Source organism: Enhydra lutris, unplaced genomic scaffold (assembly GCF_002288905.1).
Source record: "Enhydra lutris kenyoni isolate GAN:26980312 unplaced genomic scaffold, ASM228890v2 scaffoldscaffold24, whole genome shotgun sequence".
Classification (NCBI taxonomy): Eukaryota; Metazoa; Chordata; class Mammalia; order Carnivora; family Mustelidae; genus Enhydra; species Enhydra lutris.
In genome coordinates this window covers 7,204,345-7,481,895 of record NW_019154108.1, presented here as the reverse complement: position 1 = coordinate 7,481,895, position 277,551 = coordinate 7,204,345, and the positions used below count along the sequence as shown (strand labels likewise).

General features: G+C 41.5%; 4 protein-coding genes across 4 annotated transcripts; 2 read left to right on the top strand and 2 right to left on the bottom strand.

Moving 5' to 3' along the window:
- Positions 1-40,170: 40,170 nt before the first annotated feature.
- On the bottom strand, positions 40,171-176,555 carry LOC111150881 (WD repeat domain 64). Its single transcript, XM_022508551.1, has 27 exons — positions 176,411-176,555; positions 171,108-171,238; positions 153,996-154,098; positions 152,318-152,421; positions 147,552-147,662; positions 144,659-144,873; positions 141,447-141,581; positions 120,191-120,270; positions 110,763-110,902; positions 96,256-96,382; positions 93,135-93,283; positions 90,850-90,973; positions 88,325-88,500; positions 79,589-79,762; positions 73,585-73,715; positions 70,926-71,027; positions 69,829-69,898; positions 68,137-68,173; positions 67,230-67,369; positions 65,614-65,719; positions 57,316-57,374; positions 53,577-53,686; positions 50,524-50,712; positions 48,460-48,565; positions 45,509-45,589; positions 44,367-44,480; positions 40,171-40,254 (listed from the first exon to the last, which is right to left on the bottom strand). Exons 1-27 carry the CDS (start codon positions 176,553-176,555, stop codon positions 40,171-40,173), a joined length of 3,243 nt encoding a protein of 1,080 aa, XP_022364259.1.
- A 7,960-nt stretch (positions 176,556-184,515) lies between these two features.
- On the top strand, positions 184,516-227,764 carry LOC111150796 (opsin 3). The gene is made up of 4 exons (XM_022508399.1): positions 184,516-184,888; positions 215,581-215,900; positions 222,392-222,643; positions 226,183-227,764. Exons 1-4 carry the CDS (start codon positions 184,516-184,518, stop codon positions 226,444-226,446), a joined length of 1,209 nt encoding a protein of 402 aa, XP_022364107.1. The 3' UTR covers positions 226,447-227,764.
- LOC111150795 (CHM like, Rab escort protein 2) lies at positions 184,825-194,177 on the top strand. The gene is made up of 2 exons (XM_022508397.1): positions 184,825-184,888; positions 188,771-194,177. The coding sequence occupies exon 2, from the start codon at positions 189,107-189,109 to the stop codon at positions 191,069-191,071; it is 1,965 nt and encodes a 654-aa protein (XP_022364105.1). The 5' UTR covers positions 184,825-184,888; positions 188,771-189,106; the 3' UTR covers positions 191,072-194,177.
- A 700-nt stretch (positions 227,765-228,464) lies between the features above and the next one.
- Positions 228,465-276,338, bottom strand: LOC111150863 (kynurenine 3-monooxygenase). The gene is made up of 15 exons (XM_022508505.1): positions 276,092-276,338; positions 258,390-258,459; positions 258,006-258,103; positions 256,689-256,778; positions 249,961-250,009; positions 245,587-245,674; positions 244,231-244,396; positions 241,974-242,045; positions 241,043-241,164; positions 239,422-239,569; positions 237,548-237,605; positions 235,088-235,170; positions 230,619-230,720; positions 230,473-230,532; positions 228,465-229,143 (listed from the first exon to the last, which is right to left on the bottom strand). Exons 1-15 carry the CDS (start codon positions 276,305-276,307, stop codon positions 228,970-228,972), a joined length of 1,596 nt encoding a protein of 531 aa, XP_022364213.1. The 5' UTR covers positions 276,308-276,338; the 3' UTR covers positions 228,465-228,969.
- Between the last annotated feature and the right edge of the window lie 1,213 nt (positions 276,339-277,551).

Below are 277,551 nucleotides of genomic sequence, written 5' to 3'. Positions count from 1 at the left end.
CGGACCCCCTCCTCCCGGTCCCGGGCGACCAGAGTCCCGAGGGGACGCCACCCTGGGCCCACGCGCAGCCCGCTCCGCTCCCTTCCCGGGAACGGTTCTCCCCGTCCGCTGCAGCGCGGGTGAGCACAGGGTCCGAAACCTGCTCCCGACGCCCCCAGCTCACCTGGGCCAGAGCACCCGAGGCGGGCGGCGCCGGACACCGGGAGCCGGGTGGCAACCGCGCACCGAGGGCTTTTCAATTTGCGCGGGAGAGCCCGAGGTCCCGCCCCAGCGGAAGTGACTCCAGAGCGCCCTCCGCGACGTCGGCTCCGCTTCTCGCGACCTCCGCTTCCGGGACCTGAGCCCCGCTCCTCGCCGGACGCCATGGTGGCCGCGGCCCTGCGACGCCTGCCGCCGCGCCTGCCTGCATACCGCGCGGCCTTCGGAAGGCGCCGGCGGAGCTAGAGCAGCTGGCCCACGGGAAACGGCGACCGGAAGTTGGTCGTTTTCGCTCTCGCCGGGGCTGCTGGGAGTTGTAGTTCTCCGCTGAAGGGGGCCTCAAGTTAGGGCTGCGGTGGTTTAAGGAGCGCGTTTGTGTGGGTTTTTAAAAACAACCTGAAAGATCACTGCTGCAAATTAGTCCTTTAGTCACTGCGGTGTGCACTTGACCCCAAGGCTCTCCAGAGACCCCTGCGCGGCGGGCTTCAGGGAAACAGAAGATACGGCTTGAGTTATAATATTCTATGGACCCTTCACGGAGACTTTGGGAGGGGAGAGGGGCGGTTAGTAAGGAATTCAGCTAGGAAGTGACAGAGTCGCTCCTGGACCCCACTCGTGAGCCCTCCTCTCTGCGGGGCCTCATCTTTGGCCCAGAAAGGCTTGAACAAAACACTTAAGTAGTTCCCAACAGCTCAAGGCCACATCCCCAGGATGCCCTTGGCCACCTTTAACGTGCCTGCCTGATGAACCTCAAGGCTGCGACAGAAGTTACTTTGACCCCGCCAACACCCGATGGCAGGGTCTTGTCTCCCAGAGTCTGTAGGATGGTAGGAGCCCGTCTTCTACACTCGCTGGTTCACGCTCCCAGGTGACACTCCCTTCTTTTTGTCATTTTCACCTCCTTGAATCGGCTGAGCCTTCATTCCGCGCCTGCCGCTCCGCCATTCCCTCTTTAAAACAACCCTCCCCCTGCCCCACTTCAGTACAAACCAGTTAAGAGCAGGACTGGTGCTCCCTGTTGCAATAGTGCATCACTGATTAAAACTGTCCTTACCGCTTTACCTAGCGTCCACCTTCATTCATCTTTGACCTAAATGGGGTCGGAGGGGGCAGGCTTTGTAGCCAAATAATGAGAATGAGCCCTATGGTGCACAGACTTGAAAGACGTTTCAGACTCTGGTGGTCACAGGGGTGAGGCTTCCTGTCCTCAAGATGCTCTAGACCTTGTATCTGTCCTCTTCCCTTAAGGATATTGTGATAAAGAAATTTGGGGAAGAACCTCAGACCAGACCAGGGAGTGTGTTCTGGGCCCAGGGATGAGCAGGAATGATGACTCCTACTCAAAGAGCTGAAGGGAAAGAAGCTTGTTTAAAAAAAAAAAAAAAAAAATGCTCCCCATTTCACTATCTGTACGTTTCTCTTATGCTTCTTTTAAAGTCTTTTCATGATTGGTTTAACATCTATCAAAACACATTTTACCTTAGAAATTGTTGGAACGGTGCCACTCTTGGGTTCTGTGCTCAATGGGTATAGGGCTGCCTCCTCCCCAGGTCTGGTCGTTAGAGCTGAGGCTAGCAGAGCTATCTTCCCTTGTGCTTCTAATGAGGATGGGTAGACCGCACCCTGGGCCAGCTTGGAACTGACCACAGGGTTCGGTGTGGGACAGTTCCCAACTGCAGGAGGGGAAAGAGGATCTTAAGTGTGGGCGGGGCGCGTGTGTAGAAAACTGTTCTTATACTCATTGGACTGCCCAGCTGTGGTCCAACCAAGAATCTGCCACATTTGGGGTTCTTAGGAAGGAACCCAGACCTTGGAAAGATGCCCAGCTCCATGGAATCCGTCATGAAGCGAACACAGGAGGTTGCTGTGCTACGAACAGTCCATACCTTTACTGCTAATTTGACTCTCAAGTGTCAGACTGGATTCTCAGCTGCAGCATTTGAAGCCTGGAACTTTTAGAAAACACCAGTTACATTTTACTGAACAGAATCTTTCGACTTTTTGGGAGGATAGAACCATTTGAGTCAATTCAGGCACTGACATGTGTTAGGTGTCCCTGTCATACGAGGTGGTATGTGGAACACAAAGAAATGGTCCCTGTCCTCAAGCAAGTTAGGCTCTGATTATACAGGTAAAACATGTATCCTTTAAAAAGTCAAAGAACAAATCATGGTGGTGTGTTGTTAAATTCTGCAATGAGTGGTATAGCCCCGAAGTTCTTAGCTGAAGACTATTTTTTGAAGTTTTCCCTAAATGCACCCAAACACCCTACAATGACCCCTTCACCCTGACATATGTTCTGTATTTTAATCGATTTTGTCCCTAGATTTAGCAAATACAGACCCAGTTAAATTTGAATTTCAAACAAGCCAAAGATACATTTTTAGTATGTCTAGGCAATACTTGGGACATACTAAAAAAATCCATGTTTATCTGAAATTCAAATTTGACTTGGTATTCTGTATTTTTATCTGAAAACCTTACCTTGGGGGCAAGGATTAAGTCTCCTAATTTTCATATCCCTGATGTTTAGCTCTGGTGCTGATAAAAAGAGTCAGAATTTGTGGACTAACAAATGAATGTCTTAGGTACAGCACTATGCATTCTAGATTTTTCTGGGCAGCTCTGATTTTTAATTTGTTGAAAGGTCATGCAATCCCAGTTTTAATTTGGAAAATACTACCTCTGTGGTTATGGAGTCAAGTTTTCTAAAATGCAGAACAGGGGTGATCATTCAGGGCCCCTCTGGGATGCCCCTCCACCTTTGTCTGATTTCAGGCAGGGTGTCAGAGCAACAGCTGAAGAGCATGTGCCCCCCCCCGACCCCGCACACTTAGACAAAAATGAGCATTTTCCAAGAAAAGAGGTGGAAACGGGTTCTTTTTCTTGGCAGGATGGGAGGCTTTTGCTCAGCTCCAAACTTCCTTCCATGCCATGGAGACCTGGAACCGGGAATGACCTGAGGTGCTGGGAAGGTCAGCGTTCTTTGTCATAGAGTTGTGGGGACTGCGTTTTCACTTCACTTCTCTGTTGAGCTCAACACGAATGTGTGAGAAGCAGGATGCTTACCGTGTAAGGGTGAAGAGGATAAGCAACAGTGTGGTTGTTGTATAGACATGGAACTGATGAGGGGAACAAAGGCCAAAAAAAAAAAAAGTCACTTAAATTAAAATCTCCTTCCAGCTTGCAGCCCAGAGACAGATCCCTGAAACACTCAGAATGTGACCTTCCTCAAGGAATTTTTGGCTGCCTGAGGGCCTTTATGTTTAAAAGGAACCTTATCTTGGTAGCAGCTGGACCCTCAAAGTCCGGAAAGCCTCGCTTCCTTGAAGACTTGCCCATTCCTAAGCCCCACGAATTAAAAAGTATGCAGTGAGTCACTCCTCATTCCTTGATAATGCTTCCTGCCTACAGGTTCTGTCCGTGAGTAGGGAAGAGGTGAAGGGATAGACAGGAGGGATAGGAGGACCCTGACTCCCCTGACTAGGCTCGGAAACTATTCCCGGAGAGGCTGAGACAGAGCTAAACAAGAGCTAAGGGAACAAACCAAGATGGCGGGAGAGTCTCAAGGCCACAAGCTTCCCAGTCAGTTCTCAGTAAGACTGTCACTAAAAGCCCTCAGTGGCAGCCCATTTGGGACCCTTCTCACCCTACAGAGCTTTTTCTTTCCTTTCTGTTCTTACCTTCACTTACTAAACTTTCACTTCACTTCACTCTTTTGGGTCTGTGAGAGTCTCTCTTCGACTCCGTGAGACAAGAAGCTTGCTGTCCTGCAACAGAAAAGAATGGTCATCAAGGGCTCTAGTTTACTGACTGAGGAACTTATTTTTAGGTGTCCGTTTTTATAGCCCAATCTGACTTATTTTTACTTCCATTTAATTGTTTTAAATTATTTTAATTGACTGACTTGTTTCCATTGCATTTTTAGTTACTTCTGTTACGGCAAGTGATACTTACGAAAGTTGCTTTTTAAAAAAAATAAGTTAAAAAATGAGTCAATTTAAAGAAAACCTATTAAGTAAATAACAGGACAGGTGTTTCTCCTTTGTGGCAAATATGAGTAAATGGAGTTTCCCAAACAGTCATTTTCTCCCATCTTTAAAATACGCCTTCAGCTTTTGTCCCATCTCTCTGCTTCCCTTATGGTAAAATGTCTTGACAGAACTGTCTGGGGCGGGGCGGGCGGGGGAAGAATTGTTTGTTTTTGCTTTCTCAAATTCTTCCATTCATTATTGTGTATTTTTTAATTAATGTATAATATACACAGAAAGATGAACAAATGCTAAGCCAATTATCCCAAAATAAACATAACATGTTACCCCCACCCAGCCCTCCCAGAAGACCTTTACTGGTTACTCACCCAGGTTACTCACTCATCTCAAAGCTTCTAGTTTTTGTTTTTGTTTTGTTTTAATTAGAAAAACCAAAGTTGAGAAGATGCAATCCCCTTTCCCAGTGAGCTTGGGATCAGTCCTACCATAGGTAAAAATAGATGTGGCTTTTTTTGACTTGAGTGGGAAGTTGTGGCTCACAATAAGATGGCAGGATAATAGTTCCAAGGTGGTAAGCTGATGGAGGACACTCTTTCACCAGACAGCTCAAAGGGACACTGCCATTGAGAAACTCAGTGAAATTCAACCTGAAACACGAAGCAGATGTCAATACATCAATGGAGTGAGGAGAACAACCAGTACCAGCCTGCTTAGTGAGGAGAAATGCAAGATGGAGAGGCTGGGCTTGAACAAAGGAGTCACACTGATTACGAGGGGACGAGTGGTCCTTGTGTTGAGAGAGCCAGACTGTGCACGAAGCAGCTGCTCTCAGAATGAAAGAATAATGAATTCGTGTCCACTTACTGGTCTTTCAGCCTCCGGGGCACTTACTCAGCCAGCAATTCTATTTTCAGAAGCAGAGGATAAACACAGGCTTTAATCTCACCATTTAAAATCTAATAAATATTTTTACCAAACATCTGTGGCCAATTTTCCCATTGTTCTTTTGTACTTCTACAAGCATATTTTATCTCCGTAGCTGTCGTCTGCTGTTCCTTACGTAATGCCTCGCTTGGTTAAGAGCTTAGGCTCGGGACCTATATTACCTGGATTCCCATCTGGTCTGTGCCACCCGTGAGCTATTAATCAGCCGACTTAAGGAAAATGTCCTCGTCTCCTTATTTTTCAGTTTATCTGAAGCTGGGGTGGGTAATAGATCTAACAGGATTGCAAAGATTAAGTGAGATGTTGTATGTAAAGCAAATACAATGTCTCAATATTGGTTAAGTGAAAAAAAAGAAGCCCACGACATTTAATAGTGTGTAGTGATCTATACCGGGCCAAGAGCTTTCACACATATTTTTTATTTGGTCTTCACTGTCACTTAGCGAGAGTTCAGGTTTGTGATTTTCACAAAAAGGAAGGTTTTTAGCTCCGTTCAAGGGCTCACATAATAGCATAGAACAAATGGTAGAGTCAGAATATTTTATCTAAGAAGACATTTTCCTCCTTAACTTAATGGCTTTTTATAGCATTATGCTACTTCCCTTTAAAACGAAATTGCTGTTCTCTTTGTAGTTGATTTGGCCAACTTCATTCATAACAGAAGAATCAAAATGAGAGCCCAGGTCCCCTCCTGCACGACTCATCTGAACCTCAGCTTCCCCTCAAGAACTCCTCAGAAGGAACTGAATTGGTGAAATAAAAATTGTTCCTGTGCATATTATCACCCATTTCTGGAAACCTGCCGAGACCTAAAAGACTACTTAGTTAGGTAAGGAATGGAAATTGAAATTCACTGTGCAGAAGTCTTTTCAGTGCAAATGACAGAGACCCAACTTAAACTAGCTCTTGTAAAAAGGGACTTTATTCCCTCTGTTATGGGTTGAATTCTATCCCCCTCAAAAAAGATGATGTTGAAGCTCTAACTCCCAGTACCTCAGAATGTGACCGTATTCGGAGATGGGATTATTACAGGGATAATTAAGTTAAAAAGAGGTCATTAGGGTGGGATATCACCACTGTGACTGAGGTCCTTATGGAAAGGGGAATGTAGATACAGAGATGTGTATAGAGGGAAGACAATGTCAGAGACACTGGAGAAGCTAGCTGTCCGCAAGCCACGGGGAGCGCCCTGGACACATCCCTCCCTCACAGCCCTCAGAAGGAACCAACCTACCAACACCTTGATCTTGGACTTTTATTTTCTGGAACTGTGAGATAATACATTTCTATTGTTTAAGCCACTTGGTATGTGGTTCTTTGTTGCAGGAGCCCTGGCAAAGTGGTGCACACTCTTATACCTGGAAAGTTCAGGGGTAGGATTTAAGCAGGGGTGGATCTAAGAGAACAAACGATATCACCAACACTTGACATGAAGTGTTTGTAGACAGGCCGTGTGTGGGGGCCATCTTGGCAGCTCAAAAGTTAATATCTAATCACTTAGCAACTTCCACGGGACGAGGGAGCCTTTTCTCAACTGCTTCAGCAAAAGGCCCAGGACAAGGGTTTACTGGCTCTAATCTACCCGGCTTTGGTTATGCCCGAGCCTAGAAAGCAGGGTTGGGAGAAGAGGCAGGCCGTCTCAGCGCCACTGAAATCACATGAGCTAAGCGCGGTAAAAGGTGACTTCCAAAAGAGAAATTAATTGATGTTACCAGGAGAAGGAGGGCCAGAGCGCTCAGGAGGCCTGTGTCGCCACACGCACCTGCCTGTGTCAAGCACTGTTGCAGCACTCTTGCCTAACTGTCCTCTCCATGGCACTAGTTAAGAAACTGAGGCTGAAGGCATCAAGACCTGTTGGCAGAGCTCAATACTGCCAGATAGTTGCAGAGTGTTTATGACGTGTAAGACACGCTCTTAGCTAAGGAGTACGAATGCAAGGACACGTATTGTCCTTGTGCCCATGGTGCTTAGAGACCAGTGGGGAGATAGACCAAAACGCTGAACATCTTTCTGTAAAATAAAAGGGAGCCACAATAGGAACAGAATCAATAGGAAGTAGGAACGTAGTACTATGAAAATCATTAAATCTGCCCAGGCAGGGAGAGGGAGGGAGGTCCAGTATAGCAGGTGAGTTGGGAAAGGTCCTACTCACACTTGTCAAAAAAATCTCACTACACTTGTGCCAGGTTAATCTGTCAGAGCACTGGGAGGCAATGATATTATTAAACCTTGCAGAGCCTGGTACCTAGGGAGTATTTATTAAGTATTTATGGAATGAGTGATGGGAAGAATGAAGTGGGTCTTATGTGAAGAAGCTAAATGTCATTAAGCCCTGGTCTTGCTTTATCAGTTCTGAGTCTTCACCTCTGTGTACATTTCCAGGGTCACTTGTTCATCACATCCAAGCTTTCCTTCCTGCTCACTTCCATTCATTCTGCAAACAGAGGACTCAAAGCTCTGAAGTTTGCACTGTCCTTTCCTCTGAGTCTTGAACAACTTTCTTCAGTTCTTTTTACCTACTGTATAATGAATCGTCTCCCCTAGAACATTGTTTTCCAAACATTTGCTTTATTTAGCTTTCAAAAGCACCTCAGCAGAACACGCTATAGCTCCCCACTGCTCTGCTTGATTAGTTTTCAGGAGTAAAAAATGTGGTGACTTTATAAAATATGTAGATCTTCATAAATCTTTGGGTATCTGTCTAGGTGATACATATTTTTCATTTCTCTTCTGCTGATTCTCGATGATTAAATTTCCACAAAGACACAAAGAAGGGTATCTGACTTGTCCCCACACTGATGCCCTCCCAGCCTCCTTGCTTTTTCCTGCCCTACCTTCAGGGATCACTCTTTCCCACTGAGGTAGGTGCTCACTGCCCTCGTACCTTCATGAGAAGAAGCTACTGAGAAGGCTCAGTAGGACCATGCCCACCACCACAGCTGATGATCCCAATGACCATTCCAGAAGGAAATTTGAATTCATTGGCTTTCAGTGATTCTTTAGGGTTTGGGTTCCTTCTCTATGCACACCACCTACAGCTGGTCTCCAGGCTGAGGTATTTCTGCTCAGTGGGGACTAGATCCTCTGCTACGGAGGCTTGGCTCAAGAAGTGTGTCAGTCATAGTGAACCCAGCCCATTCCACTGGGAGTCTGTCTCCATTCAATGTGGACTAACCTTTTCTGCTTCGAAATTCCTATAAGGCAGTGTAGAGTCTACAAATATTTTTGGGAAAAGCATTTCTGGGTTGGCATAACCCAGATGTCATACCCTGATCTCCATGCCATTGTATCTTTATCCACCTGTCTTCATTAGTTCTTCAAGTGATATAAATACTTCCTCTGAAACTTTGAATTTTCAGGTCTCTCTGTAAGTGATACTGGTGAATTGCTGCTAGTAGCTTTCTAGAAATTATCAGACCACCTGAGAAATCCCTTTTCAGTGGAACTGTAATGATTCAAAGCACCTTTTGTTTGAAAAGGGCACTGACTTTATCCATCAAATCTTCTCGGGTTGAGTGACCTTTTGATCATGACTGTGAGTGGACCGCAGACCATCTGCTCTCTCTGTTTTACTTGGCACATCCCGTCTCCTCTAAATGAGCTGGTTTACGGCAGGGGTCCTAATGCACCACAAGTCCTGCTCATCTCCCCCCCGCCCCACCATACTGTATATTTTGTATTTCGATCTGGCTCCTAAAGAGTAACAACTATGGAAATGCTCCTGGCAATTACCTTGTCATCCTCGGGTAGAATTTCTGCTTAGACCAGATGTCCTGTCCTTCTTCCTCAGATTACCTGTTCGTGACAAGTCAAGATGTTCTTGTGCTTCTTAAATAAATGTGTATTTTCTCATTATAATAGAAATACACATTTTTGTACTGCGTATTTTATAGTGACCCTAGGTAAACACAGAAATGTATGGAGAAGGAAACAAAAGCCCCCAGGAAGACTGAAATCCAACTATTCAGAGGTAACTACTGTTACCAGTCTATGTCTTTTTGGCAATGTATATATATATATATATATGTGTGTGTGTATATATAGTCTCAAGTTCTTCTCATATGTTATCTCATGGGCATTTTCCTGTGAAGTATTTTTGAAAATATCATATTATATATTTCTTCATTATGGATGAATCATTATGATTGAATTATTTACCTATCATTGGATGTTTAGCTTGTTTTTATCTTTCCTTGTAGATGGTGGACGTAGTTACATCTTTATCCTCTTATCCCACGACCTCCTTGGAATAAATTCCTTGGAGAGGAATTGCAGGACTTGATTATCTTGATCTTATTGTCCTTGATGTTTATGGACTGCCCTTCTGCAAATGATTAGCAATTTAAACCACCAGTTCTTTAAAGGCCCTCTTCTAATGTTTCCCCAGCGATGTAGGGTATTTTCATTAAGAGACATTTCGACCACGTGCGAGGTGAAAGATGATATTACACTCTTCCTTTCCATTTTATTTATTTGACTGCTAAGAAGTTGAGTATCAAATCTTGTATGCCTTTTCCTTTTTTTTGCACTTATTTTATATGCTCACTCATGATGTCCTCTGCTTATTTTTTCTACTAGATTGTTCAAGTTTTCTTTTCTTTTTCTTGTCTTTCTTTTATTGATGTTGGACCTCAAATGTAGAGAGTTGAGGTAATGATATTCCTTTTTTCATGCACATTGCTCCCTTTCATCCCATCTCACTGCCTCTCCCCACACCTGAGAGAGGCAAGCTTCCTGGTGTATTTGTTCATATGCATTGTGAAATACATACTATTGTAGGCATATATTTCAGATTGATATAAATCAAGTGGTATTAATATTACATTTACTTAGCACAATTTTAAGGATCACCTATGTTGCTCTGTGTGTATCTAGTACTTTACTTCTAACTGCTGCAGAGTACTGCATGATGGGTGGATATGGGTATACTCAGCAGGAGGGGAATTGCTCGGTGCTACCAGACGTGACCTACTGCCCACTGCTCCTCAGATGGCTATTCCAGTCTGAATTCCCACCAGCAGTGCACAAAAACTCCTAAACCCCTAAATTCTTCCCATACTTACTGGTCATTTTAACAGGTAAGAGTAGTTATTACTGGGGCGCCTGGGTGCCTCAGTGGGTTAAAGCCTCTGCTTTTGGCTCAGGTCATCATCCCAGGGTACTGGGATCGAGCCGCACATCGGGCTCCCTGCTCAGCAGGGAGCCTTTTTCCCCTCCTCTCTCTCTGCCTGCCTCTCTGCCCACTTGTGATCTCTGTCTGTCAAATAAATAAATAAAATCCTTAAAAAAAAAGAGTAGTTATTATTTTACTGTGCATTTCTCTGATTGCTAATGAATTTGAGTATCTCGGTCTGGGTTTTCTCTTGACTAATCACAGACTTTATGCAGTTTTTAAATGTTTTCAGGTTTACTTGGGTTCTTTATAGATATACAAAGATATATGAGTCTCTTGCATGTTTTGCTCTACTTGTACATCATGTTTGTTAGCAGTGTTTCCTCCAGTTTATTTTAATTTTGTTCGTGCTATTTTATACACTCAAATTTAGTGGATAGTCAGATCTATTAATGGTATTATGTGATTTCATCCAATATATCTGTGATATTTGGCAAAGTAATTGTTTCTCTTCTGCACTAACAACCTCTTCTACTGCTTTCTTCCCAATACGTCAGCCAGTTGTTTCAAAACGTGTGTTGTCACTTTTGATCCACTAGGGGCCAACACTTCCTTGAAAGAAACTGATGTCCCATCCTAAAACTCATCCTTTTCTCTCTGGAAGGGGGTGGGGGGGGGGGAAGAGTAGTTAAAATAAGCCTTCTGTAAAAATAAGTAATTTCCATTTAAATTAAATGGCTGGAAATTATATAAAAGAGTCTAAGTAAAATGAAAAGGCTACCAAAGAGATAAAAAGAATTCTGAGGTTTTTTAAGAGGGAAAAAACAAAAATAAAAACAAAAACAAAAAACAAAAACCCCCAAAATACAAATAAAGCAGTTAAATTTTATAAGAAATTAACTCAGAAGAAAATTTTAGTTTTAAAATAAAAATAAAAATGTTCCAGCTTCTATTCAAAGTCTACATTAATTGTTAGTAAATAAGAGGTAGGTAACAAGAAATAGCAGTAATGACTTTTTCTACTTTTCTCCCCCTTTGTTCTGAAAGGCCAGGAGGTGGGGCTCTCCCGCCCTCCATATTCTTTTGGCTCCTACACTAATAACCGAGTGGAAAACTATTCTCAAACTAAATAAATCAGTTGTCTTAATTCAAATGAGGCAATCTGTACAAAAGATCCATGCTGACCTTAAAGCAGTCATTGAAAATTGCTTCCTCTCTGAGCCCCATTAAAATTCTTAAATCATGTTTATGACACAGAAGTAGACAAATCCACAAAGGGAGGAAAGGAGGAAGAGAAGACGGAAGGAAGTTGGTTGCATTTATACACACTAACAATAAACTATTCCAGAGGGAAATTAAGAACACAGTCCCATTTACAATAGCATAAAAAAGAACAAAAGACTTAGGAATAAGCAAGGAGGTGAGATACATTAAGAAGTAGAAAACACTGATGAAAAAACCAAATGAATAAACAAAGAAAAGGCAGAATCAAACCTATAAACACGGAGAACAATCTGATGGTGAGAATTTGGGCAAAATGCATGCAGGGAAGTGGGAGAGAGAGGATTCCAGTTACAGAAGGAGTAAGTCATGGGAATAAAAGGCACAGTACACATGCCTTTTACCGTCAATGATAATGTAAAAGTGGTGTATTGAGACAGGTGGTAGCTACCCTGTGGTGAAGGCAGCATAGTGTATAAGCTTGTTGAATCACTGCTTTGTGCACTTGAAACTAATGTAACTTTGCGTGTCAACTATACTAAAAAAAAAAAAAAGAAAGAAATATAAAATACTGATGAAAGAAATTAAAGCAGACAAATAAATTGAAAGACTTCATATGTTGGAAGAATTAATACTTAAAAGGTCCAAACTACCCGAAGAAATCTACAGATTCATTGCAATCTATCAAAATCCCAATGGTACTTTTCACAGATGTGGATTAAGAACAACCCTAAAATTCATATGGAACTGTAAGACACTGAATAGCCAAAATAATTTTGAGACAAAAGAACAAAGCTGGAAGCCTCACACTTTCTGATTTGAAAAATATAGTAGAAGGCTATAGTAACTCAAACAGTATGGTGCTGATGTGAAGACAGACATGCAGATCAACGGAACTGAATAGGGAGCGCAGAGGTAAATGCTCATATATACAGTCAACTGATCTTCTACAAGAAGGTCAGACCACACAATGGTGAGAAGATAGTCTCTCAACAAATAGTGTTGGTAAGATTCGATTTCTATAAGCAAAAAATCAAAGTGGTCCATACACCAAATCAATTCAAAATGGATTAAAGACTTAAATGTAAGACCTGATACCATAGAATTCCTTAAAGAAAACACAAAGGGAAGACTTCTTGACAATTATTTTCTGGTTGACACCAAAGGCACAGGCAACAAAACCAAAACAATCAATGGAGACTACAAACTAAAAAGCTTCTTCACAGCAAAGGAAACAATCAACAGAGCTGCCAAGCATTGGAAGCTGTGATTAGGGCTGTGATGTTTGGATATGATGGCATTGGTGGGTGGCGTGGCATGAGGCAAGGCCACGAGAGGAGCCACAGAAGTTGGCCTGGTATGTTCCAGTTCCCTGGCTTAGTAACTGCAGCACTGGACAGAAATGACAATGGCATTTTCATAATCCCATAATCCTGTAATCCCAAAATGGTGGCTCTAATGCTGGTTTTACTGACAGTGTTTTATATATAAAAAAAGAATTATATGGTGCCATCATATTCCATACTTTGTCATCAGAAACCAATGAATGTGAGAGAGAGCCAAGGACTGTTTGTTCCTGTGTCCTTCCAGCCTAAATATTCTAGAAAAGGTAAACTGGGAAGAAGTTAAAAATTATCCCACAAGAGAATCATCTGTTTCTCAGAAAACAGGTTCGGTGCTCTCAGGAAAGAAAGGGAAAAACGCTAACCTACAGCTTCCTCATCTTTTCTTCCCCCCTCGCCCTACGCCTTCCCTCCCACTCCATTTTCCACACAGTCCCTTCCTAAGTCTTGATGCTCCCCCTCACCACCGTTCAAATTCCATCAGGGACTTCTGGAAACTGAGCCCAAACTAGCTCTGGGAAATAAAAGGCTCTGAGAACAAAAAAATGCTCACTTCACTAGTAATTTAGAAAATTGGAATTAATACAACCAAAGGGTACTTTGAACAGGCTTTAGAAGTGAAGTGATGTAGTGAGAAAGCTTTCTAGCAAGTCACCTCTATTTATTTATTTACTTATTTATTTAATCTGTTTATTGTTTACAGATTTTATTTATTTATTTGAGAGCAAGGGCCGGGGGCAGAGGGAGAGGGAGAAGGAGGCTCCCCACTGAGCAGGGAGCTGGATGAGGAGCTCCATCCCAGGACCCTGGGATCATGACCTGAGCCAAAGGCAGACACTTAACTGACTGAGCCACCTGGGTGCCCCCAAGTCATCTCTATTTAATATAAAATGTAAATGCAGTATGGAACTCTCTGGATATATCTGATAATGTACATAATTCAGAATTTAGGTTTTTGAAATACTGAAATAAGGGTACTACACTTGGAAAAATACCACAAAATACTTGGATTTCCAAAAATAGCATGATATTCTGGCACACCAGAATACAGTTGACCACTGAACAATATGGGGACTGGAGTGCCAACCTCCATGAAGTTGATAATTCATGTAAAACTTTTGACTCTCCTAAAACTGAACTACTAACAGCCTACTGTTGACCAGAAGCCTTACTGATCACATGAACAGTTAATCAACACTAAGTTTGTATGTTCTATGTATTATATGCTGTATTCTTACAATAAATTAAGTTAGAGGGAAGAAAATGTTATTAAAATCATAAGGAAGAGAAAATACATTTACAGAATGATACTATATTTAGCAAAAAAAAAAAATTCTGTGTATAGTTGGGACCTACAGAGTTCAAACTCATGTTGCTCAAGGGCTAACTGAACTCAATCATTTGGAATGATCCTAATGGTCAAGGCTGAAAAAACTGAACAAGGAGGCAAAATACCAGGATGGGATACCAAACCGATAATTAGAACCAAGCCATGGAACTAGGTGAAGTAACACCGTACAACAAAGTGGGCCTGAATTTGGAGCCAACAGACTGAGGCTCCATGCTGGGACTCTTAGTTATTGAAGCTGTTGGGTTTTGGACAAGTTCCTTCATCCCACTGGGCCTTAACTTTCTTCATCAGTACAACATGCACAGTAACTCTGCTCTTCCTCTTCCACAGGGCTGCTGTGACATAACAGATAATACTGGGAACAAAAACCATAAAAATAAGACCTCAGGCTCTAAGGATGGAATCGTTCTTTATTTCAACATTTTAACATTGGGAAAGAAACAACATGGTACGATTTTGCTTTCAAACTGCGTGAAGTTGACTCCTTTCTTGAATGTTCTCTTATTTTTATGTAGATGTAAATCGAGAGGAAATTTTGCATTACAGGATAAGTTTCCTTCCTCACTAACAAGATTAGCTGGTACTTTTTATGAATATGTGTAATTTTTAGCTATTGTTATCTCCATTCAGAGTGATGTATCCTGAATGAAAAAAGAGCTGTTTACACCGTTCTGGTTTGGAGGGCCAGATTTGTTTGGTCTGTACATGCAGGATCGTCTCCCTATTATTTTAAAGTGAACCTCAGATAGCATATTTACAGAACCTTTGAATTTGATGTTTGATTAGAACCATCTTTGATTCCTGCATATCTGTCGGCCTTATGTCCTGTGGCTGAGCTGGTCTTGAAGCTTCATTGGGCATGAAAGCCTTTGGCAGATTGTTTGCTTGGAAAGGGAGCTTGGCTCCTTCCTGGCAATCATCCTGTGCTTTGTTTGGTCCTTCCTTGTTCCTGCTCTCTCTGCCCATCTTTGAATTCTGGTTCACTCAGCCTTCAAGTCCCTAGTTGGTATTTGTTGCCACTGAGCTGGGTTCTCACTACCCCCCCAGGGGCAATTGGTTATTTGCTCTTCCAAGCTTTCCTGCCTTTGGCTTCCTCAGTCAATTCTCACCTAGTTCTAACCCCTCAAGTCCCATCCCTGGCAGCACTGGTTCACTGCCAGCTCCAGTAAGGTGAGAAAAGGACATGGATAACATGTGACAGCTTTCTCGCATGTTGGGGTGGTGCTTCTCCTTCACCTGGTTCCTTAAAGTATTCTCCAATGGAGCTCTTCCAGGAAGAACTGGCCAGTCCTAATTTCCATGGTTTAATCATAAAAACTACCGGGAGGAATATGGTAAGTATCCCATTTTGTGTTAAAGGCGGTCATCAGGCTACCATCTTGTTTTTGGCTTTACGATCCTCCCAGTTTTCTACCGCACCCTCTTTAGGTCAGCAGCTCTTTCTCTTGATTTGAACTGTTCTGATTCTGGTTCCACACCAAGTGACACTCCAACACACCAGGTGGGTGTCCTATAATTCAACTCTATTCTGACACTAGCTACCTGGAGAGTGTCCAATCCCGCAGACTGATGGCTCAGCCCCAGAAGACTTCAGATGCCAAACTGCAGGTCCAGATTCTGTGCTTCTGACCAACTATAAACCAGTGGCTCCCATGAGCCCCTCCTCAGTTTTGTTAAAAAACGAAATTCAACCAAGTAGATTTGAAGATCAAATTGGCTTTATTCAGTGATTCATGAATTGGGCAGGATCCCATCTCACAAGCAAAGGAAAGCTCCAAGAAGCTGTACAGAAAGGAAGTTTTCCAAAGACGGAGAAGGGCAAGAAAAAGGAATTTATTAGCAAGGAATGCAGTTTTAGGCAAGCATGCCCCTTCCTAGACTAGACTAGAAGGGGTCAATCAGATTACCTACTAGTGTTGACTAGGAAATTCCAGTTTGGCTGGTTAAAGGTTATCTTCCTGGAGTGGGGGTAGGGGGGTGGAGGGAGGGGGTTGTTGAAACCCCAGTTAAGTTATATATTAAGTCTTAATTTACTGACTTAACATCATTTTGGGCCTGTATTTTTCTTTTTTAACAGGTTCCATTATTTGCTAAAATGCCTCACAGAACTCGGAAACGTTTTGTTTACTAGAACATCAGTTTGTTGAATATATAATCCAGGACATGACTCAGGATATAGGATGTAATTCAGAAAGAGCCAGGTGCAAGAGATGTGCAAGGCAAGGTGTGGGGAAGAGGCGTGGCACTTCCACGTCCTCTCTGAGCAAATCGTTCTCCCCAGATCTCGTGTTTTCCAGCCTGGAAGCACTCAGAAACCCAGACTTCAGGGTCTTTATGGAAGCTGCATTACACGGGCGTGACTGATGAAATCACTGGCTCATGTGACTGAACTCAATCTCCAACTGAAAGTCAGGGGTGGGAGGGACTGAAAGCGGCAACCTTTCAGTCACGTGGTAGGTTCCTCTGGTAACCAGCCCCTCCCCCCATCCTTAGGGGACCGGGGAACCTTCCAAATTAGCATAACAAAAGCACTTCCATAGGGCTGGTCTCTTGGGCAATTGCAAGAATTTTGGACACTGGGTGCTGGAACAGGGATAAAAACCAAGAAAGTACTTGTTATTGTATCACAGTATCATGGATTTCAGAATCCATGCAGCTGTCTTTCCTCCGCAAGGATGAGAAGGAACCCCGGGAGCACATTCCCAGCAGCAAGGCTGGAAGAGAAGCTGGATAACACTGGGCAGGCAGCGTTCAGAAAGGCCCTCAAGGACACCCAGCTTCTCTGTCTGTGGATCCTCTCCCACGTGCGTGAGTGACCTCCGGATGTAGTAAATGATGCTGGAGGGAAGGAAGGCTCCTATTTCCAGCTGCACCGGTGGGGCTGTTTTCACTTTGGAACCAACCATTAGCCCAAAGACTGTTCAGTCCTAGATTCCTTGTGGAGGAGCTTAGGCCCACAGGAAAACAAAATGGCCGGAAGGCCCAGCCCTGGTTTAAAACAGCTCGTGGTAGGTCCTGTTCTTCTAGGGGGTCTGTGACCATGCAGGGTGTGGCTGCACGGAGCGCGGGTAGCCTGAACACAAAATTGGGAGGTCTGTAGATTGAGCTCCAGCTCTCCCCTTCCATTCAGTTGGTCCTAATCCATTCTGCTTGTTCTTTTAATTTCTTCACTTCTGACATGCAGGCAGTGATTAAGCCCCAGGAAGGTATTAGAACACAGGCAGGAATAAACTTCCCGCGTGTGACTATTTGCCTGTCTCTCCCCGAGCCCCCTCAGTCTCAGGTTTAGATGCTCTTCTGAAGAGCTCCCCTCAGCGGAAGCTGCTCCTATCCCAGGATCTAGAGTCTCAGAACTCGAACTGGTGAAGGACAAGCACATTATCGATTACCCGAGCTGTTTTTATTTATCTTTTTGCTATTTCAAGCAATGAGGGAAATGTCAGAAGGAAGGACATGGAAAAAAAGCAAGACAGTTTCTAGGATGTGAGCTTTGTTGGTTTGTTTTCCTTCTGGTTAGATTGCTTGTGTTTATTTTGGCAAAGGGCAGCACGGAAGGAGAACAAGGATGGGGAAATATCGGAAACCATTTTGTATATAACACTGGCAAGATAAGAACAAAGCGGGGTGAATGCTAAGAGAAATAAAACTGAAAAACATATAAACGCACACACACATATCTATGTCCATCATCTCTATACATACAAATTATACATTAAGTAACTATATATGTGTAATATAAATTTTGCTAAGTAGTTTCACAGGCAACATGTAATCTGATATGCATAAAAACACTATGAAGTTTGTACTACTGTAAATTCATTTTAGAGACAGGTGGACTCTCACATAGAGATCTCAAAGAACTTGGTCCAAAGCATATTTGTGTGGAGCCTGGATTTTAACACGTGGGGGGCTAATTCCAGAACTTAAGTTCTTTACCACGGAAATAAGTCTGAGTTAGTTCTGTGAGTTAGGAAGAGCAGGCACTTACAGTTTCTTTGAGGATACACTGCCACTCAAGATAAGTGTGGGTGGCCAGTGTGATCTTTAGACGGGAGTAGATCCAGACGGTGACTCACCTCCAGAGACAGTTCTGGAACCCCAGGTCAAAAACATATTCTGGGTCTGGGCTGAACTGGCCTGCCATTTGGAAAAGAAGAGGAATTCTACTTACTGTAATGTTTGATGGACAATCACATGATTATCGCCTGTACAGGGGAACTGGAGGCATATATATTTTTTTTCTATTGTTCTGACTTCTGATCTGGTTTTGCAAATATTATATGCAACATTTCTATCATTCTGCTATTATATTCAGAAGAACATAAATAGTAAAATTAATGAAATCCCTTAACTATTGGTTCAGCATATAATTTTTGCCTAAGATTGTTCTAATAAAAAAATCCTTGTAGCAGAAACCTTTTATTTTTGTTTTCTCCCCAACATGTTAATCTCCTTTTATTCATGAATGATTAAGTCAGTATGACAGGAAAATAATATTTCCAGGCAGTGAACAGAAATGCAGAAATTGAATTTACTAGCCAAGCATCAAATCTGAGTCATTATACCACAAATAGTGTGTATGCCTGAGCAATGCATTAACTTGTTCCACTTGTCCTGACAGCATAAAACATTTTAAGGAAATGTTAGGGACTTCTAATTTATTTCTATTCATTGAAAAATCTTATTTAGCCACCTATGCCTCTGAGCTTTTCTTGCAGTCTACAGCCTTTTATGTAGGAAAATAATTCTAAAAGTAGATATGACATTTTTTTTAAAATCAAATGCTTCTTCAAACATATTGCCATAATAAAAATAGTAAGTAGTGCAGATGGTACAGGGCTGTAAACTAAAACTTATTTTGACTTAGATGCCACATGCAATCATCTATCTTTTGACAATATAAAACGGGGACTAGCTGCATACATAAGAATCCTTTTTGTTGGTCCCTTTTACGTCCCTTCCTCTGTTATTTCCAAATATTGGTGACCGTTGTATGTACTGGTCTCTACCTGCCTTTAACGTGGTGTGCGTTTCCTATAAAAACTGGATAATGGGGGCGCCTGGATGGCTCAGTGGGTTAAGCCTCTGCCTTCAGCTCAGGTCATGACCCCAGGGTCCTGGGATCGAGCCCCGCATCGGGCTCTCTGCTCAGCGGGGAGCCTGCTTCCCTTCCTCTCTCTCTGTCTGCCTCTCTGCCTACTTGTGATCTCTGTCAAATAAATAAATAAAATCTTCAGAAAAAATTGGATAATGGCTTTCATTCAGCTTAAAAATTAAGTATTTCTTCCTGCCTCCCCCGCACCCCCCCATGATGGCTGTCACTCCACGTACAGGCGTCCATTCGTCAGAACCGGCAGGTTTCCCGAGCCCCTGGGGCACCGTCCTGAAACCTGCCCCTGGGGCACCGTCCTGACACGTCCCGCGGGCACGTCGGTGCCTGTCCGAGTCCGTCTGCGGCGCCTCCGAGGCAGTGAGGACCGTAGACGAATCTCCTGTCTTCCCAGGCGTCTCTGGTGTTTCTACATGATATCGGTGGAGCAAACTGACGTCCCTTCCGTCCCTTACCTCGCACTGTCGTCCACGTAAACACGGGCGTCTGGGCGCCCGGCGGCTCAGGCGACAATCCCCGCGTCTGGGCACGGCCGGACCGGCTCCCTGCTCGGCGGGGCGCCGCTTCCCCGTCTCCCTCTCGCTCTGCCCGCCACCCCCCAACCCCCGCTGTCCCGACTCGTGACCCTCTCTCTGTCACACAATAAATAAAATCTTAAAAAAACCCTGGTATCTCAAAGAGCAATATACAGGTAGGCCAGCTCATAAATAGGTAAGTTAAAATGAGGGGGGCACAGGGGTGCCTGGCTGGTTCGGTCGGGAGAGCTTCGACCGGAAGGTTCCAGACCTGTTCTTCCAACCCGCACTCCTGAGGGCTTGTCACCGAGCGGCCAGGCTCCCCCAGGGTTCTCTCACCTCTTCCCCCCGTGAGCTGTAGCACGTGCACCCGCGGTGCTCACATGTGCACGCGCACGCACGCACGTACTGCCATCACGCATGCGCGCGTGCGCACGCACGCACATACTGCCATCACGCATGCGCGCGTGCACACGCACACAGAGCATTCACGTGTAGGCGCGCGCCTCATGCCTACCTCTCCTACCTACCTTTTTGTGCCTTATCTTTCCTTTACAGCCTTTTGAAGTATCAGATTATCTGACAGCCTCATCTTCACAGATGTATTCACAGCGAAGGATCAAAGGCGGTCAGGGCACAGGTCCGTTTGAACATTCTGGCATCCAGAAACAATTATTTTTTAAAGATTTTATTTATTTATTTGACAGAGATCACAAGTAGGCAGAGCCTGAAGCAGGCTCCCGGCCTAGCAGAGAGCCCTATGCGGGGCTCGATCCAGGACCTTGAGATCATGACCTGAGCGGAAGGCAAAGACCTCAACCCACTGAGCCACTCAGGCGTCCCCAGAAACAATGTTTTTATTGGATGACCCAGCGGGGGCGCCCCTCAAATGCCTCTATAGAGCCAGTCCTTTTCTCAAGCTGTAGGTAGGGTTGGAAATCTGGATTTGGGAATGATGTGCTTGATTGGATACTGGAAGACCAGCATTGACAAACACTGCACACATTTACAGAAAGGATTGATTTGAGGGATGAAACAGCTCACGGCCCGCACCATTAACATGTAACTTGACTGAGACCTTCCTGTCTTGGCCTGAATCATCGGCAGGGAATCATTTCAACAGTTGATTTTGCTGACCAAGAGAGTATTCTCAGTTGTCATGAGATGTCTGTCCTTCCTTTTGGGGTAGGGGAAACCGATGGGGGTTCAAATTCCAAACCCCAAAGTCTGCGTGTCATAGTCCTTAGGCTCAGAACCCACTTTCCAGATTACATGAGCAAACCCACAATCCACTCAGGACGACCCCCAGCAATACCTCTCCTTGAACACCATTCTGCCAAGCAAAGGCTGGGATGTATGAGCAAGAATTATTTCATCCCAGGCACGTAGAGCCAAATGAATCAACCTCTTCTCTTTTGGATAGAATTTGTGGCTGTCAGTCAGCAGCCTGCTCCCCTGGCCAGGATAAACATTAACAAATTGTCTTTTCCAGGTTCTGTCTGTGTGCTAATGTGCCCGTATAGAAGTTATGGTTACATAAAAAAGAAAGAAGAAGAAGAAGAAGAAGAAGAAGAAGAAGAAGAAGAAGAAGAAGAAGTAGTAGTAGTAGTTATGGTTACATTATTTCATTTGCTCATCAAACTTAAAAATGCCTATTACATATTTCTCCTGTTTCCTGTGTTTTACAAATATGAAACGTTTATGTTTTCCATTATTACATTTTCAAATCTAGAATTACTGGTTTGAATACAGTTACTGGTTCTGGGTAGGTACCTATGTAAATTTCAGTTGCCATGCACATATTTATTTCAAGGTTAGTAAATACATTATATGCTCTTATTAAGTCCTTTTTGATTTTTGCTTAGGACAAAAGGAAGGGGAGGGAATGCCTGTACCCGGTTGTTACCATGCTGGGCACCTTCTACTCCAGCTTCTGTGGGGGATTCTGGTTGAAGAAATACGTGAGAAAACCAAATCCTGCAAAGGTGGAACAATGGGCCCTGTCACACAGCTAGGAAAAGAGCCAATCAGCAATTGGAACCAGCTCTACCCGATTCTCTGCTGGCTGTCCTACCTGGGGCTTCCTTTCCGGATGCTTTGTTCCCATGTAGTCTCCCCACTGTGCTCAGAGTTTTGGGGATAATCTCTGTCCAGCAGTTCCTTTAGTGATGTGAATGGCAGCTCTACCTACCTTGATCCCCCTCCCCCACCGAAACAAAAACAAGAGAAAAAGAACCCACTCTGTCCACCTTGTCTGCCCCTCACTCTGCGGCCCCCTTGCTTTCTCTCCCTTTCCAGCAAAGCAGCTGGAAGGGGTTGCCCTCGCTCTGCTCTCTCTGCTGCTCCCCGCCCTTGCTCCACACCCACCTTGCTTCTGCCTGCACCTCTCCACGGTAGAAGGTCTCCAAATTCCTCTTAGTTCTCAGAACGTACAGCACAACTTTCAGCTCTTAAATTCTCTGACCTTTGAAAATGTACAGTGTTGACTGGTCATTCCTTCCTGAAACCCTCTCCTTCCTCATAGACAAACAGTAGAGCCGTTTTGCCTTCTGGTTCTCCTCCCCTTGACATCTACCCCTGCCTCCGCTCACTGCCAGGCTCTTTAACTTCCTCTTGTCTCACTTGCTCCTTTCATGGGGGAGATGCTTGGTGGTCTCTGCCTTTTTGCTTTCCCTACTTCTCCTTTCTCTATGCATTTGATTTTTTTTTCCCCCTGTGAAGTCTTATCGATGCCATGGCCTCAGCTCTCAAATACATGTCTTCAGTCCCAGACTTCCCTTGTAAAGTACTCACTGGGCATCTCCCAGGGTGTGTCTCCAGACACTACAGGCTTCTCTCCCCTCTCTCCCCATTGCCTTAGTCAGTAGACCCCTGGCCCTCAAACAGTTGGTTGCTCTGTACTTGGTGACAATGTAATACCTTTAGATTCTTCTTTTATCACTTGATGTATTATAATTATTTATTTATGCATCTGTTCCTTCTGTGGTTGATTAGCAATGAAAGAACTTATCTTCAATGCTTAGAATAGTTTCTTCCATTTTTAGCACACTTTCTGGCCAAAAGTAGGGGCTTAGGAAACATTTTGTTGAATAAATGACTAAAACAGCAGATACGCCTTTACAGACTCAACTGAATCATTCTGCAAAAAATCTGGAAGCACAAGACTGCCTCTTGTTTTCTGTGATCTATACAGATAACCTGAATTCCCGAGATTAAAATGCAGACCACTTTTGTTGAATATTCTAAGCATGTCTCTGAAGAACACTCCCCAGTTCTTGGCAAGAGTTGGTTTTAGTATCTCACCCATCATAAAGAGTTATGTAATCTTAGCTTTGACTGTGATGACTTCATACCGAAACCCACCAGAACACAATAGAACATTCTAACTCAGATCCATCGCCTTCTTTTTCTTCCTCAACCCTCTGTCCATGCTTATAACTATGCACAGCAGATTTGCCTCAGCATCCCTCTGGAAAGTTAGAAAGTTCTTGAGGTTTTAGGTGTATCCACGAGAAGTTATGACAACTGAATATTTCTTGACCTCGTATTTCAAACAAGTCTAAAGCTACTAAAGAGATATTTTTCTCAGTCTCACACAGAATAAAACTGAATTGGACAGGGTCTGACTGAGCAGGTATTTCTGACTGTAGTCCATCTATAAGCAATAATGACACTCCTAGAGTGAGCAGGGCATTGCATTAGGCACAGTGGGTAATAAAATGAAGAAAACATATGCCTCCTGTTTTTAAAGCTGTCTGTATGCTGACTCATTTAGAAATTGATCACCAGTTATGTAATGTTCTGAGTTAGTCTTAACAACCTAAACCTGTCCGTACATCACAATCACTTTGGTATACTTACAATAATAAGAATGCCTTGACTCCACATTAGACACAACCAAGTCAACGTTTTTAGGGGATTAAGCCCGAAATCTGTATTGGTTTTTGCTTTATTTTGTTCTTTAAAGATTTTATTTTTAAGTATTCTCTGCACATAACGTGGGGCTTATGTGTCTCGAACTCACAGCCCTGAGATCAAGAGTCACATGTTCGGGGCGCCTGGGTGGCTCAGTGGGTTAAAGCCTCTGCCTTCAGCTCAGGTCATGTTCCCAGGGTCCTCGGATCGAGCCCCACATCGGGCTCTCTGCTCAACAGGGAGCCTGCTTCCTCCTCTCTCTCTGCCTGCCTCTCTGCCTACTTGTGATCTCTGTCCATCAAATAAATAAATAAAATCTTAAAAAAACAAAACAAAGAGTCGCATGTTCTTTGGATTGAGCCAGTCGGGCACACCTGTATTTTTTTTTTTTTTTAATTTATCAGCGGATTGTAATGCAGCCAGTGGGCTAGGTTTGAGAAACCACTGGCCCATATTTCACCTAAGTAAAACTCCATTGAAATGTCTGCATGAAGATATAACTGGAAGAGCCATGTTAATTCACCTCTTCATTTTTAGTGACACAATTTTCAGAAACTCAGGCAAATTTTTAGCTTTATAATGTTGTAAAGTGAAAGCTCAGAGAAAGGAAAAATGTAAGTCCATTTTTTTTCCCCCAAGTGAAATGTCTGCATTTTTCTCTTATGTGACTTCTATATAATTTACTTGTCATGCTGGAATGGTTCATGATTCAGCTTTGCTAATCAGTGCTAATAGGAAGAGCATCTGGCATATTGGAATGGAATTAGTTATGGCAATCATGAAATTCAAATCAAACAACAAATATTAGCAAGTGCCAGCTATGTGCCAAGCAGAGCGTACAAATCACAGATCACTCTTAAAATATCTTAAAAATAGATGACATGAGCTACTAAGTAAAGGCAGACTATGGGAAAATACTAAGTAACAGTGATTTCTAAGGAGTAGCATAATACCAGGGGGATTATTATAATAACCCTTCTGAGTCAATCAAGGCAAATTAAATTGAATCCTGTAGTGTTAGAGTTAATGCCGTCAATGCTGGTGTTATTCATTTCATATCTTTAATATACATCAAAATGGAATTCCAGGATCTTCTCAGGTTGCATACGTTTAGCAGGGTGGGTATTCTTTAGTTTCCCATCCTTAGGAAGGTCAATTTACTAATTTTTAAGACAGCTAAAAGAATATAGAGGGTGGAATGGGAGTTGGAGGGAAGTGTGAGAGTATCCTGACCCATGACAAGTGACTTAGAAGCAGGAACTGAATTACTCCTTTGGCAGAGATGTGGGGTAGGGGAAGAGAAAGCAAAGTAGTGAATGAGGTTGGTTTCGGTAGAAGTCAGGTGTGCAGGGAAATGGGGAAGATGTCTTTAAAGGAAGGTAGAAGACAATTACATTTGGAATCCACATGGCATAGTAGGCTGACGTTCTAGAACTAGAAAGATTGCTCTACGGTGAGCGGGGAACCAGACAGGGGCTCAATCCCAGGATCCTGGGAACATGACCTGAGCCGAAGCCAGACTCTTAACTGATTGAGCTACCCAGGCGCCCAAGAGGAGCATGTTAACAAAAAAGAAGGCTTTGTCAGTTACAACAAATGTCATTCATGCCCCAAGTTCTGTTTTTGGTGGGCTTTGCTTTGGGTTTTGGTTTTTGGCTTGTCATGATTTTAGTAAGAAAAAAGGAAAGGGTTTTAATTCTTATTTCTTTTCTCTTTCCCCTGGATGCCTATTTATGTGGCAGGATCTAAGGTATTCTCTACAGTTCTAGAGGTTTCATGAGTCCCATTTCGGGAGGAGGCACCCTCATTTGCATAAGCGTTGGCCACTGACATTGGATTTGCAAGTAGACTGCTTTATTCTGGTTGTGCTGCATGAAACACTGGTCAGCTTTGGGAGAAGGAACTTACTACTCACCAGCAGAACATCACAGAGACAGACAAAATCAATTCATAAAAGAGAACTAGAGTCTGAGAAAGACATTTGGAAACAAATTTTGTGCTTTTTTATTCTCTAAACACTTAATTATAAAATGCATGTATATGTGTATGTAATTCATCTGCTTTCGATCTCATCCCATAAAAAGGCTAAATTAATTTATAAAAATACATACCGTACAAAAGGTTACCATAAATTACTTAGGCAATCTGGGCCAGAGGACTCCTTGCGCAAGAACATAAATAAGACGTAGTCATGTTAAAACAGTTGCTAGGGAAGGATACAGATCTGGCTGTAAACGTTCTAAGCCATCAGAGAAGAAACAATGTTCGCTTACTGAACTCTGGTGTTCTGAGATCAAAGCCGATGAGTTCTCTAGACAAAGCACAGCCTTCCCTCATCCTGAGACCCGAGAGCACGCTCTCTCTGAGTCTTTGTAAAGGACGCCTGTGAGCTGGGGATGCTGGTGTCATCTCTGTGTGGCTGTGATGAGTACAACAGAGACTTCCATTTGGCTGTTTTAACACAGTGTCCCTCCATTTCGGTCCAAGAAAGTACAAGCAATTCAATGAACGGACAAATAAGGTAACCCTAGTAGGCAGCTTTCAAACAGAATGATAGGATACGAGGGACAAAACGTGTATTTGAATTGCCTTTCACATATATGGATGGGTGGACTCTTGCTGGGAGGCCCCTCAGCACCAGGCACAGTAAGCACAGGAGGTCTGACCATCGTTCAATAGTTCTTAAGACTCGGAGAGGTAAGCAGGACAGCAAACGCTTTTACTTTCCAGTGAAGACGATCTAGGATTGGGAAGGTTAATTTATCTGATGTCACACAGCTGGACTCTCTCTCTCTCTTTTTTTTTTTTAAGATTTTATTTCTTTACTTGAGAGAGAGAGAGAGAGAGAGATCACCAGCTGGGGGAGGGGCAGTGGGAGAGGAAGAAGCAGGTTCTCCGCTGAGCAGGGAGCCCAAGGAGGGCTGGATCCCAGGATTCTGGGATTATGACCTGATCGGAAGGCAGACACTTAACCGACTGAGCCACCCAGGCGTCCCTGCACTCAGAACAGTGACCTCCTGATTCCAAGCCCAGTGCTTTCCGCACTACATTCAACAAGTTCTTACAGGGGACCTGCTCTAGGCTGGCACTGTTCTAGAGCTTGGGGACACAGTAAGTCATGTTACCAGAGTCCCTGTTGTTGGAGGGGGGAGGAGTAACAGATACTAAAAAAACAAGCAAATGGATATTTTCAATGGGGTGCTAAGCGCTATAGAGAACAGTAAGGAAGACAGACAGCTAGAGCAGAGGGGAGGATGCGAGGAGGGAAGGTACCGCAGGAAATGAGAATCCTCTGAAAAGGACTTTTTAAAGGTGACATTTGAGCGGAGACCTGAAGGAAGTAAAGCGCCTGGAGAGGAAAATATTTTCCTATGACCCCAGATATGGTCGCTAAGGTATACAACCCTGTTTTTTGATACTCGGGTATATATTTTTAGACTTATTTTTTTTCCCCATGTAAAAATTGTCCTTGGTGATTATGATCACATTGGTAATTATTATGAGGTGTTCCCAGCTTGGTGGGAGTAAAATCTGCTAGACTGAAATAAATCTAATTATGTCATCCTAAAATGCAGTAAGGCATTGCCCAAAATATCCTGGCCACACGCAGCGTCAAAACCGGGCTGAATTGGAGAGCAGATGGAATTTCAAGATATTACGGAGCAAAGATAGCCAGAATTTTATGGCCAAGATTGTATCTTCCACAATGAATGAGTCCAAAGATCCATTTCAATTGGATTTTAAAAAGTACAAAACTTCCCTAATCTCAGAAAGTTTGCAGTTGAGTTTAGATGAAAACAAGCGAACGAACAAAGCCACCAAAACACACACGCATAAGTTAATTAAATAATAGCGATTGGCATAGAGCTGAGGCCGGCTTCAGTGGGAGTTGGTAGACTCTTGGACCCTCTGTGGAAAACCCAGCGTCTGGAACTGCTCGGGTCCATATTTCTTTCTCATTTTACCCCACATCGGAGCGTCATAGCCCTTATTCTGTAACCTTGCATGGTGCCATTAGATGGACCAACTCTGAGATAAAGTCACTTCCTTTAGTTTCAGAAACCTTCCCCTTGTCCTCCATTTCCCAGTTCAGTACTTCTCAGCTCTGGCTGCAGGTGAGGGGAAGTCATCGGGGAGGTGAAGACAAGACCAAGCCAACGATAGCAAGAACGAGACCTGGGTCCCTCGAGCAGATTGAAATGTTCACTCTTAACCCCTTTCCCTCATTGGCTTGTTTTCTGCTGCTGTAATGGTTTAAAACAACACAAATTCATTAACTTACTGTTCTGCAGCCCAGATGCCTGAGGTGGATCTCACAAGGCTAACATCAAAGGTGTCAGCAGGACTGTGTTCTAGAAGCTTCAGGGAGAGTCTGTTTTCCTGCCTTTTCCAGCTTCAGAAGCAGCCTGCATTCCTGGGCTTCCATCTCCAAAGCACATCATTCCAACCTCTGCTTTTGTTGTCACATCTCATTTGACTTTCCCCCTCTTGCCTTCTTTGCGTAAGGACTTTCGTGGTTACTCCGTGCTCACCTAGATAATCCAGAATAAACTCCCCATCCTAGAATCTTTAAATAACCATGTCTGCAAAGTCCCTTTTGCCATGAAGGTGACATAGTCACAGATGCTGGGGGTCAGAATGTGGACACACTTGGGGGGAATTGTTCTGTCTCTCCCACTCCCCCCCCCCGCCCAGTCTTACATTATGAAAGCTCCCCTAGTGAGTCCATGAGAACAACTGTCCTCATTTATTTGCAGGATCTCTACAGGTTTTACATTTTTCTAACCAATGATGGGAGAGAGCATAATAGTGATAATAACAAAAGCAATAGTAAGAATAACAATAATAGAAAACATTTAAATAATGCTTCCTGTGGGTGGGGCTCTGAGCCTTTCCCGAATATTAACCCCCTTAATCCTCACAAACCCTCTGAAGCAGGTACTGTTCGAATCTTGAAATGGGTGACATGATGACTCGGAGTCACCAAGGAGGAGACTGAGGATAATTTTATCTTTAGATAATGGGCAAAGTTTGCAGTGGCAAGGTGGGGGAAGGACCGCCCCTCATTCTTAGGTCAGCTTTGTTTGGAATTCTGGAATTGGGTCCATGCCTTCACTCCATGCTTGGTTGGGCATGAATTTATAAGATCTTTGGTTGTCACATTCCTCTTTGTGTTTCATTGAAAAAGCTATCTCATTGTCCCAAGAGGCCATAACTACTGAAAAGTGAGTTTGGTGTTGCGAGTAATCGAGGCTGATGTGTAAGAATGATAGAAAACAGGACAGGAGTTCCTAGTTCAAGGAAGACAGACTTTAGGGAGAGCTGGTTGTTGTGTAGGTCTTAAGGGTGGCTAAGATTCAGAAAAGTGAAAAGAAGGGTAGAATTTGCTCCAGATCTCAAGAAGAGATGCATAATGTGAAACATGGTTCTCACTATCCCGACTTCCTCTATCTAAACTTTAGAGAAATTGGAAGTTCATCGAGAGCTACAATTTTTGCCTTGCCCCAAACTTAGCTATCATGGAAATATCTTCATACAGGTATTACAGTGTGAATCCCGAGATTGACCAATATTACTTATCTCTCATTCCTGCTGACCTTCACCCCCCAAATCCCAGCCGTTCCAGTCACCTATCCTCGTTTATCCTTTATCCTAGTTCTGTTTTGGGCTTCCTCTCTCCTGGCTTGTCCCCATACTCCTGCCCTACTTGCTAGTCCTTTCCACCAGGCTTGCCAGCTTCTCCATTCAGTTGCAAACGACTCTATTCTCTCAGTACAGCCCAAGGTCAGATGGTGAAAAGGACACATTCTAGCCCCCGCCCCTTTCTTTTTCAAAATCATTCTTCCTTTACCTTCGTACAAAATGAACTTCTGCCTCAAGCTCTTTTCATTCAAATTCATTTCCACCATCTTCCTGGGTGTCTTTTATATCTTGGAAATGTATTTAATGCACAATGTTTGAATTTCCTGATCTCAGTTTTAATGAACTTAACCTCCACTTTCTTCCAGTTGTCTTTCCCTATGGTCATTCACTAGACTTCAGCATCTGGATTTGTTCCGCTTCTATAATCTAAAACTTCATTAACCCACTCTGACCAGACCACAACCTACAATGAACTTAGTCACTCCTACTTTTCAATAAGCTTTGAAAGTATTAAGTGGTCCGTGGCCACAAACTTTCCTTGGGTTATCGGTACTCTGCTAGCTTCACCAACTTCTTGACCAGCCTCCATACCGTGGTTCACCATAAAATACCGCCTTGCCATTTCACCGAATCGTTTGACCCTTGTCCTTCCTTTGTGTTCATTATCTAAATCCCCCGTCAGACCACAGAGCTTCCCATCTCTGCAAGAGCTTTAGAGAAGATCCCATGACTGTAGTTTGGAACTATTGCCATTTTATATTTTGAACAACTCAGACCTTCAATGCTACCTGGCATTCTCTTACGTTCTTCATCAATATCCAAGTTTCCTTATTCCTTTTCAACCACCCACTAAAGCCCCTGCTTCAGTTTCACTACTGGTTCTGACTGGCTAATGATTTGGGCCTGGGAATCAAAATTTGATTCTTCTCCATTTCTGAAGATGTGACTTTGGGCAAATTAATTTCTCTAAGCCTCTGTGTTCTCCTACATAAATTTACTTTAAAAAATATATTTATTTTAATTTAAATTTTAGGGAATAAACATACCGTGCAATATGGATTTCTGGAGTAGAATTCAGGGATTCATCACTTACAGTGCTCATCATAGCAGGTGCCTTCCTTAATACCCATCACCCATCTAGCCCTCCATCAACCCTAAGTTTGTTCCCTATCCTCAAGTCTCTTACAGCTTGTTTGTCTCTTCCCTTTTTCCTCCTTTCCCCCTCCCCATATGGTCATCTGTTTTCTTTCTTAAATGCCACATGAGTGAGGGATCATATGATAGCTGTCTTTCTCTGACTGACTTGCTTCGCTCAGCATAATATACTCGAGCTCCATCCACGTCATTGCAAATGCCAAGACTTCATTCTTTTTAATGGCTGAGTAATATTCTGTAGTATATATATATGTGATATATACCACATCTTCTTTATCCATTTATCATTAGATGGACATTTGGGCTCTCTCCGTAGTTTGGTTATTGTTGATAATGCTGTAAATATTGGGGTGCATGTATCCCTTAGTATCTGCATGTTACTTCTATGTAAATTTAGATACTAATAGCATTACTGTATTACAAGAACTCAATGAGAAAATCTATGTCTAATGCTTAACATGGGACTGATAGATAATAAATATTAAATGTATGTTAGTTTTTAATCATTATTCTTGGGGGAAGCTGAGATAAATTGGCAGGAACTCCCTTAACTTTTCTTCCATGATGACTACTATTTCATCTCTGTACCTACTCATTGTTTCCCATCACAGCAGAAGATAAGTACTGCCTCTGGTCTAAGGCAAATTTTCCTTCAACAAATATCACAGATACCTCTGATCACAGATCAGATATCTTCACAGATATCTTCAGTTTTTCTCTTCTGGCCACCCTACTTTCACAGCCAAAAATATATTGTTTTTAGAAGACTGATACAGACTAGATATTTCAAAATTCTCAGAACCACAAGGAAGCTGAGTAAAAACATCACCAGCTAACACAAAGGGCTTCCTTCCCATCATTTTCCTTGAAGTCATTGCCAAATTTCACACCATTGATAACTTCTTCCTTGAAAGTCTTGGCTTCTGTGCGTTCAATTCTCTTCTGACTCTCCTCTGACTCTTCTTCTCTAAGTAAGTCTTTCTTTGCCTCTTAATACTGATATTCCTGGGTGCCTGTGTGGCTCAGTGGGTTAAGCCTCTGCCTTCAGCTTAGGTCATGATCTTAGGGTTCTGGGATTGAGTCCCACGTCAGGCTCTCTGCTCAGCGGACAGCCTGCTTCTCCCCCGCCATCTGCCTGCCTCTCTGCCTACTTGTGATCTCTCTCTGTTAAACAAATAAATAAAATCTTTAAAAAAAACCCTGATATTCCTTGGAGTTCTGTCTTTAGTTCCCTTGTCTTTTCATCTTATGCAGTTTCTCTGGTTGACCTTCTCAACACTTACTGGTATGTGCTTGACACTAAAGCTCCTGATTCCCAAACCTCCCTTTCTCAGAAGAACTCCACCAAATCATGAAACTCTGGAAATACATGAAACTCTGGAAATTAATGAATTCAAAGTAGAATGTGTTTAACACTACAAGGCACGTTCAGGGGCAAAAAGTTCTATGCAAGCCAGAGAGAAGGGATATCATTTCTGGTGAGGTCAAGCACAGGGAAAGGATTTATGGAGGAGGTAAAATTACCCAAGCCTTGAAATACGGTACTTTTTTGATAACTGGAGATATTTGGTGGCCAGGAGCAAGAGAAAAGGAAAATAAGGGAAAGTTTAGAGCCCACTGGGAAGCGGTGAGTAGCCTGGATTGCCTAAAATTTAGCGTGTAGGTAAGACTGAATATTTAGTTTGGGGCTAGACCTGGCCGTGTAGTATTTCTCAAGTTGTTAATGAATGCCCATGAGTTGTGAATGGTGTCTTGGAGAGTTCTATCATTAAAGTAATAATACTTTATATTTCAATTTCCATTTTTAAAAAAGATTTATTTATTTGAGAGAGTACAAAAGTGGGAGGGACAGAGGGAGAGAGGGAGAGAGAATCTCAAGCAGACTCTATGCTGAGTGGGGAGCCCAATGTGGGGCTCTGTCTCACCACCCCAAGATGGTGACCTGAGCCAAAACCAAGAGTCAGGCACTCAACCAACTGAATCACCAGGCCCCCTCAGTTTCCTATTTTTAAAAGTTAACAGTTTAATACTTTTTATATTTCTCTTCTTCAAAATAGGATGATTTAAGAGCTTCTGAGTATATATAGTATAGACATGTAATGTTTTGTGGAGGTCACATTGGTTTGGCAAGGATCTCATAAGCTTTTAACATTTTCATATTTTGTTGAATTTATACTCATAATGGATATCAGTTGAAGGCAGGAATTATAACAAATGTCGATGTTGAAATACAATGAGGCAATGAAGACATTAACATTTAATTCAGTAAATGTCCTCAAGGTCGTAACTAAATTCACATATTACATCCATTTATCAACATTCTTAAATAGCACATCAATATGTCTCTAGCATTTCAAAGTAGAATTAAAGGAGAAAAAACTTAGTGGTTTTTATAAATATTTTGGCTTCCTTCTTGTTAGAAAGAAGACCCATACACACCTATGATAATGTGTTATTTTCAGAGAAGAACCTGTAATTAGCATCCCAAGCCCTTTTCTCATAGCTCATTATTTAGAAATGAGACAACAATTATTAAAAGAAACCATTTTTTTAATGTGTAAGTGCAATAATTCTAAACAAGTCCTGACAGCAGTTTTGGTCTATTTTGGCTGTAATATGTAATTTAATTATTTTTTAAACTTTTCTTGTGAAATATAGCATAACTATAGAAAATTGGTCTAAAGATAGATGGAAAGCTCACATTATCACCACAAGTCAAAAAATAAAATGTTCCCGGCACCCAGGAAGCCTCTCTCATGATCTTATGGAATCAATCGAGGTTTCATTACAGAAAATGATGAAGATTGCTCTAGAATATAGGATTTATCCTTACACAACTGTGGACGCTGGGTGAACAGTTTATATACAACTGCTGCCTCTGGTTCTGAAGGCAGCAAAGCAGACAGTCTGGCCCAGGAGTTGAAGAAGCTGAAGGAGGTTTGGGGTCATGGTAGTAGTGCAGGACTGCCCCATGTGTACCTCTGTCAGTAGTACCAAGTTGAACCAGGAAATCAGGGACAATATGAACTAAATGCAACCATACCTGGTACTCTGAACCACATTTTGTGCATAAAAAAAAATATATATATATATGGTTACTGCTTCACTTTTGCCTTCCATATTGTGCTCAAGTTCAGACAGCCTACTCTAACTTAAAATGATAGAATGGAAAATTCTGGAAAAAGTAGTGCAGATAAGCTAAGTTGACCCAATACAAATTCCCTCCATACCCTCCCGATAAGTATACTTTCCCTCTTCCTAAAAGGTAACCAACTATCCTGATTCTTACAGCAGTCACTTCCTTGCATTTCTTTTTTTTTCTTTTTAATTTACAAACTATAATTCATACCTAAAACACTATAGTTCTTTCTTGTTTTTGGTCTTTAGATTTATTCAAGTGGAATCCTATACCTTATGTAAATTTGTTTTCATAATGTTTCAAACAAAAATGTTTCAACATTATTATTTGTGAGATTCATCCCTGTTTTGTGTATAGCTATAGTTTATTCATTTTTATTGTGTTTTATTATATGAATACGTATGAAAAATTTATCTATCCATTCCACCATGAAAAACATTTGGATTGTTTCCAGTATGGGGATATTGTAAGTAACAGGGCTTTGGACACTCATTTACATGTCGGGGTACTTGCACACATATTTCTGTGGGGAATATAGACCTGAGAGTAGAATTTCTGAGTCATGGAATGTGCATTTGTTCAATGATAATAGATACCAAGTTGTTTTCCAAAGTGACTGAACCAATTTAGACTTCCACTTCTTCCACTAGAAGTATGTAAGAGTTCTTGATGTTGCCTATCTTTGCCGATACTTGGCATTGTTAGTTCTTTTAATTTTTGCCATTCTGGGGTTTGCATAGAGGTATCTAAGATGGTTTTGGTTAGCATTACCTTAATTACTAGGGAGATCAAGTACTCTTTCACACATGTATTGACTATCTGGATATCCTCTTTTATGAAATGTCAGCTTGTGTCTTGCCTATTCTACTGGAGTATCTGTATTTTTGTTATTGATTTGTTGGTGTTCTTCATATATTCTTGATGAAATTCTTTTCTTATATGTGATACTAATCTCAGCCATTCTGTGGCTTGCTGTTTTACTGTCTTAAAGTGTGTTTGGTGAGGGGCACCTGGGTGGCTCAGTCTGTTGGGTGTCTGCCTTTTTGGCTCGGGTCATGGTCCTGGGGTCCTGGGATCGAGCCCCACATCGGGCTCCCTCCTGGGTGGGTAGTCTGCTTCTCCATCTCCCTCTGCTCCTCCCCCTCCTTGGGCTCTCTCTCTCAAATAAAATAAAAATTTTTTAAAAAAGTGTTTTTGGTGAACAGGAATTGTAAATTTTAATATAGGTCAATTCGCCAGACTTTTTCTTTGTGTTCAGGTACTTTTTTGTGTACTATTTAAGAATTATTGGGACATCTGGGTGGCTCTGTCAGTTAGGCATCCAACTCTTGATCTCAGCTCAGGTCTTGATCTCAGGGTCATGGGTTCAAGAGCCATGCTGGGCTCCTGTCTGGGCATGGAGCCTACTTAAAACAAACAAACAAACAAAAAAGTTTCCCTGTTCCCAGCTCATAAACAAATTATCCTTTGTTTAATTTTAAAGTCACTTTATATTTTGCTTTTCATTCTTAGGATTATCACATGATACTGATTTCTATGCATAGCATGAAGTAGGGTTCATTTCTCATATGTTTTTCAATATTCTAATTCTCCTAAGTCTCCCAGGATCATTTATTGAAAAGACATTTAAATACTGTGCAGTCTATGACATAAATCAAATGTCTAGATAGGTGAGGGTTGCTTTCTGTGCCCTTTCTTCCAATCTATTGGTCTATTCTTGTGCCAATACCACTCAGTCTTAATTACTATAGCTTTATAATAAGTCTTGATATATAGTCAAGCAATTCTGTACTGTGATCTTTCAAGAGGAATTATTCTTTACAGTGTTGGTTATTCTTGACCTTTTTAATATCATTTTGGACTCTATATTCTTAATTAAAGTTTTGAAGAGCTTGTCAATTTAAAATTTTTAATATAAATGCAGAGACTTGGGTTAAGATGGTGTTAACATTTAAAAATCAATTTGGTGGGTGCAGCAGATCACAAAAATTATAGGCACAAATTTTTCCCACTTTTGTACGCATGCCCCTTTGTAGTATTTCTTCATCGCCACCTCCCCCCTCCTCCACTGGAATTGGGTTTGCCTTGTAACTGAATTTGGCTAACAAAAAGCAGCAGAAATGACATTCTGTGAATCTTCAACCTAGGCTTCCAGATGTCTTGTAGCTTTTGTTCTCATCCTCTTGAAACCCTAAGACTATCTGGTGAAGAATTCTGGCCTAGCTTCAGCAGGAATGAGAGACCACATGGAGAGAGACGTTCACCGTGAGATGTGTAAGGAGGCCATCTTAGACCATCCAGCCACTCACAGGCAGTGACTGACACCAGCCAGGAGATCAGAAGTTCTCAAATGGGTCCAGCCCAAATGACTGGTCCACAGAATGATGAGCGGATGAAAGAGTTGTTTTAAGCCACTCAATAGTCGTTTTATTTTTTTTAAGGTTTTATTTATTTATTCGACAGAGAGAGATCACAAGTAGGCAGAGAGGCAGGCAGAGAGAGCGGGGCGGGGGGGGGAAGCAGGCTGCCCTCTGAGCAGAGAGCTCCATCCCAGGCTAAAGAAATCATGACCTGAGCTGAAGGCAGAGGCTTAACCCACTGAGCCATCCAGGCGCCCCTCAATAGTTGTTTTAAATAGTTGTTTTAAGCCACATTCAGGGGCGCCTGGGTGGCTCAGTCAGTTAAGTGTCTACCTTTGGCTCAGGTCACAATCACAGGGTCCTGGGATCCAGTGTCCCATCTGGGCTTCTTGCTCAGCAGGGAGGCTACTTCTCCCTCCCCCTGCTTGTGTGTGCTCTCTCTGAAAATAAATAAAATCTTTAAAAATTCTTTGAAAATTTTCAGAGAATTTGAAAGAATTCCATAACAAATATCTATATACCTACCACCTATTTTTCAGCTCACCGATGTTCTCTTCAGTTGACCTATTTTGTCATTATAACCTTTGACTGAATTTTTAATATTGGTAACTATTTTGGGGGTCTAGAATTTTCAATTTGATTCTTATCAACAAATTCTAATTCTCTGCTGAATTCTAAATCTTGTGTTCTATCTCCAATAGAGCAAGAACAATTATTTTAAAGTGTGTTTGTTTCCGGGCACCTGGGTGGCTCAGTGGGTTAAAGCCTCTGCCTTTGGCTCGGGTCGTGATCCCAGGGTCCTGGGATCGAGCCCCATATCGGGCTCTCTGCTCAGCAGGGAGCCTGCTTCCTCCTCTCTCTGCCTGCCTCTCTGCCTACTTGTGACCTCTGTCTGTCAAATAAATAGATGAAATCTTTAAAAAAAAAGATTAAAAGAGTAAGAAAGTGTGCTTGTTTCTATTACCTGCTTTTTCTGTCAGTTCTCCTTCTTATTTTGTCTCGTGTAACTAGTCATTTTTTCATAGTGTGTCAGACATATAATTGGAATAATGAAGATATAATTGAAGGCCTGAAATGATGTCATCTTTTCCCACAGTATTTTACCCTTGCTTCTGCAGGCTCCTGGGGGATCTACCAAATTAGGACTACCTAAGTCCAATTTCAGGAATTGGAATAGTTGGATGGTGAACTGTAGTCCTCGGTAAAGATCTGTCTACCTTTGTGTCACCCATATTTCTAGGATGTAGTTCTTTGGGGCCTCAACCGAACTGACAGGGCTTTACCCGTCAATGAGGCCTGGATTCCATTCCCTGTCCCCTTGGCCCTAATTACCACTTCAGCTTCTCAGCTTCCTACTCTTCCCTTCTGGAATCAGCACATGCTTGCATGTGGGAAAATTGTCCTCAAAATCTGGGCTCACCTACCAGAGCTTCAGTCTCCCAGGGGTACCTGGCATGTTCATGCTTTACCACCTTATTTGCATTCGGATGCCTTCATTAACATTTCTTTTTATATCTTGTCAATGTTTTCTAGTCAACCTCAGTGGGAGTGATTGGCCCAAATTACCTTGTCTACCATTACGGGAAGCAGAAATCATTACCTATATTTTAGTAAACATTTTAAATGTTCCACACCAAACATGGTGTAACGAAATATTCTTAATTTATTAACAAGTGTAACCTTTTCTTAAATGATTAACTTAACCCATCATTGGATAAATGAAAAGATAAAATTTTTAAATACATGTGTCATAAAAATTATATTGTTATAATTATAGTGCCATTTCAGCAACATACTAAAATGAAATCACTTACTATATAATATGCAGAAATGTTGAAATATATTTTTTAAATCTTAAGTTCAAGAAAATGTACATGTATTAAAAGAGGTTTGAGAGAATTCCTCAGTTAAAAAGGGAAGGGAATGCAAATTTTTGGTCTTGAGTGCCATGTTAAGGGGATTGAGTATGTGGCAGGCTATTCAGAATGGTCTTATTTTAGGAAATCCATGCCTAGGATTTTTTTTTACAATGAGATTACAAGGAGGGAAATGGAATCATTTTCATAAACTTGGAAGTTTTCTTTCTTGCTTTTAGAATTCTTTAAAAAAATCTTCGGGGCAAGGTGGATAAAGTAGGGTCTAAAGGTACAAACCTCCGGTTAGTTGTAAGAGAAGTAAGTCCTGTTAATGCAATGGACAGCATGGCAACTATAGTTAATAATACTGTATTGCATATTTGATGGTTGCTAAGAGAGTAGATTTTACATGTCCCCATCACACACACACACAAAAAGAAATTTTGTAACTATGTATGTTGACAGATATTAACCAGACTTATTGTGGTGACCATTTTGCAGTAAATATTAATATCAGATCATTACATCGTACACCTGAAACTGATATAATGTCATACATATGTCATTTATACCTCAATTTTTAAAAAGGGATCTTTTGGTTTGCTTAGGTATTGATAGGTACTAATTTTCCATAACTATGCTGTTTTTCTAGAGTCTCTTCTTTCATTTGAGTAAATAATTCAAATTATTTTTAATAATTAAAAACCATAATATTCAATATTTTCCCTTGGAACTTTAGTTTCTTATGTAATTAAAATACATGAAGAAGGGGCACCTGGGTGGCTCAGTCAGTGAAGCGTCTGCCTTCAGCTTAGGTTATGATCCCGGGGTCGTGGGATCGAGTCCCATATCGGGCTCCTCGTTCAGTAGGGAGTTTACTTCTCCCTCCGCCCTTCTCCCCTGCTTGTGTTCCCTCTCTGTCTAATAAATAAATAAATAAATAAATAAAATCTTAAAAAAAAATACATGAAGTAGAAAGTTAAAAGAAAAAGAAAATTAGTAGGAGAAATGATCATGTTCCTACAAGCACCAAAAATTAGCGCCTGCCTAGAAGGAAAGTAAAAATAAATGTAAATGAAGTTTATGTGAATAAAAAATTTATTTTTCCAAAGTTGTTGGGATTTGAAGAATTATAGAACCCTTTCAGAATGGAAAGGCAGAGTCAAACACTAAGGGACCCCTGTTTTTTCTTACTGAGTCCTGGTGCTTTGGGTGCATATAACTCCTGACATGGGACTCACTTTCATCATTTGAATCATTTCCCAAAGAGGCTTGGGTCAGTGAATCTACAGACTTCAGTTCTGATACTTTCCTCATGCCTTTGACTTATTTAAAAATCTCGTTTATTTGGGCACCTGGTGGCTCAGTCTGTTAAGCATCTTACTTTTAGTTTCCCTCAGGTCATGATCTCAGGATGGTGAGATGGAGCCCCGCCCCTGGCGTGGAGCTCAGCAGGGAGGCTGCTTGAAGAGTCTCTCCCTCTGCCCCCCCCACTTACTTATTCTCTTTCTCTCAGATCAATCAATTAATCTATCTTTCAAAAAGCTCATTTTCTGTTGATCAAATTTAGGTGCTTTCATACAAATACAAAAATACAAAAAAAAAAAGTAAAAATACATGAATACCCATTGGTAAAATGAATCATTTGGCCAAATCGCTAAAATCAATTAATAAAAGAATTAATAAAAGAAAGCTCATATAACCATTCAAATTCTTTTTGTCTGGAGTCATTCCTAGAGGATATGTAAATAACTTCTAACTTTATCTAAGAAACTCTGAAAATTTTCTTGCACATGACATTTCCCTAAATGAAGAAGACAAAACGCTAGAGGCTTGCTTGGCACATTTTTCTTTTTAATAATTTTCTTTGCATAATGCATAGCATCTTGCCTCTTCACTGCACATATTTGGATAAGAATTCTGGTGATGAATTAGGGTGAACACGGGTTGGGGATAGGGGAGGCAAAAAGCTACTCATTGATAACTGTATAATTTTAGACCTACGAATGCTATTGATTTTCTTTGTTTCCCTGTGTGTCATTTGACTGATAGTAAACAAGAAACATTGCCTATCTGTTAAGTGGATTTCCATGTAGGAAAGAAACTGCACACCTGGTGCTTGCGGCTTGCTTGTTCAGAGCTGAGTTCCTTGAGTAACCTTCTCCACGGATAGGATGGCATGAGGATAGAGCTATGGGTGACAGCATCTGGTGGACCCTCACGTTCATCCTGAAATAAAGACTGGAGTATCATTCAGATCTTGCCATTCTTCGTGCAGCTCTGGACACAGCAGCCACTTCCAATTTTCCTCTCTTCACTTGGGGATGGATGGGAAGAAGGAAGAAGCCAGATTTATTTGTGGGACTAAATGTCTTTTCAGACTTTTCCTCCGTGATACCTGTGAAATAAAGGGCATGATGGTTAGTAACTGACATTATATGACAAATACAATTTTTCAGGGTCAAGTTGCACCACAATTTTTGTAAGGATTTTAATCTTCTGAGTAAGAAAGTATCATTATTTACTTAACTATCCTGTGTGCCTCCAGGATAAAAATATGGAGTTCCAGAAGGATGTGATAGAAGAGCAGAAGCTTTAGACGAACTACTTGACTGGGCAGTTATCCATGCTGGGACTCAACTGCCCAGTCTATACAGGTTTGGTTAAAACAAAGCATATTAGAGAAGTTTGCTAGGTTGTTGTAAGGCACAGAGATGTTCTATGTTAATATCTTCAGAATCCATTGACTTACAGGAAAATGAAATTAAGATAATACTGATAATGTTGATCATCCCACAAATGAGACCTGAAAATGAGTTTTGAATTGGTTATTTTTCGAACACAGAACTATAAAAAGTTAAACTCCTTTAGTCTAAAAATTCAGAAATTTTGTCCATAATATGCAACTAGTATTTATAGCGTACGTCGATTTGATTTTATGGCCTATTATAGGGAAGAAGAAAAGATGAAAATGGGGAGAGGAAATACAGAGAGTTCAAGGTAAAGAAAAAGAGAGAATGAGCCCCAAGGTCCAAATTCCACCACGTAAAGGTCTCCTTGGCTTGAACACTTACAGGTAACCCCACCGCTCTTTCCCTCTGAGACACAAGGTGGGAAACTCAGCCCCCACATCAGTCTACCACCAACTGATGCAATTTCCCAAGTGCACTCATGTCTCTCTCTTCAATTCTCTATGCTCATTCTCCCTCACCTCCTCCCGCACCTTCCTTCCACTTCTTTGGTCTCATTCATTCTTCCATTCAGCAGATGTTTTGAGCGTGTGTCGTCTCTGTGTCAGTCTGTTCTAAACGCTGGAATTCCAGCCGAGAATAAGTCAAAGTACCTGCCTTGGTTAATCTTACATTCTAGTGGGAAAGAATCATTACAAATAAATGAGCTTTTCTAGAACATAATGACAAGTAGTGACAGGAGAGATGAAGAAAAATGAACTTGGGTGGGGGGACAGAGAGTGGTGCGAAGGGAGAGTCCTTCAGTGTTATTTGTAGACTCTGTCCGGGCTCTGAAGTCAACCTGGTGTGCTTAGATCCCAGCTCTGTGATTTACTTCTCTGGGGATCTTAAATACTTATCTTTTATGCTTCAGTGTTCTTGAATATAAAATGGGAAGGTAAACATAACTACCTCCACATTATGAAGATTGATTGAAAGAGTACATATGGAACGTTTGGTTTTGTAGCCGTGACACTAATTTAAAAACAAATGTTAGCCATTTTTACCAGCAATATCAATGTTATAGTTTATATCACCTTGCACCTGAAATAAAATTGTGAGTTTTTCTGTTACTCTTCAAAAAACTAGAATATGCTATCCTGTATACCACCTTCCATGTAATCATTTTTCTATTATTGGATATGTTCTCACAGTTTTGTAAATGGAGCACATCACAAAGTTCATGTTTTCCCATTCTCTTCCCACATGTAAACTGAAACGGAACTACAGTTGACCCTTAAGCAACCCCCCATACAGCAGGAAGGCCATGTATCACTTTTGACTCCCCCATACTTCACTACCAACAGCCTACTGCTGACTAAAAGCCTTACCAATAACGTACAGTTGATTAGTATGGATGCCATATTCTTACAATAAAGTAAGCTGGAGAAAGGAAAATATTATTCAGAAAATCATCAGGAAAATACACTTAAGAACTGTACTATATTTCTTGAAAAAATCTGCATATAAGGGGATCCTCGCAGTTTAAACCTGTGTTGTCCAAGGGTCAACTGTATGTATATTTTCCTGTACTATGGTTAATATCTTGTAACTTGTTTAATTCTAAAGCGATGCACAAACCCCTTAAAGACATTAACAGTTGGAATCAGCATTTCTATTATTTAAAGATAATGGCAAAGACATTAAGTGACCTGTTTTGGGACTCCTTGCTCAAAGATCTTTCTCTCCTCTATACTGTGAGCGCCTTGATTTATGAATGGCTTCTTGGTGCCTAGCACAGTGTAAGGCACATAGTAGGGATTCCAAGGTATTCTGTACGTGTGTGCTTCACAAAATTAGAATTTGAACACTAAACTTTCTGAGGTAAATTTATGCCCAGGTTCCTGGAGGTGCTTTTCATGAAAATTGGCATTTAGTGTATATTTCTAGATTTGGCTTCCCCCACGATTTCCCCACTTAGGCTGGACAGGGTCCTACAATTGCAGACAGTCGACACAGTGGTCCTTTAATCTACGGTAGTTTCTAGAATTTATTGTTATCTTTTGAGGTGCATAATTTTCCTGAATATGACCTAGTTTTTATTTTGGAAGCATTTTAATGGAGAGATTTTAATCCCTGACTACATTTAACTCTTCATTAAACCAGAAGGAGAATTTTTAATTAAGGTTTTGTGGTCCCTTTTCCATCAGCAAATGGAGACATCTACTTCCTTTGCCCTTCTTGTGTGGTTAATGAGCTCCCAGAGTTTAAGCATCTATTAAAACAGCAGCTCTATAAAAAATTCCTTTGCTTTTGGGCAAATACTTTATTATATTTCATGCTTTGATAAAACTAATCATACCGCAATCAGTTCCTGATGATCTCAGTGTACACTGTTCATTATGTACAGTAACCACGATTCATTTTTAATTCCATTTTTGTCTTCCCCCTGGCATTTAAGACATACCTGGCCATCTTCTTTCTGTCACTTGGTTTGTACTTAGAGAATGTAAAGTATACTTAATACCCAATGAGGCAAAACAAATAAGAATGCAAATACAGGCAAAAAAAAAAATAGAAAGAAAACCCAAAACACTTTTTTGACAATCTGTTAGTTTTGAAATATTTATACCACTGTGTTTCATTCATCACTCAAAACAATTAAAAATATATTATTTTATTGGGGCGCCTGGGTGGCTCAGTGGGTTAAGCTGCTGCCTTTGGCTCAGGTCATGATCTCAGGTCCCTGGGATTGAGTCCCACATCGGGCTCTCTGCTCAGCAGGGAGCCTGCTTCCCTCTCTCTCTCTCTCTGCCTGCCTCTTCGTCTACTTGTGATCTCTCTCTGTCAAATAAATAAATAAAATCTTTAAAAAATATATATATATATTATTTTATAGAAAACTGTTCTTTTGCCAAAAATTCTTAGTAGAGTTGAGGATTAAGAGGAATCATTCATACTCTCATTATGTCCTTGAGGATAGAATGACAGTCAAGTTTTCTATATAATTAAATAAAGCAGCTTTTTGCTGTGGTAGCTGTGATTGTTATCTGTTATTCTGTTAGGCATAGGCAGCAAGAACTGATTTCATGGGACAGAGGCTTCTAAAAAGTACCGTATATTAGACCTTCTCCTCTTAAGGTTTGATCTATTTTAACGATGGGATGAATGGCCGCAGGTTAGGTTGGGCCCATACCAGCTTCCTAGAATGAGGAGAAGAGTGACAGCACTTGAACTTTCTAGGCTGCATGGTTTAACAGGATGAGCAGGAAATCGAGAGTCACGGTCCATCTCAGCTTACCACTTCATTCTCGTGGGATCCTTGGCAAGTCACTTACCCTCTAGTTAGGCTGCACTTTTTCCCAGTTTTTTTCCTTTGCAATTATTGTGAAAATGAAGGCAATCACTTGTGAAAATGCTCCGTAAACTCTAAAGCATTGTATGTTAGCTACTCTTCTTAATACACGAAGAAACTTGACTTGGCCGGTGAGTCAGAATCTTACTGATATCATGGCTCTATCCTGCAGGTACAAGGATGTCAAACAGCCCGCAGAGATGTGATGTCACTTGGCCTAGCTTTTAAAAGTAGGCCGTGAGTCCAAGTCTTAAATTACCTCTGGAGACGTTTCACTTGTCAGGTTAGGAGGTCCTATTCGATTTTTCTCTCCATTCAGCAAACTCATGATTTCCATCTCACTAAGCTAAAACGCATGTATCCTGGAATATTCATGACGAGAGTATGAACTGAGATAATTTTAGGCCCAGCATGTCTCTGGGAACAAAGCAATTAATTAAAAATCCAGACAGAAAGGGGATGCACTCTGGAATTCTGGGTACTCACTTTATCATGTTGAACATGACCTCCCTTCTTTTTCCCTGGAATGCTGTTTGCAGATTCCCTTTGTGCTTCTGAGCCAATGAGTGGAAGGAATCTCAGGCTGGTGGGGCTTGGTACCTAGAAGCCATAAGTAAAGAGTTAGTAGGACATAATTCAGGCAATTACTTCTATAATGTGAGTTCAGGGGTGGAGAATAGGGGGAAAAAGTTCCAACTGCTTTAAAACATGCCCTCCTTCCCAGATGCCCACTAGTCCTTCCTGACAATTTGTCCTTCTCATCACCTATAGCTTAAGTGTTAGCTCCTGTTATAATGAACACGCTCTTGGGAAAGAGAAAGAACATTTTAAGAAATAATAAATTAAGATTAATTAATTACAATTTCATCTTCAGTTTATTATTCCTGGTCAAATTAGTTTTTTTTTTTTTTTTTTTTTTTTTATTCATTTGACAGACAGAGATCACAAGTAGGCAGAGAGGCAGGCAGAGAGAGAGAAAGGGATGCAGGCTCCCCACCGAGCAGAGAGCCTGACTCGGGGCTCGATCCCAGGACCCTGAGATCATGACCCGAGCCAAAGGCAGAGGCTTTAACCCACTGAGCTACCAAGGCGCCCCAATCGAATTAGTTCTTTAATTTGACAGGGATTATCTGGAGTGGAAACTGGAAGGGTGACTAAGGAGGAAGAAATTCCGGGCAGGGAGACGGCACAGGCAAAGTCACAGAAGAGGGAAGAGAAATGATGCTTCGGGAAAGGCCCGTAGTATGCCCTGGCTGCAGTGTGAGGTACGTGGGGGAAAATGGTAGAAAATGAGGTTAGACAGTAAAGGCAGAAGCCAGATTATGGAAGGTTTGTAGTCTGGGCTAAAAGTGTTTGAATTTTATGCTGTAGGTGATGAAGAACCAGGATAGAGTCTGAACTAGTTTCCTGTGGTGTTCAGTGTGGAATGGCAGAGACAAGGGATCAAGGCCATGGACACAGAGAACTGGAGACTTCTTTGGGATCGGACCCAGCATGCTCATAGGAGCAGCAGTTGGCTTGGCGATGTGATTTTCTTCAGCCTTGTTTGGTAGCCCAGGGTCAGGGATGAGACGTCATATTCCCCACTGTGTCCTAAACCACCATAGTCTTCAAAACCTCCAACTCACCCTGTATATAGGCAGAGAACCAAAAACAACCCCTGCCTCCCGGTTTCCTGTCAGGAATCCTTCTAAGGCACGTCTTCGAATCTGCAAAACACAGGAGTGAATGTTTAAAGCAGAGGGCACACTCCATCAGCAGCAAAATTCCTGGGTTCAAATCCTGACTCTGCTGCTTATTAACTGAATGATCTTGGGCAAGTTCTTCCTCTATTGACTATTTATGAAGATCAAATGAAAAAAAAAACATACATAGCACAGTGTTATTCATATGTAAGATTTGTTATCGTAGTATTATTATTACTGATAATGGTACGTCAAAACGAAGGAAATGAACACATTTTATACAATTAAAAAAGAGAATGAATGGGCAAAACAAGATTCTGGTAAAAATCAGAGATTCCTAAGAAAAAGGTGTTTTAACTCAACTTTAGCATTAAAGTTTTGCTATTTTACCAACCACTTGAGAAGACAAAGGTGTCCAAAGGAGAAGGAGATCCTTGGGGCACTTGTTTCAAGAGCTCTAAAACTTTGCTCCATAGTTCCCCGAATGTATTTAATGCTTCAGTTAAATCACTTTAGAAGATTGTTTCTTGTTTTCAAATTTGAAGAGGATATTGAAAGTCTATGCCAATCTTTATTTTTAGGATGTGCTATTTCAATCCTATTCAACAAAATTTTGTATCTGTTATGTGCTATGCCTATGTCTTTGGCCATAAAGAACTTAGGACTCAGTGGTGGTTAGGCAGTACAGTGAGTATACAAATATTCTGGTTCACTAGAGAACACAGGAAATGAATATGCTGTTAGACACAAGGCAGGAGAGACAGGGGTTGTTGGGAAATGTGGTATTAACATTTGTTGAGTATCTGGGATGTAACAGGTGTACCTTTTTCTCAATTAATCCTCACAACAACACTTTGAAGGGCTTTCCAATGAGGAAAGAGATACAATAATTTATCTAAGATTAAACCTAAGTCTGTCACACTCCACATCCTGGTCCCTCTCCCGTCTGTGCTCCTGCCCTCTGGGAGCAGCCCAGTGCCACATGGACAGAAAGGTGGGGGTTATGGAAATTGTTTCATTTGGAAAAAAGTAAGTATTTATCAAATATGAAGTTGATAGTGTAAAAGAATAATGACAGAATGAACACCCGTGGACCCACTGCCCCGTTTTACATGTTGAAACAATACCGTCAGCTTTGAGGTTCTCAGTCCTTTTCATCTGCCCTTAAATGTAATGACTGTCTTGAATTTTGTATTTTTAATTGTCTTGCTTTTATTTGTATACTTTTATCTTTTATGATTTTTAGCAATATTTTTAGTTTTGCCTCTCTTTGACTTTTATATAAACGATAATTACATATAGGTATATTTTAAATTAACATACAATATATTATTGGTTTCAGGGACACAGGTCTGTGAGACATCAGTCTTACGCCATTCACAACGCTCACTATAGCCCATACCCTCCCCACCATTACGTACGTGTTCTTAAGCACACTCTTTCATTCAGTAGCATGTGTCAGACTATTATCCATATAGGAGAGTGTTATTTGGTCCATTTATGTTCACAGCTCCATAGTATCCTAATCTATAAATGTGTTATAATTATGTACCGATTACACCGTTCATGAGCACTTAGGCTGCTTTCCGGTTTTTTCTATTACAGAATACTGCTCTGAGCATCCTTGTACCCGTCTCCTAAGCCCATGTTTAAGAGTTTCCCTAGGGGATATCTCTAGTGGGCTATACCTATTTTCGACTTCACTGGTTACTGTTAAATTGTTTTCCCAAGTGCTTCGAGCAATTTACACAACTTCCACCACCAGATTAGTGTTCTGATCGTGCCAAATGCACACTGGCCCTTGGTAGACTCAGACTTTCTAATATTTGCCAATCTGCTGGGTGTAAAATGGTACCTCCTAATGTTATTGATGTGAATTTCCACCTTTTAGCAATGAGGCTGAGCATTTCATCATGTGCTTACTGGCAATTTTTTTTCCTTTTGTGATCTATTCAAGTATTTTACCATTTTTTAAACTGGACTGTTTTTTTTTTTTTATTGATTTCTTAGGAATTCTTTTGTATTCTAGACACTAATCCTTCATCAGTTACAAAGGTAGGATGGACTTGACAGGCCGAGAAAGCCTTGGATGTGGTAAGGACAGCTCAGGCGAACTAAGGGACAGAAGACAGGAATGCTCAGGAAAAAACTAGCCTGATTTGTAGAGGGTAGGGCAACAGTAGGTTAATAATGGGAGATATGTTCAGAAAGGTTAAGTTTGGTTTATTGTGTGGAAGATCTTGAAGAAATCGGCTCGTGCTATATATACTCTTTGGGAATATTAAAAATAGAATGAATAGTGGGATCCATTTCTCCCCTAAATCTGCATTGATGTGTGTCAGTCTGTGATAGGCAGAATCATGGCAACCAAAGATGTCCACACCCTATTTCCCTACCCCAGCCTATGACTACACGGCCTCAGTTGGCAAAAGGTCACTTGGCAAAATATGATTAAGGTCAGGAACCTGGAGATGGATTTTCCAGGGGGGCCCAATCTAATCACAGGCATCCTTAAAAGCAGAGAACATTTCCCACTGGGTTGGAGACTTGTGACCCCCCGGGAAACCGTCAGGGAGAAACCATATTTTTGGCTTTGAAGACAAAGGAAGAGGGCCACAAACTAAAGCAATGAGATTCTCCCCCTTAGAGCTTCCAGAACTTCCAGAACTTCCGGCAACTTCTTAATTTTAGCCCAGGCACACCCAGGTCAGATTTTTGACACACAGAACTGTAAGATAATTAGTTTGTGTTGTTTAAACCACCAAGTACGTAGTAATTCCTAAGAGCAGCAATAGAAAGCTAATACACTGGGGAGATCCAAATTCAGGAAAACAAAAGCCAAGAGCTTTCTCTTGTTTGTTTGGGATTTTTTTGTTCATTTGTTTCATGGCTACCTTGGGAGAAGAAAGAGACTTGAAAAACTTAAAGTCATGATCCACTTCAAAGGCCTTGGGAGGTGTACGTTTGAAAAGCAAAGACATTGAGCTCATTTTTTTCCATCTGCATAAAAAGAAACAAAGAAAACTGTTCAGCGCATACCCACATCTTTTGTCCTCTGCCTACTAAACAAATATCCATTACATCCTTCTTTCTTTGGGTCCCCGGTTCTCTGGTTCCCATGGCACCAGTCCTGATGATGCTATGGCTGCCCTTATGTCACTCCCTATTTGCTCACTCGAGTACCTCGGGTGTGCCTACGGTGTGCTTAGCATTAAGCTAAGACCTGGGTATAGAAATATGTACAGAACATGGTCTTAATCTTCAAGGAACTCACAGAGTTAGTAAAGGAGATGCATATGACCAAATTAGAATATACAATTTTTAGTACTAAGACAGATGGTTGTGGTCAAGGCTCAGCAATTACCCAAGGGAGAATGACCAACTTTGCTTGGTGAACTTTACCACATCTTGATGAGTCTTGGCTCTATGACACCACCTCTCACGTTTTGGCAAGACTTCTTCTCCAGGGCTCTTGCTGGCTAGCCTTGAGCTCTTCAGCGGGGTTTGGCAGTCACTTGGAATCCTTGTTGATTTTTCTCAAACCGGTCCTGTCTTAATCCAAATTCTATGTGGACTGTGACTCTTAGTTTCTCTTCCTTTTTATTCTACCAGCTGTTGGACTAGATGATGGCACTGAGTCTCTCCAGCTCTGAACCACTTGGGATTTTCCTAAAGGACTTTATTTTAGATAATCCCCTTTGATTCTTCCCACTTTGGGCTCATCTAGTCAGTTTTCCCAGTGCTGATTTATTCCATGTTGCCAGTCCACGTAGGACTGGTCCCCTGAGATTATCCATCAGGCTTTGCTGATGTTAAACTCAAATGAGCACTGATCTCTTCCATTATGACAAAGATCCAATCACTCAAAACCAGAACTGAACATTACAAAACAACAAAACACCTTCTACCAACTCCCTACTTCCTCCTGGGGAACTGTCCTCTACCTCCAAGCCTTTAAGCAATTCTCGTGTCCCTGAGACACAATCAAGCCCATGAATCACACTCTTATTCAAATTTAGAGCTATCTGACTTCCTTACAAAGTAACCTATAGGATTGTCACCTCATGTCTCCTATTTTTTTCTCAAGCACTTGCTTGTGGCTTTCTTTTTGGCAGCCAGGTGGGTCTATCTTAATGCTCATTAAATATCTCCACTTGGATGTCCCCACAAGCATTTAGACTTAAACCTGTCCAAAACCAAACTCACTATCCTTTTCTTCAGACCTTTTTCTGTGTATTCTTTTGTGATTTCTCTAAAGTTTAAAATCCTTATGTTGGCCCATACCAAGAGCCCATTGTGATTTGGCCTCTATAAACTTTCCTTGCTCTATTTCCTACCATGTCTTCTTTGTTGGCTCATTGAACTGCCAAGTCTTGAAAAACTTGATGATGTATCATGGTGTCTCATTAATTAGTGCTTGTCCTTAAATAGGATTCAACTAAGCAAAGAATACCAAAATTGCCTCTTTGGTCCTCTTTGTTTGGTTACATCCCCTAATTCCTCTGTGATTATCTTAAGAATTAAATTTTCTTAGAAGTACCATTATATTGAATTGTAGTTTTTTGTTTCCATATTTCTCCCCTCCCCTGGACTGTGACATTATTGAAAAGCCTTGGACTGTTCACCTTTGAATTCTCCACATTTAGCCCAGTGTCACAGTAGCATAAGAGTTTAATTCTTGTCTGTTCATCTAAAAACAACACAACATGGGGCACCTGGGTGGCTCAGTGGGTTAAACCTCCGCCTTCGGCTCAGGTCATGATCTCAGGATCCTGGGATCGAGCCCCGCATCAGGCTCTCTGCTCAGCGGGGAGCCTGCTTCTCCCTCCCCCTCTGCCTTCCTCTCTGCCTACTTGTGATCTCTCTCTCTGTGTCAAATAAATAAATAAATAAAATCTTTAAAAAAATAAAAACAATACAACACAAAACAAAACAAAAAACAAAAATAATGGTCTTACTTTTGCCGGTCAAATACCAGAGGACATTCGTATTTTTGCTTCTTCTCTGTGAACTTGTTTTCTTCTTTTATTTCTACTGGATATTCGTTAACATCACACGGCAAAATGAAATCACTTGATTGTGATAGTTCAAACATTCTTCGCTGTCCAAAATAGCCACAGTAATGACCACTGAAGGCATGCCAGAGCCTGAGGAGAGGCAAAGGTAGGGAGAAGAAAGTGACTGGAATTCAGTGGAAGTTGTTCTGTTTATTGGATCATTTATATGGATTTTTCACTGATACATTAGGGACTTGGAGCTTGATTCTAGGACTCTTCCTATTAAATACATGAAACTAATCAGAGCAGATCCATTTTTTTAAGTTAGAATTCTAATCTACAGCAATTTTAGGAACTGTCAACTTGAATCTGTACTTATGAAACCCATTCAAGGAACAGATATTTCCTAGAATAACCCTGCTCATTCAAGGTGATCAGAACCCATGCTGGCTGGGTATTAGCTGAATTAGGCCTTTGAGTGGGCTACATCTCAGCTGTTTACCTCCGTATCCATGTCAGAAGAACTTGTGGGATGGGTTTCATACAGACTCTTTTCCTATTACCAACATCCTCTCAACCTCTGTTCAAAACTCCTACTATTAAGGAAACACCATACTAATTTCTTAGGACTGAGCTCTTAAATGGCAGAAGAAATGGCTCCCATCTGTATTCATTATTTCTCCATCGGTTCAGTGTATGAGGTCCCTCTAGCAGGCTACTTGCTTTAAAGTGCTACAGAATGTTGTTTGTAGGAGTATGTGCTCTAGGTCTCAAAGAAAGACAAAACGCTATGTGGAAGATCTTTATATCTTGATTTCAACCTCAGAGTAGCAAACAATGGACACAGTCATCATAACCCATGAGGAGGACAAGCTAAATGAGTTAAGAGGTAATTCCACAAAGTCCAAGTGTTTTCGCAGGTCAAGGGGGCAGCCGTTGAGGAGGAGACAGCAGAGGGATCCAGCCAGCACTGCTCACATCTGACAGCATCCTAAGAATGTAGCATAAACACCTGATATCCCCTACATATTTGAATTCCCCAACACTCTATCAACACTGTGCCCTTGCTAGAACCTTGACCAAAGTGAAATGGAGCAGCCCTTCCAGCATGGAAGTTAGAGGGTAAGGACTACCTTCAGGACAACTCCAAACTCCCTGTGTTCTTGGCCAGACCTGAAGCAGCTTCTGCTCTCCTTGGTCTTGTGGCATTTGCTCTGGCATGTGGACTTCTCCTAGACGATCGGTCCTGCCTCACAGCCTGATTTCCTGTGCCTCAGACAGATCTTCACCCCTTCCAGCCTCTGTCCAAGAGCTAAGCCTTTATTACAGTTTTTCCTCGTATAAAATCATCATCTCTTTGACGAGAAAGATTTAGTGTTAAAATTGCCTACCCTGCTAGAGAGCGGCAGATAGTGTTCACGAAAGGATGGAGCTTAGTTATGAAGAGAACCGTCTCTGAGGGAGCTCTTCATAGAGCTACTTTTTCTGAGCTGCGTATCCAGGGAGATCTTCACTTGAAGTAATCTTGAAAGTGATTTCTCCGTGCCAAGGGTGACTGGTCTGAGAAGGGACTGCTTTTAACAACGGGACTGTGTGCACATGTGACATGTGGGGTGTGTGTGTGTGTGTGTGTGTGTGTGTGTGTGTGTGTGTGTGTACGTGCTTGTGCTACCATCCCCAATTAGCACTTCTGCTGACAGGTAGCTGAAAATAAGCTGGAACAGAGACCCAAGGGACAGAGTCGTGAAAACCATCTATAATAATGAAATGTCATGTCCTTAACTTTTCCTATGAATAAAACAACAGATTCCCTTTCTGGCTGAGGAAAAGCTCTATTGGACCCCAGGTTGACCTTACCCCCACAGACTCACCTCTAACTCAACATTTCTACAAGTTGACCTTCACTCTTCCACACTCAAAATATCTTCCTCTTTGGGCGCCCCCTCTCTTCCCAAATGGTACCAACATTCACTGAGTTGTACAAGCCAGGAGATATTCTCGACATCTGTCGCTTACCTCCCCTTTCAGTTAAAGTCTCTGTCTCCCACATTTTACCTCCTAGACAGTTCTCGGACCCAGACTATTTCCTTGCGGCACAGTTGGGACTGCCCCAGTCCAGGCCACTGCCGTCAGCACAGACTTCAAACTGTTCTCTCTGCTCCCACCTTGCTGCTCTGAAATCCATTCCCTACATGTTATTTTTTAAAAAAATGTAAATCAGATGATGTCAGTCTTTCACTTACAGTCCGTTGGTGGCTGTTCTCTTTCAAGGCGAAGATCCAGAACACAGGGTTTTTTATACAACACCAGATACTCCTTCCTTTTGCCTTCACTATGAGCTCTCCAAGACACTTTGAAGTCTCTCTACCTCTCTCGATCATTCCTGACTTTATTCTCCCATGAGGATAATTCATTACCATGATTTTGAGCCATTTTAAGATGCAGCAATTGGTCTCACAAAGTGTCGTGACGTTTCCTTTCTCTTTGTCAATGGGTGTGTGTGTGTGTGTGTGTGTGTTCAGCATTTTGTGTGTGTAACCTTAGCATTATCCAGGTGATGAGAAACAAGTAGACTTTGCAAAATCAGTCCCATTGTCTGTGAAAACGTTAGCTCACTCCCATTTTTCTCAGCATTAAGTAGCACTTTGCTACTATTTTCTTTGTGACTTTTGACCCTGTGTCTCCGGTGGCCTTCCCTGGGTGTGGGTCTATCTCTCTGAGATAATCATCTTGCTTAACTCTTCTAAAGGAGTCCACCAGAAAACACTTTTAATTAAGTATTTGTTATACTTCTATTGTAGATGAGCAGGGCATCTCATCTCCTTGGGCATGGAAAAGAATTCCAAACCATGGCCATCTTTTCAAAGCCCTTTGTGCATGCAACTATTTGTTCATGTATTTATTTATTTTAATTACCCAATCAAGAGTGTATTCACGATATATACTTGAACTTTAGACCCAAATTTTGACTTCTCATGCTCAAAACCCTAAGTTCACAATATGAAGGTCCATACCTTACTGAGCCATCGATGGAGGCAGTAAGCACCAATTGCTTATCTTCTATATAGATTACTTGAATAATTTCTAAAGAATGAGCACGCCAGACAAGCAGCTGCTTCAATTTCTAGAGAACAACAATAAAACATATCCCTTGCAATAAGTATATGCTGATCAAAATCCAATCTTGAGCAAAACCATTAACCACTAATGAGCCAAGCGTATGAGTGAATGGTGTGGACGTCTGTACAAGACGTCGTCCCTCTCCCTGGTGTCTGCTAATCTGCACATATCCCTGGGAGAGGAAAGATCTTATGTCTTTAGCAATTTCTCATTTAAGTGAGGATTAACAGTGCCTTTAGTTGAGTATTACAAGATGAGCAGATGAAGGAAAAGCCTTAGGAGGAGGGGTTTTGGGGAGGCCAAGGCAGAGTGGAATCAGGAGCAGGAGGGAGCAGAGATGAAAGGTAAGGACCAAAGGGGAGGCTGGCAAAACTTTCCAGCCTAAAATTTTATCCAGAGATAGCCCTGGCTATTTTGCTCTTTGATTGGTATGTTCCTTCAAGTTGTGTGTTATCCTCAAGTGTAGAACCCTAGATTTGCCAACTGGGGAGCTGGCTCTGCGCCAGCGTCCCCTTCGAGCATGTTCCCTTTCTTTCTCTGATGATCCCAGATCAACATGACTTCTTCCTGGATCATCTCTAGAGCATTTGTGTGGCTAGAATTCTGGCAGCTTGGGAGTTATCCTACGAGTCTCCTACTCATTTAGACTCTAACCAAGGCCAGACACAATTCCTCCTACATTTCTTGGCTTTCTGACTCAGCTCCCTCAAGTTGTTCTTAGAAAACCAGGGGGAAATCTGCCTTCTCCTACTTCTTCCTGTCTCATAGCTGGTCAAGAACATCTTGGCATCCAAAAGCTCTTTCTCGGCCTTGGGATGGGATTCGTCTCTAAGGCAAGTGTTTCTCTACTATGTGCCGTATCTACAGTAAGAAATACATTTTACTTCATGATCCAGTAAACAGATAAAATACCTGCACGTGCATTCTGAACACGTTTCAGTATCATTCACACACAGATACTTAACCTAACCCAGTGCTCTGCACACTGCTATTGTCTAGTCTGTTCTGCTGCATTTCATTCCACTCTATTACCTTTTCTTAATGAAAATACAGTCACCACCCTTAAATGGACTTTATGACCCTAAAGTGGGTTACGACCTGTACTTAGAAAAACACTGCTCAGGGGTGCCTGGGTGGCTCAGTGGGTTAAAGCCTCTGCCTTCAGCTCAGGTCATGATCCTGGGGTCCTGGGATCGAGCCCCACATCGGGCTCTCTGCTCAGTGGGGAACCTGCTTCCCCCTCTCTCTCTCTGCCTGCCTCTGCCTGCTTGTGATCTCTGTCTGTTAAATAAATTAATAAAATCTTTTAAAAAAAAAAAAGAAAAGAAAAACACTGCTCAAAGACTTTTTTTTCCTGTAGACCCGTGTATATTATCATATGAATGATCTCTCTTTTGGTGGCCAGATTTTGACTATCTTATCTCTTAGAATATTTTTATTACATGGAGCATCTTTTAAATAATTAATAATTGTTAATTATTAATTACTAATATAGGTATATTTATAATTAAATAATTATTAATTATTTATGAATGATTGATAAAGAAAATAATTAACACCTTCCGTATAGACTGACGTATTAGATTTTGGTTGCAGTTGTAATCTATAACTGTAATTGGCTTCATTCATGGTACATACTGGTCTGTGCAGAGGCGAGGCCTCCTATAACCAGACTCGGCTGTATATTTGTTTTGTTTTTTTAAACAAAAAACAAATGGGTCATATTTTGATGTCTTAAAATTAATAATGGAATATGATAATCATCGCAATTCAGAGAAAACAGATAACTTTCCACCTATACATGGCTCAAGAATGTTATTCGTTTTTGTTCCTCTCACAACATGCCTTGATTGTAGGCCAGTTATAGCTGTTGATAAATGAAACTCTGTGCTTGGTGAGTTTGAACGTTGGTTTTTTTTTTTTTTTCTAGATGTTATTTATTTATTTATTCGACAAACAGAGATCACAAGCAGGCAGAGAGAGAGGAGGGAACAGGCTCCCCACCGAGTGGAGAGCCCGATGTGGGGCTCGATCCTAGGATCCTGGGATCACGACCCGAGCTGAAGTCAGAGGCTTTAACCCACTGAGCCACCCAGGCACCCCTGAACGTCGTTTTCTATTTGATAGCAGGGAGGGTTATATATAAGGGAGGAATATTAGATTTGAGGATCAGAAGCCTGGTTCTAATCCCAGCTTAGTCACTACCTGTCTGTGTGCTCCTAGGCAAGCCAGTCTCTGATTTCCCCTGGGCAAAGTGGAGACAATCATACTAAAGCTAAACATCTGAACATTATAAAACTCTGATTTGTTCCTGGAAACAAAAAGAAAATTCTAGGGATCAAATGAAATGATGTTTAAAACAGTAACCAGTCTGTGACACTCTGCAAGGAATCCAATCCTCATCTATGTAACCATATGTCACTGCCTATAATCCCAAAACAAAAAAATTGCTATTTGCTTTCTTTTTGGATTTGAAATATGAATGTAAAGGGAAATAAGCCTAGGGTAAAACAGTGCTTTGCTGCTGCAACCTTTAATTAGTGTTGAGTCTTTATAACATATGTAGCTATATTTGTACATCCACATTCGCACAAAAATGCATATTTAAATGGTTATGAATAAGACTGGTGACATTTACATTGCATTAACACTAAAAAGAGCATAAAACATGTTTGAATTACAAGGAGGATTTAGCCTAGATGTGAGGAAGAGTTTCTTTCTTTGAAATTGAGGTATAGTTGACACACAATGTTATGTTAGTTACAAGTGTACAACACACTGATTAGACAACTCTGTACATTACATGGTGCTCACCACGATAAGCATGGCTGCCATCTGTCACCCTCAAAAGTCATTACAGTGTTGTTGACTGTATTCCCTATGCGGTACTTTTCATCCCCATGACTTATTTATAATGGTTGGACACTAGATTAGACTTGGAAGGAAAAGTTATAGAATCTCCTTCTGTGAAGATATATAATCTATATAAACTGACAACAGAGGACTAGATGATGTGTGAACCCTTTTAAGCTCTGGGATTCTGCATAAATTCTCTCAAGTAAGTGAAAACAAGAAGATGACCTAAAGCAGCCGATGGTGGGCTCCCTCCCTCACTCATCCTCTCTTTTCACCACTAAACCATTGTTTGTTATTTGGCACATAGCTTGTTTCTTGTTTCTGTTTTTATTTTAAGTATAGTTAGCATACAATGTTATATTAGTTTAAGGTGTGCCATTTAATGATTCAACAATTCTATACATTTCTTGGTGCCCATCAAGATAAGAGTACTCTTAAGATTCAATAGTATTGGGTGCCTGGGTGGCTCAGTTGGTTGAGTGACTGCCTCCAGCTCAGGTCATGATCCTGGAATCCCAGGATTGAGTCCTGCATGGGGTTCCCTGCTCACTGGGGAGTCTGCTTCTCCCTCTGACCTTCTTCCTCTCATGCTTGCTCTCTCTCATTCTCTCTATCAAATTAACAAATAAAATCTTAAAAAAGAAAGATTCAATAGTATTATATATGACTCAAGAGTAGGGAGTCATGTCTTGTTCTGTCTTTTGTCATATCTAGCACAGAGAAATGGTTAATTAGTATGTGTTGGTTCATGAATTAAACTAAGACTAAAGTTCTTACCTTTTCTTCGTGAGGCAGATCCAGGAAGGAACTAATACTGCAAAGGATAACATGTCCTTCTGTATAAAATGTAAACATTGGAATCTTTAGTTAGATATCATGTTCTCTAAGCAGATACTACCCAGACCACCAAACTAATTTGACTTAGGCATTTATAACAGTAAATAAAACAGAATCTGAAAAACCAGAAATGAAATGAAAGAAAAAACTCTTATCAATATTTATATGTAGGAATCCTGTTTTGTTGAGTATACATGGCAACTTCATTATGACTTATTATTGCTGTGGATACTCAGAGTTCTTCTAGATGTCAGGGTAGATGAAATAGAAATAAATGCACCATTACAGAGAATCATCCTACAGTCCAAATTACAAAACTTGATTTAAAAAAGCAACAAGGACTACATCTAGGCATATTCAAACTGCAGAAAGAAAAAAAATCTTGAAAGAAACTAGAGGGAAAAAAATAGCTTGTTTATAAAGGAACAATATAAGAATTACATCTAACTTCTCAGAAAGTGTGCAAGCAAGAAGAATGGAATGAAATATTTAAGGGTTGAGAGAAAAACCATCAACCTAGAATTCTGTACCTTGTGAAGTTGTCCTTTAAAAATGAAGGGGAAATACAGACTTTCCCAGACAAACAGAACTTGAGAGAATTTGTTGCTAGTAGACGTGCCTTGCAAGAAATATCAAAAGAAGTACTTGGGATGCCTGGGTGGCTCAGTCCATTAAGCGTCTGCCTTTAGCTCAGGTTGTGATCCCAGGGTCCTGGGATCAAGTCCCATAATGGGCTCCCTGCTCAGTGGAGAGCCTGCTTCTCCCTTTTCTTCTGTCCCTCTCTCCAACTCAGGCATGGTCTTTCTCAAATAGATAAATAAAATCTTTTAAAAAATACTAAGAGTTCTTTTTTAAAGATTTTATTTATTTACTTGTCAGAGAGAGAAAGCACAAGCAGGGGAAACAGCAAACAGAGAGAAAAGGAGCGTCCCCACTGAGCAAGAAGCCTGATGCAGGGCTCTATCCCAGGACCCTAGGATCATGACCTAAGCCGAAGGCAGAAGCTTAACCTACTCAACCACCCAGGCATCCCTGAAGTTCTTAAAAGAGAAGGAAATTGATACAGGTAAGAAATTCAGATTTATATAAAGAAAAGGAGAGCATAATAAAAGGGATAAGTGAAGATAAATTAAAAACTAACAGCAGTGTATTTAAAGCAGTAACAGCAATAATATATTTGACAATTGTATCTTATAGATACCTGAAATGAATAACAGCTATGACATAAAGGATGGGAAGGAGAACCTAGGAATACTTTGTTATTATAAGGTACTTGTACTACCACTGAGGTGGTGTAGTGTTGTTTGAAAGTGGACATGAATTAGTTGTAAATGTCTATTTCAAACTCTAGGGAAACCACTCAAAAATTTTTAAAAAGATCTAATTGATAGGCAAAGAAAAGCTATGCTAAGAGAAAGTGGGATGATATAAAATGTTCACTTAATGGAGACATACAAATGGCTAACAGACACATGAAAAAATGTTCATCATCACTAGCCATCAGGGAAATTCAAATCAAAACCACATTGAGATACCATCTTACACCAGTGAGAATGGCAAAAATGAACAAGACAGTAAACAACGTGTGTTGGAGAGGATGTGGAGAAAGGGGAACCCTCTTACACTGTTGGTGGGAATTCAAGTTGGTGCAGCCACTTTGGAAAACAGTGTGGAGATTCCTTAAGAAATTAAAAATAGAGCTACCGTATGACCCTGCAATTGCACGACTGGGTATTTATCCCCAAAGATACAGATGTAGTGAAAAGGGCCATCTGTACCCCAATGTTCATAGCAGCAATGGCCACAGTAGCCAAATTGTGGAAAGAGCCAAGATGCCCTTCCACAGACGAATGGATAAAGGAGATGTGGTCCATATAACTATGAAGTATGATGCCTCCATCAGAAGGGATGAATACCCAACTTTTGTATCAACATGGACGGGACTGGAGGAGATTATGCTGAGTGAAATAAGTCAAGCAGAGAGAGTCAATGATCATACAGTTTGGCTTATTTGTGGAGCATAAGGAATAACACGGAGGACATGGGGAGATGGAGAGGAAAAGGGAGTTGGGGGAAATCGGAGGGGGAGATGAACCATGGGAGACTGTGGACTCTGAGGAACTAACTGAGGATTTTGGAGGGGAAAGGGGTAGGGGGTTGAGTGAGCCTGGTGGTGGGTATTGTGGAGGGCACGTATTGTCGGAGCACTGGGTGCATAAACAATGAATTCTGGAACACTGAAAAGAAATTTTAAAAATAGATAAAAATTAAAAATAAAAACACAAAAGGCAGAAAGAGAGTTGAAGACAAAACTAAGAACAGAAAACAAGGGTAACAAATAAAAAACAGTAAGAAATATGATAGCTATTAATTCACTATATCAATAATCACTTTGATGTCAACAGTCTAAGTAAGTCATTTAGACTGAGATTATCAGAATGGATTAAAAGACAATACCCAATTATACGTTGCTTACAGGAAATCCACTTTATACATAAGGACACATTATAGATTAAAAGTAAAGGGATAGAGAAGGGTTTGCCATATTAATGCTAATCAAAAGAAAGCAAGAGCAGCTATGTTTCAAACAGAGAAGGCTTCAGAGAAAGAGAAATTATCAGGGATGATTGGGTGCATTACATAATGATAAAGGGGTCAGTTCTCCAAGAAGACCTCAATCCTTAACATGCACATGCCTAACATTACAGTGTGAAGTTAGGTGGGGTGAAAACTGATGGAATTGAGAGGAGAAATAGATAATGCCATTTTATTGTTGGAAGCTTCAGCACCACTCTATGAGAAATGGACATGAGAAATGGACAGATCCAGCAGTCAGAATATCCATAAAGACATAGTTGAACTCAAAAACACCATCAGTGGGCACCTTGGCGCCTCAGTGGGTTAAAGCCTCTGCCTTCGGCTCAAGTCATGATCTCAGGGTCCTGAGATGGAGCCCCACATCCAGCTCTCTGCTCAGCGGGGAGCCTGCTTCCCCCTCTCTCTCTGCCTGCCTCTCTGCCTACTTGTGATTTCTGTCAAATAAATAAATAAAATCTTTAAAAAAAACCACTGTCAGTCAACTAGATATAATTAATATCTGTAGACTGCTGCAGCCAACATGTATTAATCTCAAGCTCTCATGGAACATTCACCAAGACAGACCACATTCTGGACAATAAATTACACCTTAACAAATTTGAAATAAAAGAAATCATACAGCGAATGCCCTCAGTTTACAATAGAATAAATTGGAGATCAATAAGAAAAAGAGAGCTGGAAAATCCCAGAATAAGTAGAGATGAAACAACATACTTCTAAATTATAGATCATAGAAAAAAAAACTCAAGAGAAATCTTTAAATATTTTGAACTAAATAAAAATGAAAATATGACATCAAAATTTGAGTAAAGCAGCAGAAACAGTGCTTATAGGGCAATTTATATGCATATGTTAGAAAAAAAGAAAGAGCTATAATCCAAGCTTCCATTTTAGGACTAGGTGAAAAAGAGTAAAATAATCCAAAGTAAGCAGAAGGAGAGAAATAATAAAAATCCAAGCAGATATCAATGAAACTGAAAAAGAGGAGCCCAATAAAAAAAATCAATGAAACCAAAAGCTGCTTTTTCTCCTCCCAAGATTTTATTTATTTATTTGACAGATAGAGAGAGCGAGGGACAGCATGTGAGAGAGCAGCAGGGGAGGGGCAGGACCCTGGGATCATGATCGGAGCCAAAGGCAGATGCTTAACGACTGAGCCACCCAGGTGCCCCCCAAAAGCTGGTTCTTTAAAAAGATCAATAAAACTGACAAACTTGTAGCCAGGCTAACTAAGAAAAAAAAATCTCAGGGGAATTAAGAGGATAATAAAGGAATCTATGAATTCTATGCCTACAGACTTAATAACCCAAATGAAACAGAACAATTTCTTGAAAGACACAATCTGCCAAAGCTCACACAAGAAGAAATAAATAATCTGAATAGGCCATATTATTAAAGAAATTAAAGTAATTAATAACATTCCCAAACAGAAACCATTAGGTAAAAATGGATTTAATGGTGAATCCAGCACACATTCAAGGAAGAAATCTTAACAATTCTCTACAAATTCTTCCAGAATATAGAAGCAAAAGGGAATACTTCTTAGCTTCTTCAATGTGGGCAGCACACCCTAATACCAAAACCAGACAAAGACATCAAAAGAAAACTATAAACTAATGGCTCCCATGAACATAGGTACAAAACCCCCAACAAAATATTAGCAAGTCGAATCCAAGACGTATTAGCTCAGGTCATGCCGCTGGGATCGAGCCCTGAGCTGGGCTTCATACTGAGCTAGTATGCAGCCTGCTTGAGGTTCTCTCTCTTTGCCTCTGCTCCTCCTCCCCCACCCCTTCTTGTGCTCTATCTCTCTAAAAAAAGGAAAAAAATTATATACAATGGGAAACATTTAAAAATCAACTAATGTAGTCCATCACATCAATAGGCTAACGAAGAAAAATCACATCAATAGATATGGAAAAAGCAGTTGATGAAATTCAACACCAATTCATGATATAAAGTCTGTTTAGATATAAACCTTACACTTTTCCCACACAAACACGCACACAAATAAACAAACCAGTTCAAAACAATTCTAAGGGTAACATGTATAAGTATAGAACTAGAAGAAAGTCTTAATGACCTCAGGTTTGGCAATGACTTTTCAGATACAACACCAAAGCCACAGTCCATGAACAAAAGCATCGACAAGCTGGACTTCTTTAAAACTGAAAACTTCCAGGCATGCTTGGGTAGCTCTGTCAGTTAAGTGTTCAACTCTTGATTTTGGCTCAGGTCATGATCTCAGGGTCCTGGGATCAAACCCTGAGTCAGCCTCCCCACGCAGTAGAGAGTCTGCTGGAGATTCTCTGTCTCTGTCTGACTCCCTTTTCTGTGCTCTCTGTCTCTCAAATAAATAAATCTTTAAAACATTGAAAAGTTCTGCTCTGCAAAAGACGCTATCAAGAGAAGAGAAAGATGAGCCACAGACTGGGGGAAAATATTTGTGAAAGGCATATTTGATAAAGGACTCTTATCCCAAATATACCAAAAACTCTTAGAAGTCAACAATAAGAAAATAAACAACCTGATTAAAAAAAAAAGCCAGAGATCTGCACAGACCCCTCACCAAGATAATAGACAGACGGCAAAATATATATGAAAAGATAATCCCCATTGTATGTCAGTAGAGAAATGCAAGTTAAAACCACAAGGAGATACCATTACAAGGCTTTTAAAATGGCCCAAATCCAAAACATCGAGGACACCAAATGTTGAGACGGACGTGGAGCAACAGGAACGCTCATTCATCTCTTGTGGGAATGCCAAATGGCATGGCTGTTTTGGAAGACAGTTTGGTAGTTTCTCACAAAATTAAACACGCTCTTACTATATGATCCAGCACTGTCTTCCCTGGTATATACCCAAAGGCATTGAAAACTGTTTTCCACACAAACACACGCAGATGTCTATAGCAACTTTGTATATTATTGCCAAAACGGAGAGGTAACCAAGACGTCCTTCAGCAGGTGAATGGATGAGTAGACTGTGTCCATCCAGACAGTGGAATCTTATTTGGCACTAAAATTAAACGAGATATCAGGCCATGAAGACACACGGAGGAAACCTAGATGGGTTATTTCTAAATGAAAGAAGTCTGAAAAGGCTATGTACTATGTGATTTCCACTATGATTTTCTGTGAAAAGCAAAACTGTGGAGGCAATAAAAAGATCAATAATTGCCAGAAGTTGGGGAGGAGGAAGGAAGGATAGGCAGGACACAGGGGATTTTTGCTGGAACTACTCTCTAAGGTATTAGAATGGTGGATGCTTGTCACCAGACATTGTCAAAACCCGTAGAACACACACGGCCCCGCGTGAACCACGCAGTTTGGCTGACTCTGACATGTCGTTGTAGGTGCTGCAGTTGTAATGAACGTGCCGCTCGCGTGCAGGATATTGAAAGTGGGGGCGACCAGGGGCTCCCTGAGGGCACAGCCCGCTGAGCGCCCCACTCTTGCTTTTGGCTCAGGTCTGATCTCAGGGTGCTGCGGCCCACGCTCATCAGGGAGTCTGCTTGAGACGTTTCCCCCTCTCTTTCTGCCCCTTCACCCCCAACCCCTGCATGCACACTCTCTTTTAAATAAATAAATAAATAAATCTTTTTTTTTTTTTTTAAGTGGGGGGGGTGGGGACTGTGTTAGGGAGGGTGAGGGCAGGATGTGTATGGGAACTCTCCGTAGTTTCTACTGAATTTTTCTGTGAACTTGAAGCTGAAAATTTTTTAAAAAGCCCATTTAACAACAAAAAACAACAACTAATAATGTCCAAGGATTCCTGATTTAAAACACTGACTAGACAGCAAACTACATAGCTCTGTTAACATCTACAGTAGCACAGAAAAAGGAAGCCTAAGGTGATAACCTACACGTCTTCTTTAATTATACTATAGCTGAAGCTTGATTGGATCCCAAACCCACCCCACTCTAGTTATCTAGATCACAACAAAAAACAGAAACCTCAAGAAGTAGAAGGACTCTGTGATAACGAGGTGTTCCCTATTAGTAACCCTGACAGAGATGCGGTCTGAGAATTCTGTAGATAATGTCAAATTGTAGTTCTATGTATTTTGCTAGAAAAAACTTACGCCGTAGTAGGTACAGTTAGTGCAAAACTATGCAGGCAGATATTTTTTTAAAGGAATAAATTTGTTTGACCTTAGATTTTTCTTCTGGGTGGCTGTAAACAGAAATGATGATAGAGACCATAGAGATGGGTATATAAAAGAGTTCAAGAATAAGGATATTGGAGTATAATAGGACAGGTGCTGAGCAATAAAACCAGATAAAATAAAGATAACTTTAAACGTATATTGTCAAGTTACTGGTTATACTGAATATAAATATAAAAAAAAATTCTCTGTAATTTCCAGAAGACGGAACTAATTGGTGCCACAAACTGGTTTGTTGGGACGTTTGTAAAATAAGTTTTGAAATGAGACCAATGTTCTTTAAGGAGTAGATGTAAAATTTAAATATTAATGTAACAGCAGTATCTTGCATGCAAATCTCAAGATTACTAACTTGGCAAATGATAAGTGAAGGAGTGGGTGTAGAATAGAAGGAAAGGTAAAGTGGGCCAAGCTTTTGTTTAACTGAAAAGATGCTGTTTCAGTATAAATTCTAACAAACTGGGTAGGTTTTTTTTTGCTTGGTTGGTTGTGTTTTTTTTTTTAAAGAACTTAAACACTAGTAAAATTTAAAAATGCATGCACATATACACATAATCTTTCAAAGTTGGGAGAGATGAAAAGAAAGAAAAATCAGGATTTATTTAAAAAAATTAAAGAAAGAAAATACTGCATTGAAAAAGAGAATTGTTGGGGCACCAGGGTAGCTCAGTCGGTTAAGTGTCCGACTTTTGGTTTCTTCTCAGGTCATGATCTTAGGGTTGTGATATTGAGTCCTGTGCCCTGCTTAAGATTCTCTCTCATAGGGGTGCCTGGGTGGCTCAGTTGGTTGGGCGACTGCTTTTGGCTCAGGTCATGATCCTGGAGTTCCAGGATCGAGTCCCACGTCAGGCTCCAAGCTCCATGGGGAGTCTGCTTCTCCCTCTGACCTTCTCCCCTCTCATGCTCTCTCTCACTCTCTTTCAAAAAATAAAATCTTAAAAAAAAAAAAGATTCTCTCTTGTTCTCTCTCTAAATAAATAAAATCTTTTTTTAAAAAGAGAGGATTGTGTTACATGAAAGGATCAAGACCAGCTCTATGAGTTGTAACAATCAATATAAAAGTCCCCTATTGAGAATAATCCCTTTCCTAATTAATGCGATTACTCCCCTTCATAATGAAGATTAATGCAATATAACTTCCAAGATTCAAAATGAAAACTTTATACTTTTCCCATATGTAAGGTGAGGGAACAGGTAGTCCTATTTAAAGATGGAAAAGAAAGTACCCCATTTAAAGATGGAAAAAAAATAGGATGTCTTGCTTTAAATAAGGAGCTGGGAATGGACTAGGTTGTCATGACACTCATTCATTGTTCCTTTTATTCAGCAAGCCATTCCCAACACTCACTCATGCTGAAGCGTCCTTCTTAGTCTTTTATCTCAATAAAAGCTCTGCATTATCCTATCTCCACCTCTTGGTCAAGCAGGTGGGGGAGCTTCCTGTTGCCGACTCCCTGAGTAGAACTTACCCACATTCCCGGTCAGAAGTATCCTGCTGCACAAATCTGTACACAGCGACGTCAGAGAAATGGCAGAATGTTTTGTGAAAGGCAGCATATTTTTCAGCAGTTTTCCCTGAATAAAGTACGATAATAAATTCTATAAAATATTAATATTGGAGTTAAATTTCTCTTTAAAAATTCCATCTAAAAATTATCTCTACTACTGGAATAGGATTCTCTTCTTTGTGATTAAAAACTAACAGATTATCTATAGGGACTTACTTCCTTGAAATGAAATATTCATGAAGATGTAACAACTATGAATTAAGAGCAACAAACTCTGATCATTACAGACCCCCACTGTACTTGGGGGTGATTCTTACGCTTCCTATGACTGTTTCCATGCACTAACTCAGACCTCTTTTCTGGGTACATGTTCTCCTTCTAAACAAACATTATTTTCAGGTTTAAGTGTACTTCATTTGTTTCAAGCAGTAATGTTATTACATTTGTCTTTCCAGAAATATCTATTGTTGAATGTTGGCGCAAGACAACGGGATTGTAAGAGATTCAAATTCAGCAGATTGTTTTTCAGCTCTTAGGATAAGTCAACACCAGGAAGGACTTCCCCAGACACCATATTAGAGAATAAATATCCATGCTTCGGAAGAAAGAATTTGCACCTGCCACTCGTTTCCTGAGATTTACTTGGATCTAATCTTTCTTCTGTTTCTCTCTCTTATTTTGGCATTGCTCCAGTACTTCAGTACTCTCAGGGAAAGCTGTTGATAGTTCGTATTTTCAAACCAAGGGTTTCCCACTGAGAAGCTACGAGCTACTGATCGACTTGGGAGTTTTGCCCAGCAGAGAGCTGTGTTGTTCTGTGTTGCTGGGTCCCACCCTCTGCCATACCAACCAGTTGCTCTTTCTTGGGTTTCGCAAGCCTCTCTAATGACTTCCTTGTCACCAAGTTTACTCAAGATCCTTCCTTCCATCATGTCTTTATTGATATTCTGAACTTAAAACTCCACGACACTCTGCTCCAAGTCATTTAAAACCTTCTGGTAAATAAAAGTTCTTTTTTCATGGTAAAATACTTAAGGACACACAGTACGATGTAATAACTTCTTCCAATAGCTTGGATAACTATAAATTTATAGATATTCAAACACTTGAGTGTTCTTATATTCTTTTACTATATCATTAATATCCTCTAGTATTATTTACATGTCCAGTGAAATATTGAGTGGTGTGTAATCATAGCTCGATTTAAAGAAAAGAGAGGTTAGGGGTGCCTGGATAGCTCAGTCCGTAGAGGCTGTGACTCTTGATTTTGGGATTATAAATTTGAGCCCCATATTTGGTGTAAAGACGACCTAAAAATAAAACCTTAAAAAAAAAAGCAAAGGAAGATTTGAAATAGTTAACTTAGTAGTTTTGACCTCTTGAGTTACAAAATGGCCTGTTGTAAAGTTTGGATAGCACTTTCGGGGAGCAGGCTGCAAAACCAGCACTTTGGCTAAAAGGTTGAAGAATACTAGAAGTGGATGTGCTCTAGAACCTTAGAAGGTTAGGATTCATTGAGTACTACTTCTTATCTCTCTCATTCTCTGCTGCTCCAGGTAAGCAATGGGCCCCATCACCTCCAGCTTCCAAAAGCGAAGGTGTCCGTCCTCATGAGCGGTGACAAGGACAGGGGGCTGAGGATCGATGACACTGGTGCCTGCAGGATGTCTTCTGTCCACTGGCTGTTGCTGTCCCACTGTGACATCAGGTTGCTCACCTACAGAAAAGTTAATGAGCTACCGTGGGTGTTTGTAATACTTGGAATTTCAAATTTTATAGACTATAAAAGAGGAGACAGGTAGGAAAATAGTAAACCAACACATTCTTTTCTCTTAGAACATGTTTCTCAACCCCAGCAAACTTCACTCAGGGCAGAGGACAAAAAAGCATTAACAAACAGAATCCTGGATCACTGGAAAAGCCTGAGAAGTTTATTTTGACCCTATTACAAAAGACTCTGCCCTATATATAACAGCTAAAAGTCCATATACATCCAGTGTAAGACTTACACATCCAAAATGGCTTATGAATCAAGTATAAGTTTGAGGAAATGGGCTGAAGACTAAGAGGTTCAGTAATGTATTGGGTTTTTAAAAATCTAGAATTAGTATTTAAAAATGGAAATTCTACCTCTTAGACTACAGAATCTTACGCATCAACATTTAGTCACAAAAAGAATACATTGCAGGTGTGACTGTGTGGCTCAGTAGGTTAAGTGTCCAACTCTTGACTTTGGCTCAGGTCATGATCTCAAAGGTTCTGGGATTGAGCCCTGTGTCGGGCTCCGTGCTCAACATGGAGTCTGCTTGTCCCTCTCCCTCCGCTTCTCCCCCAACTCATGCTCTCTCTCCCTCTAAGATAAATAAGCAAAATCTATTTTTTTAAAAAAGAGAATATACTGTACCTTCATTAAGAGTATTCTATAACCTAAACTCCCTGTTGCAAAGGAATTGTTACAAACAAGATGTGTGATTTCATACTGACCTTTAACCTCATTGTCGTGTATGCTCTGTTTGCTTCCCTGAATTAGGGGAGAAAACAAGAAAATATTTCTGTGACATTGTAAGAAAATGAGATACATTGGGTGAGTAGATTTTTCAGGGGAATTCACATTCCTTTTTTAAAAAATTTTTAAATATTGGAGTATAGTTGACACACAATGTTACATTGTTGCTTTAGTTTTAGGTGTACAACTCACAACTAGGCAAGTCTTTACCTTATGCTATGCTTACATCTGTCCCCATACAACGCCATTCTAATACCATTTGACTCTATTCTGTATGCTGTATCTTTTTTTTTCCTGTGACTTATTCATTCTACAGCTGGAACCCTCTGCCTCCTCCTCGCCTTCACCCATTTTGCCCATCTCCCCACCCCTCTGTTTTGGCAAGCACCTTTGTTCTCTGTTAAGTTTACATTTCTAAGCATTAGGGTTTTTTAAAGTTTTTTTTAAATTATTTTTATTAACATATAATGTATTATTTGCCCCAGGGGTACAGGTCTGTGAATCATCAGGCTTACACAATTCACAGCACTCACCATAGCACATATCCTCTCCAATGTCTGTAAACCCCCCCACCCTATCCCTCCCCCTAGAACCCCCAGCAACCCTCAGTTTGTTTTGTTAGATTAAGAGTCTCTTATGGTTTATCTCCCTCCTGATCCAATCTTGTTTCATTTTTTCCTTCCTGACCCCCAAACCCCCACCTTGCCTCTCAAATTCCTCATATCAGGAAGATCCTATGATAATTGTCTTTCTCTGACTGACTTATTTCACTCAGCATAATACCCTCTAGTTCCATCCACGTCGTTGCAAATGGCAAGATTTCATTTCTTTTGATGGCTCTAAGCATTCATTTCAAAGGTAGTTTTGAATTAATTCTAAAAAAATGTATCACAGAGATCACCATGCTCAGAAATAGGGTAACTGTAACCACATTCTCGTGGCTCAGGTAGGGCTTAATGATAGGAGTAACCGCATCTGTAATGCACGCCACGTTCTTGGTGTCTGTGATCTCCAGTTCTGTTCGTGGCCCTGCGAGTTAGGCTTTGTTATTCCTTTTTTACTGATAAGAAACAGAAACTCAGAGATTAGGTGATGTCTCTAAAACTAGTCAGAAAATAAAAGGAGCACTTGGATTGAAGTGTTCTGTCTGTCTGACTCTTACATCCTTAAAAGTTTATTCTTTCCATGAAACTAGTGGTTCTAAAACAAGTTTTGCAGTAAAAAGTCTCCTTTAAACAAAATCCTCCCAGAGATGTAATGTGTAAAATCTATAAAACTGGGACTGAGAACAGAGTTTGAAATCCAGCGTGTTACAAGTTGTGCTGTGAAATGTGTTTTACTTTTTAGCAAAAGAGATTGCCTAGAATTGCTTTATGATTTAAGAAGTATAAAAGCATCTGTAATTTATTTTATTTATTTATTTTTAAGATTTATTTTATTTAGAAGTACGCATTGATGATTTGCAGATATGAAAGCCTTGCAAACATGGGAATGAATGATGAGCACAGTTTAGACATTGTTTTCTAGGAAAACGAGTTTTTACACGCACATGTACACACAAAATTTCCCCACCTTGACCTTCTGTCAAAGGAGGGGTTCACACGGGACAAATCACCATTTCTGAACCAACGCTGAGTGTAATGGGAAGATATACTCTATTTCTTGCTTACCTTGCTACTCTGTGGACCTTTACTAGAGTCACACTGGGACGAAGAGCACACAGAGTCCTGACTCGATCTCCTGCGAGGAGAGGGAGGAAACCCAAGGAGGGAAGGTGAAGCTAATCCATCACAGCCGAGGTGTGCTCGTCTCTGCTTTAATTTCCGTGGGTTGCTTCTCTCATCATCTGTGGGTACTGAGCCACTTCCTTAAGACACCAGTCATACCTGATACCTTGTGTTACAACATTCATCTGTCTGGTGTTGCTAGACCCTCTTGAGGAGCCTTGGTAATTAAGACTGATTGTTGCTCGGGTCTGGGAAATAAAAGTCTACCCTGTCCCAAAGCTCAGGCTAGATTCAGTCCCAGAAGCTGACCCTGAGATGGCAGAAAGCGGGCTGGAGGCGGGCACCTGGGAAGCCTGGCTAACTTCTGCTCCGTGGTATTCAGTCCTGGCCTGGTCGTCTCGGCAGTACTCTGCTGGAATGGGGTGGAAAGTGGTCCAGGTTTTGGTGCAGGGGTTGATATGGAACAAATCTTCAAAAATAGCCTCAGAATAAGGCAATTTCAAGTCAAGGGGTAGGGAAGGTTCTATATACAGGCTCACTGCTGCTTTTGGTTTCTTCCTATGAGATATGTTTACAATTATGTGTTGCCTGAAAATCATAGCTCTCAAGCATATATAAAGAGGACAAAACAAGGCCCTGCTCCCTCATAAAGGGGTGGACACGGCTCAGTTTTAGTAGCTGTCCTGTGACACCAGCTGTCAGGGGCTGTCACTTTTGCCCGGCAAGTGCTTCCTTCTGCCTCATGTCAATGCTCATAGAACTTGATTTTGGTCACAGTGTGGTCAGGTGAGCATTTTCTGTCTCCTCTACTGATGTTAGAGATTGGTGTGAGGGTGACGTGGTAAGGGAGATTTGAACACTGCACCGCAAATCAGATCCCTGGGGACCCCCCGCCTACAAAAGACAGCAACAGGGAAGAAAGCTTAAGCCAACTTGTCCTCCCTTGGTAGCACCTTCCTCATGCTGGGATAAGCAGAACTCTTTGGACATCACCTACATACATCTGGGCAGTATTTCTTCATCAGTAGGTACCGAGTTACCTTGCACATTCAGGGTTTCGAAAGAGGAACAGGATGTTGTTAATCCTAAAGCGTTTGGGATCCAAGTCAGGGTCCACAATGAAGCAATCTTCAGGTCTGTACCTGGAAGTAAATACACATTCACAATCTTAAAAAGAAATAAATGAGCAAACAAATAAATAAATGTCTGTTAGCCCAATTAGCTGGTCTAGTCCGCCTAATTGTAGGTCAGAGTGGGCTTATAGATAAGCTCCTCGAAGTGTCAGGAAATTTAAAGAATAGAATTCTACTCTTTGAGTAAATGGAGGGACAAATTTGAATAAAATAGGGCAACTAACCTCAGGGAGCACAGGAATGAGTGAAGGGGACAAACAGGTAGTTCAGGGGCGATCCTATTCTAATGGCTCACTTCCCATCGACCCAGCTGCCAACGAACCATACACCTTTCAGGGCTGGTTCCCGGGAGCACAGTGATAGTCTCTCAGCTGCCTAGACTGGTACTTCGTGATCGGCTCCTAAAGTCACACTTAACCTTCTTTACTGAAAATAGATCTTGTAGCAAAACATTCCTTTTCCTTTAGTGGGAATTGCCTCTGCCAGTTTGCACTGCAGAGTGAGGGAGGAAGGTCCTAGGGAGTGAATCAAGCTCTGAAGAAAGGCCTGTGAGCTTGATGACGTGCGGAGCTCGAACTTTTTGGGTTCTTCTGTTGTGTGAGCCGGACAGTTAGTAATCAGCAAGAACAATTTCCAGTTTGGACCCAAAAATGCATGAGCCTTTGAACAGGAAGAGAAAGGCTATTTCTCCTGACTGGTGAAGGGATCTTAGGTAAATCGGAGGTAGAGGTAGAAATGGCTTCCACCACCAATATGGAAACCACCTTCAACTTTAGAGCCTTTTTTACGCTGGGCCCCAGCTACATTCAAGAGTTCTGCACTAAATTGGATGTTTTGCAAAATACTAAAGTGATTTTTAAATCAGTTATTTTTGTATAATCATCTTATCATGAGAAGGGAATATGATGTATGGCATACTGTATTGTTATTTTTCTCTGGCTGGGTGTTGGGTTTATATGCCTTTCTTGGAAAAATGCCTACCCCTTCAACAAGGAGCATCTCCTCCAAGTTGGGAACATTCTTGGGGGGGCTTCCCTCCTAATGCTGTGGTAGCAGACCTGCTTTAATAAGAGGATAAAGAACGGCACAGTGCATATTGGTATGGGTGTCAAAGGACTAGTATACAGTTGTGAGAAAGCCCAAGGGCAAGGTTTGAAAGGGAGGAATGGAAGGATGATAAGAATTCCAGGGGCAGAGCCTCATAAGGGTGGGGCTGAAGTATAGAGGGAGGGGTCTACAGAAAGAGCTAATTCAATGGAAGTTTGAAAGGAGAATCAATCCAGGGTCCAAAGAGGAAAGGAGTATGTCCCTTCAAAAGCTGGTTAAAAGTAATGACTCAGAGTTCGACTGGTAAGGCATTGTTAAGTCAAGAGGCAGAGATGTATTCTGCATTTTCCTCTTTTCCCTGTCCTTGCTTACTCTTTTCTCCCTCTTTTACACCTCTTCTCTTCCTCTGAATGCTTAGATAGACTTGATTTTGTTTTTATTCATTCATTAAGGTTCTTGACCATCTTATGCTTCAAAGTACAATATTACAAATTCCCTTGACATAGGATGTTCACGCATGGTCCCTGCTTACAGCCCAAATATCCAATTGGGGAGAGCTGATTATTTATGACCCATCCATAGCAAAAAAATACCATGTTATATTATTTCCTTTACAGCCAATGGTGAGAACATTTAGAAATGGATAGTGGGGGCGCAGAGGAGGGCACTTAAAGAGCTCAGTTAAGCATCAGATTCTTAATTTCATCTCAAATCATGATCTCGAGGTTGTGAGACCAAGCCCCGAGTCCAGCACCAAGCTCAGTGGGGAGTCGACTTGAGATTTTCTATCTCCTCTCTCTCTGCCCCTCCCCCATTTCATGTGTGTATGCTCTCTCTCTCTTTAAAAAAAAGAAAGAAAGAAAGAAAGAAAGAAAGAAAGAAAGAGAAAAAGAAATGGATATCAGGGAATGGATAAAGCTTTTGGCCATAGGTACAGGGAAAATCTAATTGGTTGATACTGGTTTATTTAATTGCATATGCCACACCCTTGTTAGCACTGAAAACCCATCTAGAATGCCACTTACCATTTGACTTTGGTGACAGAGTAGATGGTGGTGTCACTGGGAATACAGGAAGAGGAGATACACGGGGGAGGGGTAGACTGGGACAAAGTTTTGGGTTTTAAGGGTGTTGTCGGTGACCCGGATAGTAATTGCCAGATATGTGTCTTTAAAGCTCTAGGGAGATTAGTGTTTAAGACATATATTTTAACTTTTTTGTTGAGGCTATAAATTTGGACAAGATTCCACATGAAAGCATGTACTAGAGGGAGAAGGGTAAAAGTTAAGGCATCTGAGAGTATTATGAATACTTAAAGTTCATCTTATTCATATAATTCTGGGATTTGGACATCAGGAGCAAATCTCATGAGTGCAACTTCCAGAAAAGCCTCTCTTGAGAGTTATCATTACTGGTCTGCCACTGTTATTTATTGCTTTAAAAAAAAAAAAAGTATTGAATGTTACTTTGGCTCTATTGCAGTACTTTTATATTGTTTAAGAAAAAAAAAGCAACTTACAGTTCGTTGACAGTAAAGTTGATAAAATCCCATAAGATAATCACACCATTTAAGGTTCCAGCAGCAATCAAATTATATCCTTCTACTTGTAATAAATCAATGCAGTTCACTTCCGTACTGATGTCAGGACTCTGAAGAAGGAAGGAAACAGATGCATGGACCAGTATCTAACCACAGAACAAATGTTATGTGTACACTTTGTTATTCTACCATTAAAACAAAATATCTTATGATTTCTTAAAGTTACTTAAAGTTACTATTATAAATTACTATAAATTCAGTAAAATTGCGTTAGTTTTGCATTAAAATTTTTTTAACTTGCTGAATTCATTAAAATAACAAAATATTCTCTTCCATCTACTGACTCCTTCCTCTCAGCCTTGACTTCTTCTTCCTTGACCAACCAACGGTGTGATCACTGTGCCATCCTTCTCTTCCCTTCAGACTTCTTGAAAATCTTCTGCATTGGATGATTCTCCTCATTAACCTCCTTTTCACTCACTGTTTGGCTTCTGCTCCGTAGTATACAATGAAAACTTTTTAAGATTCAGTTATTTCTTTGAGAGAAAGAGAGAGAGAGCACACAGCAGAGGGAGGGGCAGAGGGACAGGGACTGAGAGAATCCTCAAGCAGACTCCCTGTCACGTGTAGAGCCTGAATGCAGGGCTCGATCCCAGAATCCTGAGCTGAGATCCAGAGTACAGTGTCCCTGTGAAAACTTTTTCTATTTATCACTAAGCACTTTCTTTCTTTCCTTTTTTTCTCCTTCCTCCCTCGCTTCCTTCCTTCCTTCCATTAAAGATTCTATTGATTTATTTGAGAGAGAGCACAGAGAGGGAGTGGGAGGGAGAAGCAGACTTCCCACTGAGCAGGGAACCAGACTCGGGTCTTGATTCCAGGACCCCGGGATCGTGACCTGAACTGAAGGCAGATGTTTAACTGACGGAGCCACCCAGGCGCCCCCAACAAACTCTTAACTTAGAGAACAAACTGCTGGTTACTAGAGGGGAGGTGGGGGGGGGGATGGATGAAACAGGTGGTGGGGATTAAGGAGTACACTTGTCGTGATGAATGCAGGGTGACATAGGGAAGTGTTGAACCACTCACTGTATTGTACGCCTGAAACTAATATAGTGTATGTTAACTCTCCTGGAACTCTACTGGAATTAAAATTTGAAAAAGGACGAGATCGTGCCATTTGAGAATAACATGCATGGACCTAGAGGGTATTATGCTAAGTGAAATAATCTGACCAAGAAAGTCTAATACTGTATGATTCCACTTAGAAGTAGAATCTAAAAAATGAGTAAACCAGAAGTGGAATTGAGCCTATGAATACCAAGCACAGTTGAGGGTTGCCAGAGGGGGAGGGAGTGAGAAGCTGGGCAGAATGGAGCTGGGAAGAGGGAGACACAGGCTTCCAGGTACAGAAGGAGTAAGTCATGGGAATAAAAGGCACAATACAAGGAATAGAGTCAATGATGTAATAGCAATGTATCAGCACGGATGGTATTTACACTTGCAGTGAACAGAGCCTAATGTATAAACTCTTAAAATTACTAAGTTGTGGGTGCCTGGGTGGCTCAGTCGGTTGGGCATCTGCCTTCGGCTCGGGTCGTGATCTTGGGGTCCTGGGATGGAGTCCCACGTCGGGCTTCCTCCTCGGCGGGAAGCCTGCTTCTCCCTCTCCTTCCCGATTGTGCTCTCTGTCACTATCTCTGTCTCTCTCAAATAAATAAATAAAATCTTTTTTAAAAATCGCTAACTTGTACACCTGAAACTAATGTAACACTGTGTGTCAGCTATACTCAAATTTTTTTTAAAGGTTTTATTTATTTATTTGACAGAGATCACAAGTAGGCAGAGAGGCAGGCAGAGGCAGAGGGGGAAGCAGGCTCCCTGCTGAGCAGAGAGCCCGATGCGGGGCTCGATCCCAGGACCCTGGGATCATGACCTGAGCTGAAGGCAGAGGCTTAATCCACTGAGTCACCCAGGAGCCCTATACTCAAATTAAAAAAAAGAAAAGATTACAAATGTATTATTCTTGTCACTCTGAATTGCTCTCTCCTTCCTGAAACTTCTTACTCTCTTGACAACTTTGCACCAGACCCTAATTTTGCTTGTGTCCGTCTGACCTTTCCTTTTCTGTTTCCTACCTGACAGCCTCTTACTCTGCCAATCTGTTAGATATGATATGCTGAGACTTTACCTCTAGCCCATTTGTTTTTCTTTTTTCCAACTCTTTTTGGGTAGTCTTGGCCCCTGTGTTTTAATCATCATCCCAATCTCAATGCCCTGCTAATCTAGTCAGTCCCCTCCCGTAAGCTTCAGGGTTGTATACTTAGAAATTTTTCACAGGTATCTCAAAGTTAATATGTGTAATTCTTGCCTCCTTCAAGCACATTATTTCATTCCATTTTACAGCTCTCTGGTAGCACCATGTCCCAGTCTCGTCATTCAAGTTAGCTCCATGCCATCCTGATCCCTCCTTTCTCTCAGGACCCTCCTCTCCCAGCTGCATGACATCAGTCCCTAACGAAGCCCAAGTTCTGCTACTTCTGCCACCTAAACATTGCTCAAAACCTCTCCTTCCACCCTCCTCGCTGTCATGGCTTATGTCCTTCAACTACAACAGTGGTTTATTGCCTGAATCTCCTTCCTGCCATCTTGTCCCATTCAAAACTGTCATCAAGCACCGGCATAGTCGTATCCACAACACCAACCTGATCATGCCATTTCCCATCTACAGCCCCTCACTGGCTTTTCCTTTCTTATACGAGACCCAAGTGCTTTAACACTGTGAGCATAATCCAGCCCTCCCTATCTGTCCATCTCCATTTTCCCTTCCTCCCTGTCTTCCTTCAGCCACACCAAGATGCTTCTGGTTATCCCTCCACCAGCCAGGCCCTTTCTCACCTTTGTGACATTTTTCATTTTATCTCCTCCACTTGGCATTCACTTTGTCTTCTCGGCTCCCCAACGAAATTTCCTATCTGGGCCGAGCTAAGTCTTGGTAATTCTTTCCGACCTAATCAGCAATGATTTTTGGGACCCTTATCTGGCCTAATCCTCCCAAGTTCTCTGTTGGGTTGCCCCAGTGGAGTTGAACAGGTCCCACAGCTCAGTAATCTTGGCATTCCCGGTGCTAAGAACAATATAAGCTGCATAATGGGTGTTCAGAAAACAGTGCTTCCTAAATCCAAGAGTTTTAGAGAAAGAGACTTTCCATGCACAACCCAATTTATTTTCCACTATGTGACTTTTGTCACACTATGTGACTATGTGACTTTCCATCTCTATAGTAATTTTATTTTATTTTTTTAAAGATTTTATTTATTTATCACAAGTAGGCACAGAGGCAGGCAGAGAGAGAGGAGGAAGCAGGCTCCCCGCTGAGCAGAGAGCCTGATGCGGGGCTCGATCCCAGGACCCTGGGACCAGGACCTGAGCCTAAGGCAGAGGCTTTAACTCACTGAGCCACCCAGGCGCCCCTATATAGTAATTTTAAAATACATTGCAAAAAAGGAACTGCTAGAAATGCTAATTATGATACATATAAAACATAAGGGCTCAAAACTTCAAGACAATTTACATTTTTATTATAATCCTAAAGGCAATTTTTTCATTTATTACTTCAGTAATTTATTACAGATCCTTCTCCCCTTCCCTGCCCCAAAACAAGCATTTTGCATTACCCATGTAATAACTTGCCAACTGTATCAGATCTGGCTTACTGTGCATTAATCATTGTTCTGTTCTTATTAGCTCTCAACAAGGAACATAGAACCAAATCCAGTGTTTCCAGTTGTGTAGACTTGGAAGAAATGGGCTAGAACAACTGTTTAAGGAGATGCACTCTGTTCTTCCAGCTTCGGCCCAATTATGAGATGATGTTATCATGACACAGTCACTGTATATTTTGACTTCAAATCCTTTAGCAAACAATGAAACCTACTTAGGATTTAAACTATGAATGGAATTGGAACTGCAGTGTTAAACTGACCTTTAAATTTGAGGGAAAATAATACATTATCTCTCCATAGTATGATAAAATAATAGTTTCCAGGGTCGCCTGGGTGGCTCAGTTGGTTAAGCGACTGACTCTTGGTTTCAGCTCAGGTCATGATCTCAGGGCTGTGAGATCAAGCCCAAAGGGGGCTCTGTGCTCAGCGGGGAGCCTGCTTTCGATTCTTTCCCTCTGCCCCTCCCCTCACTCCTGCTCTTGCTTCCCCCCTCTCTAAAAGAAATACATAAATCTTTTAAAAATAGTTTGCAGAGTCTTTGAAACAAGTTATATTATTCTCTCTTAAAGTACGTCTGTTTCACTAATGACAGGGGCGAAAAACCAGACTTTTTGACTGTTCCCTCTATAATTTGTGGTTTCGTGCATTCTTTGATTTCTGACCACTTATCCTAGTAAAAACTGAGAAGGATGAGCTAATATTAGAGTAAGCAAATGGTGGACAAAGTCTCAAAAAAAAATTCAATCGACGTAAACTTTTTTTTAAAGATTTTATTTATCTGACAGAGAGAGACACAGCAAGAGAGGGAACACAAGCAGAGGGAGTGGGAGAGGGAGAAGCAGGCTCCCCGCTGAGCAGGGAGCCGGACTTGGGGCTCCATCCTAGGACCCTGGGATCATGACCTGAGCCAAAAGGCAGACACTTAATGACTGGGCCACCCAGACACCCCTCGACCTAAATTTTTATGAGAACAAAGAGGGCAGCTTCCTTATTTCTCTGTTCTTCAGCCTGAAACATGCCCCCCACTTTACCCCTCAGGTGTGAACACATGCTCTAGCCATACTGAGTGGATATAAATATCTCACAAAAAGTCTTACAGATTGTAAATTAATTTATCTATTTTTTGAAAGAAAGACAATCAGTCGTTTTGTGAATCCTGATGGAACTATATGACAGCATCTACAGAGTCTTATTAAACTAAAATCAAAGCTCATGCAATGAAGTCAGGTTAGAGGAAGTACACACAGAAGTCCTTAAATCACAGCAGGGGCATGCAGTCAGCAAAATACAGAAAATGTGAGACTATGGCGCTAACTCTCCAGTATCTTCAATAAATAAACAATAAAGGGAATAAATAAATAAAATAAAGGGAAAGAGAGAAATGGAAAGATATTTATAGATTAAAGGAGATTTAAGACACTTTCCACTAAATGCCACAAATGGATCTTGTTTTGATCCTTGTAAACTCTAAAAAAATATGAGGCAATCTAGGAAATCTGAACACGGTGCGATATCAAGGACTTCTTAAAAATTATTTTAGAGGGCGCCTGGGTGGCTCAGTGGGTTAAGCCTCTGCCTTCGGCTCAGGTCATGATCTCAGGGTCCTGGGATCGAGGCCCGCATCGGGCTCTCTGCTCAGTGGGGAGCCTGCTTTCCTTCCTCTCTCTCTGCCTGCCTCTCTGCCTACTTGTGATCTCTCTCTCTCTCTGTTTCAAATAAATAAATAAAATCTTTAAAAAAAAAAAATTATTTTAGAGGGGCGCCTGGGTGGCTCAGTGGTTAAAGCCTCTGCCTTCGGCTCAGGTCATGATCTCAGAGTCCTGGGATCAAGTCCCGCATCGGGCTCTCTGCTCAGCGGGGAGCCTGCCTCCTCCTCCTGACTCTCTCTGTCTGCCTCTCTGCCTACTTGTGACCTGCCTCTCTGCCTACTTGTGATCTGTCAAATTAAAAAAAAAAAAAATTATTTTAGAAAAAAAATCTTTAAAAGTAATGGTGTCATGCATTTTTTTTGAGTCATTACCATGTAGAGATACATACTGAAATACTCAGGGATGAAATGGCACAGTATGTGGGATTTGCTTCAAACAATTCTTTTGTGGTGGTCATGGGGAGTGGCAGGAATACAAAGGAGCACACTCGACCATGCACACCTAATTTCTGAAGCTGAGTGCTAGCACGTGGACGTTCAATGCATTATTTTCTCTACTTTTGTGTAATTTCCCGTAATAGAAAGGAAAAAAAAATCAGGAAACGAAACTTACATTTACACATTGAGAGACGTTTTTCTCTACCAGCTGGACATCTGGGAAAGGAATATGCATGTTCCTGTGTTTAGGAAATGGCTTCAGATGCACAGTGTGATTCCCATCTCGTAGCAAAGGCACCACATTGGGCAGCTCCCAGGTCACCACGAGATACAAATCCTCTTCCTTACCCTTCAATAGAAATACAGCGAGTACTTGAAAAAATTCAGTTAATTATTTTATTTTGAGCTGTTTTAAAGATACAGAGAAACACAGAAAATACAATGATGTATTGACCACCTGGATATCAAGGTGGTAGATAGATTATCAAATTATCATGATCAAATCTTAAGCCCTGTCTGGCCCTCTTTAATATAGTTTCTGTCTCTTATCCCTTCCCAGAGGCCACCTGAACATAGTGTTAGTTATGAAAATCTTAGTATTTCCACATAAACTTATACATGTATTCCACATATGCATATATCATATATTGTTATATGTATATACATGTACATGGTACATATGTAATGGTATTGCTTTCAGCCTTTTTTTTTTTTTTAAGGAGGGGAGGGGCGGAGGAGAAAGAGAGAGAGAATCTCAAGCAGGTTCCATGCCCAGCACAGAGCCTGACACGGGGCTCGATCCCACAACCCTGAGATCCTGACCTGAGCCAAAATTAATAGCCAGATGCTTAAACAACTGAGCCACCCAGGAACCCTGCTTTTAGGCTTCTTACCTTTTTATAAATGATATCAAACTGTATGAATTCTTCCTTAACTCTCTTGTTTCACTTAACATTATATTTTTGAGATTTATGCAAATTATTACATGGAACTCTAGTTCATTTATTTTTAGCTTCTCTATAGGACTGTACAAATATATTGTACAATTTATTTATCCAGTCTTCTACTACTAGGGTGTTCAGGTTCTGCCAATTTTTCACTGCTTCTTTTTATGGACAGGTGCCATAGTTTCTGCAGCATGTGCCTGGAGCAGAATTATTAAATTGGAAGATATGCAATTATTGGCTTGACTAGATGTTATGAGTGGTTCTTCAAAGTAGCGTTACCCATTTCCACCCTCATGAGATCTAGGTAACAGTTTTCCTTTCTTTACATTCTTACCAACACTTGGTTTAAACTGATGATGATGATGATGTTTTTGCTTATGATGGGTTCAAAATGAGATATTTAAAAATAAAATTTTAAATGTATTGATTATATTAGTCACATTTTCCTAAGTTAGTGAGTGGAACATTTTTTATGTGTTTGTGAGCCATTGGGGTTTTCTTACCTGTCCTTTGTCCATTTTCCTCTTGGGTTGTTTCTTCTGGATTTGAGGGATTTCTTTAGCAATTCTGTTTCCTAATACTTTCTCATTTTCCTGGGACACAGTATATTACCTCTTTCTGCAGTGTGTGACTTATCTTTTCATTGTTTTTCTAAGACATTTTATCAAATGTAATAAAGAGATCTTGTAATATCTCATCTTGTGAATATAGTGTATCTCTCCATATTTTCAGATGATTGTTCTCTAGGAATTCTTTCCACAAAATTCTTGCATATTTTTGTTAAATTTACTTTAGGCATCTTCTATTTTTGTTTGCTCTTATAATGTGATCATTCTGTTTTTTAACTGGTTATTATTGTCGAGATGCTATTAATTTTCGGAATTTTAAGGGATTTTTAAAAAATTTTTTACTTATTTATTTGACAGAGATCACAAGTAGGCAGAGAGGCAGGCAGAGAGAGAGAGGGGGAAGCAGGCTCCCTGCCAAGCAGAGAGCCCGATGTGGGGTCGATCGCAGGACCCTGAGATCATGACCTGGGCTGAAGGCAGAGGCTTAATCCACTGAGCCACACGGGCGCCCCTAATTTCCGGAATTTTAATTTCTGTGTGGGGATAAAAGTCAAAATTTTAAGGTTGGTGATTTTGCTAGTAGAGCACAGATCTTTTAGGTTGAGAGCAGCTGGGTAAAGTGGAGAGAATATTGGTCTATACATGAAGACAACACATTCCCAGTCTCAGTTCTAACGAGAGCCTGGGCAAAGCATTTCTCTTCCTTTGGGCTTTTGTTCCTTATTTATTAAGGTTCCTTATTTGTGGAATGAGGACTTCAGTGAGTGGATGGATAAAAGTTCTTTCCTTTTCAAAAACATGTTTCTAGGTGATCTAAGGTCCCTGTTATCTCATATCTATGTTAATTGAAAAGTACTGGCTAGTGGTCCTCCTACCTGGTGGGTGGGTCTCTGGTTAGAGTTTGTGCCACTTTGGGAGCAGAAGGAAGTTCAGCAATGTCCAGGAAGTGGTCAGACATTGACATACTGAGTAACAGCTCACTTAAGCTCACGTGCCTCCTTGATGGCCACTATGGCCGTCAATCTTTCTGAATCCATGGGACAGTAAAATTAAACAAACAAACAAACTTTGAATTATTGACTTAGAGTTACTAATATTTAATTTCACCAAGAGAGGACATGGGGGAGAAGGGAACTGGAAACTCTGTTATCATCATTTTATGAAAAGAAAGGCTATAATTTAATACCAACAAGTAGGAAAGATACAACTTTAAATTTAAAAAGTAAAATTAGCTTTATGAAAAATTGCCCTTATTTTTTTCATTTCAGCCCTAAGTGGTGAAACTTTTTATCTCAGGTTGCTATTGGCAGACAGGCCTTCAGGAATTGGTGCTCCTGGAAAATAGCAGTTGGCATGATGCTATGAACACGAATGACTTTAATTGCCTTGAAAGGAAGATCTTTTGCTTTAAGGGACTCAAAACAGGGCTATAGAAGTAAACACATAAAGTTACGTGGATGGAAGGGCAGATAAAAGGAAGTAAGTGGATCTTCAGAATTTGAACTATTTTGGGGTTAATTACTCAAAATCTCTGAACTCCCACACCACTCCGTTCATGATGTTACAACAGTAGTATCTCACCGATCTATGTCTTTTTTGGAAGATTTTTTATTTATTTTAGAGAGAGAGAGAGAGAGTGTCCTCGAAAGTAGGGGGAGGGGCAGAGAGAATCTCAAGCAGACTCCTTGCTGAGGGCAGAGCCCATCGTGGGACTTGATCTCATAATCCCTAGATCATGGCCTGAGCCGAAATCAGGAGTCCGATGCTCAACTAACCGAGCCCCAGCACCCCAGTCTATGGTTTTTATTAACAAGGGCTTGGGGACAAATTTCTAAAAATGTTTTATACAGGCAGGATATAATTCTGTCTCCTTAAAACTGAGATTGTGAGATGATTATTGTCCTTCTCTTTGGTCAGGACGATGCACTGACAGGCCAGGCAGTTGATAATCTGCCTTCCCATGACGTGGCCAGAAGGTCAGGCCTGAAGAAGTTTATACAATGACGTTTGTGTCAGGACCAGGCAGTGACACAAGCATCTTTCCAGGACTTGGGAAAATAAAACCAAGAATGTAAGTACAAGAGAGACATTACAGCTCAAGCCATTAAGGACTGGTCTGAAGACACTAAGAAGAAATACATAAATTGTATGGGGGCTTCCCCTTACCCATCATGATTTAGCCATTTCCTGAGTAACAGAATACGACTACTGAAGCAGTTTTTGTTTGTTTGTTCGATGCAGCAGAGAGCCTGGGAAGATGGAGGGTGGGTTTATCGTTCCTGCACTCCACTCCCAGCTCTGGCTCTGGGAACAGCTTCTGGAGGCAAACAGAGAATGAGGGCTGGAGTTTGGGGAAAGTTATTATGCTATTGTTACCCTCTGGGCTGAACAACAGCCTGGGAACCAGGGTGGGAGAGAGTTCAAGGGTAAGCTCTGAACATGGTGATTACTCCATAAACAAACCTAAATCCCCGGAAGGAGGGGGGCCCAGGGGACAATGGGAAGTATGACATATACCTAGTGTTCCTTGCCACCAAGGAGTTGAGGAGTAGCTGAACAGCTGGACTGAGCCTTCTGTACTTCTGAAATTGGGAGAGACAATGGGAAGCAGGAAGGCTTCCGGCTATGGTCTCCACCAGGGGTGCTGTGAGGACTCTAAACCACCCCTCACTGGGGCACCTGGGTGGCTCAATGGGTTAAGCCTCTGCCTTTGGCTCAGGTCATGATCCCAGGATCCTGGGATCGAGTCCCACATCAGGCTCTCTGGTCAGCAGGGAGCTGCTTCCCCCCTCTCTCTCTGCCTGCCTCTCTGCCTACTTGTGATCTCTCTGTCAAATAAATAAATAAATAAATAAATAAATAAATAAAATCTTTAAACCACCCTTCAGGAACTGCATGGCTGCACACCTCACCCTCTCAGAATTGCCACTCCTGTGTTTTTCTAGCAGCCAGATCCTAGTGAGCAGAAAAAGAAACGTAGCTAGGAGGGGCTAGTATCCGGAGAGAAGAATGCAGAATAGGTCCCTGACTTGGACGGTTGGTGGTGTGATAACTCGAGCAAAACTGAAGAGTCCTTAAGGAAGTTCAAAACCGAAACAAAACAACAGAACGTGGCCTTCAAACATCCGAATTTGGTTGGTGAAGTGAAGGAGAATTAATTTCTCTTCGAGACTGGAACAAATAGCTTAGAAATAGAGAATAGAAATATTTCAAAACAGCATGACTAAAAAGAAAAACATAAAGAAAAATATAAGAAATTGAGAGGATAGAGTCAGAAGACCCAATATCCAAATAGTATGGGTTCATGAATTAGAAAAAGATGCAGATGTGGAAAAGATACTTAATAAACGAATAATACAGAATATAGTACAAAAAATAATATAAAAATAATACATATAATACATTATATAATAATAAAAATAATAATACAAAAACAGTTCCTAAGCTGGAAGAAACGTCCAAGACTGTAGATTAAAAAGTCTCCTGTGGAACTGATGAGAAAACATATGCATACAGGCAGAGCCTTTAAGCTTCTGGGACAAAGGTAATGTCGAAGTTTGCAGAGAAAGGGAATAAGCTGTAGAGGAAAAATAATCAGATCCGCATTGGACTGCTCACTGGCAACATTGTTAGTAGTATATCTACTGTAATTCCAGTTTGAATTTCTCTGATTACTAATGAAGTTTAGCATCTTTGGCTATGTTTATTGGATATTTGGGTTTGCTGTTTTATGAAGCGCCTATCTTTTTTCATTTTCTATTGAACTAATCACCTTATTTATTAAGAACTCAGGATACTAATCCAATTGGTTATTATGTGTTGCAAATCTCTTCTTTAACTCTACTCTTGTCTTGTAACTTTAATTCTGATGACTTCTGATGAAGAAAACTTATTAGTTTCAGGTAACCAAATATGTCCATTTTTTAAATAATTAGTGGTTTTTGAGTCTTACCTAAGATATCTTTTCCTCCTGAGTTCATAAAGACAATGTCCTATAGTGACTGCTAAACCTTGTATTGTTTTGTCTTCCCACTAATATTTTGAAGTCATTAATCCACAAGGAATAGTCTTAGACAGGAGAAAAAAAATTACAGTTTTTTCCATATGGATGTCCAGTTGCTCCAAAACCTTTTATTGAAAAATATATTCTTGCCACACAAATCTGCTATGCCACTTCTGTTGTATATGGACCTGTTTTTGTTCTGTTGTTCTACTTACTTATCTCTGTGCCCAAACCTTCTTGTCTAGTTTTCTTGTGCACTTAATTATCCTGACTCTGGTTTTAGGGAATGTGCCTTTCTTCGGAATGGATTTGTATTTGTTTCTCCCAGGTGCCTGCCAAAACTACCAGTTTTAGACCACCTTAAATCAAGTTCATAGCTGAGATTTCTTTGACCTCCTAAGCGTGGCCCATCTAGCCTACAAATGTATATGAGTTCCTACTTGTGGCCACCGTTCTGAGGAACAGGGCTTTGTCTCATCTTGCTTTGTTTTCCTACTCTTCTCCCTTCTTTCCTGCTTGGCCCTGTGTAAGGGCAGATTTTCCTGCCTTGCCCTTTGGAAGCTGGTTCCTTTCTTTCTGGTGTACTTTTATGCTGAAAGTATAACTTTTGGGTCCCAGCATATTATGGATGTGGTATTAAGTTCTTTGCCTTAGGCAGGCCCTGGGCCTGGACTTCTTGTCCCTCCTAATCAGGCAGGAGTCTCCAAAACTGAATCTTCTCTAGCTTTGGAAAATGCCCTTGGGACAAAAACAGCCATGGTGTTTTAGTTCCTCACTTACCTCTCATTCTCCACTTACAGTAAATTTTTGGTCTGCTCTTTAGTCACCAATCTTGTCAACTCTTTAGTGCTCGTTAAGAGATTCAGCGGATATTTTACTCAGAACTTTTCATTGTTTCCAGTGGAGGGTGGGTCTGAATAATCTAGTTCCTAAGTATCTTATTTTCCATCGAATCTTGGGATTTGGAAGAACTTCTAGCAATGTGGAGCACACAAAGTGTTTCTTGAAGTGTTGAATTTCACTGAAAATCAGTGGACAAAGAAATCTTCCCTGACTCCTGTAGTGGCTGGGCTGTGCCCAGCACAGTAAATTCATGCAGCACTTGTGTAAGTATTCGTAACTCTTGTTATGGGTAGATGAATATCAATCCTTCATATTAAATTATAAGTTCCATGATGAAAGGGAAGATACGTTTCTGGCCCATGAGACACACTTACTAGATGCTCATTGAAAAAAAATGAATGAATGAAAGTACATTCACTGAACAACATGTTAGGAGTGATGAGCTTCACTCAGCTGAAAATCCACATACAACTTTTGACTCTCGCAAAACTTAACTATTAATAGCCAACTGTTGACTGGAAGCCTTACTGACTCCATCAACAGATGACTGACACATATTTTGTATGTTATATGTATTATAAGCTGTATTCTTACAACAAAGCAGACTAGAGAAAAGAAAATGTTATTAGGAAAATCATAAGGAAGAAAAAGTACATTTATAGTACTGTAAAAAATCTGTATATAAGTAGACCCACACTGTTCAAACCCATGTCGTTCAAGGGTCAACAGTATTCAAGAAGGTAAGTATGTGAATCAAACCATATCTTATTTTCTTATTAGGATTATTTATTTATTTATTTGACACAGAGAGAGAGAGAAAGAGAGAGAGATCACAAGTGGGCAGAGAGGCAGGCAGAGAGAGTGGGGGAAGCAGGTTCCCCGCTGAGCAGAGAGCCCGATGTGGGGCTCAGGCCCAGGACCCTGAGATCATGACCTGAGCCGAAGGCAGAGGCTTAACCTATTGAGCCACCCAGGTGCCCCAAACCATATCTTATTTTTAATAGGCAAATAATAACAATAAATAATAATAAGACATTAACCATAAATGATAAGTAAGTGTGCATTTAACATTATGCTTATTGTAAAGCTCTTTTCTCTAACATTAATAAAAATTCCCTAAAACTTTCCAAACACTGGCGCGCCTGGGTGACTCAGTTGGTTAAGCGTCTGCCTTTGGCTCAGGTCATGATCTCGGAGTCCTGGGATCGAGCCCTGCATCGGGTTCCCTGCTCAGCGGGGAACCTGTTTCTCCCTCCCTCTCTGTGCTCTCTCACCTGCTTGCTTGCTCTCAAATAAATAAATAAAATCTTAAAAAAGAAAACAACAAAAACCCTTCCCAGACATTTACTATTGTATATTTTATAAAAGGTTTCCAGTATTGCTTCATTCTCTCAATCCTCAATCTCTGCATGCTCAGGCGGAGCAAGAAGATAAGTACATGTAAGAGAGATTTTCAATCTTCATCAAGCTCCGTCTATGGATTTCAGAGACTTGGAGAAGCAGAATAATCAAAGTGACAAATTCTGCAGTAAAACCAAAACCAGTTCTGATGTGGGAACAGCACCAGGCTGTTTTTTGCAGTCTTTAAAAAAGGAGCGTTTGTAATAGACATGGTCTCTTCGGAAAAGCAAACTGATGGTCAGTTGCACTCCCTTGAAGAAGGGAGGTCAATCCATTGTTGTGTTATAGAGTTTTACTGAGAAATTCCTTTCTCTGGTGCTGTTCGGATGGCTCAGACAACACGGGAAGCGTATATTGAATCAGGGATGTTTTTCACTCCTTTTTTCCCAGCAGTAGCGCCATCAGTCACCTTAATCAATGCTGAAATTTCATGATTGCTAACCTAATTTAAGATTTTCTTTTTTTCTGTTCTCCGCTTTCAGAAGGAGAATAATAAAGTCAATGAGTCCTTGAGCTCCAGGCAGAGAGATCCACTCGGTAGCCAGGATAAATGATCCGGCCTTCATCTTAAATATGAAGTAGGCATTAGCATTCTCCGGTGGTAACAGACTCACAGAAAAGAATAAATGAGCCTACCTCAATCCTCCCGAAATGGCCCTGAGCAAACTGCATCATTAACCTTAAAGTAAACAAAGCAATTTTGGTGACAAACTAAAAAACGGACTTGAGCGTCCCTGAATGCATGATGGGTTCTAAGGACAGAGAGAAATCCCTGCCGCCCCCTTGCACAGAGCCTGCCGGTGGGCAGCTCTGCTGGTGAATTCTCCCGAGATGAGGTTAGAAGCCATGTCAGAGGCAAAAGCCGTGGGTAAGTTTCACCTTTCTGATACCTGCTGCAGAGGTTCCGACGCTTCAGCACACGCTGGGCTGCCCCTGAGATGCTGCCCCTGAGCTGCTAGTCTTTTTTCGCTCTTGGCTTGGACCCGAGCAAGGATGCTCTTAACTAAGAGCCTCCTAGAAAGACTGGAGGAGAGCTGCTATTCTCAGCTGACTGGCAGGAGGAGAGTGAGATGGGACTCCTCCCAAAACTGCACTGATTTTCACAGGAAGAGTGCGTCGAGTGCAAACACAAAGCTGGCACAGCTCACCTGGACCATTTTAATCTTCCCATTGCGCTCCAAGGTGAGGATCAAGTACTGGTGTTTCTCCTGGGCCTTCAGGAAAATCAGGCGCCGTAGGCAGTGCTCTTCCTCCTTCCAGTCCTTCCCCTCCGGCAACACTTTCATCTCCTGCCCGCTGCCGAAGTCCCAGATTTTAATCGTTCCTGAGCACACAGGAAAAAGACTATGTAGATACAAATAACGTGGAGAAAGCTTGCTTTTTTATCTCAGACAAAATCGATCTAATGGAAAGAGTTCTGCCAACAATTTATTGTATATTGATTTCCTACTCAGAGTGACTGGTGAGTCTCAGCTGTGCTTGCTACATTGCTGTGCACAAACTACATTTCTGTATCCCTTCATTTGTCACGGGCTGATAAGAATGAACAGGACAGCAATGTCTTGAAATTTGTGACAGTTTTCTCGACACACTCAGACTCTATCGCTGAAGTGCCTCTTTTCTGTCCTTGTCTCCCAGACCCTCCAGTTTGCTGAACACTCCCCACTATCTTTCCATTTGTCTAATATCGAGCCATGATGGTCATTCATAGTGCAAGCGCAATCCAGCGACATCACTTTTCCTAAGGTGCTGACAGTTTTGATGACCGTTGTTCTTATTGGGTGATAAAACTTCTAAGAGAATTCTAGCAGGTAGGAATCTATCAAGCTTTGAGTTGTTTTATCGGTTACATGGGAAGAAAATGCAACACGGGTGTTGAGTTTCTTCTTACATGTGAAATCCTACTTTCTTGGCACTTAACTTGGGTCATTCGATTTTGGGGAGCTTGATGAAGAGGCCAGGAGGCGTGATAAATGGCGTGGTTATTGAATGGCTATTTCTAGACCGTGTAGGAAGTCTCTTCACATGGGCTTTTCCAGGGGTCACCTCAGGTTTAGAATCTAGGAGACTGCCCCTTACAGGACTTTCTTCCCTTTGCTTGACCCTAATCCCAACCCCTACCCCCATGCCTTATCCCCAGCTCTACTCCTGCTGGACACCCACAATGTTCTCACTATGTTGCTTTTATTTCCTTCTGCCAGGTTCTCTCTATCAGCAACACTCACAATTCCTACCATTTGTTTGTTCCCAACATCATTAAACACTGACTAAATTCTCCCTATATCCTCAGCACTCCATGAGGAGCTACAAATGCCAAATGAGCGGGCGTGGTTCCTGCCCTCAAGCACTTTATGATCTGGAGGAACATAGTCATACAAACAATGGAACAAAGGAATGCGCTCATTTAGTCCCAGATATGTGGACCACAGGGTCACAGCATGGATTTCTCACTGCCTCAGGACTTTGGCAGTTAAATTTAATGGGGCAGAGGGCAGGGAGAAGTATTGCTTAGCTTAGGTGGAGGGTGGGAAGTGGAGAGGAATGAGGGGCACTGCCAGCTTGTGAGCAGAGCTGATCTGAGAGCCAGAGAATCCTACTTTCCAGGCTGCTCTAGGATGTCACAGCATCTTTGTCAATGACCTCTAAGGAGAACAAACTGGGCATGTTTGAAGAGATTCTAGACCCTAGCACTAACAATGAACTAGGACTTTCTTGCCTGCAAACAGGACTATCTTTGTCATCTGGATGAATCTCTAAGGCTTATGCCTGATAACAGTTGTGTGCTTTGCTCAGACTTTCTATTATAACTGATTTTCATATGTATGGCGAGCATGCTCATAGAGCAGTTAAGACTGCCTTCTGGAGAACTGTCCCGCACGCACAACAGTTGCGTTTACTCACACCTCATCAACTTAGCATTTGTGATTTCATTCTGTGTGTACTGTTATCTGTCACACTTGGAAAAATCAGACTTTCACATCAGGATGTTCACTCCTCCCACCCTCTGGCTTCCAAGCAAGAATTTCTTAGTAAATACATCTCTAGAATAAATAAGCTTTGAGTAGTGCACACAAGTGGGTCATATCGTCTAGGTAAAGCAGTTCTTTCGTGGGAGGTCAGAGCAAGGTGAGGTGAAAAGGGAGGCAGGCTGGAGTGCTTAGTTCTAGAAAGTTCTATGCAGTTCTCCATAGCTTGAGAAGCAGCAAGCGACGTAACACCAACACCACCGAGCCTGACATGCCAAGTTGCTGAGACTCCTAAGTCCCGTGTAGAAATCTGGGTGTTGTACAACAAAGCTGGTTGGATTTTTGTCTGGTCCCCAAATCTACTAAATGTAAACGTCCATCCCTTAGCTGACGGTCCCCAAAACTAAAAGGACAAAAGGCATCCGTGCCACACAATTCCTGCCAAGGATGGAATGAGATACGTGTGAAAGACTTCTGCGAACGTTAAAGCCATAATACAAATGCGACGTGAGGCATGGACCGCTGGGCCTTGAAGCCCATTACAGCAGAGTCTGCTGTTCAGCCAGGCAGAGCCGTCTCTCTGGCATGCTGACATGTGCCCGCCTGCTTCGTGTTCTCTCTGTCTCCAGCCCCCGCAGCAGATGAGCGCCGAGCACAAACTCTCGGGCACTAACGCAGGGAGGCCCGATTCGGGTTAGGGATCTGACCGTTGTATGCCCCTGTGGCAAACAGAAATCCAGTCTCATCAATCGCTGCTGAAGTCAGTTCAACACTGAAGCCATGAGGGTCTAAAATCTGGTATATTTGGAGGCCGGTCTCGAGTTCCCAAACCTGTAGCAAAGAACGACAACCAAAAATCAAGTCATCCAGATACCCTTCGGCTCTTACAAAAATTTTACAGTATTCACCACAGCCTCCAACTTGGTGCTGTGCTCTTCTAAAGTCTTTTCCAACATCCTGGCCTGAGTGTTGCTTTGCCCGAAGAAAGTTCTAACAGATGCAGTGCTGTTGAGTCGTTCCCGGGATGCCCGAGCGTGTCTGCCGTGTACCTAGGCGGTGGAGACAGACTGACTATGCCGGGCAGCCTTGGCCGGGGAGGAAGTCGCCAATTTTGCTGCTGTGAGCATGAAACAAGATCAGCAGCCGGATAGCAATGTGGCCGCTACAGTACAGCCGACAAAAAAAAAAAAAAAAAATCAAACTGGATTTACTCCCTGTTGACACTCATCCGAATTAGCCAGGAGTCCCAGGACAGAATGAGAGAACCCTGAGGAAGGGGCTTATTGACCTTTTCAAGAAGTGCTCTGATGAGGGGCACGGGCCTCGCTCTTGGAGGGAGGGAGGGAGGGAGAGAGACTTCAGAGAAGGCTGTCTGTGTAATCAGGCTGGGTATAATCAGAAAATCCAGAAACATGTCAAGATACATCATTCTCTCTCTTTGGAAACACGGTCGAGGCTCTAGACCTTTAGCCTTTCGGTCTAAGTCTCTCCTTCTTCATGGATCTGCTGTGCTCACATGTAAACCAGACTGTCAGTGAGTAATGAAACTGCACTGGCAGGACAGACGGTCACCCTCTGGGTCTGTGGGGCCGAGGCAGCATAAGCAAAGGGCCAGAGATGAGAAGGCACATTGTCCCTCCAGGGAGCTGAAAGACAGCCATCACAGCTGGAATCAGGGAGGGAGAGCAAGACCAGAGGGAACTTGTGGAGTCATCTGGAGGCCAACCAAGGGCCCCTGACTGACCTGATTGAGGCCAGTCTGACTCAAGAGCCCACGTTCTCAACCTCCGAGTGCCCCCAGTGCAGACAAGGTCCTTAAAGGAGAAGAGAAATGAATGACACTGCATGAATGGGTCTCAGAGGTCACCCATGATGTGGCCTGAAGTATGATCTCTCTTCAAGCAAGCAAAAAGGTATGAAAACTCACCTAGATGTGAGTTTCCCGCTTCTCCCCTGACAGGGAAACCATGTCCCTGCTAGACGTCAGTATTTCATGAAAACGGAGTAAGTTTTATTCCGTAGGCTTATCAGAACTAGGTGACCGTTAACTGAACTCCCAGATTTTGGCCTGAGAAAATCTCCAGCAGATGAGCACAGAGGATCCGGGATTGAGAGGGGCCTTAAAGGGTCTCTAGAGGGTCTCTCTACCGCTCCAGATGTCTCCTTTCAGAGGGCATGCATGAAATAAAAGGATGGGCCTTTGAAGCAAACACTGCCAGTCTTCACTGCTAGATGGCTTCAATGGTCGTAGTTACTGACGCACTTAGGATGGCTGCGTACCCGGGACTCTGGGGAGCACGGTAGTGTCAGGCGGTGGAATGCACAGGAACAGACACAGGGAGCTACAACAGGACAACCTGGGTACACACCCCAGCTGTGATGCTTACTAGTTATGCAATCGGGGGCGAGTTGCTTGATCTGCATGAGTCCCTGTTTCCTTATCTTTAAATGGAACCTTTATCTGTCCACATGGAACCAGTATGAAGATTAAATGAGATCATGGATTTAAGACACATGGCATGTATCCTGCACCTATAGGGGTTATAGTAAACATTATAAATTATAAATCTCCCTTCCTTCTTACCCTATCCTCTGCTCATAACTCAGATTTAAAAATCTATCAATCTATCTAATCTACCTATATCTATCTATCTAATCTATCCATCCACCATCCATCATCCATCCATCCATCCACCATCCATCATCCATCATCCATCCTAGTACCCCTTCCTTGGTATATTTCCTTTAAAATTCCTATTCCAATAGTAAAAAACTAGCTTTATTTATTTCACTGAGGCTGCAGTTTAATAGCAAGCAGTCTGAGCTGGCTTAAAATACTTGTTTTTCATGTGTTCGTGAGTGTTTAAAAATAGCTATACTGTTGATCTCATCACACAGGCCACTACATTTACTTAATCACACAAAGCCTTCCCTGTCAAAAGAGAACATTCTGCTTTGCCTTTTTCTTTCTGAAGAGCCAATATACACTCACCTTAATGATGGACTCAGAACAGACAGTAAGTACTTGGTGAAAATATCTGTTGTAAAGCATGACATTGATTTCTCGTTCATGAGTGTGAGGAATCTGTTTTGTATCTTGTACCATCCTGGTCAGAGGGTACATGTCCATAACACTAGATCCTGGAACAGAAAGAAGATTGTCACAAATACCCAACATTAGAAGTTTTGAAGCACAAAGGATTTTACCCAAACAGTCATGTTTGGAAACAACCCATCAGCGAGGTTAGTAATATCGATTCCTAGGATATCTAATGAGGTGAATATACGCTTATTTTTTCTAAAACATTTTTGACAAAAAAAGCAGATGTTATTCAGCAAGAGAAAAGCATTTGTTGAGGCTGTCATTAATTTTCAAGTGCAGGCCATTGGATTTATCAATATCCTCTTTACAGTGATCCCTATTTTCCTATTTTTTTTTTTTAAGTCTATATTTTTCCTTCTTGAGAGTGCCTGCCGCATGCCTCTCCACCTGGTGTCCAGTAATCACGATGATGATCAGCTTTCTGCTGAAGGTAAGCTTCCTTCTGGTGATTGGAATTTATTGTTAGCCTTTCCCGACCAACAACTGATAAAGCACTCTGTAAACACAGTCTTATTAAATGTAATGAATGAGAAACGGTTACAGGCCAGTGCTTGCAACATCAATATTAAATAAGATCAATTTCCAAATCAACGTGGGGAAGTAGGTGGAGAGCAGATATACCTCATTTGCATTTTCCTAAGGGTGCTGGTTTGGTTTTATAGGGACACTACAAATGGCAAATGTGATTTAACTCTCAAAACCAACTATGTATTCTGTGTTGGTGTAATGTCTCGAAATGTAAGAAAGAATCCCAAAGCATTTTAAAGATCAGACAAAATGAAACTTCTCTGTTTTATTGTCGTGGAGATTAAATTATCAAAGGTCACTTTGTATTGGGTTTCTCACCATTTTCCAATCTTACCTGTAGGAAAAGGCGCCCCAGGAGTTAATGAAGCCCTTTCCTAAAGCTGCTTAAACTTTAAGATTAAAATCTGTTCGTGTGTAGAGAAGGGCTTAAAAAAAGGTTTTTTGGTAATATTTCTCAGTTCAAATATTCTAATATGGAAACACGAGAGGAATATGGAAGCCAGATGACCAACACTCGGAGCTTCTTGGTAGAGCTTTTAACATTATATTGTGACTAGCTTTATTCAGAACCCACACCAACGAAGCTAGATCTGCTTATGAACTAGTGGTAATCCTCTCTGTTTTCAGCGCTGCTGTGGAAACAATGCAGTTACAGAGAAAGAATGTGGTTTCAGAAGCCACATGATTTGGGATTGAATCCCAGCTCTACCTTTTAACCTGGTGGGTTTTTGTTGTTGTTTTATTTATTAGAAGGAGATCGAGCATGTGGCGGGGTGGGGGGGAAGGAGGGAGAGTGTAGGGAGAGAGAGAGAATCTCAAGTAGAGTCCGCACTGAGCATGGATCTCGACTTGGGACTTGACCTCACCACCCCGAGATCATGTCTTGAGACGACATCAGGATTTGGATGCTTAACTGACTGAGCCACCCAGGTGCACCAGTCCTGGTGTTTTTCTACTGGTCAGCTGAACTGCTTAATATTCAGTGTCAGTTATAAACTAGGATAAGTAATAATTCCTACCTCCTGTGGGGGTTGTGCAGGTCAAATGAAACAAAGCACATGAAAGCACTTTGTAAAAGAACTTTCCAAAAGGACGTTGTTGTAACAGAGGAATAATACAAACGACAGTGACAGGAACAACAGTATATTCTACAAAGCATTTCCAGAATGTGATGCTGTTGTCATCAGGGTTTAGATTACTATGGTGGCTTCTCTGGAATCAAAGCATGAAGTAAAGTCTGGGAGATAAACTTCATGTAATTCTGATGTCAAGTTGATGGCAGCAGTCAATGTAAGTGACACACAGAGCTGTATGTTTTTATAAGCAAAGTATTAGCAAAATTACATAAAACCGGAAACAATCATGATTTCCTCCTCTCCTTTTCCTTCTTCTTTTGTCTTAATACTTGAGTCCTTAGTTATTCTGGTGATAAATGGGTTGGAAATGCAGAGCCCACTAATCAAACATGCAAGTAAGGATACTAGGAGAAAATTTGCTTGCAGTTATTAGCATGTTATTTTTGGAAGAGCTAATACAGAAGAGGAGTGCTTACACCTAGAATTAAGTTCTGTTTTACAAGATGTAAAATTATCTATCAAGCATGAAGTGCTAGTTCACTCCTAATCCAGAAAAAAACCCAAACAAACCTAGAGTTAAAAATAATTATGTTCTCCACTAGCAGTGATAGCACCAACCATTTCAAATGCATGTCTCCTGCACGTCTCCCTGCCCTAATTAATCCCACAGGAACTCAGAACAGGTGGTCAGTGGGAAAGTGCTTAGGAAATGCATTCTGGGCTGGTGTTCCAGAAGGAAGAAGTATTGGTAATAGCATTCATTTTTCTTCTAAGGCCTGAAGGCATGCATGTGAGCCGTGTTTAATGTAAATGCCTAACAGAACATTTTATGTCTTTAGGAAGCGTGTTTTTAAGAGGCAACAAATAAAGGAGGCAACAAATCTGTTGGCATCATGCTGTGGAACTGTCATTTGGGACTCTATTTTCTCTCCATTTTATGGTCTAGATGCAAAGGCAGGTGGGGACGTCAGCACCTTCTAACTGTCTCAATACCAGAATGCATGGGGCCAAACTGCCCCGCTGAAGAAAGGGGGCATGGATGCTGGTGTAGTCCCTCAGAGACGGCTCATATTCCAGCTCCCAAGAGTCAAACGGAGCTGGCTTTGCCTTTTATGTAGCAACACATCACATCCCACTTCTTGCTTTGCCCAAGGCCATCTTCCGAGGCTCAAAAACTTAGAGCGCTGACCTAGTTTTTCCAAGGAAGTGCAGGTGCACATTTTATCTACCCGGCCATGGAAAGACAGGAAGGAGTGGAACGGAATGAAATATCTACTGTGATGAATCACAGTTAACACATTCCCCTTCTGCTTCTATTTTTCTTCTAGTTAGTGCTCAAGTGTTAGTTTAAAAAACGCTTGAAGTCAAGATGGGAGTTTTGCCTGCTGTTAATTGGGTACACTCACCTGTAATAAGCATGCCATGATTGGAATCGTACACCATGGAATAAATCTGCATGTCTCCTGGTCCCCCGTGGCTGTCATGGAACACTTGTAATAGCGAAAGAGTCTGTACATCCCACACCCTGAAAACCTGGGAGAACAAAGAACATAGTTCACCACTTTCACATCGTACGTTCCCCACTCAAAGCATTTTAGGTGAAGGATTTCCAAAGCCTACAGTATGAGCTTAAAAACTTGCAGCAAACCCTATGACTCTGCAATTGCACTACTGGGTATTTACCCCAAAGATACAGATGTAGTGAAAAGAAGGGCCATCTGTACCCCAATGTCATAGCAGCAATGTCCACAATAGCCAAACTGTGGAAAGAACTGAGATGTCCTTCAACAGACGAATGGATAAAGATGTGGTCCAAATGTACAATGGAGTATTATGCCTCCATCTGAAAGGATGAATACCCAACTTTTTATCAACATGGACAGGACTGGTGGAGATTATGCTGAGTGAAATAAGTCAAGCAGAGAGAGTCAATTATCATATGGTTTCACTTACTTGTGGAGCATAAGGAATAACTTGGAGGACATTGGGAGATGGAGAGAAGTGAGTTGGGGGGAAATCGGAGGGGGAGACGAACCATGAGAGACTGTGGACTCTGAGAAACAAACTGATAGTTTTGGAGGGGAGGGAGGCTGGGGTTGGGTGAGCCTGGTAGTGGGTATTATGGAGGACACGTATTGCATGGAGCACTGGGTGCGGTGCATAAACAAGGAATCTTGGAACACTGAAAAAAATAAAATAAAATTAAGATATTAAAAAAAACTTGCAGAAAGTATGATTTATCTGATGAGCACACCTTTGCTAAACTCCAATTTGGTTCTTGGTTCAATGATTGTTAATATTGAAGAAAAATAGAGCAGTGATTAAAAATTTGCTTAAAGGAACTGGATTTTTTTTTTATCTTACAGAGAAATCTGGTATTTATTATTCTTTAAGAATTTGGAGGATTGATCATGACTTAGAGTTCAAATGAAGCCACCCTTCTCTCTACACTAGACATTGGAAATTAGAGAGAAGACATATTTTAAGTGGAGGGTTTCAAATTGCTCTATTATCACATAAGAAGATAGAACATTGGGGCGCCTGGGTGGCTTAGTTGGTTGAGCACTGAACTCTTGATTTTCGCTCAGATCATGATCTCAGGGTCCTGAGATCAAGCCCTGTGTCAGTCTCTGCACTCACATTGGAGCCTGCTTGAGATACTCTATCTCCCTCTTGTCTGTCCCTCCCTCCAATTGTGTTCTTTCCATAAATAAGTAAAATAAATAAATAAAATCTTTAAAAAAAAAAAAAAGATGGAACATCTTACTGAATGAGGTTTTTAAGAGCTTCCCCCTCCTCCTGCCCAGGGATTTAAGAAATTCAGAAAGTAGTTTTTAGGCATGGCTTAGATATAGTAAGAGTGTGGGGAAATAGATTATTTAAACTCTCCAATTACTTAAAGAGAGCTTGGGTTATTAGACTAGAAAAAACAGTAAAATACAAATTCAGCAAAAGTAAGTCAAGTTGACCCTTGGTCACTTGAAATATCTGGTCCATCTTAGTCTTCTCCATTATTCTGTTTTTGTAAGCAAGTTGTAGCATGATTGAATTTCAGAAAGAAGCATGATTTGATCAAGGTGATGTTTTCTAGCATGCATCCTTAAATAATATTTTCACTTTATAATAGTCATCATGATCCCATTAAATTGGAATATTTGTTGAATAAATGAGTGGTCATTGTAGAACTAGATATAAAAGAGTAATTTTGTTAACAGTGAGATACTAACTTCTCTTTTGAGACCCTTATAATCGAGTTAAATGAGTTCACACCTCACTGTTGCAAAGGCAGTTTGATTCTTTTGTGTAGACACATAAAGATGTCTAAGTCATGTGATTCAGGGAGTGCTGGTGGGGAGTTTGGCCTCAAATGCACACCCTTGGTGGGCCCGTACTCAGTACCCAGTACTCAGTACTCAGTACTCAGTACTCAGAACCTGTACAGTTGGGAGTTACCTCCTTTGTTCTAGTCAAAATGCAAATTTGGGTTAGTAACTTTTGTGCCATAGGGTAAGTATTACGAGCTATTTATAAATTTAGGTTCTGAGTCCAGATGAGAGACAAACAGAAGAACCTGAAAGTAGAATCGAGGAGTGCCAAAGAAATTTATCTCAACTCAAACTGTCTCTGATTGTATTGCTTTGGCTAATATGCATTCAGGGTTGGCAGGCATTTTGCTATATGCATATGCTCTGAATGGTGGTTGCTGGAAAGAACAAGGGACAGGGCAGAAGAGGGGTCAGTTCTAGCACATCACTTAGATTCCCTGAACCTCAGGTTTCTTGTTTCTAGAGCAGACATACAACACCAGCACTCTGTTTTTCACTGAACTGACGGGAGCAGGTTTTAAAATCCGTAATGTTTTCTGTAGAGTAGTACTAATTTCTTTTTTCCTATTTCTCTCTTCTTCAGTGTTTGGTGCTTTAGGTGTTTTATGTGATTTTTAGGGGTGACTGATGGGCTAGCAGATCTGCCACACTTGTCCTCGGGTCCCACGTGTCACCTCTGTTACTAGTCATACCAATCTGCTCCCCATTTCCAAAACCCTTCTCATTCTGGTCTTGGGCATGCCACCTACCCTTCCTATCATCTACAACTGCCTTTCAACATCCCCCACTGTGTAGTGAACTGCTACCTTTCCTTGAATCTGTTATAAGGAGAACTAAGGAGTCACAGCTCAAAAAGTTTGTGCCTTGATGTGCCGTTTCTTCTCCAGACACAGAGAAATAGTAAAGAATATATAAAAAAGAGAAAGCAAAAAGAAACAGCAAGCCTTTAAAGTAAGACACATATCTCTATAAATAGATCCAAGCAAGAGAGATGCAGGAAATGAAGGAGGGGATGCCTCAGGGGGCTGTGTCCTGGAAGTGACTGGGCTGGGACAGCAGAGAGCAGTCCCAGGCAGAGGGGACCAGAGGCTCCCAGCACTCCATGGAAGAACATGGAGCAGCTCCCCAGTTCAGGGCAGCGAGACTGAGGAGTTAAGGCTTTACTTCCATCTGGAGCTACAGTGTTCAGAAAGCTGTGAGATCCGTTAGTGAGAAGGACACTGCCTTTGACCAGGAACTAAACCAAGACTACTTCTGACTCAGGAACTAGACCTGTTTCTAGACTGCTGCCCAATGGGGCCAGATCGGGGAAGGTTACAGAGATGGAAGACGGAGCATGAAGACATGTGTAAAAGAAACCGTAATTTTCAGAAAAACTGAGAGGAGGTTATCTTCATGAACTTGAGCTCAAAAACATGTCTTCAATAAGCACAAAAAGCATGAACCATAAAACATAGATTCATTTCACTGAATTAGAATTAAAAATCTCTGTTTAACCAAAACCACAATCACAAAGCCACAAGGGGTAGAAACAAGTCCAATGTTCATTGGCCAAGTTGGATACACATATCTTGTGCTTCCAACAGAATCCCATGTAGCTGTTAAAACAAGTGAACTAGACCTATATGTAAAAACGTGGATTAATCTCAAAATACAGTGCTAAGGGGGAGAAAGGAAATTTCAGTAGGATTTATTCAGAGAGAACACTGAAACATACAAAATAAGACTATCCACAGTTGGAGGACATCTATACATGTACTAATGGTAATAAAACATAGTGCTCGTTCTAAGTTGAAAAGTCCAAAAACTCCTCTCCTTTGGACACCTTCCATTGGTCACCCTTCTAATTCAGATGTCCCCCCTGCGGATGCCCATACTACCCGTCTACACGTGTAGCAATTAGCATTTGTCATATGACGATTTGCCAAGAGGCTTCTCTACTAAACTGTACTCCCTTGAGGGAGGAACATATGCTATTTGTTTCCGCAGTATCTTACACACGTGTTCTCTTCAGTTCGACTGGTTATTTAACTGGATTTGGGTCAGCTCGCTTGCTTATTCCCTGTCTTGGTCCAGGACCTTGTACGAACTTACAGAGGAGCAACACTGCATAGACAGAACTCACACTGGAACTGGATAAATCAATTAATAAATGGGACGGCATCAGCAAACAGAATTCACTGAGTCTGTTTTTAGGTGGTCTTCACACGTTAGCTACTTTGGAGGAAAGGGGAGTAGGGATAGGAGTGAGGCTGTGCTGATTCTAGCCCGGTTCCCTACTCATTTCCCTAGTCCTCCTCCCTACTCATCTCCCTAGTCCTCCTCCCTACTCATCTCCCTCAGGGGTAGACAGTGTTCCGGTGGTCCCTGTTAGTGCTTCAAAGCCTGAGAGACAGAGGGGAGCGGGGATTAGGAAGGGCACGACCTTTGTGAGAGAGACATCATTGCTGTAGAAAGAAAATCTGAGAGGACAGGTGACTTCCACTAAGGAAGCTCTGTGTGCACAATGGAGTGTTTGTTAATGATAAATTAAATACTATGTATGTGTAAAATGGAAATTACAAAAGATATTCACCTCCTAGTGGCAGAAAACTAATGATTTCCAAACAAATTGGGAATGCAGGAGTTAGGAGGAAGGATTTTTTTTTAACATTGGGGAAAAACTCAGCTGAAACACTGTAAGGCTTTGAGAATAGTTATCCATCCCTAAATATCAAAGAGAAGAACAATAGAAAGCCCTCCCTTTAGGATTTTTTTGTGAGGGATAATTAATAAACAATGATGAAGTAAAAAAGTTTGAAAACTCTACGTGTATCTGCGCCAGGAGTAAGAGGACTGGTAGGATTCAACCAGGTTTCCTGGCTTTTCTTGCAAACTCAGTACCAATCTCTAGTGTCCAAATGCATTAATGAAGTGCTCTTTTGGGGGCTTCTGGGTGGCTCAGTTGGTTAAGCATTTGTCTTTGGCTTGGGTCATGATCTCAGGGTCCTGGGATGGAGTCCCATGTCAGGCTCCCTGCTCAGTGGGAAGTCTGCTTCTCACTCTCCCTCTGCTCCCCACTGCTCCCATACTCTCTCTCTCAAATAAATAAAACCTTAAAAAAATAAATAAAGGACTCTTTTTTTTTAAATCTTGGTGGGTATTATTATAAAGTGACCTAGAGCAAAGTATCTGATGTGTAGGAGTTGGCCTGAGATACATAAAAAAGGATTGTAAAAAGGGGCAAAACTGACATGACATGCACAATTCCTTATACGGCAAGTAATTCTGGAACGCCGAGCTAGGTGCTACAGAAGCAGAAGATCAGCAGAAGCACTATTCCAGCCATTTTTTTTTGTTTGTTTGTTTGTTTAAGATTTTATTTATTTATCTGACAGACAGAGATCACAAGTAGGCAGAGAGGCAGGCAGAGAGAGAGGAGGAAGCAGGCTCCCCGCGGAGCAGAGAGCCCGATGCGGGGCTCGATTCCAGGACCCTGAGACCATGACCCGAGCCGAAGGCAGAGGCTTAACCCACTGAGCCACCCAGGCGCCCCATTACAGCCGTTTTTGAACAGACCTTCGTCTGCTCAGGAGCGTAGATACAACACAAGGAATTATCATGCACTGTAAGAGTTATTTGAGCGGAAGTTTGAACGCTGTGCTAAAACTTTGTATTGGCAGAAATCTTTAGACTTGCACTATCATTTAGATAGCGGAAAGGGCATGTGGAATTCAGCATTTCTGATTGGTCAAGGGAAGCTGGGATTTTGCCAGCCTTTCTAATTTTACCCAACGACTACAAGAGGTTAATTAGATTTTAGACCCCAAATGAATCAGATTAAGGCTAGACGACTTTACGTTGAAGAGCCTGAAGATAGCTGCTATTATGACTCTTCTGAGGGTGACACAGTATTATAGACACATTCGGAATTTGAAAATAGATATGTATAACAGTGGTACAGATGGTAGGCATTCAACGTTACTTGTGTAGGAATTCAATGCAAAAACGTGTTTTTTAAGCTCTTACAAATAACAAGAAGAAAAAAAGTTTTTGCTACGTGGAATGAAAACTGTTAATTTGGTTGTCTGGTTCTCACATTTCTCCTGTGTGGTAACTGGCAAACAGAAATGAAGGGAAACCAGCCAGGATGCCTTTAAAAAATTAACTTTTTGATGACCAAGTTATTAGATGTGCGTAGTAGGAAATTTCAAGCTGTACAAAAACCAAAGTCCCCTTTCACACCTCCCCCTCCTTCTGGGCTCTCCAGTTCTACTTCTTAGGTCAATGTCTGTTGCTAATACTGCCTCTGGAGACCGACAAGCTCAGCTGAATCCTCCTCCATCACTCACTAGCTGTGTGACCTTGGGCAAGTCACTAAACATCTCTGAGCCTTAGTTTTTACATTTGTAAGGGAGATTATACCAGAACCTATCTCATGCAGTTGTCACAAATATCAAATGAGGTCACATAGAGAAAGAGTTTCATCTACGTGAGGGCACATTTAACTACTTAAATTTACCTCATTCTTTCTAATGGCTGCATAGTATTGTTGTATGAATGCTTCATAATTTATTCTAATTAGTCCCCAACTGATGGAGGTAGGCTTATTTCTTTTATTTTCTTTTAGCAAAGTAATAGTGATGCAAAAATTATATGTAATTTTTGTACAGTAGTCTAAACATACCTGTTTGATAAATTCCTAGAAGTGGCATTTTTGTGTCAAAGGGTGTGAGCATTTTAAGTTTTGCTAGCTTGCCTTCTGCGATTACAATTTCATGCCTTCTTGATTCCAAGTTGCAAAACCAGCTTGCATAATTAGCTCCAGTTCTTGAGGAGAGCCGAACCTGATGTTTTTGTCTTTACTAAGTTTGGCCATCAAAGATTTTTGGCAGTTCTGCATTAGTTACTCAACGAGGTTTTTAACTCCTTTCGGGCAGAGATTACATGAAACCATGTCCGGGCACTGGGCAGGATACAACATGAGGCACTGAGCAGCGGCTCATGTATGGACTGATTCATATAAATAGAGCAGGAAGTCAAGATTCCTGGTAGGATCGCTCAGGGACAGCCAGATTTCCAGCCAAAGAACCATGTCAGGCTTCTTCAAGAGTTCTATTTACTGAGACATGAAAGTTAATGTCAACAACACACCCAGGAAGTATAATTACTTTAGGTAGACTTTAGTGAACATGTATGTGGGTGCGTGCAAAGGTGTATTTATCAAGGGGTTTGAGGGTCCTGAAAGCTGATGGGAGTGGGGGTGGGGCCAAGGGGAAACAGTCCCACAGGACGAAACTCAGAAACATCATGACCCACCTTAAGCAAACATGCAATGACAGCAAAGTGTCCCAGATTATATAACTAGAAAGTGATAGCCACGGACGGAAGGAAGCTTCATGTACGGGCTGGTTCCCCAGTGTCTTTGTAGGCATATCTGCTCCCGTGGCTCAGAACCACCAACAGGGTCTTCTTTTGAAGATGGTCAGTGAGCCGTCCTGGGGTTACAGACTGAAGGAGAACAAGGCCTGTACATAAGCAAAAAGCTAACTTTTTTGCTTCAGACTCTTCAAGTTGAGTGTGAATCCCAAAGCATGTGCCCTTGCTTCCTTTCTCTTAACTTGTGTGTTCTCTTCACAGTTGGTCACTTACATTCTGTTAGCTGAAGGTTCATATCATACAGTGATCTTCCCCAGTAAATTCCAATAGTCACTCTGAAGAAAGATCTGAGACTAGAAACTCTTACCTTTTTTTTTTTTTTTTTTTTTAGAAACTCTTACCTCTTGAGGATGTTTCAAATCACAGTTTACCCAAAATGGAATGTCTCAAGAGCAATGCTAGGACAGAAGTTGGCAAATGCTGGGAGTAGTAGAATCGGGCTCTCAATCATGGATGCTTCCAGTTATCCAAAAAGTAAGAAAAAAAACAAAAACAAAAACAGCTGGAATTTGGTTTCAATAATCCCATAGGGAAAGAAAGCATAAGGAGCTAAAGCCAGAAAATAGTTCTGATTTTTACAACTTAAAGGAAATATATTTTAAAGGGTCACTTTTTCTTCCTATCCCTTGGTCTATTTCAAGTACCCACATTTTTTATTCACCAAAGAGAGATGAACTCCATTTTTCTCTTGGTGAAGTCTTCTTGGTGATGTGATATTTCACTGAGATTTAAAGGATGGCTTGGTGGGTATGGGACGAGAGTGATTGCAGACAAAGGCAGGAAAGCATGAAGACTTTGGGGAAGGCTTGGGTGATGTTTAGACTATCCAAAGACAAGTAAGCAGCAACAAAACTAGAAGGACCATAGAGAACCTTAAACACTAGAAAAGAGAATTTGAATTTTATTTACAAGGTAAGGGGTACCTCTGAAGATATGTAAGAAGGTACTGACAAGGTTGTAAGTGGATAAGGGAGTGATTAACATGAGACAGTGTAATATTTGGGTAGTGGGGAGATGAGAGAAACTGAAGTAGGAGACCACGAGTGCCTTCTACTCTCTCTTTCTCTTTAAACTTGGAGCCCGTCAGCGGGTGTGAACTAAGATCATAGTGTGGGAACAAGAATGAGATGCCAGATATGAGAGATGTTTCAGAGACTTGGAGACTGGCCAGTGGATGGCATTAGGGAAGCAGAAGTTTTAAAGTTGACTTTGAAGCTGGTCATGGTTCAGTGGGAAACAGCTGATATCATTAACAGCTGGAGGAAGACCAGAAGTCAGGAAAAGGGGATTCTAAGAGGAAAACCAATTCAGATGTAGATAAGCAGGAATTTTGTAAAGGGTAAGTAAAAACCAAATGGTCCTTTTCAAGAAACCTTGAAGATAGGGATGTTGAGCATAACAAGAAGACAGATGCTGGCTGTTGAAAGAAGGTTCTGGATGGGGCAGTATTTGACTAGGAGAACGAGAGCAGGGATTCGATTCAGGAAGCAAGAGAAATGCTTGTCCTTGGGTGGGAGGAAAAGAAGAGAAAGTAGCAAAAAATACAGAAAAATTCAGAAAAATTTTGAGGTGGAAAAGATGGAAATTAATGAAGCAACATTGATATTCTTGGCTCAGCAGAAGATAAGGTAGCTTGTGAAGAGTGCAGAGGGGCGTCAGGGGCTCTGAGAGTGTAGAGATCCTGTTTAATTGTCATGTAGACTGGACAGGTACTCAGCAGGAGATGAATATAAATGACTGAGTGGCGAACTCTAACAGACTCTTGAATACAGAGAACAAACAGGGTTGTTGGAGGGGAGGCAGGTGGGGTATGGGCTAACTGGGTGATGGGGATGAAGGAGAGCACTTGTTGGGATGAGCACGTGGTGTTATATGTAAATATAAATATAAATATAAATAAATATGTGTAAATGAAGAGTCACTAAATTCTACACCTGAAACCAGTACAATGCTCTATGTTAGCTAACTTGAATTTAAATAAAAATAGAGAGATATAAATAAATAAATAAATAAATGAGTAGCATCATCGGAACCATGGGTCTTTGGAAAGTCTCCCCGCATCCCATGCCATAGACCACACCCATAATCTACACCGGTGTGGTCACAAAGGAAGTCCAGCACCAACACAGACAGATCAACATAAGTCCTGTCCCCGAGTGGGAGAGTGGAGGGCACCTGCCTTTCTCGTCACTGCTGATGTTTACGGAGGCCCCGTTACACACCAGGCACTGTGTTGTGTGCTCGCTTGCTAATCTCATTTCATCATCACAGCAACCCTGTGAGGAGGGTGTTCTGTTAGCCTCCTCAGTGATCTCAAATAACTCATCCAAGGTCACGGCCCGTAACAGTCAGAGTCAGACTGCAACTTAGGTCTGCCCACTTTTCGAGGCCATTCTCTTAGCCACACATCCTGGGAACGAGACAATAGCATCATCTTCACTTGGGACAGTGTCTTCAACGTGGTCTTCAACAGGATGGCGTCTAGCCAGTCTGCAGGCTAGGTCGCCAAGCCCTGTGGCTTGCTCCAACAATATTCACCTGGCTCCTGATTTCAAGACATTGCTTCTTGCTCTAGAGGACACTCCCAGCCTAGTGAAGCTGACTTCCAGAGTGAAAATTAAAAAACAAAAAAGCAACTGTTAACCCATTAGCCATCTGTTAGAAGTCATCAAAGCAAGCATGTCTCTCCTCAGCAGAAAGAAGAAAAAATCATCTTTGCTATCTAGACTTGTGCTTGAGAAAGTTGCCAGCCATGGTTCCCATTGGTTTTTGTCAAGGAGAGGAAAAGAAGTCTTTATTTCTCTCGCACCTTTCGGCGTTGGTCAGCTCTCTGGGAGCAGGAGATGGGGTACAGTGAGCCCTTGACTAGAAACAAGGGTAGCAGCTGCAGAGGTAAGAAATATCCGAGCAGAGGGTCTGCAGAACCAGGAGAAAGGATGGAATCTGCTCTAAGGGCGTAGTAGTCATGAAACCAGCTGGCGATTTAGTAAAGCTTGACATGATGAAAACTTGTTTATGAAGAAATCTGAACAAATGTTAGATGTGTAAAAACATCTGTTAATTTTGCTGTAATTAATGATCCTAATAGTGATGACAGCTTCAGCCAAAACACGCATGTGCCTACTTTGCTGTTCTTTTTGCCTCACGGACTTGTTTCCCAGGTCTTTGTGGGACTGGTGCCTCTGGTCATTCCGGTTTCCGCTTTCTTGTCATCCCCTCAGAGGTGATTTGCAGTCACCACACATGGTTGTGTTTTCTGTTCATTTTAATACTTTCCTTGCTGTCTTCCACTTTATTTGCTGCTTTGTTTGTCTCTCTCCTCCCCTAGAATGGAAACTTCCTGTGAAGTTTCTGCCTTCTGCCTCATTCTTCTCTCTCTGTGTCATTCAGTGCTCCCTCTCTGAAGCACATTAGCCCCTGTCACGTAATAGATGCTCAAGAAATAAATGCTTTCTGAATAAGTCATGAATGATCTCATTTAATCTTTATAACAATCCTGGAGGCAAAACTACATTTTACACATTTCCGTGTGGAAGATATTAAGTAATTTGCCAAGTGGAGCTGCTGGGATGCTTGAATGAGCATCAAGCTAAGACAACTCGCCCCGTTTACAAGAAACTGGAGAGCTGATATCCTGTGTCTGTTCACCCCTGGGCATGAGCAGCCTAAATGTTTGCTAGAAAGATATCTTTGTTTTCTTTCATTTCTCTAGAGGGGACTCCAGATCTCAATTCATAATGTGGTTTAATTTAAGCGCCTCAAAACCTTCAGTGTCTTTCCAGTACCATTAAAATTCCTTTGTAGTTTAATTAAAATTAAAAATAGTTTCCTTATTTATAAAAGCAATGCTTATTTACTGTAAAAAATTGATAAGAAAAGAAAAAAACACAAAAAAGAAAAAAAAATTAATCCATTCACAATCTTGCACTCGGGTAATCACTAGCATCTTGTTAATCTCCCCTAGTAATACAGGATCCCAAAGATACATTTTAAAATGGGTTAATTTGGGGGCACGGCTGGTTAAGCATCCAAGTCTTGATTTGGGCTCAGGTCATCATCTCCAGGTCGTGAGATCAAGCCCTACGTTGGGCTCTGCTCTCAGCGGGGAGTCTGCTTGAGATTCTTTCTCTCCCTCTTCCTCTGCACCTCCCCCCAAATAAATAAATCTTTAAAAAAAAAAAATGGCTTAGGGACGCCTGGGTGGCTCAGTTGGTTAAGCAGCTGCCTTCGGCTCAGGTCATGATCCCAGTGTCCTGGGCTTGAGTCCCACATCGGGCTCCTTGCTCGGCGGGGAGCCTGCTTCTCCATCTGCCTCTGCCTGCCATTCTGTCTGCCTGTGCTCGCTCTCTCTCCCTCTCTCTCTGACAAATAAATAAAATCTTTAAAAAAAAAAAAAAAAAGAAATACTTTAAAAAAAATGGCTTAGTTTCTTACATACTGTTTCATGATATTTCAAATAATATATTGTTTAGATATTTTCACATTATTGTTCATCTATATCATGTTGAAAGTCAATATGTTTCGATTATGTGAAAGGATACATCGTAACTTGTGGAATGGAGGGGAGGGGAATTAGAGGAAGGAATTCACAGGGTACAAACTTCCAGGTGCACGATTAGTTAAGCCCTGGGGACGCCACATACAGCGCAGTGACTGCAGCTCACACTGCTCTGTGGTGTGCAGGGAAGTTGAGAAGAGAGTAGATCCTAAGAGTCCTTATCACAAGAAGAAACTCTTTTTTTTTCTCCTTCCCCTTCCCTTCCTTTCCTTTCCTCCCCTCCTCTCCTCTCCTCTCCCCTCCACTCTCCTCCTTTCCTCTCCCCTCCCCTCTTCTCCTTTCCCTTTCTTTCCTTCCTTCCTTCCTTCCTTCCTTCCTTCTTTCCTTCCTTTTCTTTCCCCTTTCTCTTTTCTCTCCTGCTTCCTCCCTCCCTCCCTTCCTTCCTCTCTTTCTTTGATGATGGATGCTACATTTAGCTGCCAGGTAGCTATGTGACCTTCTGCAGGTTACTTAGGTCTCATTTGCCTTTACATATGCAAAACTGTGATAATTATAGGGTTGTTAATAGCAGCAAGTGAGTTTGAGTATGTAAAATATGGGCCACAGTATATGGCACTTGGTGAACATTTGATAAATGGTAATTATTTTGTAAAGATTTTACTGATTTATTTTAGAGAGAGAAAGAGAACATGCATCTGTGTGCGTGAGTGGGGGAGAGGGTAGAGGGGATAACCCCAAGAAGACTTGGGACCCAGCTAAGCAGAGGGATCCAGGACCCTGAGATCATAAGCTGAAGCGAAACTAAGAGTCAGTTGTTTAATGGACTGAGCCACCCAGGTGCCCCCAATAAATGTTAATTATAATTCATAGAAAGTTTGGATGTCCATGAGATCATATTTATTTTTCCTTTAGCCACAGGTGTTATGCTTAGGAATTACTCTTAGGCTATATGAATATTCGCCTATATGAATATTTTCTTCTGGAAAATTCCAGAACTTCTATGTTTTTATATTTTACATTTAAGATCTTTAATATACATGGGATGTATTTTGTGGTTTGTTATGAAGTGATCATCTGATTATGTATTTTTTCCTTATATGTTTCCCAACAGTTAATGAACAAACTATCATTGCCCACAGACTTGGAGTGCTACTTTTATTATGTAAAAACTCCCATACACATGTGAACTCATTCTTGCCTTTTCTCTTTCCTCAGGGATGTGTCTTAACTAGTTCTGCATTGACTACTGCTCTGTTTCATTATTTGCGGCTTTAGGATATCTGTTAGTATCTGACAGGGAAAGAAAAATGCCAGCTTATAATGCTATTTTCCAAAGTTTCTAAGATATTCTTGTATGTCAGTATTTTTTTTTAAAGATTTTATTTATTTATTTGACAGAGATCACAAGTAGGCAGAAAGGGAGGCAAAGAGAGAGAGGAGGAAGCAGGCTCCCCGCTGAGCTGAGCAGAGAGCCTGATTCGGGGCTCGATCCCAGAACTCTGAGATCATGACCTGAGCCGGAGGTAGAGGCTTAACCCACTGAGCCACCCAGGCCCCCTGTCTGTCAGTATTTTTACATTAACACTAAACTTGGCAATCTGATACTTCAATAATCATGAATAGCATTAAAAAATAACAGCAAGGGGCGCCTGGGTGGCTCAGTGGGTTAAGCATCTGCCTTCGGCTCAGGTCATAATCTCAGGGTCCTGGGATCAAGCCCTGCATCAGGCTCTCTGCTCAGCGGGGAGCCTGCTTCCTCCTCTCTCTCTCTCTGCTTGCCTCTCTGCCTACTTGTGATCTCTCTCTGTCAAATAAATAAATAAAATCTTTAAAAGTAAATAAATAAAAATTAATTAAAAATAACAGCTTTAAAAATAGTTTCATTTGATGGAGAATACCTTTTACAGTACCATAGCCCTATGTGGAAACAGCATGTCCCTCCATTCATGTTCTTAAATAAAAGTACATCAGAAAAACTTCAGAGTTATCTTAATATTAATAGTGAATATTGTTTGTTAAGGTTATTTCTAGGTATTTCACATTTTTTTTTTTTTGCTCTTGTGAATGCTAGCTCTTTGACCAGTGTGGTTACTGCTCTTACACAGAAATTTATTTTTTTAGAAATGGCTATTGTCACGAGCCACGTTACTAACTTATCTGCTCTTGAAATTTCAAGCTGATTTTGTGTGTCAATTGTACTTCAAATTTAAAAATTTAAGGCGATCTTTTTGAATTTTTCATGGAGACAATCACAGTATTTGCAAATACAATGATTCCGTCTTCTCATATCTCATATTCGTAACTCTTTTTTTATTTTCTTATTTGAGCACATTGGTTAGAACATGTTAAACTCTGTTTAATGACAGTCACTATGACAGAAGCCTCACGCTTTCTGTCTTGGCCCAAAATGTCCTGTCTGCAACGGGAGGGCCATACTGGCTCCTTCCCAGCGCCTCCTCCCTGAACGCCTGTCTTTCGATGTATTCTTCCCTACGCCCTCGTCAGCAGAAACCCGGCAGGAACAGTGGCTCATCATTTCCGTCTCCTTCCTGACAATATTCTTCTCAGTGATAGCAGCTATTTCAGTCAAAAACTCTATGTGTTCTAGTTTTTCCAGTAGCTGATTTTAGGGGGAAATGCGACTGGTTTCATTTATGTTGTTTTCCGTTACCTTTGCTGAGGAGAGGCTGATGATGTGTTGATCTTTCTCATTTGTTACGATCTCCGTGATGCTGAACATGTGCCCCACGAGCTTCCCCACCGGCTTGGTGCTGATGTTGGGGTGCCACAAACGGAGCACCTTGTCATCTCCTGGAAAGGGCGACATGGTGGGGGTTATTAGTTTTCTCCACGACACAGCTGCTCAGAGTTTAAAGAGTCCCTCTCACTCAATCATAACCTTATTGTCCTTCTAATATCAAATCACAGTCTGCTTCTTCCAGGACGCCCTCTAGGACTGACTTGTTTTGGAACCCCTTCCTCCTGTCAAGGCTGTTTGGAAATAATTGTATTTACACACACAAATGTGAATCCTTATAAATATTTTATGAGTCCTTTTCTTGATTCAGTACTTTCCCACTCATTCATGGATTAATGTATTATTTATGCTTTATTTACTTCCCAAAGTATTTTAGACAGCTGTTCTTTTGTTTTCACATTCAGAGGAAGAGGAAAATTACACATAATCTCTACCATTATAACAAATCAAATGTCTCCATCTTCCCTTCTAGCACATATCCATAAGCATATATAATTTGCCTGTAGTTACATCCATAGCATACATACTATTTTTTTAATTGTTAAAATCATATTGGATACACAGTAAAAGATTTACACAATATGGTAGGGTATAATTTTTGTCAAAAATGTCTTCTTTTTGGGGCAGCTGGGTGGCTCAGTGAGTTAAGCCTCTGCCTTCAGCTCAAGTCATGATCTCAGAGTCCTGGGATCGAGCTCCACATCAGGCTCTCTGCTCAGCAGGGATCCTGCTTCCCCCAGACCCCCTGCCTGCCTCTCTGTCTACTTGTGATCTTTGTCTGTCAAATAAACAAAAAAAATCTTAAAAAGAAAAAAATCTCATATTGTTAGGTTGCTTTCTAAAATGATCGTACTAAATGCCAAGGCCATCAACTATATATGATTATACCAGTTTCATCAGATTCTGGCCAGCACACGGATATTATCATGTTTTAAAAAATTTGCTATTTTAATGTCTAAAATGAAACTTTGTTTTTATTTAATTTATATGACAGCTGATGCTGCTGAGTATTTTCTTTCATGTATATCTGCTAATTGTATCTCCTCCTGTGAATTTTTTGATCATATCTTATACCCATGGTCCATTAGAATTCTGGTGGTAGTAAAAATTAAAATTTAATAAAATTTTATTATCATATGCACACACACACACACACACATCCAGCTTTATGGTAAAGACAGGCTAGCTGTTCACCACACCTTTAGCTGTCTCTTGTTGGGCGCATAGTTAGATTACATTTCCCAGGCTCCCTTACAGTTAGATGTGGTCAGATTATTGACTATCAGCCAGTAAACTAAGAGAATTGATTTAGTTTTTACATGACTCACAAGAAATACATTTCCATTTTGTCTGAGTCGTTATACATCTTGGGTTTATTTGTTACAGCATCTAGTATTACCTGAACTAATGCATAGTCATAGTCTAATTGTTTTTCTTTTAATTAATTATTTATTTATTTTTAAAAGATTTTATTTATTTATTTGACAGAGATCACAAGTAGGCAGAGAGGCAGGCAGAGAGAGAGGGGGAAGCAGGCTACCCACTGAGCAGAGAGCCCGATGTGGGACTCCATCCCAGGACCTTGAGATCATGACCTGAGCTGAAGGCAGAGGCTTAACCCACTAAGCCACCCAGGCGCCCCAACTTTTTTTTAATTAAATGATTTGCTTTAATTTAATGATTTAAATATGATTTGTCCAGAATCACATATCAGAAAATGGTATCAGAGTAGGAATATTTGGTGCATTCTTGAGCATCTTATTTATTTCCGGACCTTCAGGGCACTAGGAAAAAAAGATTAAATAATAACGTTACAGCCTAAGTTATAATTTATATGTAACCTAAGTTATAAACTCACAATTTATATATTAACAAAATCTAAAATTCAAAGTGGTCGCGTTAGTTAATCAGGTAGCATATATTTTGTAGCCCACAGGATGAATTTGCTGATATATATTGGACTTTTTATGGAAATATACTTGCACACACTGAAAGAACCAGTCAGCTACGTGGGAGAATTAGGTGACTTGCCAGTTGGATATTCATAACCCAGGGAAATGTGATAGACACAGATATTTTCATAATTCCATGATTATGTTGTCTGGCTCCATGAAAAAAGGGAAAAGAGTATTTTCTTAACCTTTTTCTTTCTCCCCTTTGCGTATTCTAAACCATTCTTCAAATCGTAGCCTGACTGTATTTCCAAGACTATTTCAGAATGTCTTCATAGTCTTTAAAACCAAGAGCCCCTCCCTATGTGCCCCTTGCCCCTGGCATCTTTTATAATTAATGACCCAATTTTCTGGACCACCCACTTAAAAGCAGAACTTATTTCTTATTATACCATCTTGAGTGTGTAACCCACAGTAGGAGTTCACATATTTATTGAGCTCCCATAACTTCAATCTTGGGATGCTGAATCCTGGCCCAGAGGTTTAACTATCTAGTGGCACAAGAGAGGGAAAACATGTATCCAAACAAAAATAAGCCTCTGTTGAATGTTCTCCTGATTCCTGTTTCATTCCAGAGGTCCCAGGGCACCTGAGTCTTACTAGAAATAGGCTGAAAAATCTCAGGGCCACAGCTCACTCTTACTTTCCATTTCTCCGGCAACTGGTATGGATAGAATTACTTCCCCAAAATTCAAATGATGAAACCTTGACCCCTAATGTGATGGTATTTGGAAATGGGGCCTTTGAGAGATAATTAAATTTAAATGAAGTTACGAGAGTTGGGCCCTAATGATGGGATTAGTGTCCTTGTAAGAAGAGACCAGAGAGCTCGCTTACTCTCTGTCTGAGAGCGAGAAAACAGGATCTGCAGGCCATCTAGAGGGCTCTCATAGACATTGACCACAATCTGGCACTTTGACCTTGGACTTCCAACCTCTAAAACTGTGAGAAATAAATTCCTGCTGTTTAAACCACCCAGCCTATGGTATTTTGTTATGGCAAACTAAGCTGACCAAGACAGCACCCAAGATATTTTAAGGACTATTTTCAATGGGTAAGTGGGATATTTTCTTTCTTTGTTTCTTTGTTTCATTTCCTTGTTTCTTTGTTTCTTTCTTTAAGTAGGATATTTTTTCAAACTTAAAACTTCCATGTTATCCTTATTAACAAGAAGAAAAATATCTTGAGAAATTACTGTACACTTGACATTTTGCTAGATGTTGAAGATACAAAAAAATTCTAGATACTGACCCTACTGAAAGTCTTTTTTTTTTCTTCAGAAGACCAAAACATTCCCTTTCAGACTTAGTTCCAACCCTTCCTTCCTTCCTAATGCTGTCCCTGATCACCGTCCCCAGCCTCAGATGGCATTAAGGCTGCTTCTTCCCATTCTGAGGGTGTTTGCTTCAGATTTTGTTTATAGCATGAACTCTATCCAGCCATTGAGGTTTGTATAAAGATCTGTTTACCCATTATCTGGTGAGGCCAAATTTCTCATCTATAGCGTTTGACAAATAGCAAGTACATAATATGTGTTTGCTAAGTAAGTGAGTTGGCTAATCGAGTGACTCATGAAGTGCTTAAAAAATACTGATTTTGGGAAAATCTACCTTGATTTGAAACAGGGCTCTATAGCTCACGAGCCTTATGGCTCAAAGAAGTGATCTCACCTCCTGTGTCTGGGTTTCCTTATCTGTATATATAATGGGGATGACCAGAATTTATGTCATAACCTCATTGTGAGACTAAATGGGGTCATCCGTGGATAATCTGAGCGGTTCCTGGAATATGAGCTAATTCTACTCTGTTTTTCTTCTAAGTCCCTGCCATTTGCAACACGTTTTATAAAATGCTTGGGGGAGAGAGAAAGGAACTGATACACAGATGTATGAAACATGGGCCCTGCTCTGGAGAGTTTGAAATCTAGTGGTAGCACTAGGGCAAGCATAAAAGTTATATAGGGAAAGGAAGTAGTCACAGAAAATAACAATATGAAGGTAGGTCTTAATACTCTAAACAATACATTATGGTTCATTAGGGGTTAATTCCTTGTTCCTTTGTTATTTTCCATTTATTTTCAGTTTCTCTCTTTCTTTTTGTTAATCAGGATTCTGATAAAGCCACATATAAAGATAGAATTTTCTTTCCTTTAGCAAGTTCTTATCTCAGCTGGTGAGTCAGTGGATCCAAATGTCTCACTCTTGAGGACATGAGCTGGCTCAGTGCACAGAGAAAAGGAAGGGAGGGAGGGACTGTGGGAACCAGGTTACAGTGGTCCCAGTGGTCCAGGGGGGAGGAGCAGGAGCTGGAAGCAAAGAGAACAGACTGGAGCTCCCAGCTGCCTAGTCACATGTCAGGTGATGAGTTGAGGCAAATCATTCTCTCTTCTGGGGCCTCAATTTTCTTATCTGTATAGTTTTGATCTCCCAAGATTCCTTCCCACTCTGAAGTTTTATGATTGTGTGCTATGGAAGGAGAGGTTACAACAGTGAGAATACGGAGCAATCTGGAATTGTAAAGGTCATGAGATAATTCCCTTAAAGCAATATCTTGCTTGCGTTGACTTTTTGCTGGCAATGGCTGAGAGGTCTCGTCCTTGCTGCAGTATGTTCAGAACCTGAGCCTCGGGCCCCCAAGCGGTTGGCCAGGCTGCCCCTGAATTGGACTTTATCACTCCTGGAAGATGAGGTCAGGCTACCCTTAGAAGGAAATCTGTGACTTGGGTGCCACAGGAAGAAGGATACAACGGAAGACTGCCATGTGGGAAACGCAGCAAACAAAGAGCTTTGTCCAGTGTGCATTATGAAGGAAGCCCCGTCTTACGGAGGTCTCCTCCAGTCGGCTACCAGAGGTCCTCCAGCTCTGCTTACTTTCTGATGATAGCAGTGGAATCCTCATGTTATCTGTGCGGTGGTTTTTTAGAGCCAGAATGACCAGAAATGGAGGTCATACTAAGCTCTGAATGCCGACAGTGTTTAATCCACATTGTTGTTATTATGATTATGAATCTGTTCCATGTGTCCCATGAATTCAGTTCCATGAATCTGCTTGTGCACCACGTGGTATCACAGCTGTGTATTAACATGCCCTATTCGTACCACTAAATTTTGAATTCTTGAAGGTTAAAATGCAACCTGATCTCTGTGATTCATGACGCCTAGTCTGTAGCAGTTGTGCAAGACACGCTGGTTGAATGAAACATTAACAGATGCACACAGAGCCCCCAGATTATCTTGGATGGCAGAGAATCATTTTTCTACATCGAACCGCCCAAAGTAGGAGTTTAACTCTTAAAATGGCCGATAGAGACAATCACGAGCTAAAAAGAAATGCTCAGGAAGTTTGCGATTTTATTTGGTTTTGTTTTTGTTTGAGTTAAGTACTTTGTCCTGGTTTGGCTTTGTTTTCTCCAGTTCATCAAACGTCCCTGCAAATTTCACACATTCAGCTACGCCTCACGAAGCTGCTTTCATAGTATGTGTTGAGTCATCAGCTGGGCTACACGGTACATTTAGCAACGTGCTCGGCTGAGTCACTCATCAACAAAAGTATTCTCCTGAGGAAAACGTGTCTCTAGTCACTAAGGAATTGCATCTTCTACTAACAGAGGCTCTGTAACTGTGACCATTTAATAATTTTTGCACGGTGAGAAGTATCAGTTGCTTGTCAGTCATGCTGCTAAATGTTTCGTTTTGGTAAGGGAGCTAGAAAAATAAGATTCCAAGGCTGTAGCTGGCCATCTCACAATATAATGAGTGTTGAGGTTCACGAAGGTCAAACATCTTAATCCGTAAACACGAAAATGATTTGAATCCCAGAACTGGACCGAACACATTTTTTCCCCCTCAGAAATGATTAAAATGCTTAAGATGACAAACTATATGAAAGCTGGTCAATTCTTAACATTTTGAAGTATTTTGTGTGAGAACAAAGGGCTGGTCAAAGGAGTTGGTTAAGATTAATGGGACAGCTTGTCTTTTCAGAACAATCAGATTTTAGAAATGGGATCTCACTTCAACTGCGCCATTTTACTTTCTTGGAGGGTTTCCTGTGAAGGGTTTGAGTTGAAGGAGGACAGAAGGCCACAATTGTCACAGAACTGAAGACCTGCCCTGTTCAGGGCAGTATCCCTCGCACTTTCATTCTGGGGCGATTTCGCTGCTTCCTCTCTGAGGACCACTGTGTTCTTTCCCTCTCATCCCTGGAGCACCCCACCTCTTCCTCTTGACTGGTTGGGGCCATTTCCCTCACAAGGAAGAAGCCAAGACAGTCAACTCAGCAAAGGGCAGCAGGGATCCAGAAAGTGTAATATAAGCACGCCACTTCTTTTTTTTGAAAACATGTAATTTTAGTATTCATTCCCTTATGAGTTCTAGACTTTGGCATGGAGATCTTCAAAGGATAACCTCAATTAGCACAGTTCAAAGACTTGGACCCCTGTTCGTTCTTAGAATCATCACTACCAGGCGCCATGAAACTTGCTCCCAGTCCAAGACATAACCCCCACATTCTACTCTGCAGACTTCTTACCCATATGCTTTGCTTTCTTTCTTTAATGTCCTTAGTTGAAATTTAGAAGTCTGTGGCCCATTAATGCCTCATTTTCTGAGTGCACAGAGCTCTGACTATACACTGAGTACCAGTAAGTTACAATATACCTGATTGGCAGAGAGGGTTCCAAATTTTCCAAAGGACATTTTAATTCATCTCCCTATGAACAGGAATTTCTTTAAACAACATAATCAGAATTCTTTAAGCTCAACGGGATCTTGGAATTCTTGTAGTCTAACTTCCTCATTTTACCAGATATGGAACGTGAGCAATGGGAGATTATGTGAGAGCTAAAAATCATAAGGCTAGTTAGTGTCCGGGCTATGAATAAAACCACCTCTTCTAACTTTCAATGCATTGTTTTTGCTTGTTTTGCTTTCCAGTAGATTGCTATGTAATTTGTTAAAAATAATATTCGAACTGTAAGCTAGTTTTACGTAAGTGTTGTCGAAGGGCCAAAGTGGAGCACAAATTACAATATGAATACTGTGCATTTGCTAAAAAAATTTTTAGCTCTATGTCCTCAGGGAAGATTGCCAGGTATGAAGTGAGAATGTAGCTATCTTCACACAGTTGGCCCTTGAACAACATGGGTTTGAACTGCGTGGACCCACTTATACACAGATCTTTTTTTTTTTAAATAAATACACTACAGAACTATAAATTCATATTTTTCTCTTATGATTTTCTTAACATTTTCTTCTCTCTAGTTTACTTTATTGTAAGAACACAACATATAATATACAGAACATACAAAATACGTGTGAATGCAAAGTTTACATTATCTGTAAGTTTTCCAGTCAACGGTAGGCTACTAGTAGTTAGTTGTGGGAGTTCAACATTACATGTGGACTTTCTACTGTCAGTGGTGGTGGTGGTGGGGTGACTGGTGCCCCGGACCACTGTGTTGTTCAAGGGTCAACGGTACTTACCAATATCGGCATTTCAGGGCTGAGGCAGGCTAGTCTTCGTAGAAAACCAAACGTCATAGCTGTGTGTGTTTTGGGGGAAGGAATTTGAAGAAATCTCACGTGGAAGGAGCCGGGAGCACTTACTCATCAAACATTTTTGCTCTTTTAATAAATATTATTGCTCAAAGCATTTTCCAAATGGTACATGTGTTGATCTTTTGGATGGCAGAGCTTTCTTAAAAATTGTGTTTGCTCTTTCCCTTCCTAATGTTCAGATCTCCAGTATAGGCCATTTCTTGATGTTTACTTGAGTTTCTGCGTTGCTCATTTATATCTTTCAAGTCCACATGCTCCTTGTTGAAGGTGACTCTGATCTTGAGGTGCCCCTGGGAGTTCATCTCACTCACCCTGGCAGACTGGGGGCCCTCACAACCCTTAGATCCAACTGGGTCTTTTTTCATCACCAGAAGGAGCATACTCCCAGGTGTCTAATCCCACCTGACATTCAAGCTCAAACTTGAGATGTGTTTGCTCTCTTTCCCGTGTGAGCACCCTCTTCCTGATCTCTGGTAACAATACAGTTGCTACTCTTCCGTTTTCCCCACCTTACAAACTCAGAGCTAATTGATCCCTCTTATTAATCCCAATGTCATTCCGGCTTCAGGTTTTATGACTGATTTCTTTCCCATGGGATTGGCTCTGTCCTTTCTTCTTCCATTTCACTTGCAGTAATCAGACCCTCACCACTTCACTCATGACTCCCAGAACAGCTTCCTGACTGGAACCTCCCATTTCATTTTATTCCAACAAAACCTCCACACTTTTGTCAACATGACTTTGTCTATGTGTTGTAGACAGATTGAATAAATATTTGTTGAAAATCTACTATGTGCCAGGCATACATTATCTCAATTAATCTTAAGCACCACCATATGAAGTATGTGTGTTTTTGTTATTGTTAGTATTATTATTAGCAAATTTATATTGTGCACTTACTGTGTGCTAAGTACTTTATTTAAATTTGCTTAATTTTTATAATAATCTTATGAGTGGGTACTATCATCCAGTCCCACTTTAGAGTAGACTGAAACTTAAAGTGATTAAATGACCTGCCCGAGGCCATACAACTTGCTAGAAAGACAACCAGGATTTGCACCCAGACGGTCTGACTCCAGAGCCCAGGCTCGAAGCCATCCTACTGTATTAGCACCCTAGGGTTAGAGGTGACAAGTCTGAGGCTTGAGGAACGTTTCTATCCTCCACCTTCCCCTCTGAACCACACATACCATACTCTCCACAGACGACCGTGTGTCCTATGTTCCATCCTCCTTAACCCTTAAACATTAGAACGCTTCCGGGCTCTCTCCTTGGCCTCTTTTCTGCTAACTCTAAAACACTGGCCCTTGACCCTTTTGGACATGAACCCCATTGAGGACTTGATAACATTTTGGACTATCTCTGCAGAAAAATGCACATAGACACACAAGTTTCAATAGGCCACAGGGGACCCCAGAATTCCTCTAAAGCCTGCACAGGGGCCCCAGGCTGGGATCTCATGCTCTCATACACTGAAATAACTTCTAGAGAGATTAAGGATCCAAACATAAAATTAAAATTAAAATTTAATTTAATTAAAAATTAAAGATCCAAACATAAAATATAAAGCAATAAAAAAGTTAGAGTAAGATACGGAAGAATTTTTAACCCATATCCCGGTGCCGGGGAGGAACCTTCTAAGTGTGCCATCAAATCCAGAAGGCACAAAGAAAAAGAATGACAGATTTAACTTTATGCAAATTTTTTAACTCTCTGAAAGGCTCCCTAGGAGCAAAACTCTGTCATTTCATGAGAAGCACTCTGTCGTTAATCAAGGAGAACACAGTTGGCAAAGTAGAGAATCTCTGTACAACACGAACTGTTCCCTTACCTCCAGTGACAATCACGTTTGCTTTTGTGCAGTAACAGAAAGTGTTGGCTCCTCTTGGCATGGAGAACTCTCTGACAGGCCTGGGAAACACAAATTAGATGTAAAGCCTCTACAATTCCCTATATCCAACTAGTTCTAACATACACATGTGTTCAATAGGCTCATTTCTAAGCTGGTTGTAAATCTATGTAGCCACAGAAACTATTATAAGTAATGATGAAATCCGCACTGACCAACAGAGTCTACTTGTTCCATAATGTGGTGATATTAGCACAGTACTCTGTACTGTTTCTGCTTAACAGGAAACCCAGTCCTCCCCTCTGGGGTGGTGACCAGAGACCGATCCTTCTTAATCCAGAAAGGATAATGGATGGCTAACTGGGTCCGTTTGGTGTACACAAGGCCAGGAACACCTTTGGACATGTCCTCTTCTCCCACCAACCACATCCCACTGCTGTTCAGTCCTGTTGACTTAACCTTTAAAATACACCTGAAATCTGACCACTTCTTCCCATTCTCATTACAGTGTCTAGGTTCAAGCCTTCGACCCCCCCCCACCAGATCTTCTGCAACAAAGTGCTAACTTCTCAGCTTCCACTGTTGTCCATCTTTCTGTCTACATTCCCACCTCAAATCCTGCTGTCATTCTTCAGCCACGATGGTCTTCCTAAAACCTGAGTTAGAGCACAGCACTTCTCTCCAGGGGCTTCCCGAGGCTCCAAGAGGAGCTGAGCTCCTTCATCTGCCTGGCCTGCATGGTCCTGCCTGGCCTGCATGGTCCTGGGAGGCCCCATGCCTTCCTCTCTCCCCTCATGCTGTGCTCCAGCTGTCCTGCTCTACACAGCCCCCCTTCTGGCTGCACTGAGCTCTCTCCCTCCTCAGGAGATTCTGCACAAGCAGAAGATGTGCTGGCCCCAGATGCCAGCCCCTCTAGCAACCGTCCTCCTGTGAGTGTCAGCTCACATGCGCCCTTTCACAGGGGCCTCGACTCCACAGTCCTGCCCTCACTAATGGAGTAGTGTCTTCTATCCCCTGGCACCATGTTATTTTCCCTACAACTAGAGCATCTATTATATAATTTTGGTATATAGGTTTTGAGTGTTAACTTGCTATCTGTGAGTATCACTATGCTGGGCTTAAAAGAGCTGAGCTTGAGTGAAAATGTGTAGGTTTAAATCCTGGCTTCATCCAGTGCCTTGGCGTCCTAATTTATTAAATGGGATAATAATAATACTACTGCCTCAGGTACTAGCAATAGTTGAGAGCTGTTCCTGCATCTGACCAGATGGGGAAAAGAAGGAGACATGAAAGGGGGCACCCAGAAGGAGCCCCAGACCAGGAGGTAAGCAGACCCTGAAGCCAGGGCAGGGAGAGGGAGTGGGAGATTATGGCGGGAAGGAGAGGGAGGGAAGGAAAGCAACTGGCCTTCTTCTCCTCTTGCCTCAGAGGCTTGTGTGTTCTTTCCTTTCCTTTTAAACACACACGGTCGTGTATATCATTCTGTTCTTTGTATTTTCACTTAATATTATATCTTGAAGATCTTTCCAAATCAGTACATAAAATACTTCCTCATTCTTTTCTTTCTTTTTCAAAGCTCATGAGAAGAAGCCTCAATGTAGTAACATAAGCCTAAAGTCAGAATTCAGAACTGTGAAAATGTTTAAATGTCCTAGAGAAGAAGTAGACAGTTCTGACTGGGGACTCATTTCGAGCTTTGCCAATGACACCCACACTAACTGTCACGGGTAGATGGACTGAGCTGAGCTCCACTGGGCTACAAACCAGGAATGGCACCATTTTCTTCTACCTCTGTCTCCAAACATGGCCTCTTCCCGTGTCCCCTTGCACTGACAACAAGGTCTCTTGGGCCAGCTCCCATTGGCACAGCTTCTATTAAGATACCTACTGTGCCTCACGGGACACAGTTCACATGGCTTGCCACACGGAGCAGCGTCATTGTGACCGCAGCCCCTCCCACTGTCATTGGTCCAAGGGAGGAATGTGTCCATTGGCAGAAGGCACAGTGCCTCGGGCTCATGGTACTTTCAGGGTCCTACAAAAATGCTCTAATTTTTCTTAAAATCAGAAGGAAAGAAAATGTAAGTTTGAGGTCATGATAAATGTTTTCATTTTTTCTCACATCAGAAAAAAAAAATTTCCAGAAACCATGAAAATCTACTGACTTTTTTCTAAAACAGAAAAAATACGGAAGTATTTAAAGTTATATCAAAAATCATGTGGAATATTGAATAGTATTATGGTGGGAGGGACCCATGAAGGCAAAGTACCCAGGGCCACATAAGTCAGAACGTGGCCCAGCCAGCAGCCTTCCCCACCCACCCCTTTTGGCTCTTCTGGAGCAGGTTCTCATGGAATGGGTTCTCCTGAAGCTGTCCTCACTTGGCTTGGGATAGGGGGAGTTCTCTCTCCAACCTCCACTTTCTACCCGGAGAAGACAGATGAATCACCCCAACATTCCCCAATTAGTCCCACAGCTGTGTTCCTTGATTCTTCTCTTCAATTATTTTGGAATTGCTAGTTGTCCCCTCTTTGCTGGGGATGGACAATGGCAGAAGGGTCACAGGACTGCTCTACCTTGTAATAATTCTGAGGATGTTTCAGCAGACTTCCCTTGAAAATGGGGCATTAGCTAAAATCCCAAGGCAGCAGGAAAAGAACTATTGGATATCCTGTTAGTTGATCAAGAAAAAAAATCTATCATTTTCTCAATTTCTCAGCATCTGCAATGGAACTTATACACATTTAGCATTTACATTTGTTGTTGTTGTTTTAAATACCTGCCCAATAGAATTATACTCTCTATTTTTCTGGCCCACATTGTTAGATGGATTACAAATGAATGAACTGTACCTTTAACTATTTCAGCTTTTAAAGCTATAATTGATGTCAATTGATGAAAAAACTCAAAAACAGGTATTTTATATACATATTCAACTTTATATTTTTGAACAGATTGCTCTTTTGTGTGTTCACATCTCTATAATATTCTTTTTTTTATTAATTATTTTTATTAACATAAAATGTATTATTTGCCCCAGAGGAAAGGTCTATGAATTGTCAGGCTTACACATTTCCCAGCAATCACCACAACAGATGCCCTCCCCGTGTCCATAACCTAGTCACCCTCTCCGTACCTGTCCCACAGCAGCCCTCGGTTTGTTTGAGATTAAGAGTCTCTTATGGTTTGTCTCCCTCCCTATCCCATCTTGTCTCATTTTTTCCTTCCCTACCCGCCAAACCCCCCGCATCAGGGAGATCATATGATAATGTCTTTCTCTGATTGACTTATTTCACTCAGCATAATACCCTCTAGTTCCATCCACGTCGTTGCAAATGGCAAGATGTCATTTCTTTTGATGGCTGCTTTTTTATTCTGTTACTAGGTACATCTTACTCTAACCAAAACACACCAGACCATTCTAAGAAATCAAACACTTTGTAAGAAATCCATTATGGTAATATCAGCTGGTATTTCTATAGCATTCTACATCTAAAGAGTAAAGAATGTTTTTACTCATATCTTACAATGCAGGGAAATATTTGGTTTTATGTTTGGACTTGAGCCCAGGTCCTCCACACCATTTTCTCTCCTCAAGGATTCGGTGGTGGGTGAGAGGGGGTGGGAGGGCCACCCACTTGGCCAGGGTGTCTCAGTGAGCCCCGTAAACACCACACGTGGCACATGGCACCAGGCTCGGTCTCATGTACAAGGTAGGCCCACGTGGTCCATTCCGTAGAAAATAAAATGTAGACACCATGGTACTTTGAGCATAGAAGGCTCCCAACAAATATTTGAATATCCTTAATAAATGAACACCCGGTTGACAGTGCCCCTTTCCAGAATCACAGAGAATAGAAATGTACTGATTCCGGGAAGTTCCCTCTGAAATTTCCCCTGGTCCTCTTGAGACAACAGCACTTTGGAAAGGGAAACATTTCCTGACAATTTCTTTCAAAAAAATAAAAACTCAGTCTCCCATCAAAAGGCCCTAACTGAATGACAGTGTCCTTCACCTCAGTTTCCCTGCTCTTGTCACACAAATGCAAACCTGGGAGGGAAGAAGTTAGTCAGATGGAAATTAAAGGGGTAACTGGGGTGTTCTTCATTGAATGTAAGATGGTACTCAGATAGGAAGGCACTGGGGGTTGGGGGGATTCAGTGACTGATAAAGAGTAGCTATTGAGCCAGTATCTTTTCTCTCCTTGGAGGTGGGGGTAGTTAGTGGAAGTCAAGGTAAGGAGTGAGGAAGAAGGCATTTTTATTTTCTCCTAGACGATGTGAAGTAAGAATGCCTCACGCTGAGGTATTTTTTTAAGTGGTCCACACTCTGCAGTATTACCTTCCACTGATCCATACTGTGCCCAATCCCAAGGGACAAGGGAGAATCCAGCAGAAAAGTCTAGATCAGTAGTTGGCAGCCTCTTTTTTTAAGGAGCCAAATAATGAATATTTCAGACTTTGCCATACAGGCTCTGTTGTCCCAACCACTCAAGTCTGCCACTGTAGCATGAAAACAGCCATAAATGAGCAAGCATGGCCCTGTTCCCATACAACTTTATAAGCAAAGAAATTTGAATTTCATATAATTTTCAGAGGGCATGAAGTATTATTCTTTTGATTTGTTCAACAATTTGGAAATGGAAAAATCATTCTTGGTGTGCAGATGTTACAAAAACAGGTGGCCTGCTGGAGTTGGCCCATGGGGTTTTATGACCCTTACTCCAGATGCGGGAGCATGAAGCCCAAACCAGGACAGCTCTACAGTCACTCCACCTGTTCTCAGGATTCAAATTCTTTTTTTTTTTTTTTTTTTTTGATGCATTTCAGTATCTCTCTGACAGGAACAAAGAAAGGAACTTAAATTTACTGAGTCCTACGTGCCAGGCATTAAGTCAGCACTCTACACGAGGGAACTTATGTGCCTTTTATAAGACAATAAGATAGGTATCTTCCTTCCCATCTAAAGACGGGAAAACAGATGGAGAAGAGCTAATGGTATTGTGTGTATGGTGTTCGGTGGTCCCAAAGCTCGTGAGTGCTAGGACAGAGACCAGTTCTGCCTGGCTCTGTTGCAACCCGACTGGGGGGGCACTATCCACTTTCCCGTATAATGACCTGCCACCGACTTGGGTAACTGAGGAAAAGTGAGGCTGAATAGTTAGCTGCTCCTCTCTGGGGAATTGTCGAGCTAGCTAAGGGTTAAAGGTTCAACTTCTGTGTTGCAACAGGCCAACCTCTTCTACACGGCATAATTAATTGCAGATGTTCATTTTCTCGCTGGTACAAAACTCCATTTGTGAAATTACCATACAAAATTATAACCAAAATGGTAATCATGTTTGAAATGGAAATTTTTTCGAGAGTAGTTTTTTCCCTGCCTTTTTGGGAGCTGTGCTGGCTCCCATTTTAACAGCTGGCCAGTCATGTATTAGTGTAATTGCAGTTTCATCTGGCTCAATTCAAGACTCATTATAGGAAATTGCAGAAATAGGGATATGTTGAATCTAGCGATGAAGAGGACCTGACTGTCCTTCTCTTGAGATGACTCTCCAATGGTAGCGGTGTTTCGGGAAAACGTTATTATACCGCATCACTTGAGAAATCTCTATAGCTTCTAGATTTACGAGAGTGGCCCAAGGAAACCGCTGAAAAGCTCAGCCAGAATCTGACTGAATAGATCGATGATCACCGTTTGCTGAGGCTGTCTTGAGTATTTTTACCTCCGTATCCTGACTCTCTCCGGCTGAATGTATCATCAGCCACGTCCCAGGCGTTATGGTAAATACTAGGAAGCTCAGAATTGGGCTCAGAGACAAACTCCTGACTCTTGCAAAATAGACACTTTCCAGAGCATGGATAAGAAAGTACTGGCTAGTCTGAAAAATAAAACCTTCCAGCGAATCTAAGCGTTTATAGCTACTAAGTACCAAGTCTGCGGAACACTGGAGCAGAGTAGGAATTTAAATTCCCTGTAATACCATTATATAAACTAAAAATACATACAAATATATATTTTTAAGGAAATGTATAAACAAAAAGATATATTAAACCCAACAGAATGGTTGCCTTTGTGTGTGTGTGTGTGTGTGTGTGTGTGTGTGTGTGCATACACAGGAAAATGGATTGGGATACAACATAAAGAAGGAATAAAATAAGGAGAGTGTGAACAACTAAGTTCTGCTCTTGAGGTTACTCCACTGGGGTGAAAAAAGGGAATTAGATTTGCCTTGGATCCTGCTAGTTGAAGGACATATTTGCCCTCACAAAAAGAACGTATGCGATCTAAATGAGAGCAAAAAGATTACTATCCTATTTAAAACCTAACACAAGAATCACCACTTGATTGAAAGATCTTAATGCTTAGAAAAAGGGAGTATGGGCCCCGTCATAACTTTTCCCCAAGAAAAAGATTAGTGCCTTTCTTTTTCCCCAGTACCGTCATTATTCTGGATTTTGACAGCACACAGAAATCAAAGTGTTCTTTAAAAATCAATTCTTTCTGAAAGATCATAAATGTCTACAAGCAAATAATAACCCTTTTAACTGTTATGGTATTTTACAGTTTTCAAGAGACCTTCACTCATTTCAGCTTGTTTGAGCAATACAAAAGTCCTGGGAGATAAAAAAGTATGATCCCCATTCATTAACGAGGTTATTGAGGTTCAGGTAAGTAACATCCCCAAGACCACTCAACCAACAAGTGGCAGAAGTGACATTTGAACTCTTTTGCTTCCTTGTCAACATACTCCTTTACTCACATTCTCTCCTAGGAAACAGCAAGGCCAAGCAAACAGCCCTCCCAGCCAGAAGCCCAGCAGCCTACCGCTGCTCTCAGACTTCCTCTGGATCTTCCATGATTTGGCTCTTCACCTCATAAGGCTCTTTGCTCAAACATGAGCTCCCCAGAGTACTCTCTCCTGACCATCCTATCAAAAATATGCCTCCACTCACTTCATCCTGTAACCCTACTTCATTTCCTAAATTTGTATCATTTACTGGATTATGTCTTTCCCCCTAGAATATGTGCTCCAAGAGAGGAGAGAGTTGGTCTTTTTTGCATACCATTCATCAATTCTTGGAACGGTTTTTGGTATATAATACATATGCAAAAAATACTGTTGCAAACGAAAAAATGAAACTTAGATTCTTTTTGTTCCTCTCATCCAGTAGGTTGCCAATGCTTATAAATTATATATGGATCTGGTCTCTCTCCATTCTCACTTCTACCGGTTGAGTTCCAGCTCTCGTCAGCTCCTTTCTGAACTATTACCCTATCTTCCCAGTCGTCTCCTCCTTCCCGACCTGCCTCCTCCTTCCCCAACCCATTCTCCTTCTCACTGCTAGGGCAGTTTGTCAAGAACTCCTCAATGACCATTCTCCTGGCCAAAGAATTCAATAGCTCATATAGCTCTCAGGTTAATACTCCAGGTCTTCAGTCTGGTGTGCAGGCTTTTTCATGTTTGGCTTGTCCCTCCTCATCTTTCCCAACCCTTCTCCCTTTCTGTGATCTAATTATATAGTGAGTTTCTAGATCTCACTATTTTCTTTTTCATTTCCATACCTTTGTAAATGCCAGCTCTTTCATGTGTCTATTTATCCACTCTCATGGAATGGCTTGCCTGGCTAACCCTTACCAGATCTTCAAAACTCAGCATGCATGACACCTTCTTCAGGAAACCTTCTCCAATTTTTCTCCCTTCAAAATCCTATGTAAGATGTTCTAAGAACTCTCTTCTGCTCCTCTCTATACCTCTCTAATATCTATATCATGACATTTATCATCCTCTGTGGGAATGTCTTTGTTTTCTCTCTCATTAAACACAAGATCAAGGACCTAGTCTTACTCATCTTTAAATTCCCAGCATATAGAACAGTGTCTCAAACGTATTAACTCATCAGTAAGTATTTGCTAACCAAATAAATATTCAGGCTCTTGAGTTTCTTCTAGAGTGGTCAAATTCCTCAAGTCATAAGACAATTAGACAATGCTGGGTATATTAATAACTCTCAACAAGCTTGGTGTCTTCTAAAGACACACCCTTAAACATAATTAAAAAAACAATAAATAAAGAGACTGAGGCACAAAACAGATACCTAACCCAGTTGGGAAAAGAGGTACTCAGAGAGAGTTAGAACAATTTCCTAGAGTTGGTATCATCTGACCCTTGAAGGATTATGGGGTCAATTACACCTCAATAAAACTGGAAAAAAATTAAAAACAAAAACTTTTCCTCTTTTCCAAAAAAAAAAAAAAAAAAAGATTATGGAGGTTGAAGGAAAGGAGGAGAGAAGATTGGGAAGAGTATTTCAGGCACTAAACATGTACAAACTCCCAGCATGATTATCCAGGGAGCAGCCACGGGCTCGGAGTTAAAGAAACCTAAGTACAAGGCAGTGAAGGGAATGACATGAAGAGGCTGGCAGGACCAGACTATGGAAGTGCTACGGTAGGGGATGGAGAAACATGAAAGCTATTGAGGTGGTTGGGTATCATCTTCATAAGAATACTCTGGAAGACTAATAGACAATAGTTTTGGCAGTAATAAAATTGAGGCAAGATACCAGTTGGAGATCATAGCCTAGGGGGATAGAGATACGGAAGATAAGACAGATTCAACAAATGTTCATAAGAGAACACAGACGAATTTGTTGATTGGTCGTTTGTGGAAGGAATCACGAGGGGTTGCCAGATTTCTGCCTAGGATGATTTGATGGATCAAGAGAAATAAAAAAATCCTATATAATATATAGATTGAGAAGTGGGGGAGTTAAGTTCAGTTATGAACATATGAGTCTGAGGGGCTATAAGATATCCAAGTGGAGATGGTGAGCAGGTATACTAAGTCCAAAATCCAAAATAGCTTGGGTTTCATCAGCATATGGGTCTTAGTAGGCTAGAGAAGAGGAACATCACCCAAGAAGTGCCTAGAAAGTGAGAATTAAAGTTGTCTAGGGAGAGTACTTTAGAGAACACCCCATTCAACAGCAGACACCAAAAAGAGGAGTCATAAAGAAAAGGAATAGTAAGTTACCAGGAGAAAACTCTGGTTTCCCAAAAGATAAGAGAATAGAGTTTTACTGAGTAAGATAAGTAATGCTGAATGTCCTGAGGCTATCTGACACGTTCAGTGTCTCTCAGTTATACAATGTAGACATTGGCCAACTTGAGAGTCTCTTCTACAGAGTAGGATGGGGAAAGGTTATATGAGAGAGGATTATATAGGGAACAAGTAATGCCAAAGTAGTGGAGATAGTGAATGAAGAGTACTTTTTCTGGAAGAGGTATAGTATAATAGTTCAAAGGAGATTATATGTTAAGCAAAACATTGCTCATATTAGAAGAGACTTGAGTACTATATGTGGAAATGAGAGAGTGGGAGAAACTGAGATCAGCAAGATCCTGCAGAAGAAGTTTAAAAAATTGCAAGGCCAATGATGAAATGTTTGATGTCTCAACCTCTAAAACAAAAAGAAAAGGTCAAGGATAGGTGTGGATATAGAAGATTCCAAACGATTTGGGCTGCTGGGAATTATTCTAAAGGCCTCAGGGTTTTGTGGTCACGTAGGATGGGACATCTGTGGAGAGTAAGCAGAGCTGGAGCTGGGAATAGTCTGAGGGGACCAAACAGGGAGAAATGAGGACACAAAGGTCTGGGACGAGGGACGAAGGGCTCTGTTGAGCAGAAGGGTTGGGATTCTGCTGACTGGTGCATGGCAGAAGGGGATGCATAGAACAGAAGAATGTTGGTGAGATACGAGCTCAGATGATGAGTCTGGGCTCCAGGTGGGGAGGGAGAGAAGGAAGTCAAGGAAGGAGCTGACGAAATTGGAGCTAATGAGGGAGATGAAGGGTTAGAGACCTCACTGAGGCCATTGAGAAGGCATAGGGAGAGTCACAGCCTTCAAGAGCCAAAAATGTAAGACACAGCGGCCAGGGAGGGTTATTGGGTTTTCTGAAGACAAAACTTCTAGATGCTTGTCAGTCTTCTTCAGAACAATGTGTTGATTTCTATTTTGCAATGTGAGAGTGCCAATACACAGCTAAATACACCAACGTAAAGACAGACTTTAAGAAGAAATAAGTCCCTTAATTCATTCAGAAGCCAACTTGGCATGCTTATTATTAGCTGCCACAACCTTTCTTATTTAATAATATCCCTGCCAAATTTATTATCATAATCCTCTATAAAAGACTTATTCTTCTCTCTAGGGCTTGCTAGAATACTATCATTTATTACTCCTTTTTCTGAGCTCCTGTGATGCCTGTAACTATAAGCCATTCAACTGAAATTTAACACGCTCTGCTTGCAATGTGAATTATCCTATCTTACTGACCAGTTGCGTGCCAGTAAATGTTTAATACTGAGCAAGGGCCAGGGAAGTGGGGCTCAGGGAGGTCGTTGTTTTATAACATTTGCTGTTTTCCATGGTATAAGTATTCTTAAGGTAGCTAATTTCAAACTAGCAAGACGACATCTCTGAACTTGGGGTTGGGGAAAGTTACACAGTTGAACACCATTATATAGTAGTCCTATGTCCCTAAGGTCATAAAACCCTCAAGAACATACATAACAGTACAATGTAGTAAAATAAAAAGTGATGAGTTTTGAGTATTTATTTCTTTTGGTTTTCATATAATGGAATTGTGAGCTCATAAAATTACATTTTAAATGATGGTAGTATTCAGTAAGTTTGTCAAATTTCTTGAAATCTTAGCAGTCCGCTCTCACAAGCTGATATGAGCGGACTTCCGCATGCCGTTGGGATTACGGCTGTATTTCCTGTCTTCTCCCTTAGATTTCAAGTACTTAAAAGCAGGGGTCAAGCCTTGAACATATTGTATTGTCCACGGTGCTTAACACATAGTGACTTAGTAAATATTTGTTGAATCAGGGCAGCCAGGTGGCTCAGTCATTAAGCGTCTGCCTTTGGCTCAGGTCATGAAACCAGGGTCCTGGCATCGAGCCCCGCATTGGGCTCCCTGCTCTGCGGGAAGTCTGCTTCTCCCTCCCCCACTCCCCCTGCTTGTGTTCCCTCTCTCTCTCTGTGTCTCTCTCTGTCAAATAAATAAATAAAAATCTTTAAAAATGTTCATTGAATTATTGATACAATTCTGGATTAAAGGCTGAAGTACATGACCTATATATATTTTTCCAGTTACCATATTGACTGTTAGAATCACCCTGGTGAATGTACCAGAAATATTTGTGCTGGTAAAATCATGTCTGTAGATTTGTGTATCTTGGAGATGACAATCTTTTCTCTGGATGTTGAAGGAGAATATACATCTTTCATAGGGGCCATCGTATTTCATACGGTTTCCCAAAAGCTTCCTTATAGGTATGAATGTATTATAAATTGCCAACATAATACAAATCAATTAGAAATTAAGTTGCATCTATCTCTTAATTAAATGTTTCAGAAATGCACTCCTTTAAAATGCCAGAGTATAATCACTAGTAGTTAATTATATTACAGAAACTAAATGAAAATTAATTATGCCATAGAAATGATGTTTGTGGAATCAGATCTGATGTTAAGAAATGAAACTGTTTTCAATGTGCTGTGAAAAGTTTTTACTTCATTTTCTCAGTGCAATATGTTATACATCAAGATAAACATTTTTATCTTTTTCTAAATGGGGGGAAATATGTGTCTTTCATGAAGACTCTAACTTTCAAGAAAATGTAGGATAGTCAGTCATCTTAGAGATGTGATACTCTTTTCTTCCATAAAATTTCTAATTTTGTTAGTGTGTTTCTTAAATTGAAAATCTTGGAATTTAAAGAAATTCTAGCTCTGTATGTGTGGAGGCTCCCTTTTCCTCTCACTTTTTGTGCATTTCATTTAAAAACTCAATAGAGGGGCTCCTGGGTGGCTCAGTCGGCTGAGCCACTGCCTCTTGCTTTTGGCCCAGGTCATGATGTCAGGGTTGGGAGATCGAGCCCTGTGTGGGGCTCCACACTGGGCATGGAGCCTGCTTGCTGGTTGGGATTCTATCTCTCCCTCTCCTTCTGCCCCTCACCACCAGCTTGTGCACACTCTCTCTCCCACTCTGTCTCGCTTAAAAAAAAAAAAAAAAAAAGAACTCAATAAGAAGGATCTGGGAGTTATCATCTGTGCATTGTTAGTAGGCCAAACAGACTATTCACCACTTTTCCCAGCCGCCTTTTAGTTGAACCCAAGTCCTCCAGCTATGATGCAATGTCATTGCAATTCACCAACTCTTTAGATAGAAAGGCTGAAATTAATAAAAAAATTAATTACAATCAAGGAAATTGAATTTTAAAGAATGGAATTAAATCATCAAGGAGGGGTTTTATAGTTTTAAGATTTGTCTTAGTGTTTTGTTCTGTTTTTTATCTTTTCGGGGTTTTTGGATCTGGTGTATGAATACACCATGAAAAGGATTCCCCTCCATCGAGTTAATTAATTACCCATTACCTCACATATTTACCCTTTCCTTTTTTTCTTCTCTTTTTCTCTCTCTCTTTCTTTTTTTTTATTTTGAGAGAGAGAGAGAGTGGGGAAGGGGTAGAGGGAGAGAGAGAAAATCTCAACATGATCCTGAGATCATGACCTGAGCCAAAATCAAGAGTCCGACACTTAACCAACTGAACCACTCAGATGCCCCTCTTTCTTTCCTTTCCTCCTTCTTTCCCTTCCCTTCTTTTCCTCCCTTTCTTCCTCCCTCCTTTCCTTCCTTTCTCCCTCCCTCCTTCCCTACCTTTCTTCCATTTCCTCTTTCTCTTTCTTTCTTTCTTTGAGAATATTTAAGTTCTACTCTCTTAGTAAATTTCAGTTGTACAATATAGTGTTATCTACTACAGTCACCATGTTACACACTAGATCCTCAGATAAGTGAAAGTTTATACATTTTTCCAACTTTTCCCTATTTCCCCAACACCCAAGCCCCTGGCATCTACTTTTTTACTCTTAGTTTCCATGAGCTTGATTTTTTTTTGATCCCTCATGTAAGTGATACCATTCAGGATTTGTCTCTCTGTGTCTGGCTTATTTCACTTGATATAAGCCTCCAGATTCATCCATGTTGTCAAAAACGGCAAGATTTCATTCTTTTTTTCTGTGGCTGAATAATATGGCATTCTACATATGTACCAATTTTCTTTACCCTTTCATCCATCAAGGGATACTTACTTTGTTTCCATATTTTGGCTATTATAAATAATACCATAATAAACGTGGGGTCCATATAACTTTTTGAATTCATGTTTTATATTCTTCAGGTAAATACCCAGAAATGGAATCACTGCATCATATGGTAGTTGTATTTCTAATTTTTTGAGGAACTTCTGTACTGTTTTCCTACTGGCCGTCACCCAATTATTCCTTCCTCTCACCCACTTCCCTTCCATCAACTCTGTTTGCTTCCTAGAGCTCAGTGTCTCTTATGGTTTGTCTTCCTTTCAACTTTCATCTTGTTTTATTTTTCCTTCCCTTCCCTTATATTCATCTGTTCTGTTTCTTAAATCCCACACATGAGTGAAATCATATGGTATTTATCTTTCTCTCATTGACTTATTTTGCTTAGATAATACCCTCTAGTTCCTTCCATGTCATTTCAAATGGCAAGATATCATTCTTTTTCATGGTTGAGTAATATTCCACTGTGCGTGCATGCGTGTGTGCGTGTGTGTGTATGTAGATACATTTATCCATTCATCTGTTGATGGACATCTGGGCTCTTTCCATAGTTTGGTTACTGTGGACATTGTTGTTTTATACATTGGGGTGCATGTGCCCCTTTGAATCATTATGTTCTTATCCTTTGGTTAAATACCTAGTAGTGCAATTGCTGGGTTGTATTTGCTCTATTTTTAACTTTTTGAGGAACCTCCATACTGTTTTCCAAAGAAGCTGCACCAGTTTGCATTTGTGAGAACGTGCAGGAGGGCTCCCCTTTCTCAGCATCCTGGCCAGCATTGTTGCTTCCCGACTTGTTAATTTTAGCCATTCTGATTGGTGTGAGGTGGTATCTCATTGCAGTTTTGATTTGTGTTTCCCTGATGCTGAGTGATGTGGAGCCTTTTTTCATGTGTCTGCTTGGCCATTTGTATGTCTTCTTTGGAGAAATGTCTATTCATGTCTTCTGCCATTTCTTGATTGGATTTTTTGTTTTATGGATGTTGAGTTCACTAAGTCTTTAAAGACTTTGGATACTAGCCCTTTAACTGATAAGACATTTTCTTTTTTTTTTCTTTTTTTAAAGATTTTATTTATTTATTTATTTGACAGACAGAGATCACAAGATCACAAGTAGGCAGAGAGGCAGACAGAGAGAGTGGGGGGAAGCAGGCTCTCCACTGAGCAGAGAGCCCAACGCGGGGCTCGATCCCAGGACCCTGAGATCATGACCTGAGCCGAAGGCAGAGGCTTAACCAACTGAGCCACCCAGGCACCAACTGATAAGACATTTTCAAATATCTTCTTCCAGTCCCATAGGTTGCCTTTTAGTTTTGTTGACTATTTTCTTTACTGTAAAGAAGCTTTTATCTTCATCAAGTCCCAACAGTACCTTTTCGCTTTTGTTTCCCTTGTCTTTGGAGACATAGGTAGCAAGAAGTTGCTGTGGCCGAGGTCAAGGAGGTTGCTGCCCCTGTTCTTCCCTAGGATTTTGATGCATTCCTGTCTCACACTGAGGTCTTTCATCTATTTTGAGTTTATTTTTGTGTATGGTGTAAGAAAATGGTCCAGTTTCATTCTTCTGCATGTGACTGTCCAATTTTCCTGACATCATTTTTGAAGAGACAATCTTTTTTCCATTGGTTAAATTCTTTTCTGCTTTGCTGAAGATCAGCTGACTATGGAGTTGAGGGTCCATTTCTGGGGTCTCTGTTCTGTTCCATTGATCTATTTGTCTGTCTTTGTTCCAGTACCATAGTGTCTTGATGATTACAGCTTTGTAATAGAGCTTGAAGTCCAGAATTGTGATGCCTGAAGCTCTGGTTTTCTTTTTCAACATTCCTTTGGCTACTTGAGGTCTTTTCTGGTTCCATACAAATTTTAGGATTATATGTTCTAGTTCCATGAAAATGCTGATGACTTTAGCCATTCCAACAGGTGTGAGGTGATATCTCATTGTGGTTTTGATTTCCATTTCTCTGATGTTGAACACCTTTTCACGTACCTTTTGGCCATCTGTATGTTTTCTTTGAAAAAAAATTCTATTCAGAACTTCTGTCCATTTTTTAATTCGATTTTTTGCTTTTGAGTAGTATGAGTCACTCACACACACACACACACACACACACACACTTGGATATTAGCCCCTTATCAGATGTATAGTTTGCAAATATTTTCTCCCTTTTAGTAGGTGGTCTTTTCATTTTGCTGCTGATTTCTTTTGCTATACAGAGCTTTTTAGTTTGATGTAGTCTCACTTGTTTACTTTTACCTTTGTTGCTTTTGCTTTGGGTGTCAGATTCAAAATGCCACAGCAAAGATCAATGTCAAGGATCTTCCCACTTATGTTTTACACTAGGAGTTTTATGGCTTTAGTTCTTACATTCAAGTCTTTAATCCACTTTGAGTTAATTTTTGTGTGTGGTGTGAGATAGGGGTCCAGTTTTCCCAACACCATATATTGAAGACACTGTCTTTTCCCATTGTGTATTCTTGGCTTCTTTGTTGTAATTAATTGGTCATATATTGTGAGTTTATTTCTGGAATTTCTATTCTGTTCCATGTCTGTTTTTAGACCTATGCCATACCACTTTGATTACTATAATTTTGCAATACAGTTTGAAATCAGACGGCATAATGTCTCCAGCTTTGTTACTCTTTCTCAAGACTGCTTTGCCTATTTGGGGCTGTTTGCAGTTCCGTTCAAATTTTAAAATTGTTTCTTCTATTTCTGTGAAAATATACCATTGGAATTTTGATAAGGATTGCATTGAACTTGTGCATTGCTTTGGGTAGTATGGTCATTGTGACAATATTGATTCCTCCAATCCATGAGCATGGAATATCTTTTCCATTTACATGTATCTTCTTCAATTTCTTTCATTAATGTCATACAGTATTCAGTCTTCCATCTCCTTGCTGAAATTTATTCATAGCTAATTTGTTTTATTTTTGATGCAATTGTAAATGGGATTATTTTCTTAATTTCTCTTTCCAATAGTTCATTATCATTGTGTAGAACACTAATTCTTGTATATTTGTATATATTTTGCATATTTGAGTATTTGATTTTGTGTCCTGCAGTTTACTGAATTAATTTATTAGTTTTAACAGCTTTCTGCTGGAGTCTTCAGGACTTTCTCTATGTAATATCATGTCATCTGGAAATAGTGACAGTTTTACTTCTTTCTCTCCAATTTGAATACCTTTTATTTCTTTTTCTTCTTACTTGCTCTGGATAGGACTTCAAATATGATGTCAAATAAGAGTGGTAAAAGTGTACATCTTTGTCTTGTTCCTGATCCTAGAGGAAAAGCTTTCAGCTTTTAATGAGTATGATGTTACCTATGGGTTTGCCATATTTCTTGTGGCTTCAGTTTGCCTTTCTCTAATGACTTATGATGTGGAATGTCTTTTCATGTGCTTATTGACATTTGTATGCCTACTTTGGTGAGGTGTCTTTTCAGATCTTTTGACCTGTTTTTTAAAATTAGGTTGTTTTCTTATTGTTGAGTTTTAAGAGTTCTTGGTATATTTTTGGATAAAAATTATTTGGATAAGAGTCCTTTTATCAGATATGCCTTTTGCAATATTTTCTCCTAGTCTGTGGCTTTTGTTGTTGTTGTTGTTTTGACGGTGTCTTTGCAGAGCCTAAGTTTTTAATGTTAATGAAGTCTAGCTTATCATCCATTCCTTTCATGGATTATGCTTTGGTATTGTATCTATAAAGTTCCTATTTAGATTTTATTCTAGGAGTTTTATAGTTTTGTGTTTTACATTTACATCTATGATCCATTTTGAGGTGTGTGTGTGTGTGTGTTTGAAAAATATAAGGTTTGTGGCTTGATTTAGAGTTTTTATCACGAATAGATAGATTTTGTCAGATGCTTTTTTGCACCATATGATCATGTAATTTTTCTTCTTGGGCTGTTGATACAATGGATTACATTAAATAATTTTCAAATGATGAACCAGCCTTGCATATCTGGTCATAGTGTATACTTTTTATATCTTATGAAATTTGTCATTATTTGTTGAGAATTTTTGCATCTATACTCAAAAGAAATATTGGTCTGTAGTTTTCTGCATATCTGGTCATGGTGTATACTTCTTTTTGTATCTTATTAAATTTAATTTGTTATTATTTGTTGAGGATTTTTGCATCTATACTCAAAAGAAATATTGGTCTGTAGTTTTGTTTATAATGTCTTTGTCTGGTTTGGTATTAGGGTAATACTGGCCTCATTGAATGGGTAAGGAAGTTTTCCTCTGCTTCTATTATCTGGAGGAGATTGTAGAGAATTGGTATAATTTCTTCCTTAAGTATGTGGTAGAATTCACCATTAAATCCATCTGGGCCTGATGTTTTTTGTTTTAGAAGGTTATTTATTATTAATTCAAGTTCATTAACAAATATAGGCCTACTTAGATTACCTGTCTTCTTGTGTGAGTTTTGGCAAATTGTATCTTTCAAGGAATTGGTCCATTGCACCTAGATTGTCAAATTTGTGGGCATAGGGACACCTGGGTGGTTCAGCTGGTTAAGCGTCTAACTCTTGATCTCAGCTCAGGTCTTGATCTCAGGGTTGTGAGTTCAAGCCCTGTGTTGAGCTCCACTTTGGGCATGGAGACTACTTAAAGAAAAGAAAAGGGTAAGAGGAGAAAATAAATCATACATTTAAAAAATTTGTGGGTATAGACTTGCTCATAATAGTCCTTTATTTTTTAATGTCTGTAGGATTTGTGGTGATGTTACTTTCTTTATTTCTGATAGTAACAATTTGTGTCTTCTGTTTTCTCCTTAGCCTGGGTATAGGCTTATCAATTTTATTGATCTTTTCAAAGAAACAGCTTTTGGTTCTATTGATTTTCTCTACTGATTTCCTTTTTATTGATTTCTGTTGTAATTTTTATTATTTTTTTTCCTCTGGTTACTTTGTACAATTTCTCTTTTTCTCTGTTTCCAGGGTGGAAGCTTAGATTATTGATTTTAGACCTTCCTCCCTTCTTCTTCTTCTTTTTAAAGATTTTATTTACTTATCTGAGGAGAGAACAAGCATGCCCAACTTGGGGGGGAGGAGCAGAGGGAGAGCTGAGCTAGGAACCCAAGGCAGGGATTGATCCCAGAACACTGGGATCATGGCCTGAGCTGAAAGCAGATGCTTAACCAACTGAAGCCACCAAGGAGCCCCATGTCTTTCTTCTTTTCTATATATGTAGCCAATGTTATAAATTTCCCTTTGAGTGCTGTTATATATTCCTTTATCATATATACACATATATATCTCAACACATTGTTAGCATTATTTTGAACAAACTGTTACCTGTTAGATCAATTAAGAGTAAGAAAATAAATGTTTTTATTTTGCTTTCACTTCTTTCTTCAGTAATGCTCTTCCTTTCTGTATGTGAATCTGAGTTTCTCAGCTACATTATTTTTCTTCTTTCTGAAGAACTTCTTTTAACATTTCTTGGAAGGCAGGCCCACTGACAACAAATTCAATTTTTTTCATCTGAAAAAGTCTATCTATCCTTTACTTTGAAGATAATTTTGCAGAAAAAAATGTTTTGGCATAATTTTTCTCTCAACTCTTTAAATATTTTACTTTTGTCTTCCTTGCTTGGTTTCTAAAGAGAAGTTGGATATAATTTTTTCCCCTCTGATTTCTTTCAAGATTTTTTCTTCATCTTTAATTTTCTACAGTTTGGATGTGATATTCCTAAGTATAATTTTTGTTTTTGCATTTATCCTGTGTGGTGTCCTCTGAGCTTAATAGATACGTGGTTTTGTATCTGACATTAATTTGGGGAAATTTTCAGTCACCATTGCTTCAAATATTTCTTCTTTTCCTTTTTCTCTTTATTCTCCTAGAATTCCCATTATGTATATAACTCTTGTAGTTGTTCCATAGTTCTTGGATATTCTGTTCCATTTTTTTCAGTCTTCTTTCTCCTTTTTTTTTATTTACCATTTTTGAAACAAGTATTGACATATTCTGAAGTCCAGAGATTCTTTCCACAAGCATGTCAGTCTACTTTTGATCCAATCAAAGGCATTCTTTATTTGTTTTTTTTTTATCTCTAGCATTTCTTTTTGATTCTTTATTAAAATTTCTATCCCTCTGTTTATATTACCTATCTTTTTTTGTTTTTTTTTGTTTTTTTTGTTTTGGCATGGTGTCTACTTTATGCATTAGAGCCCTTACCATATTACGCATAGTTATTTTACCTTCCTAGTCTTCTGATTTCAATATCCCTGCTGCATCTGAGTTTAATCAGATACTTGCTCTGTATCTTCAGACTGTTTTTGCATTTTGGTATGCCTTGTACATTTTTTTTTTTTTTTGATAGCAGGACATAATCTATTGTGTAAAAGGAACTGCTGCAAATAGGTGTTTAATAATGAGGTTGTAAGGTGGGTGGGATGAAACGAAAGTGGTCTATAGTCCTTTGATTAGGTCTCAGTCTTTAGGTGAGCCTGTGTCCCTGAGCTGTGAACTTCACAATGGTTTTGCAGCCTCCCTTCCCTTAGGTGAGTCAGGATGACTAGAGTGGACTGGATTTGGTATTTTGCTTCTCCTGTGTGAAAGCTAGAGTTATTTCCTTCTCCAAGGGTATTTAGTTTTTGATAAAACCCCAATAGTTTAGGATCTGGTAAGATGGTTTTGCTTGAGGACAGACTTTGTTAACAGAATGTTTGGGTGTGTTTGAATGTGGTGCATTTTCCTCTTCCCCATCAGAAGCAGGAGAGGAGTTTCCAATATTCACTGTGGGAAACTGGTTGAGCTCCTGGAAGTAAAATTCACAAAAGTATGGGGACCCCTTTAACTAGGTCCCTGGATTTTTTAACTCCCGGGCTTTTCTATGTTGAGCCCCCAGTGATTTGTCAATCACAGTTTAGGTTTTCCTATCACAGTATATTGGTTTCCCAGAGGTATATGTTTTTGGATTTCTGCTCTGGTAAGTTGTGATTCTTAGTATATGCCTGTCTGTCTCTCCAAATTTGAGGACAGCAGTTTGATCTGTGACTTCACTTCTTTAAGGATTTAAGAAAGATTTAAAAAGAGCTGTTGATTTTTTAGTTTTGTCTTTTTCACCTGCTGTTAGGGCCAAGTGATGACTTCCAAACTCCACATGCTAGACTGGAAACTAGAAGTCTCTATGCATTTTTAACACAGTTTTGTTGAGGTATAACTTATATAACACAAAATTCACTGATTTGTAAATGTACAATTCAGTTATTTTTAGTAAATTTATACAGTTGTATAACAATCACCACAGTAAGTTTTGGAACAATTTCAATATCTCAAAAAGTTTCCCTGTTTCTACTTCAGATCCCTTCTCTTACCACCACCTCCTGGCATCCACTGATCTACTTTCTATCTCTATAAATTTGCCTTTTCTGGACATTTGATATAAATGGGATCATTGAATGTGCAGTCTTTTGTGTCTGGCTTCTGTCAGTTAGCATCATGTTTTGAGGTCTATCCATGTTGTAGCATATAACTTAACACATTTTTAAAACTGAAAATTGAAGTATAGCATCTGTTTTATAGTTATCATATGTAAATATAATTATTAACACATAGGTACTATATAGTTATGGTTATATTATATAATTATTACATATGAATAGTTATCAATAAATATTTAACCAGATTAAAAATAAGACTACATACTCTTCAAATGCACCTGTCTATAAGAAAGCCATTTCATGTCTTTATTATACATGGAACATGATGTTTGTGCTACAGACACTCACAGGTTAGCCGGTTGACATGTAAGAATGAGTCTTACCCCCAGAACTATAACAATATGGTTATAGATGCACCTGTATTGATTTATTCCAAAGATTGTGGCAATAAACAACAGATGAGCAAAACTGTTGCTAGGAGGACACATCATATTCCAATTTGCATGAGTAACATCCATGACTTCCTAAAAAGGTAATTAATCTTGTCAAGTAAATGGAATCATTCACACCTGATGTTTCTAAAAACTAGTTTGAAAACTCCAGGGCCGTCATGGTCTTAGTAGTTGTAAAAAGTCTGAAGTCGCAGAAAGTTCATGTACACAAACTACTGTACTTACAAATTATCCTCAAGTCTCTTCAAGGATTCCAAAACCAGGGAATGAACACTGTCTAAGGAGCAGGACCCAAAGCAGCTTAGAGGTGTAATGTATCTAATCTTCATCACCCAGTCATTATGCAGCTTCCTTTTAACACTGCAAAGAGAAGAAGAAAAGGAGGGGTTACGTTAGACACACACAAGCTTGCACACGGGACACCATCGTGTACGTGATACCACTTTTAACCGTTTAACTATTTATCATCTGGCATATTTAAAATGGAAAAATAAAAATGTATTTATCAAATCAAATACCGAGCTGTAGATTCAGAATTAAAGGAATAACCTAGAAGCGTCTCTGTCTAATACGGGCACTATTATCCTCACTTTACTGAGAAATTCGGGTCATCCAAAGGGACTGTGTTTCATTTTGTTTTGGATGAGTCAATTCATGTTCATATTTCCCATGAATACTTTCAGAACTAGAAAACTGGGGAAATTTGTAGTCCCCGGTAGTCCCTGTTTCTACTGAAGCTGAGGCTGGGACAGTTGTATTCCTGGCTCCAAAGCCTTGCTCATCAGTGCACAGGACATTTCAGTGACAGGCTTAGTATTAGGGGTCAAAACTTTTATGGTAGAATTCTTGTCTTAACCTGGAGGAAACCATCTTCCTGTTGTTATATTTACTCCTGTTTTACGGTATATATGTTTCCTCATTCACAATGCTTATGGAGTGCCTACTGTATCCCAGGTAAAAGGACATAAGGATGACTAAGGTAAAATTCTTGTTCCCAAGTTCCTGAGATTCGGGTTGAGGAGTAGAGGTGTTTAGAACTCAAGGCGGGAATGTTCGACAATATGGGATTCAACAGAGTAGAGAGATTTCTTCCTCCATGCCAGACTGTGTTTAATTTGGACTCTGGTGCTGGCTACTTCCTCCTTTAATTTGTACAACATTTCGCATACCGGTGTTTTCTACCCATGCCCTTACCCCCACCCATTTAAAATGAATGAATTATGTGAATATCTACTGCAGGAAAACATTAATGATAGCTCCAGAGTTTAATTACCACTTTGGCCTTAATACTTTTCATTTTGTTAGTTTGAGAATCTGTTGGTGTAAGAATAAGCTTCCCTACTCAGACCATCTATACACTTCAGTCTTGAATAATTTAAATCATGTACATGAAGATCTCTATATGATTAAATCATCTACATGTAAATAATCACCCAAAAGAACCAGTGCAAATTAGCATTCATTTAGCTGTACCCAGATTCCTCAGATTCCTCAGATTCCCCCATCTCATTTCAAACATATCCAGCTAATGGAAACAGGGATGGGAAAGAGGCCATGGAATTTTCTGATGGGTGACAAAAATCTCAGAAAGAAAATTAATGTCTCAGCTTCTATTCAAGAGCCTGTCGTAATTGGAATGAAGTGCTTAATAGTGTATATGAGGTACATAGAAAAGTTAAATGTTTTCCCTTAATATTTTATCATGAACATTCTCCTTGTTATTAAATATATTTCAAAACATTATTAAATAGGAGTGCATGGCATTCCCTAATATACTTATACTATGATTTACTGAATGCCTTTGGTACTTAAAAGCTTTTTATTTTATTTATTTTTTTTTTATTTGACAGAAAGAGAGTACAAGCAGGGGGAGCATCAGGCAGAGGGAGAGGGAGAAGCAGGCTTTCCACTGAGCAGACAGCCTGATATGGGGCTCGACTCCAGGACCCTGCGATCATGACCTGAGCCGAAGGCAGTGGCTTAACCCATGGAGCCACCCAGGTGCCCCCACTCTTGGTATTTTAAATATCCAACCAAAAAAGGTGTCTGACAAAAATATATATTTTACATATAAATGTATTATATTTATATGGACATATTTACAAAACGTAAACATATTTGTGGAAACTATATTACATTTTGTTATAGATGTATATAATATCTGAATTATTTACCTAAATGATTGATCATTTAAATTAATTATTCCTCCCTTGTTGGACACTGGTGACTTTACTATTAGAAACAATGCTGTGATAACCATACTTATATTTTTAAATGCATGAGGATCCTGGGTCCTAATGTAGAAAGGTTTATTAAGACACTCAATGAATCTCCCAGACTGCTCTCCTGAAAGGGATCAAGCTCATACTTCCACCACTGATAGTTTGTGAGACTGCCCGTTTACAGAATCTGCCCCATTTTCAATCCCTACCCCATTTTCATTGTTAGAAATTTTATCCGATTTTAAGTTGTACTTCTTTGATTAAGAATACTTCTTTGTTCCTCTGCTAATAAAAGTAATATATATTTACTGTAAAAATGTAAAAGATAGTCCAATATAAAGACAACAAAAAATCACCTAGAATCCCATCATTTGGAGAGAATTGTTAGCATTTTTGCCTGATGATCACTTTGAAATGTTTATTGACTCTTTGCACTATGTGTGTCTGTGCATAAATTATCTGTTCACAGTCTTTGCCCATTTTTCTTGGGGAATGATTATTTTCTAATTGAAATGCCAAAACTATTAAAGAGTATTAACCCATTGTTTCTCATATTTAGTATATTTATCACAGTTTGTTATTTACTTTTTTAAGATTTATTTATTTTAGGGGGGGGAGGGGCAGAGAGAGAGAGAGAGTCCTCAAGCAGACTCATTGCTGGGCATGGAACCTTACGTGGGGCTCGATACCAGGACCGTGAGATCATCACCTGAGCCAAAATTAAGTCAGACACTTAACTGACTGAGCCACCCAGGCGCCCCTTCAGTTTGTTATTTACTTTTAAAATGTTATCTTCTGATGTCCAGAAATTTTTATTTTTTTTCACATCTACCCAATTTTCTCTTTGAATTCTGTATCCATTGCTTTTACATTGAGGATCTTTTTCCATATTCAAGTGCTAGCAAATAGTCATATATATATATTTTACAGTTTTTTCATGATTTAGTTTTTTTTTTCATTTAATTTACACACTTTAATTCGCTCAAGTACCTATAGACTTTAATTGTCAATAACATTTACAATTGGAATTCCAGTGGCTAATTTTCCTCTCTCTCTTCCCAGTTATGCTGGAAGTTCCTTGAGGTAAGAAGTGTTTCTTGTTCGGCTTTGTATTTCAGATCTCTACCATAGGGCCTGGTACATTGCATTCACTATACAAATACTTGAACACTGTCTATTATTAGAAAAATTCAACTGCCCATGTGATACCCTTACCTTTTAAAGTTCTTTGAGTCTAAGACTTGGCTTTGTAGTTTTTTCTTGGATTTTGCCTGCTTTAGTCCAAAGTCATCACTGTTTACTGTGAATTTGTTCACGAAACCACCATCATCCCCCAAGAGGATGTCGTCTCTGCAGAGCTGGTTGGGCAAAGACACGACACACACACAAAGAAGGCAGTGATCCATAGGCTTTATGACGAAATAGTTTTCCTAGAAGCAGAAGGATGCTTTCAGTGAGTTGTTACATTGCTCTAAATGTCCACATAGAAATCATTGCCCTATTATTTGACGAAAGTCTTACTTTCTGATATTTTTAATTTTAGATATTCACATTGTGTTAAAGAAATTTGAAAAAAGAAAAAAGTTAACCAAGTAAAAGTTAATGAACATTCACTGTGAGTGCAGCATTGTGCTTTGGGTACTTTTGGGGGAAAAGGTGAGGTACCTTGGGCTCAATACTTTAATGAGATTTTCTGTTTGGTTGCTATGAATGTCCCTCTCTTGGATTTGTAAGGCGATCCTAATGGGAAGCATAAGAAGGTTTGGCTGTTATAAGACTGCTGACGTAAAACTGTATGGGAAAATAGGAAAATCAAGTATTAACACCCCAATTATGTCATAAGAAGTTATCAGGAAACACATATCCTAACATCCAAGTTTGTCCAGAAATATTCAGCAAGCATCTATCAAGCTGCCCCTGGGCTGTTGTGCTGGGTTCACTAAGCTGTACAGCCAGGGCTGTCCCAGAATTCAGTCTCTACCTAAGATAGAAGAAAAGAGTATTTAAAATTTTTTTTGTTTTGGGGCACCTGGGTGGCTCAGTCGGTTAAGTGTCCGTCTTCGGCTCAGGTCATGGTCCCAGGGCCCTGGGATCGAGCCCCATGTCGGGCTCCCTGCTCAGCAGGAAGCCTGCTTTTCCGTCTCTCTCTGCCTGCCGCTCTGGTTGCTTGTGCTCTGTCTCTCTCTCAAATACATAAATAAAATCTTTGAAAAAAATAAAAATTTTTTGTTTTGTTTCCTCTAGAATGAGTGAGATTTGAACATATTTAGAGCGTCATTCAGTCATTCAACAAATAATCACAGAGCACCTACGATGTGCCAAGAGCTGTTCTAGGCATGGGGCATATGCTGATAAAGAAGGCCAGTTTCTGATGTGGCGGAACTACCATTCCAGCGCAGGAATGCAGGTATAAAAACAGCATTTCATTCGGATCGTGGGAAGTGCTCTGGGGAAATAAACAAGGGTGCTATGATCACGAGTGACTGGAGAGGCCACTGTAGGTCCCCGGGTCTGGACCTACAGACCTTTGATCTGGCATGAACTGGTCCAGAGAAAGATTCAGAGGCGACTGACATGAGGAGCCCAGAAGGACAGATGAAGGTCAAAAAAGATCAAAAGGGAAGAGCTTGGCCCTGCATGAGGCAGGAGGGAATGGGAGTGGCGGATGCAAGGATATTTTGCCTCCAGAGAGAGGAAGGAAGGAAGAAAGTAGGGTGTCCTCACAGAAGCTGTGGGTGGGAGAGCCCGAATTTGGAAGAGGACAAGCCTCATAGACTCAAATTTCTCAGGAAAATAGGGACAAGTACATCTGCTGAGACGGAGAGAGCCTGAGGACAGTAACACCCTTTTGCAATATTGCCAGGGATGGGAAAGTGACTTGGCAAGGACAAGAAAGACGTTGACAGAACCAGTGAATCCTCAGAGGAGTCTGCAGACCCTGAATTTACAGTGATGCGAATGGTGGTGGCTTCGCGTCTTTTTCTCCAGGAGGGCTGAGCCTCCGTGAGGGCACAGAAACAGGCTGTCACATCTCACCAGGACTGGAGTTTCAAAGGATTTAGGAGAGTGGGAGGTGGGGACGGCTTCAGCCCAGATGATCGGCCCAGCTGGTGCAGGCAGGGAGGCAAAGAAGGGAGAGGAAGGGGACGGAGGACGGAAGGGGACGGCCTCAAGGAGCTGGAGGCTTCCATGCGGCTGAAAAGTGAGAGTGAAAACTGGAGAGAGCTGGACAGAGAAGAGGCTGCAGACCATGAGACGGTGACACATCCCATAACAAAAGACACGAGGCAACAATCTGCCTTCTTTCAAGTCATCCTGGCATCATGCGCTGGGTGCAACAATGGGGACAGGAATGACAAGTTTGGTTTTTCACCGAGCCTAGGGACAAGCAGGGCACGGAGGAAGGCTAATGACTTCTTAATCCTCCTCGTCCTTCAAAGTCAGCCACTTCCTGAGGGCATTTTTGTACAATCTTGCCTCTCCATGAACTCTTAGTGCCCTTGTTTTTTTTGTTTGTTTGTTTTTACTGTATAGTTTGCTATACCATTATGTTATATTTTATGTCTTTTCATGACATCTTTCAAGACTGAGTTTCGTTTGAGTGCAGGGAACCTGTTCATGACTTCTATACGTCTGCGAGTGCTCGGTAAATATTGTAAATTACTTTAGTGGTAACATGTCAGGCACTGAAGGAACAACACTGGCATCTGCCCCATTAGATATTTTGCCAGAATGAGTCATTTGATTTTTAGTAATTTTCTTAGCAAATGAAGCTGAACTGGAGGGAAAGGCTCTGAACTTGATAACGTAATCAAAAAGTTAATACCTGGATTCCGAGAAGGGTATGAGAGAAGGAAGAAATTCTCTCTCTCTCTCAAAAACAAAACAAGTTTTGCCAAATTAAACAGGCACTAAATGGAAAGAGTGTTCCTTTTTAATGAGCCTCACAGAATATTAACGCTGAACTTGTTTAATCGTGGACCGGATTAGCTAAACCCCCCCATTTTACAGATGAGGAACTGACACTGGGCAGAGGCAGCGGACTGCTCACATCCTCGTGGGGTGGAAAGAAAACTCGGTACCTGGAGGGTTCCTCTTGGCACCGTACCTGGCCACTGCCTTGAGCTTTATAATCCCAGACAATGATGGTCCTTTCTGTAGTGGCGACGATTCTTTTCAGCTGTGAGAGGTAATCACATCCTGTGATCCAGGAGGTGTCCTGAGGGGAAAATACAGAATTGGGAGAGGCGGGTGTCACATGTTTTGGTCTATCCAAGGTCATGGTTACTTACTAAAGAGTAGGTCAGTTACATCTCCTTGCAGGGGAGCCTTGCAATGTCTCTTCTCTGATGTCCGGAGAAGAGGCTCTCCTCTTTCGCCCTTTGACACTTCCCTTGAGTTTCTCAGCACCGTCAGCTGGAGAGTGAGGAACGAGCTCATGCTTGTTACAGCTCCTTGGAGGCAAAGAGACACCAGCAGAGCAGGCATCTTTGTGCACTCTTCACTGTGGGGAGAACACCTCTCCACGGGGCCGGGGGGAGGCTAGATTAAGCCGCTTCTCCGGCCCTGTCCCCATGCACACAAGTTTTAGCTATTAAAGACCTTAGTGATCATCCGGTCAATAACCGAGTTGAGCCCGGTGAGTCTGTTTTGTGTTGCCTGAAGTCACCAAGCTGGCATGGGTGGGATCGGTCATGTCAACGACACACAACAAGAACAGAGCAACAGTCCCTGTTGATGAGGGCATACTGTGCACCCTACACTGCGGCACGCATTTCAGACCTACGTTAGGAATTCTAACCTTTGTTTCAGCCTCAGAAGCGAATGCTCCGAGGCTTAGAGAAAAGGCAGACTCGTCTGCCAGGTGGCCTGGTGACCTCCTGGGTGGTTCAGGGCCTTCAGTGCCTGTAAGCAGGGCGGAAAGGCAAGCATGTCCCCACACCTCTCACAAAGCCATGGTGGGACTCTGAGAGCAACTCGTTACAGCTTTACAAATGCAAGTTCACTTCTCCGAGTAGCAATATGGATTAAGTAAATTACCAAATCGGACTCAAATATTTTCTGCAATTTCCAAGTTTACGATGTTTTCAAGTTATTTCCCTTGGCCATTTCCTTGTAGTTCTCACAACTTGGAGAGTGTTGGGTTTGTTTTTTTTTTTTTTTTTTTTTTTAGTTCCTCATTAGGGGGAGCTCAGGAAAACCTTAGGGAGACTTTTAAATGGAAGCTTCCAGGGAGTCATGTCTCCCAGCGCTTCTCTGAAATAAATTTAACCTCAGTAAGCGAGGTGAGGGTCCTCTGCTGCTGCTCAAGGTTTAGTGCGGATCCAAGTCACACAGACTCACAGTATGAAGACATCTTATTCTTAGAGCCTATTTGATCTGCACTGAGATTGTGACTAGTAATGGAGGAACCGTCAGCACATTCCCAAAGCGGACTTCATTAGGAGTTTATAACATGTACTTACCGTAACACTGGTGCTGGTCTGGACTCTCATCTATAAACAAAGGAGGAGAAGAATGAAAGCTCATTGGCACTATAATAAAAATTGAGAAAGTTGGCCCTAAAAGAACATATCTCTACGGTTTAATTTACTTGTCATTCCTACCTTCTGTGAGTTTCCTCCTTTTCTCCTTTCTCCTTTCTCCTTTCCCTCAAAAACCTGGCTCTGTGGAATGATTCACTGCTGGCTTTGGACACGGTTGGTGCTTCTTTTTTTTTTCTCTTTTTTTAAGGTTTTATTTATTTATTTGAAAGAGAGAGACAGAGATGGTGAGAGAGAACAGAGGCTGGGGGGAGAGGGAGAAGCAGGGTCCCCACTCAGTGGGGAGCCAGACCCAAGGCTCGATCCCAGGACTTTGGGATCACGACCTGAACAGAAGGCAGATGCTTAACCTACTGAGCCACCCAAGCGCCCCACAGTTGGTGCTTCTGTGGCTTGCCTTTAAGCCTGATAACTGTGCTCTTAGATTACACTGTACTAATGATTTTTCCGTTTGCAAACTGTCTCATATTCTTTAGTTTTCAGAGCAACATAGGATATCAAAAAGGGGGAATACAAAATACTACTAACAGCAACGGCAAGAGTGGTCTGAGAGGATGCTAACTAGGTCAGTATGAATACAGCTTGGTGTGCGGGGGGAAATTACGGCTTCATTTGGAAGTTATCTCTCAGGTTCCTGAGACGCAAGAACCTCTGCCCAGTGGGCTTCCTCTCATACTGGGTAAGTTATCTACTGCATGAATCTCACGCCTGGGTACGTGCAGGTAGAGAAAATAGATTTAGTCCACACAGGCCTGTAAGCTACCTGAGCAGCCTCTTCTCCCCTTAGGGCATGCTAATTGCTTCCAAGGTCAAGGTCAGTATTTGAAGTCTATGAATGACCTAGTTTCTTTTGCATGGTCATGTGGTCTTGGGAAAAGTACAGAAAACGGCTGCCCAGAAGGAATAGATTACGTGAAAAGTCCCTAAAACTGTTAGTCATGGTCATCTCAGACTGTCTTTCATCTGAAGAGTTCAAAGATGCTTTTCCATCCAGGGACGTTTTTCCAGACGGGAAATATTAAGTGCCCTCAGGGAACTGGTGAGCCCAGAACAGAACTCCTGTGATTTTCCTCTCCTACTTCTCTATTTCCATCCTTAGTGGAAAGCACATGCTTCAGTTTCTTTTACCACCCTTAAAAGTTACATAATCCTGATGGATATCTTCTGAATTTTGAAAACCTAGTCTTTTTTGGAAGAATTTTTGTTAATGACATTTACAATGTCTATCACCAAACCCTCTAGAGAACACCGTGAAAATCCTTAACCATGTGTATTGTACTTTACAGAGAGCCTAAATTATGGATTAACCTATTATATTTTATGTTGTTCAAAACTACCTTTTAATAAATTTTTCCTGTGACCTACCTTAACATTAGCTTTTCACAGAATGTGTCATCCTATATGTAAGACACTACAACATTCAAAATGCTGTTTATTCCTGGTGTATCAAATCTTTTTTTTAAAAAGATTTTATTTATTTGACAGACAGAGATCACAAACAGGCAGAGAGGCAGACGGGGGTGGGGGGAAGCAGGCTCCCCGCTGAGCAGAGAGCCCGATGTGGGGCTCGATCCCAGGACCCTGAGATCATGACCTGAGCCGAAGGCGGAGGCTTAACCCACTGAGCCACCCAGGCGCCCCTGGTGTATCAAATCTTCAAGTAATTTTTAAGCATTTTTTTTTCTCTCCAACCTCATGGTTTTTATAAGACACAGATGTGTTTGTGAATGTACACGTACGCACCTCTAAGCATGGGTGAATGAGTGTGTGTGCCTGCATGCATGAGAGAGAGGTCTGTGGAATATGAAAAAGCCCCCTCACTCATTTCACATAATCCTGAGCTATGTCATCAGGAAGATCGTTATTTTTCTTCTCGTGTTCTTCTTTACATTCCATCTTTGTTCTATCTTTGAGGAAATGAAAGAAAATGAGAAGGGAAGTAAGGCACCAAGGAGAAAGGAGAACGAGGAAAGTTTTCATGTTTAGATGAGGCCACGCAGCTCTGTTTCACACCGTTTGTCCATGATTGCAACCACCACCATGTCCTGAGTGCTCACAGTGGTGCTAGGTAAGCACTTTGTGTGCATTAATTCCAGCAGCACCGCTGCCTCAGTTCTGAATGAAGGAGCCAGGGCATGGAGATGCATAGGTAACACACACACAGCCGGCAAGTGCCCGAGCTGGGCAGGGACGCCAGGCTCCATGTCCACACCAGGAACCTTCAACCGCCCCTCCTCGGGGCCCAGGAAGCTTGATCCCTGAAGGGCTAAACATTACTGTTGAAATTGTAATCATTTGATGATCATTTTAAATATAGTTTACTTGTATAAAACTTGAAATGAACCCATCACTGGAATTATTTGCTTTGATATTTATTTTTTTGACAGTCCCTTTTATTTTCATAGTGAAATACTGTGTGGTCTATATCATTACCCATTCCAATACAATCTCGCATGGTTTGGAAGTGGAAGCCCAAAACTTACAAATTTAGAAGTGACAGTAATAGTTATGCCCTACATGGACATGGGAATTTATCGTTCATATAATGCTTCTACGTTCATTGTGTCATTTACCTTCACTACAGCCCGCTGAGGGAGAGAGGACTGGTTCTGGTGTCATTTCATAAATGTGAGAAGAGGCATAATAAGTTGCCTCATTAAGTTCCCTATTTAACAGCCTAGCTGGTAAAACATAGGAGCCAGAATGTGAACCACCTTTTAACTCCAAGTCCAAGGTTCTTGTTGGGACCCTCTATACTTGTTAGGATTCTGACAAAATCACTTGTCTCGTGAGTTTTTCTGATTTTATCCAAGAAGTTATCCAGGATCATCCTATAATTATGCTGATGCCACATGGCTTGGTAAGACTCCTTGAGGAACGCTTGGGTGGCTCAGTCTGTTAAGCTTCCAACTCTTGCTTTCAGCTCAGGTCATGATCTCAGGGTTTAGGATGGAGCCCTGTGTCTGGGTTCATGCTCAGCACAGAGTCTGTTTGAGATTCTCTCTCCCTCCCCCTCTGACCCTCCCATTCGTGCTCTCTCTCTAAAACAAATAAATAAATATTAAAAAAAAAAATACTCCCTGAGGAACACTGCCAAATGCAGTTACCAAAATCTCAAAAATTGCTCCAGGGCTTAGCAATCCTCTGTTTTTAGCAACGTCTGTCTTTATTTTTTGGAATAACTCTGAAATATGTTTATGTTTGCTGTTGCACCTGATAAGTATGCATAGTGCATAGACGACAGAGACGAAGGAGGGAAAGAAAGAATGAACACGTGAATGAAAGGAGGAAGGGAAGAGGGAGGAGGGGGGACTCCAAGCTGTCAAATTACCTGGCTATTAAAGATTGTTATCAATCCTTTCTGAGAAGCTGTGATTAGTAAATCCAACTGAGGGACCTTGACAATGCATTTAATCACATCCCGTCTTCTACTACCTGCCAACAACATAATATGCATTTCAGTTCCCAGCAGTCAAGATCCTGAAACTAATTTGTTAGGTTTGTTTTTAAAAGAAAAGAGTAAGCAAAGAAACTTTTTACTTTTTTGCTGAAAAAGCAGATTAAACCATAAAACTCAGCACCTGTTGCTTTTCTTAGCACTAATTTTTGTATTTAAACTCAATTAGCCAGCATATAGTACCTCATTAGTTTCAGATGTAGAGTTCAATAATTCATCAGTTGCATATAACACCCAATGCCCATCACCTCATGTACCCTCCTTCATGCCCATCACCCAGTTATCCCATCCCTCACCCACCTTCCCTCTAGCAACCCTCAATTTGTTTCCTAGAGTTGAGTCTCTCATGGTGTGTCTCCCTGAGTTTCTTCCTTTCCATTTTCCCTCCCTTCCCTTATGATCTTCTGTGTTGTTTTATATATTCCACATGAGTGAAACCATATGATAATTGTCTTTCTCTGACTGACTTATTTCACTCAGCAAAATGCCCTCCAGTTCCATCCAAGTCAATATCAATGGTAAGTATTCATCCTTTTTGATGGCTGAGTAATATTCCATTGTAGATATGAACCACATCTTCTTTATCCATTCATCTGTCGATGGACATCTTATTGCTTTATCATCATCCCTGGAGATACTAATCTGAATCTATGACACTTTCCATATCGATGTCCTGCATGAATTCCTAGAGAAAATGTATATATACTCATGTTCCTGCCACATATTTTGCAGAGAACATGTTTTGCAAACATCTTTTGGAATCATTCCATTTTGAGATTTCCACATCTCTCAGGAATCCTTTCTTTCAACAGTCACCATCATGATTTACACAGAGTAAAAGCCTAATATGATCTCGGGCTTTTGGGCATAAGAGAATAAAACCACCTCAATGTTGTTATTAAGGATTTTTTGTTTGTTTTTGAGTGTTTTGAAAAAAAAAACCAACCCAATTCCTTCATGGTTTTCTGTTTGTTTGGTTGGTTTTTTGCCTATGTGCTGAATTGATAAAACCATATATATGGGACCTCTTTCCAGCATGATCAGTTTTCATAATTGTAAGCTCTTCGGAAAAGCAAGTGGACATATCTCATACTCCAGTGTTATCAGCCTAATCCACGCATTCTCAAAAGACAAAATACAGTCCTCAAGGGGGTGCAGACTGGTTCTTGGGGGACGTAAATGAGTCTTGCTCTTTTTGTGTATAAAGCACAGATACACAAACTTACGTAAACAGATACATAGTACATCTGACATGTTAAAGTGTCATGGAGTTGGGGAGGAGTGCAGGGGGTGCAATAGGGGAAAAAATGTCTAAAAGACTCCTAGGGAACCCTTATACTGAAACAAACATGAAAACAGTATAAAGAAAAACTAATGAAAGGAAGGTTAAGAACAGTGTCCTGTTCCAAGCTACCACCACTCCCTCTCCTTTGGCTCCCCCCAACCTGGGCTATTTTCAACTGCAGGTGTAATTTCTGTCTTCAGCTCCCAATTTTTTTCTAAGAAAATGTTAAAACCCATATTCATTTGGAAAGGAAATTAAAAATATCACCTGAAATTACAACTCGCTGTTTTCTGGAAATAAGGAAAACCAAATTTTCTTCATCCATCTGGGATGCAAGAGAATCTTCTTCAGAGGAGAAGTATCCAAAGATCTAAAATGCCAAACAACACGCATATAAACATGTGCAGTATCTCAAAATTGGTTGTAATGTAACAGGTTTGATATTGGTTGGAGTTTAATTTGGATGAATGGTCAACACCTTGCTTTCTAAATGCCAGGGCACTGCCCGTAGCCAGAGAAGGCAGCTAAATATATTCAACACATCCTATGCTGATGGCCCGTGATTTCTACACAGTTGCTGATTCTTCTTTCTGATGGATGAATTGGTGTACCAGGCTGGTGTCTTTGCTCAGACTCACAGTTCTTTAAGGAGCGAACATTTTTGTTTGGCAATCAAATCAGCCTTCATCAGACAGGGTCCCCACTGAGAACCTTGACATCGAATTTGGCCATTCCTACCCATTTTCCATAAATCTTCCTGGGCAAGTTTTTCATCCCTACTAAGGGGAGTTTTAGCATTTAAGAGATAGTATAGTTTCTCTATTTAACTGTTCCAAATGTTACTCTCTAGGCACTGCATGAAAATAAATTACTATGAGAGAATCCCAAGGAGGAAGAGTATTCTTTATTTGTAGATAAATTGTCAAATTCTGTAATTCCAAGGAATTTGAAAAATAAGATAGTTGTTCTTCAGTTGTCTTGTGAATAAGCAGAAGTAAAATTCTCATAAATGAAGGACACAATTATTTCTCATACAGGTGAGCCTAGTTAGCGCCTGTCAGTGAATGAAGGAATGAACTGTGGCAAATTGAACATTAACATATGTACAAACCACTGGGAATCCTTTTAAAGTGCAGATTCTGATTTAATTGGTCTGGGGTGGGGCCAGAGAGTCTGCATTTCTAATGAGCTCCTCATGAGGGGCCACGCTTTTGGTATAAAAGATCTAGAGACCAAGTCGACTGAAAATAATCAAAATCAGCCATATATTAGCTTTTTTTATTTTTCAAAAATTTTATTTATTTATTTATTTATTTATTTTCAGCGTAACAGAATTCATTGTTTATGCACCACACCCAGTGCTCCATGTAATCCGTGCCCTCCATAATACCCACCTGTTTCCCTGGTGGCTCTGCCCAGAGGTCTCTCTTCTGTTTCAGGACATGGGTCCTCTGTCTCACACCAGCAATGGCCCTTCAAATATCACACTGCCCCCCATCCCACCGCAGATAATCCCAGATAATATCCCTACTTTAATTCAGCTGATTAGCAACATTAATTGCACCTGCAAAATCCTTCTGTAGCAGTAGCTAAATTAGTGTGTGATTGAATAACCAGGGCATGGGATCTTGGAAGGGGGCACCTTTAGAATTCTGCCTATCATATACTCATTTTTAAAGTGCAGTTCAGTTTGATTTACATTCCTTGCACAAAATGCAACAAAAACATGGCAAATGCTTGCAACCAATTTAACTCCAGACTACAGTGAGGCATAATTTTTAGATAATAATGTAAATCGATGATGTTAAAGATGATAATTTCTGTGCTAATGAATTCCAGGGTTTCTCAGGGTCAGAGAACTGCACACCACATGTATTATTACTGAATTTGAGTTCTGTATGTCTATAATACTTATATTGTGAAAGCAGTTTACAGATAGTTATTTAACTCAATCTGCAATTTTGCAGTAATTCTTACAGACATAGCAACAGCATATCTGTTAAGTGTCTGAGAACAGATGTGGAAGGCTGGCCTTTGACAGGCTATATTGGTTCTTTTGACTAGCACTGGGGTCTAAAGCCAGGTTCTATACCTACTAGTCACATGACTTCAGGGCCCTTCCTTAATTTCTCTGTGCCTGAGTTTCCCCACCTGTAAAAAATAATAACCCCAACCTCACACCTTGGTGTCAGAATCAAATGAGGAAATCATGATTAGATTACTTAGTAAATAGGAAGACAAGAAAGTACCTGGATGGGTCAGAGGAAAAAGATGGCGGAGGAAAAGCAGACCTAAATTTCCTCTGGTCCAAGGAATTCAGCTAAGATAGTTACCAAACCATTCTGAACACCTACAAACTCAACAGGAGATCAAAGAAAAGAACAGCAGCAATTCTATGAACAGAAAAGTGACCATTTCTGGAACGTAGGACTTGTGGAGAAGTGAATCTGAGGCGGTATATGGGGAGCGACCGTGGTGGTGGTGAGGAGCCTCCATCAGCCACTTAACAGCAAGCAGTAGAGCAGCTGCAGGAAATCGGAAATTTCAGAAGTCAGCTCCGCAGAGGGACGTCTCTCCAGAGGCTAAGCAGGGGGTGGAGCCCTGGCAGAGACAGTGTGGTCTCAGGATCCTCGGGGTCACAGGAAGACCGGGGGTGTCTGAGCGTAGCAGAGCTCCCAGGTGTCGGAGCGGGGAAGGCAGAGGTAGAGACGGAGCTGAGCAGTGAGCTCTCAGCTCAGGGTTACCTTAAATCATAATCCGAGGTAGTCGAACCACAGCTCTTCAAGCAGGGACACCACAAGTGGCAGCTCCAGGGAGACTCCCCTTCCTGCTCTGGGAGAAGCAGTGCAGCAGGAATCTGCCGGGTTTGGGGAGACTCCAAACGGGGCCACATGCCAGAGATAGAAATGTTCAGCCACAGGCCGGGTGAGCTCGGAGCATAGCCTGAGACCAGGGAGACAAGAGGGACTGACGGCTTTTCTCCGAGGGCGCACTGAGGAGTGGGGCCCTGAGCTCTCAGCTCCTCCGGCTGGAGACCGGGCAGCCGCCATCTTCATTCCCGTCCTCCAAAGCGGTATGGAAAGCGCTCAGGGAACAAAAGCTCCGAGCGCGAACCCGAGCAGATTGCTTAGCCCCGCCCCTGGCAAGGGCAGTGCGGTTTGGCCTCAGGCAAAGACACCTGAGAGTCACGGCAACAGGCTCCTCCCGGAGAAGATCAGCGAGAACCTCCAGCCGGACCAAGTTCACTGGTGAATGAGAACCGAGGAATTCTAGTTCTAGTGGAAGGCGGCACCTAGAATTCATGGCTTTCCTCCCCATGACTCTTTAGTCTTTCAAAGCTAAATTTTTAAAACTTTCTTTATTTTTTCTTTTCTTATTTTTGTTTTTTGTTGTTTTTTTAAATTTTTTTTATTTACTTTTTTTAAGATTTTATTTATTTATTTGACAGACAGATTACAAATAGGCAGAAAGGCAGACAGAGAGAGAGGGGGAAGCAGGCTCCTCGCTGAGCAGAGAGCCCGATGCGGGGCTTGATCCCAGGACCCTGAGATCACGACACGAGCCAAAGGCAAAGGCTTAACCCTCTGACCACCCAGGCGCCCCTCTTTTCTTATTTTTGAAAAATTTTTCCTCTTTCCTATTTTAACCAAATCTTGTTTCAACACCTTTTTCAAAATCTTTTTTCTAATTTTCAATTTTATAGTCATATGCTATCCATTCACTGTATTTAACATATATATATATATTTCTTTCCTTAAAGTTTTGGGATACAGTTTCTTCTAACAGACCCAAATATACCCTAAATCTAGTGTATGGCTTTGTTCTACTCTCCTGCCTGATCACATTCTCTCCTTTTAAAAAATTTATTTATTTATTTTTTCTTTTCCCCAACTTCTTATTAATTCCTTTTTAAAAATCTTTTTAATTTTCATCTTTATAGTCATATTCCATCCCTTCATCATATTTACCCTTATTTTTGTGTATATATATATATATTTTTTCCTTTAAAATTTTGGGAGGCAGTTTCTTCTAACAGACCAATATACACCGCAAATCAAGTGTGTGGCTCTTACAACTCACCAGCCTTGAGATATATATATATATGTATGTATGTGTATATATATATATATATATATATATATATGTATATTTACACTTATATTTATATTTATATTTTTCTGGAGTTGTTGTTACCCTTTTAACATTTTGTTCTTTCATTCATCTGTTCTTCTCTGGACAACCTGACAAAGTGGAAAAACTCACCTCAGAAAAAAGAACAAGAGGCAGTACCAACCACTAGGGACATAATGAGCATTAGTAGGATGTTGGAACTAGAGTTCAAAATGATGATTATAAAGATACTAGCCATGCTTGAAAAAAGCATGGAAGATACTAGAGAATCCCTTTCTGGATACTAGAGAACCAAAATCTAACCAAGTTGAAATAAAAAAAGCTATTAAGGAGGTGCAATAAAAAATGGAGGCTCTTACTGCTAGGATAAATGAGGCAGAAGAGAGAATGAGAGATACAGAAGACCGAATGATGAAGAATAAAGAAGCTGAGAGAAAGAGTGACAAACAACTACTGGATCACAAGGGGGGAATTCAAGAAATAAGTGATACCATAAGATGAAACAATATTAGAATAATTGGGATTCCAGAAGAAGAAGAAAGAGAGAGGAAGGCAGAAGGTATATTGGGGAAAATTATAGTAGAGAACTTCCCTAATTTGGGTAAGGAAACAGGCATCAAAATCCAGGAGGCACAGAGAACCCACCCTCGAAATCAATAAAAATAGGTCAACACCCTGTCATCTAATAGTAAAATGTAAAAGTCTCAGAGACAAAGAGAAAATCCTGAAAGCAGCTCGGGACAAGATGTCTGTCACCTACAATAGTAGAAATATTAGGTTGGCAGCAGACCTATCCACAGAGACCCAGCAGGCCAGATAGGACTGACATGATACATTCAGAGCACTAAATGAGAAAAATAATGCAGCCAAGAATACTATATCCAGCTAGGATGTCATTGAAAATAGAAGGAGAGATAAAAAGCTTCCAGGACAAACAAAAACTAAAAGAGTTTGTAAACACAAAACCAGCCCTATGGGAAATATTGGAAGGGGTCCTCTAAGCAAAGAGAGAGCCTAAAAGCAACATAGACCAGGAAGGAACAGAGATAATGTATAATAACAGTCACCTTACAGGCAATACATTGACACTAAATTCATATCTTTCTGTCATTATCCTGAATGTAAAAGGGCTAAATGCCCCAATCAAAAGACACAGGGTATCAGAACAGATAAAAAAACAAGACCTGTCAGTATGATGTCTGCAAAAGACTCATTTTAGACCCAAAGACACCTCCAGATTTAAAGTGAGGGGGTGGAAAACAATTTACCATGCTAAGTCATCAAAAGAAAGCTGGGGTGGCTATCCTTATATCAGACAAATCAGATTTTAAGCCAAAGACTATCGTAAGAGATGAGGAAGGAAACTATATCATACTTAAATTGTGTATCCAACAAGAAGATCTAACAATTTTAAATATCTATGCCCTAATATGGGAGCAGCCAATTACATAAACCAATTAATAATCAAAATCAAGGAAACACATCAACAATAATATAATAATAGTAGGGGATTTAACACTCCCCTTACTGAAATGGACAGATCATCTAAGCAAAAGATCAACAAGGAAATAAAGGCTTTACATGACCTGCTGGACCCAGATGGACATCACAGATATATTCAGAATATTCCATCCCAAAGCAACAGAATACACATTCCTCTCTAGTGCACATGGAACATTCTCCAGAATAGATCACATTCTGGGTCACAAATCCGGTCTCAACTGGTACCAAAAGACCAGCTTCCCAGGGGAATTCTACCAAATGTTTAAGAAGAATTAATACCTATTCTCCAGAAACTGTTCCAAAAGATAGAAGTGGAAGGAAAACTGCCAAACTCATTTTATGAGACCAACATTACCTTGATTCCCAAAACTAGACCAAGACCCCATCAAATAGGAGAATTACAGACCAATACCCCTGATGAACTTGGATCCAAAAATTCTCACCAAAATACTAGCCAAAAGGATCCAACAGTACATCAAAAGGATTACTCACCACAACCAAGTGGGATTTATTCCTGGGCTGCAAGGTTGGTTCAACATCTGCAAATAAATTAATGTGATACAGTACATTAAAAAAGAAATAACAAGAAATGTATTATACTCTCAATAGATGCTGAAAAAGCATTTGACAAAGTACAGCATCCTTTCTTGATCAAAACTCTTCACAGTGGAGGAATAGAGGGTACATACCTCAATATCATCAAAGCCATCTATGAAAAACCCACAATGAATATCATGCTCAATGGTGAAAAACTGAGAGCTTTCCCCTTAAGGTCAGGAACATGACAGGGATATCCACTATGACCACCTATTCGATGTAGCACTAGAAGTCCTAGCTCAGCAATCAGGCAACAAAAAGAAATAAAAGCCATCCGAATCAGCAAAGAAGAAGTCAAACTCTCTTTGCAGATGATATGGTACTTTATGTGGAAAACCCAAAGACTCTACTCCAAACTGCTAGAACTCATACAGGAACTCAGTAAAGTGTCAGGATATAAAATCAATGCACAGAAATCAGTTGCATTTCAATACAGCAACAACAAGACAGAAGAAAGAGAAATTAAGGAGTTGACCCCATTTACAATTGCACCCCAAGCCATAAGATACCTAGGAATAAATCTAATCAAAGAGGCAAAGACTCTGTACTCAGAAAACTAAGAATACTCATGATAGAAATTGAGGAAGACACAAAGAAATTGAAAAATGTTCCATGCTCATGGATTGGAAGAACAAACATTGTGAAAATTTCTATGCTGCCTAGAGCAATTGACACATTTAATGCAATCCCTATCAAAATACCATCAACTTTTTTCAAAGAAATGGAACAAATAATCCTAAAATTTATATCAAACCAGAAAAGACCCCGAACAGCCAAAGAAATGTTGAAAAAGAAAACCAGTGCTGGCAGCATCACAATTCCAGACTTCAATCTCTATTACAAAGCTGGAATCATCAAGACAGTATGGTACTGGCACAAAAACAGACACACAGATCAATGGAACAGAATAAGAGAGCCCAGAAATGGACCATCAACTCTATGGTCAACTAGTCTTCGACAAAGCAGGAAAGAAAATACAATGGAAAAAAGACAGTCTCTTCAACAAATGGTGTTGGGAAAATTGGACAGCCACTGCAGAAGAATGAAACTGGACCATTTCCTTACACCACACACAAAAATGGACTCAAAACTGGTGGAAGACCTCAATGTAAGACAGGAATGCATCAAAATCCTAGGGGGGAACACAGGCAGCAACCTCTTTGAACTCAGCTGCAGCAACTTCTTCCTAGAAACATCACCGAAGGCAAGGGAAGCAAGGGTTAAAATGAACTAATGGGACTTAATCAAGATAAACAGTTTGCCCAGCAAAGGAAACAGTCAACAAAACCAAAAGACAACAGAAAGAATGGGAGAAGATATTTTCAAATGACCTATCATATAAAGGACTAGTAATCAAAATATATAAAGAACTTATCAAATTCAACACCCAAAGAACAAATAATCCAAACAAGAAATGGGCAGAAGACATGAACAGACAAAGAAGACATCCAAATGACCCACAGACACATGAAGAAGTGCTCAGCATCACTGGGCATCAGGGAAATACAAATCAAGACCACAGTGAGATACCACCTCACACCAGTCAGAATGGCTAAAATTAACCAGTCAGGAAATGACAGATGTTGGTGGAGATGCAGAGAAATGGGAACCCTACACTGTTGGCAGGAATGCAAGCTGGTACATCCACCCTGGAAAACAGTATGGAGGTTCCTCAAAAAGTTGAAAATAGAGCTACCCTACACCCAGCAATCACACTACTGGGTATTTACCCTAAAGATACAACTGTAGTGATCTCAAGGGGCATGTGCACCAGAATGTTTATAGCAGCAATGTCCATAATAGCCAAACTATGAAAAGAGCCTAGATGTCCATCAACAGATGGATGGATAAAGATGATGTGGGGGATATATATTACACACACACACACATATATATGTATATACATGTACGCATATATATATGTGTATGTATGTGTGTGTGTGTATATGTGTGAATATACATATATATGTATACACACACAATGGAATATTATGCACCATAAAAAATTAAATCTTGCCATTTACAATGACATGGATGCAACTGGAGGGTATTATGTTAAGTGAAATTAGTCAATCAGAGAAGGACAATTATTATATGATCTCACTGATAGGAGGAATTTGAGAAACAAGACAGAGGATCATAGGGGAAGGGAGGGAAAAATGAAACAAGACAAAACCAGAGAGGGAGACAAACCATAAGAGACTCTTCATCTCCAGGAAACAAACTGAGGGCTGCTGGGGGATAGGGGGATAGGGATGGGGTGGCTGCGTGATGGACATTGAGGAGGGTATGTGCTATGGTGAGTGCTGTGAATTGTTTAAGACTGATGAATCACAGACCTGTACCCCTGAAACAATAATACATTATATGTTAATAACAAAAAAAAATTTTAATACAAAAATAAATAAATAAAAAGTACCCAGATGGCTCCAAGTACCAGGTAGGAAGTCAATTAATATCAGCATTTGAGCAAATATAATTCTCAGTTTTGCAGGAGACAGTATAGAAGCACGGCTCAGGTGTCCTTTTTGCTAGTTCGAAGCTATCCGCTGGGGCCCTCTGCTCCCTGTCCAGACAACACATTCTCCATGCAGTCTGTCCTACATGTAATTTATAGTCATATCTATAGGTACATGCCATCCCATAGGACATCTGCTCTTAGGGAAGTGGCAAATTTTGCTACTCTCACTTGTAATAACACAATATTACACTGTTTACCATAAATAATTTCCAAAGGATGCTAAAAACTAATTTCCCGAGGAAAAACTTGAGAACCTTTATACCAGATAAACTCCTTCACAAAAGACAGCTAAAGCTTTATGTTTTGAAAAGAAATGTTTTAATCAATGTTTTTAAAGAGCAGAAAACGTATTTCCTATGATGAATTATAGCCTCAAAGATCTCAAATTTCTCTTTCAACAATTTAAATTTCAGATGAGTCGCTGTGCATGCGACATGTCTGGAATACTTTATAACTAGTATTAATAATGCATTAGAGGTGCACCTGGGTGGCTCAGTGGGTTAAGCCTCTGCCTTCGGCTCAGGTCGTGGTCTTAGGGTCCTGGGATCGAGCCCCACATCGGGCTCTCTGCTCAGCAGGGAGCCTCCTTCCCTTCCTCTCTCTCTCTGCCTGCCTCTCTGCCTACTTGTGATCTCTGTCAAATAACTAAATAAAATCTTTAAAAAAAATAATGCATTAGAGTATTAATTTTCTTTAACTATGTTATTTAAAGGACTTGCTCCGTGCTTTAAGTGATTCATTTATTAAACTACACTTTTTTCCCAGATTACATGAGGAACATGTAAAATATTCGAAGGAGATAAAAAAAGCAGATGGAAGAAAACAAAAACCTGCAAGGTATCAACCTATTTTTTTTATAATTTTTAAGATTTTATTTATTTATTTGACAGACAGAGATCACAAGTAGGCAGAGAGGCAGGCAGAGAGAGAGAAGAAGGGAAGCAGGCGCCCTGCTGAGCAAAGAGCCCGATGCGGGGCTCGATCCCATGACCCTGGGATCATGACCTGAGCCGAAGGCAGCGGCCTTAACCCACTGAGCCACCCAGGCGCCCCAAGGTATCAACCTATTTTTTTAATCTACCCTGGAGCATTTTAAAAATACTTTTGAGCCTTGGTGGCTCCATTGGCTAAGTGACTGCCTTTGGCTCAGGTCATGATCTCTGGGTCCTGGGATGGAGCCCTGCATCAGGTTCCCTGCTCAGCGGGGAACTTGCGTCTCCTCACTGCTCATGGTGTCTCACTCTCTGTCTAGCTCTCTCTCTGTCTCAAATGAATAAATAAAATCTTTAAAAAATATATTTTTGAAGTTAGCAGATAGAGTTTTAGATTTATAATAATTCACTTAAAATCACTTTGGGGAGAACAGAGTTGTAGGCACCCATGTGGTGTTGCGTGCCTCTTTTAAAAATTAATTTGAGTATGCTCCTAGGAAAAAATGTGTTTATGAATTGCCCACTGGAAATGTAGACTAACATTGTATTGTAGGAAAAGTGGATCGTATCTCTACCAAAATTAGCACTGACTAGTTTTATAAACTTAATACCATCACATTTCCTTGGATCTCTTTACATCTAATTTTTCTCCTTATAAATTAAAAAGAAAGGTCTAGGTGATGTTTTAGTTGAGTTACAAGGTTTCATTATTCTATAAACGTTCATTTTTCCAAGTGCATTTGAATATGAAATCTAGAAAAAGAAAGTACCCCTTTTTATGGCATTGCTACAACAAAGATTTGTATTCAGAATCAGTTTTGGGGTGCCTGGGTGGCTCGGTTGTTTAAGTGTCCTGGGTCATGATCCTGGCATCCTGGGATTGAGCCCCACATTGGGCTCTCTGCTCAGCAGGCAGTCTGCTTCTCCTTCTCCCTCTGCCCCTCTTCCCACCCAGCTGTGCGCGCTCTCTCTCTAATGAATAAAAGCTTTAAAAAAAGAATCAGTTTTTTACATTCGTGCCTGACTTTAAAATAATAAACCCAGTTCTTCTTACCCGATAAGGTTAACAATGACTGATTTTTTTAAAAAATGATAGTCTGTACTGAGACAAAGTTAGTCTCCCAGCCCTGAATTTCCATTTTACAGGTGATGGATTGAAGGTTAGAAAGGTTAGGTCACACCGCTTGGAATAGAAATGCCTCTTAGGAGCATTGGCACAGATAGTTTGTGAGGAGAATGACAGAACAATAGGAGGAGATGCTTCCTGCAATATTTTCTTAAACCTCATTTTTCTTCATGTATATACAGTTTACAGAGGCTGCTCACAAGTGTTTCTATTAAACTTGCGTGTGATTTATGAAGAGAAGAACCCAGGTGATACAACAGAATAATGTCATATGAAATTACTGCAGACAGAAGGAGAAAGTCTCAGCTCCAGATCCAAAACCTACTTTCTCTGTGGCTTTTGGTAAGTCAATTAACCTTTCTGTGTTTCATTTCCCTCATCTTTATTATTGCAAAACATCTCCCGCCTCAGTCTACGTGGTGGGGAGGGGCTGTTGAGGAGAATAGATGAGAACATAGGAGGTGTCCGAAAAAAGACAAATGCAAGATAATTGTGATGTTCTAACCAGAAAGGGAAGGAGAAGGAGAAAGAGGGAGTAGACGTGGAAAAGAATGGGGCTCTAATTCCTCACCTACACAATGAAGCAATCTGGGTTTTCTTTACTTATTCCTTCATCCATTTATTTTATGGACAAAGAAGTGTTCTGTTTACATACAACAAAACATTTGTAACATAATTCTTTCTCTTCAAAACTGAGAACATGGAGGCCAGGTTCTCACGTAAGTGGATTGACCGTGTCTCATTTGTTGGCCTCCTGGGACATTTTTAGAGCATTGATTTTCTGAATCCAAGTGTGTAATATAGTATCAACAGACTTCTGTTATTTCTTGAAATGCATAAATTATTTGATGTTGATATGAATTACTCGTTATATACTCATTTTCATATTTTTGGTGATCCAGAAATACTACATTAGAAATTCAAGTACATGAACCATCGCACGTGAGAAATGTTCATTAAAAAATTGAGAACAGTGAGGATATGTGATTCTCAAAATTATTGCTACTCCAAGTTTAGTGACAGAGAATTCAAGTTATGAGTAGGTGGGACAGTATCCAAAGGATTTACACAGTGTGATTGAGCCTAGATCCTTGAAAAAACATGTTTATTTTGTATACCTACAACCTTTAGGAAAAAAGACAGCTATTTCTGTATTCCTACAAAATTACTAACTGTCTTATCGTTAATTTGATTTCTTAAAACTCTGACTGTCTTACTGTTCATTGGATTTCTTAAGCTAATCTTTGGATGATTAAGGGCTTTTGTTAATATATATGTCATATATGGGGCACCTGGGTGGCTCAGTTGATTAAGCGACTGCCTTTGGCTCAGGTCATGATCCCGGAGTCCCGGAGTATATGTATATATATAAATATATAAATATATATGCGCGCGCGCGCACACACACACACACACACACACACACACACTAAAAGAAGGAGCACAGGCCAGGCCTAACTCTCCCCTTGTCTCCCTGTTTCGATGTGAAACTACAAAGTACTAGAATTTTAAATTCTCACTTGGACTTCCAGGACATTACTAAGGCATGTTTGTCAAAATTAGAGGATAGAACCTACTTAATTTAACAATTGCTAAACTTAGAATTTAAAAACTTTTACATATTTGATGTATGGGCCTCTATTTATAATTTTGCCCAAATAAAAAGGGATGTTTTGCACATCTGACTTATCCGTAGAACCAGTTGAGAGTAAAGAATGTGAAATCACATTCTTCAGAATGAGCATTTCTGATCATGGTGGCTAATTGTTATCATTTTCTTTGATTTTCTGGTGTTTAAACACACTATATTAAACTTTTTTCTCTTATGCTTGTGTTCTTAGAGAACAATGCCAAATGTCTTCTCATTCTTTCTGGAGCTATTCCTAAAGAACAAAGTTGGACTCTTTCCGTGGGACGTGGTCTGTCCATCTTTCATTCATTTGCCAGCAAAAACCCATCTTTGCCGATCAGGGCAAATTCCTTCTATGTCTATTTTGACGTTTTCTCTGCTGTCCAATAAAAACATAATGAGAGCCATATATATAACTTTAAATTTTTCTAGTAGCCACATTGAAAATGTAAAAAGAGTGAATTGATTTAATTGTATTTATTAAAAAGATGTTATTTATTTATTTGAGAGAGAGAGAACACAAGCTGGGGGAGCAGCAGGCAGAGAGAGAAGGGAAGCAGGCTCCCCACTGAGCAGAGAGCCCGATGTGGGGTTTGATCCCAGGACCCTGAGATCATTACCTGAGCTGAAGGCAGAGGCTTAACCAACTGAGCCACCCAGGCACCCTTTAATAATACATTTTTAACCTGATGTGTCCAAAACATAATTTCCCCATGTAACCAATATAAAAAGTTCCTAGTGAGCCATTTTACACCACCTTCATGTATTACATTTTTGAAATCCAGTGTGTATTCAATAATTATAGCACATCTCTGTCGAGACTAGTTACATTTCCAGTCCTCAGTAGCCTCCTGGGGGTAGGGGCAAGTGTTTTGGGCAGTGTGGCAGTCTAGAGTTTCTAAGGGTTCCGTCTCCGATGAGGGTCTTTCCTAGCAAAGCTTCTTTGAGATTTCGTGCTGCTGTACCTTCACTAAGGATAAATCCAACATTTCCCCGTCATTCTCTGGCCATCTTACCAATACAGCTGTCTTGTTTTACCTGTGCCTTCTAATCAGGGGGCCTCTTCTGGTCCTGGCCCAACCTTTCCTCAGGGGTTCTACCTTTGGTAATACCCAGCAGTTACTCTCAAGTTCTACGTAGTGGATTCTGATAAAATGACTAACATTCCCTCTAATTTTAGCAACACAAACGTTAACTCGTGATCGTTCCAGAAAAACAGGTCATCGCTGTATAGAATTCAGGTAACCGCACGGCAACTCTCAGAAACCTGCTGCTGAAAACCCAAGACACACTGGAAAATTGACCATTGAATATAGGGCTCTAAAGGCAAGCTCAACCGAAACAGGCTATAAAAAAAGAATGGAAAAGAAAAAAGAAAAGAAGGACAAAGGAAAGAAGGAAGGAAGAGAAGGAGGCAGAGAAAGAAAAAGAAGCAAGCTTGACATTCATGATTCATTGTCTTTGATATATAAATCTTATTTGTTTGTTCGTTTGTTTGTTTTTGTCTTTTCATTGCTTACAATCTCCAGTAAAGTGTTGAAGAGCAGTAAAGATAATAGGCATCCTTTTCTTGCTCTTAACTTTAATGAGAGTGTTCCTAGTATTTTTTAAAAATATTTTATTTATTTATTTGACAGTCAGAGATCATAAGCAGGCAGAGAGGCAGGTAGAGAGGGAGGGGGAAGCAGGCTCCCTGCTGAGCAGAGAGCCCGATGCGGGGCTCGATCCCAAGACCCCGAGATCATGACCCGAGCTGAAGGCAGAGGCTTTAACCTATTGAGCCACCCAGGTGCTGGAGTGTTCCTAGTACTTTATCATTAAATATGACCCTTGATTAAAGAGGTTTCTAGAGACTTCTGGTTAGAAGAACACATCCTAGGGGCACCTGGGTGGCTCAGTGGGTTAAGGCCTCTGCCTTTGGCTCAGGTAATGATCCCGGGGTCCTGGGATAGAGTCCGGAGTCAGGCTTTCTGCTCAGCAGGGAGCCTGCTTCCTCCTCTCTCTCTGCCTGCCTCTCTGCCTACTTGTGATCTCTGTCAAGTAAATAAATAAAATCTTAAAAAAAAAAAAAAAAAGAAGAGCACATCCTAAAGTAAATCCCCTCCCCACACACACAGTGGGTCACACCTTTGCAGAACCCTCATCCCTTGAGTATGCCTAGAACTCGTGACTTGCTTCTAATCAAAAGAATAAGGCAAAGGTGCTCGATTGTTTCTCCCATGATTATATTACATTATACAAGACTGTCCTCAGGGACTGTGCAGAAAGCCTTGAAGAAGTGAAGTTGTGAACTGCCTATGTAGTGTTTCATAAGGCAAAGAACTGCAGACAGTCTTGGAAACATGAGGGCACCTTCTAGTCTCCAGCTTCCAGCCAATAAAAAGCTGAGTCCCTTAGTCATACACAACAAGGAAATGCATTCTGCCAACCCCTGGAATGAGCTTGGAAGAAGATTCTTCACTGGTTGGGTTTCCAAATGAGAATAACATGATTGCAGCCGTGTGAGACCTTGAGCAGAAGACCCAGATAAGTTGTGTCCAGTCTCCTGCTCCATGGAAATGCTGAGATAATAAATGTGTGTCCTTGAAGTTGTAAAGTTTAGAAAGAAATAAATCTTGGCATTTGCAACAGCATGTGTGGACCTTGTAAGCATTATGCTAAGTAAAATAAGTCAGACACAGAAAGACATATCACTTATATGAGGAATCAAAAGAAGCTGAACTCATAGAAACAGAGACTAGAATGGTGGTTATCCGGGAAAAGGGGACATGTTAAAAGAGTTTAAACATCCAATTATAAGATGGATGTGTTCTGGGGATCTGATGTACAGAATGGCAATTATGGTTAAGAATGCCTCATGGTATACTTCAAAGTTGCCAATGGAGTAGATCTTTAATGTTCTCCCCACAAAGAAGAAACGGTAATCATGTGACACGAAGAAGGTGACGGCTAACCCTATGGAGGCAGCCATTTTGACATAGAGAAATGTACAAATTAATACGTTGTGCACCTAAACTTACACAATGTTCTACGTCAATAAAGCCGAGGGGAAAGTTGCTAAATTAGTGGGCATTTTTTACAGCAGCTCCAGAAAATGAACACAACCTTTTACCAAGTTCAGGAAATTGTCCATCATTCTTATTCTGCTAAGATTTTTTTTTTCTTTTTAAAAATGGGAATGGCTACTGGATTTCTATCAAAAATTTTTTTTATGTTAGTTTAAGATCAGGAGTCAGCAAACTTTTCCTGAAAAGGGCCAGGTAGTAAATATTGTTGACTTAAAGAGCATTCAGTCTCTGTCACATTATTTATTTCTGTTCTTGTAACACAGACATAGCCACAAAGTATATAGATGGGTGAGTGTTCTGTGTTCTGATAAACCTTGTTTGCAAAACATGTGGCTGTTCAGTTTGGCCTGTGGGCCTTAGCGTGCTGACTTCTAATTAAAATTATCGTATTTTTTTTTCTCTTCTAACATATTGAATGAAATATGTTTCTGGACTTTCTAATATTAAATTGCCCTTACTTTTCTGGGATGAGTTCTACTCAGAAATGATATTTAATGCACTGCTGGATTTGACTTGTTAAAATTTTATTTAGGATTTCAGCATCAATATTAGCCTATCATTCCCTGGCATTTTTTTCTCTGTTCAGTTCATGTTATTATAGCCTCATAAAATGAGTGGGTTAACTTATCAGCTTTTCTTAAGTTGTACAAAACTACATATAATGCAGGAATTATGTATTCTTTAAAGGCTTAATAGGCTTTTTGTTTACAATTTTTTCCCAAAACTAATTCTTTTTTTATTTGGTCAGTTCTTAGGGATTTGGGCAATCTTTTATTATTGATTCCTAGTTTTCTTATATTGGAGTTTACTGAAATGCCCTTTTTACTTTTATGCATGCACAGCTTTGTGATGTGCATATAGTTGGGAAGATGTGTCTTCTTGGGTTCAAAGTTCTATTTATACGTATCTACCAGCTTGTTAAAAATGATAGGCAAATCCTTTCAATCTTTGCTTTTCTTTTTGTCTACTGTATCTACTGATTTTTTTTTTTTTGAGCAGGGGTGAGGCAGAGGGAGAGGAAGGAAGAGAATCTCAAGGGGGCTCCATGCTCAGTGCAGAGCCCGACACAGGGTTCGATCTCACAACCCTGAGGATCATGACCTCAGCCGAAATCAAGAGTCAGACACTTAACTGACTGAGCCACCCAGGTGTCCCTCTATCTACTGATTTTTGAGAAAGAGCCTGATAATTTTTAATATTACTTCCATTGCTTATAAGCATGTGTGCAATTTTTTAAATTGTAAGTTACCTTGAATCCTTTTACAATAGGAAGAATCTGGTTTACAAACAAACCTACAGAGTGCAGTCTTCTGTGAGTTTCAACAACGATCAGAGGCATTCCTTTCTCCTTTTCCATAGATCCATAGATATATATATATATAGTCCATAGATCACTTAACCAAACATGCCTCTCTACGTTCATCCAAGAACACCAGACAATGGTGGAAGGGACACAGAACTGCACAGACAGGGAAGTGACTCACGAAATGGTAGAGGTGGTCAACCATAGTCTTTTTCTTCTCTTACATGATATTTGTATGCTTTGAAACTATTTGAAAAGGAAGATCTCTCCTTGAGAATGTAATGAAGGCATTTAACATATTGGTTGTTGTTAATGGCATGTATATTTCTTCCATTTGGCAGCTCCGTCTAAGAGTATTCAAGAGTTAGCCATGAATAATATAGTTAAACCTCTGTCTGTCTCAGTCACGTTCAGTTAGGGACGGTGGTCACATCTTTAATTGCATTCAAACATGCCACATACACGCCATGGGCTTAACCCCTGTGGGAATCACACTTGGATAAATTATTTATTCTGAACAAGGAGAAACAATACCTGGATTTCTTATGATAAACATGAAAAGTGCTACCTCACACCAGTCGATAGGTACATCGGGGTTGTTGCAGAGTTTCCTGTAAAAGCTTTTCACATCTTGACTCTTCACTTCTGGACCAAAGAGTTCCTGCACAGCCTCATAAAACTTGTCATAATCGATTACATCTGCATTGTAACAAATTGCAAGAACATTGTTACCAGACTCCAAGGACTCAGCTCCTTTTCCTATCTTCTAATCAGTTTCCTCATTTCAACCTATTTAAGGTTCTTTACATTAGAAACATAACTCAATCCTTGACTAAAATATTACTTAGAATAAAATTTGGTCTTCAGTCCTTCCTCCACAGCTTACATTTCAACAAGGAGTTTTGTTCAGGAATACAAAGATAAGAAAGTGGATTAGTTCTTTCCTATTATGAAAAGTTTTACCAATCAGGAGTGTCTGTGAGAGCTCATCTCAGGTAGAAGAGACAGGAGCAAAGAGCAATTCTTAATTGGTTCCTTGACGGTATGTGGACACACACACACCATTGAGTTCGATTCTGCCAAATTTAGTGATTCACTTGGGAGCTACTATTGAGTCTAAAGATAAGAAGGAGTTTGACACGAAAAGGCATCGTTATTGTTAAGTGTGAGAACTGAGGTAGACACTGGGCTTCAAACTAAATAAACAAGTTCCCTTCCTCGGGGAGTTTACGTTCTAGTGGGAGAAACATAAAATCCACATGTAAAGAAACAAGATATTTACCGATTGCGACAGGCAAGACTAATTACTGGAGTTAGGCATTGGATGAGCAGTTATCTGTGTGTACGGGGACTCTCTGGGATGCTAGAAATGTTTTTTGCCTGGATCTGGCTGGTAGCTGCAGATATGTTTACAACGTCCAAGTCTACTGTGCTATACACTTAAGATTAGCGTGCTCCGGAGGCTCTCCTGTTTGTCACACCTTAGTAGCAAAGTAAATGTACAAAGGTGTAAAGTACAAAGGGATAAAGTACAAAGGTACAGAGGGAGCTAAATACTAGGAAGGAAACCAATACGGTGCTGTGATAGAATTACCTACCAATGGTGGTAGCAGCGATGGGCCTCAGGAAAGCCTCTCTAAGGACATGGGTAAAAAATTTAAGCCAAGACCCGATAAACAAAAAGGAGTCAGCCATGTGTAAAGCTAGACAAGAGCATTTCAGGCAGAAGCCAACAAACAAAAAGACTTTGAGTCTGGACAGAGTTTGGCATATTCTGGGAGGGTCACTGGGTAGGGAGTATAGTGAGGACAGGGAAAGCACTGTCACGTGAGATTATCAAGAAGGAGGGTTAGGTTGGAGTCAGCAGTTTGTATTGTATTCTCAGCTTGCTGGTAACGTTTGCTTTTCTCAAAGCATAGTGGCTGCTGGGAGAGGTAAGAGCGACAGCTATGAGCCCAGAGAGAGGCTAGTGCATTAGTCCAGGTTTCAGATAGTGGAGGCGTGGCCAGAATGATGCAACTGATTTTCTCAACTTAGTTATTAATGAAAACCCCTTTCTTGGGACGCCTCGGGGGCTCAGTCGGTTAAGCCGCTGCCTTCTGCTCAGGTCATGATCTCAGGGACCTGGGATCGAGTCCCACATTGGGCTCCTTGCTCGGCAGGGAGCCTGCCTCTCTCTCCACCTCTGCCTGCCACTCTGCCTACTTGTGCGCGCGCGCTCTCTCTCTGACAAATAAATAAATAAAATCTTAAAAAAAAAAAATCCCTTTCTTTCCTGGAAATGTCCTTCATTGGATGATAAGTGATATAGGCACTGAGAGGTAGGACTGGAGATGGCGAGATGGAGTTGGAAGTTGTTGGGGGGCAGGAGTGATGAGTGAAGGACAGGCAGGATTCCAGACCAGTCGTTCTCATCCAGGGGAGGTTTCCCCTCTGTCTCCTACAGGGACATTGGCAACATCATCTACAGATGATTTTGCTTGTTAGAATTAGGGATGGGAATGCTACAGCACTTAGTAGAGATCAGAGATATGCCTAACCATCCTTCAATGCACAGGATATCCCTCCCCCAGCCCACATTCATATACACAGAACAAAGATGTTAGTAGTGCCAAACTTGAGAAATCCTGTTCTAGATTCATGCTTAGGTCTCAGGTTTTCAAACTCAGCAGATTCTGGTGCTATTTACCAAAGCAGGGGCAATTGAGGAGGGACCATGATTCCTGGGGAAAATAAAGCATTCCCTCTGGGTCATATGACATTTAAAATTCTTATGAGATATCTAAATAGATTAGCCTCTTTAAATTCACACCATGGTGAGTGTAATGTGTCTCCATGTAAATGTATCTCATTGTAGATGTGGCTAGAGGAGGAGGATGAAACTTTTCTTTCCTAGGGTGATTCTAATTCTATCAGGTCATTGACAAGAAGATTAAAGAGCGCAGATGAATTCCTTGACATCAAAACATTCTGATTCTTAGCTTCCTGCCTATAGTGAGAAGCAGATCTTATTTTCCAGTATTAAGAACGAATATGAAGGTATGCCAGCCTTAACAGTCTGAAAAGTTAAGATTATATTTCTCCTTCACAGTCTTTCAGATCAGTCCCTCTGTCAGATTAGGAAATCTAGCAGTAATTCTTATTGAATCTATATTATATATAATAGACATATAATATACCTACTATACATTAGGCTGTCGTATATTATAGTATAATATTCTATAAAATATATATTACTATATATCTATTGAAATATATTCGTTCTGTATCAACACATGTATACATATACCAACACATATATACACATATGTACTACAGAGGAGGGAAGTTTTTCAATGTGGCTTTGTGACTGCAAGCTTGAAGTGAAAGCAAGATTACCTTGTTTGCTTAGCACACATTTTTTTTTAAATAGGCTCCATGCCCAGGTTGAATTCATGACCCTGAGATCAAGACCTGACCTGAGATCAAGAGTCGGCTGCTTAAACGACTGAGCCACCCAGGCACCTCTGCTTAGCACACATTTAGGGAGCACTTCCTGGACACAAGACTGGGCTAGTCCTAGGGTTACAAAGCCTTCCGAGCACTCACAGGGCAAGTGCTGTGGAGAGAAGGGGCAGGACCACACATCAATTTCTGCAGGTCAAGGGAAATCCTCGAGATGGCAAGAAAGTGCATTAACCGTGCTAAGGGTGGCTTTGTTTGGGGAAAGGTTTTACAGAAAGGTGAGATTTGATTTGGTCTTGAAAAATGAGCAAGATTTATGAGGACAACAAAAGGGAGGAAAGACATTCTACACTGAAGGAATGATACATACAAAATCAGAGTCATTACAAGTATGAGGTGCTTGGGAATGCTAAAAAGTTCATTTTAGGATGGAAAGTTCATAGAGGGAAAGTTCCAGGAGCTGATACGATAAAGGTAGATTGAGGCATGGCTGGGAATAGCCCCGAATGCCAAGTTCACATATATGGACTTTAGAGCAGAGTTAAGCCAGGGATGTGGCATTTAAAAAAAAAATTAAGGAATAACTCTTGGCAAGAAGATGATTATATTGAACCCCTGTTGTAATAACCCAAGAGTAAGATTCCATGAGATAGTCAAAGGTTATAGCAAGATATCTAGTTTAGGAGACTAGGTGGGTGGCATCAGTGCTTTAAGAATGAGAGAGAACACAGGAAGACTTAAAAAAAAAAGAGAGAGAGAGAGAGAGAGAGACAAAGAAAGAATGAGAAAGAAAAAAATAAGAGAGAGGTGTGATGAGAGACACAGAAGGAGATAGTTTCTGGAAGCAGAGGCGTGAGCTAATGCAGTGAAAGGTCCAGGTATGCTGGAAAATGAAAACAATTGAATTTGGCAGTCATATTAGGTGCTGAGATACCTCAGTAGGAGCATTTTCAGCAAAGTGATGAGAGAAGTCAGACTTGAATAGATTGAAAATTAAGTGGTGATGCTGTGGGGAAATTTAGTGGAGAAGCAAAGAAAGGCATACAGTGATACCTTATAGGGAAGAGAAAGTCAAAGTCAGGATGTTTGGGAATATTTTTAGTTTGAGAGAACAAAGCCAGTGTAAAGGAGATTTTGAAGCTGTTGCAGCAAAGTGATAGCCTTGGACAGGACAGATGGACAAAATGACAGGTGTTGCTTTGGGGAAATTCAGAAGTGGAGGAAAGAGAGGTTGAGGGAATTCTTGTCTTTTGGTCTTGTTTTTCCTTATGATGCTGGAACCATAGCTGAAAGGAGCTGAGATCCAGAGAGGAGTCAACAAAAGTGGTAAAGGTTTGGGAAATCAATTACAGAGACGGGTAAACAGGCTGACTGGGGAAAAATAAAAGTTCTGTGTAATGGTTTAGAAAGCCCAACCAAGTTCACACTCATCTAAAAAGTCCATCTTGAAGCTCTGAGGCTTAGCTCTAACACATAGAGCTTGAGTGACTCAGGCAGATGATTTCCCTGTACCTGCCATCCTTTAACAAATGGGATTGGGGGTTAATAGCAATAATAGTAATATTTGCCTATTAGAATTGTCAAGAGAATCAATTAATTTATATTTATTAAGGTGATTTATAAGTTCTCTTTTTCAAAGGTGATTTATAAATTCTTGACCACTATTCAAATAATACCAGCTTGTGTTTGATCATCCAAAGTCAACAATTCAATTCTTTTGTGGCTGTACAGCCTGGGACAGTCAGAAACTGGCTATGCGAACCCTATCACGGTTATAGGGGCTCTGCTCTTTTCCTTGTAACAGCAGGCTTTGTTCTGTTAGTGTTTTACTGTGCTGGTAAGACTTATCTGTCACTGCTGTCCTCAGTGCCATCCACAATGCCCTGAAGCTGTCCCCTTGAGCGCTGACCCACCATTCTGTGTCATTTTTTCTGCTGTTAATATTCTTGGCAGACTACTGCCTACCTCATTCCACTTACCTTGGCATGCTTGAATCATTTCAGCCGAGAGATATGGGGAGAGGCCAAGACAGTGAATGAAGCAAAGTTGCAGAAAAAACACTTTGCTCTGCTTACGAAACTCTTTATGGTCTCACCATACCCTTAAGTAAAGAGAGAGCAGGGTGGTTTCCATGGCTTGCTAATGGTCACTGTGTACTCCTGAGAGTCCCAGGTCAACCAGCAAGCCATAGGGTGTAGGTCCCACGGAAGAGCCCTTCGAGATCACTTCATCCAATCTCTTAATTTTACATTTGAGACAACTAAGTTTCAGAGAAGTGAAGGAAGCTTCCCCCAGGACCACTTAGGCCTTTAGCGAGTCATTTGATGTCTTGGCTCTTAAGCTATGGTGCTTCTCTTTGATGGCTTGAAACATTTCACGGTTCTCATCAACACACCTGACTCTACTGCTCATAATCACTGACCTTACCTTCTTTCTGGATAAGCAGTCCTCCTCTTTCATCTCTTTTCTGGGCTGCTGCTTTCTCAACCAAGTTTTTAAACCCCTTCAAGGCTGTCCTAAAATTACTAATCTGAAGTTCAGTGTTTAAATGCTTTTGCTCCTTGGTATCCATAGTGACATAGGGAATCTCTTATTTCTGTGCAGAAAGAAAGAGCACAAATTTGTCAACTTGAAACAACTTCCAGTTGTCACACTGCCTCCCTGCCTCAAGTTTTGTCCTGAGTCGCATCCCTTTGATCTTAAAATCTCATATTGTGGGTAGGAGTCAGAGTTGCCACTGGGACCTTAGCCTGGCTTCATCTAATGCATTTCATATAGAGAAGCATTTCAGTAAAAATCCTGACCTCATAATGTTACCAGTGTCTTTCATATGGTCCTCATTGCATCATAATATCTCTGTAACCTCCACTTCCTTTATAAGGAGGGCACTCAGCTTTCTTTCCTCACAAACTGTGTGAGTATGTGTTTGAGTGTGTATGTGTGTGTGACTGAGTGAATGGGTGTTGGGGGGGGGCACCCCCTGAGAGGGAAGTAGAATGGATTTCCTTCCCTAGGGAAGGAAATTGGGCATTATTTTCTCTCCCCTCTACCTCCTCCCACCTCAAACCATTTGCCTTCCTCAAGATGCTGTGGAGAGTGAGCTTGACATTCATTCTAAAAACACTTCTAAAGATGAAAGTGTCCTTCAGCATTTGTCATTTATGTTCCTGAAAAAGATATTTTTAGAGGTCGGAGGAAATAAAAACTTTTCTTCTTCCTTTATCCATTGACGTTCAATTAAAATAAGTGAGGCAGAGATGGGCAAGGAGTAGTTTTTGACTGAGAAGAAAGTTCTTCAAGATGTCATTAGTTGAATACGGCAGAGGGAATATAGTCAATGGTATTGCAGTGATGTAGGATGGTGACAGATGGTCCTACATTTATGGTGAGCACTGAATGATGTATAGAATTGTGCAGTCATCATGATGTACACCTGTAGCTAATATAACACTGTATGTCAAATATACTTCAATAATAAAAACTAAAAAAGAAAACAACAACCCACTGACCAGTACTTCTCAAACTATCAAAGCCATGAGAAATGCGGAATATTTGAGAAACTATCACAGCCAAGAGAAGCCTAAGGAGATTGAATGACTTGATGTAATGTGGTATCCTGGTTGAGATGCTGGAACAGAAAAAGACATAAGGTAGAGAATAAAGCAGTCTGATTAACTATAGGCTTTAAACTAATAGCAAAGTATCAATATTGGTTCATGAGTTGTAACAAATAAGCCAAACTCCTGTAAGATGTTAATAAGAAGAGAAACTGGGTGAGAAGGTATTATATGAGAACTGCCTGCACTATATTCTGTTTTTCTATAATTCTAAAACTGTTCTAATGGGGCATCTTCCTGGCTCCGTTGGAAGAGCATGTGACTCTTGATCTCTGGGTCATGAGTTTGAGCCCCATATCTGACATACAGATTACAAAAAAATAAATAAAAATTTAAAAAAAACTATTAAAAAATAGGTGAAATGGTTTCCCTGAGCTGGTATAAAAAGATGATACAAAAGAAGGCAACTTGATAGCACTCCTGTCTCTTGGGTCACATTCCTGCAGCCTGGAAAGATGCCATCTGTGCAGCAGGACACCCCTGTCACAGCACTACCTCCTTTGCCATCATTTTGGGAATTCCTTATCCTCGCTTTTATATCCTATGCCTTTCTTTCCCATGGGTGATTCCCTCATTTTGGTGGCTTACATGCAGAAAGAGTGTCTGGAAGATAAATTTTTGACATACCCTGCATGTTTGAAGATATTCTTAATCTTTTCTTGCATTTGAGTGCTATTTGGTTGGGTTTATAGTTCTAGGTCGGAAATCACTTTCGTTGAATATCATGAAGATATTCTTCCATTGTCTTTTTTCTTCTCACGTTGTTATAAAGTCTTTTTGAATCAACTTCTGCTGCTAATCATAAACTATTCTACCCCTGATCCTTTGTACATGACTTGTTTTTAATCTTCCCCCCCACCCCAACCACACACACACACACACACACACACACACACACACACACACACACTCAGGAAGCTTATAAAGGTTCTTTTTGTCCCCAAATTTCACTAAAACATATAAAAATTTCATTACAATGGTATTGGTGTGGATATCTATCTATCTATCTATATCTATATCTATTGATCAATTGATCTATGTCTTCACCTGTTCTTGTGTCTTTTACCCTGAAAATGTCTGAGTAAGCATGGTCCAGATTCTTAGCTGGTCAGCTGGTGTCATGTCCTTCTTGTGTCCTGCCACATGCATCAGCTGAGAATGCTTATTTCACCCCAGAGGAGTGATATCTTCATTGATTAATTCTTTTTTTTTTTTTTTAAGATTTTATTTGTCAGAGAAAGAGAGAGAGCATGAGGAGGGGTGCGGTAGACAGAGGCAGGAGGAGAGGCAGGTTCCCTGCTGAGCAAGGAGCCTGACCTGGGACTGGATCCCAGCCTGAGCCAAAGGCAGATGCTTAACTGACTGAGCCACCCAGGCAACCCTTCTTGGATTAATTCTGATTTATCTTGATTATATACAAATCATAACTTCACTAACCAGTTCTTTTAAGAAATTGAGTGTCCACTCTGTCCTAACTCCTTGGTGACTCACACTCTGCTTTTAAGAGCAAGGTTGTAAATGAGGTTTCATTTTTAAACAAATGTATGCATTTTGGGGAAGAGGAGTGCGGACACGTACACAGCTTATAGATTAAGCTGAGTCCTACATCTGAGGGGCTATATGCACTAGGAGAATTGATGTTCAGAACTGGACATGCCAGATTCTCTCTCTCTTTTTGTTTAATTCAGTTACATTCACTAAATCTTTATTTAAAATTCTTTATTTCTTAAAGTTTTTATTTATTTGTCAGAGAGAGAGCACACACAAGCATGAGTGGGGGGAGGGGCAGAGGGGGGAGGGGCAGAGGGAGAAGCAGGCTCCCCGGACCAAAAAGCCCCATGGGGGATTCGATCCCAGGACTCTGGGATCATGACCTGAGCCAAACGCAGATGCTGAATCAACGGAGCCACCTAGGCATCCCAAAGATGTTTCATAAGGCAGGAAAAGGTACAGATATATTTGGCAAGACTTTACAGTAAGGGTTTCCCACCAGGGACTGAGGTGAGAGAGCCAGCATCCCAGTCCTTGGAAGTTTACTCCATTGAGTAGGGGTCTGGAAGTTCCCTGTCAGGTGACATGTGCCTGATGCAGAAGGCTGGGGGTTATCAGGGATCCCATGCAAGAATGGCAGATAAAACCCATCTCCATTCCCCCTCACTTCCACCCCCTTGTACATTATAAAGGACTTGCTTGGAATACGGGGAGAAGGATGATTTAATGCTCTGGTGTAGGAGGATATTAAAAGGGATCCCCTGATGCCTTGGGTGGGGCCCCACAATACAGTTGAAGAACTCCCCCAATCTAAAGGACAGGGCTGCATAGTTGATGCAGGAGGGGGTACAGAGACATTGGAAAAACCAGTTCTGCAGGTAGTAGTTCAAACTACTAAAAAGAAGGCAATTTCTTAGGAGACTGAGGAGAGCACTCATGAGCACTTCCTTGGAATTTTGGGAGTAGTCAAGGGGCCCTGACTTTTCTCCACTTCCTTCCACCCAGTGGGCAACAGAGGGGAGAGACTGGGGCTGGCCTGTTCTCCACTGCAGTCCACATTCAGAATTTGGTGGGACAAGGATGCATATGCTTCCAGAAGGCCAGATGCCAAACAGTCAGGGCCCCCTACTGGAGAAGGCTGCCTGCAGGGTCTGGGGGCCCTAACCAGGGTCCCAGAGAGGGATGCAAGCAGCCAGCTGACAAAGGCATTGCTCCTGTCAAGGGACTTGTGAGAGACAGATCTCCATGATCTCAGGTCCTCAAAAGAACCCACGAATCACCCTAGAAGAGAAAATGACAGCACTTAAAATCTGCTAAAATCAGAGGGCGCCAACATCAGGTGATAACATTACCAATCAGGGAAGATTTTTGCTTGAAATCCCAGAGGGGCCCAGAGCAGCACCTAAGGTAGTAGACTTAGGGAATGGGAGAAGCTAAATTTATTATCCCCTCCATACCTACCACCTGAAGTTCTCCAGGCCTGAAGCAGGCTCTGTTTTGGAGGGTTGACAAGTGAGTTTTCCATGAGTTTTAACATTTCAGTATTACAATATTCAGGACTTTATATTAATTGAAAGTGACCAGAAAGGCTTTGGGACCTGATAAAATGCCATCCAAAGACAGTTAAAGAACAGGAGCAGAGAAGACATTTGAAATGAGTAATGGGAGAGAGAATAAAGTCACTTTCTGCTTACACGTGTTGAGTATCTTGTTCAATAAATTGGTTACATCTGTTTTATTTTCCTACTCTGTTAGATGCAGGCACAACTTGCACATACTTTTTTATTGTGGTAAAATATATGTAGCATAAAAGTGTACAATTTTGTAGCATTAAGTACATTCAGTACATAAGTACATTAATGTTCATTAAGTACATTCCCAATGTTATGAACCATCACCACTGTCCATTTCCAGAACTTTTGCATCATCTCAAACCAAAGCTCTGTGATCCTAATCACTAACTCCCAGTTCCTCCCACCTCAGCTCCTGGCAGCCACAATTCTTTCTGTCTTCATAAATTTGCCTATGCTAAGTACCTCCTATAAGTGGGATCACATGATATTTGTCCTTTTGTGTCTGGCTTATTTCACTTAACATAATGTTTTCAAGGTTTATGCATGTTATAACATACTAGAATTTCATTCCTTTCTATGACTGAGTAATATTCCATTGTATGCCACGTTTTGTTTATCCATTTATCTGATGATGGACATTTGGGTTATTTCCACCTTTTGGCTGCTATAAACATTGGTGTACAAATATCTATTCAAATCCCTGCTTTCAATTCTTTTGGTGATATATATTACCTATGTGTAATATATTATTACATATGTATTTAATTATAATACTTAATTATAATTATTACGTAGTCATCATGTGGTGATTCTATGATATGATCATATCATATGATCATATGGTAACTTGTTTAACATTTTGTTTAACGTTTTGAGGAGCTGCCACACTGTTTCCATGGTGACTGCGCCATCTTGCATTCTCAGCAGCAGTACATCAGGATTATTTCTCCACACCCTTGTCAACACTTATTATTTTCCATTTTTTGTTTGAGAGTTTAGTTTTTGAAAATAGCCATCCTAGTGGGTGTGAAATGATATTTCATTGCAGCCTTGATTTGCATGTCCCTAATGACTAATGAGGTTGAGTACCTTTTCATGTGCTTATAGGCCATTCGTATAGCTTGGGAGAAATGTCTATTTAGGTCCTTTGCCCATTTTTGAATTGGGTCCTTGGGGATTTTTTTGTTGTTACTGTTGAGTTGTAGGAGTTCTTTTTATATTCTGGATATTAATCCTTTACAGATCTATGATTTGCAAATATTTATGTTGTAACTTCACTCTCTTGATAGCATCCTTTGATGCACAATTTAAATTTTGTTGGAGTTTAAGATATCCATGTTTTCCTTTTGTTACCTGTGCCTTTGGTGCCATATCCCAGAAATTATTTGCCAAATCCAATGCAATGAAGACTTTTTTCCTATGCTTTCTTCTAAGAGTTCTATAGTTTGAGTGCTTAAGCTTAGCTGTTTGATCCTTTCTGAGTTAATTTTTCTATACCGTGTTAAGAGAAAGGTCAAACTTCATTTTTTGCAGGAGGACATCCAGGTTTCCAAGCACCATTTTTTGGAAAGACATTCCTTTCCCCAACAAATGGCCTATCATTGTTGACAATTTAAATCATATTTATGGCAACAGTGCCTGTTTCTCTCAAGTATAATGAACATCCTTAACCATTAATAGTATTGCAAAAATGACTCTATCGGGATTCTTACACATTTGCCAAGAGCCTCCTCCTCCTCTTTTTCGTTCTCTGCTGTTATTCCTCTCCCATACATGTTGGCCTGGACTTGACCCTGAGAGAGTAAAAGCCAAAGTCCTTTTATTAAAATGGCCATGGCCTTGCATGGTCTGCCCATTCACAGCTCACCCACCTTTCTGCCTTCATTTCTTAATTCCCCTTTTGCTCCACCAACCATGTTGGTTTTTTGGGGTTTTTTTGTTTTGTTTTGTTTTTTTGTTTTGTTTTTTTCCCTCTAAGGAGCTAAGCACACTCCCAACTCAGTACATGTTCCCTGTGCCTGCAGAACTCAGCACAGCCATCCATAACCACCTATACAAAATAACCTTTTTCTTCTCTCCCCCATACCCTTTCTTTGCCTTGTTTTTCTTTATGGCACATATCTGCACTTGACACACAGCACATGTACTTGATTATTGTCTGCTGTCCCAGCACAACCAGAATATAAGCTTTGGGAGGGCAGGGAGTCAGCACCAATGAAAGAAAGAATGATTGAATGAATGAATGAAGAACATACAGTGAGTCCTTCTTTATTTATTCAATGAATATTTACTGAGAACTTACTGTAGACTGGGAAGGAAGTGTGATGAAAACACAGGGAACGTTAAATATACAGAAATTGTTAAATGGTTCTGTACATCTATATCTATATATATAGACACACATATATGTGTCTATATATATATATACATACGTATATATATATACATATAAAATTAGACAATTTTTTAAAAGGTGTGGATGGGTTAAGTAGTCTCATAGATGACAAATCCGGATTGGGATCTTTAAAGACAAATCAAGGTTTTGAGGGCAGAACATATCGCTCAGTGCACCGGGGCGGAGAGATCACCCGCCCTCTTTGATGCTACATGTCCAGGGAATTTAGGACGGGGGTTCAGTGAAGCTAGTCAGTCTCCGCCGGGCTTTTGAACCGAGGTGAAAGGGGTCAACACCCTCCTAGAGGACAACTCCTTTGCCCTTCCACACCGTGTTAGTCACCAGTTCCCAGAGCCTCCTCGGGTCTGGCCCGGACGTGTTCCTCCTTTGGGACCTCGTCAGGGGCTCTGCAGGGACAGCGGCGCGGCCCTCGCGGGCAGTGATCACGGTCACAGCCTATATTTGAATTGTTCTCTGTTTTCACCGCTACTGGGGAAAGGCCAAGCGGAGAACGCGTGCCGGGCTAAGTAGAGCAGCCGCCGCTCCACACCTGCTGCATTTAGGTTGCAGCTCCGAGGGCACAGCCCGGACTGTCGCCGCCGGTGAGGGGCTTCGGCCGGCCCCAGTCACAGAACTGACCGCCGCTACTCTGGAGCCGCACGGGAGGGACGACGCCGGCGGGCCTGGGTCCAGCCTGGGGCCCCCGTTTCCGGCGTGAGAGGAGAGGGGCGCGGTGCGCCGGCGGCGGGTCGTTGCGGCTTCCCGGGCAGGTGAGAAACCCGACGCGGAAGGCCCTCGCACACCTTCCTGTCAGCACGAGCTAGACGCAGGGGCGCACAAACGCTTGCGAGTGAGTGCACGAGTGAGTGCGTGAACGGGAGCGAGGCTGTGACGCTTCCACGCGGGGTGCACCGACACGGGGTGTGGGGAGCCGCGGCCGCTGACTTCTCCCCTCTGGCCCGACGCGCGTGCACGCGAGCGCGCACACGCCGGGGCAGAAGTGCGGGAGCCTGGAGACTCTGGGACCAGAGGTCCGGGCAGAGCCCGAGCCAGAGGGGAGCGGCGGTAAAGTCAAAGGGGAAGGGGGAGGGACTAATGAGGGGGCTGGGGCGCGGGGAACCGCGGGCACGCGACGCGCGGGGGCGGGGGGCGGGGCCACAGGAGCCCGCCCAGGGAGGGGGGCGGGGCTACGAGGGGACGCGGCGGCGCGGGGAGCGGCGGGAACGCGACGAGCGGAGGTAGGGGGCGGAGCTACAGAGGCGTGTCGGGAACGCGGCGCGCGGGACGGGGCAGGGCTACGGGGGCGCGCCGGGCGGAAGGGGTAGGGGAGGGCGGTCCCGGCGCGCACAATGGCCCGAGCGGGCGGCGGAGCTGGAACCCCACCCAGTGCGGAGCGCGCCACGGGCCGCGCGGGAGGCTGAGCGCCTCGTCTGTCCAGCGCGCCGGCGCCGGGCCATGTACTCGGGGAACCGTAGCGGCGGCCAGGGCCACTGGGAGGGCGGCGGGGCCGCGGGCGCCGAGGGACCGGGAGCGGCGGGGACGCTCCGCCCCGCGCCTCTCTTCAGCCCGGGCACCTACGAGCGCCTGGCGCTGCTGCTCGGCTGCATCGGGCTGCTGGGCGTCGGCAACAACCTGCTGGTGCTCGTCCTCTACTACAAGTTCCCGCGGCTCCGCACTCCCACCCACCTCTTGCTGGTCAACATCAGCCTCAGCGACCTGCTGGTTTCCCTCTTCGGGGTCACCTTTACCTTCGTGTCCTGCCTGAGGAACGGCTGGGTCTGGGACACCGTGGGCTGCGTGTGGGACGGGTTTAGCAGCAGCCTCTTCGGTGAGTCGGGCTGGGAGGAGAAAGCGTTCTCCCCTCCGCGAACTTCCGTTCCCGCACTGCCGCCGTCTCTGTGCGTCCCCCTGGCCACCCAGCCCACCCTCGGCGCCTCCCCGCGCGTCCCCTTGTCCCACCCGCCCTGCCGCTCAGCGCCCGCACCGGCCTCGCCGCCTCTCGTCCACCCCAAGCTGCATGGCCTTCCTTCCTCTACTTCACCTCCTCTCGCTCCACAGCGGCCTCGGCTCTGCCCCTGCGATCGCTCCTGTCCCCGCAGCCGGCCCTAAACCCCAGCCCCTCCCCGACCCCCTCCGTCCGCTGTCCAGTTCCTTTCATGTCTGTTTTCACCCCAATACAATTCAACAGGGCACGAAACCGCGGCTTTACACTTTGAGGAAGGAAACGAAGGGCTGTAGAGTCAGCAGATTCAAGAAAAAGTAACTAACTCAGGAAAGCTGGAGAGGGTGATGAGAAGAGATTGAATTCAATGCTGTTTGTGGCAGAGTGGCAGTGTGTACTTTTTTTTTCTTTAATTTTGCTCATTAGCAGATGTAAACCTTTGAATGCTTCCTAGAAGGGAAGGAGCTTCATTCAGGTTCTCAGAATGCAAATGGGCATGTGACCTTCTAAGCTATTTTTACTGTATTTTTCTCCTTAGGGGTTCCAGCGCCCCAAAATCTAAGGTGAGGTTACAGCTGGCGCAGAATCCCACCCTAGATGGACAAAGAGTTAGCGGTGCAGCCGGGAGATTTCATTAAAGTAGAACTTGATTGTTAATCGAAGATTTATTTCAGCACTACTCCCAATCCCGTGGAAGATTCGTGTCTCATTGAGACTTGACATTTTGAAAGATGCTCATTTTGAAGCATGTGTCATGGAAGATGTGATTTTCGAAGCTTGGGGATTATTTTATTGTGTGTGCTCCAGGAATTTCTTTCGCACGGGATGTGAAATAGGAATGTGTATTTCATAGGTCTTAAAGGTCCTTGAAAAAAAAAAGGTGAAATATATTGATAATTTATTACTGCTCTTATTTTGGCAGGTTTTTGAGAACGAAATCTTTGTAGCATTATCAGAAATTGTGTTATTTACTAACCTCCTATGTTGTGGCAAACCCAAACATTATATTTGTTATAATTCACTTTTTGGTATTTTGAAGGAAACAAAAATTGTCATAGGAATCATGATTTCACTTATTTGAGTTTTTATAATATTCTAATACTACTCCCCCCCCCCCCCTCGATAAGCAGCCTGAGGATTTTATTTATACAAAGATTTGAAACTTGGGAGGGGCCGGTAAGTGTATGCAGCTGGTGATACAGGTGGCTGTGTGCTTATACTCTTTATATTAATTTAAAATACGTGTCAGGCGATTTTTTAGGCAGGGCTAAGCTTTCAGTTAAGGACGGTGATTGAAGCTTAACCCTAAAGTGTCATCAGGAATGCTTCCTGGGCTCGGCAACAGGTGTTTGACCACAGACATTAAAGTTTGTATTTCCAAGAAGTGCTTTTTCTATGCTGGGCAGTTCTATTTGGACTCTGGGCCTGGGGGTTTAAAATCAAGGGTGTGTTGAGTTCTTTATTAGTACCAGCATTCACCCTCTTCCTTATCTCTTGCCCGTGTGACCTCATTCTGCTGCTGGGTCTCTTTCCGTTGCTTTTTCTTCTTCATCCCTCCTGCTCAGGTGCCATACTAGTCAGGAGGGAGTTTCTAAGACTGCTAGAAACATTCACCGCACACGGTGTTTCGCCTGATGACTGCTCTGTTTCTCTGGGCATATAGTTACTGCTTTCAACCATGACTTTATCCTTATTTTTAAATTAGAGGTGGAAACTCTGGGATCAGAGTCAAAGACTTTATTTAAGCCCTGGGAGTCAAGTCAGTAGTGGGGTTGTGATGGAACTGAAAAAGTTCTTAGCCAAGAATAAAGAATTTCTTTGCCTGAAGTAAATTCCAAGGTTTGTGCTTCTAGATAAGGGTTAAGGCAAAGAAAGGGAGGGTGCTTTGCCGGTGGTCATCCCTGAACAAGAGCTAACTATGGCATGTTGAAGGGGGAGGAAATTTAAAAGTGCCAGAAGTGGCTGCTTGTTCTAGAGGTTCCTGGAGAGGCTGTCCTATCAGGTGGAAAGCCCAACGGCCTGACGACACAAGAGTGGGCTCCACTCCATGGCCTGGCTAACCTCTTGTGTGGACTTTGCCAGTCGCTTAATCTCTCCTGCAATCAGTTTTGTTGTCTCTCGTATGGGGGAGTGAGCTGCATGTTCTTTAAGGTTGTTCTGTCCTACGTGCTTGGTTCTTCGAGGACTCTTGATATCTGTGGGTTAGAAGGTGCCTGGTTTTAGCCCTTATGCCTTGTATCCTCTGCTCTATCTCCTGAGCCAAGAATAAGCACACAGTGTGGTTACTTTTCTTCCCATACCTTCCCGGGGTCTGTCTGCCTCCTCACACCCTGCTAGAAGAAGGCAGGATAAGTAACGCAGACACACACACACACACACACACACACACACCCACCTATGAGCAGGCATTGCAACTGCCCCACCAGTGCACGATTCCTGGTTTTTAAGGGAAATGCTGAAAACAAGTGTAGAATCGCCGATATTCTTGAGGCAGAGGCTTTGACAGAGAGGACCGTTGAGATGGCCATTCCACTAAACTGACCGGACGGTTTGTTCCGTGAACTAGTCAGTTTAATCCGACTTTCAGTTGAATGGCTTGTTTTACAGATGTCCCAGCTAACTCGTCATCTTAGCCTAGGCAGGCCCAGTTAGTACTGATGTTGAGTTCAGCAAGCATAATGATAGGGAAAATTAGGGCTCCAAAACTCTTCCTCTAACTGCACCATTACAGCTGATAGAAAGGCCCCCTTCACGTGGTGCGTACAGTGCATTAGCCTAAAGACTTCAGGTGAGTATGCCTTTCACCCCTTGGTTGGTGCAACTCGAGCCACACCTAGTGCCGCAGAAATGTTCTGTGTGTGGCATATAATCAGTATTGTGCCAGAAGGTAATGGGAGAGCCTTTGTGCACTGCTGCCTCCTACCCCTACAAAAACGGCAAACAACATGTTAATCTTAGGGGATGTTTGGACGGGGCCTTCATCTTGTGATACAGAGATTCCGGGTCAGAGCCGGAGTCTGGCAAAATGCAAGTCACCCTATGTTCACTTGGATTTTAGAAGTAGGTATGATTTATGTTAAGATATTTTAACTTACACCCCAAAAAACACATGCACATGTGTACATTCATATAAATATTTTTTTAAATGCATGTTCCCTACAGTAAACCTTTTTTGCACCTAAATATCTCAAAATGCTAGTTGTTTTACTGAAATAATCCTTTTGCAATAATCTGAATTAGCCAGTTAATTCAGTTGAAACAGTCTTACGATGCTACCACGGGATCCTAAGGGTGCTTGTTGCATGGAAATGTCTTTCATTCAGCTGTTCTAAAATCACCCACAGGCTTAATTGGCCACAGAAATATTCCTCATCATGACAGTGTGCACATAGTGTATAGTCTGTTTCCATAAACACAGTGGAACCACACATTTCTTACAATCTAAGCTCACAGTTCTGTATAGTTCTATTCAAATATTAATTTTATTAAAAGCAAAAGGTACAGAACTGTATTGTGAAAATTGTTTTTATGGGACATTATGATGTTACTTCCTCATTACTGTGTGTTTTGGGGGGATCAATCTCTACTGTTCATTTTTGAGAAATTAGAAAATATGTAAGAAACCATTTAATGATTTGCTTTCCTAGAGGCTTACGTCCTGATAACAAGTCGGACTCCAGCGGAGTCATTGTAATTGCTGTGGCATGAAATTACTTTGCTCTTCATATTGTTTACAGATGTATTCTTTCTTGAATTTTCTTCTTTCAGAGAAGAGTTCCAGTCACAAATGCATGTGTGATGCATTTTGACATTTACTGCTAAGATGAAACGCAGGAATGAAAACCACACACCCGTTTTAGTGTTCTCAGATGTGATTAGATATACTTTATCATATTTTTATGCTACTGACCTATAAGGAAAACAATATTAAGAAAGGGTAACTGTTAAACGGCTAGGACCTACAACCTTAGTACTTCTGGGATGAACTAGACTATCACAAGGAGAGATTGGATTACGGCATATGCGCAGCTCAGCGGAGCCCTCAGCCTAGACTCCCACGCATCTCCTTTGTCAGCAGTTGTCACCGAAGCTTTATCTCCTACAATGGCTGACCAGCTTCCCACAGAGTTTGATGTGGTCATAATAGGGACGGGTCTGCCTGAATCCATCCTTGCAGCTGCGTGTTCAAGAAGTGGCCAGAGGGTTCTGCATCTTGATTCCAGAAGCTACTATGGAGGAAACTGGGCAAGTTTCAGCTTTTCGGGATTGCTGTCCTGGTTGAAGGAGTATCAGCAAAACAGTGACATTGCGGAAGAAAGTACTGCCTCAAGGCAAGGCCTGATCCATGAAACAGAAGAAGCTGTCACTCTTCGCAAGAAGGACGAAACCATCCAACACACGGAAGTGTTTTGTTATGCCAGTGAGGATGTGGATGACGGTGTTGAAGAGATGGAGGCTCTGCAGAAAAGTCCTTCCTCAGCAACATCCAGCGCCACCCCTAACCCTCTGCATTCTGCATGTTTGTCTGAAGAAACACACTCATTCCATGCTGCCAGCTATGAAACGCCCGCCAAAGACACTCCAAAAAGTGATGGAGAAGTTTCACTGGAAGTAACTGATGTCGAGGACACCTTGGCAAAGGAAGAGTACTGTGGAGATGAAACCCGTATACCTGCAGTTTCAGATGGAGATAAAGATGGAAAGAAACCCGTAGAGAAAGACAGCACTGACCAACCAAAGAGAAAGAAGATCACTTACTCTCAAATAGTTAAAGAAAGCAGGAGGTTTAATATTGATTTGGTATCAAAGCTGCTGTATTCTCAAGGATTGCTAATTGATCTCTTAATCAAATCAAATGTTAGTCGTTATGCAGAATTTAAAAACGTCACTAGGATTCTTGCGTTCCGTGAAGGAAAAGTAGAACAGGTTCCTTGTTCCAGAGCAGATGTCTTTAACAGCAAAGAACTCACTATGGTTGAAAAGAGGATACTGATGAAATTTCTTACGTTTTGTTTAGACTATGAACAACATCCTGACCAATACCAAGCTTTTGTGCAATGCTCGTTTTCAGAGTACTTACAGACTAAAAAATTAACTCCCAACCTCCAACATTTTGTGCTCCATTCGATTGCAATGACAGAATCATCTTGCAGTACAATAGATGGCCTTAAAGCAACGAAAAACTTCCTTCGCTGTCTTGGACGGTTTGGCAACACCCCCTTTTTATTTCCCTTGTATGGGCAAGGAGAAATTCCCCAGTGTTTCTGCAGGATGTGTGCAGTTTTTGGTGGGATCTATTGTCTTCGTCACAAAGTTCAATGCCTGGTAGTTGACAAAGATTCTGGAAAATGTAAAGCAATTATAGATCACTTAGGTCAAAGAATAAATGCTAAATACTTTATTGTGGAGGACAGTTACCTTTCTGAGGAAACATGCTCAAATGTGCAGTATAAGCAGATCTCCAGGGCAGTGCTCGTTACAGATCAGTCTATACTAAAGGCAGATTCAGATCAGCAGATTTCCATTTTGGTAGTGCCTCCAGTGGAATCAGGAACATGTGCTGTTCGTGTCACCGAATTATGTTCTTCGACCATGACGTGCATGAAAGACACCTATCTGGTACATCTGACCTGTTCATCTTCTAAAACAGCAAGAGAAGACTTAGAGTCAGTAGTGAAGAAATTATTCACCCCATACAATGAAACAGAAGTAGACCAGGAAGAATGTACAAAGCCAAGACTCTTGTGGGCTCTTTATTTCAATATGAGAGACTCCTCGGGCATCAGCAGAAGCTCATATGAGGGCTTACCTTCCAATGTTTACGTCTGCTCTGGGCCTGACTGCGCACTGGGAAATGAGCATGCAGTCAAGCAAGCTGAAACGCTTTTCCAGGAGATGTTTCCCAATGAAGAATTCTGCCCCCCGCCTCCAAATCCGGAAGATATTATCTTTGATGGTGATGATAAGCCACCAGAGGCTCCTGGAACCAATAATATAATCATGGCCAAAGTAGACTCCTCTGAGGGAAGTAAAAACCTAGAAAGCCCAGAGAAGCACCTTCAAAACTAGAAAAGAGCAGACTGGAAATGCTACATTGGACATTCATCCTGGCATCAGAATAGTTTCACTTAAAGGACTCTTTCATATATGATTAATTAGAGCGGGTTATATGATGATATATGCAGATGTGTTTTAATTCTGTTTGAGACATTCAGTTATTGGATGTTGTGATCCTATCAGTAACTGATTGATTATTGGACAAAGTTAGTTTTATTTTAGTATTGGGTGTATTAGTGAGGGCTCCATATTAGCAACTGTGCTTAAAGGGATATAATATGTATCTGCTAATGACCTTCAGATTTTATTAGTCTATAATAACAATAATATGGAAGGAATATTTTAGTTACTTTTGTAATTATTTTAGTTGCTCCTGCTTCTGAGTAGTTAAACACACAAATTATGTGGGTCTTTTGTATATAATATAAATGTACAGACATGGTAGTAGCAATAGCAACTTCCATGCAAGTGCCACGTGTTAAAAGATAAATTTGCATGATCCTTTACTTGTGAAGGTCTAGTGTTTACAACACATTGTGCAGTTCAGTTCCCCTACTTAGCCCTTGTAACCAGCAAGGCAGTGCCGCCACCACAATCTTCTGTATTACAGAAAGTGGTGGACAGTCCGTCTGATCATTGAAGAGGTCATTCTTGGGAAGTTTGTCCCAAATCTCGGGATCAGGTTAGTTCTGGTTTACTACTACTTCAGAAAATTTCTGCAGAGCCCCGTGCTGGGCTAAAAGAAAAGAACTTCCAACAACTAACTTGGGCCAAAAGAAAAAATATGTATATACATCGCTCCAGGAAAAGGTACCACAGATTGGCTGTTTTGAAATTCCTAAGAGGAGATGGAGTGAGGCATTTATAACTTGGGATGCCGGTGGTTTTTCAAAGCTGTCTGTAGGTTTCCCGAGGTTTCTTAGTGAGGGTCTGATACACCACTTTGTGGTGCTGCCACTTTAATTAGCAGCAGAGTGTGGTGGATAGGAGTGAATGGAAGGAGGATTCACCATGTCTCCTCCCTTGTGCCCCACTCACAGTTAGTGAGGTGACCGCCTCCATGATCACTTCAGCCTCTCAGCTGTTACCTAGAGAACAGAAACATTTTTTGCGGAGTTGTCAGAAGAGCTGAAGTGCCTCCCCCTTCAGTCTTCTGTTTCCATTCCTCAGAATGGTAATTCCTATAGGAAGGAGCCCTCCAGAGCCAATCTGTGTTGTGAAACAGAGCGTCTACTATGTGCTAGGCCCCTAGTGCTTCCTAGTGACAGTGTCTTAACCACCCTGTGAGGCTGATCCTATTGAATACGTTTTTAACGAAGAGGCAAAGAGAGAAAGACAGTTACTAATACTTCGGCCCGGGTCTGGTATGGGGAAGAGCCAGGGTTGGAATCCAGGCTGCCCCGATACGGAAGTCCATGCAGCGCTGCGGGGGAAGCAGAGCCCACAGGCTCCGGCCTCTCAGTCTATTCTCAGATCAAGGAGATGTGAAGCTTAGGATTAATTAGAAATAAAGTTAGAGCAAAGGAGCTCATGGAAGCAGAATTTGGCTAAATTTCAACAAAGTAATGCTTTTTAATAATGTATCTTTTAATCTGAGCAACATGTTATAAAAATATGCAGATGATACTAGGCCCAAATAAGCTGTGAATAGTCTTTCGTTGCTCTTCTATATGTGAGAAAAATGAAACAAGAAAGACTTAGGTACTTTACAGCTTCCTGAAAATAGAAGTCATGAATTGGTATTAACATTTATGCATTTATTAATATGGCAAAGTGGTTCTATTAGGTATAGCCTAACCTATCAAAATAATTTCACCATCTATAAAACAGAAATAATATTTTGTAGAATTATTGTGAAGATTTAGATACTGTGTTTGAAATCATAGCCAAAGGAATGCCACTAGATGACATTAATATGGAGATTTACTACACTTGCACTGAACATTCCAACTTCTGTTTTATATAATTCGACAGAACTGTGGCAAATTAGGAAAACAGGCAAGGAAAGATAGATTTATCTTTTTAACTTAGGGGAAAGAAGTGAGAGTCTTGCCCTTTAAATCCTAAAGTAACCTTTTCTAAATACACTTTGATGCTAAGTAGGAAGTTTAACTAATAAACCAGTTGGAAGGAAATAATTATGTAGTAACTACTGGTAGAAAGACTAATTGGATGTCAGTGTGAAAAAAAGAATTAGGCCCACGTTACAAATGATAAGACAATTCATTCCATAGGAGTTAAAATGTTGATTATAAAGGTGAAAATAAAAAGACTACAATTCTCATCCCAGTAGTACAAAAGATACTTCATGGCACTGAAAAATATCACTAGCAGGGTAGGTGAGGTCAACTAATGAAAAATGGCACTAAGGAAGAAGACAAAAAAGAGATTGGATTTTTAAAAAGCTACTTACATTACACATGGATAAAATGCTTAATATTTTTTAAAAAGTAGATGCAAAACCATAAAGTTTCTACTTTTTACTAAGTAAGTTTATGAAAGGATAGAGTACAAATGACACAAATAAAAGATGATTCTTAGAATTGATATTCAGGTTTCCTAGTACTAAAAATGCAAATTGAAACAACTTTGACCTGGTTTATGCTATTATATTAGCAAAACATTTTTAAATTCATGAGTCTTCATACCAGTAGCATGATTAGTAATTTTTAAAAGAACTATTTAGATCAAAAGCTCTGTAACCAGTCTATTTTTGGCTAGATCAAGTCACTTTGAACAGCATATGCCCAGGAAAATATTTAAAAGAAAAATAAGCTACTTGTACAAAGATAATTCTAGCAATTCCATTCATACACATTAAAAAAAAAGTCCAGGATTTGGGACATGGATAAGTAAATTTTGATGTATTGCTATTGTAGGCCGTTACGTAGTCATTAACTGATATTGATATATGTAAAATTGTATGAAAAATGTTAAATGAGATTCAAAAATGTTAAAACATTATTTTATGTACAGATTATGTTTGTGTAAAAATTTAGGTGTCTACATCGAAAAGAATCAGGAAAACGTACTTAATTGAAGTTTAACATTAAAGGGTTCTTTTTTTTCTGTAAAATGTTGATGTGTATGATACAAATAAAAGAATAATTGGTAAAGTGGTTATTGAATTGGTGAGAAAGTTACTGGTGTTTTTTTGGAAATGTATAAAATTCTTCAAATTTAAAAAATGTATTTTTAAAAAATTTTAATGTCAAAAGGTAATCTCCAAAAACATAGCAGGTGGTTTTATAACTCTTGATGGAAAGGACTTCTTGGTTAAGATGGATTTTGTATCTTTTGTATCTTTCGTCAGTTGCTCAGAATTAAGAAATAATGTATATTGTGACAACACTTTTTTTAGAAACTGGAAACCCCAGAGCTAGGGGTGGAAATAATAGAAATAATATTAAAGCATCTTAGGACATCAGTATGAAGACATTACATAATAATTAAAAAGTGTGGCCCCCCAATCCAAGAATGCACTCTTCATCTGGGGGTCTTGGATTCCAGGGAAATGAAGGAGGGGTTGGATTCACAGACATGGCCAAGCCTCTCTGTCTGAGGAGTGTTTTCAGGACAGCTAAGGATGGATCTCAGGGGACTGAGGATGCTAGCAGACCCTTCCTGTCAGCCCAACTGATCCAAAGCAAGGTGACTGAATTCAACAAACATCAGTTGAACATCAGCTGTGGGTTATGAATTGACATTCTAAGAATTCAAAATAGAAAAATGAGTAAGTTCTGTACCTGAGAACCATTGTGTTGGAGAACATGCTTCTTGAGAATATAAGACATTTTCTATCCATCATACAACCTGCTATAACTACTACCACCCCCTCCCCCAAAAGAAAAAGAAACAAAGGAGAAATCTGGTTTGAGATTCACGGCATTCCTTTAAGGGGAGTCCAAAAGTTTTACTACAGTTGGAAACAAGTAGCTTAAGAGTTAAAAGGTCAGTTAATACTTTCTGAAGTCTATTTTACCTACCATTGAGCAAATTAAGAAGTTTCTGACATTAATCAGAAGTTTTTTGTGTTGCTTGGGGGAATACATGAAGGGAAAGTATAAGAGATGGGTCCCAGGGACCCAGAGCGCTGAGAGCTCAGGGAGTCAGGAGTGTAAATAAACTGAAACGAAGTAGGTCATAAAGTTCCAAGGCCAAGAAGTTCCGATTAGGACGAGTTCTGTTTCCTTCCTCATGGCAGCACAAGCGGAAGTCATGCTCTCACTGCACGGAGGTAGTCAGTTGCCTTGTCTTTGAAGATTTTTAGATTTTTACTTCAGTATTTTTACCTTTGATAATAAGAGGCACTGTTCCTAGTGTAGTTCTTATTTTAACTGACGACCTCATGTATTCCCATTTCAACAGCAGGGGACACAGTACGGCCAGCTCTCTGTAAGGCATGAACCGAGAAGCTGCCTGAGCTGGAAGACTCGGGCACTAACACGCATGTTAGGAGCGCAGGCCTGCCGCAGCACTGGTAGGAACACTGCCTTTTCTGTTGACAACTACATTTTGTTTCATGAACCTCAGGACCACTGTGTCAGGTAAGAAAGGGCAGGTATTTACCCACGTTTCCTAGATACGACCTGGAGGAACGGAGGGTCTGACCATATGTGCCCATAGTGGGTGCCGAGGCCAGTGTGAGAATTGCAGTGGGACCGCTCCGTGTTGGAGGCACTTGTGTTGGAGTGGGACTGCCTCCGTGTTGGCACAGCTGAGTGACACGTATGCGTGTGTAACAGAAACCGCTGCTGGAAGAGGGGCTCCTAGAATTTAAGAGGACATTTGTGTGTGGCTTTTCTTTTCTTTTCTTTTCTTTTCTTTTCCTTTCTTTTCTTCCTTCCTCCCTTCTTTCCTTCCTTTCTTTCTTTCTTTTTAAGATTGTATTAATTTGACAGAGTACGAGCAGGGAAGCAGCAGTGGGAGGGGGAGAAGCAGACTCTGCTGAGCAGGAGCTTGATCCCAGGACCCTGGAATCATGACCTGAGCTGAAGGCAGCAGCTTAACTGGCTGAGCCATCCAGGCGTCCCTAGAGTGCCTTTATTTTTCAACAAGTAGCAAAAAACCTTCCAATGAATTAAGATCTGTGTAACTAAAGTGAGACAGTGGGTTGGGAGAAGGCAAAGGGAGTTGATGACTTCAGGTCATACCTGAAATCAAAGTAGTATTATCCCAGTATTTATTTCAAGAGCTTCATTTCTTGATACGCCATGTCTATTGGTTCCTGCTGTTGTCCTAGGATTTTGGCATTTTCCTGTTGCTAAATATGTATTTAACCATAACACCCTCTGAATGATGACTACAGGCATATCTGTCATCAGAGGAAACAGTGAGCGGCTTCAGAAGTGCAGAGCTGACGAACTATAACAGGCAGATAAACACCCGTTTGTAGTTCAGGCAGGAGAGACATCTTTAGACGTATTCTAGTTTTATCAGCACCATGCTCTAACCAACTGAGCTAACCGGCCACTCGTATTCTAGTTTTAAAGAAATAGGAATCCTTGGGGACTTTCATGCCATGGGGTTTATGCCAGTTCCTTTTATTACTTAAAACATGATGAAAGCCTTTGGAGCACCCATGTCTGTTTGACATTTTTTTAAATTATTTTTATTTTTTAAAGATTTTATTTATTTGACAGAGGAAAAGAGACCTTAAACGGGGAGGAGCAGAGGGAGAGGGAGAAGCAGACTCCCCACTGAGTGGGTAGCCCAGTGGGGGACTCCATCCCAGGACCCTGGGATCATGACCTGAGCCAAAGGCAGACACTTAGCAAACAGGCACCCCTGTTTGAGACTTTTATTTGTTCTTTATTTATTCCTCCCTATACTTCAAAATAACGAACTACTACTAATGCAGTATGCGGAAGTATTATTTTTACATCATTATAAGTTAATTTCATCATTATGTGGAAGTTTAAAGTTTTTATCCCAATTTCAGCATTTCTACTGCCCATCATAAAGAAGAAATGTAGGGGAGTGTCCTGAGGAACACCAGGGAATCTTGTCTTTAGGCAATTATGAGACTGATGCGCTGCCTACTGCGCTAAGAAGGCACTTGTCTTTAGGCAATTAATATAGCTGTTAATTTCCTAAAACAATTTCAGTGAAGTATTACGGAGGGATGAGCTGAATGTCCGTCCCTTCCCTGAACAGTCCCACTTGGATGGCAGACCATGATTTATCATGACCTCTGTCACTGAGACAAACATCAGCCAGGTGTTTATTAAAAGGAAAAAGCAGCAGATGAGAAGCGCACTGGAAGTCACTTGTCGTGAGACTATAGTTTCCTTTAAAACAGAGTCTGAGTGTGCTGGAGCGCTACGCCCTCTGTAGTGTCTTGCATTTCACAGGCCGCCCAAACCAGGTTTGGTGACCCTTCTTTCCTTGTCACCCCTTTACCTTCATCACCCCGTTCCAGACAGAGGACCACTGGGGCCAAGCTCTGGGAAAATGTATCAGAACCATGGTCCTGGGTCTTTTTGTTAGTAGTACAGGTAATTAGTTTTTGATAAGTCTATGTAAATCAACAAAAATACTGAAAAAGGGAATATTTTAAAAAACCCGTAAGATGTCTCACCTAATACTTTTGCTAATTTTCTCCCATTAAAGCAATTATTTTCAAGCCAGGGTGATTTTGCCCATTTGGCAATGTCTGGAGACATTTTTGGTTGTCAAAACTATAAAAAAAGCAAGGGGGTGCTACTGGCATCCAGTGGGTAGAGCACGGGGAAACTTAAACATCCTACAATGTACAAGACGGCCTCCTTCCCCAAGAAAGAATTACCCAGCCCCAAACGTCAATGGTGCCAATGTTGAGAAACTCTTCATTAAAATTTTGAGTATTTATAATGCATTTGTTTTCCTTTCTTTTAACTTTTTGCCTTAGCATCTTTTTAATGTAAGTGCTTCTTCAACAGGGCCGTCGTTGGTAGGAACGGCTGTCTTGGCTGCTCCTCCATATGCCCCCAATGCCCCTGTCTGCCTCCCTCAATAATCAGCAGTTGCCTCCTTCTGAAGCTTTAAGGTAACTCAAATTCCAGAACAAAATTCAGAGAATTAGGGAATATATCTCATCCTGCCCCAATTGTCAGTATAGATTAGGGATTTTGTTTGTTTAAAAAAAAAAAAAACTCATTAATTCAGAAATAGAATAATTCTGCAAAACATTTATAGAAATGAGAGGATGATATCTTGCTTATTTTGGTGTATTTTGGTAATACTACTTCCTTGTTACCCTTCTCAATGATATCTTCATATATATTGCAAACAACTATCTCAAAATCAATGTAAACGTATTTCAATATACTTTTTTTTTTTGAAACGGTGCTTTTCACTTGACAGGCTATAGGCAGATGAATCAAATTACATGTATATAATAACATCCTGTGAGTTTCAGATAATCCAGTCCAAGACTAAATAAACCACCCGTAATTGAATTGTACCTGCATTTTCACTCAGTGATGGTTCGCCAAGCAATGAGTGAGGATAACAGCTTGACAATTTATAAATATGATAAATATGATCTACAGATAATACCTAAATTATAATGAAATAGGTCAGTATTCTTAATGCAGGGAAGAACCTCACCTAAATTACACTGCAAAGAGAAACATAGGGTTCAGTACATTCACTGAACATTGTCCCCAGTTGCTGTGTTAGACTCTGGGAACTTAGCACTTTATGCCACGCACTGTTCTAAGGGTTTGCTATATTTATCTTACTTCCTCCTCATGACAGCCCAGTTGGGTAGGTGCTCTTATTATCCTCGTTTTGCAGATGGGAAAACAGACACTGAAGGCAAAGAACGTGACCAAAACCACACAGCTGGTAAGTGATAGAGCTGGGCCTTGGTCCTGGGGAGTTGGACTCCAAAATGCATGTGCTGTGACTAAGATGTGATGTGAGGTATTCAGAGAGGGCTCAGAGCAAGTCCAGGAACAAGTAACGAACTCCTCATGTGCCAGGAACTCTTCTAATTTCTTTATACATATTGTCACATTTTTAAGATAACCATGGGAGGCAGGTATTAATGTTTCCATGTGCACATGAAAACTTAGGCTCTTAGTTGTCCCAAAGTTACAGAACTGGTGAGTAGTGGAACTCCCACTCCATTGGTGCTGACGATGGTAGACAGTTAACCAGTCCATCAACAAGGCCGTGGTCACTTTTGTGATGTAGGTATGGACAGACTTCAGTGGTGGCACAGAGTGTTTTGTCTGAGTAGGGAAATCTAAGAAATCTTCATGAAAGAAAAATCCAGGGCTCTGAAGGTTGAGAAGGGTTTCTAAAAGTCAATATTGGAAACATTCCATATAGGGAGAATGTAGAAACAGGCATAGGGGCATTGAAATGGTCTGCACAGCTAGAGCAGTGACCTGGTGTGGAGAGATGGACAGAGGGTTAGAGCCCAACGTATCAGCTATCTTGCTAATTATCAGCTGTGTTGAACCATGCTAGTTATCATAGTCTTGAATCCCAGGGGACTTGTGAATACAAGTGGATAATGAGCTGTTGCAGTTTTTCTAGTTAGGGCTTGTGTTTAAAAGTGTACCCATTGGCAATGTGGAGGGAAGCTGGGAAGGTGCAGAGACCCTACAGATGGCTGGGAAGAAGGAAAAATATGGTATGGTCTGGGCAGGGCAGGGTGGTAAGAAGGCAACAGGCAGAGAAAAACATGGACATAGAAACATGGTTGGTCGTGCAAGGTGATCAGGAGGTTGTTCTGGAAGGTCTTAGAGTTTTTCGTATGCCAGGGAGTTTTGACTTTGTCCTAGTGGTCTAGCACGTCACGTCATTAACCAAGGAAATGGGCTGCATCTGGATACGTATAGAGGAGGAATCCAAGGGTGGTAAAAAGTGTAGAAAGGAGACTAAACAGACAGCTATTAAAAGATTTGGGCAAGAGATGATGAGAATCTGAACTGGGGTCATAGCGGGTAAGACAGAGGACAGACCTGAGAACGACTGGGGAGATTAAATCGGCCTCACTCCGTGATTGATTGGATGTGAGAGCTGCAGGAACGAGAGAAATCGAAGACAACAGGAAAGGAGCTGGTAGATTGGGATGTGCTGGGAATGCAAACACGGCACTCTGCTGGGTTTGATGTAGTAACTCTGCCCCCAGATAACTTCCAGACTGGGAAGATTCCTTCTCTAGGATTCCTGGATATACCCCCACAACCCACCCCCCAGCTTGTTAAGCCTCAAGGATGTGAGTCAGAGGCTTCCAGCACCTTGATTCCCAGAGAGTCCATCCGAGACTCAGGCCACAGAGGGAGCAACCAAGTCACTGATGGGAGGAGATGCATTACTTTAGGCCCCTAGTTTACATGGCTCATGTTACATTTCTGTTGGACAATGTGTCTGCAGCCAGTGTCGCTTAAAGACTTCCCAGTTACATGAAACAATCCAGTTTCTTTTTCCTTAAATGGGGAGAAAAGGTGGCAGAAATAGGAGAAGAGGTAGAACCTCTTCTGGAGGGGTTCTAGAAGCCAAGGGGAGTTTCAAAAAAGATCCTGGTCTGAAGTGTTGATACGGCAAAGAGGTTGGGAAAACTAATGTTATAGCAATTGATTAATTTCGCAACTGATAAAATTCTAGAGCAATGGTTTTATTTTTTATTTTTTTTAAAGACTTTATTTATTCATTTGGCAAGCAGAGATCACAAGTAGGCAGAGAGGCAGGCAGAGAGAGAGAGAGAGAGAGAGAGGAGGGAGCAGGCTCCCGTCGAGCAGAGAGCCCGATGCGGGGCTCGATCCCAGGACCCTGGGATCATGACCTGAGCCGAAGGCAGAGGCTTTAACCCACTGAGCCACCCAGGCACCCCTAGAGCAATGGTTTTAAACTGTACAGTATGACTCAAATGGGAGTGTTTTTAAAATACAGATTACCAGGTACCATACCTGCATTCTGGGTCGGTGAGTATATAGGGGGCCCCTGTAATTGTTTGCTATGTGGGTGGTGGGTTGACAGGCATTGTGACGTAGGTACGTGGGAATAATACAAGTATTTGATGATATAGTAGAGGGGATTTAAAGTAGCTTCTGGTGCATATTTTGGCAGGTTGTATTAAAAGCATTAAAACTGCGTATGCCTTCTTACCCAACAATTATATTCCAAGAATTTATCCTAAGGAGGTAATCATAGATGCAAGGAAATATCTAGCAAATGGACTGTAGTGTCCATGACTAATGCTTAGTAAGTGTGCACCACATGCTAGTTTCTGTTTATGTGCTTCATGCATATTAACTCTTTATCCCAACTCTGTGAGGTAGTTAGATACTACTATAAACCCCATTGCTCAGCTAAAGAGAGTAAAGCACCAGGAGATTAATTTGTTCAAGGTTTCATTAAAAGTGGAGGATACAGAGCCTGAATCCAGTGCCTTTGATGGTGTGTTGTATCATCTTTCCTCACAGCATTGTTAGAATAGTCCAAAGTCAAAAGTAATCTAAAGATGATTACTGTGTTGTGAATTAACATTGTTAAGTGGAGTATAGGGTGTCACATCGCGGTTCAGCAACAGACTACAGGAAATCAACACACCGGCAAACAAATTATTCAGGACCCAGACTCTGGAGACACTCTTTAACTCTTCTTTCCCCCAGAAATGATCAGAACAAATCCTGTCCTACCTCCCATCTCTGCTAAGGTCAGTCAGTGCCAAAGGAGAAAGCCTCTTCAGTCCGCGATGACTCCCATCTTTATGGCTCAGTGTGTTTCTTGATCTGATCCAATCCTGAGCTCCTGCCATGTGTGTTCAACCTCCCGTAACGAGCAGCAAACTCCTCTGCATCTTCAACATCTTCTCTGAACATTTTCGCTACTTCCTCACTTTCCTTTAACCCTGGCAGCCTCCGTGGACCCTGATTTCCCACCACCAAGCAGAGGCTTTTTAAAAAAAAAAACACTTTATTATAATGTTGTTAAATTAACAAGTGGAGTAATTTGTTAAGTGGATGTTGGACTTTGTTATAGGGTGTTGGATGGTGAATCGGGTTCAGCAACAGACCATAGGAAAAACTGAGATAGTTTATTACCCAGAGTCCTAGAAGAGTACCTGGCACCCCTCAAGGGGTCACATGGGGAGGTCAAGGCAAGATACAGGCAGAGAGAGGCAGGACCCCAGGGCACATGTCTTTATTAGGGTCTGTGGATGGAGTGCTTTAGGGTTCCCAGGCCAGGGCAAGTTTGGTCAATCCCACCAGAAGGGGTGAGTTTGGTACGCTACGTGGAGACCTTCTCTGAGGAGGGTAGCAGGGGAAGGTCCTGGGAGGCAGGGGAGACTGGATCATAAGGGCGGCTGGGAAAAGTCCTATGAGGAATTTAGGTTTGCTTTGCTATTCTGTAAGCCATGTGCTTGCGTGAGGGGCTGGTGTGAAAGTCCCTGCAGGCCATTTGACCAAGGGGGTGCTGAGACAGCAACTGTCTGAGTAAACAACAGCTTGGCTGAATTCTCAACGTACCCCATAGACCCCAGGGCCAGGTAGTCGAGAGGGTGACCCACTGAGTATCACGGTGGCTTCCAGAGCGTCCCTGCTTCATTTCCCCGTGAAAATGGTCTGTCCATACCTGCCCGCAGTGCGGTTGAACTTGGGCTCTCAGGGAGGTGTGCACGGAATATAAGCCTTGGGTCGCTGGTTCTTATTCAGTCTTCTTTCTCCCCTCCCGCATCATCGGTTTATGGTCGAGCCGCCACCCCAACGGTCCTTGACTTGGGACCACCCCGTTCTGCTCTTTGTTGGAAGAGTCTATTCTGAATGCCTACTCCTTGCTACCTCCAAATCCTCAATGAATTTTATTCCTTTTGTAAATTACTTCAAAGTTTTTATACATACAGAAAAGAGCAAAGGGTGACACTGTGAGTGCACACATCTGCCACCCTCAGTGAGCAGAGATGAGCCTTCCTAGATGTATTTTAATCCATCTTCAAAAAATGGAAAATTACAGATCTAATTTTCATCTATTTCTCTTTCCAGCCCATCCCACCTCCTCCCTCCTCGAGGTCACTGCAGACATGAATATAACATGAAACCAAGCAATGTTTCAGTTGTTTTGCTTGTGATTTATTTACCCATTTCCCTCTTTTGATGGACATTGGGTTATTGCCTGTTTTTCTCTGTATTATAACAGTGCCTCAAAGTTTATCCCGGTATACATCTCTTCCTACTCAATGTGCGAGAGTTTCTCTAGGTCTCTGCTGTCCAACCTGGTAACCGCTACTCTTGTGCGTCCTGAGCACGGGAAATGGAGCTGGCCTACACTGAGGTGTGTAAGTGTAAAAAAAAGCACTGAACTTTGAATATTTAGTATAAAAAACAAAATATTTCATGAGTAAGCTTATGTTGATTATGAATCTAAATATCTAGATATGTTGGATTAAATAAAATGTTATTGAAATTAATTTTATCTCTTTTTAAAGTGTGGCCACTAAAAAAGTTAAATACTATATGGGCCACATACTTCTGCTGGACAGCACCGCTCTAGGGGATATAAGTCAATTTGGAATTGGTGGACACGGTGTATGCTGGGTAAACAGGTTTCTTCCCTTACCTTTCAGTCCTACTCCTTTATATCAAGCCCCCCACTTTCTTGGGGATCTTTCCTCTCTCCGAGCTCCTATGGCACTTAGGTCTAAATGTCTCATGCAGATATTCAAACACACAGTTTTGTATTTTGGTTTGTCTTTTTATGCTGCCTTTCCCCCTTTAACACAAGGGACCATATCTGATGACTGCGCTTTCCCAGGAGGAAGCTTCCTTAAATATTTAAGGAAGGTTTAGATGCTCCTGGTATGTTACCTCTCTGCTTTTAAGCTGTGACTCGCCCTACAGTAATTTTATCTTATTTACCTAGAATATGCCTCATGTTTCTTGTGCGTCCAGGCTTCTCTGTGCTCGCCCTAATGTGGCAAGATTGCCTTGGCAGTAACATTAGTCCTTACTCTGCTTCCCTTTCTTTGAAGAAACTCCTGCCAATGTCTTTCCAACAAATTTATTGCTTCGAATGGGTTCTGGAGTCTTGGTAGCTGGAAAGGCCAGGGCTAGCCTCGCACGTACAAGGCCATTAGGTTTATAAAAGCTGCTCGTCAAAGACACCAAGTCCAGCCGCTCTCCGCCAGGCCGCGTCTGGTTCTATGAGACGGCATCATGACAGCTTCTAGGAGCACAGGAAGCAACAAACTGCAAATCACAAGGGCAGGCAGGAATGATCCTAGAGGTGAGTAAGCTACAATGAAACTTCAAGCCACCGACACAACACAGACAAGCCCCCTCCCTCAGAGCTGGCGCTATGTGCATGACCAGAGGCCAGTGTCCCTATAGGACGCTGTTCTGTGAAATGAAGTAGTGGTTTCCTGTGCTCCTTCACTGGTGTTGACTGTGGAAGAAAGCCTGGGAAATGAGCAGAAAGCCACAGAGAGATTATGTTAAAGACCATGGGATTTTTAATCTAGACCTACCGTTCCGAAACCAGTCAGAAGCAGCCGTTCTCCGGCTCCCTCCCAGGCGTACCAAAGCAGAAGCTTCAGGCCAGGGCCTTGGAATTCACATTTGAACAATTTCCCCAGGAGATTCATCTGCAGCTATTTCAGGACCTGGCAGTTGGAGTCAGTGTTCCTACCACAGGAGACAGACTCACTGCTCAGATATAGAAGGTTTTAAATTAAACATCGAGGGAGAACCCACATGAAACCCCAGCGGGCAGCACGCGATGGGAGCTGGAAGCCGTAGCACATGAATGGGGCTGGAAACCAGTGGGAGCACCTGCTAGCTTTGCACCGTGTCCTTGGGCGGAATGCTTCCTATTTGTAAAGCTTCCCTCCCAACCTCCAATCTTTCTTTAGCCTTTTTCCACTTGACATTCTCGGCTCAGGATGACTAAGACTTTCAAGAAAACGATCTTTTCTTGCCCACCCAAACAGCTGCACAGTAGTGGCCGAGATGGGTTTTATGCTACACGCCCACCTCCCAGATGCGCCTGTTAAACCTCCAGTGTTTCCAACCGGCAATGCACTGCCCAGGGCACAGCAGCAAGGGTGGTCCTGAACACATTCTGGCAAGTTTGTTCTTTTTTCCCATCGCCTGTGTCTAGGTCCTGAGGAATCTCATGCCACAGTTTTTAGCTGATGAGTTACTTGGACACACACACACACAGACACACATAGACGCTCACACACTCTTAAAGCTGAGTGTCTTCATTTTTGAGAGAGAAGTGACGCTGGTCCTTGGCTATATCTCATCATTCTCCACTGTGTCAGCCACGTGGTGATAGAAAATGACCTTGAAATGGAACCGCAGTGTTACCACCTGCTTTAAAACCTAAATTCTGAGCTCCTTTGAGGGTTTATAAATTATAAATGACTAAATTAAGATTTAAGTCTGTACCTCTCTGATTTCCTTGTATTTTTAATTTGCTCTTCTGGGCTATCTCAGATTTTCATATCTTAATGACAGGTAGTAACCCAGACAGTCCTTAGAAGCTAGAATCTTGGTTGCAGGCAAGGGGTCACAGGCTATCCCCAACTCACTCGTGTGTGGAGTTTCTCCACAGAATTCACAAGACTCCATGCTCCTCTATTTTGATCACAACCAACTCAGTCAGCTCTTCTGAGGAAAATCTGAGCAGAGTTCTGGACTCGCAATCAGAAGATGTGGGTTCTCCTCCAAGTGAGACATTACTCATCTGTGACATTAGGCTCATCCCAAATCCCAACCCCCTTTCTTACACCCTAACCCAATGAGGACATGAGCCTTCCCTGCCTCACCGGTCTGTGAAGAACTGACAGTAAACACACATGGGGTAGTACTTTGAAAATTATTAAACACCATACAAAATAGGTGTTATGATTTGTTATTGTCATTGGAGAATAAGAGATGACAAATCTAACAGCAATATCATTTGACTTTATGTTATCCATAAAAAGGATCTTATAGGGACTTTTTAATAATCAAAAATTATCATGCAATGACTGTTAACTAGTATTTTGATTTGAGCTAAGGATCCCTCAGGAAAAATAGTAGGAAGTGGGTCTTCTTTTATGGTCTTCTGATCTATATGTTGTATTTTCCTTTAAAAACATTTTCCTTTTCTTTGAAATCTGACTGTGACTGTTTCCAAGCGGTATTTCACATGAGTCTTAGCTTAATTATAGTGTGACTGTTTACTTCAGGCTTTTTATCCTTGACTTGAGAAGAAATACGGTCATATATACATAACTTTTACCATCAGCTAACATATAACCTCTTGTTAACTATTGCAGAAGCCAGGGAGGATGTCAAGATACACAAGACATGGTCCCTAGCTCTTAGGCATTCGCAATGTAACTGGAAAGATAAGACACGAATGCGTAGAATTTGACCAAAATACAGGAAGTAGTGAACAGCAGCCACGAAGGTACGGTCTGTGCTGTGCGTGCGCAGAGTGTGGCCTGCACTCAGGAGGTTAGAAATGGCGAAAGAGAAGATGAGCCGGGGTGGAAGGAAAACGCAGAGTTCTTTGAACACCAGTGCATTAAGCAGAGGAAGCTTTGCAGGTCATTATGCCAGAGGAGATTATAGAGGTTATGAGATTATCAGCACAAGTTCCCCCAAAATAATGCCTCAGGCAAGCATGCGGATTAGTGATTTACTGGGGGGTGGTTTCCAGGGGATCGAGAATGAGAAAGTCCAGGGAGGCCAAGCATCCGAGGACACACCCGGAGCCGTAGCTTCCCCCCGAAACAGCCGCGTGCTCTGTCCTTTGGGACACCTTCAGAGAGGCTGTGTGAACCCGGCGCATCTTGAGATAACCGATGGAATGGGTGGGTTGGGGGTGTGCAGACAATTTGATCACTGGCCCCTTCCTCTCTCTTGGCTCCTTCGGTCCCAGGCTGCTCCGTGAGGTGCTCCCATCCCCTTGCCTCTGGCTTGGGTCAGCTGAGTCGGAGCAGCAGCTGGGGAAGCCAGAGCCTCCGTGTGCTCAGTCTGGTGAGGGCAAAGGTGCAGGCCGGTCCTGCACATGGGCCAGTGGTGGCTGGGGCTGCCGTAGCCGAGCCTTGTGACTGTATCAGAACCACCGTTGCTGGGGAACAAGGCAGATGGTCACGGCCCACGTTGGGGAATGGGGGCTCGTGAGCTGGCTCAGGGAGATCTGGGGTGGCCTGTAAACTGAATCCAGTCTCCCACTGGTGCTTGGTGCAAAGGAGCATAGAGGCTGGACAAAGGAGAACAGAATTAGGAGCAGGTCAGAGCAGCCCCTTGTGGGCTGTGAGCCTGAATGAGAATAAGGAGATGTGGGAGGCCCAGAGATGAATTTAGAAATATTTCCAAAGAAAAGCTTTTGGTGAAGCGAAAATGCAAGATAGAAGAAGAGAGGAGAGACGGATCAAGGATACGTGTCCCTAAAGTGGACCGGAGGCAAGGTCCTGCTAGAGGAGAATTCTCGGAGGCAGCTTTTCTGCGTACACTGTGCACATTATCGTAGGATGGAGGTTGCCGTTGGCAAGACGTCATTTTGATTAAGTGATAAGAACAAGGGCAGCGTATGCCTCCCATTTCACTCGTGGCCCCAACCCATTTTTGAGTGCAGTTAAATTGGGATTAGAATTTAGAATATCTCAGATCCTGATAAATCCTCCCCCTGGACTATTTTCTGGACTGTTGTCCTTCTGTGTTTATGTTGTCACTTATGAACCTTAAGTAACGGCACGGAGGGGTCATTTTGTATCGACACTGTCCTTCCGCCCCGGGCCTGCAGACTCCAGTGACAATGGGTGTTTCTTGGGACTCCTGGCATAATGATTATCCATCCCCCCCCTCGTGATCTATCTTGTCCAATATCCTCCGCTGACAAGCAGACCTAAGTATAAAGTAAAGTAAGTTCTAATAAGACCTTATCCCAAGATGGGGCTCTCCTTTCCCCAGAAGCAAACAAACCCTAAAACTGTTAAATCAGAGGCGAGGCGAACAGTCTGAAACTGGGCTGTCTGTGCAAATGGAGCTGTAGGAAGACAAAGCCAACTTTGAAGCCCGAGAAGGCAGGACAGAGGTGTTGATGTTGGAAGAATCAAAGATAACATTGGGGAAATGAGTCCAGGATGATTTCCAAGCGACGACGCAGACGCTCAAGGGAGCCTAGGAGGAGGGGACGCACGACAGTAGAAAAACTCCCCTGTATTTTACCAACGGAATCAACAACACTTCGCTCTACCTCCCCGTGAAAAATCACTAGTATTTTGGGGGCAGGGGGCTGAACTCCCTTGAAACACCAGTGAAGGGCGGCAGAAGCCAGAACTGCGATGACAGCATGGTCACTGCGCATGGCGGGGAGCCAGCCCACAGCCCATGGGCTAAAGGCTGCCCCGGGACACCCTGTCTTCTGGGGCTCGCTAGCCCTTTTGTTCAGGGCATTCCTAGTCCGTAATGCACAGTGAGCGTCTGGTGGGTAGGTGTCCAAGTGGTGGTCAAAACCAAATCTCTGTGTAGGTTTCTTACCTGAAATCGTAAATTTTTGACCCACAGAGCTGTAAGTTTCACACTGTGCTGGATTTTTGTGGAACTGAGTCTGTGCACTAATCCTGAGGAGCAGAAACTTTGGGGAACAAACAATGGAAAAATGCAATTTGAAAAGGGGGAGGGAAACAGATATGGAAGAAAGAATTATTAACTGGAACTAAGTTTCTGCTGTAACAGATGGCGGGCGAATGCCTAAAATACGTGCACTAAAGGACCGTGCACCTTTTAGGTCTTTCCAAGCACTGCTGTGATTGATCAAATGGTCACTGGGCTTTCCAGTGCTGGAGAAACTATTCAGATGAGCATGGTCATCTCTAATTTCCTTTCAAATTCTTCAGCTTAAAAAAAATTGAGTTTCAAAAATCACCTTTTCAAGGGGCACCTGGGTGGTGGCACATGTCAGTTAATCGCCCGACTCTCTATCTCAGCTCAGGTCTTGATCTCAGGGTCTCGAGTTCAAGCCCTGCTTTGGGCTCCACACTGGGCAGGGAGCCTACTTAAGAAAAACTTTTAAAACAAGACCTGGGGCACCTGGGTGGCTCAGATGGTTAAGCGTCTGCCTTTGGCTCAGGTCATGATCTCTGGGTCCTGGGATGGAGCCCCACGTTAGGCTCCCATCACAACAGGGAGTCTGCTTCTCCCTCTGCCTCTCGCCCTGCTCTTGCTCACGCTCTCTGTATATGTCTCAAATGAAGAAAATCTTAAAAAAAAAAAAAAAAGACCTTTTCAATAGTAGTAGGCAACACATGGATTATATATGTTTTCTCTAGTGTCTACTTCACTAGTAGAAACTTTTTGATAATTTCCCAAGAAGATTTAGACAATGAGTTTAGCATCATGTCGACTTTGAAAGCAGACTGTTTGATTTGAATGTTGGCTCTTGTTTTTTATTAGTTTGAGACCTGAGCAAGGTAGTAAACCATGTTTATCTCAGTTCCCCCTACAAAATGGGGATGGTAGTAACTTCCACGTGTCTTACAGAGTTGTGAGGATTAAATAAGAGAACACAGGCAAACTGCTCAGAGCAGTGCCTGACACACGGAGATACTCTCCATGTGTTATGTGGCGGAAATTATCCTTGTTAATCAAGTAAAAGGGAGCAGGAAAGATTACTAATAAGCAATGGAAACAAGATTCCAAAGAAGTGGTTACTTCCTAGGAGAATAAGTTTTCTCAGGCATATTAAGCATGTTGTTTTCTTATTTAATGTTCAAATACAAATAGAGGTCTCTAATTAATAAAGAAACATTTTTATGAAGCAACATCAAATAGTCTGGTTTCCAAAACTATATGTAGATGAAAGTAATTAAAACTTCTCTCCTTCTAGAACCCTCTGCTTCCACCATATTGAATTATTTGCAGGAACCCGAATGCTATAAGCTCTGTCAGGTCTCCATGTGTTTTCATGAGCTGGAATGGGATTGACAGTGCTTTCCCTTCTCACCCCTCCTATTTGTTCTGTTAAAATGTATTTAACCTACGAGACTCACTCAGATAGTGCCTGCTTCCCAGAGAAAAACTGGATCGTTTCCTCCTATTATCAGATTTGGAGTTTCACCTCATACTCTGGAGTGTGAGCTCCTTGAAGACGTGAACCACGCCATGTTAATTTTTTAATCTAACAGATGAGTATTGACAGGTCTGGAGCCTGGTCCAGGCAATCGCTCTTCTAAGCATTTGCTCTAGTGTAAACTTGCTTACCCAGAGTCTTACCACTGAGCTATAAATAAGTTATTCACTGTGGACATCTAGTGGCCAAGGGGGGAGATGACTGTTCTTAAGTAATTATATTAATAATACTTACTGTATAAATTACGCAGCAAGTAAGTAAAGTAAATCCTTACTGTATAAATTATTAACAATTTAAGCCCCAGAGCTCCTCTGCCCGTTCCTATGCCTTCTGCCAGATTTCTACCACTTAAAGCAGTTTTACCCCTAGATATTGAACTATTCAACAATAACAATAATAACGATGATGATGATACCTTATATATTATCATCTAACCGACTACATTTATATTCTTATGTAACACATATACACCCCCTCACGATGAGATGGCATTTTGGTACTATTCTTTCTATTTTACTGTGAGCAAATTGAGGTTCATAGATATTAATTAATTCTCCCAGAGTGATCTGTGTTTATGTACAGAAACTGAAGTTGAATCCAAGACTGGCCTCGTAGACATTCCTCTATTATAGAATTTATCACCCTATTATTGTTTCTTTCTTTTATAGTTTGTCTTTGCCCATTTCTTAGCACAGTGCCTTGTCTATTTTATGTGCATGATATTGGATTGCTGATAAATGTAAGAGAATGCATAATCCCCAAATCATATCACAGAGAACTTTACTGACTCAATCTGGTGTACAGAGTTAACCCTTGGATACCTCTTCTTGCTTCCGTGCATTTTGTATGCTACAACCTTGGCCTTGAAATATCCTCACCCTCGCCAACTTGATAAACTCCCTTGCGCTCATCAATTCAAATATTGCTTTAAGACCTTCCTCAGTGTTTCCTTAGGCAGAGGTCAGTGCTTCCTCGATTGTATCCTCCAGCTCCCAGACACAGCTCTGGGTCAGCACGTATCACATTCCTGTAATTCCTTCTTTACACGTCTGTCTTCTGCAGGATCTGAGGTCTCTGTCAGCATTTCAGGCAGAGGGAACAGTGGTGTCCAAGCAGCCAGCTTTGAGTGTGGCTGGCACTTTGGGGCTTGCCATCTGTATCCCAACGTAAGGAAGTGATACAGCAAGATTAAGCAGAGTCTCCATAATACGCCGAGATTAGTTTTTTTTTTTAAAGATTTTATTTATCCATTTGACAGAGATCACAAGCAGGCAGAGAGGCAGGCAGAGAGGGAGGGGGAAGCAGGCTCCCCGCTGAGCAGAGACCCCCGAAGTGGAGCTCAATCCCAGGACCCTGGGATCATGACCTGAGCCAAAGGCAGAGGCTTTAACTCACTGAGCCACCCAGGCGCACCCAAGATTAGTTTTTATAGACTTCTGTCTTCAAATAGGTGTACGCATACTGCTTGAGATACAGCTCTTCCTGATGGTTATGCGAGGACAGTTTTAGGAGAATCAACTTCTAAATTCTCAGCTTGTATTCTCTCCCAGAAACCAGCTCCCTGTGATCCAAACCTTCCCTTTCTCCATCACCTGTCTCTTACTGCCCACAGAAAGATACACTCCTTACCCATCCCAAATCTTACCATGGAAGTCACCAGGAAGGGCTGGGAGGAGGTTCCAGGATGGCAAACAAAGGGGTAAGTTAAAACACTGACGAGGAGGGACGCCTGGGTGGCTCAGTGCGTTAAAGCCTCTGCCTTCGGCTCAGGTCATGATCTCAGGGTCTTGGGATCAAGCCCCGCATTGGGCTCTCTGCTCAGCAGCGAGCCTGCTTCCCTTCCTCTCTCTCTGCCTGCCTCTCTGTCTACTTGTGATCTCTGTCTGCCAAATAAATAAATAAAATCTTAAAAAACAACAACAACACTGGGGCGCCTGGGTGGCTCAGTGGGTTAAGCCGCTGCCTTCGGCTCAGGTCATGATCTCAGGTCCCTGGAATCGAATCCCTCATCGGGCTCTCTGCTCAGCAGGGAGCCTGCTTCCCTCCTTCTCTCTCTCTCTCTCTCTGCCTGCCTCTCCGTCTATTTGTGATCTCTCTCTGTCAAATAAATAAATAAAATCTTTTAAAAAAAACCAAAAAACAAACAAACACTGATGAGGAACCTGGGGAAGTGGATGACCACTTTGGTGGTTTCCATTTCCCTGTCCATGGTGTTCAGGGATTAGAGAATCAGGCTCTACCTCCATTGCAGGTTATGTATGAAGTAGCTGTAACACGGTCTGATCATTCTCTTTCCCCAGAATATAGCACTCAGGCAGGACCAAAAGTCATCAGTAAGTAAGTGTTGTTTAGAGAAAAAAAAAAAAGAGGGGGGATGTAAGGAATGGATGTAGTTTAGGTCTGTTCCAATGGGTCACCCTAAAAGCTTAAGTCGGTCTGACTAATAAGCCCAAGCAGTCAGGGAAGGCCTGGAAATTCTGGAGCTGTGCCAACTGCTTATAGTACTGATGTCAGCAGCTGAGTCAGGCCCTGGACGCTCACGGTGCTTGCCAGGATACGGACACGGTCCAAAACTAGATCACACTGAACAAACCTCTTCCCTCTTTGACCTAAATAATAGGAGGGAAAACTCACCTCACTCCTGCACCGTGACTGATCCCTGAGCTGGGGTTTTTCATACTCGAGCCCTGAGCACAGCGAGGCTTCTCCTGACACCTAGATGACCCTACCACAGTCCTACCACCAATCCTCTAGGCCCGCAGCCTCCTCCCTCACATCTTCTCCACCGGCTCTCTCCTTGATAGCGGGCCACTGATTTACTTGTTGGACGTGATTGTATTATCACTCTTCACCCAGTGGACTGTCTGTTCTAGGAGGAGGCTGTGTCACTCTCTTCTTTGTATCTATTTGCTGGCACAGTGCTGGACATGTAGATAGGCAGTAAATAGTGAATGAATGAATGAATGAATGAATGAATGACAGGTAAAATTATCCCAGTTTATTGCTTTAATAGTAAGGACTCATTTATTCATCTGTAGGGTATACTGAGATTTGCTAATCTACAACATATTTGCAGCGAGTTTTCTTGCCTGAGAAGAAATAAATCGTGTTTAAGATAATTTAACTAGGCAAATTAATTAAAATTAACTAAAAGTTGAAAGCTCAAAACTATGTTTTAACATTACAGGCCACTGTATAATCAAATGGCATTATATTTGATAAGCAATTTTGTAAACTAAATAAAGCCAATAGTATCTAGTCTCATTAGAGTCTTACTATGTAACTACCTTCAGGTTTTTGGTTTCCTTCTGCGAATGTACTCAGTTAAAGAAAAGACAGTAACACCTTTCAGGTAAAAACTTAATGAGGTGAAAGTTGATTTTTAGTTCTGAAGGCAGAATATCCAACTCGATATTTTCCTTGCCTCCAGAATTACTTAACAAAATCTTAACGTAAGTCCATTATTTGTCAGTAGAGCACTACTTCCTAAAATATTTCCCTCTATCATATTCCAAAACCCTGTCTTCTTCTTCCAGTCCCTTATGTAGTGATTAAACATTCACGTGTTCAATGAACACTTATCAAATACCACAGGCATCAGACACGGGGAGTCATGCTGCCCTCCCTCCCCCCCAAATAACAAACCTATCCTGGTATAAATCGGTATGAGCTGTGTTCTGGGAGTGGCTTTCTGAGTGCAGGACCTCTTCATTTCACACTCCTACAGTGAAAATTTTATAATACAAAGGGATTTTTCAATTTTGTAAAAACAAAAACAAACCTCAAGTCTACAGAGATTTTATGAATTGCGGAAGTCACAGAGCTATTGAGTGGGAGCTGGGATCCCTCCAGGCTCCCTGAAGCCCCGCCCCCACTCTCCCACCCGCTTACCTGACACGGGTCTTATTTTCAGTCTCTGTTAGGACCACTTTTTCTACAGCCCCCCTTGAACTGCTCATTCTATAAATAACTTACGGCAGTGTGTAGTAGGGAGATCATTTCATTTTCTCCCCATATCTGCTTGTAACACCTGGTAGTTTCAATCTCTGTTAATGTAACCACTCTCAACTCACCACACAGGTTAGAAATCTCCAAGTGATTCTCGACTCCTCTCTCTCCCTTCCTCTTCACATTCAATAAGCTGGTGGGTTCTGTCGGTAATAATCACCACATGTCCTTGGAATCCAGACTTTGCTCTTCATACCTTTAAAGGTACTCTAATTCAGGCCCTGTCATACCTGCTTGGACTATTACAGTAGCCTTCAAGCTGCTCTCCATGCCATGGCCTGGGACGGGAGTTCCGTACCACTGCAGGAATGAGGGGCCTTTCAGAAGAAAAAGGAGGAGGAAGAGGAAGAGAACTTAACTGTTGCCCTTCACACTTAAAAAACACGACAGAGTAACAGGTTTATAATTCACTATTTTATAGAGGAAAAGTGGTTTTGTTTTGTTTTGTTTTGTTTTGTTTTTAAAGAACGAGAAAGAAACAAAAACCCTTAGCAAGAAATCAAAAGCCTTTTTCCAATAGACTCATCGGCTCCTTTTTAACCTCCTCTCTGCTTTATATCCTCGGAGTCCTGACACCTCTGAATCCTCTCATCATTTTTAGACCCTTAAATGGTCTCCCTGCTCTGGTACATAAGTCTTAGTTTCTCCTGGAATATGCTCTCCTTCCTGGTTCACAAAGGCCCCCTGATCCGTGACGCCCATGATACATTTACACCTCCCGCAGTCTTACTGTTGTTTGCACAACGGGGATTCCTCTGAGCACCTAGATTTCTGCATTTCTGTCATCCTGAAACCTCCAGAGTTGGAAAAGGGACTGGCACACAGCAGGTGCCCATAGACGCTTGTTGATGGAATGAACCACTCTCTGGGAAGAGGCAGGGAAATAAATGAGAATGTTGTTGAAGTGTATTTGCTGCCAGTGGAGGCGAGTGCGGCCCAGGGCACAGGAGGCTGCCCTCCCTCGTCAGCCGTCCTGGTTGAGAACAGTTCGTAGGCTTATGGCCGCCAGCAGGAAGGTTAACCCAGCCCCCTGCGTACTGTTATCGTGACTTTGTCCGTTCAGCCTTGTGAAACCCACTTCAATTTCATCTTCAGTCGTGGGTCAGACGCAACTGAGAAAAGGTCAAACCCAATGAGACTCACTGAGTGACCCTCTCTTCAGAGTCTCTCTTGTGCAGGAAGTTTAGCGCCGGAGCTGTATGGCTGGGGCAGAGCTTTGATTCTTGTCCTGCGCAGCCCACCTGCCATTGGTTTTCTTTCCTGGGTGAATGCGTTTCCAGTCAAATGTCCTGGGGTCTGTGAGGCATTAGTCCTCTCAGATGTGGCTTCCAGAGCACCTTGTTTGTTCCGGACACTCTGGGAGGTGTCTCCAGCGGACAGCGGACCCTCGGCTTCGTCCGGCCGCCACCGCGCCATGTCATAGTGTCCCACTTTCTCTTCTTCTGCAGGCATCGTTTCCATCACCACCCTGACTGTGCTGGCCTATGAACGTTACATTCGCGTGGTCCATGCCAGAGTGATCAATTTTTCCTGGGCCTGGAGGGCCATTACCTACATCTGGCTGTACTCACTGGCGTGGTCGGGGGCGCCTCTGCTGGGCTGGAACAGGTACATCCTGGACGTGCATGGACTGGGCTGCTCTGTGGACTGGAAATCCAAGGACGCCAACGACTCCTCCTTTGTGCTTTTCTTATTTCTTGGCTGTCTGGTGGTGCCCCTGGGAGTCATAGCCCATTGCTATGGCCATATTCTGTATTCCGTTCGAATGGTAAGTTGAAAACGGCAGGTGCCCCTCCCCTAATCTATTTCCAGGATGGGCAGTTCTGGGCAGAAGAGACTCAAACTCTCCCTAAGTGATCAGTGGTTGTCCGCAGCTGGCGCCGTTCTAGGGGACTTCCTGGGAGAGTATAGAATTCTACTCTGTTCAATAGAACTGGGCACTGAGTCACTCTCTAAAAGGCAAATGAGGAATAACATCCACTTTCTCTACGCCACTCTCTAAACCACAAGGAGGAAGGAAAGGGGTTCTGGACAGATAAAATCAGTAACCACCAAGAACACCTGCAGTCTCTGACACTATTAGAATTAAAGAACTCTAACCAAGGAAATTCCACACTTCCCATGATTTTATTCATTCAAAGATCATGTAAATCTACTAGACCATAGTATAGATATTTTGTCCGGAAATCACTTCTGAATCATAAAGCACAAGACTGGCCACAAATGGGTTTCCTGTTGAGTGCTAGCTAGCAAGACGTCTGAAGTGACAGTGGGAGGTGGTCTCCTACTTTAGCCTCATACATTTTCCTTGCTCAATCACTGTGTCTTCCTGTCTGCGTCTTCCTTCTTCAGAACTCCTGCTCAGCGGTCTCCTATGCACCCTGCTAAACCCCTCTAACTTTCACCTTTAAAAAAAAAAACAAACGAACTTGACCACATGCATCACTTTAAATCATAACCCACTGCCGACTTCCACATTTGAACTTTTCTCATACACATCTATTTTGTATAAAAAGAGAAAAAAAATCCCCATTTCAATCCAAAGATAGGTTTTCCCCATGGCTGTAGTCAAACTACAAAGAGCGGCTGGAGGAAAATATGCACCCAGATTCCCAATGCCCATACCCAGATGTCCTCTCAGCAGTGTCTGGCAATGTCTGGGTCCCTGGAGGGTCCGCTCTCTCACACGGTCACTTCTATAAATCCTCAGTTCTCCTTTTAATTCAGCTCTTGCCCTGCCCCCCAGTCATTCTTATCAAATAATCATGCTTATTTATTGGGCAAAAGAAAGCCATTATCAAGAAATGTCTCAACTCCTTGTCCGCCTTTATACAAATCTCTCTGTTCAGCCTCATTCTTAGGTCCCCCTCTTCAGTTCTGGGGTCATGGCATAGATCTCTGAGGACCAAGCTGACCTTAGCTTCTGGTTTTCCCCCAACCCCATTTTCTGCCCCCAGGGACCTCTCGCAACTAATAGTTTTCTCTTCCACTTAACATCTCTAATCTCTTCCTTACTTCTGGCTCCTTCTCTTTAGCAATAACTATGCTACTATTATACGAAAGCAAAGTCTGCTCTCAACTCCCTCTGGCTCTCACTTCATCGCCCTCTGCACCAGTATCTACTCAAAGAAGCATTAGTGGCTTTTGGTGTTCTGTCGCCACTCAGCAAGCATGCATTTGGCCAATATTGGTCGGACATCTAGAGTGCACCAATTGCTATTACGGGCTGAATGTTTTTTTTTTCTCCAAAATTTATATATGGAAGCTTGACCCTCAATCAACGGTATTGGGGATGGGGTCTTTAGGAGGTAATTAGGGTCATATGATGTCGTAAGAGTGGGGCCCTCATGATGGGATTAGTGCTCTAGTAAGAAAATGAGGAAAGACCAGTGGCTCTCTCTTTCTCTCTCTGTGTCTTTCCCTCCCTCCTTCCCTCCCTCCATCCATCTCTTCATCCCTCCCTTCATCCCTCCTTCCGTCTCTCTTTCCACCATATGAGTACACAGAGAGAAGGCAGCCATCTCCAAGCCAAGAAAAGAGGTCTCATACTGAAACCTACTTGTGGGCATCTTGACCTCAGACTTCCCAGCCTTCAGATTTGTGAGAAATACATTTCTGTTGTCTAAGCCACTCAGTCTATGTTATATTGTTATGGAGGCCCAAGATGACTAAGCCGTTGCCTAAGCTCTGAGGATATAACATGTATAAGATATCGCCCCTGCCTCAAAGAGTTTATAGTTTAATAAACTTACCTAGCGTTTAATTCCCCAACCCATAGCAAATTGGCGCTTCCTTCCTTGAGCACACTGTCAGAGAAACAGCCCACATTAAGGTAACTGATGATCTCCCAAATGTTAGATTCAGGGAACACATTCCTATCTCTTTTTTCTTTTCTGACATCTGTGGTATTTGACCCTTGTGGCATTATTGACAACTTCCACTCACTGGTGGTTTTCTCCTCCACTGTTTCTAGGATTCCATTCTCTCCTGTCTTTGCTGCTGATTCTCTGGCCCATCTTCTTAGGTCTCGGCTAAGGGATGCTTCCCGTGGGATTCCCAGCATTGTGCGTGTAGCTCTTTTCTCTTACTAGACACTGGCCTTGGGCATCTCATATGCTCTTAGGATTTCCCCTTCTAACAATAGCTTGGTGACTTTGGAATCTCTATTTCTGACCCAGGGTGTTCTTCTGACCTCTGTCAGGTCCCAGTCAGCTGCCTATTGCAGACCTCCACTAGGATGGTCCCCAGACTTACCAGATTCTTTTTTTTTATTTTAAGATTTTATTTATTTATTTGAGAGTGAGAGAAAACATGAGAGAGCAGGGTGAGGGTGGGGTGAGGCCCAGAGGGAGAAGCAGACTCCCCACTAAGCAGGGACCCTGATGCAAGGCTCGATCCCAGGACCCTGGGATCATGACCTGAGCCGGAGGCAGACGCTTAACTGACTTGGCCTTCCAGGTGCCCCTTCAGAACATTCAGACTTAACAGATTCCGTGTGCGTGAAGACAAATGGGTCATCTTTCCCCTAGATCGGCTGCTCTTTCATTCCCTTTCTCAGTGAATGGTCATTATTCCTCAGCCAGAAATGAGAGCATAATATTTGACTATTCCTCATCCAAATCTCCCCAATTATCCCACAATCAATTATCAGTTTTCATGTATTCAACCTCCTATTTTTCCTTATATCCATTTCCCCCTTCTCCTGTGGTCACAGACTCCGTTCAAAGGGGCCTTAGTTTTTTCTTCCTTTATTCTTGCTTTCTTCTAATCCATTTTCTCCATACTTCCACCAGAGTAATTATTCTTAAATGCAAGTTTTCTCATATCACTGGCCAGCTTAAAATCCTTCAGAGGTTCCTCTGCCTTCATGATGAAAAATAAAGCCTCTGAGTGTGACTACCAGGGTCCTGCATTACCATCTCTTGTCTGTGTGTCCAGCTTTAATTCTTGACATGCTGACCCTCTAGCCAACTCGGGTTCCAGTCAAGTGCAATATTTCTTGTTCCCAGAACTTGACATGTGTTCTATTACTACTTTACATTAGCATTCATCCTGTTCCTGGAACACTCTGTCCTTCCTCCTTACTTGGCTGAACCACAGGAGGCTGAGCTCAGTATCTTCCTGCCCTTACCTATGTCTGAATCCATTACCCATCCTGTGTGCTCTCCTAGCCCTCTCTGGTCGCCTCCCTCACGACATGCATCATCAATGGAAGCAGTCTGTGTGCCTGTCACCCTCAGAATACAGTGAATTCCTTAAAAGCAGAGACCCAGTCTTATTCATTTTTTCACCTATAGCTGGAACAGGACTTTCATAAAATAGTTGATCAGAGCCTATTTTTGGAATGAGTGACAAACAATGCATTGGAAGGGGAAGTGGTGCAAGTGTGAAGAGACTTGACTCTAGACCACAGCATTCTCCGCTCAGAACCTGGTGGTTTATCCAGAGGGGTGACTCATAGCATTGATGGAGACAGAGCTTCTTATGTGAGAAAAGGACTCACGGTGAAGTGTTTGAAAATCCACAGGTGTCTGCATCAATAAGCCCAGTTTAATGTAGGCAGAGGACTCTTTTATTGGGAAATCTGGGGACTGTGTCTTAAGTGGTTCAAACTTCAGGACAAGTTCAGCTGTGCATATGCTTTTGCTCCATCTGTAGCCGTTTTAGAAAATATCCTCAAATGATTGAATATTGGGGTAGGACATTTTGGGGCTCTTTATTTGGAAAACTTTGAAAGGACAGAGTGAAGGAATGGAGAATGAGAAAACAGAGAGGCCAAAAGAGATAAATGAAAAATAATCATGGAAACTGCAGATATACAAATACAAATAATCCAGAACAATAATCAGAACTATATCCTTGTACCAAAGAGAAACTGGGCTTTCCCAGCCCAGTATTTCCTTAAGTTAACTTCTCCAACATGCATGTAATTTCAAGATGATAAATGAGTGCTCTGCTTTGATACATGTTGAGAGGATGGGAATTGAGTTGCCCAGAAAGGGTAGAGATGAGTCTGTGGGGACTCTGGATGGTGGAGAATTGGAGACAGATGATTGAGCTGTGGTTATATTGAGTATATTGAGTATATTGTATATTATCAATACAATGCAATATATCGTATATTAAATATATGACATATTGAGTATATCGAATATATATATACTCATTAATTGCAACTGAGGAGCCAAAAATCATGATTCCAAATATTCCATAGTATCATAAAAGTACAAATGCATATAAATGTGTTAGTTTCAAATATAATTCCAGTGTAAATAAATATTTAATCTTGGACATAATCCCACAAAGTCATGTGTGTGGAACTGGGACCCAACTTCTGTTGTCCAAGAGGTTATTCATTTGAATCTCCTTTAATCTTGACTCTTAGAGGAAGTAATTGATTGCCAGGAGCAAAAGTGGTGAATCTGGGATATGGATCCAGACCTAATTCCAAATCAAGACCTTTTATTAGAACGTCACAACCTTCTTAAGAAACTCTGGGGAGGGGCACCTGGGTGGCTCAGTGGGTTAAAGCCTCTGCCTTCAGCTCAGGTCGTGATCCCAGGGTCCTGGGATGGAGCCCCACTTCAGGCTCTCTGCTCAGCAGGGAGCCTGCTTCCTCCTCTCTCTCTGCCTGCTTCTCTGCCTACTTGTGATCTCTGTCAAATAAATAAATAAAATCTTTTAAAAAAGAAAAAAAAAAAACTCTAGGGAAAATTTCCCACCCACCCAAAAAATGTTGTTCTGAAAATAGAGTAATATCCTATCACATTAAATAAAATGGTTTCTTTTAAAATAGAATAGATAGATAGATAAGAGATAGAATAGATAATAATAGTATCCAACTTTACAACCATGCCCACTCTTACACCTTCCTCTACTCTATAAAAACACAATCATTTTAATTATACATATTTTCTTCCTACTCTCTGTCAGTATGAATAGGTGATTCTACTAAGAACATAGTTTCTTCAATATAATTTTAGATTATATCAATAATTTAGCTGTATCAATTCAAATATACTTTTAAACACTATAAGCACATGTTCTGATTTATTTGGAAATTTTTTTCCTTAATTTTTATGATAATGCTGGAAATAAAAAGGAATGCTTAGATTTTGTTGAAATGCAATAAATTTCCCAGTTTAAAATTGTGCACTAAGTATAAACAGTATGCAAGATATCTTATTTTAAATACATAAGGCATTTGTATTTTTTTGCAAACTTAACTTTTTAGGATAGTCAGAAAAACCATTTTATTTAAGAACATACTTTTGGTGTAGAGGGATATTATTTCCCTCCCCTTACTAACAAATCTGTAATAATAATAGAGGAACCTCGAAAGAACTTTTATCTGAGAAACCCAAACAACTTTCAGACTCTAGACCATTATTCTTCAGTGCTTTAATAGGGATGAATTAAAAGCAGATATGCAGAGTTTACAGGAATGTGGCTACAAGTGTTCTCTGCACCTGAGCCCAGATGAAACCAACCACAAACGAGGTCCCCATCCAATCCCACTTTGCAGTAGTTAGCTGGGAGTGGAAGCCACCATAGTTTGCAGCAAGAATTCATTTGGGAATTTAGCTTTAACCAAGACCAGCTTAACGATGCAGAACCAAAGTCACATGTTTGCTGCCTGGTTTGAGAAGTTGAGGGTTATGGTCTGGATTAGAGTTTCCAGGATCATGGAGAAAGAGTTTCCAATTTGTCAGGACTCTGTCAGGCTGTCTTTCAGTGACTGGAGGATCTAAGCAAAATAATTCATTTTCTTCTTTTTTTTTTTTAAGATTTTATTTATTTATTTTAGAGAGAAAACATGCGTGGTTGTCGTGGGGGAGGGGAGGGGCAGAGGGAGAGTGAGAATCCCAAGCAGACTACACACTGGGCGTGGAGCACAGCAGGCCGGATTGTGAAATCATGACCTGAGCCAAAACTAAGAGTCCCACACTCAACATCTGAGCCACCCAGGCGCCCCCATTTTTTTCTTCTTTAAATAAATTGGAAAACATTAAAAACCATTAAAGGATCAAAGAGGCTATGTGGCTCAAAGTACTGTATTAAAGATGCATGGACTGAGACATGGAGAGATTAAGGGCTGGACCCAGCTGGAGGCTCGTGGATCAGAAATTAACCCCAAAAGTCCTGTTGAGTTGTCTTTCCACGAGGGTGGGCCCTGGAATTTTGTCAGTATATCTATTATCAAAGCAACATGAGAAAAGGATTCTTTGACTTCCAACTCTTTCTTTCTCCTTTCTGCAGCTTCGTTGTGTTGAAGATCTTCAGACAATTCAAGTGATTAAGATTTTAAGATATGAAAAGAAAGTGGCCAAAATGTGCTTTTTAATGATATTTATCTTCCTTATCTTTTGGATGCCTTATATCGTGATCTGTTTCATGGTAGTGAATGGTTACGGACACCTGGTCACTCCAACAGTATCTCTTGTCTCCTATCTCTTTGCTAAGTCAAGCACTGTATATAATCCGATTATTTATATCATCATGATCAGAAAGGTAAGTGTGGTAATAGACATGTTTTCACCATGTAGATGTGGTTGTTGGAAAATGTAATACTTTTAGAGAGATTATTCAGACACCTTCAATGATAAAAACCTAAGTCAAGAATTTTATAGGAAAAAGTGTTCAGGAATAAATGTAAGATATTCCCCAAAGAAAATAGTAACAATTCTAAGATCTACCAAAAATCTTGTTAAGTAAAATTCCATTAAAATTAATATTTAGTTCATCAGGAATCGTTTTATGTCTCGTAATAATAATGGCCACAAAGTTAATAATTTACTTAAAATTCTTACTGTACTGTGGAGATTATACCCATTATCTTTCAAAACACCGTGAGATAGGCACTAGTATTATTTTTTACTTTATTTATGAATTATAACACAAGTTCAAAAAAGTTAAATGACCGGCCTGCTCCAGGAATTGTTGGTGCCTGGATTCCAGTCTGGTTTGCTAGAATATCAAAGTCCATGCTCACAGCTCACCACTTAGGGTTTCAGGTATCATTATGCACATGCCACGACCAGTGTGTAGCTCAAACTAATTTGTTTCCAGAAACTCCTCTAGATCGAACGGGAAGCTTATTATCTGTGTGTGTGGTAGACAGGTTTCGACTTGACCACTGTCAGCCAGGACTAGGAGGGCCCCACATGATTGCGACGAAGCATGAGGCTAAGCCTCTAAGTCGCAAAGCTTAAAGACCAGAGCATTGCCACGTTATAAATAATGGCCAATTCCTGCATTGACATTTTTTATTTTTATTTTTTAAATATTTATTTATTTATTTTAGAGAGAGCGAGAACACGAGGGGGAGGACCTGAGGGAAAGGGAGAGACAGAGAGGCAGAGGCAGAGGGAGGGGGCATCTCAAGCCGACTCTGCCCTGAGCCTCGAGCCCAACTCAAGGCTCAACCTCACAACCCTGAGATCCTGACCTGAGCCAAAACCAAGAGTCAGATGCTCCATAGACTGCGTCACCCAGGAACCTCTCCACTGGAACTTAAAGTAGCAGATCACACTAATAACAGGCAATAATAGCTACTCTGGCTGCTAACACTCAAAAGTTTGGAATGAGAGGACATTTTTTCTATTAACCTTATAATGTTCACTGCTAAATCTCCCTATTCGTACTTTCATATGGTTTCAGTCTCTACTCATTGATGGTCTTTCTCTTTCATGATGCCTTCATTTATCTATTTACTTGAATCCAGAGAATTTTAACTCAGAGTCCCTAAAATCTGAGAATTATTTGAATTGGCTTCAGGAGAGCCATGAGAACCCCGAAATTAGTCATAAAACTTTTTATTTTATTTTTTATTTTTTTTTAAAGATTTTATTTATTTATTTGACAGAGAGAGATCACAAGTAGACAGAGAGGCAGGCAGAGAGAGAGAGAGAGGGAAGCAGGCTCCCTGCTGAGCAGAGAGCCCGATGCGGGACTCGATCCCAGGACCCTGAGATCATGACCTGAGCCGAAGGCAGCGGCTTAACCCACTGAGCCACCCAGGCGCCCCTAGTCATAAAACTTTTTAAGAATATGCATGTGTACATTTTTCTAACAAGATAGTTTATAAGCTTAATTTTCTGAAGAAGTGTAAGGGCTTCATATTTTAAGAACTACCACTTCAACAGGCAAATAATTACATTTAAAATACATTACCCGACATTATTTTTTGTGTTCTTTCTCTGGGCCAGTGGCCCCTATGTCAGTTCTTTTAACATTTTAGTGTACATACACCACACCAGGAGAGACCATTAAAAAAAAAAAAGTACATACTCAGATTTGGTAAGCCTGGGTGGCCAAGATTCTGCTTTGTAACATTGCATGTGGTCCCCGTGTTTCTGGTTCTCAGGAGCACACTTAAGATGGAAAGTCTGAAAGACACAGAAAACTAACAAACAAATAAATAAAACAATGGTCCTTATCCTCAAGGAGCTTACCATTTATGTAGGAAAACACATTTTGACATACTTTAACACTGATAATAATGTATCTTTAGCACTTAAGCTGGTATAGCAAACACTAGTTTGATGAATAGATAGTCTCAAGCAAGTATTTTTAAAGGGGAGTATAGACTAAATACTAACTTGTATACAAATAAGGTTTAAAGAATACAGAAATCAATGTAGCTAGCTCTTCTATTTTCCACTGATATTTCCTGATCTGGGAAAACCCATGTATTAAACTTTAATTTTGCTCTGAACAAAGGGGATAAAAGTTAAATTAAGTAACTTTTTATTCATATGTTTTATTGATCATGATAGACTATTGCAACAAATAACTCTACCATTTCAGTGAATTAATAAGAAAACTATTTTTCATTTTTTTTTTTAATTTATTTCTTTATTTTAGAGAGAGGAAGAGAACACATGTGGGAGCACAAGTGGGGAGAGGGACAGAGGGAGAGAATCTCAAGCAGACTCCCTGCTGAGTGCAGAGCCCCCTACGGGGCTTGATCTTAAGACCCTGAAATCATAGCCTGAGCCAAAACTAAGAGTCAGGAGCTCAACTGACTGAGTCACCCAAGGGCCCTAAGGTTTGCTCATTAAATCCTGATCCAGAGTCCACTCTATTTGCTGGAGGGCAGGGGATCTGTCCCATACAGTTCTGTAGGAATCAAAGTTCCTCCATGTTGTGATGTTATAATCTTCAGGCTCGACCTCTAAGGTCTTGTAGGAGGGGAAGAGCAGGGAGGAGCCCCTGAAAGGGAGTTGAGAAATGGGGTTCAGTGTTGTACCCAGGACAAGGGGAGGATCATGGTTATTGGTGAGCACTAGCACTCTCTGCTGTAGTATTTTTTTCTCCAGACGGTTTGTAATCTTGATAGAAAAAAATTCCTTACCTGATCAAAGGAAATTAGTGAGGACAGCTGACTGTAAACTCTGTGGGAAAGGCCTTGTCAGCCTTTGCTGCCTGCAGTATTCTCAAATTGTAGCCCAGTAGCTATTACCTTGTAGTTGCTCACTGAATATTTGTGGAATGAATTAATTTGAAATTTCTTTTTTTATATATTTTTTTAAGTTTTTATTTATTTTTTAAATTTCTTTTCAGTGTTCCAGAATTCATTGTTTATGCACCACACCCAGTACTCCATGCAATACATGCCCTCCTTAATCCCCACCACCAGGCTCACCCAACCTCCCACCCCCTGCCCCTCCAAGACCCTCAGATTGTTTTTCAGAGTCCACAGTCTCTCATGGTTCGTCTTCCCCTCCAATTTCAAATTTCTTAAACAGATTTAGTTGCCCTCAAAGACGGTGCATGCAACTTGAATCCATGGAGATTATAAGGTATTGTAATAGTCCTTTATGATTTTGTTGATGAGAATTACATAATAATAAAAAACCCTAAAACTCCAGGGTTATTTAGGTACCTATGAGCATTGCCACCTAACCCCACACCCACCCAGCTAACAAATAAAAAAGAACAACCGAAATTAAATTCAACTAATTTGAATTTAGTGTTAGGGTTAGGGTTAACCCAGATTAAGGGCCAAATTTTTACTTTATATTCAACTTTATTTTCTCTCTGCCCAGTTCCGAAGATCCCTTTTGCAACTGCTCTGTTTCCGACTTCTGAGATGCCAGAGGCCTGCTAAGGACCTACCAGCCAATGGGAGTGAAATGCAGATCAGACCCATTGTGATGTCACAAAAAGATGGGGACAGGCCAAAGAAAAAAGTGACTTTTAATTCTTCTTCCATCATTTTTATCATCACCAGTGATGACTCACTGGCAGTTGATGACAGCGACAAGACCAGTGTGTCAAAGGTTGATGTAATCCAAGTTCGTCCTTTATAGGAAGGAATAATGGTAATGAAAGATGAGGCCTTATACTGGAAACCACTTCTTGACTTCCATTATGAGGACTATTTCGGAATCCCCACTCTGTGTAATATTTTGGGGGAGGAAAAAACTTTCCTCTGCCCTACAATTTTCTTCTACCTGGTGTAGGAAATAAATCGACATGAAACAGATGAACAGGAGAAAAACCCAAAAGTTTAATTCTGTGTGCATGGAGGCCCAATAATAAAATTGAGACCCAAAGAAATGAGCAGGGCATGTAGCTTTTTCACATTTTAGACAAAGAGACATAAATCTGTAAGGAATTGACAGGACAGGAAAACTCATGTTTGGGAGCTTCAGTCAGTAAAGAATTCTAAACAGGATCTGGGCTTGGTAGTAATTTAGTAAAAGTAACAGGGTTTGTTCATACAGGTTTTTTCAGCCCTCAGTTCTCTGTCTCTGATGATACAGATGTCTCTCTACCCCTTGGTTTAGGGAGGTTCCTTTCACACGAGAGATTTCCTGCTTTCAGGAGGACAAAGGAAGGTCAGACTGTCCTTTTTGCATCTGCTGTTTATTAAGTAAGTTAAATTCAAAATTGTGGCATATTTTGGGGCATCCTGCCTTGGACTCCCACAACATCAACAGAACTTCGGTGAGTCAGCAGGAAATCTGAATTGCCTGTATGCTTTCTAGCCTCTGGAAGCAACTGAGCAAGACAGTTGCTTTACTTCAATGGGTGCTTTCCGTAACGAGAAACCATTCATGGCACAAGATGGGCATCTGGCACCATTAACTTCTAACATGTTGGAAATTTTCATTTCAAATATATTTTTTTAAATGACACTATTTTCCAAGGCACACAATACATTTTTCTCAAAAATACTTAGCTGTATTCACAGCTTGGAAATAACTGTAAAAATAACTTTGTATCATACATGTTGGAAATTACAACTTTTCCGTGGTGTTGGATCCTCGTCACTGTCTTATCCTATGTTTGAACGATCAGATTTATCAGAGAGCCTATTCCAGGGAAATCAAAAGAAAATCAGCACCCTGGCTTCCTCTGAAACGAAAGACTTACTGTATGTGCCGTATGATAAAGACGAGCTTCAAGATGACTGTCCTGCGAAGCACGCTCCAGAAGGAATATTGAAAAGCAACCCAGCAAAGGAAAGGTCGTGAATTTCAAAATAACCATGGAGGCTGGGGACTCATACATTAGCAGAGGATGTCCATGGGAAGGATGTGTCAGTGGCAGATCTGTTTCATTTCAAACATGACTTGGCAACATTATCCTCTCGACAATTTGCCACAATTTTGCCAAGTGTTTTGGGTTTGGAAAAGGAGTTCCAAGCACAAAAAAAAAAAAAAAAAAAGGAAAGAAAGAAACAAATCTACATTTGAAGGGGATGAAAGTAAGTATAAAACTGTATTCATAAAATGTATTATTTAGTCTTTTTTGCTCTTTAACCAGTCTCCTGGGTAATCAATCAACGGTCAGTGTTCGTGAAGTTGCCATTTTCCCATGAGTCCTTGTTTGGACTAAACACAGCTCGTTAGAACTCAAGGATTTCTTCGACTATATAAAAAAGAAACTGAACTTTTTTAACAAAACTTATTTTGTTGCCTAATTTTTATTTCTTAGTTGACTGTCCTGCTCATGTAGCATCTTCACAATTAATCATGTCTGAAAGATTTCTGAGTGTTTCAGCTGGTCTACTGAAGAAGGAAGAACCAAAGAGAATATTTTCCCTAAAAGAACTTTTCAAAATCAAGTTTATTGCTGGTTAGTGAACTGCTTCTTGAGAATCTCAAGTGGAATAATTTCTATGAAAACTGTCTCCCTTGTTTCCTTTCCACTCTGTCGTCTATATATCTGTTTAAAACTTCTTGTTCTTCACTTAGTATGGCATCAATAACCCCCTCTTTTTTTTAATCTTCAAAAGGTAATGATGGCCTTCGAAGACGGTGAAGTAAAATTAGTTCATTTTGTAACATTCTAGAGTGCCCCAAATTCCTCATTTTTACTTCCAGTTTTGGTAAGTGAAGCTGAGCTCTACGTTGGATTAGTTCCATCTGGGTGACCCAAAGTGTAATTTACATGTTAGGCAAATCGTGGTTTTTAGTCTTGGGTGTTACGAGTCAGTCCTATCGTGACTTTAACAATGTCCTTGAAAGGGAAGAGGTGATCAGCATCTTCCTAGAGGTCCCTGGTGCTTTACTTTTTGAGAAGTGAAAGAGATCTTGGTCACTGCACTTTCATATTTAGAATGACCACACCTATGTGTCGCATTATGGGAAAGCTGTGTTTTGCAACTTAAACTGGTAGTTTAGGGGTGGTCCCACCCCCAATAATCACAATGAACACACAGAGAAATTTTATACTGATTTTAATTGTAAGCAGACATATATCTTTCTCTAGTGAATTAAATATGATGATGGAAACATGGCTTTGATCCTGTTTCAGTTAGGAGGAAGTCCATTTGCTGCGTCAGCATATTTAAGTCACCGGCTAATGACAGTGGGAATTTTTTTCTAGTGACTCCATGGAGTTTGCAAGGAAACGTGTCCTGTTTTCTGGAAGTAAGTGAGCCACTCCCATGGTCTTCTGAAGTAGTGCAGGGGTCTCAGGGACATGGAGCACAGAAATAGGTAGGTACTACCCATGGCTATCAATGTTCCAAAGAAAAAGAGTCCTTTGTTTATCACCTGTAAAAACAGCAAGAAGTCTCATTTTATTTGTCCAGAGATAAAGATCTCAAAAGACTTCATTCTTGAACAACCAAGGAGTATACAACGTCTTCTTTGTTCTTTAACCTAAAATGGCAATTTAATTGCATGACCACGAGGTCAAGGCCTAGGATGGCTGGTAAGGTCGGAATTTGGAGCTTCCCTTCTCTGTCTCTGTCCTCTCTCCCTTCCCAGAGATAGCTGAATCCATGTGTTCTGTGTAATGAATTCTTAGCAGTCTGCCTTTGTATAGCCATAAACACACACACACACACACACACACACACAATTTAGAAAAAGATTTATAAATGCGATCTTAGAGGAGTCTGTTAGCCTCCCTTGGCTTCCCTGCTTCCCTTGACATAATATTCAAAACGCTTGCCATCCCTCTTGCCCTTGCAGCTGCCCCTCTGGCGGTTCTCGCGTATCAGGGCTGCCTCCAGGCCCACCCCGCCCCCCCCCCCCCCCCCCCCGCCCCCGGCCACTCCCATGCTCCACCAGCCGCGGTCAGCCTGCCCCTCCCGCCTCTGAGCTGCAGGAGGAGAGGGGCGGCTGCGTATTCATCTCCTGCCCAGCTCCGTCTCTAGACATTAAATGCAGTGATTTGCTGAATGGATAAAGTTGTTAGATTTCCAGAGGAAATCTAGGAATCTGAATGTCTATGTACTGGCATCTCTGGGTGAGCCGCCCAAAATGAACGTGTTAGGCCATTAAATTAGAATTAGATTATGTTTTATAAGAGATTCAACTCTGCCCAATTTTACAGGTTAAACCCATAAGAATATTGCATGAAGCAAAAGTCAATTACTAAATAAAAGTAAAAAAAATTACATTGCTAAAATAAATTTAAAAGTTTAGAAATACTGCATCAGGGGTATCCTTGGTAGTTCAGCTGGTTAAGTGTCTGACTCTTGATTTTGGCTCAGGTCATAGTCTCAGGGTTGTGGGATCAAGTCCTGCATCAGGCTCCAAACTCAGCACGGAGTCTGCTGGTCCCTTTCCCTCCACTCCTTAACTCACTTGTGCTCACACACACACACTCTCTCTAAAAAAATAAAATCTTAAAAAAAAAAAAAAAGAAATACTAGCATCAGTTCTCTCTTGCATTTCCTCCCTTGCGGAGCACTCACTCTCTCTCTCGCCCTCTTGCCCGCTCTTTCTCCCTTTTTGTAATTTTGTTCATGAGGTGCTTTACCTCCTGTGCACCCAGGACAGTTTTTGTTTGGAGGCAAACCTGTCTGTCACATCATTTCTGAATTTGCCTGGAGAGTCACAAGCAGAACACTACGAACTTCAACTTGTTCTGACCTTTTTCTGCCAATGCCAGCGTAGCTTTGCCTCATGGTATCTTATTCTGGAAAAGGTGACCTATAAGGAAGTTTAAAAAGTATTCGTGTGATTCTTTAATGGCTAAACAGAAGAATAAAATGAGATGTCTTAAAGCCAGACCTTACCATGGTATAGAGAGGAATGAAGGTAGATGGCATAAGAGCCTGAAGAAGTCTCTCCACATTCTTGTAGAAGATGAACCACCTTGAGTTGACGTGAGCTCGCATCTGCAATAACATAAGACTCTTACAGAATACCTCAAGCGAATGACGTTTATTTCTTTACTACAACACATTCCTACTCATTGCAAAGCAGGACACAGAGTAGCCGACTTCGTATTCCCTTCACAGTCGTTACCAATCCTTTTTAGTAAAAGTATGAGACATCACCTTGAAAAGGTTGAGCAACTGCACGAAACCTGTTAGAGAACACCGCTGTGCTCAGGGGGTGTTACAGGAACTCTATTTCAGTGAAAGGTTTGTTCAGCCAGATCTGGGGATCGTCTGTGGGACCAAAGATGTAACTAATTGCCATTGTTTACTAGCTGGTTTGAAATCTTCTTCGTGGCAGGAAGGGATCGTTGAAGCTATGTCTGTCTTGACTAACTCCATATTGAGAAAAAATATTGTGTTTTAGTTGTCTTGTTTTTAAAGACACCAGCAAGTTGCATCAGGGAAGATTTCAGTACATATGAAACAATTCTGCTCAAACGGAAATCCACTTTATTTCTATTTTCTGTCTTCGGGAAAGATGGAAAACAACTACATTCTTTTCCTTAAACTTGTAAATTTTCTCATTTGATCTCATTTAAAAACTGTGACCATAACTATTTATTGTGAGTTTTTTATGTGACTGGCTCAAATGTAATTGTGTTTTTCTTTTGAGTATTAATCCGTTAACCATGAATTTCTTTGGTATATACATGTTTTTTTTCCAGTGCATAAGGCCCCAAAGGATATTATAAACCTGCTCCAAATTTGCAGAGTATAATGTTAACAGTGTTAAGATCATGTGATGTTTCTCAAATCTTCAAAATATGTTAATACATATCAAAATTATATTTTCCTTAAAATGAAATATTACTAGCTCTACCAAATGTCTAAGGTTTGTGTTTGTGAATTATCGGTGATTGAAACCAGACAGTTAGTCATCTTTGTTACCTCCTAAATGTCCCTAAAATGTAGAGGGACATGATGTGTGTGGGTCATTGTCACATCTACAGTCACAATCCACCTATATGCAAGGAATGCTCTGTGTGTGTGTGTGTGTGTGTGTGTGTGTGTGTGTGTGTGTTTATTCTTTTTGTAGCTATTCTTATTCAGCATGTATGTGATGGGGCTGGAGCAAAGAAAAAGAACATTTGTGACTTCTGGGGAAGACTGCAGAGGAGGAGGACCCTAGGTTCACCTCATCCCATGGATACACCTAGATAACAACCACCACACAGTGTAAAAAACCCAGAAAAATGACCCGAAGCTTCCAGAACAGACTCTCCGCAGCTAAATATTGGGAAGAGGCCACAATTGAAGAGGGTAGGAAGGACAGAGACACAGTCAGGAGCCACACTGACCCACAGGACTATCCCTAGGAGGTAAGGACACTGCTGGCATGGAGAGCGGAGGGCAGGAGGCCCCACACCAGGCACCCTAGGTGTAGGACACCCACACTGGGAAGACAAACCCCCATAACATTTGGCTTTGAAAACCAGAGGGGCCTAACTTGGATAGTTCTTACCATCAGCGGAGCTTAACACCTGGATCTTCAAAAATCAGACGGCTCTGCTGGGGGAGAGCTGGAGGGTGAGAGGAAACTGAGTCCCCACCCTTAAAGAGACAGCACAACAAACAGAATCACTCATACACAATATAGTATAGAAGCAACAGTTTGAAAAATGCCTAGGATGTGCGAAAAGATTTATTTACTGATTTCAGAGCATGTGGGATTTAGCCCTGGAATGCAAGGGTGGTTCAATATTCACAAATCAATCAAAGTGACACATCACATCACTAAGAGAAAAGACAAAAATCATATGCTAATTTCAATAGATGCAGAAAAGGCATTTGAGGGGCGCCTGGGTGGCTCAGTGGGTTAAGCCTCTGCCTTTGGCTCAGATCATGATCTCAGGGTCCTGGGATCGAGCCCCGCATCGGGCTCTCTGCTCAGCAGGGCGTCTGCTTTCCCCTCTCTTTCTGCCTGCCTCTCTGCCTACTTGTGATCTCTCTCTCTCTCTCTCTGTCAAATAATTAAATAAATAAAGGCATTTGACAAAGAACAATATTCAGTCATCATAAAAACCCTCAACAAAGTAGGTTTAGAGGGTCTATACCTCAACATAATAAGGACCATATATGAAAAACCCATAGCCAACATCATAGTCTGGTGAAAATCTGAGAGCTTTCTCCCTAAGATAAGGGACAAGTCAAAGATGTCCACTCTTACCACTTTTATTCAATATAGCCCTGGAAATCCAGCTACAGCAATCAGAGAAGAAAAAGAAATAAAAGGCATCCATATTGGAAAGGAAGAAGTAAAACTTTCACTATTCTCAGATGGCATTATACTATATATAGAAAACCCTAAAGACTCCACCAAAAAACTACTGGAACTGTTAAATGACTTCAGTAAGGTTGCAGGACACAAAATTAATATACAGACATCCATTGCATTTCTATACACCAATAATGAAGTAGCAAAAGAGCAAGTGAGAAATCAATCCCATTTACAATTGCACCAAAAATAATAAAATAGCCAGGAATAAACCTAACCAAGGAGATTAAAGACCTATACTCTGAAAACTATAAAGTATTAATGAAAGAAATTGAAGATGACAAACAAATGGAAAAACATTCCATGCTCATGGATTGGAAGAAAAAATATTGTTAAAATGTACATACTACCACAAGCAATCTACACATTTAATGCAATTCCTATCAAAATCCCAACAGGCTTTTCTGCAGAACTGGAACAAATAATCTTAAAATTTGTATGAAACCACAAAAGACCCCAAATAGACAAAGCAATCTTGATAAAGAAGATTAAAACTGGAGGTATCACCATCTCAGATCTCAAGATAAACTTTGAAGCTATAGTAACCAAAACAGTATGATACTGACAAGAAAACAGACACATAAGATCTACGGAAGAGAAGAGAGAGCTCAGAAATAAACCCACAATTATGTGGCCAATTAACCTTTGACAAAGAAGTCAAAAATATGCAATGGGAAAAAGACAGTCTCTTCAACAAATGGTGTTGGGAACACTGGACAGCCACATGCAAAAGAATGAAACTGGACTACTTTACTACACCATATACAAAAATTAACTCAAAACAGATTAAAGACCTAAATGTGAGACCTGGAACCACAAAAATCCTAGAAGAGGGCACAGGGAGTAATTTCTCTGATACCAGCCTTAGCAACATTTTTCTAGATGTGTCTCCTGAGCCAAGGGAAAAAAAAGCAAAAATAAACTATTAGGACTAAATCAAAATAAAAACTCCTGCAGAGCAAAGGAAACAAGAGAACTAAAACACAACAAAACCTACAAAATAGAAGATATTTGCAATTGACATATTTGATAAAGGGTTAGTATCCAAAATATAAACAACATATACATCTCAACACCAAAAACCCCAAATAATCCAATCAAATTGGGCAGAAGACATGAACAGACATTTCTCCAAAGAAGACATCCAGATGGCCAACAGACATACAAAAAGATGCTCCACATCACTCATCATCAGAGAAGTACAAATCAAAACCATAATGAGATACCACCTCACAGCGGTCAGAATGGCAAAAATTAAAAACACAAGAAACAAGTGCTGATGAGGACATGGATAGAAGAGAACCATCATGCACTGTTGGTGATTGCAAACTGGTCAGCCACTGTGGAAGACTGTATGGAGGCTTGTCAAAAAATTAAAAATCAAGTTACCATATGAATCAGTAATCCCACTACTGGGTATTTACCCAAGAATAAGAAAACACTAATTTTGTAAAACATAGGCACTCCTGTGTTTATTGAAGAATTATATAAAATAATCAACCTATGGAAATAGCCCAAGTGTCCATTGATAGAATAAAGGATAAAAAAAGGGGTGATTTATATGTATATTTATAATGGAATATTACTCAGCTATAACAAAAGAATGAAATCTTGTCATTTGCAACAGCATGGATGGACCTAGAGTGTATTGTGATAAGTAACATAAGTCAGTCAGAGAAAGACAAATGTCATATGATTTCACTCATATGTGGAATTTAAGCAATGAACCAAAAAAGAAAAAAAGGTGACAAACAAAAAAACAGACTCTTGACTATAGAGAACAAACAGGTGGTCACCAGAGGGGAGGTCAGTGAGGGGATGATAGAGGTGATGGGGATTAAAAGAGTGTATTTACCTTGATGAGCATTGAGCAATGCATAGAATTATTGAACCACTGCTTTCTATACTGAAACTAATATAACACTATGTTATGTTATGTTAATTACACTGGAATTAAAGTTTAAAAAATGTTGTTTAAAAAGAAAAGAACTGTCTGTTAGACTATTAGGAATGATCTCACGGAAGGGAGCCCAACCCCCTCACTCACCTCTATGTAATTGTACATGGACAGGTCTGAGATTGCGTGGTCATCTGGAATTCTCAATCTTGAATATTCAGGAAGACACACACCTAGGAGCCAAGTTGAATAATATATCATTTCCAATACAGTCTATGAAAATGTGCTGGCCTCTACACCAATCAAATTAAATGGTGGGACAAGTTGTAAAATAGGGACAAGAATAGTACCTATGCCCCATGTTTTCCATGGAGACCAAATGAGAAAATGGATTAAAAAAATAGAGCAAGATGCCCAACACATATGAAGTGTTCATTAATGCTAATTGAGTCTCATTGTCAAAATCAGTATTGTTTTATCTTTGTTCTGTAGTAACCCAGACCAGCGCTGACAGGATGTTCTGACATATGAACCCTCTACTCCCTCCATCATCCCTATCACATGCAGATCCATCCCACCAGGGCTGAGGTGGGAGGAAACAAAATGTCTCCACATCTGGAGCATCTGAGCAAGATGACTGGAAAAGGAAGGCAGAAAACCAAAAGAACTTTACTCTGGACCCTCTAGGCTCTTCTGATCCAGATACCAGTGTCCAAGGACTTCCTAAAACACCATCACACACAACTACTATGAACTCACTTCATGCCAGACTTCTTAAAAAATATTAAACTAAATTTATTTATTTTAATTAACATATAACGTATTATTTGCTTCAGGGGTACAGGTCTGTGAATCATCAGTCTTACACAATTCACAGCACTCTCCATAGCACGTACCCTCCCCAGTGTCCATCACCCAGCCACGCCATCCTTCCCCCTCCCCTCCAGCAATCCTCAGTTTGTTTCCTGAGATTAAGAGTCTCTTATGTTTTGTCTCCCTCTGCAGTCCCATCTTGTTTCATTTTCCCTCCCTTTCCCCCCACAACCCTCTGCCCTGCCTCTCAAATTCATATCAGAGAGATCATATGATAATTGTCTTTCTCTGATTGACTTATTTCACTTAGCATAATGCCTTCTAGTTCCATCCACATCATTGCAAATGGTAAGATTTCATTTTTGATGGCTGCATAGTATTCCACTATAGATATATGCCACATCTTCTTTATCCATTCGTCTTTCAATGGACACTAGAAAGTATTATGCTAAGAGAAATAAGTCAATCAGAGAAAGACAATCATATGATTTCACTTATGTGTGGAACTTACGAAACAAAATAGAGGATCATAGAGGAAGGGAGGGAAAAATAAAATAAGATGAAATCAGAAAGGGAGACAAACCCTAAGAGACTCTGAACTATAGGAAACAAAGTGATTGTTGCTGGAGGGGAGGTGGAGGCGGTGAGGTGACTGGGGGGTGGACATTAAGGAGGGGCCGTGACATAATGAGCACTGGGTATTATATGCAACTGATGAATCACTAAATTCTACCTCTGAAACTAATCAATAGAAAAGCTTTACACAAATGATTTTACTTAATTTTCACATCTCTCTGAAGTTAGTATTATTGTCCCCACTTTATAGGTGGAAAAAAAAAAAGAAAATCCAAGACTTCAAAAAGCTGAAATGACTTGCTCAAGGTCTTACAGCTAGTAAGCTGGTGAGTCAGGACAGGAATCTGGGTGTAGACTTACTACAGCCAGTTCTCTAGATATATCCCTCACCTGAACAGGGTCTAAATTCAGAGGTGGCCTTTGAGACCATGGATGCAGAGAAGCAGTAAAAGTTATCCAGGTCTCGGGCTACTGTCGGCCACTTCTTTTACAGCTGAAGTGGTATCCATTTCATTTCTTTTAATTTCAGCATGACATATACAAATCTTAAACTCCAGGGGCGCCTGGGTGGCTCAATGGGTTAAAGCCTCTGCCTTCGGCTCAGGTCATGGTCTCAGGGTCCTGGGATGGAGCTCCGAGTCGGGCTCTCTGCTCAGCCGGGAGCCTGCTTCCCCCTCTCTCTCTGCCTGCTTCTCTGCCTACTTGTGATCTCTGTCTGTCAAATAAATAAATGAAATCTTAAAAAAAAAAAAATCTTAAACTCCAGTATCTGTCAAATCAGTATATTGGATGGTAGGTGGAATCAGTTTCAACCACAGGCCGATGGAACCAGCAGCTGCAACGCTGATAAGGCACCGCGCAAGAAAACAACGGAGCTCTAACAGGAGTTTCTGGGGCTTGCGGTAGGGGACGCAGGAGCAGTTTCCCCAGGTGGAAAGGGAGAGCAAGGAGCACATTTTGGGCAAATGTTGGTCCTGGGAATTTCTTTCTTTGTGGGGATCACTACACACACCTCCAGGTACAAACCTTAAAAGAAACTACATTTCCCTCTCTGGGTGCTCTTTGTCTGACAAGGGTACCAGTGACGTAGGCTGCTAATAGAAAAATTTACAGTCCTGGACAGGGAATACGCATCATGTGTTTGCACTCATCAGGGGTCAGAATCGGGTCCACAATTAATCAGCAGGGCTAGTCCATGTCCGTCTGACGGACTTTACTTACTAAAGTCGTTATTGAATTTGTCCATTAACTCATCAAATACCAAGCAGTCTTCAAAGCCCTGAAATAAGAAAGAATGGGGGAAAATAAACTGGATATAATGAAAGCTTCTGAGTAATTTTGAACAGACTTTCCGCTGGTGAGTGTAAGTCATAGGATGTTTGCCTTCAACCCACACACAACAGCTGCTTAGTCACATTTGGCACTAAATTATGATTATAAAGACCATCAACGGCATTCTTTGATGGTTTGTCTTTGCCTAATGCCTGTTGATCATAATGATTTGGAATTTGATCAAAATTTTAAATTATTCTTGCAACTTTAATGGATTCCATGGCTTCTTTAAGAAGCAACAGAAATGATACTGCTCTACCATGACTATTCGAGTCATTTAAACTCTTCTGGTCTTTAAGCTTCACATTTAGAGCAATTAATGGCAGGATAGAACTCTCGTATTAATTCAGTTCCTTTAAGCCAAAGATGAAAGCAAATTTCCAATGTCACAAAGTCCACAAAATTAACCCTAATAATGTTCTCCACACAATGCAGTAGGGCAGAAGAAAATCAAAAGCTGTTTCCTGCTTTCTAGGAATTCAAACTATGGCTTTAGAGACAATATTTTAAAAATGTAAAGTTAAAAAAACATTTTTCACATCAATTATAGGATTACATCTGAAACAAATAAACATACTTGGCATCTATACAGGCTATCAATGTTAGAGGACGTTAGAAATGCAAGATACCATACAGGCTGATAATAACACTTGTCAACTCTTTACTTCATTCATTCATTTATTTCCCCAAGAACCTCTATGCTGTAGGCACAATTGAAAACCCATTTTAGAGACAAGGAAGTAAAGGTAACTTTAAGTCAGTTGAGCAAGGACATATTCTAATAAATCCTGGAGCCAGGATTGGAACTGGGCCTTATACTGCCAGGACTGGGGCCCTTATCCACTATCCTAAAGTTGGTGTGTCCTTGGGTTTTCATAAAGCAAAGTGTTTACCACTGCTTTGTGGAAAATATAAGTGTTTAGATTTACAGCCTATTTACACTCGGAATAGATCTCCATCACCAAAACAATGGAGGGCTGTGATTATAAAGCTATCAGTTATCAGAAACACACAAAATGATTGTTGGTCTAGATAACTAATCTAGGATTCCTTGAAATTAATGTTGCATATCTGAGCACTCTTCCTTTTCAGAAATGGTTTTTCTAGCCAGGACAATAAAGCTTCCATGAAAGCAGCAGCATTCAACATCAAATCTATTTCGTAGTCATGTTCAACTCTGGCAGTCGTATTCTCCTTTCCTTCAGAAAGAAAAGGTAGAGGGGCCCCTGGGTGGCTCAGTCATTAAGCGTCTGCCTTCAGCTCAGGTCATGATCCCAGGGTCCTGGGATCGAGCCCCGCAGGAAGCGGGCTTCTCTCTCTCCCACTCCCCCTGCGTGTGTTCCCTCTCTTGCTGTGTCTGTCTCTGTCAAACAAATAATACTTAAAAAAAAAAAAAAAAAAAGTAGAGAAAACAACAGTTTGGGCTCTTTTTCTTTTTTGAGCCTAACATTTATATATTTATGTATAATCGCAAAAAAAATTTTTTTTAATTAAGCCTTGAATTGCTGACCGTCAAGTTCCCAAATTTCAAGCTATTAATATATTTTCTAACTGCGCAGAAAACCGCTTTATGCTCTATTGCTTTTTCCTAGGGGAAATCCGGGGATCAAGCACCCCGAGCCCTGACTCTAGTGAGTGATGTGGACGGCGGAGAGGATTGTGGGATTGACTGTTTGCTCAGGCATTACGTGGCGACTGTTCTAGGCACGCTTGTTATTTACACTTTTAGTTGAGACCGACTGACTTGGGGAGAAAGGACTTACCGCATTCATTCCTTGCCCAAAAAAGGGCACAATGGCGTGAGCTGCATCCCCCATCAGCACACAGTGTGACTTCAGGTGAAAAGAAGAGCACTTCACGGAAATCATGGGCTGTGCCGGCAGCAGGAAGAAATCTCGTAGCAGGGCTTGCCTTTGGAAGGAAACGACCAGAACGTAAGCACCTAGGCTGGGTGTTAGAACCTGCACCATTCTTTCGGAGGTACTGACTTCATTACCATAGGGTTTTGTTGAGAAACAAGACAAAAATGGCAGGAAGTAAACAGGAAAGGGAGAAACTGAAGTTTCTTCTAGTTCCTGAAATTCCATTGTCCTAATCACCTGTTTCGTTCTCATCAGTGTTAATCACATCCAACCAGGACAAGTCCGCATTTCAAGAACTCGAAATACGCCTGTGTTAGGTGTCATGAAATTTTCCTGCAATTTTCAGCTGTTCTGGTGTGTTTTAGGTTTTAATGGAAAAACAGAACAGCGTGCGTCGGGTTCAAGCCACACAAACCAAAATGAAAATGAACACGACTTGCTATAGATTTGGAAACCAGTGAGTGCCAGCATCTACAGTGGTTTTGTGGCAGCTGTAAGTAGGGAAACAGTATATACCCTCATGAGTTTTAAGTCTGGTTGGAGAGGCAAGAAATAACCACAAAACATAAAGGGTAAACTGTGGCAGGCAGAGATTTCTCAAGATCAGAGAAAGAGAGACCAGGGCACACTGGTCTGCTGGTAAGGATGGAAATTGACCATTTCAAAGAGACCTGCTGTGGGCTGGCAGTGGGCCACCCCTTTTATAGAGTTAGTGCATGTCACAGTCACAACACCCCCCCCTCGCCCGCCAGGTAGATCTCCTGATGCCCACTGTAAAGATGAGAAATCTGAGACTCGGAGAGGGAAGGGCAGAGCAGCATTAATCTCACATTCAGCAACATTGGGCTGCCTCCAGGAAAACACTGCTGGAGGCGGAGAGGGAGCTGGATTCTAGGGAGGGACCATGGCGGCAGAGGGACTTAGTGAGACCCAATGACAAGCCCCTGGGGAGGAAGGCGATGACAGGGGGCAGAGGAGTCATACGTCATAAACCAGACAGCTCACAAGCTAGCTACAAGCTGGGGGGCTCTGCGCTGAATTATCTGTAGGCATGAACTCGTCCAGTCCTCTCAACCCTTTGGGGCGGGTATTGCTATGCACGGCCATGTTTCCTCGAGGGCCCTGCGAGCTAGGAAAGTGAACCCAGCTGGTAAGTGAGAACCTATGCTTGCACCTGCTGGGCCTTGGACCTGTGTGTCCACCAGCAGAGGGAAGCACAGCCCCGCTTTGCAGCACACCAACTCCAAGGGCCTGAGAGCCCTCACCAGAGGCAGAAAGGCCTGGGGACATGGGTATCTAATGGGTGACTTGTGTTTCCCAGGGAAACTGGCCCTAGCATGGGGCTTTCTGAATCCTTGCTCACAGCACAACATCTGCTTTGGGCCTTTGCTCTAAGGGAGGCTTCCTGTCCAGGACCAGCCACATGTGATCAAAACGGAAGTAAGATGCTTGGCCTTTATTTGAATTTTGATTAACTCAGACCAGTGGAGAGAAAGGCATACTTGCACATCTCGAAACTTACTCTCCGATTAGAGGGATGGAATCTGCAAAGTACTTCTGGAAGAAATCCAGCACATCACTGTTGGTTACAAGTTTTTCAAACTCTTCAAAGGGCATGAACAAAGTACACGTGAAAGATTTATTCTGCGAGAAGAAGAGGAAGAGGGTGAGAGAATGTAGTCTCGGGTTCTTGCTGTGGCTGAGGGGCACCCGGCAGAAATGTCCAGGCTGGTGGGAAACAGAGCCTGGCTTTCTCCCCTCACTCCCGGAGAAAAGCCCCACCAAGTCCCAGGTGCTCCCCAGCTTCCCACTCACCAGAATTTCTACATGGTAAACCTCAGCCATTTCACCAAGCAAACACGACCCTTCTTAGATTACTAATTGCAAACACTATGATCCTAGGATAAATAATCAGCTGGTTGGATTGAATTTTGCCTCGTTTTCCTGTCTCTGGCTCCTCGTCAGGCAACAGTAAGAGTCATAGGACCCCAGCACTGCTGCTAAGGCACTTAGAAGACCAACCAGAGGAGTACATATTTAGGTCTAGAGAGCAAAAAAATTCTCTTGGGTCTAATGGAAGAACAGCCACACCCCTTTTTGACAATGTATATCCCAACGTCCCAGACACCTCACAGACTGGAAGGCCTGTCTCGTGCAGAGCCCGAATCTCTCTGGCTTCATCCGAAGGCCATTACAGGACAGGCACCACCACACAGAAACTGCCACTTGTCACTTACATGTGTTCCATCTCGTCTCCACTATAAGTGACTGGAATTCCTTCTGATTTTTCCTCAGGAATCCCAAAGTTTCAATGATCTAATCACTAAACAGACTGAACGACGATGCCAGGTATACACACGCTGAGTGTGGAAGTAATCGGGCCCACACCAGACACACAGTCATGAAAATCTTTAGGGACAGATGCAAAATTACACCGATAGACTCTGTATTACCATGTTAGGAAGCGCAATCATCATAAAGGTATTTCGGGGCCAAATATGCAGGTAATTAGGTTCCATGGCATACTGTAAAGGGAAGAAATTGTTTGTGTTGGATTAGAGCTCTAAGGCAGCAGATCTAGAAAACGGACTCTGCTTGACTGTTTCTGTAGCGATTCAAAGAGTATCACACACCTGGTGATATGCACACCTACTGCTATTTAAGGTAGAAATTATCTTAAAAATGCTTTCTGTCCTGTCTTTAGAAATTCATATAACTTATGTGGGTTCTCGATACTAGACAAAATTCAATCACACACATACAGACACCCCCCCACATACATGTATATACATACACATCACACACACACACACACAAACTATATATTTCTATGTTCACATATGTGTGTGTGTGTGTGTGTGTGTGATATTTTATACTTTATTTTTCACCTTACTTGGGGACTTATTTGTATGAACAGAAAGGACCTAAGTTTAAATTTCATGGGCAAAATAAAATTTTACCAACAAGCTTCTTACCACTTGCTTCCTACAACATAAATAATAGAAGGAAGTCTTTTCTTTTTAGAGACCCCACGACAACTCAATAGTGATCTGAGTCAGTATTGATTGCTTGGGCAGATCAAGGAACCCAAAGACCCAGCCAAACCTAATCCTGGAGGTTCCCCAGGGTATGATACACATAAAAACACGTAATCTGTTTCCAACCATTTCAAGTACATGTTACTTGAAATTGTGACACCAAGAATAACATTTTGATGTTCATGCATATTCCACGACTCTGGGAAATAATCCTTTAAAATTTCAGCTTCTTCATTATCAAGTCATGCTCTCAATAGATATCTTTATCGAAGAGTAGGCTCCAGGAATCCCCATTGGGCCCTCACCACAAGTCTCTCCAAACAGGAAATGTGAGCGAAACAGGTGCCTGCTCTGCTTTGAGATGAGCCTCCCATCCAATTCTTTAAGTACCCCTCCCCAATATGGGAGTTTCCTAGGATAGTTTTGGGACATATTAAAATACTCCCAGGTCTGAATCCCATTGCCATGTCAAAACAGTGGTTTGTTTTTTTTTTTTTTTAAGAGCAGAGACTTTTTGTAAACCACGAATCCTTACTATGAAATATGAGCCCCTACAAAAAGTAAATGGTGATCTTAAATCTACGTTAGGATGCATGAGTCCACTCAAGTCTGGGGCAATTTTTCAACAGAATCCTAGTATCTTATTACCCAGAATTATCAGATCCTGAGCCATGAGAACAAGGCTCCCTTGAAAACCATAAAATTAGCACTTCAGAGTTACTAAATACTTTTGCAACCGGGAGGAAGATATAAACAGTGATTCAATGTTAATACGGATCTGCCTGGCTGATACAGTTTGGCGCATAGCCGGTATGTTAATAGCACCGTCACAGACTGACTAATTTTATAGATGTCTGAATTTCAAATAGGAGAGATCACACCTGTACCTTAAAAACAGATGTTGTCTATGCAAATCAAATTTTAACAAATTCTGTTTACTTATATTTACCTATAAGCCAAGATCCTTACTGGTTTTGTTAATACTTTAATTTCCCTTAGTAAGTTCCTACATTTATTTGCTTAGGACAATATTAAACATACCTAGGCTGTACTTGCCTCAGGCCAAAGAGGGCCAAACTTGGGAACCCAGAAATGAGGAAAATGCATGGAAATCTCTCTGTAATGACTTGCTATTTGCTTTATCAAATGACTATTATTTGAAACAATCATGAGTATAAGAGGTCTGGATTGTTGGTATACAGAAAGATTCCAAACCCATTTAAGGTAGAAATTATCTTAAAAAGGCTTTCTGTCCTGTCTTTAGAAATTCATATAACTTATGTGGGTTCTCGATACTAGACAAAATTCAATCACACACACACAGACACACACACACCCCCACATACATGTATATAAATACACATTACACACACACCAAGAAAAAATAGAAAAATGACACGATTATATCAGACAAATTCCCTGTGCATTTTCAGTAGGGTACTGGTGATGCCTCTTCTTTCCTGCTCACTCAGGAAAACGTAGGCAAGGAAGAGAAGTGATATTATTAAGGGGATATTTGCACACCCAACTTGTTACGCCTTATGAGGACTATGACAGACCCCAGAATTCATCCACACGTTCTGCCAAGAACAAGTGCACTAGGTTCTGTGTCTTCCCTGGTCCCAGGGGTGGGAGGGCTGTGGGAAGGAGCCAAAGAAGGGTAAGGACTTACATCCCCGTTCCTGGGTGGGATTGTGAGCTCCATGTACCCGTGAGGAATGTACAGCTGACTGTAATCAAAGCGGGGTTTCTTCATGAGGTGGCTTCGGACAGTGGAATAGGCTCCATCACATCCTACAATGAGGTCATAAGTGACATCTATGGGAACTTCGTCAGATCTGAAAAATAACATGTACCATTAAAAGAAACCGTCTAGGGGCGCCTGGGTGGCTAAATGGGTTAAAGCCTCTGCCTTCGGCTCAGGTCATGATCCCAGAGTCCTGGGATCGAGCCCCGCATTCGGCTCTCTGCTCAGCAGGGAGCTTGCTTAACCTCTCTCTCTCTCTCTCTCTCTCTCTCTCTGCCTCTCTGCCTACTTGTGATCTCTGTCTGTCAAATACATAATAAATAAAATCTTTAAAAAAAAAAAAAAAGAAACTGTCTAGTGGTAAAAATGGTGATGTTCATCTACTCGGGTATAAAAAGCAGCAGCTCAGGGGGGCCACTGCTCTGCTGTACAAAGGCAGACACTTAACCACTGAGCCACCCAGGTGCCCCAAGATGGTTAAGTTTTAAGATGCCTTTGAGATCACGGCAAGAGGTATCTGTGAAGGTGCCAAACAGGAAAAGAGCATGGATTAGGGTCGAAATAAGGACGGAGAGTGATGAGAGTGAAGACAGAGGAACGGACTAGAGAGGCTCGTTTTAGCGAAGGGACCCTCTAAGTGGTTGCGAACAGACTGGGAATCCATGGCACATGCCAAGATTGGGACACGGGGCTATAGGAGCTTCAGAGGAAACGCAGGCAGCCAAAGAGGCAGCCAAATCGTTTCCAAAAGAAGAGAGGAAACGCCGGGCCGCGGGGGCTCATCTGTTTCAAGGACAGAGAGCCTTTGGGGGGGTGCGCTGGTGTGGGACATGGCAGGACGCTGAACCAGCACAAGAATCAAGAAGAACCACTGGTTGGGACGCCTGGGTGGCTCAGTTGGTTGAGCAGCTGCCTTCGGCTCAGGTCATGATCCCGGCATCCTGGGATCGAGTCCCACATCGGGCTCCTTGCTCGTCGGGGAGCCTGCTTCTCCCTCTGCCTCTGCCTGCCATTCTGTCTGCCTGTGCTCGCTCTCTCTCCTTCTCTCTCTCTGACAAATAAATAAATAAAATCTTTAAAAAAAAAAAAAAAAAAAAAGAACCACTGGTGTTGGTGTTCAGAAGGCAGCCCAGGCTGGTTTTCGATCTGATTCTTTGAATCCCTTTTAGTAATCATTTAACTCTTCCAAAGAAGCCAGAGAACAAAGTGTACAGGTCCAGTTCTCCACTCCAAGCCTTCACCTCCGCAGTCAGCAACCCCCCCTCCCCCCGGAGGGATTACCCAAGCACCGTGATCTCGCCCTCCTCAGGATTACACTTCAACAGCCTGCGGCCAAAGTACACCTTCGCGTTGGGGTATTTCTCAACGGCTGAGGAGACAAAGAAGAAAACCAAATAGAAATGAAATTCCAATTCTTGTGTCACTTAATCAAATTGAAATAGTCATCGTTTTCCGAGAACAGTAGGATAGAGATGTTTATTCTCAAGAACGTAAAAATGAATCGGTTAAAACGGTCTTTTGACAGCAATTTCACGAATGTTCCAGGATCATCTGGTAATAAAAGTGATGAATACGAATCAACTATCCTCATCCAAAAAAAACCCAACCAATTCCAATATGCAAATTTTCACATTGCTATGATGGCTGTTACCCTGGAAAAGAAAGAGGCGGCACGTATTTTAAAAGTTGCCTCTGACCTAAGACCTTATTTGTGATTAGAAATACTCAGCTAGGGGCACCTGGGTGGCTCAGTGGGTTAAGCCGCTGCCTTCGGCTCAGGTCATGATCTCAGGGTCCTGGGATCGAGTCCCGCATCGGGCTCTCTGCTTGGCAGGGAGCCTGCTTCCCTCTCTCTCTCTCTCTCTCTCTCTCTCTCTCTCTGCCTGCCTCTCCATCTACTTGTGATCTCTCTCTGTCAAATAAATAAATAAAATCTTAAAAAAAAAAAAAGAAAGAAATACTCAGCTAGGGGCATCTGGGTGGCTCAGTTGGTGAAGCGTCTGCTTTTGGCTCAGGTCATGATCCCAGGGTCCTGGGATTGAGTCCTGCATCCAGCTCCCTGCTCAGCGAGGAGCCTGCTTCTCTCTCTGCCTGCTTGTGCTCTCTCTCTCTCTCTGTCAAATCAATAAATAAAATCTTTTTTTAAAAACATTCTCTCATTAAAAAAGAGAGAAAGAAATACGCAGCGAAACTCCTTTTCTCAAGCTATGCCTGATTCTATATCTTTTTAGTAAGTCTCCGAACTTCGGAGTCACGTTGTCACAAATACAGATTTTTTTTAAAAGATTTTATTTATTTATGACAGAGAGAGATAGCTAGAGAGGGAACACAAGCAGGGGGAGCTGGAGAGGGAGAAGCAGGCTCCCCGATATGGGGCTCCATCGCAGGACACTGGGATCATGACCTGAGCCCAAGGCAGATGGTTAATGATTGAGCCCCACAGGCACCCCACAAATATAAATTTTTGACACTAATTCTTCTTGTAATCAAACACTGGAACACTTAGGGGAAAACACTGAGTAAGAAGATTTAAAATTTCTCAATAAATAGAATCAAATTATTTTGGTGCTTTTTGAATTTTGCTGTTAACAATCGGTAGAAGTAGTGAATTTATCATATTCTTGTCATAACAGTAAAATGTTATTTTTGTCCCTATTAATTCTCATGGTTAGGAGATCTATAATTATAGGCTATTTATTGTTGTTAAAGCTACACATCAGATCTATTTATCTATGTTTAAGAAATCTTTTGGAAAATAACTTTGGAGAAAACAGAGTTTATCAGAACCATGATGGATAAGTTTTTTTTTTTTTTTTTTGTTTTTTAAAAGATTTCATTTATTTATTTGAAACAGAGAGAGAGAGATCACAAGTATGCAGAGAAGCAGGCATAGAGAGAGAGGAGGAAGCAGGCTCCCCGCTGAGCAGAGAGCCCACGATGCGGGACTCCATCCCAGGACCCTGAGATCATGACCTGAGCCGAAGGCAGAGGCTTAACCCACTGAGCCACCCAGGCGCCCAATGGATACGTTTTATAAACTCAAAATATGTTTGTGAAATCAAGCTTTTAAAAAATTAAATTTAATTTAATTTTGAGGGGGGGCACCTGGGTGGCTCAGTCAGTTAAGTGTCTGCCTTTGGCTCAGGTCCTGCTCCCACAAACCTGGGATCGAGCCCTGCATTGGCTGTCTGCTCCTCAGGAAGCCAGCTTCTCCCTCTACCTGCTGCCCCTTCCCCTGCTCGTGCTCTCTCTCTGTCAAATAAATAAAATCTAAAAAAAAAAAAAAAAAATCTATTTTTTACTTAAATGTATACTAAGACAGCTCAAGAAGTTTCCACAGAACAATAAGTCCTGGAATATGCTTCCTAATAAAAACCATTTTGTGGTCAAAGCCATTAGCAAGATGCTAACAGTCTGACCCCTGAGCTGTGTGGTCCTGGTCCTCAGCCACACGTGGCTAGTCTGAATGGAGATGAATTGCACACAGGGGGTTTGGGCAACTCAATATTCGCCCCCCCCTCAAAAAAAAATGTCTCATGAATAACTGTGTTCTGTTGATTACACATTGAAATGATAATACTTTGGATATATTAGGTTAAAATATATTGTTAAAGTTAACTTGGTTCTTTTTTGGTTTTTACATGTGGTTACTAAAAAAGTTTAAATTATACATGAGTCTGCCATCTGTGGCTGGGTCTTGGACAGTGCTGCTCTAGAAAATCCACAATGCAGACCATCAGAGAAAGACTGTAAGAAAATTTACAAAACTTGTTGCGTGCAGAATTTACCACATTTTCTTGACCACAAGACTTTTTCTGCTTGCTTTGCTTAACAATTATTAACACCCCCCCCCCCCACCACCAACACACACAGTGAACCATGGAACAATCCTACATGGAGTGCAGGGCAGTGATTTCGTTCTTGAGGCTTAGGAGTGGGGGGCGGGGTGCTGTTCGGTCCAGAGCCTGCGTTTGCACCTGGAGGCCGTGGCTCACACGTTTGTGTAAAGGAATGAAAGCCGTATGAAAGAATTTATATGCCAAATGATGTTTAGGAGCGAAGAGAGTCCGTGTTCATTTCATTCACGAGTTTGTGGTATTTCTGAAATTACACAATGTGCAGCACATTCCTAAGGAAAACCAGGGATGGGAGCTTCTGGTCTGTCCACAAGGTCAGTTCTTCCCAGGCTGTGGCTCCTGCTGTCAGCAGATGTGTTGTGTGTCATGCGGGAGGCACTGACGTTCGTGGATAAGGGCATGGACTTTGGAATAGGGGCCTAAGCTCCAGGCCGGACTCTATCACTTATTAACCATATGGGCTGCTGGGGGGTTGTGGGGGAGCTCTGGAAACCTCCTTCACCACCTGTAAAACAGAGGGAAAAGAGCTCCCACCTCACAGAGCTGTTGGGAGGGTCTATAAATCAATGCATATAGAGCAATGAACATACTTCTGGGGCCTCAGTGAATGTTTGCTCTCATTTTTATCTTAAGAAATTCAGAGGATGCTCTAAAGGGATTGTCTTAGGTCTGCTATAGGCTACTTTTAAAAAAGTTGTTTTGGGACTTCTGGAGATCAGTATGAGTATATCTAGCAACTACCTACACCCCCCCAACCCCCCCAACATCTACTCATCCAAAGGACAGTCTTACAAATGTAAGTAAAGAAGTGGAATTAGGAAGAATACTAAGCCCTATTTCTGAAGTCCCTGGTGAGTCAGCAGGAGTGAGCTCTGCAGATGACTCCTGCCAGTTCAGCATTCAACAGACACGCTGCAAACTCACGCTGGGTCGGGGGCTGTGGAAGAACACAGGTAAATCTCGGAGCATCGCTGCTCTCCAAAACTCAGAGGCTGCTGGACTGCATAGAGGAACTGATGGTAGAATTACTCAAGGGTTATGCTCTGCGGGGAATGGAACTGATTAGCACAAATGCTGAGGAAGAGAAAAAAAACTGTTGTGATCAAGGGCTACCTGGAAGGTGATTGGATTATCAATCCAATTATCCAAGCTACAGATTTAATTTGCAGTTCAGCGGCTTGTCCATGAATGGTTTGGTCTGTAACACATCAAAGTCTCAGAGTGGATGTCACAACTTCCTCTTTCTCAGCCTGCTTGGCCGTCTATCTCCTTGGTCTCCTACAAAAGCACGTGCCTCCACCTTCAGCACTGGTGCCCCCCCACCCCCGGGCTCTAGCTCAGTCTACCGCTTGGATGCCACACCCGGGGATTATCGACATACCCTAAAGACCACCACCCTATTCAGCCTCCAGCTACTGCTTTTCATGTGTCTGTAGTGTGGGGTTCATTGTGCCCCTGGGCAAGTCCTTCGAGGGTATCTGCTCTTCTTCCAGTCCTCGAGGTCTTCAGGGAGTGAGCACTCACTCGTTCTAGTACTGAGAAGACAGCAGGACTTTAATGTGTGGTGGACAAATGATTTTTATTTAGATCAGCCGTAAGATGAGAGAGAGAGAGACGCTGAAGGATCCAGCGCTACTCTGTTTCAAGAAGGGCTTTGGGCTGTACATCGCCTGTGCAAATAACCCATGGGTAACCCAGGAAAAGGAATCATAAAAGCAAATGCCAGTAAATCATGGGACAAGCTTAGGCTCATGTACTTTACTGAAATGACAATAGCTGAATAAAATGTTGGACTTACCTGTCAAAAGTTCCTTGTTTAGAACTGCTCTGCTTACAGAAAGAATGTACTGCAAGAAAAACAGTAGATACTGTTTGCTTCTGGAGAATGGACAGATAACGTTTCACTTTATTTGCTCAGCAATAGGAAATACCTAGCAGAGGGTTGCAAGCTTAGTTTTGTAGTCATTTAGCTAAGGAGCCTTTTAAAAAAAAAATAAGCACTTTAACCAAATATATACAAAACAATGTTGAAGTTTAAACTCAGGCTTTTTCAGGTTTGACACCACAAAAACCAAATCCTCATCTTATAAGCAAAAACATGTTATTTTCACTAAGATAGTTTTATGCTGACAACATTTCATAAACCTTCTATTTTCATCTTAGGGCTCCAAATAGAGCTGTTGGAAACACTTCAGTAATGACAGCATCACTAGAGTAAGTATACGATTTCCTAAAGACACTACTTTGTTTTTGTTTTAAAGATTTTTTTTTTTTAATTGATTTGAGGTGAGGGGAGTAAGTGAGGGAGAGAGAGCATGAGCTGGAGGGGAGAAGCAGAGGCAGAGGGAGAAGCAGACTCCCCCTTGAGCAGGGAGCCCCATGAAGGGCTCAGTCCCAGGACCCTGGGATCTTGACCTGAATGGAAGGAAATTGCTTAACTGAGCCACCCAGAGGCCCCTAGCCACCCAGAGGCCCCTAAAGAGACTACTTTGAAGGCACTCATTTCAATGTGAAAGAAGTGGGGAGGGGAAGTACTGGTAGAAGTAGGATCAGCCCTGCCTGGGACACATGTTTGTTTTTTCTGACTTTATGGGACAATTCGGCAGGGCTGACTGTGCCTGAGGCACAGAGGGAACATACTTTTAGGGGTCCATGAAAATGTTCTAATTTTAGTTGATACTAAAATCAGAAGAAAAAAACATAATGAATACATGAGAATAAATCCAGCCTGATTAATCTCTATACCAAAGCACTCATAAAAGCTAATTTTTAATATTTATTGTTTCAGAGAGAGACAGACCCACAAAAACAAAAGTGCCCACCCAGAGCCCACAAAAGTCCAAATGGAGACTTGCAATTCAGGGTGAGTCTAGTCTTTACAAATTTAAAGCATGTGTCTCCCAAATTTAGAAACATTACATCATTTAATGCAAATATGCTACTTTATAAATCTTCAGCTCATCCAGAAGTAGACATTTAATATTAACAGCTAAATCTAGAGTTGGTGTAAAAATAACTCTGTCATGCTACAAAGACAATGACTGAAGACACAACTTCCTGTGTCTTTGCTATAAATTAATCTTAAGAGTACTTCTTCATTCTTTGCCTCTTTGTTCTGGTTTCCACTCTTCTGTGTCATTAATCCCTCATTTCAGTGGAAACCACGCTTGTTATTCAGAGTATGCTAGGAAACATTTAAATTAGGAAGGCTCATTTACGTGGGGGAAATAGTCTTTCCACCTCAGTCTGGAGGCGTGGTTGACACCTGTATCATCTGGGAACCGGTCCTGTTCAGAGAGTCCCTGTCCATTCCCCCCGGGGTCCGGGATCAGCCTTGTGTTATAAGCAAAAATTAGAGCCTCCCCCATCACTCCTCACTTCTCCAATGCCTCTTTTAAAAGGTTGATCATATGAAGAAAAAATATGAACGAGAACAGGTTAGTCTTCACAGCACATACCAATCAAACCATCGTGCGGTTCTCCTTGAACTTGGGCAATTGTCTCTCAATAAAACTGGGGCGAAAACCCTCATCTCTGACGAAGGCTACAGAGAAGTAATTCTCATATTCCCGCTCCAGATTTCCGATCTGGATAGCTTTATCGAACTTATTTATCAAGACAAAAACAGGAACAAAAAGAACACTGGTCGCCTTCTGGCAGCCGTATGTTTCAAGTAACAGCTCAAATGATGATAATTTAACCTGTTTTATGAGTCATGTGTCAACGGTCCTTCCTCATCACAGTGTGTTTTGTACAATTCTGTGTATTCTTCCTAGCCAGCTAGTGGAGTAATTATCAATGCGTGGGACATTATTAATCCAACACTGAAACTACTTGCTGTTGCCGCTTAGTGATCCAACTGCATCTGACAGACTAAGTTGTTTCAAATGAACCTTCACGAAGGTCCTTAATAAAATTAAGCAGTAGTCACGGGAAGGAAAAAAAAAAAGAACAAACAAGTGAGGAAGGATGAAGTGGCCCTGGTAATCAAAAACATTATTAATAAAACCTAAAGGAAGTTTGAGAATCTCCTTGGGATATTTGTACAAGAGTGGTCGCAGCAGACTTTCGAGTATATTAGAAAAACATGCTTCTGCTCTATATTCCGAAAGTCTGCAAATGCGGATATTTTCTAGTAAGGGGGCGCTAGGAGGTTAGGGGCAAGACTTGGGGAGCTAGGGTGGGTGGGGGATGGGTGACATTGGTGAAGGGGATTATACAGGGGATTACAGGGAATTGCCAAATAACTGTATTGTACAACTGAAACTGATATAATACTGTATGTTAATACACTGGAATAAAATAAAATAAAATAAAATACATTTTTCTGCATCATTAAAAAAAATGGGGATATCTGACCTGCTCTGTATATCAGGGAATATTTTGATAGTTCCCAGAGCAATTTGGGAGAGACCTGGCAGGATCCAGCAAGACTGGAAGAGTCTGGACCCGGCCAGGGAGAAAGGGCAGACAAAACAGGTGGAGGAGGGAAGCTCAGAGAAGTGGGGAGGCCAATGGAGGGTGAGTTCCCTGAGGATTTGCAGAAATCCTGGGGTCACCGGGAGGGCTTTGCATTTCGACAGGCTGTGGAATTGAGTGATTCAAAACCAATTTTATGTTCTTCTTAAAGGATGTTCCATGTTATAAAAGTAACAACGCAAACCAAAGAAAGAGGTGGCCACAAATTTAGCATTCACTGAGTTCTTAAGAATTGAGAAGGGCAGGATCCGTGGGCAAGCGATCATTTCCTACTTCCTCTAATGTGTTGAAGGCCCCAAATGGAAACTCCCACCAACGACTTCACCCTCTTGGGCGTCCGTGGAGAGGAAGCTGTCCCCTCCCTCCTCCCCTGGAGCTGGGGGTAAGGAAGCCAGTTTGAGGCTCAAGTCTAAGTCGCTCTGTTCGTCTAACTTCCCTGACGTTCTGCACCATGTCTTCCTCAGCGGTCTACTCACACTTTATTGGTTCAATCTCTCGGGGGCTCAGGGGGGATGATGCTGGAATTGGTCTACTTGGCCAATTCCCTGTGAATCCAAGACAAAGTGGGAGGATTACTATGGTCGCTCTCAATGTAGCAAAAGCAAGAGTGCAACCAGTCAGGCCTGCCCAGCATGCCTGGGAGCGCCTTCCGCAGTGTGCTGCCCTGGCGACTGTGCATGAGACCACCGGCCCTGCGTCTCCCTTGACGTTGACCTTGCGTACCACGCAGCCTATTTCTTCATCAGTGAAGCAGGGTGGTTGGATTCGAGGAGCCCAAGGTTGCCCATCGCTGTAAGATTCGGTTATGCCAACGCGCGTGAGATGTTTCTTACCAATACACACTGGGCACATAAAGATTTCGGGTTTTTGTTTTGTTTTGTTTTGTTTTTAGAATTTTGGTCTCACCCTACTCCCCTTCACCAATAGACCCTCATTTAATTGGGAAAATGCTATTTTGGCGCCGATTTGATATTTAAATAAAATGTCCCTCTCCAAGCTCACCTTCTCTGTGAGATCTCTGAAAACTAAAGCTACCTCCTCTCCAAACTGACCCGCTGAGCCTCCCTCGGAAGCGTTCTTTCCTCGAGGACTCGAACACTGGCTGTCCTCACAAGGTTGCAGCTCCTCTCCCCGTCCTGGGTAAGTAGCACAAGAATGGGTCATGGTGCACAAGAGGACAGTTGTGCCCAAGTTGGGGCCCATGAAACAGGGCGTATTAATTACCCAACGATGCTTATCTTTCCGTGGATGGTCAGTAGATTTGCTTCCGCTTCCTCCTCCTGCCTGGCTCATGCATTACCTCGGTACCTATGTTTTTATAACGCCCAAATCAGTGGGGTTATTATTTGAGAAAGTTGCTAAATGGAAAATTTTGATCCTTCCCCACCATCTCCCCTGCAACCCTCTGGGTACTTCGTTGTTGGAGCGTTTTTCTTTTCAACCACTTTTTAAGCGAACTTCCATCGTAGTAAAACACACAATATAACATTTACCATCTTAACTCTTTTTAAGTGTTCCGTCGGTGGCACGTGGTACGTTCACACGGTGGCATGACCGTCTGTACCTCCATCCACAGAACGCTTCATCTTACACAGCAGAAAATCTCTTGCTCCCCATTTCTCCCTCCCTCCAGGCCCTGGCAACCACCATGCACTTCTCTCCTCTAGATCCCTCCTATAAATGTAATATGGCACTTATCCTTCTGCGACTGGCTTATTTCACTTAATATAAAGCCCTCCAGTTCCAATCATGTTGTAGCAGGTGTCAGGATTTCCTCTTTTTTCTTTTTTCTTTTTTTTTTTTTTTTTAAGTCTGAATAGTATTCTGAAGCATGTCATATAGAAAACCCTCCCCCTTCTCCTCTGGGGAATGTCTTCCTTACTCTCACCTACTACCACACGCAGGACACTCGGATAACAGATGTGGCGGTGGGGCGGGGGGGTCCTCCATGAAGCAATTTCTCAGTGACACAAGCCGGCTGTGCCACAATTTGTCCTGACACCATCTGCCTGGAGATAGCCTCAGATTCCAAAGGTTAAGGACTCAGTCCCAAGAGACTGCACCCTTCCCCACATCACACACACACCAAAGGCCAATGGCAATGTAGCTTACACCTGAGCTTCTAACTGGTCAGCTTAAGTCAGAGGTTCCCATGACCCCCTTTTCAGGTTGAAAGAACTTTCTAGAGCATCTCACAGAACTCAGGAAAACAGTTGATTTACTGTTTATCAGTTTATTAGAAAAGGGTATGATCAAGGCCACAGATGAAACATCTAGATGGAAAGAGGTGTTTGCAAGGGATGTGTTTGCCTTCTACGGGTAGGTGGGTTACCCTTCCACTGGCACCTCTGTGTGTTCGTGAATCTGGAAGCTCTCTAAACTCCATACTTTGGGGGATTTTTATGGAGACTCCCTCACAGGGACGTGATGGATCATTAACTCCACTCCCAGCCCCTCTCCCACGTCTGGGGAAAATTCCAAGCTTCTAATTATGTCTTGGTCTTTCTGGTGACCACCCCCCATCCAGGACCCCACTAACAGTTACCCCATTAGAACAAAAGATACTCTTATCACCCAGGAAATTCCAAGGGATTTAGGAGCTCTGTGTTAGGAACCACAGTCAAAGACCAAATATTAGAACAAAAGATCTCCTAGTGCTTTTATCCTTCAGGAAACTACAAGAGTTTTAGGAGTTCTGTGGGCCCAGGAACCAGGGGCAGGAAACAATATATATTTTCTGTTACCTTTACACTTGTGTACACCACATTGTGTTTATATCCATCCATCCTTTGATGGACATTTGGGTCACTTTTGCTTTTTGACTGTTGTGAATAATATTGCTATGATCATGAGGGCTCAAATATTTCTTCAAGTCCCTGCCTCCAGTTCTGTTGGATATGCACCCAGAAGGGGAACTGCTGTGTCATATGGAAATCCTATTTTTAATTTTTGGAGGAAACATTAGACTGTTTTCCATACTGGCTGCACCATTTTCTATTCCTATCAACAGTGCTCAGGCGTTCCAGCTTCTCCATATCTTTCCCAACAATAACTATTTTCTGTTTCTCTGTTTTCTTACAGTAGCATCCTAACAGGAGTGAGGTGCTTCAAGCCCACACAGACTCATTCCATGAGCACCTATGTTTTGTCTCTTGCTGCCCAGCATGTGGCCCACAGACCAGCAGCATGAACATCACTGTGTGTGTTTGGGATGTCTAATCTCAGCTTCCATCCTGGCCCTACAGAATCGGACTCTGCATTTTAACAAGATTCCAGTGGAATCTGAGAACTGCCGATCCACCTGCAGTGGGAGATGTGTGGGAACGCAGAAACTCAACACAAACCTCCCTTGGGTTCTGCACTTCCTAAAATGAGGCCTTGATGGAAAAGCAAGTTGGGTTTTTCTCTGGTTGATAGATGTTTGGTACATTCATTCTCTCTCAAAGCAATAAACTTAGAAGGTGTAAATATTAGATAAAAATACCTACTTTCCCCAACTCTGTGTGTTGCTATGTAAAGACAAGAAGAACACAAAGCAGAAAATGGATTTTCTTTGGTCAACTACCTCACCATCTGGCCTCTGTTGTTGTAGAAATTATACAGCACTGAAAACACTTCTGGTTCATCCTATAAATTCCATTATAATTAAATTTGGGGCAAGAGAGTCAGTTTGGGGAAAACCCTCTGGAGTTGTTCTTGCATTTTATGCTTGGCCATAAATACATAGGTGATCTTCTCTATGTAGCTGAGAAGAGATGGGAGAGAAAGGGGTCCCAGGTCACCGTGACTGATGTCTATAGGCAAAAAAGAGCCTAATGGAATGTAAGAACCTAACTAACTCTTATTGAATGGTTATTGGCAAACGGGCCCTATTTTAAAGGTTCCCTATCAATTAATTTGTTAACTAGTATAGTTTCTGAATGGTAGACTGACACAGACAAGGCCAAAGATAGGACCAGAGAGGAAAAGGAAGGACCAATAAGCAAGTGTCATGTTCCAGACGTTAGACTCAACTGGAAGCAAACACTATCTTCAGGGTCAACTGACCTGCGACTTGGTCCCATACATAAGTGGAGACTTTTTCCCCGAGAGAGAGTGAATCATTCTTCCTCTCATGGGAATGCCTTGGGATACAATCTGAAATAAAACCAGAAACACCAGTTTCAATGACAACAGTGCAGCATCACACAAATCAGATAGATATCCATTTCAAAATGTGATGTTTCGGATATTTTCAAAAAAATTAAAAATTAATGCAAAGGATTAACAGATGAAAAGTATGTTCCTGCAAATTCTAGGTTTTGATTTTTTTTTAAACCTTTAGATTTTGGAATTGACTTAAATTGTATCTGGTCTAAATCACCTATTATGATTAAGGAAAAGGATTCAGCATCAAGGAGGTTATAAGCGATATTCTCAGGATCACAAAACAGAGTGAGCTATGCATGAGGAGGAAAACCCAGGACCCCTGAAGCCCCATGCAGAGTGTTTTCCTACACGCATATCTAAGGAAATCTGTGGAACTAGAACTGGCACCTGTAGGGACCTGTGTTACCATCTCAAAGACACGTGGTCAGCAAAAGTACCATCAGCAAAATATATGACTTCTGTTTACATTTCCAAGTGACACTCTAGACAGTGAGAAGTTGGGCAATGTTGAGACCCCATTGGGAAAATCTACAGCCCCCACAGTCCTTATCCAAACCCTTGGGACCCTTTGGTTTCCGGGTTCGAATATTTCAAATTTTGGATAGGTAATGGAGTGCGCATGCCCATGCGCAGAACAGCCCACGGACTTTGGGTCAGCACCCCATCCTGAGCAGAAGATACCTGTAGCAAAAATTCACACTACATGAGAATATTTAAAAGGCCATGGAAGGTCTCACATCAGGTCAACTTTATTGCTGAATGGGTGATGAAAAGCTTTCTGTTTCCAGAGCTTTTCGGAGTTCAGAATTGCGGAGAGATGATAATGGACCTGTGTGGTAACAAAAAAAAAGAAAAGAAAAGAAAAAAAGGGGGATTCGCAATCCTCTTCTCACCCGGATACCACCTCAGTTGCACATCCTGTGGGCCGAGACCCAACAGCCCATTGCGAACCCAGTGTCGGAGGCCATCATCGAGGGGGTGGGGGGTGGCAGGCTCCGCCTTCTCCCCATCATGCTCCAGTCCCCCCAGCTGCCTCAAGTGGCAAATGTTCACCCTCTTGACCAAATTTAGAAGTTTGAAAACCTTTGCGGAATGCATTTTCATCAAAGGTTCTTGGCATTACACCGTGCTTCGAGCCAGCTGAAATCAAGAGCACGCAGTTGTTGGAAAATGGCAAGTATTATCTTTTACAAGGAAAAGGCATTAACAAGGTACCTGATCTTCCAGGCCAATGGCGTTCAAGGCTTGCCGTCCTCTATAAGAAAGGGCCAAGTTAATGCTTCTTCCCCGTGCAAATTTAGCCACTCGGATATCTAAGACATTGAAAGTAGACTCCGTGTTATATCTTAGGACAGGATAAGAATACAGGACCTGAAGAACTGGTGTAATCAGAACCAAATTAAAAGAACTGTTATCTCCTTTAAAGAAAACACTAATAGTTGTGATTTTGTACTAAATTAAATTTAGATAGCTGAGGCTGCAAAAAACCAAACCAAAACTAATCTCTTCTTCCTAAAAAAACTTTCTTTTTAAAATCTAAAGAGAAAGATGTCAGAGAATCAGAATTTTCACAGCTCACGATTTTCAGTATTGTCTTACCTTCCCTAGCTTCATACACGTCAACTTGGAAATTCCTCTTTGCAAAGAAGCATGCATTTAATGATCCAACCTGAGAATCAAAGCAGGTTTTTTTCATATTTTTATTTGATTCCACAAATATAGGGAATTTTTACTGGCAAAATGCAACATTGTGCACAGTGATACTTGTATTAGCCTTGGCTGTGCAACTCATTTACTTAATCCCTAGTGGAAAGTATCATTTGCAAAAATAATGGGATGAACTCAAGATTAAATGGTATGATTTCAGAGGTAGCTTTGGTGTTTTTCTTTTTTAACTTTTTTATAGTGAAATATGACTTTCATACAGAAATATCATGTGTCCATTTTATAGAATACTTAGAAGGCAAACATCCATATAACTACCACTTGGGGTGAAAACAGAGTATCACAGCCCACCCTCCATGGCTCCCACCACCTGCTCTCCAGTTATGACCCCCAACCTTTCACCTAGGAGTAAATGTTATTCTGACTCTGGTAATAACCCATCCTTGCCTTTGAATCACATAATTAGAATCATACTTGTGTATCTTCTATATTTAACTCAACAAAATGCTTCTGAGATTCATCTATATGATTGTACATAAACCCCGGGCCATCCACTTTCATTGCTCTATGGTTCTTCCTTGCATACAATCTCAGGTTATTTAGCTGTTGTGCTGTTGAAGGACATTAGTTTCTGGTCTGAGGATATTTTCCCCATGTTTACTGATATGTAATTGACATTATATAACATCGTATAATGTTACATTGTACAAATTTAATGTATACAATATAATGATTTGATAAATGTTTATATTATGAAACATGGCCTGGGGATATTATTAACAACACTGCAGGAATGAGATACAACCTCACACCAGTCAGAATGGCTAAAATGAACTCAGGAAACATCAGATGCTGGCGAGGATGCAGAGAAAAGGTACCATTGTTGGTAGAAATGCAATCTGGTGCAGCCACCCTGGAAAACAGTATGGGGGTTCCTCAAGAAGTTAAAAATAGAGCTACCCTACACCCCAGCAATTACACTACTGTGTATTTACCCCAAAGACAGATGTAGTTATCCGAGGGGGCACATGCACCCGAATGTTTATAGCAGGATGTCCACAATAGCCTAACTATGGAAAGAGCCCAGATGTCCATCAATAGATGAATGGATAAAGAAGATGTGGTATCTACACACACACACACACACACACACACACACACACACACACAGGAATATTACTCAGCCATCAGAAAGAAATAAATCTTGCAAGAAATGACATGGATGGAACGAGAGGGTATTATGTTAAGTGAAATAAGTCAGAGAAAGACAAATAGCATATGATTTCACACATATATGGAATTTAAGAAACAAAATAAATGAACAGAAGGGAAGGGGGGGAATAAAATAAGATAAAATCGGAGAGGGAAAAAAGCCCTCTAAGACTCCTAACTATAGGAAACAAACTGAGGGTTGCTGGACAGGAGGTGGGTGAGGGAGTAAAGTGGGTGATGGGTATTAAGGAGGGCACGTGATGGAATGAGCACTGGGTATTATATGCAAATGATGAATCACTGACCTCTACCTCTGAAACTAATAATATACTATATGTTAATTGATTTAAAAAAAAAAAGCTGCAGGGGTGCCTGTGTGTCTCTGTCATTTAAACTTCTGACTCTTGATCTCAGCTCAGGTCATGATCTCAGGGTCTTGAGTTGATCCCAGAGCTGGGCTCCACCCTGAGCATGGAGCCTGCTTAAGGTTCTCCCTCTCCCTCTCCTCTGCCCCTTCCCCTGCTCACTCACTGTCTCTCTCTCTCTTTCTCAAAAATAAATAAAAAGCAATGCTGCAAAGAATATTTTTGTACCTGTATCCTAGTACACACCTGTGTAATTTTTCTCTAGGTTTTTATACATGGAAGCTTTATCCCTGGTCAAAGGTTTCTGTATCTTCACATTTATTATGCCAAAGTGTTTCGAAATTTTGTATCAATGTGTTTTCTTACCAGCAGCTTCCAAGAATCTATCTTTGTCAGCACTTGGTGTTCTCAAACTTTTAAATCTTGCGGTAGACAGGTAAAATAGGAATGTGTGAGGTTTTAATTTGCACATGAATGATTGCTAAAAAGGTTAACCTCTTTTTCATATACTGACTGGCTATTTGGATATCTTCCCCAAGGAAGCCTTCCTTGAGTTCCTTGAGTTCTCACAGTGCTACAAGCTTTTCCTTTGAAAAATGCTAGGGGTTGACTTGTGCACCCACGAGCTCACATTGTGCAGTCCTACCCTGGTACCTTAGGGTATGACTTCTTTGAAGAGAGGGTCTTTACAGAGATAATTGAGTTAAAATTAGGTCATTAGGATTGGCCCTAACCCAACAGGTGTCCTTCTATAAAGGGAATTTGGACATTGACATCAGAGAGGGAAGATGATATTAAGAGACATGGGAAGAAGCTGGGCCTCTGTAAGCCCAGGAGAGAGGCCTGGAACACATCCCTCTCTCACAGTCCTCAAGAGCAACCAATATGGCGACGCTTTGATCTTGAACTTCTAGCCTCTAGGACTGTGAGATTATAACAATCTGTTCTTTAAGCTGCTTGGTTTGTGATACTTAGTTATGGCAGTCCCTGGAAAATAATACCAAGAGCTTATCCCGATCGAAATTTAACATCTTTAGGGTGATTGTGTGGTCAATATCTGTCTACCCCAGTGGGCTGCAAACTGGTTTGCTTACCATTTGATCCCTAGCCTCTACCATTGTGTCCACAACATAATAAGTACCTGATCAGTATTTGTCAAATGTATAAATGAATGAGAGAGAGATTACATTGTTAAATAAAATTTGTAATGAAACCAAGTCAAAATTTATTGACCATTTATGATGTATGATTTAATCTACTAAACTTTAGGGATCTAAAGATTATCCAGCTAAGTCCTTGGGCTCAATGACACCTAATTCAGTTAAGAAGAGACAAACAGATAAGCCAATCAATGCTTACTTAGCAAGCCACTTTTGAATATAAAGGCCCACTTTTTACATAATAATTTTGCAGATCTCCAGCATTACTTAAATTTTTAATATGGGTGGTTAAAAAATACATAATGAATTTAATCATTAAACATTTACATATACTGGGGCACCTGGGTGTCTCAGTTAGTTAAGCATCTGACTTTGGCTCAGGTCATGATCTCAGGGTCCTGGTATCCATGCTCAGTGGGGAGTACACTTGTCCCTCGACCCCTCCCCCGACTTGCGCTCCCTCTCTCTCTCTCAAATAAATAACAATCTTTTACATATACTTTAATAGTAATTATAGTTGACTCTTGAACAACATGGGGCTTAGGGGTCTTGACCCCCTGCACGGGTGAAAATCCACCTATGACTTTTGACTCCCTGAAAACTACTTGCGCTTCCTGCCTTTTGGAAGCCAGTGATCATGGGGTAAGTAAATATCAGGAGGCTGTCATGTAATGAAAAACCTAAACCACAGGGGACAAGTGGCCTGTGTCCCCACACAGGGACAGGCCACTTGCAGCCGTTCTGAGTTCTTTACTCGCCAACATCCCACAGCAAGTACCTCCATGGGAGTCTGCTATCTTGGGCATTCAGCCTGGTCAAGCTCTCTGATGATGGATGGCAGCCAGATGACAGACCATCTTCAGAAACACAAGGCATAGGGATAGAGTGTTGTTTTAGGCCACTAGGTTTTGGAGTGGTTTGTTACGTAGCAACAGATAGCCAGAACAAAAGGATTGGTAAAACAAGCTTCCTGGGAAACATTACTTTTGAGTTGAGCTTTGAGTGAAAATGTTTTGACATGTAGAGGGAAAGCAAGTTGATAAAACTAGGAATCCTTTTGGAAATTTAGAAACAACTCTCAAGAGATACAGAAAAAGTATTACTTGACAAATGTTTATTGATTCCTAAGTATTACAAGATTCCTTGCTAGGCATTAAAAGTGATCCAGAGGGGTGCCTGGGTGGCTCAGTGGGTTAAAGCCTCTGCCTTCGGCTCAGATCATGATCCCAGGGTCCTGGAACCGAGTCCCGCATTGGGCTCTCTGCTCAGCAGGGAGCCTGCTTCTCAGTCTCTCTCTGCCTGCCTCTCTGCCTACTTGTGATCTCCATCTGTCAAATAAATAAATAAAATCTTTAAAAAAAAAAGTGATCCAGAGAAAATAGCAATACTCAGGGAGTTCGCGGTCCTGTCTAGGTCTTCATTTTTTCTAATATTATTTGTATATTTATAGTTAATACACATATACATTAATTTTTTCCTATGTACCGTCCCTGTGCTAAGTGCTAGAGATACTACAGACAGCAAGTTAAACGCAGGCTTCTCAAGAGGGTTAGAGTCGATTATAACACAACGTGAGCAGCAGTTTGAAAATGGACCCTCAAGCCAAGTAAGGGAAGTGGAGTGGGATGGGGTATGACTTCCTGGAAAAAAACAAACTATAAACTGAGACTGAAAGAATGTGCCAAATAAGGGTTGGTGAGTCAAGAGGAGGGTTGTAAGCAGAAGGAGCACATGACAAAGATTGAAAGTATCTACTAGAAAGAAGGAAACAGAGAGATGGCATTTAGGAAATCATAATGCTCATGCACGATAGCCACGAAGTGTTTGTTATGTTCACCACTCTACTCGACTTCATCTTTTCAGCCTTATGAGGGAGGTACTGCTATTTTCTTGTCCTACAGGCACTGTCACTGAGGCACAGAGAGGTGAAGTGTCTTACCTAAGACAACAAGTGGATCCGGTCTGGTTCCAGAACATGAGCTCTTCATCAATAAATTAGAATCGTGTTTGAATACCATTGAAGATACAGTTGAAGGTAAAGACTATGAATTTATAGTGACACCAAGATGTGAGGTTAGGTTCTATTTTTTCTTACAGCATTGGACCACCCGGATTTCTCTACAGAGGGTTGAAACCAAGCAGGGTGGGTTTTGGCCATGTGGATGGGTTGGAAAGCAAGGACTTGAAGATTTTAGGTGGATTGAGGGACAGTAACACCAAGTTGGATGAAATGGAAGGAAGACAGAGGAAGGCTTCTGAACGGGGAGAAGTAGGCGGTCCCTGTGAAGAGCAGATGTAGCACCAGCCACTGAAGGAGGGAGTTAGGAGGTTTTTAATCAGAGTCCAAGGTCTAGCTCTATTATATTCGATGGGGCAGTTCTGTGGGATGACAAGGTCCAAGCCCAACATGGGCCATGGGACTTGGAGGCTGAAGTATGGTGGAGATGGAAGATACTGGAAGCATGCAGGTCAAGGACAAAGGGGCTAGAGATTCATGTGGGTCAACAATGTGAACTTTGATAGTCACTAAGGGTGATGGCAGTGCTGGGATATAGATAAAAGATGATGTGAATGTGCAGAAGTCTTCAGGACTGGGGGGAAATGGCTCAAGGGTTGACTGATGGCAACAGGAGGGAGGATGGCTTTGGAAGGGAAGGTAGCAGTGAGACGTGGGAGAAAAAAATCACAGAGCTAGCTGGGGGCACATCTGGGAGGTGGGAGGCCTCCGAGGTTCTCAGCAGCTCCCTGGTATATGTGGGGGCTGAGGAGGGGGCCATGCACCTGGTCAGAGTTTAGGGCCTATTGGTCAGGCCAGGTGTGGGCACAGGCAGACCCGATTCCTCTTCTATTTCCTCCAGGTTTCACTCCTCTGCTCCAGGGCACCTTGACATTGAGCACCTATGTTTGGGTTTTGTTTGGTTTCTCTTGGGTTTTTTTGTTTTTTAAATAATCCAGTGATTCAAGCATGAGCTCCTCTCACCATTCACTGATACTGTGGCCACCAAATTTTGTTCTTATCATTCCATTTCTGTAGACTGATGATAGTTTAAGAACTTAGTCCCTATTTAAACCATTAAGTGTGTGGAAAGATTTCAAATTTAATTTTTGCAAAGCAATACATATTTTTAATATTATGTAAGGCCAACCAAGAAATCCATGTTCAATTATTTTGTTAAAATAAATATGCCAGGGTTGGAGTGGGGGATAAACAAATGAATCATACTCTGTATGATACCCTAATGGTACCTTCATGTCACCATGCATTCGTCCAAATACACAGAGTGCAGCTCAATGTACACTACAGACTTTGAGGGGTGACGTGTCCATGTAGGGTCATCACTTGCACAAAATATCCCACTCTGGGGGAAGATGTTGATAATAGGGGACACTAGTATGTGTGGGAGGTGGAGATATTGGAAAATCTCTATACCTTCCTCTTGATTTTGCTGTGAACCTAAAATTGCTCTAAACAAAAATCATAATAAATAAACCAGTTCACCCTGTGCAGCCACTCCTGAAATTATGAGTTCATTAACGGTTAGAATTGATGTGTCAGAAGAGATCATGACAAATTGCATTCCTTTTAATTCCTCCATCTGATTGCTTTCAATTCCTTAATCTGAAATGACTTCCTCTCCAACTGCTGGCATCACTTTCCCAACAGGGGTCAAGCCATCTCAACCAACAGCATGACTTGGTGTCCGGCACAGAATACTGTGTGTCTCAACAGCTTTTCCTTCACTTCTCACTCTTTTCCAGCACAGCCCTGGACCCTTTTATGTTTCACTAATCACAGCTCCTTTGATTTCAACCACAGAGGATTTCCTCCTGGTAAACACAGACATCTTAAATCTCTTTCTTCCTTCTCTGCTTTCTTTTGATTTATGAAAACTTGCCAGTCTATCTACATTCCTTCCATGTGTGTGTTAAAGAATATCTAGTAAAGGCAATAGCACCAGCCAGTTTGCTTTAGGGAAAAGGAAACTGGAAGGTTACAGTGAAGTTGATACAATAAAATTAATCTCTTCCAAAGGCTAAATTGTTCTGTGGCATTTAAGGAACAATTAAGGAAGCAACTAAAGGCTAAGTGGAGTCAGTGTCCATTTAGGAAAGGAGAGAGGCTTCAGAAGCTCCCCTTTCTTCCACAGCCTGTAACACTCACTGCTCCTCTCATGGTGGGGAGTGGGACGGGGAGGGATACTAATCAGGAGACCCGCAGGGTCAGGAATGTTGGAATAAAGCTACATGAAGTAACTTGGAAGTAAGGTTAAATATAATCTTGGTTCATGAAAAATCAAGTGCTGGAGAGAATGAGGGCCAGGAGCAGCTCTTACGCACCACTAGCAATGACTTCGTCAACCACATTCCCAACAAATCTGCCTTGTCTCCTCAGGGCATGTACTGGGGAGACACATGCCAGAATGCTCAGAAGAGCACTTTTCATAACTAACAGACAAACAAAAACACTGGAAACAGCCCAAAGGGCCATCAGGGAGGAGTGAACAAATCAATTACGGTATATTCACACAACGAAAGGCAATGGTATGAGTATTTTAGTAATGCTATAAATGAGAAGAGTAAGTCCCAGATGACTTCATCCTGCATGATACGCTGACAAAATAAGGATGAGTAAAGCTGAATCCCAGATACATGTATCTACATAATTTTTAGGAGTATGTATATTATTTACGTGTACATATATGAGATAAATATATTGTATATACATAAAAAACACACATGCACATATGCAAGAGAATCATAAACACAAGATTCCAGGCAATGCTTATATGCTTACAATGGGTGAGGGAGAAGCAGAGGTTAATACAAGTCACCAACAATGTGCTGATTCTAGGGTTGAGTGGCGAGTTCAGTTGCCGCTGCTGCTTTTTAATATTAATTTTAAAAAGTCAATAAAAGTCTTCTCCAAGACCATGATATGTTCAGAATATGTCCTGAAACAAAGATTATAATTCCAGGGGCGCCTGGGTGACTCAGTCGGTTAAGCGTCTGTCTTCAGCTCAGGTCATGATCCCAGAGTCCTGGGATCGAGTCCTACATTGGGCTCCTTGCTCGGTGGGAAGCCTGCTTCTCCCTCTGCCTGCTGGTCCCCCTGCTTGTGTTCTATCACAAATAAGTAAATAAAATCTTTAAAACAACAACAACAAAGATTGTAATTCCAATCTGTGTAACTAAAGTTCGACTAAAGCTAAAACGAAAGCATACCGGTAGATACTATAATGGTCCAGCCAGAAGGATTAGTAACATGGCTGATAAAGTGCTTTTTCCACTTTATTTTTATTTCCCCTCCTCTCTTTCTACAAAATGTGCTTTGTGGGGACGGTCAGCGGCCTCTTTAGCATTATGCTGGGTAGGAAGGCTAATTAGACATGAAGCTACAAATGGGAAGGAAAATGTGTGTACACCATGGCGAGCCCACCACAAACTCTCCGTTAAGGCTCAGCAGGCTTCTAAGCATAACCAGAGAGGAGGATGGTGAGGGGAGAGAGGAAATGGGACAGGGTTGGATCCTTGGGAGCAATCCGCACTTTGTGTGATGGAAGTTCTGGGAGTTCTGCCTTGACAGGGATAGGACAGCTCTCTCAAGTTCAGGGGCAATGATGAAATGTGTATTTGTTCTGAGGCATCCAAAGTCCACAAGAGTAGATTGTTTTGATCATAGAATAATCTGCAAATTAAAAGCTTTTTTTTTTTAAAAGATTTTATTTATTTATTTGACAGACAGAGATCACAAGTAGGCAGAGAGGCAGGCAGAGAGAGAGGAGGAAGCAGGCTTCCCACTGAGCAGGGAGCCCCATGCGGGGCTCGATTCCAGGATCCCTGGATCATGACCCCACTGAGTCACCCAGGTGTCCTTGCAATTTGAAAGCTTTAATAACAACTAGTCTAGCCTGTTTGTGCATAAGCAGAGCTCTGAGGAGAGTCCTCGGTTATATAACTCTGGCTTGACCCAGTTCTTCTGTTTTTCTGCCTTCTTTTCCTGTCTCCTCTTACTTCCTTCTCTGTAAGTCACGGGTTTTGGTTGACCCCACCCTGGTCTGCTCTATGGGCACCTAACTTACCATTTAGAAACATTGTTTGAAAATTTCTTCTATGTAAATGCTCCAGTGTTTCTCTGGACTGCCTTTTATTTTTTAAAAAAATATTTTATTTATTTGTTTGACACAGAGAGCGCACAGGATCCGTGGGGAGGGAGAGGGAGTGGCATAGAGGGAGAGGGAGAAGCAGATTCCCCGATGAGCAGGAAGTTGGTCTCAGGGCTCGATCCCAGGACCCGGGGATTAAGACCTGAACCAAAGGCAGAAGCTTAACAACCAAACCATCCAGGTGCCCCACTGCCAGCCTGCTTTTATCAAGAGGATTTGCCAAATTTCTGTGGGTTCCCATGTGACCTCTCCAGCAATGATCATTCAGGTGTCCAAGGATAAGGAGAAAACTGTACCTTTTAATTTACAAATGCTGATCCTAGTAGCAAGGGGCACTGCGACTATAAAAATGTCAGGCATTTTATGCCTCGTGATTATAATGTGTTTGAAATTAAACTGATAGCATGTTAAACACATGTCAACTCCTTTTGACTTTATGAAGCATATAACACTCACCCTAAGATTCCCAGGCTTTTCTGAGTTTGTCCCCAAACAGAAAAGCCTGTTTATACCTCCCACTCATCCAACTATATTTTGATTTCTCAAGAATTTGATCTTTGAACATATGAATGGAATGAAAAGAACCAGAATGTTAACTTTACTTTCCATGAAATAAGCACATAAAAATGTCTTCACACTTTGTTGGTCATGATTCCATCTGCCAGAACTGCGTATGTTCTGAGTTTTTATATTTAAACCTTACCCTGAATACACCAGCTTGAATCACCTGGATGTGGTCTTTGAGGGCAAGCAGCAGTCTCCACCTTCCTCCCTCCGTGATGCTTTCTGTGGGGGCTCTTAGGACTTTTTCTCCTGCCTTGATCCCTCTCGTGAACTCATCTCTGACTAGCGAAACTCTTTCTACCTGGGGGATCTTACAGGTTTCTCCATCTCAACGTGCCTCAAATCCAACTCATTCCCTTCCCTCGAACTTCAAACCTCCTCCTCCTCCTTCTGAATTGCATAGCTTAGAGGCTGGCAGCGCTGCCCACTAGTTCACCCAACCAGGACACTTCAGGGAATGCTGAACATCCCGCTCTACTTGCCAATACATATTTAATCAGACAACAAGTCTTGTTGATCCCCTTGAGGCTTTCTCAAACAGACTCCCTATCCTACCCTCCATGCTCTTTTCAGGGCTCTCATGACCTTTCACCTGAATGATGGTGTCGGCTTCCCAGTCTCTACCTATCCACGCCACACTCCATAGACTGGGTGTCTCCGGAAAAAAAAATCAGAGGATGCATTTTCTGTCTTATAGTCCTTTATTTGCTCCACAGAAATCTGCGGGGAAAAGTACCAAATTTTCAATATGACCTAAAAGATCCTTCTATGTGACTGCAACTTCTCTTTTTCATTCAGTTCATTTTTTGCCATTCGCTATCTGTAATAGGCATACCAAAGTCAATGCTTATTTCCTGAATATACCATGTATTTTTACACTTTAGATGCCTTTGAATACAATGTTCCCTTTGCCTGAACAATCTTTTCCTGCCTTCTCCATCTGGAAGAGGTTTTGTCTTCTTTCAAGACTTATATTCTCGGGCGCCTGGGTGGCTCAGTGGGTTAAAGCCTCTGCCTTTGGCTCAGGTCATGATCTCAGGGTCCTGGAATCAAGCCCGGCATTGGGCTCTCTGCTTGGCGAGGAGCATGCTTCCTCCTCTCTCGCTGTCTGCCTCTCTGCCTACTTGTGATCTCTCTCTGTCAAATAAATAAATAAAATCTTTAAAAGAAAAAAAGACTCATATTCTCAGTACAATTCTTCTTGATACCTCTCTTCCTCCAAAAGACTTATTTGCCTTTTCTTCTGTAATTCCACAGATGTCTGTATGAATATATGTGTTTTGATATCTCCCACAAAGAACTGAATTATTTACATTCCCGTCTGACTTTCCCACAAGCTGTAAGTGCCCTGAGAGCAATAATTTTTCTAAGGCTTATATTTTATCACTCTTTCTATTTCTAGTCCAAACCATAGTACCTGATACTTAGTAAGAACCCAGCATTTTTTAATAAAAAAATTAGAAAATTAGATAAACATGAAGGAAAAAAGTAAAGTTCCACAATCTTACAGTGTTAAAATTTTCTATGGATATAAATTATTGGATATTAATGGATATATATTATATATCCATATATGGATTATATATGGATATATATTATATATATAAAGTATTATATATAAGTATATAATACTTCTTTTAAAAATGGTACCATGTCATATATTTTATTTTGTGATTTTGTTTTAAAAAATAAATAGGATCCTCCTCTCTCTCTCTCTCTCTGCTTCTCTGCCTACTTGTGATCTCTGTCTGTCAAAATAAATAAATAAAATCTTAAAAAAAAATAAATAAATAGGATACTGTGAATATATTTCCGTTGCAGAAAATATTTTAAATCGGAATTTGAAACAATAGCTTTACAGTTCATTGTCTGCAATGCCCTTATATTTGGACATTGAAGTTATTTTATTTTAATTTAATTATATTTAATATGTAATTTTTTTGGATTGCAGTAATGAAATGGTGCCCCAGCAGCGGCTGGGCCCCAGCACCAGGCGGAAATAAAGAGAACAGCAGAACGAACACGGACAGAGAGGAGAGGAGGCAGGCAAACGAGCTGGGGAGAGGACGCTGCCAGCCTCGAGGGCTGGAGGAGTGGGTCTGATCTCTGGGTTTGTTTTTGGAATAGCTGCAAAGCAGGTGGGAGAAACCGAGGGTACACGGGACGAGTTATTTTTACGGTTTTGCGGTGAGTTTTGAACAGCCTCCAGACCGGGTGTTTCTGAGAGACCATGTTAAAGATTCTTCATTGCATTTTGTTTTATTTTGAAGGACAGTTGTTTGTCTCAAGCCAATGCCTCCCTGAGGCCAGCTTCAAGACAGGGGTAGCTGGCCTCTTTGAGTGGACAGAGTCACGAGCAGATGCACGCGTGGATCATATCATGGACAGACTGACTGACCATATCTGGGGCCAAATGACAAGGAAAGAAAAACAGGCAGTTAAGCTTTGAGCTGCCTCAAGGTCCTGGTTTCATCTCAGGTGCAGCTCACAAGGCAGTAAATGAAGCAGGCTCTGAAGGGTGAGTTCTCTGTGTCACACAGGTAACAGCCGAATTTACAAGACACCTTAACAATCTGTCTGGGTAGCAAAAAAAATCTCAAGGCATTAGTCAAACCTCCCAAAGCAGCAGAGATATGGCTGAATAAGAAGGGAGACAGCTAGAATAAATTCCTTTGATGAGTCGGATCAGAGCACAAGAAAAGCTACCCAAGAGATTGAGGAGAACTAGAGCATGGGATCAAGACTCGTCCTTAGCTTGGAGCAAATTCAGGATGACCTCTACAGCCACAGAGAAACTCACTCCCCTTCTGTTGGCAGAAGGTCCAAGATACTAGTGCACAAGTGAAGCGAGCGTTTCTCACATACAGGGCTCAGTGTCTGGGGAGTGGAAATCAAGAGTAGAGTGAACAGAGTTTAATTTACTTTCATATCAATAAAATAACAATAAAGGCTCATAGTAATTATGTCCTTTACATGGTTTGCCTCATTAACCTTTGCAGAAGAATGAAATAGAGGTCTTGACCCAAGACTATAAAACATTTGATGGTTTCTGTGTGTCTAGGATATTGACTTTGGCAAAAGGGAAAATTCTGGGTGATATTTGATTTCTGTTTTTATAATGGCTAGATTGAGAACAAAGCTAGAGATGAGTGGATAAGGAAGTGTGAAAAGGATGCAGACGAATTTCGGAGTTAAAAGACATAGCGATCTGGTGTTCTGAGTGATTTTCTGGGCTTCCAGCTGATGCCTTACCCTCACTATCAGAAACTGCTTTGTCCCATTCAGGTGAGTAGAGAGTGAGCGGTGAGGTGGAGAGATCCTAGGAACCCAGGACGAAACACAGTCTAGGGCCAGCCCAGCATCAAGACCACTCTGACCCTATAAACCCACGAGGTACTCCAGCGAATATGCCTGTGACACACTCTCCCAGAGTCAAAGTGAAGTTGCTTCAAAGACAATTTCATGAACAGAGGTCACTAACCTGACTCGAATCCTAGGAGACGGGCATGATTATGGACACCAAGTCATAAGGATCACAAACGTGTCTCCTCATTCTGATGGTCTGAAAGACCACCCTCTCAATACTTTTCCAAGGAGAATTTTGCTGGTCAAACACAGGGATGACGGATCACCAAACAATGTGTAGTAGGGCTGCTTGTGGGCAGGGGAGACAGAAGAAAGACTTCAAGGCTACCCTGTGATACCTCTTTGAACGTGTGCTTGGACGGCAGTCTACAGCTGAGCCTGGAATCCTCAGTAGCTCTTCCAGCTAAAGCTCTTGGCTTTCCCCCAAAAATGAGGCTCGAGGAGCTGTAGCTGTTGCTCAAAATGTCCCATGGCTCTGCTTGTTTCTACCCTACAGGTAAACACTGCAAACAGTCACCAGGAGGAGCATTTCTGAAAACCACGGACCTGAGTATGAACATAGACTTTCTTTTGACCTCACTGGTTTGCCACTTTGTAAAAACAGGAAAGAGATCACTAACAGAGTAAGGCCACTAATGTGGCTGTTTAACTCCTCCTGCCTCCACCGCCAGAGGCTACAGAATCAGAAGCTACCCCCATAGACTTTCTTCCAGCCTGAAAGGGAGTGGTTGTTTTTCAAATCTGTTTTCAAGATCATCCTTCAAGGACTACATTCCTTATGACACCATCCTGGTGGAAAACATTGTCTTTCTTTTAATTGCCCACAACTTGTAAGCACACGATTCCCCATTTCTGAAAGCAAACTCACACACACAAAATATTTTGTGTGTTTGACAGTATAAGGCACTGAGGTAACCTTTATAAAAGGGAAGGGAGTGGGACCCAAAGATAAAACAATCTCAAGATTTAGAAAATTAAATACATTTTATGGGCAAATAAACCATGCATATGAGTAACTTTTATAGGACGCAGCGTGTGATAAAGGCAAACAACTTTGTGGACATTTCCAGGAGAGAAGAGGTCTTCACAGGCTGAAATGACCCTTTGGTAATGACATTGGCTGGGGTCTTGGGGAGCAGTTTGCACACAAGGAGGAAAATGTCTAAGTTGATACAGTGATCTTTCTCAATATTCAGATTAAAGTTTTTAAAAAAAAAGAAAAACAACTTTTACCAGCTTAAGATCCTGGTTTAGTTTCTGTCACCTTTCATTTCTAAGTAAGAGTTCCTTCCTTGATCTGTTGCTTTCTGACCTCCTTGACTTGACAGGTCTTTAAAGAAAAGAAATTATTTGGTCTATCACGGGGTCAGATGATCTCTTACAGTGGGGCAAGGGCAAATTCTTAGGGTGCTTTTTCAGTGGGCAAGGCTACTACTGAAAAAAAATAATGTGAATTCACTGTGTCCTTTGGCCTTTTTTTTTTTTTTGAGATTTTCTTATTTATTTGAAAGAGAATGAGAATGAGTGGGAGGGACAGAGGGAGAGAGAATCTCAAGCAGACTCCACACTGAGTGGGAAGCCTGACATCAGGTTTGATCTCTTGACCCTGAAATCATGACCTGAGCTGAAACCAAGAGTTGGACACTTAACTGACTATGCCACCCAGGTGCCTTCCTTTGGACTTCAAAGGAAAAATTCTCAAGTCTGTTGCATTTTTCCCGTTAGGGGCTGGGGAGAGCCTTTAATGCAGTAGACAGTGTAAGGCACTAGGATATGGCCCATTGGCAGGAAGAGATTGGGAAAGGTGAACAGAAAGATACAAGAAAGAAGTTGAGTGAGAAGATTAGTTTTCCTCTGTGTTTTAATTTAACCTTCTTGAATTGCTTTATTTAATACCTTGTTTCATTATATGCTCACTATTCAAGGTTTTGTCTATTGCGACATTTCCTTCATCGTCCTGTCCTTAAGAGAGTTTTCCATCCCTCTGGTTCATTCATCTATCAAATACTAACTAAATAATAACAGTAAGTCATGTTGGACATGGTTCCAGCCACAGGGATGCATTTGTAAATATAAGCTTGTGTTCTAGTTGGAGTAGATAGTTAATAGGCTAAAATTCAAAATAAATAAGGTATGTAACTTCTGGTGCTGATGGATAATAGTAAACAAACAAACAAACAAACAAACAAAAAAAAGTAAAACAGGGAAATGATGAAGCCAAGCAGGTAGACAGGCTCAGTTCTAGTAGGGCCTTCGGTAAAGAGTTGGGTTTTGTCTCATTTGCAAGGGGAAACCATCACGAGGTATTGGCAAAGAGTTATAGTTGCCAGACTTAGGTTTTAGGAGGATGGTTGTGGCTGCTAGGTGGAGAATGGACTGTCCGTGGATAAGAGGAGAAGCTGGGGGACCACACAGGAGGTGGATGAGGGCTGATGATGGTCTGGACAGGTGGTGGCAATGGCCAGAGTTGACACCGATGTTGGAGGTAGAGCCACAAAGGTTTACAAGTGGAGTAAAAGAGGAAGGGAGGTTTGCACATAAAATGAAAAGGGGACTCAAACACGATTCCTGGGCATGAGCCTCTGCAATGAGGTGGACGAATTTCTTTGCAGAGGAATTTTAGTCAGTTTTTGTTTTTGGGTTTTTTCGTTTGTTTTTTCTTTTGGAGAGAGAGAGAGAGAGAGAGAGCATGAGCAGGGACGAGGAGAGGGAGAGAGACAATCCTAAGCAGGCTCCACGCTCAGTGCAGAGCTCAACTCAGGGTTGGATCTGACAACCCTGAGATCATGACTTGAGTCAAAATCAAGAGTCAGGCACTTAACCAACTGAGCCACCCAGGTGCTTGGAATTTTAGTTGCTTCTAATACATATCTTCTATGTTCCAGCACAGGTATGTGCCCAGATAATGAACTGGTTACATGACAAAGACTTTAAGTGTTACTCAGCAAGAAATCCATGGGTGACACCCACATTTTTATGCCTCCCCAAATCATCTATGCAATAAAGTATTTGTCACCTCCCCTTTGCTAAGAGGCATTCTAAGAGGTGTCCCTGCTGCTCCCATAGTCTGAGTCTTAGACAAACACAACAGTGTCTTAACTAGTCTATCTTGTCTTAAAATTTCCACTCCTTCGCCACACACTAGCTCAAGGGATCTTTTAGAAATCACAGCTCACTTTCCTGCCTAATGTCCTCCAGTGGTTTTGCATCATGCTCAGGGTGAAATCCAGTCTTCTTGCCCTGTCCTGTAAGACCCGAGGGAACCTGACTCAGCTCACCTTCCTCAGGAGCCCCTCTTCTCTAGCCTCACTCTCTCTGCCTTTCTGTCTGCTCCTTGAACACCTCAGGGTTTCTCTTCTAGATATTTCCTCTCTCTGGAATGCTTTCTGTAGCCCCTCACAAGGTTGCTTTCTTCTATTCAGGTCTCTGGTCATATAACCCCCTCAGAGAGGCCGTCCCTGACCAGACTCTAAACAGATACCCGCAAAGACTTTCTGCAGTCCTACCCTATTTGCATTTCTTTACAATGTCTATCTCTCACTGAAATGATTTATTTGTTTTCTTCTCCACTCTTTCATTTTCCAGGAATGTTCACCACTGTATTCCTGGTAACTAAAACAGTGTTGGCAAATAGTGGGCACGCAGTGACATTTTGGTGAATACATACATCTCACTTCCTGCAAAATTTTTATGGGAAAGACTTGGACTGAGACTCAGTATAAAGAAATGATAACATATGTCACATGCATTGACCAACATGGCATGTGACAGCATTCGTTAGCAAATTGAAATCTAGAACCAGAAATGTTAGAGGAACTGTCATAGTGCTTTGGGTGAAAAGCTCCTAAGAAAGGCCGAACGAAAAACAAAAATTAGCATAGACTTGATAAATAAATGTGTGCTATGAACTACACTAATTTCTATGTAGCCTTGAACAGTGTCTGACACATACTAGGCTCTTAAGAAATTTTTGTTGAAAAAAAAAAAAGAAGAAGAAGAATTTTTTGTTGAGTAAATGAATAAATGAATACCTAGGAGCTAAAAGCCTATAAATGGGTATAGCAAAGGCGAAAACAAAATGGTTAAGCTTTTACCAATGATGGTATTTTTTTATTCCAAAATAAGAGAGTTCTGTTGAGGGGAGAAAAATACAGTCTACTTGGGGCAGCACCACATGAAACAGACCAGCTTTGGTAAGATAACAATGGCAGCAGATAAGAGACCCCTGCCACGTCTTCTAGGTGTGGGGTAAGGCTCTGCAGTTTCGTCTCTTGTGCCCAGTGACAGGGGAGCCCCTCACTCCACCACCTAACATTCTCCATGGGATCACCCAAATAAGTCAGGACACCAAACAGGTGCTATTCCCCATGATCCAAATAAATAACTAGCCAACATCCTACATAACAATTTTGAATTCGCTTTTATTCTTATTATTAGTATAAATTGAGTTATTCACCAAAGGAGGCAAACGCTTGGATTAAAATGACGACTCACACTAACTTCTGTTTTAAAAACATAGCCAACATGGAGATACATCAAATTCAATTTGCTCTGATTTTCTGTTTTTAAGAAATGCTAAACCAAAATAACCAGGGAAAACAGACACCTTTGTATTTAATGGAAATAAAAATACCTTTTGCAGAAAAGAGCAAATTACCACTAATACCATATTTAAAATAGGTCTGTTTAAATATCAGAAAAGTTTCACAAGAAGATGGTCAGTGCAAGCGACTTACAATAATTATTAAGACTAATAATAATATAATTACCACTAATAGGAATAATGTATCCCAATAGAGTCTTACCAAGCCACCACCAATGACAGCTATTTTTTTCCTTGGAATGTCAGATGAATCCATAACTGCCAAAGTATTTTCGTGATTGTTGTAGCTCCTGTCACAAAGGAGACTGTGTCTCCTGGCTGCTGGTTCCCCGCCTTTATATTGCCCAGAACCCTGTCCTGTGAGCCAGCTCTGTGTTTGAACAGGGCTAATTTCCCCCTTGAACTTAGAGGACAGCATTTAACTCCTTAGTGGCTCGAAGCACAATCAGCTCAAACTGAAGCAAAAAGAATTCATTGCAATAAACAAATTTTGAAAAATCCAGCCGCGTGAAGACAGCCACTCTCTGTCTTGCATGTAAGACGGGGAATTTTTTTTAAAGCGTGGTCTTCCGGCTTTTCTTCTTCTGTATTCTGCAGCATGGATACTTACTTTCTTTTTCATTCACGATTAACCATGAATGAAACTTCCCCCATCTGAAGTCCTAAAGCATCTTACAATTCTCTGGGAGAGTGAGGTCGTTTTGGTGCCACAACTGCTGTATGATTTCTTCTGGTTATTAAAACCAGTCAGGAAGCACACCTAGAGGGTCCTCATGGATTGTCTCTAACAGACCGCCAGGAAGATTTTTTTTTTTTTCGTATTAATAGTCTCCCAAGCGAGATTTTGAATTTGTCACTAACCATACTTCCCTTTTTTGGCATCAGATGCTAGAAACTTTAGAATCTAATGTGTGCATTGAATCCAGGGGAGATGTTTAATGCTGTTCTTTAAAAAAAACTCATCCCTAAAAACAAAATTAAAACAAAAACAAACAAACAAACAAAAAACAGGGGCGCCTGGGTGGCTCAGTGGGTTAAGCCTCTGCCTTCTACTCAGGTCATGATCTCAGGGTCCTGGGATCGAGCCCTGCATCCCCTCTCTCTCTGCCTGCCTCTCTGCCTACTTGTGATCTGTCTCTCTCTGTCAAATAAATAAATAAAATCTTAAACAAACAAACAAACAAACACCTCATCCCTGAATTCCTATGATCTCTCCACTTTGTCTTCTTTCATCCCATTTTACATGCATATTATCTACTTTGGGTGCATATTTGTGAATTGAGGGTTCTTGTGTGTTTTGTTGTTGTTGTTGTTTGATTTTTTTTTCTTTTTTTCTGGAACATGATGTGTAAAATAAAGTAAGAATGACGACTTCCTCACCTCTTGGTGAGAGCAGGGAGCCTGCAGGTTTCTCCCTGGTGAGGAGCTAGTTAAAAGCCATTGAACAGCGGCCCCTTGTGGACAAGGATGGTTAGTGTTGTTAGAAAAGTACTTTGCCCTTAGGCTTTTTTATTTACTTACTTTGAAAAGGTAATACATTCACATGATATGAAATTCAAAAGACACAACAAAAGGGTCTTAGAGTAAATAAGTCTTCTGACCCTGTCCCTCGGCCTCCTGTTTCTCCTGCCCAGAGACAACCAGTGTTTTGGTGTCTGGGTC

Excerpts from the sequence above, each read along its gene's own strand:
- LOC111150881 (XM_022508551.1), bottom strand. The coding sequence starts at position 176,555 with ATGGATACCAAGGAGCAAAAGCATTTAAACACTGAACTTCAGATTAGT. Across the intron at positions 96,383-110,762 it reads TCAGCCTCTCCTCAGCAAAG|GTTTTCAGGGTGTGGGATGT; the intron begins GTAACGGAAAAC and ends TTGTTCTCCCAG. Across the intron at positions 69,899-70,925 it reads CGAAACCCTGAATGTGCAAG|GAGATCGAGTCAGGACTCTG; the intron begins GTAACTCGGTAC and ends CTCTCCTCGCAG.
- LOC111150796 (XM_022508399.1), top strand. The coding sequence starts at position 184,516 with ATGTACTCGGGGAACCGTAGCGGCGGCCAGGGCCACTGGGAGGGCGGC. Across the intron at positions 184,889-215,580 it reads GTTTAGCAGCAGCCTCTTCG|GCATCGTTTCCATCACCACC; the intron begins GTGAGTCGGGCT and ends CTTCTTCTGCAG. Across the intron at positions 222,644-226,182 it reads ATATCATCATGATCAGAAAG|TTCCGAAGATCCCTTTTGCA; the intron begins GTAAGTGTGGTA and ends CTCTCTGCCCAG.
- LOC111150795 (XM_022508397.1), top strand. The coding sequence starts at position 189,107 with ATGGCTGACCAGCTTCCCACAGAGTTTGATGTGGTCATAATAGGGACG.
- LOC111150863 (XM_022508505.1), bottom strand. The coding sequence starts at position 276,307 with ATGCTGTCCTCTAAGTTCAAGGGGGAAATTAGCCCTGTTCAAACACAG. Across the intron at positions 244,397-245,586 it reads GGCGAGATCACGGTGCTTGG|ATCTGACGAAGTTCCCATAG; the intron begins GTAATCCCTCCG and ends GTTATTTTTCAG. Across the intron at positions 237,606-239,421 it reads TTGGGCAAGGAATGAATGCG|GGCTTTGAAGACTGCTTGGT; the intron begins GTAAGTCCTTTC and ends TTCTTATTTCAG.